The following is a 227,600-nucleotide window of genomic DNA, read 5'->3' on the forward strand; positions in this document are numbered from 1 at the left end:
TTTTAAAGTTATTAATACTTATAAATACTATCTTTATTTCTTCCTTTTAAGTTACTAAGGTATTATTAATAAAGTCGTATAGGTAGGGTTTAAACTATATAAGTATATCTCTCTTTATAAAGGATCTAGTATTTAAAACTCGATCTTTAAAGTATAGAAATAATCTATAGTAGTATTATTAATATACCTTAACCTATATTATAAAAGGTTAAAGGTATCTTAGTATACTATTAAAGGATATTAGTATAACGATTTTTATTTTCTCCTTTATAGTATCTCCTTTAAGTTAAGTAAGGGCTTAATTAAGTTTATTATTTTTAATATAAAGGGCTTAGAATATCCTTAAAAGTCCCTTTATACTAGTTAGTAAATAAGTATTACTTTTAAGTACTATAATTATAATAGCGAACTAATATTACTTAGCTTAATATAGTATTAATCTAAATAAGAGCTTTTAATATATAATAACTAGTATTATTTTTAAGAGATAAACTTATTAAGGGGTTTATATTATTATTAAGATTATACTAAGGACCTAGCTAGAAGTATCTAGAACTTTAATATTAAATAAAAAGGAAAAACTAAAGTACTTAAGGGAAAACCCTCCCCTCTTTTAATATAGGTCCGCCTTAAATAAGGTTATAGTAATAGTATATAGGAAATTTACGCCGGCTACTATAGGCTCCTCTTACGCTATAATATCTCGGTATAGGCCCTCTTAGGCTATAGCTACTACTATCTTAAGCGGCCGCGGCCTAAGCTCGCTAGCCTAGGCCTAGGGTTATAGGTAGTAGTCTCTCTCTAGGGGCCCGACTCGCGGGCGCCTCTATTTACTATAGCTCCCGTATCGTAGCCGCGTAGCCGCGGTCGCGTTAGCTTATCGGTCTATTAATTAATAGGGTAGGTAATATCCGGTTACCGGGCCGGGCGCTAGTATAGGTCGCTCCTAGGTAGGGCCGGCTAATTAAAATTCGGTTAGCTAGCTCTACTAATTATAAATCGGTTCCTATCTAGCTATATAACTTCTTAATTAAGGGCGCGGCGGCTTATATTTACCTTCTATCTTATAATTACTAATTACGCGCGCCCGGCTTATATATATATATACCTACCCTCCTTCCTTAGTTTTATTTATACCTTATCCTATCTCTTTATTATCTATCTCTTTTATAGGCCTAATTACTACCTTGCCCGCCTTATTTCTATAACTCTAGGTCTCCTTAGCACTATATTTAGTTCGCTCGTTACTATATTATAATATTTAACTAAAAAGCTAACTTAAGTAATAATAGTTTACTTCCTTTAAAACCCCCTCCTTATAAAAAAGTCGCTATTATAGTAAGGTTAGAGCGCTCTATTTTATATTTTATATATATTAAGCGTCTTACTAGTAAGCTTACCTATAAGCCCTTTACTAGCTATTAAAACTAGTCTTATAAGTATTAATCCCGGTTTTATCTTAGGTTAGTCTTACTTTTAGTATTTTTAGCTAACTTTAATAGCTATAAAAGCTAAAGCGTATATCGCTTACGCTAACTCTAATTAGTCTTATTACTAAGTAAGTAACCCCTTCTTATTATAATACTATCTAACTTTAGTGCTAATCTATATTTTAGATTACCTTTAAAAGTAAGGAGGCTACTTATACCCTTTACTAAGTATAGTCTAAGGTCGATAGCTATAAGGGCTTTTGCCCTATATAGGCCTAGACTAAGGTCTAGGCTAAGTTTATATATAAGCGGCCTCTATACCTATATAGGCTAGGCCTATACTTCTCTTTCTTTTCCCTCTTATAGATTATTAACCTTCTTTTAACGGACTATACCTAAGCCTATACCTTTATAGGCTTTATCGGCGTCCCCTCGCGTATAGTAGTAGCTACTATATAGATAGGACGTAGACCTATAGCGACCGAAAGGGCAGCTAAGATATAGGAAGGCCGCTAATATAATATAACTATAGTAAAAGGGAGTACCTATATAGCCCTATATAAGAGGGAGCAGAGCCTTATATACTAGAGTACTATCCCTTATATTATAGTACTAAGAGCTACTACTATACGCCGATATAGAGGGGGCGGGATACTATAAGCTTACCGAAGCTAGCTATACGCCGTTCTATATACCTTTACTCCTTAGCTAAAAGTACTAAAGCCCGACTATTAAGGCGCGGCCCTTACTAATAATATAGTTTATCTAAGAAGCTCGCTTAAGAGGGTATTATACGTTATTTACTAACTTTTTTCTATAACTAAGCGTATATAGTCTATATAAGGGTTCTATCCCCCTAAGCGTAGTATTAAGTATTATTTAAAGGCGCGCCTCTTTAAAAGCTATTATCGTTTAAATCGGACTCTAGCTCTATAATTTAAGCCTTCTTTCTTTTATTAGTAGTAGAAATACTACTAGAAGGGGATTTCTTCCTAAAAGAAGAAGGAGAAAAAGAAGAAGATTTTCTCTTCTTAGAAATTCGAGTTTTATTATCCTTTTTTCCTTTATTTAAAACCTAATAAGTAGGAGCCTTATTTAGGTATAATTTATAGTAATTTACTATAAAATGCCTTAGTTTTTTATATTCCTTATAATAAGGAGTATCTATAGAATTTCTAAGGCTTCCTTTATATTAATAAGGCTTTCTCTAAAGATTTATCTTTATCCTTTATTCTTCTAGCTTTATTTAAAAGACTAGCTATTAGGGATTTAAGGGTAAACGCTATAGAATTATACTTAAGGCTCTACGTAATATTTATAATATAGCTTTTAAATTGCTTATTAAGGTAATTAAGAATCTATACTATAAGAATAACTTCCGGAATTTTTATATTATAGGATTTTAAATCCTTATATATTTCCTTTACCTTATAAAAGTATTTCTTTAAATTAGAGTCTAAGGGACTAAGATTAAAGAGCTGCTTAATAAGTAGATAATTTAAAGAAAGTTCGACGGATTATATTGCTTTTTAAGCTTATCCTACGCTTCTTTAGTATTTTTTAGATACCGAATTTATATTAAGGGACTATCTTCGATTTAAAGGAATATTATAAATAAAGCCTCTATAGTCTATATATAATTTACTTACTCTAGAGCAGTAATAAGCTTTTCTTTTATAAGGATAGCTTCTATCCTTATAGTCTATAAGGTATAGTTTAAATTTCCCTTAAGTTTAGTAAATTTATATTCTTTTTATCTACTTATTTTATATAAACTTAGTATTATTTCGTTCGTAGGGATCGAGAAATCTAGACGGGAGTTTAAGAGCGTAGGAAGGTAAAAGAAATCGAGGGGAATTTTAAAAGGAATTTTAATTAGGTATTTCGATAAGGAATTTTAAAGGTATAAGTTAATTTACCGGCTTAAAAGGAGTAAGCTAAGCTTATAACCTCTTAAGGTATATAAGTAAAAGCGGAATTTTAGGAAATTAAGGAGTTATATAAGACTATATAATAGAGGGGAAGAAGGAGTATAAGGTTGGATTTTTAATAAAATTTATTTAGTAATATATTAGTATATAAAAGAGGTGTTAAAGTTAATAATATTTTCTCTATTTACTAGAGGATATACTATCTTATATAGATAATTATAGCTAAATAGAAGAACCTTTTAGGACTAGATTTAGGCTGCTATATAGCCCTAAGACTAAGGAATTTAGTAATACCTCGAGTATATTAAGAAGTGTCTTAGTTCTACTAATATTTATATTTAAAGGAGGTTAGTCATGCCGGTATTCTTAAGAGGTCTTAGCTAGTATTCTAAGCTAGCTTTATTTCTTTAATTCCCGATTATACGATAACTAGCAACCTATTTAATATATAATAATATATAAAATAACGAGCGATTCTTACTCTATAATATAGGGTTTTATCTATAATTAATATACTACTTATTAGCTTATATAATTAAGAGAGTATATTATAGCTGCTTTATTTATAGTAAGAACACCGCTCCTTATAATATATAGGGCCTTTATTATTATAACTATATTACCTTTATTTAAAGTTAATAGAGCTAATATAGCTAGTTCCCTTATAGCTTTATTAAGCTTATTATAAAGAGTAATAGGGTTAATTATTAGTATTAGCGATTCCTTCTTTAGCTTTAAGATAAGTTAAAAGTCTTCTTTTATATTCCTCTTAGCTAGGGCCTTAGTTAGGGCTTTTACTAAGGCTTCCACTAAAGCCTTAGCTAGGGCCTTAGCTAAAGCCTTAGCTAAGGCCTTAGGCGCTTTCTTTATATTAACCTTAGCCTATAAGCTAGCTTTAAGGTTTCCTTAGGTAGCTTTAAGCTATTAAGCGGCCTTAGGCTAGTATAGGGGCTATTATAAGGGCTGTTAGCGGTCTAGGGTCCTTATAGCTGCCTTTTCTAGCCCTTTTATAAGGGTCTTTAAAAGGGTTTAATTTTTTAGGCTTCCTTAAGGGCCTAAAGGGCTTATTAAAGGAAGCCCTAAGCTCGGTCTCTAAGGAAGGGGTACTAAGGCTAGGGCTAGGTTTACTATAAGTATTAAAATATAAGTCGGATAGGAATAAAGCTAATAAGGCTATTAAGAGTAGCTCTCTTTTACCTTTTTACTTACTTTAAAGGCTAGTTAAGCTAGAAGTAGCTAGCCTAAGGTAGGGCTAGGCTAGGCTTAAAAAGGCTAGTCTTTAATATAGGCTAGGTATTATCTTCTATCTTAATATCCTCTAGGTCCTAGTCTTAGGTCCTAGGCCTTCCTTCTAAGGTCCTTAGATAGCGTTAGCCTTTTAGAGCTTCTTTTAAGTAGGCCCTAGCCTCTAAGGTACTTATTTTAACCCTTAGGTTAAGGGGGGGGGGGGGGTTAAAGGGGCCCTCCTTAGGTCTAGTCTAGGTCCCGTTAGCGGGGGGTATATACCCTTAGTTAGTAAGGGTAAGGAAGAGTTTTCTACTTATATAAGGGAGAACCTTACTATAAGGAACGGTGTTCCTACTATAAATAAAGCAGCTATAATATACTCTCCTAATTATATAAGCTAATAAGTAGTATATTAATTATAGATAAAATCTTATCCTATAGAGCAAGAATCGCTTATTATTTTATATATTATTATATATTAAACGGGTTACCGGTTATTATATAATCGGGAATCGAAGGAATAGAGCTAGCTTAGAATATTAGCTAAGACCTCTTAAGAATACCGGCATAACTAACCTCCTTTAAACACGAATATTAGTAGAACTAAGACACTTCCTAGATTTACTTAAGGTATTACGGAATTCCCTAGTCTTAGGGCTATACGGCAGCCTAAATCTAGTCCTAAAAGGTTCTTCTATTTAGCTATAATTATCTATATAAGATAGTATGTCCGCTAGTAGATAGATATAGAATTATTAACTTTAATACCTCTTCTATATACTAATATACTACTAATAAATTCCGTTGAAAATCCTACCTTATACTCCTTCTTCCCCTTTATTACGTAGTCTTACATAATTCCTTAATTTCCTAAAATTCCGCTTTTGCTATATACCTTAAGAGGTTATAAGTGCTTACTTCTTTTAAGCTAGGAAATTAACTACTTATACCTTTAAAATTCCTCGTCGAAATATTTAATTAAAATTCCTTTCGAAATTCCCCCTAACTTCTTTTACCTTCCTACGCTCTTAAACTCCCGTCTAGACTTCTCGATCCCTACGAACGAAATAATACCGAATTTATATAAAATAGGTAGATAGAAAGAATACGAATTTACTAGACTTAAGGGAAATTTAAATTATACCTTATAGACTATAAGGATAGAAGCTATCCTTATAAAAGAAAAGCTTATTACTGCTCTAGAGTAAGTAAATTATATATAGACTACGGAGGCTTTATCTATAATATTCCTTTAAGTTAAAGATAGTCCCTTAATATAAACTTAGTATCTAAAAAATGCTAAAGAAGCGTAGGATAAGCTTAAAAAGCTATATAATCCGTCGAACTTTTCGTCGAATTATCTACTTATTAAGCAGCTCTTTAATCCTAGTCCCTTAGACTTTAATTTAAAGAAATACCTTTATAAGGTAAAGGAAATCTATAAGGATTTAAAATCCTATAATATAGAAATTCTAGAAGTTATTCTTATAGTATAGATTCTTAATTGCCTTAATAAGGAATTTAGAAGCTATATTATAAATATTACGTAGAGCCTTAGGTATAATTCTACGGCGTTTACCCTCGAAACCCTTATAGCTAGTCTTTTAGACGAAGCTAGAAGAATAAAGGATATAAATAAATCTTCGGAGAAAGCCTTCCTAATATAAAGGAAGCCTTAGAAATCCTATAGAAATTCTATGGATACTCCTTATTATAAGGAATATAAAAAACCAGGGCATTTTATAGTAAATTACTATAAATTATACCTAAATAAGGCTCCGGCTTATTAGGTTTTAAATAAAGGAAAAAAGGATAATAGGACTTAAATTTCTAAGAAGAGAAAATCTTCTTCTTTATCTTCTTCTTTTAAGAAGAAATCCTCTTTTAGTAGTGTTTCTACTACTAATAAAAGAAGGAAGGCTTAAATTATAAAGCTAGAGTCCGATTCGGACGATAGTAATAAGGTCTTAAATATAGCTTCGTAAGAAAATATAGACCTAGATATCGACCTTATAAACCTTTCTAAGGCTCCGACCCCTATATAAACGTCTAAGGATTTAGAGGTAATTTTAACCTCTATAAATACCCCTATAGTAGAAGCTAATAAAGACTCTCTTTTAGGACCTTTAAAAGCCTTGATTCCTAGAATAAAGGAATTAGTCTTAAAGGTAAGAGAAGGAGGATTTCCTAGTTATAAGAATAAAAGGATCTTTAATTTTATATATAATACCGGAGCTACTAGGTATATAGTATCTAATAAGAATTTCCTTATTAACTATAAAGAAATTAAGTCTAAAGTTTACTAGGGAAAAGCTTCCTTTATATTAGTAAAAGGAAAGGGGGACTTAGTATTTAAGTTCCTATATAGTAGAAAAAGGTATATCCTTCGAGACTGCTTTTATATACCTAAATTAGGGGTAAATATACTATCCTAATCTTATTTTAATAATACCTATGCCTTAATAGGAGGAAATAAAGTCCTTTTATTAGATAATAAGGCTAAGGTCCTTACTAAAGGATTTCTTAGAAATAAATTATATTATATTCTTATAAAACCTTTATTAAAAAGCTAATCGATCCTTATTACGTTTTTAAAAGTAAAGGATATAGATTTTTATACTTAGTACTTACGCTTAGGGCATATAAATAGTAGGGCTATTTTAGAAATATTAAAAAGATATAATAAGGATATAAAAATGCCTTTAAAAGAGGAAAATAAAATAAGGTAATATAAAATATATATTAGAGTTAAAGCAACGAATAAGGTTAATAAATAACCTTTATATAAGTCTTATTCTTATTTAAAAAAAATAGTATTAGATATTTAAGGGCTAATTAAAGTGCTTACTTATAATAAATATTACTATTATATTTCTTTCCTAGACGTAGGAACCTAATATCTAGAAATATACCTTCTTCGAAAAAAGGGAGAAGCTCTAGATAGGTTCCTAGAATTTAAAAATAGGGTAGAAAATAACCCTAAAAATACTAGGATTAGAGAAGTATTTTCTAATAATACTTAAGAATTTATATATAAAATAAAGCTCTATTATAAAAAAGAAGGAATTACCTTTAATACTAGTCTTCCTAGGACGCCGGAATCTAATAGTAGAATAAAAAGAATAAATCGTACGATATTAGAAAAAGTACGAGCTCTTTTATTTACTACTAGGCTTCCTAAATATCTATAGGGAGAAGCTATTTTAATAGCTACCTATTTATATAATAGATTACTATATTCTACGATAGGATTTAAAAGTCCTATAAAAAAAAGGGATAATATAATACTACCCTTCGAGACCTTAAATAAAATTAAGACCTTTAGAAGCCTTATATATTATAAGAATAAAGACCTTAAAGATAAGCTAGATAATAGAGCTTTTAAGGGAATAATAGTAAGCTATTTAGAAAATGCATATAAAATCTAGGATTTTTCTAAGAGAAAGATTACTATCTTTAGAGATATTACTATACTAGAGAATAAATTTATAAAAGATCTAGAAATCTCTAGTAGTAATAATACCTTTAATTTTAATTTTATTCTAAATAAAGATAAGCTAGAAAGCTATATCCTTATAAAGGAAGCTATTAGAGAACCTAGAGATAAAAGTCCCTTATCCTTTATAGAAGAAGAGTCTTTAAATAATAATCCTATTCCTACTACTAGTAAAATAATAGTAGAATTACCTAAGAAGCTAGAAGGGTTCGATTCTAATTATATCGAATACCCTAACGTTAATTTATTTCTAAACTATGATTTTATAGAGTTAATTCTAGCTAGTATAGAAAATTAGGATCTAAAAATTCTAAAGACCTATAAATAAGTAATAAATAGCCCTAAAGTAGTATTTTAAAAAGAAGCTATAATTAAGGAAATTAGCTAGCTAATTAAATATAAAACTTAGGAATTTTCCTACCTTCTTAGGGATAGGGAGGCTATAAGAGGCCGCTAGGTCTATACTATTAAGAAGGATAGTTAAAATAATATAATAAAATATAAAGCCCGTTTCGTAATATAGGGATTTAAGTAGATCTATAGCTTAGATTTCCTAGATACTTTCTCGACTATAGCTAGACCCGAATCTATTAGAATTTATCACGGAGTAAGTAGAGGTATAAGCGTAGGTACCGTCTATAAAATAATATTAATAAGCTATATAGAGCTCTTTTATACGCGGCTATCCTAAATATATATATATAGGATCCGGCCCTCTATATATAACTATATAGCTTAGGCTATAGCTTAAGCCTATAACCTATAATAGTTAAAGACTCTTATATAATGCCCTCCCTTAAGCGTAGCGCGGCGTTACTTAATTAATAGCTTTTATACTATTAGGCCTATACCGCTAGCTTTACCTTACCCTTTCCTATTAATCGTATAGGCCCTACTAGCCCTATTATCCCCGCGCCCGTTAGCCTAGGTAGCCGGAACCGGGCTCTATACTTATCGGCCGGCTAGCTGTTTAAATAGGGGCGCGACCTATTATATACGCCCCTAGGTAGCTAGCGGCCGGCCCGGACCTACGTAAGCCTTAGGTTGCCCGTCCCCTCGGCCTTAGGTAGCCTCCTTTACCTAGGGGTATATAAGGCGGCATCCCCCCCTTCCTTTATCCTTTCCTTCTCCTCCTTCTTTAACTATAGTAGTAGTAGTAATAAGTAAGTTCCGCTTTACCTAGGGTATTAGTTTATTCCTAGCTATATAGGCCGCTTTATTAACGTATACATATAGTAGTAGCCGTAGTAGTAATAATAGCCCTAATAATAATAACTTTAGCTAGTAAGTTCTCCGCCCTATAGAGCGGGAGGCTATAATCTATAATACTAACTTCTACGATAGATATACCTACCTCCCCCTCCCTTACTTCCTCCTTCTTAGAGCGTATAAAGTCGTTCGTCGACGCTATATATAACGACCGGTATTATTCCTAAGGGATAAACCTATTAAGGGGTTTATATTAATAGATATAATAGGGCGTGGTCTAAGTAATAATAAGTATATTACGTTAGTAATAAGTTAGAGGTTATAGACTATAGACTATAACTAGGTAATTAGAATTAAAGATAGAATCGTAATAAAGATCTATATTAAAAGCTAGAGAGCTATCTATTTAAAGGAGTAAAAGTAGGTAGCTATATATACCTATAGAGACTATCCTTAGATTATAGGCCTAGCTATAATCCTTAATATTAAATTATATAGAGCGTAGTAATCTCGTTAATCCTAGATTACTTAGATCTCTATAATCCTCTCGATCCTATATTTATTAGATAGTTATGCCGACTATTTATCTATTAGGCCGTATTACGTACTTAACGCAGTCGCCTATTAGCGGCCTAGTAGCCGTAGTTATAATATAATATCTCCCCTCCTTTTAGTTTTATCTATAAGACCTACTATAGCTACCTTAGCCGCTATATATAGATATACCCTTATTGCGTTATATATAAGTATATCGTTCCTTATCTCTTTATCCTTTTAGGATATACTACTAATAGTATATTTAGTCGTATACTAAAAAATCGTTCTTAAAAAGCCTTTAAGCGCGCTACTCTTACTAAATATATCGACTTAAGTAGAGATCCTACTAATATACCGTATACTTAATACTTTAAAGTAAAGAAGATAAATTATTAGATAGCCGAAAACTCTTCGCGCTATAATAATTATATTGCTAGTAGTCGTCCTTATTATAATAGTATTTTAGTAGCCTCTTCTTATAGGTATCTTTTAATTCTTTCTATACGTAGTAGCTAACGTATTTCTTTTAGTAACTAAATTATTAGCGGAGTAGTATAAGCTATATTCTAAAGAGAAGGAAGCTAGGGAAGCCTTATTAAAGCTTTAGGCATAGCTTATAAATCTTTAGTAGTAAATATCTATTGCTATTAATCGTTTAGCTTATATCTAGAAGATTCGGAATTATATAAAGGAAAAGAGTTCTAAGTTATTTCGTTATAGTATCTAAGAAGTAGATACTAAGGATAGCGTTTTACCTACGCTCGATATATATAAGTATTAGGTAGTAAATAACTTATAATCGTTAGGCGTTCTTAACGAGGCGAATTAGTCCTTATTTAGTATTAGCGAGGAGTTTATAGGTCTTAGTCCTTTAATCCCTCTTAAACCTTTTAGTAAAATTATTAAAGTAGAGAGCTATAGTAGGTTAAGTGCTTAAGTAGTTCCTAGGTATTTTCCTCTAGTTTATATCCCTTCTACTTAATAAGGTATTCTTATTACTAACCTTATTTTCTTATATCTAGTATTTATTCTACTTTATATTCTTAATTATTATCGACTTTAATTTTTTCCTATAGTTTAGCGTTTTATAGCGCTAGTTCTAATAATAAGATATAAAATATTAGGTATATCTATATTATTATTAGTAGCGAAAGTTCGTAGTTAACTTTTAAAATAGGTTTCTTAACCTTAAACGGTCTAAGTTTTTTAAAATCTAATTTATTACTTAGTCGTTTTATTTTAATATTTCGTTAGATAAGGTAGACTATATCTCCCTCTTAAAAGATTAGTCCTTATAATCTTTTCCGATTATAGTAAGTAGATATTCGTTTTCTAATAAATTAAAGTTCTTATTATATTTCTTTATATAATTTTTATAGCTAATCTACTTATAGTATCGCTTATTCTACTTATAGTCCTTATTAAGTAACCTTAAATACTTTTAGGTTATATTTATAATTAGCGTATATTAGTAAGAGCTTAGTTATTTCCGTAACTAAGCTATTATAAGCTAGTTACGCTATTAGTAGCTATTTAACTTAATCGTTTTATTTATAGCTAATATAGTATCGTAAATATTATTTAAGTATTTAGTTAAGTCGTTCTATTTATCTATTTATTTATAAGTAATAAGCTATACTAAGCTTATATTTTATCCTTAATTATACTATAAGAGCTTACTAAAACTTAGCTATAAATATACTTCCTTTATTAAAGATAATCTTATTTAGTAGTCTATAATTACTAATAATAGTTTATAGGAATATATATACTAGCTCTTTTATATTACTTACTTCCTTATATAGTAAGAAGTACTTATACTTTATTAGTCTATCGGTAATAACGAATATACTATTATATTTAACGTTAATTATAGGTTCTTTTAATAGTAGTAGCTTTATAATATAATTAAAAGCTATTAAATCCTATAGTTTCTCTAGTACTAGTAGTAGTTATAATTCTCTATATAGTTTATATCGTTTAGCTTTACTTTATATATAAAGTTTATATTCTTTAATAACTTATCGTACTACTTCCTTAAGCTATAAGAAGTTATATTATCGTTTAATCTATTTTATTATTCTTTAGATTCCTTAGTATCTATATATTAGATATTTATATATATCTTATATAACTTTATCTTATAATTTTAGTAGTATCTAGATTTTATTCTTATATATTAAAACTTCCGAATATTCTATATTATATCCCTTTAGTACTTTATATTCTTTTATTTATTTTAAGATCTTTTAGTATATTAAGTTATTATATTTATATTATATAGAAAAAAAAAACTTCTCGCGAAACCGATATACGCTTATAGCGGGTACGTATCGCGACTAAAATACTAACTAATACTAGGAATTAATTTAGTAGTATTAATTACCCTTAGTAATAATACTACGCTAAGGTAGAGGGGTAGGTAGACGTAGTAGCGGCCCTCGACGTACTAAGCTTAATTAGAGCGCGTAGCGCGAAGAGACGCTACCTAAATTTATATACCCTAATAAAGCGAGTTAATAAACCTAAAGTAGCGATATAATACCGGCCTAAGCGCCGAGCGACCCTATAGAAAAAGTAGTATACAACGAACTCGCGGGCTTTATCCTAAGCGTATAGTTCGGTAAGGTATAGGTAGTAGTCGAACGGCTCTTTAAGGCAAAGAGCTATACTAGTAATACGTCGTCGGCGGTACTCTACGCGGACGAGAGCTTTAAGACGATAATCTAGGATATAATTAAGGAGGCAGTTAAGGAAGAACTCCGCCTAGGTATTACTTTAGGCCCTAGGGGCCCTAAGCGAACCTAGGCCGTGGTTATAGCTAAGACTAAGAGACCGACCTAATATAAAGCTATAGTAAAATAGGTCCTACCGCGCTATAAACGCGAGATAATTATAGTCCCTACTAGGGCACCGCCTAAAATCCTAAGCCGCGAACCGAAGGATATAGTAAAGGCGGTAAATATAGCCCTAAAAGCTATAAGCGCTATAGCGGTAAGGCGCCTCTAAAGTAGAGATATCGCGGTTATATTTAATACCGCGGCGAGAGCTTATTAAAGGGACTAAGGCTAGGGTAAAGCTATATTCGGACTAGAGGCTATAATCTCCCGCCGCGCGTATATAGTAGTCGTAAAGAACGTCCCCTTAAGGGTAGCGACGGTAGATAGGGAGCAATTGCTCTATAAGATTATAGAGGCGAATAAAGTCGAGGTCCTCTAGGCCTAAGCGCTACGCCCTTAATCTAAGATATCGACGGCGATAACTATACTTATTAAGGTCGGTAGCCTAGAGGAGGCTAATAGGCTTTATAACCTAGGCCTAGTCCTCGAAGTATAGATCTTTTAATATAAACCCTATAATAAGTCGGTCTAACTATAGAGGTACTATAATTACTATAGATATAGCTATATCGCTAGGCAATATATATTAATATAACTCTATAGCTAATATAAGAGTATAGTATATAATAGAGGCAAGGATAAATATAGGGCTAAGAAGGGCGAAATCCCTTATAATTATATCTTATATTAAGGAGACTACTTATTATAGACCTAGACCTACCCTATAGCGAATAAAGCCTAGGAAAAGGTAAGGGAAAACTACCCGCGACGACCTTAATAGTTCGCGAATACTTAGATATATACTAAGTAATAGGTGCTCCCTACTATCGAAACCTAGGGCGTTCTTAAATCGACCGTAGTCCGGAAGCGGGGACTAAGTAGACCGCGCTAGGATAAGAGGTCGAGCTTAAAACACCCGCCGGCTAATAGGGCTAGGGAGGCTAAACCGAGTATAAATAATATTTATAGGTATAGTAGATAGAGAAGCGCTAAGAGATAGAGCGCCTCCCTCCTTATATAGACGACCCCTTTTACCCCGACCCTACCTATATATAACTAAAAGTACTATTTTAGAATATATAAAAGAGATATAAGCTAGCTTAGTTAGCGCTTTACTACTAAGCTAGCTTTAACTTAATAGTACTATAGGAAGTAGAAGCTATACTAGGAGGCGCCCCCCCCCCCTTAGAGCAGCGCCCTATAGCCTAGTCTATAAGAAGGGGAGGTACGCGCTATATATATATAAAAGGCTTAGGCTAGGGACTTAGTCGCCTTAGTTTAGACTAGACTAGAGCGAGGTAATTTTCGGGGATAGTACTAGACTATAGGCAATTTACTTACTACTAGGGGCCGCGAGGGTAAGAGCACTACGCGACCTAAGCGTAATCGAACTAGAGCACCTTATAGTAATAGTAAGGGACTTTAATATCTATTACTTACTCTAGGATAGATATAATAAAACCTTAGATAGCGCGATATAACTTATATAGGAGGTAATAAGGCTATAGCTTAAACTCGCTACCTTAAGAGGGGAGTATATAAGATTCTTTTATAACTAAAGGGATAGTACTATCGACCTAGCTTAGGTAACGCTAGAGACTAGAATATAGTATACCGGGCTTAATCTAGACCTAACTAGGTTAGACTATATCCCTTAAACTATTATACTATAGGTCGATACCTAGGCCTAGGTACCTAAACCGGCCCTAAGGTAGAAAGAAGTAAAAGTAAAGCTTATCGAAGCTAAGACTATATCTTAGCTAGGACTATACTAGCTAATACTCTAGACGCCTAAGGATATCGATAAGGACCTAGACTATATCTTCGCTACTTTAGCGTAGATCGTAATAGCTATAGTTCCGCGCTAAGGGCGAGTATTACCTAAGGGCAATATATAGTTTACCCTAGAAGTAAGGAGGGCAATAAGGGAGGCTAAGAGGGTAAGGAGGAAGTATAAGTAGGAAAGGAATAAGGCGAACTAAGAAGACTTATATAAGGCGTCTATAGCTTAGAAGCAGACTATCCGCGAGGTAAGGAGGGCCTATTAGCGTAAGTTCTTAGAGGAATTTAGCGCCGATAATACTAAGCTCTAGAACGTAGAAAGGTAGGTAAGACTCTATAGTAGGCTACTACCGGAACCGACCTATATCCTACCGCTAGTTAAGGAAGGTAAGGACTAACTAACGGAAACCTTTAAAGGGAAGGCCTAGCTACTAGCCGCTAAGTTCTTCCTATTAAAGGCCGGCACGACCTAAGGGCTACCCTAGCCTATAGCTAAGGCGACCCTTATAGTTAACTAATAGATCTAGCTAGCTAACGTCGTAGGGGCGCTAGGTAAGATAGTAAGCTAGAAAGCAGCGGGTTTAAATAGCGTCCCCTTAGGGTTTATTAAGAAGTACGGCCTAGCCTTAGTTTAGCGACTAGCTATAATTTTTAACGCCTATACCTAACTCTTATATTTCCTAGGTTAGTTTTATAGCGCGAATATAGTAGTTATTCGGAAGCTAGGTAAGAGGCCGGACGCTTACTATATAGTAAGGGGTTAGAGACTAATCTCCCTCTTACCTATAGTAGGAAAAGTACTTAAGTAAATACTAGCCTAGAGGATCGCGGGAGTAGCGGAGGCGAACGGCATCCTATTAAATAGATAAATAGGGAATAGGAGGGAACGCTCTATAAAGGCGGCGATCCTACTAGTAATAGAACTAGTGCGCGTAATATAGGCCTAGAAGGGTATCGTATTATTCCTATAGCTAGATATTAAGGGCGTATTCGATACGGTTAACTATAATAAGCTTATAAGGGAACTAAAGCTTAAGGGATACCTTAGGTAGCTTACGAGCCTAATATAGAGCTTCGTAAGTAATAGGAGATCGACCCTTTACTTTAATAAGAAGACCTTAGAGCTAACTTAAGTGCTAACGGGAGTCCCTTAGGGCTCCCCCCTATCCCCGATCCTATTTTTATACTATATAACCCCCTTATATAAAAGGCTTAGTATAATATATAGTATTTATACTATCGGCTTTACTAATAATATAAATATAGTTAGTATCGGACCTAATAAGGCTACTATAGTAGTACGCCTAGAGGAAGCCTAGAGGGTATACGCGGAATAGGCAACTAAGTTTACGGTTACTTTTAAACTATTAAAGAGCGAATTAATATACTTTATATAAAGGAGATAAGCGATAACGACGCCGGTACGCCTTAGGGCTAACGTAGTAACCCCGGTCTAAGAGGCCCGCTTACTAAGGGTTTAGGTATACCGGAAACTACGCTAAAAGGTATACTTAAAATAACTCTAAGCGAAGTTAAAGCGCTAGACTATAGCCCTAACTAGGCTCGCGGCGTCTACGTAGGGCTATACCTTACTACGCGCTAAGGAAGTCTATAGTAAGGTAATCCGGTCCCTAATCTCCTACGCTATAGTTATATTTTATAAGATAACGCCCGTAGAGGGGAAACTACGTAGAATCGCGCGGGACCTTACCTAGGACTAGTTAGCCTACCTCTAGGTAGTAATAGGTACCTACTACGCGACCCTAGTCTACTAAGTCGAAGCGGAGGTATAGGTGCCCTTAATCGACCTTTACTTAAACTAAAGAATAATAAATACCCTTTAGAGGCTAAAAGACTTAGGGCTCTTAGGCTAAATCTAACGCGCGTTTAACGCGGTCGCGGGTATACTTAAAAGGAGGCGATGCTAGAGAGAGGGTAAACCCCTAGCGGTACTACCTCTAGGTAGAACCCCCCTTATAGAAGAGATAAGGGGGATCTAAAGCTAGATAGAAATAAACGACCTCCTAGATAAAGCTAAGTCGCTTAAAAGGCTAAATAAGGAATAGGCTGCCTAATAGAATGCTAGGGAAGACGCGATCCGATAATACTAAACTACCCTCTACCCTACCGACTTCCTACCTTAGTTCGATAAGGCGATAACGCTAGACTATTATAAGGGCCTCCCTAAGTATATTAGTATAGTAATTACCTAGATATATATAAGAAAGATTAGGCTTAATAACTTCCTTTTTAACCGATAGGCCTTTAATATAGTTTCGCTAATATATACTTATAGATAAAGATAGGATACTATCTACTATATAATAATCGACTATCTATTAATAGTAGAGGTAAGGGAGTCCCTCTTAATATAGGCCTAGGATATAAGTAATATAAGAGCGGGCCTTTAAGGGAAAAGGACTATAGCGCCGCTAGCGTAATAGTTCCTTTACTTAGGTAGGCTCCGTTAGTTTAACCTAGCTTAGAGGCTATATATAGATATACTAGATAATAAAACTAAGGTCGCGCTAGGGATAGAGCGGCCTTAACTAAAACTACCTTAGCTAACTACCTCCCTTACTAAGGCAACCTAGAAAAGGAGAGGACTTACGATTATAGGACTATAGCTTTAACCGAACTAGACCTAAACTAAGCGTAAACCTCGCCGATTAAACTATAGACTAAATAGAACTAATATAACCTAATTAAACTGACCTTAATAGCTATAGAATAAGACCTATTACTAAAAGACTATAACTAAATAAGACCTAACCTAGAACCGAACTAAGATAGAGCTAATAACTAGCCCCCCTTAAACTACGACCCTAGCCTAGCTTATTAATAGTAACGTCCGCCTCGTTATTACGGCGGGAATAATAAGACCCCCTTAAGGTAGCACGTAGAGTATAGGAGGGAGTAACTTAAGGCTTACGAGGAGTATAGGGACTACTACTACTATAAGAACCCTAACGACGACCGAATAGACTTAACCTTAAACCCGAACTAGAGCTAGCTTAGACGGCTAGCTTATAAGATAGAGTAATAACTAGGGTCTCTACTAGGGTAAGACCTATACCGGCGGTGGTATAAAGGCGTTCGCTATAGCCTATACTATAACTATAGATCTAATCGAGGTTAAGACTAATAATAATCTTAGCTAGGACCGAACCGCGATAGCTATAAAGATACTACTAAATAAAGTTAAGAGCGTTAGTAGGATTAGTAGGTAACGTAAGATAGGGACGCTTTAGGGCGGGCTCGGCGCTAGGAGAACTACCGGGCTATAGCTTAGCGTTAAAGGGAGACGCGGTTAGCTCCTAAGCTAGCTCCGCGACGGCCGCGGGCATAGACACCTTAGCCTTAGCCTTAAATAGGGCCTTAAACGCGGCTACCGCCTTACCCTTACCTTTACCCTTCCCCTTATTAATAGGAATTAAGGCTAGAATAGGCCTAGTAAGACTAGTAAGATTAAAGCCGCTATCCTCTATATTAAGGCCGTCGCTAGTAATAGGATAGAAATAGTTAGCGAGATCGTTAACCGCCGTAAGAGTCTTCTAGGCGACTAAGAGTAACTTAGGCCCGACCTAGGCTAGGGTCTTAATAGCGTCGCTAAACTTACCTAGGTACTTCTTTAGGGACTTATATATATAGCGGGTATTATCTATAAAACGGGTAAAGGCTAACGTAAGCGTTTTTATATTCTTAGCAACTATAGCCGGACTAAGGGCAAACTCGCTTAATATACCCTTACCCTTAGCGGCGGGGGCCTTCCGACTAACGTAAATATAAGTTTCTAGAGTAGTACGATAAAGGCGCTCTTATACTAAACCCTTAATAAGGGAAGGGCTATCGACCTTAGACTATACTTAGTAGAGGGTACTAGCGGCCTCCTTACCTTTAAAGGTAATCTAGAACTTAGATTAGTACCGAACTTAGATAGTACTATAGTAGGAAGGGGTTACTTACTCGGTAATAAGACTAGTTAGAGTCGGCGTAAGCGATATACGCTTTAGCTTTTATAGCTATTAAAGTTAGTAAAAATACTAAAGGTAGGACTAACCTAAGATAAAGCCGGGATTAATATATATAAGACTAGTTTTAATAGCTAGCGAAGGACTTATAAGTAAGCTTACTAATAAGACGCTTAATATATATAAAATATAGGATAGAGCGCTCTAATCCCGCTATTATAGCGACTTTCTTATAAGGAGGGGGTTTTAAAGAAAGCGAGCCGTTACTACCTAAGTCGGCTTCCTAGTTAAATATTATAACGCGACGATAAGCGAACTAGATATAGTATTAAGGAGACCTAGAGTTATAGAAATAAGGTAAGCGAGGTAGTAGTTAGGCCTACGAAAGAGATAGATAATAGAAAGATAGGAGGAGGCACGTATAAAACTAAAGGGGAAGGGTAGGTATATATAAGCGCGAGCTAGGCGCGCGTAATTAGTAACTACGAGATAAAGGGTAAATATAGGCCGCCGCGCCCTTAATCGGGAAGTTACGTAGCTAGATAGGAACCGATTTACGATTAGTAGAGCTAGCTAACCGAATTTTAATTAGCCGGCCCTACCTAGGAGCGACCTATATTAGCGCCTAGCCTAGTAACCGGATATTACCTGCCTTACTAACTAACGGACCGATAAGCCGACGTAACCGCGGCTACGCGGCTACGACGCGGGAGCTAGGGTAAATAAAGGCGCCCGCGAGTCGGGCCCTTAGAGAGAGACTACTGCCTATAACCCTAGGCCCGGGCTAGCGAGCCCGGGCCGCGGCCGCTTAGGATAGTAGCGGCTATAGCCTAAGAGGGCCCGCGCCGAGACGCGATTTCGCGGGAGGAGCCCGCGGTAGCCGGCGTAAATTTCCTACGTACTACTACTACGACCTTATTTAAGGCGAACCTATACTAAAAGAGGGGAGGGTTTTCCCCTAAGCACTTTAGTTTTTCCCTCTTATTTAATATTAAAATTCTAGATACCTCTAGCTAGGTCCTTAGTATAATCTTAATAATATATTAAGTTATTAAGTTATACTTTAAATATTATATTTAGCTATTATTACTAGTAGTTCTTATTTTTATTAATTTTTAGGAGCTATCCTTTTACTATAAGTGCTCTTATATTATAGTTACTTCGTCGACTAAGTATATTAGCTTAACCGTTTTCTATTCCTTTTTTATAAATTATTTTATAGTTAAATTCTAATAAGTATTCGGCCTATTAGATCTATTATCCGTTTAACTATTATATTATTATAAAGTATAAGATATTCTTATAATCTATATAAACCTTAACTTTATATTTACTTTTAAGAAAGTAGTATCGAAATTCCTTAAAAGCTTAAATAATTATAAGGAATTCTTTATCGTAGATAGGGTAATTAAGTTCTACGCTATATAGCTTCTTTAAATAGAATATAATTAGTTATAGTTTTCCTTTATTATCTTTTTATCCGATTTATACTCCTAGAGTAAAGTTTAATATATTAGTTTTAAGTTCGATTTATCGTTTTAAATTAAAGGTAGTTAAGACTAATTCTTATATAATTATAGTCTTAATATATTTAAAAGCTTCGTTAGCTTTATCGTCCTATATAAATTCTTTTTCCTTCTTTATTAAGTTATATAGTAATACTACGATCTTTCTAAAATCTTTAATAAATCGTTAGTAGTAATTTATAAATCCTAGGAAACTTTATATATCCTTAACGTTCTTTAGCTTTAGCTATTCTTTAACTAAGTTAATTTTATCTTATTATATTTATATCTCTCTTAGTAAGATCGTATATCTAAGGAAGTTTACTTCCTATATATAGAACTTACTTTTCTTTAGTTTAACTAGTAACTTTATATTTTAAAGTACGCGGAGTACCTTATAGATATATTCTTTATATTCTTTTAAGGTATCTAAGAAAATTAAGATATTATCTAGGTATACTACTATAAAGATATCTAAGTATTTGCATAGGATATTATTAATTATCTATTAAAAGGTAGCTAGTATATTTATAAGTTTAAATAGTATTACTAGATATTTAAATAGTCCGAATTTTATTTTAAAGGCTATTATTTATTTATATCCCTTTTTTATATATATTAAGTTATAAGCGCTTTTAAGGTTAAGGGCTATAAACTACTTTTTACTATATAGTCGATCTTATAGTTCCGATATAAGCGGTAATAGTATTTATTCTTTTATTATAATATCGTTTAAGCGTTTATAGCTAATAACTAGTTATAGCTTACTATTTTTCTTTAAAATAAATATAACTAGGTAGCTTACTTTAGATATTAACGTTTATATATATCCCTTTTATAGATTCTCGTCGAGGTAGTCGCGTAGCGTTTATAGTTACTTTTCGTTTAAGTTATAGATTTTATAGAACGTCGGCGTTATTCTATCCTTAAGATAAATTTCGTAGTCTTATTAGCTATATTTAAGTAACCTTATCTTAAGTTCTTCCTTAAAGAGTTTATTATATTTCTAGTATTCCTAGGGGATATTCTTTATTCTATCTTATAAGCTTTATTCTTTCTTTTAAGAGCTAGTTTCTCTTAATTTAAGCTCTTTATTAATTTATTTAAGGTCTTTCCTTAAAGTAGTAATAACTCTTTAAATCTTTATATTATATCCTTTATTCTATTTATATCGGATACTAGGTTATATAGCTATATTAGTTAGTACGTAGGTCTTATTAATCGATTTTATATCCGCTAGTTCGGTTATTATTTTTATTTATATCGCTAAAGCCTATAATAATTTACTTAAATAGTTACCCCTTTTATCCTATTTAGTAGCTAAATCATTATAAAATTTTACTTTCTCTTAAATCTATTAGTCCTAGAAACTTATATCTTTGTTTTAATATAGCTAGCTAGTTTTCTAGTTAATTAGTAGATTACTCTCCTATAGCTATAAAAGCCTTAATATAAGGTTATATTCTTTAATATTTATAATATCGAAGTTAACTTATTTATTATAGCCTTAGATATTAATATTAAGGTAATTAATCTCTATATTAATAATTCCGTTATTATAGTTAAAGGCCTTTCCTTTAATATTTATAAGTTTATATAGATCTTTCTTATATCTTTATATAAGTTAATAACGATTAATAACTTTAAGTAAAACGTTATTACCTATCGCGCTATAGTTTAAAAGTATATATATATAATATCCTACGATTTAGATATTTAATACTATTTAGTCGCTATAGCTTACTATTACTATATATAGGGTCCTTAGATCTTATTATATTATACTAGTCTATAGCCCTTTTATAGATAGTATACCTTATTTTTTACTTAGTCCTTATTCGTTTTATTTAGGTATTCTTCTTTAATTTATTATTAATATCGTTTCTTTACGTTTTTATCGTATAGTATTATATTAAGGCTTAAGAGACTAATTTCTTATAGCTAATTAAAGATTTCTTATTTCTTAACGCTATATTATTTATATTATACTACTTTATAGTTAATTATATACTATACTTTATAATTCTATTTATTTTTATACTAAAGGTTAAGTTTTCGTTTAGCGTCTTTCTATTTTTTATATAGTATTTCTATATCGATTTTTCCTTAGTCGAATATAGCTTATAGCCTTTATATATATTACTAATAATCTTTTAGTATACCGTTATATCGTTTATACTATACTTATACTTTTTCGTATTTATAAACTCTATAGTTTAGGTATATATATTTATTATAATCTTCTTTATTATATTTAATTTATTATATAAGTCTTTAAAAGATTAATAGTTTAGATACCTTAAAGTAAGTAGCGTTATACTATTCCTTTATTTTAGCGTATTTATAGATTTTATATATCTTTAAAAGATATCTTATTAATAAACTATAATTATCGCGGTATTTAAGTAGCGTACTATAATTAGGTTTTAATAATATAACTTAGTCGTTTAGGTAGCGTTAATCGATTTTCTAATAGTTTAGTTCTATACTTAGGTAGGGTTTTAAAAGTACTTATCCCTTAAACCTAACTAAGAAGGCGTTATATTATACCTTTATCTAAAAGTATATTATATAATTTAGGTAGACGTATAATATCTATAAAATATACTTATAGTACTTATAAGTAAGTAGTATTTATAGATTATCTTTAAATTCTCCTTATAGTTACTATTCTTATTATAGAGCTATAAAGGTATTAACTATAGCGATAGCTATAGTATAGTCTCTTTTACGTAGTACTAGTTAATATTAAATTAGTATAGCTTATTAGTTTTCTATAAGAATTTAAGGTATTTATTAGGTTTTAATTTTAAGTATTTCTTTAAATTCTTTAAAGTATAGAGCGTATTCTCTAATTATAGTATTTTCCTTTAATAGTAAGGGTAGTAATATAAGTTTATTTTTATCTTTTATTTTTCTAAGTATTTCTTATTCTTTAAAGCTTATATTATCGATACTTTATTATTCCTTTTTAGGTTACTATCTAAGTTTCGTAAGTATAAGGGCTATATCTATATCTTCTTTATTATATTATTTATAGACTACCTATTGTTATTACTAATTTTTATTTTATATATCTTCCTAGAATCGTTTACCGTTCTTCTTAATTTAGTCTTAAGAGACTCCTTTAAGTTAAGGGTATTCTAGTTCTACGAATTTAACTTATTTCTATATTTTAGGATCCCTTTATTATATTATTATAAAGGTTTTCTTTAGTAGCTTTAAGAACTATCTAATACTGTTTTTATCGCTGAAGTATACTATATATTCATCGTTATAGTATATAGTCTAACTAAGGAGTTTATACTTTAGTTCTTATCTATTAGTAGCGTTTAGGTATTTCTTACCTTTTAGGGCTAATACTTAGTAGGTTTTCTTCTCCTTATAAGGTTATTTATATTCTTTAAAGTAATATCTAAGTTTCCTATAGTTAAAATACTTTCCTTTACCTTTTTATATTATACTTAAATCTATTAGTCTAGGATTTATTATATATACCTAGGCTATTTATATTTTATGCTTTTTCTTATAGTTAGCGCGTTAGCTAAAGTTATTTTTATAAGAAGGGTTCTAGTTTCCTTTTCTTTATTTCTTTTCTTAGCGTCGCGTATACTATCTATCGTTAATTCGTACTACTATAGTAATATAGTCTAAGAGGTTATTAGGTCGATTTTCCTTATAGAGCTTATCCTTAACTTCTTTTTTAAGCTTATTATAGAATCGTAATATAAGAGGTTCGTCGTCTTAATTAAGCTTTAAGGTAACTTAATAGAACTTCGTAGTATAATCTAATACTAAGATCTTTTATTAAAGTTCTTAAAGTTTCTATTTAGCTTCTTATTCTTTATCGGTCGTTTTAAATACCTTTATAATAGCTTCTTTAAATCCTTAGAAACTAGTAAAGACTTTATTTATCTCGTTATCTTATCGCGCTAGTTAGTTATTAAGAAAATCCCTTATAATAGGTCTAAACTAAGTAAGTACTATTTTAGATAAATAATTTCCTATATAAAGTACTTTTTTAACTAGGTCTAAGAGTTTCGTAGGGTAAAACCGGTAGTAGGCCTTAAGTTAGGTAAGAAAGTCTTAAAGCGTACTATAAGTACCGTTAAATAGTCCTAGCTATTTTAGTTTAACTACTTCTTTAAGGTCCTTAACTTATCTATTACCTCCTTTATTCTTAAGTAACTATACCTTATATCGAAAGGCGATAATTTCGCGTATTATATCCTAAGGCAATATAATAGCTTTAAAGTTAGTTAATCTAGCTTACTATATAAGTATATTAATAGTTATAATATTACTTAAAGTAACGCGGTATTATACTAAATAAGAGCTTTTAACGTATAACGACTAGTATTATTCCTAAGGGATAAACCTATTAATAGGTTTATATTAGTAAATATAATAGGGCGTAGTCTAAGTAATAATAAGTATATTACGTTAGTAATAAGTCGGAGGTCGTAGACTATAGACTATAACTAAGTAATTAGAATTAAAGATAGAATTATAATAAAGATCTATATTAAAAGCTAGAGAGCTATCTATTTAAAAGAGTAAAAGTAGGTAGCTATATATACCTATAAAGACTATCTTTAGATTATAGGCCTAGCTATAATCCCTAACGTTAGATTATATAGAGTATAGTAATCTTATTAATCTTAGATTACTTAGATCTTTATAATCCTCTTAATCTTATATTTATTAAATAGTTATACCGACTATTTATCTATTAGGCCGTGTTACGTGCTTAACGCGGTCGCCCGTTAGCGGCCTAGTAGCTATGGTCGTAATACCGTGCTAGGCACGGCCGACGACGGCTCCGCCGCTGCCGCTGCTCCTGCCCGCGCCCCCGCGACCGCGCCTACCGCCGCCGCCTCTACCTCTACTACGCTAGCTGCCCTTACGTCGCCCTTCTATATAACGACGCCGTCCCCGCCGCCGGCTATAACGCCCGGCCCCTCTACCCCCGCCTCCGCCTTTACTACCCCTATAAGTCCGCTACCTAGCGAGCGTAGTAGCTATTTTCCGCTAACTTCTTAAAGTATAAACGCTAAGTATAAGCCGGAGCCGCCTACGCGGCCCCTTATATATAGTGCGCGTTATAGGAGCTCCCCTACGCCGACTAAGTTAGGCGCTGCCTTATTACTAGTGCGCGCGTGCCGGCCGCGCCTATAAGGCGGCGCCTCCTATCTTACTCGCTATAGCGTCGGCTTAGAAGGCCGGTACGTATAAGCAGGCACGGGGGGCTACTAAGAAGCGCCTTACCGCCGCCGCCGCCGCCTACCGTAATCTCCGCGCCCTTAAGCGCTAGGGCCTTATCCCTAAGTAAGTTCCTCTCCTCTAGCTCTTTACTTCGCTACTAACTCTCTTAGTACTAGAAATACTGCCTCCGTCGCCCTATCGGCGGTCCCTATATGCCCGCCGCCCCCGCCGCTATTACTAGCTAGGCCCCCCCCCGCTCCTAGAGCCCCCGGAGCCGCCGCTACCGCCGACTAGCTCGTAGGCTTAGAGGGCCGCCTAAGCGCTCTAAAGAGCGCCGCCGCCGCTAATAAGGTAGAGGAGGATAACGAGGATAAAGATAAGAACGACGATAAGGATAAAACGTAGGTCTAGGTAGTTTAAGGGCTCTACCTTAAAATAAACGCTATTTTTATCTCTACTTATATTATTACGCTCGCGTTATTATAACTACCTACTCCGCTTTACTTACTTTATAGTCTTAGCTTAAGCTACTATTAGTAGTTTACTAGTTTATTATTCTTATTTACTATTCTAAATAAGGCTTTAAACTTATTAAGGGCTATAGTTCTTATAAACTTATATATAGGTTCCTATAAAGGGTTAAGATACCTATACTACTTAATAAGGACCTCTTAGCGTTTCCCCTTACCGACCTTTTTCTAGCGCGCGGCCTATATCTCTTTAACCTTAAACTCGTCCTCTCCCTCTACCTTAATTATAGGCGGTTAAGCGTCCGCTACTTCTTATTTAAGTAGCGGGTTAAAGGAGGCTCTATAAAGGAGGTCTACGTTAATCTTATTATAGACCCTTATTAAGAGACTATTAAGCTCTATAACCTATAAGCTAATAACCCTTTATACTATAAACTTTATATATAGCTAGTTAAGCTTTTTCTTTAGCTATACTAACCTATAGTTACGGAGGTCTAGCTATACTTTATCTCTTACTATAAACCTATCTATTAAGGCCTTAGTCTTATTAGCGTGCCGCTCTTAATTTTATACTATAGCGGCTATCGCGGATTAATAATAATCTATAGTCTCTTATAGCTTTTATATAAATATAAAGGCGCGGCCCTCTAGTAATGAATTACTATACTACTCCGCTACTATATTTATAGTAAAAGGAACTAGTAAGGGTAGTTTAAAACTATATATTATAAAGAAAGGGGCTATCTTAATAGAGGTATATAGTTTACTATTTAATATAAGTTAGGCCGTAAGGAGCTAACGGTCTTAGTTTACTTAGTTATAGGCTATAATAGTCTATAGGTAAGCCTACGCCTCCTAGTTAACCCTCTTAGGCCCTTTATTAGTTTATAGGTAATATACCGTGCTAAGTAGCTATATAATCTAAAGTAGCTAGTATAAGTACTATTAAAAGTAGCTAGTTTAATTCGATCCCTTATCGCTTATAATAAAAGCTAGCTAGCTATATAAGCGGGCCTAGTACTATAAGAAGCGCTCTATATAAGACTCTATATCTATAAATAGTATTAGCTTTAATATTATAGACTTACTAAGTCGGTCCTTAATTACCTATATATAGTAGTTACCGCCCTTTATAAGTAAGAGGTCTATTATAAAGTCTATTTATATATATATATAAAACTAGTTAAGTACTAAAAGCTACTTAAGTAGCCCCTTAAGCTACGCCCTCTAAATCTTAGTATAGCTATAGATATTATAGTTATAGAGGAAGCGGCGAATATAGTACTATAGGAAGGGCTAGTAGAAATCCCTTATAAGGCCTACTACTATGCCCTACCTACCTAGGTAGCCTATAATACTAGAGTTATAGACGAGCTAAACTAGCTTCCCTTAGAGCTCGTTCTATTTATCTAGCTCTAGCGGTCTATCTTTCTCCTTAGCTTCTATAGTATACGGCGCGCCTAGTACCTATAGTCTCCCCCGCTAACGTAGATGCCTTTATAGGTCGATATAATAGTTAGCTACTTATACCTTTAGCTTTAGCTTTAGATTAAGGCGTCGAGCGCTAGACTTAATAGCACGGCGTATACTCTTATAGGTATAGTCTAGAGATAATATCCTATCCTATAAGCGCTAGAGGACCTTATCTTAGAATACCTACGCTATATACGCCCTTAGGCCGGTCTATCCCTCCTCGCTAGGCCGAGGTAAAGGTATAAGGGAAGGCTTATTTATTAGCGCCGCGCCTTCCTCTACTAAGGAAGCTCTTATATAAGTCTATAGCGCTTCTTATAGGATAAGCTATAGATCTTAGGCCTTAATATCCGCTCTTATTAGCTGGTCTTAATCCCTTTAAGAAAGCGTATCTAGGACTATAAAGTCTCGCCTTAGTTAGTACTTGATTAAGAAGTTAAAGCGTAAGAGATACTCTACTTAGCGGGCTTACCGTTCTAAGAGGTATTAGCGGGTTATAAAGTACTTAAGATTCCTATAGTCTATAAGAACCTTAAAGCTCTTATAGCTCTAGAGCTCCGCTTACTATTACTTAAGGTAGCTAATAATCGCTAGTATCTCTTTATCGTAAATAGCATAATTCCGCTTTACTAGGGTTAGCTTATAAGAGTAGAACGCTATTAGTTACTTTTACCCGTCTACCTCCTAAGAGAGCGTTCCTTTAAGTGCCTAGCTACTATAGTCCGCTTCGACTAACGTAGACCGGTCGAAGTCCTACTAAAGTAGTACTAAGGCCCGCGAGAATAGGTCCTTAAGCGTATAGAACGCTCCTTCTTATATAGGCCCTTAATAAAAAGCGGTCTATTTCCTAGTAATCTTATTTAAGGGACTTATAATATAAGAGAAGCCCTTAATAAATATCTTATAATAGTTCGCGAACCTAAGGAAGCTCTATATACCTATCTATATAGTTAGGGCCGCCTAGTCCTAGATCGCCTAGATCTTTATAAGATCCGCTTATATACCTACGCTTATATAGATAATAAAGCCTAGGTACTTAACCCTCTTAACCTTAATTTTATACTTATTTAAGTTAAGGTAGAGCTTATAAAGTTAGAGGCGCTTTAGGATCCTCTATACTTTCTATATATAGTCTTTATAGGAGCCGCTTATATAAATAAGGATATTATCTATATATATAGAGGCGAACTTATTAAGGAAGTCCTATAGTATATTATTAATATAACGCTAGAAGGTAGCTAGCGCTTTTAAGAGGCTAAAGGGCGTTATAAGCTACTTAAATAAGCTATAGTATATATAAAACGCTGTCTTTTACTTATTACCCTTTAAGATCTATACCTTATAGAACGCTTATTTTATATTTAGCTTTATAAACTACTTTACCTTTAAAAGGTTATAAAGCGTATCTAAGATTAAGGGTAAGGGGTAGCGGTCTAGCCTTATAATTACGTTTAGAGCCCTATAGTTATAATAGAACTATATCCCGCCCCTTAGTTTATATATAAATAAGACTAGCGCTCTTACTTTAGAGCTACTTACTTAAATAAAACCCTTATCTAGGAGGTCCCTTAGCGTCTTCTTTAATATTAATAGCTCCGCGTATAATATACTATATAGTGGTTTAAACGGTATAAGTAGTTCCTACCCCTTCTTATTAGTATAAAGTACGATCTTATAGTCTACCCTTAGCTTATATAGGTTAAGCTTATCCGCTTCCTAGGACTTAAATAGTAGTAGGAGGTCGTAAAAGCGCTTTAGTATTTACTACTATAGCTTAAAGGGCGACTTTAGCTTCTTTATCTAGAGGGCCTTATCGATATCCGCTAGGCTAACTATATAGACCGCTACGTTAGCCGCTACCTAGCCTTGCCCTTACTTTACCTATTATATAGTTCTTACGAAGATAGAGGCAAGGACTTCTTATACTAAGTATAAAGCTCGCACGCTTAGTCTTACGCCTATAGAACTATCGTCGTAGTAGACCTACTATTATATAGGCCTAAACTATAGCTTCCTTTAATATAGAACTAAGTATAACTTTATATATAATAACTAAGGTTTCTTAAGGATTAAAGGAAATTCTAGTTAAGGGATTATATAGGCTATAATAAGCTTATAATAACCGTCGACCTTTATAGCTAGCTATATAATACCCTTAATTACTATACCCTTTATCGCGCTTAAGGCGCCCTTTACTTACCTTAGGGCGATCTTTTCTACTAGTACTTATATCTCTTATATAAGCGCCTTATTAACTATAGCGTAGTACTAGTAGCCCTTATCTATAAGGGCAGTAATAAGTAAGGAGTTATTAATTATAACTTATATTAAAGTAGGCTCCTCTTTTATATAGGTAGATAATTCCTCCTTCTCCCTTACTAGTACTAGTAATTAAGGCTCTAGAGCCTATCTTTACTCTAGAGCTACTTTTTTTTCTTTAGGCCTAAGGGGGTAGAGTCCTCCTTATTATCTAAGGTAAGGAGCGGTTCTATCTTCGCTACTTAAACCGCTATAGGCCGCTTAGCTAAAAAGAAGGGGCAGTTTAATATAAAGTACGTAGATACTCCGTAATATAGGTAGCGGCCGTTAGCCTTCTTCTTCTCGATTTCCTTACTCGTTACCTACTTCGCCCGCTACTTAAAGTATAGGGCGGTATAGGGGGTAGTTAACGGCGTCTTCTTACCGCGTCTAGCCTAGTCTATATAGGTAGCCGATATTAAGGTATCCCTATCTATATCGATAGCTAGTTATTTATCTTATAAAGGGGTAGTAATCCTATCGCCGCTATACGGCGTGCGCTTATAGAGCTTTTAAAAACGCGGCGTCTATTTATAGCCCTAAGCTACCTTTATTAACTAGCTTATATACTCGCTATAGTTAGTAGGTATAATTATAAGGATAAGTAGCTCTTATAGGGCTAATATAATCGAATTTTATAGCTATATAAGCTTCGCGCTATCTTCCTATATTATAGTCCCTACTACCTATAAGAGCGTCTCTTTAAAATTAAGAAGGAATTTACTAAAGGTTTATCTATCTCTTTATTTAAGGGTCTATAGCTTATCTTACGCCTTCTCTTACTCTTATACGTTGCTAAACGTATATATAAGGTATTAAAAGAAGTCTTATAGGTCGCGTCTACCCTTAGGGCCGCCCTTATCTTAGAATCTAGAGATCCGCCGTATTTAGGGCTCTAGTAGTATATAAAGGAGCGAATACTACGCTATATAGCAATAGCTATTTAGGCCCTATTTCTCGTTAGTTATAAACTTCGTTTATAGCTAGCTAAGGAAGAAGTAGAAGGACTCTAGCTTACTATCCTAAGTCGGCTAAGGGAGCGGCTTCTGCGTTAGTAGTATCGCCGCTATAACCGGCGTTATAAAGGCCGTAAGGGTTAGAGCTAGTCTCGTAGACGGCTCCCTTAGTATAGCGAGAACCTCGTCTTTCTCGCTAGCCGTTGCGCTTTTAATCGCTTCTAGGATAGCTACGATACTTCCTATCCGTCTAGGGAGGGGCGGAGTACTTCCTTAAGAGGGAGGCGCCCTCTCCGGAGAGATATCTATTAGATCTATTAGTTAATAGCTTATACTATTACGGAGTAAGTAGAGGTATAAGTATAGGTACTATCTATAGAATAATATTAATAAGCTATATAGAGCTCTCTTATACGCGGCTAGCCTATATATATATATATAGGATCCGGCCCTTTATATATAACTATATAGCTTAAGCTATAGCCTAAGCCTATAACTTATAATAGTTAAAGACTCTTATAAAATTCTACTTATTTTAGCTATTATCTATAAATTTAAAGCTTTATAGATAGATATAATAAATGCCTTTATATATACCGATATAGATAGCGAAGTATATATTAATCTTCCTATAAGCTATAAAGAATACGCTCTTAAAGAATATTATTTAAAATATAGATTAGCTTATAAAGCTAAAGGAATTAAATTAACTAAATTCCTAGACTTATATAAAACTAGTTAAATTAAAGTAAAGCTAAAGAAAGCATTATATAGCTTAAAATAAAGTCCTAAGCTCTAGTATAATTATTTAAAAAATATACTAAATAATCTCGGATTTCTTCCTCTTTTAATAGATAAAGGAGTATTTATAAATAAGGACTATAGTATAGCCTTAGTAATTTATATCGACGACTTTCTTATAGTAGGGCCCTCTAAATCTATAATAAAAGAAAGATTATTTAAAGAATTATCTAAATTCCTAGATTTTACTATCTTAGGAGATATAAAAGACTTCTTAGGTCTAAATATTATAATAAACCGAGAAAATAAAGAGCTATATATATCCTAAAAAATTATACCTTAAATAAATTAAAGGAATTTAATAAAGAAGGTTTAGGAACTTGAATTTACCGCTATAGTAAGCTTTAAGCTTATAAAAGCAAAGGAATTACCTTCTAAGGAAGATATATTATAATTTTAGAAAGAAATAGGATCTCTATTATACTTAGCCTTATTTACTAGGCTAGATATCTTATATTCTATAATTTCCTATACTAGATTCGCGGCTAAGCCCGACTAAACGTATTTTAAGGCTTTAAATATAATTTAGAAATATTTAAATAAATTCCCTAGCCTAAAGATTAAATATAATTATAATATCCCTTTTACCTATCTATATATAAAGGGTTTTACTAACTCTAGCTAGGCGTTAAATTTAACGGACGGAAAATCCTTTTCTAGTTACTATTTTTATATATATAATAATATAATAAGCTAGGCTTGCTCTAAGTAGAAAGCTATTGCCCTTTCTACCTACGAAGTAAAGTATATTAGCCTTAGAGAGGTAAATAAAGAAGCTATTTATTTAAATATACTTTTTAAAAATATTTCTAAGGATCTATCTATTAAGATTCCTAATACTATACCTCTTATTTTAACGGATAATACTACTACTATTAAATTAGTAGAAAATCCGGAATTTTATAAAAGGTCTAAGTATATAAGATTAGCTTATTACTATACTAAAACTAGTATAAGAGAAGGGGAAATTAGAGTTTTTTATATTAAATTAGAAGATAATATAGCTAATATTTGTATAAAGGAATTAAGACCTAGATTACTTTATAAATTTAGAGACGGTCTATCCTTAATATAAGTTCCTAAGTAATTAAAAGGGGTTTTTAGATATTTCTTATACTTTCTATATCTTTCCTTTACTAGGTTTTTCCTTTTTAGGTTTCCTAGAGAAATATTTACTAGGTTTTTATCTATTAAGATTTTCCTAGTAATAATAGGTTTTACCTTATATAAGGTTATCCTATAAATAATTATTATAACTATAGATTTTTCCTACTATAGGTTTTCTATTAGTATATACCTAAGGATTTCTTTTCTAAGAAAGAATAGGTTTTATATATCCTATTAAGGTATAAGAATAGTTTTCCTAAATTAGGTTTTTACCTATATATATACTACTATAAATAAATTAGTAAAGAGTATATAAATCTACTCTTTAAGGAGGCTATAAGGAACGGTGTTCCTACTATAAATAAAGTAGCTATAATATACTCTCCTAATTATATAAGCTAATAAGTAGTATATTAATTATAGATAAAATCTTATCCTATAGAGTAAGAATCGCTCGTTATTTTATATATTATTATGCATTAAACGGGTTGCCGGTTATCGTATAATCGGGAATCGAAGGAATAGAGCTAGCTTAGAATATTAGCTAAGACCTCTTAAGAACACCGGCACGACTAACCTCCTTTAAACATAAATATTAGTAGAACTAAGACACTTCTAGATTTACTCGAGGTATCACGGAACTTCCTAGTCTTAGGGCTATATAGCAGCCTAAATCTAGTCCTAAAAGGTTCTTCCGTTTAGCTATAATTATCTATAAAAGATAGTATATCTACTAGTAAATAGATATAGAATTATTAACTTTAATACCTCTTCTATATACTAATATACTACTAATAAATTCCGTTGAAAATCCTACCTTATACTCCTTCTTCCCCTTTATTACGTAGTCTTACGTAATTCCTTAATTTCCTAAAATTCCGCTTTTACTTATATACCTTAAGACTTACTTAATTCGCTATCTTTAGTAATATATTATATACCTATTAGTAGCTATATAAAGCTATACTTAAGGGGGCGTAATACGCTATTTATAGCGGTTTTAGGTATATACCTTTTTTATATTTTAAGCTTAGTTTTAAAAAGTTAGCTAAGAAGATATATTTAAGATTATTATATTTTATAAACTCTATTATTATAATACTTAAGAAAGCTAAGGAGCTATAGTAGGTAATTAATATACTTCTTACTAGTAATACTTAGCTTAGCTTACTTTTATTTATTAAAAATTAAAAGTAAATTAACTACCTTATTAATATTAAAAAGATATTTTTATAGCTTATAAATAATATTAGCTAAGGGAAAGATATAATACTCTTAAAATCTTAAAACTCGCTAAAGATAATTTATAAGTATCTTTTTTACTCTTATATTAAAATTATTAATATTTATAATATTAATAATAATTAATAAAGTAAATTAATAATAGTAATTAATAAAATAAAATAAAAGCTTACTAAGTATATTAACTACTTTTAAAAGGAAAAAGAAATATATATAATTACTACCTTACTTATACTCTTATTAAGTATTAGTAAGCTTAATATTTATTAAGTAAGATTACTTATTTTATTAAAAAAAGAGACTAAAGCTAATTTACTTAGTTTTAAGTAAGTATAAAAGACTTATAAAGATATATTTATTTCTTATTATTAATAATAATTCTTATAATTAGTAGTATAATCTTTTAATATTAATATTACTTTAAACTCCTATAAAAACTAGCTTACTTAATTTCTTAGTTTAATAAAGGTAAATAGTATTATAATTTATAGTAGTTATTTATACTAATTATATATTAAAGGACTTTATAAGGTAGTAAAGGTATTTTAGTTTATAAAGCCTTTTTTAAAGAAAGTAAGTTTTTATTTAATTATATTAATATATAAGTAATATACTAATCTTAGCTAAGGAGGTTACTATCTAAGGATATATATAGCTTTTCTTATAAAGAGAGATATAAGAAGTATATATAAAATATATAAAGGTAAAATTAAAAGTAAGAGGTTAAATAAGTAAGGTAGAGATATTTAATTCTTATAAAGGTAGTAATTATAGTAAGAGAGTAATTATTATATTATATTAATTATCCTTCTTTCCTTTATTTAACGCCTCTTTTTATACCTATTTAATATCTTAATTAATAAAGAAGATCTTACTTAAAGAAGCTATTAATACTATTATAGGATACCTTATAGTCGATAATCTAAGTACCTATAACGATATCGGCCTCCTTTAAGGAAGTTACCTTTAACTCCTTAAAGCTCCTTATAGAAGAAAGAACCTAAAAGCTACTAAGTAAACTCTAGGAAATTACCTAGAAATCCTAGAAATAATAATTAAGCGGATTATATAAATATTTTATAGAGATTTCCCCTAGGGATATATTATATAGGGAATATACTAAGATTTCCTAAGTAATAATAGCTCCTTAAGGATTATACCGATATTTCCTTAAGAAGTTACTATAAGAATATAGTAGGGAAATTATAAAGAAATACCTATACTTACTTAAGGAAAATACTAGGAAATATCGCTAATATACTATACTATTATTATATAATTATAAGGTTAAGATATTACTTAGTTAAAGCTCTAAGTAAGGTCTTACGCTTACTATAGTATATATAGAAGATAGAGAACTTATTAGATCTTAAGTAAGTAGAGAAGAATATAAATAGTTATTACTACTCTTACTTTAACTTATAAGACTAATAGCTAGTTTATATTTAATACGCGTAATAATATATAGTAGCTAGTTTATATAATATATTTAATTATATATAGTAGCTAGTTTATTTAATTACCTATTAAACCTATACTAGATTTAAGTAAACGGTAAGGTTAATATACTAGCTTAATACTAAGGGACTAGTATATAATAAATAGTAGTAATTCTTATTCCCTTAACTATTTATTATCCTAAGGTCTATATTTAGTAGAATAAAAGATAAAAAATAAGGAAAAGGATAAGTTAACCTTAACCTATAAACCCCGATATCTTCTTAAGAAGAAAGCTCTTACTCGCGTATTAATAAATACTAGCTTCTTAATTGCTTTTTATAGAAGAAATACTTAGGGAACTTTAGATAGAGGTAGAACTTTAATATATTAAAGCTTAAGTAATATAGAGCTTTTATTAGTAGATAGAAAGATACCTATTTCTAGGATATTTCCTATTAAGTTCCTATAGAAATAAAAGATAGCTAGATCGCCTACCTTAGTAGTAGGAACGACGCTTAAAAGAATTAAGAGCGGAACTTCTATAATATAACTTACTAGCCTACTTAGCCGACCGTTAAGGCCTATAGGAATAAATTAATAACTTAAAATACGTTCTAGTAATAAGGTAATATTAGCTATAAATAATAAAGCTATATAAAAATCGGTATAATATAGCTTCCCTTACCCTACCTTAGCTACCTTTATTAAAAGGATAAAGCCCTAGAAGTTTACTAAACTATAATAATTAAAATAAAGAAGAACCTTTAAATAATACTACCCTTAGTAGTACGTTCGTAATAATAACCTTAGTAAACTAGCTAGTAAGCCTAATTATAAAAGAAGCTCTTATAAAACTACTAGTAAAAGCTATAGTAAGAGAAACTAAGGATAATACTACTATAAACCCTCCTTAAGCACCCTTAGTATATATTAAACTAAAAGATATAAGGAAGTTTAACCTTACTAGCCCTTTCGATATAATATTTAACGTTCTCGAAGAAACTAAGAAAATAATTATATATAGAAGCGTTAATTAATTTATTAATTCCTTAAAGTAGGTAGCTATTTATAGACTAGAATATATTAATAAACTAGCGATATTAATCCTTAGCTTACTCCGCGGAACCGCTATTAAATAGTATTCTAGTAATCTTAGTAAATCTAACTAAGCTATACTTTATACCCCGGACTAAGGATATACCCCTTAATATACTAAACTATAAAAACGCTTTACTATCTAGCTAAAAGTAGCGTTAAGATCTTTATAAATAAAACGATTTACTACCTTAGATATTATAAATAAAGCTAACTTCTATAGATAGATATTAAAGCTCTACTAAAAAGTAAAAGTAGTGCTATACTTAAAAGAGTACCTTACTATACTATTCTATTAATAACTAAACGTATTACTATAAGAATTATTCCGCCGACCTACTAGTTTAGAATTATTTAATACCTAGATTAATAACTATAAGTAACTTATCTTATAGTTAGAAACTAAGCTAATAGTTAGGTTATAGGGAAAGATAAGTAACGTAGTAAAAGGACGTATATAAAGTAGATTACGCGAAACTAAGAATAAGACTATAGTAAACTCTACCCTATCTATAGCTAAACTAACTAGTTAGAAACCCTAGGAATAAAGATAATTCTAATAGAAAGGAAATATAACGACCGCGTTAAGATAGAATAATCTACGCTAGGTAAATATAAGCCTAGTACTTAACTAATTAACTAGCCCTTAAGCTAGACTACGGCCTTAGGATTTAAAACTAAAGGAGGGCTCTTAGGAAAACCTAATCGTTATTAGCCTCGCTCGTTAGCTTTAAGCGGTACTAACTAACGACTAAGGCAGGATATATCTTTCCTAGGAAATATAAAACTAGATCCTATTTACCTAAGATAATAAGCTAGAAGAAGAGGATACTACCGCTAATATAAGAGAAGATACTAAAGAAATAAAAGATAAGATCCTATTTATTCCTAATATAATAAAAGCGGAACTTATAAGACTAAGTAGTTCGCTTAAAATACTAAGAAACAAGCTAACTATAAGAGTAGCGCTATAAACCGAAATATTAGATCTAATAAAGCCGTCCTAGTTTATATACGCTTAGATATTTATTTTTAGAACTAAAGGCCTAGACTAACTATTAAATATATATATAAACTTTAGTATAGCCCGCTATATAATTAAGGAAGACTAGCTTAACTACTTTAATAATATAATCCTTAATATAACTTAGTAAGTCTTATTATTTAGTATAAGGAAAAGCTAAACTAAGGCTTAGGCGACCTTAATAATTAATATCTTAAGGAAATAAGGAACGGGATTTAAAGTTAGGTAATTTACTATCGGCGTTTAGGTAGTTTAGACCCTATCTATAAGATTATTACTTAGATAAGATTTCTTAGTACTAAATAAAGTTAATATCTTAAACTCTAAGGGAATAATATCTATTAGCTTATATAGTAACCTAATAGTTATAGCTCGCTTAACTTAATAGGGCTATATAATCTATTATTAAGTTATATACTAAGCTAACGTCGATATCCTTATATATAAGATAGAACGCTTACTAGTATAGATTAAAGATATACTAAGGGATTATAACTTAGAATTTTTTCTAAGAGACTTATTATTATTATAATTTAATCTAAGGTATAACTTTAGTTATAGCGGTTAATACTACTACTCGCTATATCCGATTTAAGAAAGGATAGTACTTAGGTATACTAGTAGACCTTAGTAACGAAATATAGTTTTTATAGATTAACCTACCTAAGGAAACCTTAGCTAGGGTAACTCTAACTAAAGAGCTAGCTATATAAAAAACTACAGAATATAGTAAACTATACTAAGATACTAACTTATTAAAAGAAACCTTAGAGGAAGGGAGCCCTAAGTCTACTAAAGGGAAACTCCCTTTATAGATATATAAATAGACTCCGAACTATAAGATTAGGATTTTATAAGACTATAGCCTTTTAGAGATAACTACTTTAAAGGACGTTAAAATCTATAATTAAGACCCTATATTTATAGAAAAGATTTAACGTATAGTTGCCTCCTTTTTAACCTTATAGAAGGACTAAGGTACTATTAAGGTCTACTTAAACTACTATATATATATTCCGCTAATAGAAAATTAGCACCTATAAAAACTAGCTTTTAAGGCTTACCTACTTAGCTAAAAGAATAAGGCGCTAATCGACTAGACCTATAAGAACTTATATTAAAAGGGGTATATAAAATAAGCTATAAAGGTAACCTTATTCGCTTACCTTATATTTATAGTTTAAAGAACTATATATAGTAACGAAAAGGGCCGAATAATAATAAACCTATACGTTCTTAATAGTATAGCTATCCTAGACGCTTACTTAATACCGCTTTAAGGAGATATAATTTAAAAGCTATAAAGGAAACGCTTTGTTTCTACTATAGACGCTCGGTCCTTCTTTTATTAGTTCCTTATCTATAAAGAGTATTAAGAAAGGTTTATAGTAATTAGCTATAAAGGCTTAGAACGACTAATAATAGCCCTAATAAAATATAAGAACTTACTTATATATATCTAATAATTTATAGACTATAAGAGCGCTACTAAGAGGTATAAGTTAATAAAGTACTTAGGTATATAGTACTAATATATTAGTAGGGTATTAATAGGGAATCGTACTTACCCTACTTATATATTATAGACCTCTCGCTACTTTAACTAAAGAGGAAAAATCCTTCTTCTTATAAGCTTTAGTCTTATAATAAGGAGAATATAATATATATAGCGTAGTACCTCTAGCTATCTCTACTACCTAACTAATTATACTATAATACGTATTCCCTTATAATTTTTAAAGCTTCCCTTTTTAGTTACTTAGTAGAGATAGCTACTTAAAGAAGACTACGTAACGCTCCTATAACGCGATATAGTAGTTAACTAGTCGAGGCCTCTTTATTACGTATATTAAGTATCTACTTAAGAGATAAAGAACCGGAAGATATATCCTTAAAATAAACCCCTATTATAAATGATATTCTAACTATATCGAAGATATTATTACCTATAGGCGTAAGACTATCGACTTATAAAGAAAAGCTTATAGTACTATAAGCGCGTATTAAGGAGCTAGAAGAGATAAAACGCCTATAAGACCGCGTTATATAATTAGAGGAGGAAATTACTAAATATATTAGCGCTATCGCTATCTATTTAGGAAAGCGTTAATAGTCTTACTCCCTTAAATTAAACGGTAGTCGCGGTAGCGAGGTTAAGATTAAAAACATCGCTTAATTATCTTAACCTATTAATATATAGAAACGTTTAAACTAGACTTACGATCTAAAGGACGCTTTTAAGGTAGCGCTTAAACGCTTTTATTACGACGAAATAAAGATCCTTTACGTAGTAGATTATATATATAGCGACTATAAAGTAAGATAGCGCCGATACCTTAAAGAATAAACGCTAATTAACCGAACTAAATATAGTATAGATTAGGTATACTTTAAGGAATAGATACTTATCTTAATTAAGGATACTATAAATAAGGAGATACTATTAGCGATATAATTAAAGGAGGCTCGCTAACGAGAAGGCTAGTCCCCCTTAAAGTTTAGCTTATACCTTAACTCCTTAGAGAGGTATTTTAAACGCCTATTAGAAAAGGCGTATACTCTTACGTTTTTTGCTAAGCTAGAGCTATAACTTTAAGACTAAATTAACTTTTATTTAATACTTATTTATACTTATTAATAAGAAGAGCTTATATAAGTCGCTTAACGATATTAAGATACTACTACTAATAAGACGCGACGTATTAATACTACTTTTACCTTTAAAGGAACTAGGAATAAAAGTAGTACTATACCTTAAGGCGGTATATATAAGGGAAGGAATTAAAGAGGCCGATAAGCTAAGCTAAATCGTTAAGGAAATACTATTAATTCGACTAATAACTAGTAAGCTAGCGATATACCTACTAAGGGCCGAACTAAGAGACGTTATTAAGGAAGAGGATCTTTTACTTAATTAGGAATTATATATTTTTAATATAATAAGCTAGGATACCTATTTATAGAATATACTAATTCTCTAAAGGTAGAAACCCTAGCAAAGACTCTTAGACTTAATACTATAAAATAGGGAAAAGGTAAGATATTAAGGTAAACGCCTCTCCCTTAGTAAACTTAATACTTATAGGATAGTTACTTAAAACTCCTATAATAATATTAAGGCGAAACCTTATTAAAGTCCCTATATACTTAAATACTTATAGTACCGTTAACCTTATAAATATATACTTTACTTAATAGTAAGGATTACTATAAGTAGCGCTATTATACCCTAAGTTATTAAGGCTTAATAATAGTAAGGTAAGGGAGTATAAAGTATAGTTAGTGCCGCTTTAAATAATAAATATAAGAGGCACTAAAAAGATAATTACTTATTTCTATATTAGTATTAATAAGTTAACGCTAAACAATTAAGTACTAATCCTTTTATTAGTTACTACCTTAGAGGATAAATATATTTATATTATCTTATAGAAACGATAGTAGTAGTTTAAGTATTAACTAGGTAGCGAAACCCTATAAAATCCCTATAAATTCCTTTAAGAATATAGGAATAAGGTAAGGGTATATATAATAGCGCTTAATTCTAAGCTAATCTTACTACTAAATAAAGATAAAGATAAAGGGATTTTATAGGAAGAATAAGCTAAAATCCTACTAAATCTTTATTAGTTTAAAGATACTTTCTTAGCTAATAAATCCGATTTATTACTAGCTAGAAAGGGAACGGATTACTTAATTAATTTAATCCTTAATATAAAACCTCCTTATAGACTAATTTACCTTTTATCGTAAAAGGAACTCTAAGTATTATATAACTAAATCTAAGACGCGATAAAAAGGAAAATAATCTAGGAGTTAAAAAGCTTAGCTAAGGCGCTTATCCTTTTTATTCTAAAAAAGGATAGTACCTTATAGCTATATATAGACTACTAAGGACTTAACTAGGTTATATAAAAGAATTGGTACCCTTTACCCTTTATTTTAGAGATTATTAACCGTTATTAAGGAGCTAAGTATTTTTCTAAGATTAATATATAGAATACGTATTAACGCATTTAAATTTAAAAAGGAGATAAATAAAAGACCGCTTTTTAAACGCGTTATAGATATTTTAAATACCTAGTAATACCCTTTAAACTTACTAACGTACTAGCTATATTTTAGAGCTATATCTATTAAGCGCTTAAGGAGCTTATAGATATAATCTATATAGTCTACCTCGATAATATCCTTATATACTTTAAGATAAGAAAAGAATATACTAAATACTTAGGATAAGTAATAGAAAGGCTAAGGGCTATAGAGCTCTATATAAAACTATCGAAGTATATCTTTTATTAATAGTTAATTAAGTTCCTTAAGTTTATATTATCTATTAATAGGGTATTAATAGACCCTTAATAGGTAAAGGTAATAGCCTAATAGCTTAAACCTATAACCTACTATAATATTTAGGTTTTCCTTAGGTTCTATAATTTTTACCAACGATTTATATATAGGTACTTAAGAGTTATAGCGCCCCTAACTATATTACTAAAAGGGAGTAAGAATAAAAAGAAGCTAGGGAGTATAGAGCTAAACCTTACCGAAAGGGTAGCGTTTTAAGCTCTTAAGGATACTTTTTAAAGAGCCTTACTCCTTTAATATTATAATCTAGAAAGACGTATTTATATTAAAATAGATATATTATAATTCGTAATAGTAGGGATTATCTCTTAACCTAATAATAAAGAGCGTTATTATCCGATCGTATTTTAGTTAAGGAAGTTTACTAGAGCCGAACTTAATTATAGTATTTTAAACTAAGAACTCTTTACTATCGTTAAGTTATTTAAATACTAGTAATATTATATTAAAGGGGTAGTATATAAAGTAAAGGTATTATTAAACTACTATAACCTCTAAACGTTTATACGCTAAACCTCCTTAAATAAGAGGTAAGTAAGATAGTATATATATTTAGTACTATTTAACTTTACGATTAAGCATCGTATAGGTAAATCTAACCTAGCGGACGCGCTATCGAGAATACTTAGATATAAAGGTAAGAAGCCCTTATTTATAGAACTATTACTAAAGCTATAAGCGAAACTAGCTACTATTAATACTATATTTATATAAAGAAATAATAATGCGTTTTTATAAGTAAAGAAACGCTTAACCTTAAGTTAATATAAGTATAGTAAAGTGCCTTTATATAAGGAAAATATATAAGCTTATCTATAGCGAAACTATAATAATTTAAGCGCGAGACCTAAATAATTAGCTGATTAAGCTAAAGAGAGAGCTAGTTATAAATAGTTACTCTTAAAGAAGACCGCTAAAAAAGCGGCCTACTATATAAAGGTTTATATAGTAGAAGTTCTAGAACCGTTACTAGAGTTACTAAAACGCACTTAGTCGGTTAATATAGCGATTAGTAGGCTAAAAGAGACTAAAGACTTCTTAAAAGGGAAGGGTTTTTAGTTAGTATACCTAAATAGACTACTATTATAAAAGGGTTATATTATAGTGCCTTTAAAGGTAGCCTTATAATAAGAGCTAATATAGCTTTTTTATAACGATCTATTAGTAAGATACTTTAGCTCTTAATGTACTAGCGAACTACTAGTAAGGAACTTCTACTAGGATAGAATAAGGAAAGATATAAATAAATACGTCTAGTTATACTTAGTATATTAAGGTATAGTATCTAAGAGGCATTGCCCTTATAGTACTATATAATTATTACTATATCTTATACGACTATAGGAAGAATTATTAAGCCTTTTCTTTCTTATCTCTAAGATAATAATAGCTTTAAAGCTAGTAGAATTATTTTATTACTAAGTTAAATTAATATATAGACCTCCGAAAGGCATTATCTTAGATAAAGGGTCCCTATTTATAAGTAAGTTTTAGTTAGATCTTTATTTTATCTTATAAGTAAAACATAGGCTATTAATAGTATTTTACCTATAAACTAATAGGTAAATAGAACGAATAAACTAAGCTATATAGTACTACTTAAGATACTTTACTAACTTAAAATAAACTAACTAAGTATTACTCCTATATATTACTTAATTTATATATAATAATATAAAGAACGCGATAACTAGGTTATTACTTAATAAAGCGTTAATAGGTTATTAACTAAACTTCTATATTAATATTAAGGACGATATTATTTAAAGGGGGGTACCTAAAGTAAGAGTAAGAGTTACTAGGCTATAAAAGCTATGAAAGAGGCTTAAGGAATACTAGAGAAAGGCTATTAAATCGTAAGCGAAATACTATAATTTAAGGTACTAACCGCTTATACTAAAAGTAAGAGACCTTATAGTATTATTAATAAAGAATTTACGCCTTAAGGATAAAAAAAGAAAACTCTTACCTAAGTATATTAGACCGTTTTAGGTCCTATAAGCTATTAGAAAGTAAGTATATCGTCTTATACTTCCTAAGAAGTACTTACGCCTTTATAACGTTTTCTATATTAGTCTCTTAGAGCTATAAAAAGAGCGAAAAGGCACTTATAAAGATAGCGAAACCCTCTTAATACTAAACTTAGAGGATAATAAAGGTAAATAAGAAGTCTAAGAGATTAAAAACTAAAAGAGATCTAAGGGCGATACCTTTTTCCTTATTAAATAAAAAGGATAGCTAGCTAAGTATAACTAATAGGTCGATACTAAAGATATAGTAAATAGCTAAGACCTTATTAAAGAATATACTACTCGCTTAACTAAGAAAAAGAAGCGTAAGACTAAGTAAGGTAGGGAAACTTACTAGTATAGGGAGACGCTACCGAATTAGTAATAAGTCCCTATTAAATCGCTACTAACTTATTAATATATTAATACGCCCGAATATCCTATAACTATATATAAAATAGTAAAATAGGAGAATAAGGGAAAAATATTTATACTACTTATTAAATATTATTAAGGAAAATAAAACTAAACTATAACTCTACTAAGGCCTTAATAATAAAGGAGAGAAGGATAGTTATAGCTAAATAAAAGAAAGATAAGACCTATCTATTACTTCTAACTACCTTTCTTCTTCGCTAGTATAGTAGGAACTAACTAAGGCGCCCCCTTTACTATACTAAATACCTCTAGAAATACTAGAACTACCCTATCCTTTACTCCTTCCTTATCTTTTACGTTAAGACCTATCTTTATTAGCATAGCACTTACCTTAGCCTTAGTAAATAGTAAGGCGTATTACTATAAAGTATAGCTTATATCGCTATTAATAAGGCGGAGTTTTAACTAGGATTCTTAGGCTTAGTACTCTAGGCTTATATAGGCGATATTAAATAAGGGCGCGGGGTTAAGGTAAATAATAAGCTCGCGGCGCTTATTAATTAGCGTATAGTAGTTAGTATACTCGACCTAGTATATCGTTAGGCGGTCGCTAATAAAAGGGTTAGATAAAACTTACGATAGTAGACTTTAATATACTTATAGTCCTAAAGGACTTACGATAGGCCGTCTTAGCGGCGTCGAAAGCCTTAGCTAAATACTATACTATAATAGTAAGATAGCGCTAATTAGCCTCCTTAAAAATAAGCACGCCTACGTCTAAGCTATTATCCTTAGTATCCTCGTTACTAGTCTTTAGCTTATTAAGCTTATATAGGTACTTAATAATAGCGACTATATCGGCCCGGTTATTAGATATAAGAGTAGTAGCCTTAAGAAGGATTAGCTTATTAATTATAATATTTAAAGGTAAAGGGAAACTTACTTAGTTATAGGTCGCGGTATATTTATAGTACTATTTATAGCGCGTCGAGGAAACCCCTAAGAAAATATAGCTAAACGAGAGTACCTTAATAAGCTTAGGCTTAGTCGTATTATACTCCTTAATAACTATCCTAAAATAATATATATACTAAAGCTTATAATTAACGACCTTATAAGCCCTAACTAAGCGGGCTTTAGCCTTAGATTAAGTATACTTTTTTATAGGAGCGCGACTACCTTATACCGCTACCTAGGTACCCTTATCTTTAATACCGCTATTCTTAGGTTCGTCGGTAAGAGGAGTTAGATCGCGGCTATCTCTATTATTACCGTTATTATTATCTTAGCCCTCGTTCGGCTAGGTATTAAGATAGTCTTAGCCCTTATTTAGCTAAGCCTTATTATTAATATTGGCCTACTTATTTTAAGGAGCGGCCTAAGCGATAATCTCCTATTAGCTAGAGCCGCCCTATCGAAATAGAGTAGCTAGGTTATCGGTACTTACTTAAGAGCGCCTAAGCACGATCTCTTTACTAGTATTAGTATCGCTAATAGGGGTAATAAACTTATAAGTTTCCTAGCCTATAGAGGTAGGCTTATTAATAGCCGGAGTTAAGGTATTTAGCGGGGTAATAAAAGTATAACCTTCGTTAATATTAGGTCCTAGACTAAAAGTCTCTTAGGACTAGGATTCCCTTATACCTTTCTTAGCTTTCTTTATTAAAGGGGAACTAGCGTTATTATAAGACTTTTAGGCCGATCGCTTATACTTTAAGGGCGAACCTACCGCTACCTACTCCTATATATAGCGTAAGAAATTAGCGTTATAGTTCTTTATCTTCTTTAGCGTAAAAGGCATTATTATTAATAAATTATTAATAAAAAGTAATATAAAAAAGTATAAGGGATTAATAAAAAAAGATATAAAACTTTATAGTAATTATAAGTAGAAGAGTTAAAGAAGAAAATAAAATAAAAGAAATAGGAGATATATATATACGCTCTTTATATTATAGTTACGCGGCTAATATATAGGCGATACTATAATAGTTACTTAGCGGTAACCGCTAGTATAATAACTATTAACGTTATAGAGTATAAACTAATATATACTTATATAAGCGTATACGCGCGATATATAACTAAAACTACTTTTCTTTTTAACTAAATATATATAGTATAGCGAAAGTAATATATATTAAAGATATAGCTAAGACGTCTATATAAGAGGGGAGATAATTATAAGAGCGCTACTAAGAGGTATAGGCTAATAAAGTACTTAGGTACGTAGTACTAATATATTAGTAGGGTATTAGTAGGGAATTATACCTACCCTGCTTATATATTATAGACCTCTTACTACTTTAACTAAAAAGAAAAAATCCTTCTTCTTATAAGCTTTAGTTTTACGATAAGGAGAATATAATATATATAGCGTAGTACCTCTAGCTATCTTTACTACCTAACTAATCGTACTATAATATATATTCCCTTATATAAACTAAATCCGCTAAGAATATATAAAGTATTCTTCTAAGTATATTAATAATATTATAATATACTTAAATATAAAAGATAACTATATTTATTACTTCTAGGCTATCTTTTAACTCTTTATAGACTATAACCTAGCCTTAGCTAGATCGAATTATTCTTAGGCTACCTATCTATAAAACTATTAGGATTTTAAGTTAATAGTATTAGTTTAATAAATACTAAAGAATAAGTATAAGTATTATAAGATATAGAGTTTTTAAATACCTTATAGGTATTAGAAAAGTAGCTCGGCTTAGTTAACTAGCTATAGTACTTAGTAACTTATTTCTTTTAAAGGGTAGAGGCGCTCTAAGTTTAAAAAATAAAAATACTTAAGAAAGCGTAAGATAGTTAAGCGCTACTTAAGGGATTAGTAAGGAATAGATATACCTTTAAGGTAATATATAAACCGTCCTTAGTAAAGGAATAGGCCTTCTAAGATATTATAAACGCTCTTATAAAACTAATATAGCTATACTATTTTAACTTATAATAGCTATTATTCCTATAAATCGACGCTAGCTATAAGCTAGGCTTTATAGTAGTAGCTTTCTACTTAGTACTAAGGGTAAACTAGAACCTAGGAAGAACCTTACTTTAAATAAGTATCTAGCTAATCCTTTACCTTAGTAAACGCTTAACTAGTAAAGAGCTTAAATACTAGCTTACTAAACTTAAAGTTACTTATCTTTCCTAGGCTTATTAAAAGCTCTAGTTATATATTATCTCTACCTTACTACTAAAGGTCGTTATACTAACTAACTATACCGCTATAAGTATAATCTTAAAGTAAATATCGCTATTTACTATTAATATAAAAACAAATAATTAGCTTATACTTACTTTATAATACCTTAGCTAGTTTCCCTTAAAGGTCTACTATATTCCTAGAATTATAAATATCCTTATTAATATATTATCTTAACTACTATCTATAATACCTAGGAAATATAAACCTAGGGAATTAGACTATATCTAAGAAGATAAAGCGCTAGTTAAATATATATATATAGTTATAGAATCCTTTATTTAACTTAACCTACGCTAAAGGATCTAAGAAGTATATATAAAAGAACCTAGGTAGGCCGGTATACTAAAGTAGCTTAAAAGTAATAAGTCTTAGGTCGGTCTCTTATTTATTTAGTAGAATAGGTTACTTTACTTAGTTAAGTTTAAAAGTTATTACTAGCTCTATATCCTTACTACTTATACTAAGGAAATTATCGCCGACGACTATATATATAAATTCTACCTTAGATAGCGAAGGATATAAGAGGTATTATTCTCTACGTTTATTATTACTAGCCTTAAGAAACTTATTAATAGATTTATTAATAAGTATAACGCTTACTATAGGAACTAAACCGATTAGTTAAAGTATAACGACTAGTTTTATTCTTAAGGGATAAACCTATCGAGGGGTTTATATTAGTAGATATAATAAAGCGTAGTCTAAGTAATAATATATATATTACGTTAGTAATAAGTCGGAGGTTATAGACTATAGACTATAACTAAGTAATTAAAATTAAAGATAGAATTATAATAAAGATCTATATTAAAAGCTATTAAGCTATCTATTTAAAGGAGTAAAAGTAAGTAGCTATATATACCTATAGAGACTATCCTTAGATTATAGGCCTAGCTATAATCCCTAATATTAAATCGTATAAAGCGTAGTAATCTCGTTAATCTTAGATTACTTAGATTTCTACGATCCCCTTAATCCTATATCTATTAGATAGTCGTACTAACTATTTATCCGTTAGACTATATTACGTACTTAACGCGGTCGACCGTTAGCGGCCTAGTAGCTATAGTTATAATACGATATCTCCCCTCCTTTTAGTCTTATCTATAAGACCTACTATAGCTACCTTAGCTACTATATATAAATATACCCTTATTACGTCGTACGTAAGTATATCGTTCCTTATCTTTTTATCCTTTTAAGATATACTACTAATAGTATATTTAGTTATATACTAAAAAATCGTTCCTAAAAAGCCTTTAAGCGCGCTACTCTTACTAAATATATTAACTTAAGTAGAGATCCTACTAATATACTATATACTTAATACTTTAAGGTAAAGAAGATAAATTATTAAATAGCCGAAAATTCTTCGCGCTATAATAATTATATTACTAGTAGTCGTCCCTATTATAATAGTATTTTAGTAGCCTCTTTTTATAGGTGTCTTTTAATTCTTTCTATATATAGTAGCTAATATATTTTTAGTAACTAAATTATTAGTAGAGTAGTATAAGCTATATTCTAAAGAGGAGGAAGCTAGGAAAGCCTTATTAAAGCTTTAGGTATAGCTTACGAATCTTTAGTTATAAATATCTATCGCTATTAATCGTTTAGCTTATATTTAAAAGATTCGGAATTATATAAAGGAAAAGAGTTCTAAGTTATTTCGTCGTAGTATCTAAGAAGTAGATACTAAAGATAGCGTTTTGCCTACGCTTAATATATATAAGTATTAAGTAGTAAATAACTTATAATCGTTAGGCGTTCTTAACGAGGCGAATTAGTCCTTATTTAGTATTAGTAAGGAGTTTATAGATCTTAGTCCTTTAATCCCTCTTAAACCTTTTAGTAAAATTATTAAAGTAGAGAGCTATAGTAGGTTAAGTGCTTAAGTAGTTCCTAGGTATTTTCCTTTAGTTTATATCCCTTCTACTTAATAAGGTATTCTTATTACTAACCTTATTTTCTTATATCTAGTATTTATTCTACTTTATATTCTTAATTATTATTAACTTCGATTTTTTCCTATAGTTTAGCGTTTTATAGCGCTAGTTTTAATAATAAGATATAAAATATTAGGTATATCTATATTATTATTAATAGCGAAAGTTTATAGTTAACTTTTAAAATAGTTTCCCTAACCTTAAACGGTCTAAGTTTCTTAAAATCTAATTTATTACTTAGTCGTTTTATTTTAATATTTCGTTATATAAGGTAGACTATATCTCCCTCTTAAAAGATTAGTCCTTATAATCTTTTCCGATTATAGTAAGTAGATATTTATTCTTTAATAAATTAAAGTTCTTATTATATTTCTTTATATAATTTTTATAGCTAATCTACTTATAGTATTGCTTATTCTACTTATAGTCCTTATTAAGTAACCTTAAATACTTTTAGGTTATATCTATAATTAGCGTATATTAGTAAGAGCTTAGTTATTTCTATAACTAAGCTATTATAAGCTAGTTACGCTATTAATAGCTATTTAACCTAATTATTTTATTCGTAGCTAATATAGTATTATAAATATTATTTAAGCGTTTAGTTAAGTCGTTCTATTTATCTATCTATTTATAGGTAATAAGCTATACTAAGCTTATATTTTATCCCTAATTATACTATAAGAGCTTACTAAAATTTAGCTATAAATATACTTCTTTTATTAAAGATAATCTCGTTTAGTAGTTTATAATTACTAATAATTATTTATAGGAATATATATACTAGCTCTTCTATATTACTTACTTCTTTATATAGTAAAAAGTATCTATACTTTATTAATCTATCGGTAATAATAAATATACTATCGCACTTAACGTTAGTTATAAGTTTTTTTAATAGTAATAGCTTTATAATATAGTTAAAAGCTATTAAATCCTATAGTTTTTCTAGTACTAATAGCGGTTATAATTCTCTATATAGTTTATATCGTTTAGCTTTACTTTATATATAAAGTTTATATTCTTTAATAACTTATTATATTACTTCTTTAAGCTATAAGAAGTTATATTATCGTTTAATCCGTTTTATTATTCTTTAGATTCCTTAGTATCTATATATTAAATATTTATATATATCTTATATAACTTTATCTCGTAATTTTAGTAGTATCTAGATTTTATTCTTATATATTAAAACTTTTAAATATTCTATATTATATCCGTTTAGTACTTTATATTCTTTTATCTATTTTAGGATCTTTTAATATATTAAGTCGTTAGGTTATACTTTAAATATTATATTTAGCTATTATTATTAGTAGTTTCTATTTTCGTTAATTTCTAGGAGCTATCCTTTTACTATAAGTGCTCCTATATCGTAGTTACTTCGTTAACTAAGGGTATTAGCTCGACCGTTTTCTATTCCTTTTCTATAGATTATTTCGTAGTTAAATTCTAATAAATATTCGGCCTATTAGATCTATCGTCCGTTTAACTATTACGTTATTATAAAATATAAAATATTCTTATAATCTATATAAACCTTAACTTTATATTTACTTCTAAGAAGGTAGTATTATTATTATTATTATTAAGATTACGCTAAGGACCTAGCTAGAGGTATCTAGAACTTTAATATTAAATAGGAGGGAAAAACTAGAGTGCTTAAGGGAAAACCCTCCCCTCTTTTAGTATAGGTCCGCCTCGAACGAGGTCGTAGTAGTAGTACATAGGAAATTTACGCCGGCTACCGCGGGCTCCTCCCGCGAAATCGCATCTCGGCGCGGGCCCTCTTAGGCCATAGCCGCTACTATCCCGAGCGGCCGCGGCCCGGGCTCGCTAGCCCGGGCCTAGGGTTATAGGCAGTAGTCTCTCTTTAAGGGCCCGACTCGCGGGCGCCTCTATTTACCTTAGCTCCCGCGTCGTAGCCGCGTAGCCGCGGTTACGTCGGCTTATCGGTCTATTAATTAGTAAGGCAGGTAATATCCGGTTGCCGGGCCGGGCGCTAGTATAGGTCGCTCCTAGGTAGGGCCGGCTAATCGAAATTCGGTCGGCCGGCTCCGCTAATCGTAAATCGGTTCCTATCTAGCTACGCGACTTCCCGATTAGGGGCGCGGCGGCCTATATTTACCCTCTATCTTATAGTTACTAATTACGCGCGCCTAGCTCGCGCCTATATATACCTGCCCTCCCCCCCTAGTTCTATACGTGCCTCCTTCTATCCCTCTATTATCTATCTCTTTCGTAGGCCTAACTACTACCTTACTTACCTCGTTTCTATAACTCTAGGTCTCCTTAATACCGTATCTAGTTCGCTTATCGTCGCGTCGTAATATCTAACTAAGAAGCCGACTTAGGTAGTAGCGGCTCGCCTCCTCTAAAACCCCCTCCTTATAAGAAAGTCGCTATAGTAGCGGGATCGGAGCGCTCTATCTTATATTTTACGTATATCGGGCGTCTTACTAGTAAGCTTACCTATAAGTCCTTCGCTAGCTATTAGAACTAGTCTTATATATATTAATCCCGGCTTTATCTTAGGTTGGTCTTACCTCTAGTATTTTTACTAACTTTAATAGCTATAAAGGCTAAAGCGTATATCGCTTACGCTAACTCTAACTAGTCTTATTACTAAGTAAGTAACCCCTTCCCGCTATAGTGCTATTTAAGTTCGGTATTAATCCGAGTTCTAGATTACCTCTAAAGGTAAGGAGGCCGCTAGTGCCCTCTACTAGGTATAGTCCGAGGTCGATAGCCCTTCCCTTATTAAAGGTTCGGTATAAGAGCGCTTTTATCGTACTACTCTAGAAACTTATATTCGCGCTAGTCGGAAGGCCCTTACCGCTAAGGGCAAGGGCGCGTTAGGTAAGTCCGCCCCCGGTTTAGCTATAGTCGCTAAGAATATAGAGACGCTTACGTTAGCCTTTACCTATTTTATAGACGATACCTACTATATATATAAGTTCCTAGAGAAGCACCTAGGTAAGTTTAGCGACGCTATTAAGACCCTAGCTTAAGTCGGGCCTAAGTCGCTCTTAGTCGCCTAGAAGACTCTTATAGCGGTTAACGATCTCGCTAACTATTTCTATCCTATTACTAGCGACGGCCTTAATACGGAGGATAGCGGCTTTAATCTTACTAGTCTTACTAAGCCTATTCCGGCCTTAATCCCCGTCGATAAAAGGAAGGGCAAAGGTAAGGGTAAGGCGGTAGCCGCGTCTAAGGCCCTATCTAAGGCTAAGGCTAAGGTGTCTATGCCCGCGGCCGTCGCGGAGCTAGCTTAGGAGCTAACCGCGTCTCCCTCTAACGCTAAGCCGTAGCCCGGTAGTTCTCCTAGCACCGAGCCCGCCCTAAAGCGTCCTTATCTTACGCCGCCTACCGATCCTACTAACGCTCCTAACTTTATCTAGTAGCGTCTTTATAGCTATCGCGGTTTAGTCCTAGCCGAGATTATTACTAGTCTTAACCTCGATTAGATCTATAGTTATAGTATAGGCCGTAGCGAACGCCTCTATACCGCCGCTAGTATAGGTCCTGCCTTAGTAGAGACCTTAGTCGTTACTCTATCTTATAAGCTAGCCGTCTAGGCTAGCTCCGGTTTAGGTTCGGGGTCGGGTCCGTTCGGTCGTCGTTAGGGTTCTCGTAGTAGTAGTAGTCCCTATACTCCTCGTAAGCCTTAGGTTACTCCCTCCTATACTCCGCGTACTACCTTAGGGGGGTCTTATCGTTCCCGCTATAATAATAAGGCGGACGTTACTGCTAACGAGCTAGGCTAAGGTCGTAGTTTAGGGGGGGGCTAGTTATTAGCTCCGTCTTAGTTCGGTTCTAGGTTAGGTCTTATTTAGTTATAGTCTTTTAGTAATAGGTCTTATTCTATAGCTATTAAGGTCGGTTCGGTTAGGTTATATTAGTTTTATTTAGTCTATAGTTTAATTAGTAAGGTTTACGCTTAGTCTAAGTCCGGTTTAGTTAAAGCTATAGTCCTATAATTATAAGTCCTCTCCCTTTCTAGGTCGCCTTAGTAGGGGAGGTAGTTAGCTAGGGTAGTCCTAGTTAGGGCCGCTCCGTCCTTAGCGCGACCCCGGTTCTATTATTCGGTATATCCGCGTATAGCCTCCGAGCTAGGTCGAACTAGTAGAGCCTACCTAAGCGGAGGAACTATTGCGCTAGCGGCGCCGTAGTCCTTTTCCCTTAGAGGCCCGCTCTTATATTACCTACGTCCTAGGCCCGTATTAAGAGGGACTCCCTCGCCCCTACCGTTAGTAGATAGTCGATTATTATATAGTAGATAGTATCCCGTCTTTATCCGTAGGTATATATTAGCGAAACTACGCTAGGGACCTATCGGTTAAAGAGGAAGTCGTTAAGCCCGATCTTTCCTATACGTATCTAGGTAATTACCGTGCTAATATACTTAGGGAGGCCCTCGTAACGGTCTAGTATTATCGCCTTATCGAACCGAGGTAAGAAGTCGGCGGGGTAAAGGGTAGTCCGGTATTATTAGATCGCGTCTTCCTTAGCGTTCTATTAGGCGGCCTATTCCTCGTTTAGCCTTTCGAGCGACTTAGCTTTATCCGGGAGGTCGTCCGTTCCTATCTAGCTCTAGACCCCCCTTATCTCCTCCGCAAGGGGGGGTCTACCCGGAGGTAGTACCGCTAAGGGTCTGCCCTCTCTCTAGCGTCGCCTCCTTTTAAGTATACCCGCGACCGCGTTAAACGCGCGTCGGATTTAGCCTAGGAGCCCTAAGTCTTTTAGCCTCTAGAGGGTATCCGTTATTCTTTAGTTTAGGTAGAGGTCGATTAGGGGCACCTACGCCTCCGCTTTAACTTAGTAGACTAGGGTCGCGCGGTAGGCACCTATTACTACCCGGAGGTAGGCTAACTAATCCCGGGTAAGGTCCCGCGCGATTTTATATAGTTTCCCCCCCGCGGGCGTTATCTTATAGAATATAACTATAGTATAAGAGATTAAGGACCGGATTACCTTATTATAGACTTCCCTAGCGCATAGTAGGGTATAGCCCTACGTAGACGCCGCGAGCCTAGTTAGGGCTATAGTCTAGCGCTTTAACTTCGCTCGGAGTTATTTTAAGTACGCCTTCTAGTATAGTTTCCGGTATACCTAAACCCCTAGTAGGCGGGCCTCTTAGACCGGGGTTACTACGTCGGCCCTAAGGCGTACCGGCGTCGTTATCGCTTATCTCTTTCGTATAAAGTATATTAATTTACTCTTCGACGGTTTAAAAGTAACCGCGAACTTAGTCGCCTATTCCGCGTATACCCTCTAGGCTTCCTTTAAGCGTGCTACTATAGTAGCCTCGTTAGGTCTAATACTAACTATATTTATATTATCGGCAAAGCTAATAGTATAAATACTATATATCGTGCTAAGCCTTTCGTATAGGGGGGTTATATAGTATAGAAATAGGATCGGGGATAGGGGGGAGCCTTAGGGGACTCCCGTCGGTACTTAAGTTAGCTCTAAGGTCCTCTTATTAAAGTAAAAGGTCGATCTCCTATCGCTTACGAAGCTCTATATTAGGCTCGTAAGCTACCTAGGGTATCCCTTAAGCTCTAGTTCCCTTATAAGCTTATTATAGTTAACCGTGTTGAATACGCCCTTAATATCTAGCTATAGGAATAATGCGATACCCTTCTAGGCCTACGTTGCGCGTACTAGTTCTATTATTAGTAGGATCGCCGCCTCCGTAGAGCGTTCCCTCCTATTCCCTATTTATCCGTCTAGTAGGATGCTATTCGCCTCCGCTACTCCCGCGATCTTTTAGGCTAGTATCTACTTAAGTACTTTTCCTACTATAGGTAGGAGGGAGATTAGTCTCTAACCCCCTACTATACGGTAGGCGTCCGGCCTCTTACCTAGCTTTTAGATAACTACTATATTCGCGCTATAGAACCGACCTAGGAAATATAAGAGTCGGGTATAGGCGTTAAAGATCGTAGCTAGTCGCTAGACTAAGGCTAGGCTATACTTCTTAATAAACCTTAAGGGGACGCTATCTAGACCCGCTGCTTTCTAGCTTACTATCTTACTTAGCGCCCCTATAATATCGGCTAGCCGGATCTATTAGTTAACTATAAAGGTCGCCTCGGCTATAGGCCGGGGTAGCCCTTAGGTCGTACCGGCCTTTAGTAGGAAGAACTTAGCGGCTAGTAGCTAGGCCTTCCCTTTAAAGGTTTCCGTTAGTTAGTCCTCGCCTTCCTTAACTAGCGGTAGGATATAGGTCGGTTCCGGTAGTAGCCTACTACGGAGTCTTACCTACCTCTCTATATTCTAGAGCTTAGTATTATTAGCGCTAAATTCCTCTAAGAACTCGCGCTAGTAGGCCCTCCTCGCCTCGCGAACGGTCTACTTCTAAGCTATAGACGCCTTATATAGGTCTTCCTAGTTTACCTCGTTCCTTTCCCGCCTATACTTCCTCCTCGCCCTCTTAGCCTCCCTCGTTGCCCTCCCTACCTCTAGGGTAAACTATACGTTGCCCTTAGGTAATACTCGCCTTTAGCGCGGAACTATAGCTATCGCGATCTACGCTAAAGTAGCGAAGATATAGTCTAGGTCCTTATTAATATCCTTAGGCGTCTAGAGCATTAGCTAGTATAGTCTTAGCCGGGACGTAGTCTTAGCTTCGACTAGCTTTACTTCCGCTTCTTTCTACCTTAGGGCCGGTTTAAGTACCTAGGCCTAGGTATCGACCTATAGTATAATAGTTTAAGGGATATAGTTTAACCTAGTTAGGTCTAGGTCGGGCCTAGTATACTATATTCCGGTCTCTAGCGTTGCCTAAGCTAGGTCGATAGTACTATCCTTTTAGCTATAGAAGAATCTTATATACTCCCCTCTTAGGGTAGCGAGTTTAAGTTATAGCCTTATCGCCTCCTATATAAGTTATATCGCGCTATCTAAGGTTCTATTATATCCGTCCTAGAGCGGGTAATAGATATTAAAGTCCCTTACTATTACTATAGGGTGCTCCGGTTCGATTACGCTTAGGTCGCGTAGCGCTCCTACCCTCGCGGCCCTTAGTAGTAAGTAAATCGCCTATAGTCTAGTACTATCCCCGAAAATCACCTTACTTTAGTCTAGTCTAAACTAGGGCGACTAAGTCCCTAGCCTAAGCCTTTTATATATATATAGCGCGTACCTCCCCTCCCTATAGACTAAGCTATAGGGCGCTACTCTAGGGAGGGGGGGGCCGCCTCTTAGTATAGCTTTTACTTCCTATAGTGCTATTAGGTCGAAGCCGGCCTAGAAGTAAAGCGCTAACTAAGCTAGCTCGTATCTCTTCTATATATTCTAGAATAGTACTTTTAGTTATATATAGGTAGGGTCGGGGTAAAAGGGGTCGTCTATATAAGGAGGGAGGCGCTCTATCTCCTAGCGCTTCTCTATCTACCGTACCTATAAATATCGTTCGTACTTAGTTCGGCCTCCCTAGCCCTACTAGCCGGCGGGTGTCTTAAGCTCGACCTCTTATCCCGGCGCGGTCTACCTAGTCCCCGCTTCCGGACTACGGTCGATTTAGGAACGCCCTAGGTTTCGACGGTAGGGAGCACCCGTTGCTCGGCGTACGTCTAGGTATTCGCGAACCGTTAAGGTCGTCGCGGGTAGTTTTCCCTCGCCTTTTCCTAGGCTTTATTCGCTATAGGGTAGGTCTAGGTCTATAATAGGTAGTCCCCTTAGTATAAGATATAGTTATAGGGGATTTCGCCCTTCTTAGCCCTATATTTATCCTCGCCTCTATTATATACTATGCTCCTATATCGGCTATAGAGTTATATTAATATATATTGCCTAGTAATATAGCCGTATCTATAATAGTTATAGCACCTCTATAGTTAGACCGACTCGTCGTAGGGTTTATATTAGAAGATTTATACTTCGAGGACTAGGCCTAGGTTATAGAGCCTATTAGCCTCTTTTAGGCTACCGACCCTAATAAGTATAGTCGTCGCCGTCGATATCTTAGATCGAGGGCGTAGCGCCTAGGCCTAGAGGACCTTAACTTTATTCGCCTTTATAATCTCGTAGAGTAATCGCTCCCTATCTACTATCGCTACCCCTAAGGGGACGTTCTTTACGACTACTATATACGCGCGGCGGGAGATCGTAGCCTCCGGTCTAAACATGGCCTTAACCTAGCCTTAGTCCCTTTAATAGGCTCTCGCCGCGGTATTAAATATAACCGCGATATCTTTACTTTAAAGGCGCCTCGCCGCTATAGCGCTCGTAGCTTTTAGGGCCGTATTTACCGCTTTTACTATATCCTTTAGTTCGCGGCTTAGGATTTCGGGCGGTGCCCTAGTAGGGACTACGATAATCTCGCGTTTATAGCGCGGTAGGACTTATTTTACCGTAGCTTTATATTAGGTCGGTCCCTTAGTCTCGGCTACGACCGCGGCCTAGGTTTGCTTAGGGCCCCCTAGGCCTAAAGCAATACCTAGGCGGAGTTCTTCCTTAACTACCTCCTTAATTATATCCCGGATTATTGTCTTAAAGCTCTTATCTACGCGGAGTACCGCCGACGACGCGCTACTAGCGCGGCTCTTCGCCCTAGAGAGCCGTTCGACTACTACCTATACCTTACTAAACTATACGCTTAGGATAAAGCCCGTAAGTTCGTCGTATACTACTTTTTCTATAGGGTCGCTTAGCGCCTAGGCCGGTATCGTATCGCTACTTTAGGTTTATTAACTCGCTCTATTAGGGTATATAAATTCGGGTAGCGTCTTTTCGCGCTACGCGCTTTAATCGAGCCCGGTACGTCGAGGGCCGCTACTACGTTTACCTACCCCTCGGCCTCGGCGGAGTATTATTACTAAGGGTAATTAATACTACTAAATTAATTCCTAGTATTAGTTAGTGTTTTAGTCGCGATATATACCTACTATAGGCGTATATTAGTTTCGCGAGAAGTTTTTTTTTTTAAGAAGGTAGTATTAAAATTCCTTAAAAGCTTAGATAATTATAAGGAATTCTTTATCGTAGATAGGGTAATTAAGTTCTACGCTATATAGCTTTTTCGAGTAAAATATAATTAGTTATAGTCTTCCTTTATTATCTTTTTATTCGATTTATACTCTTAAAGTAAAGTCTAATATATCGGTTTTAAGTTCGATTTATCGTTTTAGATCGAAGGTAGTTAAGACTAGTTCTTATATAATTATAGTCTTAATATAATCGAAAGCTTCGTTAGCTTTATCGTCTTATATAAATTCTTTTTCCTTCTTTATTAAGTTATATAATAGTACTATAATCTTTCCGAAATCTTTAATAAATCGTTAGTAGTAATTTATAAATCCTAGGAAACTTTATACGTTTTTAACGTTCTTTAGCGTTAGCTATTCTTTAACTAAGTTAATCTTATCTTATTATATTTATATCTCTCTTAGTAAGATCGTATATCTAAGGAAGTCTACTTCCTATATATAGAACTTACTTTTCTTTAGTTTAACTAGTAATTTTATATTTTAAAGTATATAGAGTACCTTATAGATATATTCTTTATATTCTTTTAAGGTATCTAAGAAGATTAGGATATTATCTAAGTATACTATTATAAAGATATCTAAGTATTTACGTAGGATATTATTAATTATCTATTAAAAGATAGCTAGTATATTTATAAGTCTAAATAGTATTACTAGATATTTAAATAGTCCGAATTTTATTCTAAAGGCTATTATCTATTTATATCCCTTTTTTATATATATTAAGTTATAGGCGCCTTTAAGGTTAAGGGCTATAAACTATTTTTTACTATATAGTTAATCTTATAGTTTTAATATAAGCGGTAATAGTATCCGGTCCTTTATTATAATATCGTTTAGGCGTCTATAGTTAATAACTAGTTATAGCTTACTATTTTTCTTTAAAATAAATATAACTAGATAGCTTACTTTAGATATTAATATTTATATATATCCTTTTCGTAGATTCTTATTAAGGTAGTCGCATAGCGTTTATAGTTACTTTTCGTTTAAGTTATAGATTTTATAAAACGTTAGTATTATTCTATTTTTAAGATAAATTTTATAGTCCTATTAGCTATATTTAAGTAACCCTATCTTAAGTTCTTCTTTAAAGAGTTTATTATATTTCTAGTATTCTTAGGGGATATTCTTTATTCTATCTTATAGGCTTTATTCTTTCTTTTAAAAGCTAGTTTCTCTTAATTCAAGCTCTTTATTAATTTATTTAAGGTCTTTCCTTAAAGTAGTAATAACTCTTTAAATCTTTATATTATATCCTTTATTCTATTTATATTAGATACTAGGTTATATAGCTATATTAGTTAGTATATAGGTCTTATTAGTCGATTTTATTATATCTATTAGTTTAGTTACTATTTTCGTTTATATTGCTAAAGCCTATAATAATTTACTTAAACGGTTATCCTTTTTATCTTATTTAGTAGCTAAATTATCGTAAAACTTTACTTTCTCTTAAATCTATTAGTCCTAAAAGCTTACGTTCTTATTTTAACGTAGCTAGCTAGTTTTCTAGTTAATTAGTAGGTTGCTCTCCTATAGCTATAGAAGTCCTAATATAAGGTTATATTCTTTAATATCTATAATATCGAAGTTAACTTATTTATTATAGCCTTAGATATTAATATTAAGGTAATTAATCTCTATATTAATAATTCTATTATTATAGTTAAAGGCTTCTCCTTCGATATTTATAAGTTTATATAGATCTATCTTATATCTTTATATAAGTTAGTAACGATTAACGACTCTAAGTAAAACGTAATTACTTATTACGCTATAGTCTAAAAGTATATATATATAATATCCTATAATTTAGATATTTAATACTATTTAGTCGCTATAGCTTACCGTTACTATATATAGGGTCCTTAGATCTTATCGTATTATACTAGTCTATAGCCCTTTTATAGATAGCGTACCTTATTTTTTACTTAGTCCTTATTTATTTTATTTAGGTATTCTTCTTTAATTTATTATTAATATTATTTCTTTAAAAAAAAAAGGAAAAACTTCTCGCGAAACTAATATATACTTATAGCGGGTATATATCGCGACTAAAATACTAACTAATACTAGGAATTAATTTAGTAGTATTAATTACCTTTAGTAATAATACTATACTAAGGCTAAGGGGTAGGTAGATATAGTAGCGGCCCTTAATATACTAGGCTCGATTAAAGCGCGTAGCGCGAAGAGACGCTACCTAAATTTATATACCCCGATAAAGCGAGTTAATAAACTTAAAGTAGTAATACGATACTAGCTTAAGCGCTAAGCGACCTTATAAAAAAAGTAGTATATAACGAACTCGCGGGCTTTATCTTAAGCGTATAGTTCGGTAAGGTATAGGTAGTAGTTAAACGGCTCTCTAAGGCGAAGAGCCGCGCTAGTAGCGCGTCGTTAGCGGTGCTCCGCGTAAACGAGAGCTTTAAGATAATAATCTAGGATATAATTAAGGAGGTAGTTAAAGAAGAACTCCGCTTAAGCATTGCTTTAGGCCTAGGGGGCCCTAAGCGAACCTAGGCCGCGGTCGTAGCCGAGACTAAGGGACTAACTTAATATAAAGCTATAGTAAAATAGGTCCTACCGCGCTATAAACGTAAGATTATCGTAGTCCTTACTAAGGCACTACCCGAAATCCTAAGCCGCGAACTAAAAGATATAGTAAAGGCGGTAAATATAGCCCTAAAAGCTATAAGCGCTATAGCGGTAAGGCGCCTTTAAAGTAAAGATATCGCGGTTATATTTAATACCGCGGCGAGAGCCTATTAAAGGGACTAAGGCTAAGTTAAGGCCGTATTTAGACTAAAGGCTACGATCTCTTACCGCGCGTATATAGTAGTCGTAAAGAACGTCCCTTTAAGGGTAGCGACGGTAAATAGGGAGCGATTACTCTATAAGATTATAGAGGCAAATAAAGTTAAGGTCCTCTAAGCTTAAGCGCTACGCCCTTAATCTAAGATATCGATAGCGACGACTATACTTATTAAGGTTAGTAGCTTAGAGGAGGCTAATAAGCTCTATAACCTAGGCCTAGTCTTTAAAGTATAGATCTTTTAATATAAACCCTATAATAAGTCGGTCTAACTATAGAGGTACTATAACTATTATAGATATAGCTATATCGCTAAGCGATATATATTAATATAACTCTATAGCCGATATAAGAGTATAGTATATAATAGAGGTAAGGATAAATATAGGGCTAAGAAGGGCGAAATCCCCTATAACTATATCTTATATTAAGGGGACTACCTATTATAGACTTAGACCTACCTTATAGCGAATAAAGCCTAAGAAAAGGTAAGGGAAAACTACTTACGTTAACCTTAATAGTTTATAAATACCTAGACGTACGTTAAATAATAGGTGCTCCCTACCGTTAAAACCTAGGGCGTTCTTAAATCGACTATAGTCTAAAAGTAGGGACTAAGTAGACCGCGCTAGGATAAAAGGTTAAGCTTAAGATACCCGCCGGCTAGTAAAGCTAGGGAGGCTAAACTAAGTATAAATAATATTTATAGGTATAGTAAATAAAGAAGCGCTAAGAGATAGAGCGCCTCCCTCTTTATATAGACGACCCCTTTTACCCTAACCCTACTTATATATAACTAAAAGTACTATTCTAAAATATATAAAAGAGATATAAGCTAGCTTAGTTAGCGCTTTACTACTAGGCTAGCTTTAACCTAATAGTACTATAAGAAGTAAAAGCTATACTAAGAAGCGGCCCCCCCCCCCCTAGAGCGGCGCCTTATAGCTTAGTTTATAGGGAAGGGAAGTACGTGCTATATATATATAAAAGGCTTAGGCTAGGGACTTAGTTACCCTAGTCTAAACTAAACTAAAGTAAGGTAATTTTTAGGGATAGTACTAGACTATAGGCGATTTACTTACTATTAAGGGCCGCGAGGGTAAGAGCGCTACGCGACCTAAGCGTAATTAAACTAGAGAACCCTATAGTAATAGTAGGGGACTTTAATATCTATTACCTACTTTAGGATAGATATAATAAAACCTTAGATAGCGCGATATAACTTATATAGGAGGCGATAAGGCTATAACTTAAACTCGCTACTTTAAGAGGGGAGTATATAAGATTCTTCTATAGCTAAAGAGATAGTACTATTAACCTAGCTTAAGTAACGCTAGAGACTAGAATATAGTATACTAGGCCCGACCTAGACTTAACTAGGTTAGACTATATCCCCTAAACTATTATATTATAAGTCGATACCTAGGCCTAGGCACTTAAACCGGCCTTAAGGTAGAAAGAAGCGGAAGTAAAGCTAGTTAAAGCTAAGACTACGTCTTAGCTAGGACTATACTAGCTAATACTCTAGACGCTTAAGGATATCGATAAGGACCTAGACTATATCTTCGCTACTTTAGCATAGATTGCAATAGCTACGGTTCCGCGCTAAGGGCGAGTATTACTTAAGGGCAACGTATAGTTTACCTTAAAGGTAGGGAAGGCAACGAGGGAGGCTAAGAGGGTAAGGAGGAAGTATAAGCGGGAAAGAAATAAAGCGAACTAGGAAGACTTATATAAGGCGTTTATAGCTTAAAAGTAGACTATCTATAAAGCGAGGAGGGCCTACTAGCGCGAGTTCCTAGAGGAATTTAGTACTAATAATACTAAGCTCTAGAATATAGAGAGGTAAGTAAGACTCTATAATAAGCTACTACTAAAACCGACCTATATCCTACTATTAGTTAAGAAAGGTAAGGACTAACTAACGGAAACCTTTAAAGGGAAGGCCTAGCTACTAGCTACTAAGTTCTTCCTACTAAAGGCTAGTACGACCTAAGGGCTACCTTAGCCTATAGCTAAGGCGACCCTTATAGTTAACTAATAGATCCAGCTAGCCGATATTATAAGGGCGCTAAGTAAGATAGTAAGCTAGAAAATAGCGGGTCTAAATAGCGTCCCCTTAAGGTTTATTAAGAAGTACGGCCTAGCCTTAGTCTAGCGACTAGCTATAATCTTTAACGCCTATACCTAACTCTTATATTTCCTAGGTTAGTTCTATAGCGTAAATATAGTAGTTATTTAAAAGCTAGGTAAGAGGCCGGACGCCTACTATATAGTAGGGGGTTAGAGACTAATCTCCCTCTTACCTATAGTAGGAAAAGTACTTAAGTAGATACTAGCTTAAAGGATCGCGGGAGTAGTAGAGGCGAACGGTATCTTATTAAACGGATAAATAGGGAATAAGAGGGAACGCTCTATAAAGGCGGCGATCCTACTAGTAATAAAACTAGTACGCGCGACGTAGGCCTAAAAAGGTATCGTATTATTCCTATAGCTAGATATTAAGGGCGTATTTAATATAGTTAACTATAATAAGCTTATAAGGGAACTAGAGCTTAAGGGATACCTTAGGTAGCTTACGAGCCTAATACTAAGCTTTATAAGCGATAGGAGATCGACCCTTTACTTTAATAGGAAGACCTTAGAGCTAACTTAAGTACTAATAGGAGTCCCTTAAAGCTCCCTCCTATCCCTAATCCTATTTCTATACTATATAACCCCCCTATATAAAAGGCTTAGCACGATATATAGTATTTATACCGTTAGCTTTACCGACGATATAAATATAGTTAGTATCGGACCTAACGAGGCTATTATAGTAATATACTTAGAGGAAGCCTAAAAGGTATACGCGGAATAAGCGACTAAGTTCGCGGTTACTTTCGAACTATCGAAGAGCGAATTACTATACTTTATATAAAGGAGATAAGCAATAACGACGCCGGTCTACTTTAAGGCTAACGTAGTAACCCCGGTCTAAGAGGCCCGCTTACTAAGGGTTTAGGTATACTAGAAACTATACTAGAAGGTATACCTAAAATAACTTTAAGCGAAGTTAAAGCGCTAAACTATAGCCTTAACTAGGCTTACGGCGTCTATATAAGGCTATACCTTACTACGCGCTAAGGAAGTCTATAATAAGGTAATTTAGTCCTTAATCTCCTACGCTATAGTTATATTTTATAAGATAATACCTATAAGGGGGAAACTACGCGGAATCGTATAAGACCTTACTTAGGACTAGTTAGCCTACCTCTAGGTAGTAATAGGTGCCTACTATACGACCTTAGTCTATTAAGTTAAAGCGGAGGCATAAGTACCCTTAATTAACCTTTACTTAAACTAAAGAATAATAGATACCTTTTAAAGGCTAGAAGACTTAGGGCTCTTAGGCTAAATCTAACGCGCGTTTAACGCGGTCGCGGGTATACTTAAAAGGAAGCGACGCTAGAGAATAAGTAGACCCTTAGCGGTACTACCTCTAGGTAGACCCCCCCTCGCGGAGGAGATAAGGGGGGTCTAGAGCTAGATAGGAATAGACGACCTCTTAAATAAAGCTAAGTTACTCGAAAGGCTAAATAAGGAATAGGCCGCTTAATAAAACGCTAAGGAAGACGTAATCTAATAATACTAAACTACCCTTTACCCCGCTAACTTCCTACCTTAGTTTAATAAGGCGATAACGCTAGACCGTTATAAGGGCCTCCCTAAGTATATTAGCACGGTAATTACCTAAATATATATAAGAAAGATTAAGCTTAACGACTTCCTCTTTAACTAATAAGTCCTTAGTATAGTTTCGCTAATATATACCTATAAATAAAGATAGGATACTATCTACTATACGATAATTAACTATCTACTAATAGTAGAGGTAAGGGAGTCCCTCTTAATATAGGCCCGGGATATAAGTAATATAAGAGCGGGCCTTTAAGGGAAAAGGACTATAGCGCTACTAGCGTAATAGTTCCTTCGCTTAAGTAGGCTCTACTAGTTCGACCTAGCTTAAAAGCTATATATAGATATACTAGATAATAAAACTAGGGTCGCGCTAAGGATAAAGCGGCCCCGACTAAGACTACTTTAGTTAACTACCTCCTTTATTAAGGCAACCTAGAAAAGGAGAGGACTTATAATTATAGGACTATAGCTTTAACTAAACTAGACCTAAACTAAGCGTAAACCTCGCCGATTAAACTATAGACTAAATAAAACTAATATAACCTAACTAAACCGACCTTAATAGCTATAGAATAAGACCTACTACTAAAAGACTATAACTAAATAAGACCTAACCTAGAACTAAACTAAGATAGAGCTAATAACTAGCCCCCTTTAAACTATAACCCTAGCCTAGCTTATTAGTAATAACGTTTGCCTTATTATCGCGGCGGGAATAACGAGACCCTCTTAAGGTAGTACGTAGAGTATAGAAGGGAGTAACCTAAGGCTTATAAGGAGTATAGGGACTACTACCGCTATAAGAACCTTAATAACGACCGAATAGACCTAACCTTAAACCTAAACTAAAGCTAGCTTAGATAGCTAGCTTATAAGATAGAGTAATAACCGGGGTTTATACTAAGGTAGGACCTATACTAGCGGCGGTATAGAGGCGTTTACTATAGCCTATACTATAACTATAGATCTAATTAAGGTTAAGACTAATAATAATCTTAGCTAAGACTAAACTATAATAGCTATAAAGACGCTATTAAACGAAGTTAAGAGCGTTAATAGGATTAGTAGGCGATATAAGATAGGGACGCTTTAGGGCGGGCTCGGCGCTAAGAGAACTACTAAGCTATAGCTTAGCGTTAAAAGGAGACGCGGTTAGCTCTTAAGCTAGCTCCGCGACGGCCGCGGGCATAGATACCTTAGCCTTAGCCTTAGATAGGGCCTTAAACGTAGCTACCGCTTTACCCTTACCTTTACTTTTCCCCTTATCGATAGGGATTAAGGCTAGAACGGGCTTAGTAAGACTAGTAAGATTAAAGCCGCTATCCTCTACGTTAGGGCCGTCGCTAGTAATAGGATAGAAATAGTTAGCGAGATCGTTAACCGCTATAAGAGTCTTTTAAGCGACTAAGAGCGACTTAGGCCTAACCTAGGCTAGGGTCTTAATAGCGTCGCTAAACTTACTTAAGTGCTTTTCTAGGGATTTATATATATAGCGGGTATTATCTATAAAACGGGTAAAAGCTAACGTAAGCGTCTCTATATTCTTAGCGACCGTAGCTAGACTAGGGGTAGACTCGCCTAACGCGCCCTTACCTTTAGCGGCGGGGGCCTTCTAACTAGCGTAAATATAAGTTTCTAGAGTAATATAATAAAGGCGCTCCTATACTAAACCCTTAATAAAGGAAAGGCTATTAACCTTAGACTATACTTAGTAAAGGGTATTAGCGGCCTCCTTACTTTTAAAGGTAATCTAGAACTTAGATTAGCACCGAACTTAGATAGTACTATAGTAGGAAGGGGTTACTTACTTAGTAATAAGGCTAATTAAAGTTAGCGTAAGTAATATACGCTTTAGCCTTTATAGCTATTAAAGTTAGTAAAAATACTAAAAGTAAGACTAACCTAAGATAAAGCTAGGATTAATACGTATAAGACTAGTTTTAATAGCTAGTAAAAGACTTATAGGTAAGCTTACTAGTAAGACGCTTAATATATATAAAATATAGGATAAAGCGCTTTAATCCCGCTACTATAGTGACTTTCTTATAAAGAGGGGGTTTTAAAGGAGGTAAGCCGCTACTACCTAAGTCGGCTTCTTAGTTAAATATTATAACGCGATAATAAGCGAACTAGATATAGTATTAAGGAGACCTAGAGTTATAGAAATAAGGTAGGCGAGGTAGTAGTTAGGCCTATAAAAGAGATAGATAATAAAGGGATAGGAGGAGGTATATATAAAACTAAAGGGGAAGGGCAGGTATATATAAGCGCGAGCTGGGCGCGCGTAATTAATAACTATAAGATAGAGGGTAAATATAAGCCGTCGTGCCTTTAATCGGGAAGTCGCATAGCTAGACGGGAACCGATTTACGATTAGCGGAGCCGGCCGACCGAATTTCGATTAGCCGGCCCTACCTAGGAGCGACCTATACTAGCGCCCGGCCCGGTAACTAGATATTACCTGCCTTACTAACTAATAGACCGATAAGCCGACGTAACCGCGGCTATACGGCTATAACGCGGGAGCTAGGGTAAATAGAGGCGCCTATAAGTCGGGCCCTTAGAGAGAGACTACTGCCTATAACCCTAGGCCTAGGCTAGCGAGCCTAGGCCGCGGCCGCTTAGGATAGTAGCGGCTATAGCTTAAGAGGGCCTACGCTAAGACGCGATTTCGCGGGAGGAGCTTATAGTAGCCGGTATAAATTTCTTACGTACTACTACTATAACCTCGTTTAAGGCAAACCTATACTAAAAGAAGGGAGGGTTTTCCCTTAAGCACTTTAGTTTTTCCCTCCTATTTAATATTAAAGTTCTAGATACCTCTAGCTAGGTCCTTAGCGTAATCTTAATAATTAATAATAATATTATTATTTCTTTACGTTTTTATTATATAGTATTATATTAAGGCTTAAGAGACTAATTTCTTATAGCTAATTAAAGATTTCCTATTTCTTAACGCTATATCGTTTATATTATACTACTTTATAGTTAATTATATACTATACTTTATAATTTTATTTGTTTTTATACTAAAGGTTAAGTTTTTATTTTATATCTTTTTACTTTTTATATAGTATTTTTATATTAATTCTTCCTTAGTTAAATATAGCTTATAGCCTTTATATATATTACTAATAATCTTTTAGTATACTATTATATCGTTTATACTATACTTATACTTTTTTATATTTATAAAATTTATAGTTTAAGTATATATATTTATAGTAATCTTCTTTATTATATTTAATTCGTTATATAAGTCTTTAAAAGATTAATAGTTTAGATACCTTAAAGTAAGTAGCGTTATATTATTCCTTTATTTTAGCGTATTTATAGATTTTATATATCTCTAAAAGATATCTTATTAATAAACTATAATTATCGCGGCATTTAAGTAGCATACTATAATTAGGTTCTAATAATATAACTTAGTTATTTAGGTAGCGTTAATCGATTTTCTAGTAGTTTAGTTTTATACTTAGGTAGGGTTTTAAAAGTACTTATCTTTTAAACCTAACTAAGAAAGCGTCGTATCGTGCCTTTATCTAAAAGTATATTATATAATCTAGGTAAACGTATAATATCTATAAAATATACTTATAGTACTTATAAGTAAGTAGTATTTATAGATCGTTTTTAAATTCTCCTTATAGTTACTATTCTTATTATAGAGCTATAAAAGTATCGACTATAGCGATAGCTATAGTATAGTTTTCTTTATATAGTACCGGTTAATACCGAATTAATATAGCTTATTAGTTTTCTATAAGAATTTAAAGTATTTATTGGGTTTTAATTTTAAGTATTTCTTTAAATTCTTTAAAGTATAGAGCGTGTTCTTTAATTATAGTATTTTCCCTTAGTAGTAAGGGTAGTAGTATAAGTTCGTTCTTATCTTCTATTTCTTTAAGTATTTCTTATTCTTTAAAGCTTATATTATCGATACTTTATTATTCTTCTTTAGGTTATTATCTAAGTTTCGTAAGTATAAGGGCTACGTCTATATCTTCTTTATTATATTATTTACAGACTACCTATTGTTATTATCGATTTTTATTTTATATATCTTCTTAGAATCGTTTACTATTCTTCTTAATTTAGTTTTAAGAGACTTCTTTAAGATAAAGGTATTCCGGTTCTATAAATTTAACTTATTTCTATATTTTAAGATCCCTTTATTATATTATTATAAGGGTTTTCTTTAGTAGCTTTAAGAACTATTTAGTACTATTCTTATCGCTTAGGTATACTATATATTCGTCGTCGTAGTATATATAAGAGTCTTTAACTATTATAAGTAATAGGCTTAGGCCGCGGCCTAAGCTATATAGTTATATATAGAGGGCCGGATCCCGTAAGTATAAGGGCGGGCTAGCCGCGTATAGAAGAGCTCTATATAGCTTATTAATATTATCTTACGGACGGCACCTATATATATACCTTTGCTTACTCTATAATAGTATAAGCTATTAACTAATAGATTTAATAGATATCTCCTTAGAAAGGGTGCCGCTTCCCTAAGGGAGCACCCCGCTACCCCTTAGGCGGATAGGAAGTATTATAGCTATCCTAGAAGCGATTAAAAGCGCGACGGCTAGTAAGAAGAATAAGGTTCTCGCTATATTAAGGGAGCCGTCTATAAGACTAGCGTTAACCCCTACGACCTTAGTAACACCGGTTATAGCGGCGGTACTACTAATATAGAAGCCGCTTCCCTAGCCGACTTAGGATAGTAAGCCTAAGTCCTTTTACTTCTTCCTTAGCTAGCTATAGACAAAGTTTATAATAGACGAGAAATAGGGCCTAAATAGCTATTGTAATATAGCGTAGTATTCGCTCCTCTATACGCTACTAGAGCCCTAGATATAGCGGATCTCTAGATTCTAGGATAAGGGCGGCCCTAGAGGTAAACGCGACCTATAGGACTTCTTTTAATACCTTATATATATATTCGGCAATATATAGGAGCGGGAGAAGGCATAGGATAGGCTATAGACCCTTAAGTAAAGGGATAGGTAGACCTTTAGCGAATTCCTCCCTAACTTTAAAGAGACGCTCTTATAAGTAGCGGGAACCACGGTATAGGAAGATAGCGTAAAGCTTATATAGTTACGGAACTTAATTACGCTAGCCTTATAAGAGCTACTTATCCCTATAATTATACCTACTAACTATAGCGAGTATATAAGCTAGTTAATAAAGGTAGTATAGGGCTATAAGTAGACGCCGCGTTTCTAGAAGCTTTATAAGCGCACGCTATATAGCGGTAATAGGATTACTGCCCCTCTATAAGAGGAATAGCCGACTATTAATACTAATAGAGATACCTTAATATCGGCTACCTATATAGACCGAGCTAAACGCGGTAGGAAGTCGTCTTCGAATATCCCCTATACTATTCTACTCTCTAAGTAGTAGGCGAAGTAGGTAATAAGCGAGGAAATCGGGAAAAGGAAGGCTAACGGCCGCTGCCTATATTACGGCGCGTCTATATACTTTATATTAAAATGCCCCTTCCTTTTAGCTAAGCGGCCTATAGTAGTTTAAGTAGCGAAGATAGAACCGCTCCTTACCTTAGACGATAAAGAGGACTCTGCTCCCTTAGGCCTAGAGGAAAAAGAGTAGCTCCGGAGCAAAGATAGGCTCTAGAGCCCTAATTACTAGCACTAGTAAAGGAGAAGGAGGAATTATCCGCCTATATAGAAGAGGAGCCTACTTTAATATAGGTTATAGTTAATAACTCCTTACCCGTCGCTGCCCTTATAAACGAGGGCTACTAGTACTACGCTATAGTTAACGAGGCGCTTATATAAGAGATATAAGTACTAGTAGAAAAGATCGCCTTAAGGCGAGTAAAAGGCGCCTTAGGTATAATAGAGGGTATAGTAATTAAGGGCATTATATAGCTAGCTATAGAGGTCGACGGTTACCGTAAGCTTATTATAGCCTATATAATCCCTTAACTAGAGTTTCCCTTAATCCTTAGGAAACCCTAGTTATTATATATAGAGTTATACTTAGTTCTATACTAAAAGAAGCTATAGTTTAGGCCTATATAATAGTAAGTCCGCTACGACGACGGTTCTATAGGCATAGGACTAAGCGTGCGAGCTTTATACTTAGTATAAGAAGTCCTTGCCTCTATCTTTATAGGAACTATACGACGGTTAGAGCGGAAGGAAGGCTAGGTAGCGGCTAATATAACGGTCTATATAGTTAGCTTAGCGGATATCGATAAGGCCCTTTAAGCAAAGAAGCTAAAGTCGCCCTCTAAGCTATAGTAGTAGATACTAAAGCGCTTTTACGACCTCTTACCGCTATTTAAGTCCTAGGAAGTAGATAAGCTTAACCTATATAAGCTAAGGGTAGACTATAAGATCGTACTCCGTATTAATAAGAAGGGGTAGGAACTACCTATACTATTTAGACCGCTATATAATATATTATACGCGGAACTACTAGTACTAAAGAAGACGCTAAGGGACCTCTTAGATAAGGGTTTTATTTAAGTAAGTAGCTCTAAAGTAAGAGCGCCGGTCTTATTTATACGTAAATTAAGGGGCGGGATATAGTTCTATTACGACTATAAGGCTCTAAATATAATTATAAGGCTAGACCGCTACCCCTTACCCTTAATCTTAGATACGCTCTATAACCTTTTAAAGGCAAAGTAGTTTACGAAGCTAGATATAAAATAGGCGTTCTATAAGGTATAGATCTTAGAGGGTAACGAGTAGAAGATAGCGTTCTATATACGCTATAGCTTATTTAAGTAGCTTATAACGCCATTTAGCCTCTTAAGAGCGCCCGCTACCTTCTAGCGTTATATTAATAATATACTTTAAGACTTCCTTAATAAGTTCGCCTTTATATATATAGATAATATCCTTATCTATATAAGTAGCTCCTACGAGGACTATATATAGAAAGTACGGAGGGTCTTAGAGCGCCTCTAACTTTATAAGCTCTACCTTAACTTAAATAAGTACGAATTTAGGGTTAAGAGGGTTAAGTACCTAGGCTTTATTATCTACGCTAGCGTAAGTATATAGGCGGATCCTATAAAGATCTAAGCGATTTAGGACTAGGCTGCCCTAACTACGTAAATAGGTATATAAAGCTTCCTTAGGTTCGCGAACTATTATAGGATATTTATTAAGGGCTTCTCCTATATTATAATGCCCTTAAATAAGATTACTAGGAAGCGGACCGCCTTTCGCTAAGGGCCTATATAGGAAGGAGCGTTCTATACGCTTAAGGACCTATTCTCTTAAGCCCTAGTACTACTTTAGTAGGACTTCGACCGGTCTACGTTAGTTAAAGTAGACTATAGCGGCTAGGCACTTAGAGGAACGCTCTCTTAGGAGGTAGATAGGCGGAAGTAACTAGTAGCGTTCTACTCCTATAAGCTAACCTTAGTAAAGCAGAATTACGCTATTTACGATAAGGAGATACTAGCGATTATTAGCTACCTTAAGTAATAGTAAGTAAAGCTTTAAAGCTATAAGAGCTTTAAGGTTCTTATAGACTATAGGAACCTTAAGTACTTTATAACTCGCTAGTACCTCTTAAAGCGGTAAGCCTACTAAGCGGAGTATCTCTTATACTTTAACTTCTCGATTAAGTACTAGCTAAGGTAGGACTCTATAGTCCTAGATACGCTTTCTTAGAGGGATTAGGACCGGCCGATAAGAGCGGATATCGAGGCCTAGGATCTATAGCTTATCCCGTAAGAAGCGCTATAGACTTATATAAGAGCTTCCCTAGTAAAGGAAGGCGCGGCGCTAATAGATAAGCCTTCCCTTATACCTTCGCCTCGGCCTAGTAAGGAGGGATAAACTAGCCTAAGGGCGCGTACGGCGCGGGTATTCTAAGATAAGGTCCTCTAGCGCTTATAAGATAGGATATCGTCTCTAGACCGTACCTATAAGAGCGTACGCCGCGCTATTAAGTCTAGCGCTTAATACCTCGATCTAAAGCTAAAGCTAAAGGTATAAGTAGCCGACTATTATATCGACCTATAGGGGCACCTATATTAGCGGGGGAGACTATAGGTGCCGGGCGCGCTATATACTATAGAAGCTAGGGAGAAAGATAGACCGCTAAAGCTAGACGAATAAAATAAGCTTTAAGGGAAGCTAGTCTAGCTCGTCTATAACTCTAGTATCGTAGGCTACCTAGGTAGGTAGGGCATAGTAGTAGGCCTCGTAAGGGATTTCTACTAGCCCCTCTTATAGTACTACGTTCGCCGCTTCCTCTATAACTACGATATCTATAGCCGTACTAAGATTTAAAGGGCATAGCTTAAAGGGCTACTTAAGTAGCTTCCGGTACCTAACTAGTTTTATATATATATATAGATAGACTTTATAACGGACCTCCTACTTATAGAGGGCGGTAACCGCTATATATAAGTAATTAAGGACCGACTTAGTAAGTCTATAGTATTAAAGCTAATACTATTTATAGATATAGAGTCCTACGTAGAGCGCTTCTTATAGTACTAGGCCCGCTCGTATAGCTAGCTAGCCTTTATTATAAGCGATAAGGGATCGAATTAAACTAGCTGCTTTTAGTAGTACCTATACTAGCTACTTTAGATTATATAGCTACTTAGTATAGTATATTACTTATAGACCGACGGAGGGCCTAAGAGGGTTAACTAAGAAGCGTAGGCTTACTTACGGGCTATTATAGCCCGTAACTAAGTAAACTAAGACTATTAGCTTCTTATAGCCTAACTTACGTTAAATAGTAAACTATATACCTCTATTAAAATAGCCCTTTTCTTTATAACGTATAGCTTTAAACTACCCTTACTAGTTCCCTTTACTATAGATATAGTAGTAAAGTAGTATAATAATTCGTTACTAGAGGGCCGCGCCTTTACGTTTATACGAAAGCTATAAGAGACTATAAATTATTACTAATCCGCGATAGCCGCCGCGGCGTAAGATTAAGAGCGGCACGCTAATAAGACTAAGGCCCTAGTAGATAGGTTTATAGTAAGAGATAAAGTATAGCTAGACCTCCGTAACTATAGGTCGGCACGGCTAAAGAAGAAGCTTAACTAGCTATACGCGAAGTTTATAGTATAAAGGGTTATTAGCCCGTAGGTTATAAAGCTCGATAGTCTCTTAACGGGGGTTTATAATAAGATTAATATAGACCTCCTTTATAGAGCCTCCTTTAACCCGCTACTTAGATAAGAAGTAGCGGACGCTTAACCGCCTATAATTAAGGTAGAAGGAGAAGACGAGTTCGAGGTTAAAGAGATATAGGCTATACGCTAGAAAAAGGTCGGTAGGGGGAAACGCTAAGAGGTCCTCGTTAAGTAGCGCGGGTATCTTAACCTTACGTAGGAACCTATACGTAAGTTTATAAGAACTATAGCCCTTAATAAGTTTAAAGCCTTATTTAGAATAGTAGATAAGAACGATAGACTAGCGGACTACCGATAGTAGCCTAGGCTAAGACTATAAAGTAGGTATAGCGGAGGGGGTAGTTATAGTAATATAGGTAATATAAGCGTAATAGTATAAGTAGAGATAAAAATAGCGTTTATTATAGGGCGGAGCCCTTAGACTACCTAAGCCTATTCTTTATCGTTATTATTATTATTATCTTTATTATCGTTATCTTTATTAGCCTCCTCCTTCTTATTAGCGGCGGCGGCGGTCTTTAGGGCGCTAAGGCGGCCCTCTAAGCCCGTAAGCTAGTCGGCGGCGGCGGCGGCTCTAGGGGTAGAGGGGCGGCGGCTAGCGGCGGCGGTAGGGGTAGCGGCGGTAGCGGAGGCGGGCATAGCTAAAGGGACCGCCGATAGGGCGACGGAGGCAATATCCCTAGCGCTAGGTACGTTAGAGGCGGAAATAAAAGAGCGGAGGAGTAGGACTTACTTAGGTATAAGGCCCTATCGCTCGAGGGCGCGGAGGTTACGGTAGGTAGCGGCGGCGGCGGTAAGGCGCTTCTTAGTAGCCCCCTACGCCTACCTATACGAGCCGGCCTTCTAAGCCGACGCCGTAGCGAGTAAGACGGGAGGCGCCGCTTTATAGGCGCGGCCGGCTCGCGCGTACTAGTAGCAGCTACCGCTACGGCGGCGCCCGGCTTAGTCGGAGTAGTCGAGCTCCTACGACGTATAACGTATATAAGGGGCTAAGCGGGCGGCGCCGGCCTATACTTAGCGCTTATACTATAAGAGGTTAGCGGATAACGTCTATTACGCTTACCTAACTATAGACTTATAGGGGTAGCGGAGATAGAGGCGGGGGCCGAGGGGCCGGGCGTTATAGGTAGCGGCGGGGACGGCGTTATTACCTTAAGGGGCGACGTAAGAGCGAATAGCGTAGTAGAGGTAGCGGCGGCGGCGGTAGGAGCGGTAGTAGCGGCGCGGGTAAGAGCGGCGGTAGCGGCGGAGTCGTCGTCGGCCGCGGCTAGTATAGCGTCGACGAACGACTTTATATACTCTAAGAAGGAGGAGGTAGGAGAGGGAGAGGCAGATATATCTATCGCGGAAGTTAGTATAACGGAATACGGCCTCCCGCTCTATAAAGCGCGGAACTTACTAGTTAGAGTTATTATTATTATTAAGGCTATTATTACTACTACCGCTATTACTATAAGTATATATTAATAGAGCGGCCCGTATAGCTAGGAATAGACTAATGCCTTAAGTAGAGCGGAACTTACCTATTAATACTACTACTATAGTTAAAAAAGAGAGAGAAGGAAGAAAAGAGGGAAAGGGGGGATACCGCCTTATATACCCCTTAGTAAAGGATACTACCTAAGGTAGAGGGGACGGGCAACCTAAGGCTTACGTAGGTCCGGACTAGCCGCCGGCTACTTAGGGGCGTATATAATAGGTTACGCCCTTATTTAAATAGCTAGCCGGCCGATAAGTATAGAGCCGGGTCCTAGCTACCCGGGCTAATAGGCGCGGGGATAATAAGGCTAGTAAGGCCGGCCCTATTAACGGGAAAGGGTAGGGAAGAGCCTATAATATAGGCCTAATTATATAGGAGCCGTTAATAGGGCAGCGCTATACCGCGCTCGAGGGAGGGCATTATATAAGAGTCTTTAACTATTATAGGTAATAGGCTTAGGCTATAGCCTAAGCTATATAGTTATATATAGAGGGCTAGATCCTATAAGTATAGGGGCGGGCTAGCCGCGTATAAAAGAGCTCTATATAGCTTATTAATATTATCCTATAGATAGTACCTATATATATACCTTTACTTACTCCGTAATAGTATATAGTCTAACTAAGGAGTTTATACTTTAGTTCCTATCTATTAGTAGCGTTTAGGTATTTCTTACCTTTTAGGGCTAGTGCTTAGTAGGTTTTCTTCTCCTTATAAGGTTATCTATATTCTTTAAAGTAATATCTAGGTTTCCTATAGTTAAAATACTTTCCTTTACTTTTTTATATTATATCTAGATCTATCTTACCTAGGTTAGTTATATAAGTATAGGCAATAAGAGTTTCGCGCTTCTTTTTATAGTTAGCGCGTTAGTTAAAGTTATTCCTATAAAAAGGGTTTTAGTTTCCTCTTCCTTATTTCTTTTCTTAGTATCGCGTATACTATCTATCGTCGATTCGTACTACTATAGTAATATAGTCTAAGAGGTTATTAGGTCGATTTTCCTTATAAAGCTCGTCTTTAACTTCTTCTTTAAGCCTATCGTAGAATCGTAATATAAGAGGTTCGTTGTTTTAGTTAAGTTTTAAGGTAACTTAACGGAACTTCGTAGTATAATCTAATACTAAGATCTTTTATTAGAGTTCTTAAAGTTTCTATTTAGCTTCTTATTCCTCGTTAGTTATTCTAAATACCTTTATAATAGCTTCTTTAAATCCTTAGAAACTAGTAAAGACTTCGTCTATCTCGTTATCTTATCGCGCTAGTTAGTTATCGAGAAAATCCCTTATAATAGGTCTAAACTAAGCGAGTACCGTTCTAGATAAATAATTTCCTATATAGAGTACCTTTTCGACTAGGTCTAAGAGTTTAGTAGGGTAAAACCGGTAGTAGGCCTTAAGTTAGGTAAGAAAGTCTTAAAGTATACCGTAAGTACCGTCGAATAGTCCTAGCTATTTTAGTTTAACTACTTCTTTAAGGTCCCTAACTTATCTATTACCTCCTTTATTCCTAAGTAACTATACCTTATATTAAAGGGTAATAATCTCGCGTATTATATCCTAAGGCGATATAGTAGCTCTAGAGTTAGTTAATCTAGCTTACTATATAGGCATATTAATAGTTATAATATTGCTTAGAGTAATATAGTATTATACTAAATAAGAGCTTTTAATATATAACGACCGGTATTATTCTTAAGGGATAAACCTATTAAGGGGTTTATATTAATAGATATAATAGGGTGTAGTCTAAGTAATAATATATATATTACGTTAGTAATAAGTCGGAGGTTATAGACCGTAGACTATAACTAAGTAATTAGAATTAAAGATAGAATTATAATAAAGATTTATATTAAAAGCTATCGAGCTATCTATTTAAAGGAGTAAGAGTAGGTAGCTATATATACCTATAGAGACTATCCTTAGATTATAGGCCTAGCTATAATCCCTAACGTTAAATCGTATAGAGCGTAGTAATCTCGTTAATCCTAGATTACTTAGATCTCTACGATCCCCTTAATCTTATATCTATTAAATAGTCGTGCTAACTATTTATCCGTTAGACCGTATTATATACTTAACGCGGTCGACCGTTAGCGGCCTAGTAGCCGTGGTCGTAATATAAAGGCCCTTAGTAAGTTAGTTTTAATTACTTCCTTAGCCTTACTATAAGAGCGCTACTAGGAGGTATAAGCTAATAAAGTACTTAGGTATATAGTACTAATATATCGGTAAGGTATTAGTAGGGAATCGTGCTTACTATACTTATATATTATAGACCTCTTACTACTTTAACTAAAGAAGAGAAATCCCTTTTTTAGTAAGCTTTAGTCTTATAATAAGGAGAATATAATATATATAGCGTAGTACCTCTAGCTATCTCTACTACCTAACTAATCGTACTATAATATATATTCCCTTATACTTACCTTTCTATATAATTACTATAGATTTTATAATAAGGCTCTTAGACGTCCCTATAAACTAAACTTTATAGATACTACTTATTAAGGTCTACTATAATATACTATTAATAGTAACTAATAAGTTCTTAAAAATAAAGCTCCTTATCTTAGGCTATAATTAGTTTACTATAGAGGACTAAGCTAAGGTACTATTTACTAAGTTAATACGCTATAACTAAGGGATTCCCGCTTAGATTATTTCTAACTAAGACCTTAAGTTCCTTTCGGCGTTTTAAAAAGGATTATAAATAGCGTATAGGTCTAAGTTATTAGTATTTATAGCTTAGTATCCTTAGACTAACGGCTTATTAAAATAACGTAACTAGGTAGTTAAAACTATACTTTAGTTCTTTATAACTAACTTTTTATTTTATTAATAGGTCGATATATTACTATTACTTTAATTTACCCTTAATAACTCTTACTCCTTAGTAATTAATACCTTTCTAAGTAAGCTACTAACTAAGATATAGATAGATAATAGTAAGCGATACCTTAAGGAAGGCCCCTTATAAATAGATAGAAAGATACTTTAAGACTAAGCTAGGATCTTAATCGCTCTAGCTTAGGCGGGAATAAAAAGGTAGTATAACGTAAAGTACTAAGCGCTAAAGTTTAAGCCTAGGGATTAAGTATAGCTCTAGCTAGGGAAAGGATATAGTATAGCTAATAAATAAGTAGTAAAGTTAAAGGAACGCTATATAGGACTATTTAAAGTCCTTAAATAAATCGGCTATCTAGCCTACCGCCTTAACCTAGCTAGATCCCTAAATATCTATAATATTATTTCCGTTATATAGCTATAGCTAGCTAAACGACTAAACGCTTAACCTAGCCTAGAACCTAATACTAACTACTAAGAAGTTAAAAGAATCCTTAACTTTAGAACTTATAAATATAGCTAAGGGACTACTTATATAAAATACTTTATTAGCTAGAAAGGCTAGCTAAGTAGCTATAATTCTTAGGTAGCCGCTAAGGATATTATTACTAAAGACCTTATTAAAGAATTTAATATATAGTAAGGAGCGTTATAAGGTTATATTACTTATACTTAGAAGCTTTACGCGCGCGCTATATAATAGTATAAGCTATTATAGCTAAGGGAGAAATAATAGTATATAGTATATACTATTACTATTTATTCTCTTAAAAGTTTAAGGATAAGTTAACTAGCTAATAAGTATTAATAAGCCGCTTATAGTAAACGGTAATTTAATACTATATTTTAGTACTTATATTTATTTTTATTTTAGGAACCTAATTTTCTTATCTTTTTACGCTCCCCTTTCTATACTAAACCGCGCCCCTCTTATACTTATATTTAAGGTTCCCGCTATCTAAGGCTATAAGTATTATAGTAAGGACCTAGTATTTCGCTAGTATTTCTTTAACTAAATCTACTACCGACTACCGCGCCTAAGCTTTAAGGGATTCTATTAAGTAGTTTAATTATATAAGAATAAAGTAAAACTCCTTTATAACCTTAAGTTTAATATAGCCGCTTTTACTAAGTAGAAATAGGATAATTATAGTATATATATTAACTACCGCAACCTCCTTATTAAAGAAGGATATAATCTTAATATAGGCTTAGTAGAAAACGGTATATACTACGCCCCTCTATCTCTTCCCCCGTTTAAAGCCCGCGACCTATATAACTATAACTAGCTATACTTCTCTACGCCTTATAGCGCCGCTACCTATTATAATACTACTATAACTCCTATAACTACCTAAACTAATAAGAATATAACGTTAACTATTTAACTATAGTAGGTTAGCGCTTCCTATTACTATAATCCTAGTACTCCTTTATATATTTACTTTAATAACTATACCTTATTACTATTAAGCTTTAGTAATTTATTTAGTAACTCGCTACTATTAGTTTTAAGTATTATAGGAAAAACCCCTAGTACCTCCTATAATGCCTATAGGGAGTTTACCTTATTATCTAATAAAGATAAGCTTCTCCCTTTATTACTATACGACCTAGATAAAGCTATATTTCTTAATAAAACTAAGATAATAACTAGCGCCCTTAGAACTACGTAGATCGCTACTATCTTAGCTAATATCGTTAATAAGCTCTTATTTAAATAGGTCGCCTCTATAAACGCTAAGATACTTAAGATTATCGCTACTATTATTAGCGTAAAGTACCTCCTTACCTATCTAAAGATATTTAAGGCCGCCGCCGTAAAGGAGCGCGAGGCTACTAGTATACTAGGAACCTATAAGTTTAGGGAGAGCCTTAAGTATACCCCGGCTAAACCTAGAGGATCTAATATAGTAGACCTTAGCTTCGACGAGCTATTAAGGAACCCGTTTACTAAACGCTTACTCGCCGCTGCCGCGGCCCTACCCTTTACTCCTTTTAAATAAGCTAACCTATTCGCTAAGGAATAAGCCCTAATACTAGTCTAATAGAAGCTTAACCCCTTTTAGGTTCTAAGCTATAGAAAACCTAGACTATTCCCTATTATACCTTTTATAGTATATTATAATAACTTAGCTAATATAAACGGCTATATAGGTATTATTTACTTTAGGTTAAAAGCGCTAGTCTATAGAGCCTTAGACGCGGCTATAATTTAGGTAAGACTATTCGCCGCTATCTATAAGGAGGCTAACACCGACCTCTTACTTAGCTAGTACGCCGCCCTCGCTAAAGTACCTACTAGCTTTATATATTAGTTTACTTTTACCGCCTACCTCCTAGATAACTTACCTAAGCTTACCGCGGTATATTAAAGAGCGGCTTATATTAGCCCCCTTTATATACTAGTAGCGGCCCGCCCTTATATAGCTAACGTAATAGCTTATTTTAACTTATTAGACTAAAAGTTTACCGATATATACCTAGGTAGGTTCTAGAACCTAGGCCTAACTATATAGGTACTAGTAGTAGTAATCTATAACTAAGTTCTAGCCTCTTACGATAGACTAGCTATAATACTCTTAGTAGAACCGGCCCTAAATAACGCCTATAGCGTGCTTATCTATAAAGCCTCTAATATATAGGATACCTTAGATAATATACTAATAGGCCCTAAGAATCCGATAAAGAAAGAAGCTAAGAAGGAGATTCCCTGCCCTACCCTTACCCTTATAGTATAAGATAGTCAGTTATTAGTTTAGCCTTATTATATCCTTAGTCCTATTTTTTTTTCTACTAGCTTAGCTATAGAGCGCCCTTAGTTATAATTAGTTTTCCCTAGCTTAGCTATACTACGCCCCTAGCCCTACTTATTTATTACCCTAGCTTAGCTACCTAGCACCCTTAGTTTTAGTAGTATTTTACTCTTAGCTTAGCCGCCTTACGCCCTTAGTATTAGTTATACTAAGTTATATCTTAGATAAGATATAAGTTATTCCTTATACTAACCTTAGAAATCTATATAACTTTATTATAACTCCTTATTAGCGCGACTCCTACCTAAATACTATAAGAGACTAATAGGGATATTAGTTAATTCTTTTACCTTAAGTATTTATTATAGGATACCCTATAGTCGATAATCTAAGTACCTATAATAATATTAGCCTCCTTTAAGGAAGTTACCCCTTACTTCTTAAGGCTCCTTATAGAAGAAGGAACTTAGAAGCTACTAAGTAAACTCTAGGAAATTACTTAGAAATCCTAAAAATAATAACTAAGCGGATTATATAGATATTTTATAAAGATTTCCCTTAAGGATATATTATATAGGGAATATACTACGATTTCCTAAGTAATAATAGCTCCTTAAGGATTATATTAATATTTCCCTAAGAAGTTACTATAATAATATAGTAAGGAAATTATAAAGAAATACTTATACTTACTTAGGGAAAATACTAAGAAATATCGCTAATACGCTATACTACCGTCGTATAATTATAAGGTTAAGATATTACTTAGTTAAAGCCCTAAGTAAGGTCTTATACTCGCTATAGTATATATAAAAGATAAAGAACCTATTAGATCTTAGGCGGGTAGAGAAGAATATAGATAGTTATTACTACTCTTACTTTAACTTATAAGACCGGTAGCTAGTCTATATTTAACGCGCGTAATAACGTATAGTAGCTAGTCTATATAATACGTTTAATTATATATAGTAGCTAGTCCGTTTAATTACCTATTAGACCTATACTAGATCTAGGTAGATAGTAAGGTTAACGTACTAGCCCTATACTAAGGGACTAGTATATAATAAATATCCTTTTAACTACTAAGCTTTTTATTACTTTCCTTCCTTTCTAGCCGTTACTAGTATACCTATCTTATCTCTCGCTACCTTTATAAGAAGCTATCGCTACTTTTACTTTCCTTTTTATTATTACCCTCTTCTTTATACCTCTTTTTAGCTCCTTCTTTTAAACCGGTTTTTTAGCTTTCTTAATCCCTTTTACTAAAAGATATCTCTAAGAACTATAAAATTAAGCTACGCTTTATAATAGCTTTTAGCGCTATATATCTTAGTATAAAAGGTATAAGAATATTTATATTATAGTATAAGAGTTTCTAGTAATATAACTAAGTAATATACTACTTAAGCGCGCTTAAAGTACTTACTAGTAAATTAATATATATAAGCGATCTAAGATAAAACTCTTAAACTTAAAGGTAAGATTTATACTATTAATCTTATAGTCTTAATTTAATATATAAGATAGTATCTATTTTTTAAGATATAAAGATTAATAATAATATTATCCTTATAAAAGAGTATAAAGATTAGCTATATAAGCTTAAAGTAGCTTTAAAAATATCTTATATTCCTAGAAATAAGAATCCTTTTAATAGAATTTATTTTAATAAAGAGGCTATAATACTATATAAAGAAGATTAAAATTAAAGTAAGAGATTTTATACTTACTTATAGCCTATAAGTATTATCTAATAAAAGCTTTTTAAAGACTCTCTTTAAATATAAATATAAAGCTAGTAAAGGAGAGATAAGTATTACGATATAATTAATATTACTTTACTAAGTAATAAAGAGTTAAAGAAAGTAAAGGAGTTAAAAGAAGTAAAGGAGATAAAGGAAGTAAAGGAGATAAAGGAAGTAAAAGAGATAAAGGAAAGTAACTTTTATTAAGAAGAATAAGTTTAAAGCTATAAGAAAAAGCGAAAAGGCTATATAGTAATAGAGGTAATAGTTACCTCCTTTATAAAGAGAACTAAATATAGGGAGAATATTTAACTATAACGATAGGACTTTAAATATTAAAAGGATAATAAAGGTAAAGGATAAATAATATCTATAAGATCTTATCTTTTAATTTAATATTACTTTTAGCTATATAGCCTATATATATTTTATAGGTGCCTTATATTAAGATAGGTATAAATAATTAGTATAATAAAACTAAATAGGTAGTGCCTATAGGTATCTTAAATATACCTATATATATTTTTAGGTACTTATTTTAAATTTACCTACCTACTAAGTATTTATAGTAGCCCTAAAATAGCCCGTAGGTAGGTATAGGTAGCCTATAAGTAAATATGTCGCGAAGACTATTGCGCCACGCAGGCAAAAGTAGAACGCGCGCTCCTATAGGTGCGCTGCAAATGACACATATCTGACAACCGCGTCTTCCGACAAAATACCTATAGGTATTTTTAAGTCTAATATATATATATATATATATATATATACACGGCGCGGTCTTGCCCGGATAGAACTTAAGTAGATAGGTAATAATTAAGTTAAGCCTGACTCGCCTATTAATCTAAAGAGCGACTGTGACATGCGATAGAGGGCAGGCCTCCATCTCTACGTAGCCTCTCACTTCAAGTGATACGACTCTTCTGATCACCCCCGGAGGGCCCAAGCAGGACTATGGACATTACCCCCGAAGAGGGTGCACACGGGCCGAAGGACCGGGTGTGAAGAGCCACGCTGCACGAGACCCGGACCGCGTAAGGCAGCCCAGAACGTAGAACACCGACAGACACTCATAGAGCCACGGGCAACCCAGTAGACAACAACACCCGTTGACAGACACTCCAGCACCATGTACACAGTGACCCCGCACGGACGGAACCACATACATTTACTTAGACATAGTTATTATACAGTGAACCTAAGATATAACGGTCCCTCCAACGAGGATAATAAATCCTATAAAAATACCCCGGCTAACAAAAGACATCCACTAGATAGTCCGCGAGCGGGCGAGCGGATTCGTCCGCCTTAATACCTGAACGGAGTGAGGGCACGGGAGGGACCGCGACCGAAGGGCGTGGTTCCGGACGACTACATATTTGGTATTAGGGCGGCACCCGGAACCTGGCACCACTAGGCAACAATGCAGACGGTTATAAACGGGACGAGTCATGGGACATACACAGACGGAATAAGAATGGAGTGAGTGGTACGTATACGCACAGTGAGTGCAGCGAACGGGCGAGGAGCAGAGCGACGGTGCGGGTTGGTGGGAGGCAGCTTGCAGGGACCCACCCACGCTTGTCACACGGCAGAGTGTGTGGCACCCATCACCGGGGGTATAGGAGGGGAGGGGCTCCCCGGCCACGGATTCAGTTGATGCTGCTCGCTTTTCCCTCAACCGGTCAGTTGATTCCGTTGGACACACGAGGTCTGTTCTGACGTGAGTCGGCAAGTTGGCACTGTCGCCGGGGATCTTTGGAAGGGACGACGCCTGTTGCGAGAGGTTACTCGTCCGGAAGAAGTAGCACCGGGGATAAAGCCCGTAGTAAAGCGGCGAAGACTATCTAGTAATCCGTTCTAAGATTTTTTTAAACGAAAACGCTATACGGCCTTAGTTATAGACTAAGATAGACTTACGCCTAGCTAAGACGAATACCTATATTACTATAAAACTAATAATAGCTTAGTTAACGATTCTATTATATATTAGTATAATAAGCGACTTAAGTATTTAAATCTATCGCGAATAGTACTTAACTTCCTAACTATGTAGCTAATATCCGCTAAATATAAGTAAATTTTTTTCTATAGTAAGTAGAATAGTCGCTTCTCTCTAGAATCGACTTAAGGCGTAAACGATTAGTATATACTATGTATTACGTTCGTAGCTATAGGCGGGTAGCTAGCGCTTAGAAGGAGGCAGAATCTAGCTAGAGATGATCTCGCGTAGGGGATATATAAAGTTATGCAAGCCGTGCAAAGGCAGGAAGTGGATCCTGATCTTACAGACTCAGGTCTCACAGGAAAGCATTTCGAATAAAGACACTTTCCAATCCACGCAATCCACGCAATCCACAATAACTCCCATGGATCCACTATACCAAAGCATTCCAGTGGATTATAATCTACCCACTCCACATAGGCTGCCAGTGGATTGAGTGGAGTGGATTTCAACCCTGCTACAGGGTCTGCGTATACTCGACAAGCTTGTTTTCATTGCGAATATAGCTACTCCGAGTTTACAGTGGTTGAAAATAAAATGAAGATCTAAGAAAAAATGGGGATTTGTTAGTACTCATACTTAAAGGAGCTTGAAAATTCGAGACGCTAAAGCCCTGACTCGACCCCGGCTTCTACGGCATTAAGGGAGTAGGGGCAGCTCCTTAATTTCCTAGTTAAAATAACTAATTTATAGCTAAATTTTAGCTTCTTAAACTTGTTTTTAACGTGTTTATCATAGTGAGTCATAGTAATCAAAATATTTTAAAAAATCTGTTTACGAGCTACGAGTACTTTATATAGAAGAGGAAATTCGCACTTACTTCCTCCATCTCAGTGAGTAAATGTTAATTGTCTGTACGCGTGAGGTGAAGACGCAGTTCTCAATCTGTGGTATTGATTTCTTGTCCAAATCCCTTCCTTCAGGTCCCTAGTCTCGTCATGTGGCCATCCTTCTTTAGTGTTTTGGCACTCATTTTCCTTCACTGGACTCCTCTAGCGTTCGGCCAACCTTACCTTGACCGCAGGAGCCGTCATGTAGTTATAGGATACAGACTTGTCAATACCGTGAGTCCCGAGACTAGCCACCTTGTCCCTCTCTTTTGATTCCGGTTCTTGAGTATTGGTCCTCACATTATAACATAGGAACAAGCACGCGACTACAACAATGCTAGAACTTTCACCCACCAGGACGAGAACCCAGGAGGCTCACAGATTGGTCCAGGAGTTTATATGACTGCTGGCCCCGGGGAATACCGAGATCGTGATGCATACTGGTATTTGCAACCTTGAAGTACACCGTATCAGAATTAATATATCTAACTTCAATATTGCTAGGATTTGTGAGATCAAAGCCGATGAAGAAGCATTCGCGCGACTACCCAAGGTCATTATACCCATTGAAATGATAAATGGGGGTACGTTAGGCGACGACAAAGCCGAGATATATATCAAATCACTCAACTCCACCTGGGCGGTCAACGAGCCCGTGCGTATCTCATATCTCGATGAGGAGAGAGCAGCCGACAATACGAGAGTAGTACAGATCCTACTCCCTTTTCATCTTACGAACGACCAACCAGATGGGATCGACTTTCAAGTGGAGTGCTTCGTTAAGCCGGATGAAATTCTCCACCGGCCACGTGTTGACGTCTCCACCTGGACGAATGTGCGAGGTCGATGGGAGCAGCGAGATGATCACGGTCAGGGTGTAACATCACTTCCTCCACCGCAGTCTAGCCACGAACCCATGGAGGTTGAAAATACGGCGGAACGGCCTCCTACACCACAGCCTAGCCATGAACCCATGGAGGTTGATGTCTTACATTGCTATTCCACCCAAGGCCAAAGTGCAAATGCCTATACACAACAGACTTGCCCCGAACCAATGGATGTTGACCCTGCTCCTAACGGAATGATCACGGAAGCGGATATGATGGAGGCTGCCGAGTATCTGCGCGAGCACAACGAACCATGCCGGTCCGATTCCGATTATCCCAATAGCCAATTGGCTATGGACGTGGGAGATGCCATCACGACGTCCTTGGAACGGCTTGACCAGCACAACCCCAGCGGACCGTTCGGACACAACCATGGCATTTTAGACGCCTCTATTCAGCAAGCTATAGAAAGGATGAGGCAAGGTGGGAATGGTGTATGCAATCTGATTGACGGATGCGGTTCGGAGTTTGGCGAGTTTCAGCGACGCAAGAGGGCCCAAGGTAAGATACCCAATGTTGGTTGGTAACTGACAAACGCATCGAATCGATGCCCCTGCTAATTCGAGACGTTTCAGACGGGCCCAAGAAGGAACTGGGATCTTTCTGTCGCAAACTCAAAGAGACAATCGCCAAGCCTGCTGTCCATCTTTGCGAAAACGATACTTTCAATCCGCCGTGTACTACTGTTAAGAGCTCGGCCGGGCAGTGCGGTAGGTCCTCGCCTCAAGTCAGTCCTTTATAATACTTTCGGCTAACCACTTGTCTTGAAGTCTCTGTGCCCACCTCGTTGAAAGGCAAGGTGTCTTCGGTACGGCCAAATGAAGCTGCCGGTACCTGTCGCTTCTATAAGTAGGCTTTCTTATTTCTTCTCCTTCTCCTTCTTCTTCTTCTTCTTCTTCTTCTTCTTCTTCTTCTCTTCTATTAACCTACGGCGTGGAAGCTAACGACCTCTTTTAGTAAGCCTGGCTGCAAGGACGGCGAGGGCGGTCACTTCGATGTCTCTTACCCAGGCGCTGATGTCTCCAAGGGCGAGTGGCCAAGGCCCAAAGACTTCAATGATAAGATCGCTTCCTTCCGCTGCGACGCGGCGAAAGAGTCGAACACGCCTGAACAATGGGAATGGTCGCCTAAGTCTCAGCCGCAGCTCTGCTCTCATTTCGATCACTTGAACCTTGGTTTCCAGTTCTCGGACAGTAGTGGCGCCGGAACCTGGGATACCATTAAGCTCGACTTCCCGAATGCGGCTTCAAAAAAACACGTCATCGCAAACGGTCCAGCCGCTGGATTTCATGAGTGGCAGCCCATCAATATGCAGAATGTGTTTGGGTCGGATTTAGTCGAGGTCCGCCGTATGTCAAAGATCCGCCTTGCCACCGAGATAAATCAAGCAGTCCTTGATTTCAAGGAGGCAGATGAGTGGAGCCTTATAGGTGCGTATTATTACTTCGCTTTGCCCTGCCGCGAAAGACACTAACTCCTTATATATAGGCCTAAAACTGACAGCACGATGCGCTAAGTCTGGTATATGGGTTGACATGGACAAATTCGCCTCGATGAATAGGCTGATGCAGGCTAAGCCTACTGACAGTGGCAGGTACCGATATCATAGGGATTGGGAAGTCTGGGCCGACGATATCAAATCCGAAGACTGGGTTCCGAGGCCCCCATGCAGCCATTTCCAGCAGATGGACGTTCGTGTGGAGATGGCTGATGAGAGCTGGGCCGGAACCAACAACGATCTCTATATCTATGCCGGCAATGGCCGTTTCCAGATCGCTCATCAACCCTCTCGCCGCCAAAGCTACATCTCCAACGTCAACCTCGAGGTCGCCTATAGGTCGTCGGCTGTTCCTGTGGCCGATATTAAGCGCATCTCGATCAAGAGTGAAGGAGGGTCTTGGGATAAGGCGTTGGCTTCGAGTAAATCCCCCTCCCCCCCTCGCCTCACCCCTCGTGTCTCGGGGAAAGCATGGCAGCTGATACGTCGTGCCAAATTCAGATATTAGCGTCCATGCACGCTGCGCCAGCTCGCTCACTGGTGTTCATGTCGATTATGAAGTGAAGGACTGGCTCGCTGACGGCCAGCAATGGAACCTCGATTTGACTCCTAGAAATTGGACCAGGAACAACTAACTGGAGGCTACTGAGATATCAATGCGTCCAGTGGATTGAAGTTGAAAAGGACCTTGGCTGGAGGCGTACAAACTAAGGGGGGCACAAAGAAAGGGGGTTACGTAGGCACTAATAAGGGGAATCGAGGGAAGATCTCGTTCTCTTCTGATTATAAAGTCGATAGGGGAATTTAGATATATTATTACTTATTACTCCCTATTAACGCCATCTATTCGCACTTAATCCGCCCTAAGGGATTTTAAAATACTTCGAACACCTATTAAGTTGCCAAGGCAAGGGACTTCACGACTGAATATCTAGCCCGGAGGGTGAATATCTGTAGGGCCTGACTATTAACGCGCCTACCACTCTGACTATTCGGCCTACCAAAGTGTGGGTCAATGTAGCTAGTCAAGGCGCAGCGCCGATACCGCACAATTAGGTGCGCATGATCCCTGTCACAACCCAACGAGGGTCTCACGGCCCAACAAGGGTCCCAGTGGGCCATACAAAGACCAATGTGTAGCTATTGAAGGTTGGGCTCACGCCCACACGCACCAACGGGCGCCCCCCCCCCTCATCCCTAGAAGCGGAGATGATGCCATCGCCGCATCCGGAGGCACCGAATATGGCAGTCAACTAGTGGGATGCTAAGGAAGTCAGTTGATGGATCCGGATAACCGTAAGCTGCCGGATTAGTAGGGAAACCTATTCCCCCCCATACTTCGTATACATATATAGTCACGCCCGCGGACTCCCTCTTTTAGGCAGGATAGCGCAATCTACACCCTCTTTCTTTAATGCAAAGACCTAATAACTAGTGATAATAGCCGTATTCTTTATATAAGTCTTTGCATAGGTAAGTTATTATAATTAGAGGTAAGCGTTAAAGGGCTATTATAAACCTATAGAAAAGAGCTTAAAGATGCTAAAAGGAAGCTATACGCGTATAGGCCGCCCTTAGCTAAGAGGTTTAGTCTTATAGCCTATGTGACTGACCCCTGCAAATAAGGGCTAGGGCTGCGCCCAGGGTTTACGCAGTGAATTGGCTGCGCACCCCTAGCGTCGGTCCTGCCCTCTGTTTGCAACAGTTGTCTACCAATGCTTTTCCGAAATGTCCACTTGGTGTACATCGACGCCTTCCTTGTACCACCTCTCCTCATCCGTGATTTTCACATCGTTGCCGCTCATCTGGCGCTTCCGCATGAGACCATTCTCCGCAAAGGTCCAGTCCTCGAGGCCGTAGGTGCGCCACCACTGGCCCTGGTCGTCATGCCATTCATACCAGAATTGAACGGCGATTTTGTTATCAGTAAAGGCAAACAACTCTTTGCGCAGCCGGTAGCCGTTCTCCTTGGACCACTTCTTGGTGAGGAACTCCTCAATGGCATTTCTGCCTTGGAGAAACTGGTCTCGGTTGCGCCAGATGGAATCAGGCGTGTAGGCCATTTTCACTTTCTGGGGATCGCTGAAAAATATGCCTCAGTCTGATGTGGAGCAAGATAGTGCGAGGTCTGGTAGCTCACCAGGTGTTCCACGCGTCCTCGGCAGCCCTGACCTTCTTCCGGGCCGACTCGAGGTCAAACGGCGGACAGGGGGGCTTATGCTCCTGGGTAGCCATGGTCGTTGAAGCTAAGTTGTGGATTGAGAATGCCAAATTGCGACTGGAAATGTTGATAACCAGAGACTGTGAGCAGAGAGAGTTTCTTAGGAGGTGGCAGTCGTGCTCATGTATCGTTTCGCCTCCCCATCCCCGGCTGACTCGGCTGACTCGAAGATCCTGCATCCATCAACTGCATCTACCTCATCCCGACTTTCCCGAACGCCGAATGCCGACGGCACCGGCAAGGGCCCCACTAAACCCGGGGGGTAACGGTTACTCGTTGGACCCACTCCTCCGGCCATGCCCGAGAAGGCCTGGATGCATATCACACTCTATCACACTCCCCGACAAGGGTGACGATCTCTCGCGAGCCTACAATTTGACATTCGGGCAGTTTCTCCAAGCCTACTCGTACGAATACAGTCCGGCATTCGTCCCCCTCGCGAAGATGCCCGCCCCGCCCCCGCGCGGAGATATCACCGGCGCATCCGTCACCACGCCCCCTATCGACCGCCAGCCGGCCCATGCCGTGCCGCTAAACTCGTTGACATAGACGGCGTTGTTGGTCCCCTGCACCGCCAGCGTGATCCTCTTGCCGCCCCCGGCCGCCGCTGACGGCCGCGACAAGGCCACGCCGCCCAGGCTCACCCATCCGCTCCACACGGCGCCATTCCAGCTCTTCTGGAAGACGGCGTTGTTGGTGCCCCGGACGAAAAGGTCAAGCCGGTTTGTCCCCGTAGACACGGGCGTCACGTCGTCCACGACCACGCCGCCCAGGTTCTCCCACCCCCGCGCCGAGGGCAGCCACTGCGTCCCGTCCCAGGCCTTGTGGTACACGGCGTTGTCGGTGCCCCTGACGAAGATATCGAGGCGGCCCGCGCCCCAGGACACGGCCCGTGGACTCCCCACAATGACCCCGCCCAGGTTCTCCCATCCACTCCACGCGCGCCCGTCCCACGCCTTGTGGTACACGGCGTTGTCCGTGCCTCGCACAAACAGGTCCAGTCGGTTGGCTCCCCACGACGTGGCGCTGATATCCCCAATGATGCCGCCGGAAAGTGACTCCCACCCGCCCCAGGCAGTGCCGTCCCACCACCGGTGCCAGCACGCGTTATCGACGCCCAGAGCGAAGAGGTCGATGCGGTTCGGGCCCCAGGACACGGCCGTCACGTCGCCGTAGACGGTGCCCCCGAGGCTCTCGTGCGCCGTCCCGCTGGGTGACCACGGAGAGCCGGCACCCGAGGTCTGCCACTTGTGGTACACGGCATTGTCGGTACCCCGGACGAAGACGTCGGTCCGCCCGGGTGCCCATGACACGACGGCGGGATGGCCTGGCCAGACATTAGTTAGGTTCTAAATGCCTTCATCTATAGTATAGGGACATTGTTGTACGAAACACACCAGAGAACAAGCCGCCCAGGGAGTGCCATGATGGAGCCACGCTCCGGATGCCTGGTTCAAGGGCCCTGGCATTGCACGTCTCCGGTGTAAGCAGGAGAAGAGACAGGCAGTAAAATGTTGCGAGTTTGAACATGTTGGATAACGGAGGCAGAGGGCTCAAGGCTTGGTATAGCACAGTGGAGACCTCTGCTCCCAGTGTCTTGTATTTATACACGAGCCTGGTATCTGCAAAGTCACATCCGAGACTGACATCCTACAAGTGCCTTTTACTGCCACTTGTCCCGCGTTCTGCCATGTATGCAACGTTCTAGTTATGCACAGTTTCCATGAAGTACCGGTCGCGGTCTAGATTTGCCTGCCAGCCCAAGGTGCCCTTTCGCATGCATCAATGTTACCCCCTTGCATTGATACACCACACCAACACACATGAATGAGCTCATCTGATTCGCACAGCCGGCTATATACACATTCCGCAATGAAATGATTCGAAGTGGCCTGCAAGCCGTCAAACCCGGCATTGTAATATCTTGGTAAAGTTGAAAAGGGTTCGTTCATGCCGCCCTTTGCCGTCGTCACGCGCGAACCACGGCAGAGGTTCCCCGCTACGCTGAACCTATATTGCAACGCTAAACGGATGAGCTTCCTTTTCCACGCAGTCGACAAACGCAGCCTATATTGGCAGTAAGGCTCTATTGCGCTCGCTGTCGACACCACTAACAGCGGGTGGCACTTGCCCGCCGGTCCGATGTGTGCAACAGCGCTTCTAGACTCATCTGCCGATATGGCCGTCATATTCACTCGTGGTTTGCCGGCCACAGCAAAGCCGAAAAGCGAAGCCACCAGACACTGCCTAAATGGCTTACGACTGTTAGTTTTGTCACACTCGGAAACGTTAAGAGAGGTGGCCGCGGCCTCTATAACGAAGAGTCTGAGGGGTGCCGTGCCTCTTAAACCACACGGGCGAAATTCATGATTCAACTGGCACTTGAAGTCTGATCTTGGGGACGTATTAAGCCGAAGAAGTAGGGGCGCTTCCTGGAAGCGGAGATGGGGCTTGACCTCGGCGATCGTGGTAACGTCGTCGTTATTTCGCGAGCGAAGTTCACCTTCATCCACTCGCCCATTGTTCCGGGGCAATCAAGAGCATGCGCGTTTGGAAATAAATCAAGGTTGTCCTCGATGCCTTTGAACTGCTTTGCAAGATTCACGGTAGTGTCTATAACAATAAGGTAGGTACCTTAGTAATAATAATGGTAATAATAAGTAACTTGGCTGCCCGGCCGGGTATCCAGACCCCACGGCTCGGCATAGTTGGCATCGAATGCAAAGTCCCTGTTACTTGGTAGCGCTTATCAGTACAAGTACACGCTCCACCGCTGGTCTCCATTCGCCACCTACTAACTCGCCACGTTAACTGGGGCTCAAGACGCGCCCTCGCTTGACCTCGACATCCTGTAGAGCATGACCAGGCCACAACGCGAGACGAGGAAAAAACACGGCGCAGCAAGAAAGAAATACGGCGCAACTGTATCATCGTCTGACCCCGGGCGGCGTCGGAACCTGTTGCTTACCGCCACTACAATGAGCCGACTCCCAGATCAAGTGTCCAAGGGCCAATGGCTACTCTCAAACGTCATGAGGCCGCTCAGCAGCAAGTACGAACCCTACGTCAGCGACGAAAGGCTCCGAGGCATGAACATCACCATGTCGGATCTCGACTTTGTCAGCGGAAAGCCAGGAAACGGCGGAGAGCAGTTCATCGAGCCCATCCCTGCAGTCACCGTGAACCAATGGCTCAACGAGACGAAACCGTGGACGATTCGCAGAGACTTCCACGTCCAGCCCGAGTTCGCTGACAATCCCCAGTGGGAGGCTATGTTTCTATGGATTCTCGCCTCTATCTACCTCGAGGATTCAGAAGAAAAACTCCCAGGGCCTTTGGTGGCGCACACACGCTGGGTATCAATCCCGTGAATGTCGCTTCCACTCGGCGGCCCCCTTGTTCCCCCGACTTGGACCTTGGTATAGCTGACCGCCCATCTCAGAAACAGTTATCGTGCCCTTAATTCCCTCTCCCGAGGCGAAGCAGACTGGCAAGTCAAGTGCATTCTACGACACAATGCCACGCCGCACGAACCCCACGTTCTTACCGTGCTGGACCCTGACCTGGACAAACCACATACAATTTGCTTCCTGGCGGACAATGCTCTTCTTCGGGATGACCGCCTGTCGTCCAGTGAGGTCATTACCGTCGTACTGCTTTCCGTTCTCCTTAGGGCTGAACCTAAACACAATCCCAGGAATCACCGCATCTCCCCTGTGAGTTCTTCCACTCTTCATCCGCCTCGCCCCGGGCTTCTCCCTCGTAACCGCCAGCGCGCGACAGGCGTATTGACAGCAATCGACTGCAGGTCACCATCGTATCTGCCTCCAACAGGAGTGTGCGCATTGTGCAAGGGTTTGCCGATATCGAAACCCGGGCGGTCGAAATCCGCAAGTCTCCCATTGTCCACTTTGACCAGGGCGTATGGGCAAATTGGGATCAATGGGTCATCGTCCTGGGCTGGTTGATGGGAAATCCCATCGGCAACACATTCTGAAGTTTGTCCACACGTGTCTTGGGCCTCGGCTCGTGGGGAGACGCAAGATCTACCAAAGATCGACGACTTGGTTTTATGCTCAAGCTTCATTTGCGCTGCCACCCGCCTTCCCCTTATGTGCCTTGAGGAACGAAGTCAAGCAACTCAACACTACAAGCACTCTTGTTCTTAACAGGGAGCTGCCGCACCTTACCGTCCAAATACCCCTCCGCTTTGCCCGACTTCTTCTTCCGTGGCTTCCTCATCCGGGATGCATCTTCTATTTCCGCATCGCTCATGCGCTTCAGCCTTTCTTTTGCAGTCACCGTTTTATCCGGGACCCTATTGCCCACCATATCCCTATTTCGTGTTTTTGAAAGGAGCATAATTCCATCCAACGAGGTGCACCGGTCGCACTGTCAAGGAATCACCTCGCCATATAGCTTTATCATTCCCGCACCTCTCAGCTTTGGTGCTACTATTTCACTGAGCGCACCGGCAACTGCTTCGGACTCCCTGACGAGGCAGGCGGCTGTCGTCGCTCATGCAATTGCGGTTTCAGGCTGTCACAGCTCTAATATAATCACCACAACGGCCGCCAGCGGCTGGGTATTCGAGGATCTGGGGCCGATCATGGCGGACGAACGGAAGCATGCTGCATGGCTTGCTGCGGGTGATACATTTTATCACTGAGCAGATTTGCAGACTCAAGGCTGACTCGGCTGGCCTGTTCGGCCGTGGACCTCAAATCTATGTGTGGCAACTTTCCTGGCAGCCGAATTGCTTGCTCATCATATGCATCTCTTAGCCACAAATGATGTGTGGGAGTGTCAAGGCAAATCATAGTCTTATCCTTTATACATGTAAGTCATATGTGCTTTTAATCCGGGAAGGATTCCAGCTTCGACCATTACGGCATTGAGCACAATATTGGCCTTAGCGTGGCCTAAGCTGCGTCGTCAAGTGCGACTTCAACTCTGCTTGGTGTCATGAAATCTTATATAAAGTACGGCCATAGTCACCTGTCGTATCTTTACAGTTCCATGAGAAACCCCTGCGTCACAGTTTGGAATATATATGAAGTGAATGGTGATATTGGTAAGGTAATTTATATTTCACATAGCGCTATATGCCCATATAAAGGTAGGCTTCTTTAATCGCAATCTCGCAAGCTTCCCGAAAAGCCCGCTCCAAGGCCGGCCCCGTGGCCTGGAACACCCATTTCTTGTCAGGTGACGGCCTCCTCGAATAGAGGGAGCTCCGTCTGCCCAGGAGTGGTCCTTCTAATATGCCCGGAGTGGCAGCTTGACCTATTGAAGATGTGGGAGGAGCCGGTGCCGAGTCTAGGAGGATTTGTAGCGCCATCTGCGGGTCGACTTCAGCAATGACGGACGCGACCTCTAGAGCCGTGACCGAGATACTCTCTGCGGCGCCTAAGAGAGCAACGCCCCCGGCACCGACAGCTCCCTCGGCGGCCGTCCCTCCGGCAGCGATACCCGTTATGAAATCGGAGCCTGCGAGAATGCCAATACCTGCAGCGACGCCTCCGAGGACTTTTCCTAACCAGGACCCGCTACCCGAGCCACCTGTAAGCCTGTCAGCACTATCGACGGCTTTCTGTTTTGCTGTCTGGGCATCTGTTTCCGTGGCTTCCCTCTCTCTGGCCTCCTCCTCCTTGACCTCCCTCTCCTTGGCCTCCCTCTCCCTGTCTTCCCTCTCCATAGCTTCCTTTTCTGCCTGCTCCCTCTCCCTCTCCCTTTGAGCAGTTCCCTCTTGATCATACAAAACGACACGCTCTTTAAGCTTTTCGTCTAATGGTGATCTCTCCTTCAAATACGAGACCAATGCTTCCTCAAGGTTCGCGACTACCTTGACATCCCGACCCTTCGGTAGCATGTTGTCACCCCCGTCTATGAGATACTCGCCTGTAATTATACGATAGTCACGCTTCTCGTCCAGTCGCTGATTATTAATGCGGACTTCACCGACCTGTGATCCTGCTTTCTTGTTTTGGTCGTACTTGATGGCCATCCCGTCTGAGACTTGAAACCATGATGTCACCCGATTCTGATTGAACTGGTTGACCTTGGAGACGCAGCCCTCAATGATCTTGCGCAACTCGGCACCCGTGAATGTAGCCTCGACGAGCGTGGTTTCGAACGGAAAGCATGTCTTCAAATCGCCTTTTGTGATTTTCCCGGACGATATAGAAGCGCGGATGATTCCGGAATTGATGAAAGAAAAATCAGGACGCGGCTCGCTCTCCTCCAACTGCTTTAGACGGTAGTCGAGAATAGCATCGGCGAGGACCTGGCCGAGCAGACAGTCTTTCTCCCAGCAGTCTTCGCCTTCGAGATTTGTCATGGTCTCGCCAACTTGGACCGTGTATTGCTCAAACAGGGTGCGCCAGCTCGTTATCTTCTCCTGCAGCGTCTTTTCCTGTTCGACCGTCTTGTCCATATGCACGGGAGCTCCTCGGTAGGCCAGCGCCTTTCCCTCTGTGTCAAATGTGACTTCGATAGAGCCTAGGTATTCTCCCCAGCGATAGGCAGTTACTATGAAAACTTCATGGCCCTTCAAATTCGTCTGAATCGTCGGGTAAGCTCCCTCGGCCTTGGGCATGTCTCCAAGAAGTGTATTGGTATGGCCGCCAATAATCAAGGACAACCCCTCAGTCTCGGCTGCGAGCCTCTTATCCTCGTCGTAGCCAAGATGGGTAAGAGCGACGATGCGCCTGATCTCCGGATGCATCTTGCGAATCTCATCTATGGTCTTTTGCACTTCGGGTATGGGGTCGAGAAACTTGGTGCCTGGGCCGACTTGTGAGGTAGTCGCCGTCGTCTCAGTCGTGACTCCAATCACAGCGAGCTGATGAGCCGGGAAGATCTGATAGTTCTTAATGGTATCTTTTAGGTCCGAATAGGTACTCTTGACATTGCAAGAGACGATGGGAAATTTCAGTTGCTTGAGAAACTTGCCGAGAGCTTCGTCGCCGCCGTCCCACTCGTGGTTACCCAAAGTCATGGCATCAAAGTTCAGGTCGTTGAGGGTCTCGGCGATCTTGTCACCCCCGTAAACCGAGTAAAACAGGGTCCCCTGAAACTCATCCCCAGCGTTGAGGAAAAGGCTATCGGGGTGCAACTTGCGTAGCTCATCCACCTTGGTCTTGATGCGAGCGTAGCCACCGTAGCAGTCCTGCGCAGGATCCGTGCAATCAGTCCCGAATTTGGTGAACTGATCCAAGTGGGCATGAACGTCGTTGACGTGGAAAAAGGCTGTGGGTATCGAAGTCAAGTTAGCCGATGGACGTGGCAAGAGTTGGCTCTGATCGAGGGGCAGCGTTTACGTACACATCTGATAATTGCCATTCTCATCAAGCCCGCGTTTAAACAACCGCTGGCCGAAGAGAAAATCGTCGGCAGAGACAAGGGTGCCGAAAGCAGCGATTGCCGTTATACCGAGAGAAACTGATTTCTTCATGTTTCAAAGACAGTATAGCTTCGTAGCACTCCTGGCCACGCCTGTCCATTCTCACATGGCCCCGGAGGAGCAGAGATAATAATATAATATACTGGATTAGGTAGTCGTTGATTCCTGCTGCCAGAAGTTTGGTGCCAGACCTAACCTTCCCCTGTTCTCCCATCCAGACCATCCTGCCCAGTACTGGCCTTGGTTGACCTTCTTTCCCGCGGACCCTGACTAATACACGGCGTGATATACCATCAAAGTCGCGCAATACTCGTCAGTTCGTTTGTATATAATAAGTCGGATATTATAGCGCCTTGTACTCCCGGAGACGTTTTTATGTATAGGAGCTTTTAAGCGACTCTAATGCCTGCCTCGGGTTTATGCTTGCATATAACATTATATACGGAGTATATATAAGCATAATATAACGCGAAATGTCGGAAAGCGGCTTAGATTGAACTTTAACTAGTACGATCATCGAATTAATTTAAAGCAAAAACTAGGAGAAGTGGAGATAAAGAATAAACGTACTTTTGCATAACTCTTCCCCAGGTTTGAACCAAGTAATGGCTTCTCCATGGCAGAAGCAAGCAGAGGCAGATCCCGTCCACATGCATCTGTGAAGGCTGCTTTGAACAAGAGGCCAGGAGGGAACACAGGTAGGGCATGCTGTGTATGTAGTCTCGCTTCGGGGTAGCGTTGTCCGAGTTGCCACAAGGAGACATGACTAGCCACAACCGAGGCACTCTTTGCGTGTGTGCAGTTAGGGTGGTGACATCCTGGTATGATCCCATTGCGGCTGCAGAGGTGATGTGAAGCCCCAATCTGAAGCGCCAAGCTCATGCGGCTGTCTAGTGACAAAGAGAAAGAAATCCTGATCATGGGACCCGTGTGCGAACTCGTATCGAGTTCATGCTCCAAGGGCTGAATATAGAGACTGACTCGTTGTCGCCGCCTCGGCCGCCTTGAGTTCGAATGCTCACTCGACATGGGCATGGACTCATTTTCTTTTCGGCCATGACAGCCTGACTCGCTGTAGCCAACGACCGGGAGACAGCTGAAGGTCCAGACCGTCATATATTGTACATGGCCGGCAGTTAGGGCTAGAATAACACCTTGAGGCCAACACGCCAGAATAGAGCCATCAGCCGCGTCAAAAAAGAATATGCTCGTCAACAGTAGCTCAGATGAATAATAACTTGGATAGTAACCTACCAACCGCATGGTGTCGTACGTTTAGTCCAATAAGTCTTCATACTACTCTAGGACAGAGATGGAGTCACTCCTAGCACGCAATGGTGCTCCCCTGCTCACTCAACTGCCGTCTTGACTCTAGAACTAGTGTGAGTCTATCAATGCTGTCTGGTGATTCCAAAGCAGCAATCTTTCGGCCAATACCAATCACAGTCATTCAATTTTCTCATCGGTCGTGTGATCATGCGGGCCTGCGAACGAGAACGACAAAGGGGCTCCCACCCCAGGTCGCATCAGGATCCATGATAATAGCACGAAGAACAAGCACATACTGGTCGGTACACGTACGATTAGTGTACTTCGCTTGGCAGGCCTCGCTAAAATGGACCTCAACCTCCACGTATGCATTATACAGACCTACCTGCCCGATGTGGTATACACATGTAAGTACCACTCAAGCACGGTCAATGCCAAACATTCGCTCGCCTGACTGGTATCTGACTACTTTCATGATGAATATATTTTTCATTTATTAAGTTACCGGGCCCTTGAAATGTGGCGGAGACTGTCTTTGGCTTACAGGGTATCAGGGTAGACTGAATTGCACCCTTGTGCTTCTCACGGCTGGCATACGCACATGCAATAAAATCGAGAGAGACCCGAGCGTATCCCCTATTAACTGTCTAACAACGGCCAGGCATCACCTTGGTTCACTGCCGGATTTGTTTTCAGAGTGCAGCAGCCAGTCACTCCTTGCACTTCAACACCATGACTCCTGTGTCGGCCGTGGTAGCTTCATTGCTGCTCCCAATCACAGTTTCAGCGGGCGCCGGGGAAATCAACGCTCTACAGGTATGTACGGCTGGAGATTCGCAGGGGAAGCAGTTCCCCCTCCATGGCGCACAACGCAAAGATGCTAAAGCATGCACAGTCCAGGCAGGCGTGGGAAGCTCTGAAATGGTTCAAGCCCGGCGTGAACTGCACCGAACGCGTCGAGCCCTGCCTGGGAACCGTTGCGTGGTGCTCCCACCCCGAGTACTACGGGCAGCAGGGCCACGATAGTCAGGACGCTTGCTTTAACGCTCGGATTGCAAAGACGGAATGGCGATATATCAATACCGAATGCCGAGCAGATTTCGAAATCTGCGACGGAACCGACGCTGTCTGTTCCAAAGTTGACAATCCGGCATTTCGTGGTTCGTGCTACGCAGCTCACACCAATGGAAAATGGCTGGAAGCATTCTCCAAGGACTGTCTCGGCGCAGGAAGAGAGGACGATGAGCGCTGCGTTGGAACTCAGGTGTTTTGCGAGGCCAAGGAAAGAATCAAGTCCTACGGCTCGACTCAAGTCTGCCTAAGTCACCGAGAAGAGGCTTCCGCCGACTCAACGCCAGTCACGAAGCAAGAGTTCCTCCCGGAAAACCAGCTCCGGTGCTACGGAGATGCTACTGAAAAGTGCAGAGGCACGGAGCAGTATTGCGGCCGCCTTTCGGGCAAAGAAAAGCAAAAGTGCCTTGAATCGCGCGAGCATCCTCCATTCTATGGCGAGTCCTCTGCAGAGTGCCAAACCTCGAGCGATAAAGGGCTTCACTCTGAAGCCTGTGTTGGCACAGAGCACTGGTGCCAAAGCAATCAGAGAGTCCAGCTTTACGGATCGGCGGCAAAGTGCATGGCATTCCGCAAACGGGCCCCTGGGTCAGGCAAATGGGTCCCCCCCAACTATGCATGCCTCGAAAATACAGACGGGACCGAGCAATGCGCGGGGACGGAACAGATATGCCAGTGGCACTCTCCTTCTCGCGATGCTTGCTACAAGGGAAGAGATCTCGGGCCTTTCCTACTGTCCGACGCGAATGGTTGCCCCGACGCAAAACAACAAAGGGAGTCTTGCCTGGGTACCGATGTTTGGTGCCACGAACGGTACAGCCAGACAAACTACTTTACTGAGGGGGAGTGCTTCTCCAGGCGAGGCTTCAAGCAGGACCAGATGGCTGTCGAGGTTGTGAAGAGAGTGACAGTGGTAGTGAAGGAAGCCATTCTCAAATTTGGGGAGAACGTGACCAGACATGCAGTGTACTACGATCTCGTTGGACAGCGTGGGGACGACAAGACTGCTATGAAGGCAGTCAAGGCCTACCTCGAAGGATATCTGGACAAGCTTCAAAAGGAGACCATCCCGGAGGCTACGAAAAAGTTCATGGCGAGGGTGGAGCAGAAGGCGATAGGTGCTTAATGCAGGTAGAAGGGGTTGCCCCGTCTTGCCCATACAATTGCCAGAGGCCTTGGACAGCTTTGAAGCAATTATACGAGTACTGTACCGGCAAGGGAGAGCAAAATACATTTGATCGGTACTCAATGAGCATCTACTGGAGCGTTTCATCTTTGTTTTGGTCAAGTGGTAGCCAGACCTTGCAACAGGAGGACCAAACAATACGACTAACAACTCCATCAGCTTCAATAATTTGAAATACTCTGTCACACATGTTTCCGTCTATTGTGGATGAGGCTATGAAGTCATCCCGCCGCTTGCTGTATACGTATGTGTTGTCCGGAGCTCCGGCTTGGTGCTGAACCGTCAGTAGGCCATGCTGGACGCGAGTCAGAGTCATGGCACCATTTACTCGGCAGTTGGTTCTCCTCGCATAGTGAGCAAGCATCAATACATACAGGATTATTGTACCCGAAGGCGGATGTACATGTTGCTAACTGCAAGGGTCCCAGAACGTCGCCATCACGCAATATGTATATGTAGAAAACACCACTTATATCGCGCATGATTTTAGGACATAACTATCGTGATTCTCAAGCCATGACAGTCCAACGCCTTGGCGGTTGTTGGTCACTAGTCGAGCCCTCACTTGAACTCCGATAGGCCTCAGTCGCTGCTAAGTTGGCATCAGCAAAGCAACAGGCCATTTTCAAAAACTTGTTTGGTGGTGTTCTGAGTAATTCCTTGTCAAGAGACTCCATGGGCTTTTTGTAGTTAACCCCCCCCCCCCTGTTTGTCTATGTCCAATCGTATGCAGGATATGTGCGCGTTTGGGAAACAACGCCAGATCTCTCGAGCCCACCGTGAAACTAACAGTTGATTCCAAACACGAGCCCATGAGCTCACGCGAGTTCTAATAAAGCGGGGGCGCGCACGAGTAATGTTGACGCTAAGCCCTCTCATTCAGTATTAGACCATGGCCTAAAGAGCATGATGAAGGCACCGAGATCGGCATATGGCAAGGGTGCTGGTAGCATTTAACATAAAAATCCAGTAAACTGGAACGGCATTGGCGATCGACAAAGGTCGGTCTACCTAGATAAATCATAGGAAAAGCGTTGATATCAAATTCTACCTGTTGTAGAGCTTCCCCCCCTGCCAAGACTGTCTCACTCTGCTGAGTTGGAGAAAAGGTTCCTGCGAGGGTCAGTACCGGGTTTATACGATTGCCAGGATTGATGTGCCGAGATGAGAATAAACCATAGCTCCAATGATGCCAAGATACTTTTACCACTGGTGCATAGTTCATATCATCGCAAAGCCATGGACATGGGGACGCCCCCGTCTTTGTTGAGGCATACATCAAATGACAGGTGCCGGGGCGGCTCACCTGACACGTATACCCTTGTCTTTGTTTCTATGCTTGACGATTATCACCCAGGGCCTCTATTAACTGAACGACCAGGTGGGCCTCCCCGGTATCGTTGGGCCTTTGGCCCGTACAAGTCCCACCATTGTTCATTCTCTTATGCCTGCAGCCCCTCCTCGCCTAAAAGGTTCAGAACAGTATGCAGACATTGAAGCAGCGATCGGAACCGTCAGCGTCTACGTATCCTTGAGCCTGCTTGACCTTGTTTCTCTCACGCGAGCAAGTACGTATTCCAGGCGTAACTCTTCCAACATGTCCAGGTACAAATTGAGCTGGCTAGAGGAAACTACTAAATGTCTCGCGCTGCCCAAGCTGACATGGGCCACCAACACTTGCCGACATCGCATCCAGAGCGGCAACCCAAAGCCTCGTCAACTATTCATTTGCAAACCTTGAAGAGTCGCCTCTAGCATCAAGTGGCCATGATGCACAGGTATTGGGCAGTCTTGGTCCTAGCGACTTCCTTATGTTTGGTATTCTGGCCGAGCAGCGTTTGTGCTCTTCCTCAGCCACCACCTGCCGACTTCAATGATTCGCCGCCAGCAACACTCCCTCTGCCAGAGGACAAGGTCGAAACGTTCCCTCCGTCAGGAGAGAAACCCGAATCACTTCCTCTACCGGAAAAGAAAGTCGAGTATGTATTTCGCGGCCATAGAGAGCAACCATCGACCGTAAAGGACGTTCCAGGCATGCCGCCGAAACTGGATCCTCATGTGGCCCCAACAGAGGCCCAAAGCGCTATTGATCCATTCAGTTTATACTTACACGATGACGACATGTTGGACCTGTCCCTTGGAAGAAAACACAGCGCATATGTGTCCACCTCTCTTTCGCTGCCAATAGCTGTCGACTTCGCTGCCACGAAGGCCAAGCTAAAACAAGGCTGGGTGTATCGGATCCGCCCTGCAGCAAACATGGTCGACATGCCGAAATCACTTCACGTGGGTAGGGAAAACGAAGAAGAAGAATATTCAGCCTTGGGAGGGATACGCTTCGAACAGATCACGGATGCTCTCAGAATACCCCTTAGCTTTGGCCGCCGCTCGCAGGTGAAATATGAAGACTGGGAGGATTTGGCCCGCCAAGTGGCAGACTATTGGAAGAAAAATCCGTTGCAAGATGGGACGCCGGCTCAAGCAGAAGCCAAGAATGGGCATTGGGTGAACACGGACTACGATTCGAAATATGACCAGGTCCCGGAAATCACCGGCCACCCACTGCTAGCCGGGCTGAGCATACCACAGGAAAGACCATTGCCAACCGATGAAGCGAAGTGGGATGCAACCTGGCGGGAAGCACCATTCAACTCGATCAAGATTGAAGACCGAAAGACAGCGCGTGAGTATGCGAAGGATTTCATGGCAGAGATTGGGGCACCTAATGGTTGGCTAAAAGACTATCCATTGTTTGAGACTCCTGATCCGTCAATGGGTGCAAGAGAGCAAGAGGAAAAGGAGGCCAAGGAAAAGGCAGAGAGGGAGGCCAAGGAAAAGGCAGGGAAAGAGGCCAAAGAGAAGGCGGACAGGGAAGCCAAGGAAAAACAGGAGAGAGAAGCCAAGGAGAAGGCAGATAGGGAGGCCAAGGAGAAGGCAGAGAAAGAGGCCAGGGACGCCCAGGAGAAAGCCGTCGACAACGCCAACAAGCTAGCAGGCAGCTCGGACAGCGGCTCCTGGCTAGGAAAAGTCCTTGGCGGCGCCGCTGCAGGAATCGGCACTCTGGCGGGCTCGGCTTTCTTGACGAGTGTTGCTGTAGGCGGGACGGCCGCCGGGGGAGCTGTCGGTTCCGGGGGTGTTGCCCTCCTAGGCGCCGCGGAGAGCATCTCGGTCACGACCTCGGAGGTAGCGGCCGTTGTTGCTGAAGTCGACCCGGATATGGCGGTGCAAATCTTGTTGGATTCGGTGCCGGCCCCTCCTACGACGCCCCCGATTCCAGCAGGCCCCGTTGCAGAAGGCCCTCTCCTTGGCAGGCGGCGGACTACCTTGGCGCGTGCCGTGTCGCCGGGGTGGGCATTCCGGGCTGCTGGGCCGGCTCTGGAAAGGGCCTTTGGAGATGCTTGTCAGCTTGCTATTAAAGAAGCTCGTCTTGACATGGGCATATAAAGCAGCTGCGACCTAGTTCGCCCTCGTAGCCAAGGTGTTGGAACAGAGCACTTATAATGGAGTCCAGCTCTGCGGTCTCGAGAACGCTTCAGCTGCGAGAATAGAGGACATTGCATTCGGCTTCTACGTTCCAACTCAATTACAGCTCATATATACATCACATATACCAATCCGAGATATACAGCCTCAATGCTGCTTCCCTATAGTCTGTCTGACATGGTCAACAGCAATATAAGCAAACGTCATGGCCGGTCCCAACGTGCCCCCTGCACCAGGAGCGCCTCCCGTGACGATTGACGCCGAAGCGTTGCCAGCAGCGTAGAGCCCCTGGATGACGCTTCCATCCGTCTTGACAACCCGGGCGTGCTCGTCTGTGAGCAGCCCTCCCCGGGTACCGGCATCCCCTGGATATATCTCGACGGCGGAATAAGGCGGTAGACTGATGGGACCCATGTTTGGATTCGGCCGCACGTTTGGATCTCCAATGAATCGCTGATAGGCGTCGCCCCCTCTGCCGAAGTCTTGGTCCTCCCCGGTCTCACAGGCGGCGTTCCAACGTGAGACTGTGCTCTCGAGGTTTGCTGCCGGTACCTCCATCTTGCACGCGAGCTCTGCGATGCTGCCGGCCGTCATCAGACTGGTGGAAGCCGCTCGCGGTGGCAGCATGCCCACGTTATAGCGCTTGCGGTAGTTCCAGTCCATGATCAGCCAGGTTCGCGCCGTGCTCTTCCCTCCGCAGAGCGATATATCGACAATGTCCCCGTACGGCGCGGATTCGCAGACGAAACGGTTGCCGGATTGATTCACCGCGATGGAATAAGGCCTAGCCATCTCAAAACAGCAGTTGGTGACTGTTCCCGTGGCGGGATCCCTCATCGTGGAGATGCCCCAGACCTTGTCTAGTGACGCGCTTGCCGCCTCGAGGGGCTTGCAAAGCCGAAGGGCGCTGCCGGTATCGCCACACGGGTTGCTCAAGCTCCAGGTTACGCTTGTGGGCTTCGGTAGAAACAGATCCCGCATCTCCTGGTTTCGAGAGAAGCCCGCCGTTGCGAGCAAGACTGCTGATGCCCGAACCCGGACCTGTATGTCTCCCTGTTGTAGCACGCCGCCGACAACGACGCCATTCTCGGTTTCCAAGCGGATGAGCTCCGTGTCCCGGTAGATCCGCACATTGCCGTTCCTCCAACAAATGGATAGAAGCTGGGCGACGAGCGAGCTGCCCATGCAGACCGGCGAGCCCACCAGTCCGGCCAGCTTCGACTTGAACACCATCCACCACACCTTGGCCATAGTCCCCAACGATGAAAGCGGCCGCGTCAGTGTAGCAAAGTCCTGAAACCTGGCAACGGGAGGCTTTGTCGAGTAGGCCACGTAGTCTGTCCAGGGCCCCAGTAGCTTGGGCGAAATATTGACAACGGCTGGGTCCAGAGTGCGGCCACCGGCGGGACATGCGCCAGGCAGGTAAGGATGGTAATCAGGGTACGTTGACCTTTCACTCGTCCACTTGAATCCCGACTCTGTGAGAAGGGACACCATATTGGGGCCAGCGTGCAGGAAAGCATCGCGGCGAGCGGATGATGACTCTGGTTGATCGTCTCGGGGCGCCCCGAGCAGTGCGTCGAGATGCAGCCTGCCCTGTTCGGGCGAGTCTCGGACTCCCTGCTTTCTGGTCACCGAGTTTCCCGGTATCCAAACGCAGCCGCCAGAGTACGACGACGTGCCGCCAACCGTCGCCGCCTGTTCGACAATCAAAGTGTTGAGTCCACGGGAAGCTGCTGCGGCTGCCAGGCCGGTGGCACCGCTCCCGACGATAAGCAAGTCGCACTTTTCGTCCCTCATTTCCGCTGCTGTCTCCGGGAGCGTATTTGATTAGGTACAGAGTGGAAAGCCCCGGCGCTGCGGCGGCGACGGGGCTAGGAGTGAACATCTTATACGCCCAGCTCGCTCCAACAAGCTGCGGCATCGTTGTTGGCCAGATGAGGCTGAACGAACACCACTTTGAGCTTGGTATTGTGTAGTTATTGTTGGCGGTGGCAAGCAGCAACACGAGTGTTGGCTGATCGATGTCACGATCCCCTTGGTGGCCCGTGTAAACCTCCATCAGAGCAGAGGCTCCCACCGTACCGACTGCTTATGGTGGGAGACATGCCGCTACGTAGAGAGTAGTTGTTCTTCTCGCTATTGTCGGTCTCAGGAGTGCAGGTCGATCACCGCATGAGTGTTGGGTTGTTCATCCCGTCGGTCGGTCTTGTACTAGCCAACTGTTAGAACAGAGGCTCTGAGGCTTCCGAAAGGGATAATGACACGGTAGAATGTAAGGTTATTTGAATAGGGTTAGAGTAGCTTATAGATCTGCTCAAGATATATATCAATGGCGGAGTCGGGAGTATGCCCATATCCCATATAGATTGGCCGTATAGCACGGTTTCTCGAGTAAATCGGCCCATCACTGCTGTTAGATGTACATTTCTTTGAGCTCCGGGATCGGCTTGCTGTGTCCGCGCCCAAGGAAAAAGTAACCACATGCGACGTGGCCAGTAGCCGTCACCATCATGTCCTCTTTCTTGGTCTTTTCGATCGTACTCTGTCAGCAGACTTTAATTCTGTCTACACATCCAAACAACGGACACCCTTTGCATCGCGAGATTAGGAAAACCCAATCAAGTCCCCCATCAGCAATGCCTGGTACATTTCAATCGCCTCGCCCAGCTTGATCAGTACACCGGCTGCCAGCATCTTGACCTCGTTCTCCTCGCCACCATCCTCGCCCCTCGTCCGCTCAAAGATGCCGCCGACCCACTCCCTCGTTTCCACCACCTCACGGCCCTGCTCTTCGCACAGCCGGCGCATGTCGCCCTCGTTCACCTCGATGAGCACCGTCATAGCCACGAGCCATCCCTTCATGGCCCCCAGGTCGCCCAGCGCGTGAGTCCGGACCCGCAGCAACAAGTCCCACAGCTCAGACGTGAGCTGCGGCAGGGCCAGGGTTGAGGGACCCGCCGCGTTGACGACGATGGCGAGGGTCTGGAGGTAAAGGGAGAGTAGGCCCGGGTTGAGGACGGCGGGCCTGGAGGAGCGGAGCGCTAGCTGGAAATGCGCGGTGAGGGGGGAGAAGAAGTACGCGGCGAGGAGGGCGGCTGTTGTGTTGGGTATGGCCCGGACGCGAGGCTTTGCTTTCCGTTTTGACTTGTAGCGCTCCGTGAAGGTCTGCAGCTTCAGGACGTCCGGCCCGCTGGTGGCATCGGCGGCCTCGGCAGCCAGGGGTCCGAGGAAGGAAGAGGTGAGAGATTGCGTGACGATCTCAAGAGCGGTAGGCGGAAGGGCCTTGAGGCGTGACGAGGATGACGGCTCCGGCTGTTGGGAAGAATCGAGGTAGAGCTGCTCCATCTTTCCCGGGAGTCTCTTGGAAGGGAAGGAAGCTGCCGATTGGTGTTCAGACGTTTCGTAGCCGGCAAGTTCCCGAGCAGAGAGGCCTAGCGTCACGAGCACTGTTGTCCGCTGGGCGAGGGAAAAGTCGCCCTCAAAGAAGGTGCGAGCGAACCAAGGCGCCATTGACTTGGGCTGCGCTACCACGAGTGCAATCATCCCCTGCTGCCGTCTGTCGACAAAGTCGTCCATGCCAAACTTGTCTTGTAGCCCGACGAGGAGGCTGGCTAGTTCCTCGGCGTGGGCGCTGACTTCGGTGCCAAAGTTGGCCTTGCGGCGAATCAAGACGGGAGCCGTCTGCAGCCCCAGCTTCTGCTTGTCGTAGCTCTCCGAATCCCGGAGATACGTAATTAGGTCGCGAACGTATACCGGAGCCTTGGGCTTGTTGCGTTGGACAAGCGCGGCGTCGTCGTCGGAGTCTTCGGGGTCTGAGCCCTTTGCGTGGGGAACGAGTTCCTCGTCTGTATCGGAGGAATTGACTTCCTCGATGATGGCCGTCGGAACACTGGCTACAGACTTCGGCCTTGGCTTTGGTTTTGGCTTTGGCTTCGTCACGGCTGGGGCGGGGGACAGGGCCGGCGGGATGGAGGCGGCCGCAGAGACAATAGAGCCAAAGGGGCCTACGCGATCGGTGGCTTTGGCGAGTCCCTTGAGCCACTCGGCCTCGTCTGTCTCCATTTCTTCCATGTGAAAGTCGAGTTTCTTGGTCTTGTTGTCGACCAAGGCAGATAGAGCTTCTCCAACTACTATTCCGAGGAAACGTGCCCTCGTCTGGGTAGCGGCAATCCGGTTGGATATTGCATTCATATACGTGCCGCATTTCAGCAGCATGGTCAACTTGATCGGTGCAAGCCTGGCCACGTATCCGGCGCTGAGCAGGAGCACCTGGGTGTGGACTGCGGCAACGTCAGAGGGGCCCCGTAGACGCTCCCCGTTTTCGACTCACCTTCCTGCTGGAGCATTGCAGCATGCTTGATGTAGAGCTGATCTCCAAACTGGGCCAAGCTCTTCTCTAGCACGGTCGAGATGGCTTCCTTGTCCTGGGCCAGGACTGCGACGGCGGCGCGACGGATGCCGACTCCGTCCCCAAGGCCTGCGCCCGACGATGCCGTACACCAGGTGATGAGATGAGTTTTGCGCACATCGTCGTTCCCTGTCACGGCGTCAATTATACCAGCGACAGCCGCCACGGTGGCATGCGACTCCACGTTGTCGAGATTCAGATTGTTGAGGAATCGCTGCGCCAAGTATTCGAACAACATGTCCATGACCTTCTTCGACAGCCGGGACTGGTAGAAACAGACTTGAGTAAATGCACCAGGGCCCCCATCTTTGGATAATAGAAGCTCGTCGATAATGGTCTTGGCCAAGCTTCCTATGTGAATATGAGCAGGCGGGCCCATGAGAGAGGGGAAGGCGAGCCTTACCAGGATATCCAAGAGACATCGAGCGCTGGAAGACATCAAAACAAAAGGTGTTTTCGTCGTCGGAGAAGTGCGTCTTCGCCCAAGACGAGAGGTTGCGGCCGATCCATTTGCTGTACTCGGCTCCATCTGCAACCCAGGGGGATCCGGTGCCCACCACGGCGGACGCCTCCGCGGCAGTGGACAGAATGCGACCGTTTGTAAGTAGCGCTACAAGTTGCTTCTTCATGGCAGCATTTGGCGGCTTGGTTGCAGAAGACGTCCAGAGATTGCGGATCGCGGCATCGCCAGCCAGCAGGGTAGCGAGCACATCCAGAAAGACGTCGAGGTTCAACGTGATATCGGGTCTCTTCGCCTCGTGATTACCCAATCTGGACTCCTGTATCAAGGCCTTGATGTGTGCGACGATGGCGTTGAGACCCGAGACGCTGCGCAGACAGGTGAGCAGGAGGTCGACATGATGTGATGAGGCCGGGCAAGAGCCATGGTCTGCCGAGCCTTGCCGCAGCAGGGTCCAGTAGTTCGGGGCTATATCTGTCACCAGGACATGGACAATCGATGCGCTCTGGGGGGTTGGGAGCTGAAGCTGGAAGGCATGGGCTGTGAGATATCGCAGGGCTGCAATCAGCGCGTCGTAGCCTGGCTGGCTCTTGAGGACTTTGAGGGCGTCGTCGGCTGACGCCACCTTCGAGAGGGCCGGGCTCTCTTCTCGTTGCTTGGACGGTCTCGTTTCTGAGAGGTGTGGCTCCGCGTCTCTTTTGCTTCTCAGATAGGTGGTGCTCACGGGAGTCAGCAGCTCGTCCATGCTTCTCCTCGGCGTCTTTCATTCAGCCAGGGTTGCGGTGCAAAGGGTGAAACAACATCAGCGCTGGGCGAAGCGCGACATGGCGAGGCGGTGCGTGGCGATGTCCTTTGTTGTCCTCAGATCATGTCCGTCGGGTCTTTTCGTAAGTTGGATGAGGTTACTTGACTGCTTGCCTCTATCGGCGCTCTACCTCATTCCTCCTGCAAGGTCCCACGTGGGGACGGACAGGGTGGGGCAGCATCTGGATGCCTTGCGTCGAGGAGGGGTCCACCCCTCTTATCAGCGATAAGCCCAGTCGCTCGTCACCTCAACTTTTTTTTCCCCCGTCTCCCTCTCACCGTTCCATCTCCAATCCCTTCCCCCCTCGCCCACTCCCCGTCCTCCTCTCGGTCCCGGTTGCGCCAAACATGGCCCCGGCGCAGCAGGCAGACTGGCGCAAACCGCCCAGCGCGGCCGACCTGGAGCGTCGAAACGTGAGTCTTCCTCAACCCATATCTCCCTCTCCCGGGCCCGTCTGACAGCGCGTGCTCTCTAGACCGTCGGCATCCACAAGGAGACGGTCACGGATGTCACCTCCATCGACTACCCCGGCCACGTCCCCGGCGAGGACATGGCCTTCACCATTGAGCGCTTCCAGTCGGCCTTTTCCGTAAACTTCCACCGCAACGACGCCGCCCACGCCTCCTTCTCCCTCGTCGGCCTCGACGCCTCGCTCGCAAACGCCTTCCGCCGCATCCTCCTGGCCGAGATCCCCACGCTCGCCGTCGAGAACGTCTACATCGAGAACAACACCTCGGTCATCCAAGACGAGGTCCTCGCCCACCGCCTCGGCCTCATCCCCTTTGACGGCGGCCGCGAGGGCCTCCACAGCTTCCTCAAGTGGCACAAGAAGCCCGGCCCTGGCGAGGACCCCTACGCAAACTGCTTCGACTGGAACACGGTGCGCCTCGAGCTCAACATCACTTGCTCCCACAACAAGGACGCCGCCCCGGATGAGAGGGACCCGGCCCACGCCTTCCACAACGCAAACGTCTACGCCCGCGACATTGTCTTTGTGCCCACGGGCAAGCAGGCCGACTACTTTTCCGGTGACGACGCCATCCGGCCCGTCAACCCGGACATTCTCATTGCCAAGCTGCGCCCGCGCCAGACCATCAACCTGTCCATGCACATGCACAAAGGCATCGGCGCAGACCACGCAAAGTTCTCGCCCGTCGCCACCGCCTCGTACCGCCTCATGCCCACCATCACCATCACAAAACCCATCCTCGGCCCCGACGCCGAAAAGTTTGCCCGCTGCTTCCCCGAGGGCGTCATCGGCCTCACAAAGGTGTCCAAGAAGGAGGCCGCCCAGGTCGGCACCGCCTACGAGGGCCGCGCCGGCGACGCCAAGGCCGTCGTCGTGGACCCCATGAAGGACACGGTCAGCAGGGAGTGCCTGCGGCACGCCGAGTTTGAAGGCAAGGTCAAGCTGGGCCGCAGGAGAGACCACTTCATCTTCTCCATCGAGAGTACCGGGCAGTGGGACAGTGACGAGCTCTTCCTCGAGGCTGTCAAGCACCTCAAGCTCAAGTCTCAGAAGCTTGAGCAGCAGGTCATCAACATGACGCGGTGACGACGCGGTCGCTGGCAACGGCAATCGCTGCCCTCTTTGTTCTCTGATGAATCCATAATGCCGTCTGGGTGCCTGTTGCTTATCCTTGGTCTCCTGCTCTCTCCCCCCGGTGTTTCTTTTTCTCTTGTGCTTCTTGATGCGCAGGTAGATAAAACAGGGTTGGTACTATGGCATCCCTTGAATTTCAAAATCTTGGACAATCATGTTACATGTCCCTATATGCTTAGATGCCCTGGCTCGCGCTGTGATTTTGCCCGAAGCCCATCGTCATTCATGTCTCCAACGCCAGGAAATGCAAGGACAAGGTCCAGAAAGTATCGACTCCGACAAACGCCATCCTGCGACCCCCTACCCCTTTTTCTTTGCCACCTCGCTTTCTCGCCCTGTCCAGCACGTCAGGACTCGGCCTTGAACTTGAGGGCAAAGTTAAACTCGAGTGGAAAGGCCGGATCGGTGACGACGACCTGCTGTCCATGCTCGAGGCCGAGCTCGGCAATCGTCTTGGCCAGATTCGGTCTCGTCTGCTCCTCCAAGCTGGGGGGGGACTGCATGTACAGCGTCTTGCCCTCGGCCCGGATCGACGGCTTCTTGAGCTGCGCCTCGGGGCGCACGGCCAGCGAATCGACGAGGTCCTGCAGAGACTTGCGGGGGTCGACGTCCAGGGGGCGGGCTTGGCGGCCGCAGACGGGGCAGTCGTCTTTTTTCTCGTGCTTGAAGGTGAATGTGTAGATGCTGTCGTTGCCAGAGTACATCATGTAATTGTTCTCGAAGCCCAAGCAGGGCGCCGACGTCGTCGCAATCTTGAAGGCCTCGTTGCAGCAGGCTGCCGCGATGATTGCGTTTGTCGACGCGATGGCGGGGATGATGTTCTTGATAGTCCCCTGGGTGAGCGAGTAGGTGACGCCCGGGATGTTGAACTCTTGCGACCGGGCAAACGCCTTCTGGTAAAGCCAATTGACGTGCTCGGGGTCGTCCTTGTCCAGCTTGGGAAAGGGCTTCTCCTGGTCCCAGGCAATGACGTGGGCCCACTCGACGCAGTGCTCTGGCTGCCGAGGGATGGATGCGATGGTGCAGAGCGGGACGGCGGCTCGCGGCGCATGCATCTCGAGCTGGCACTCGATGCACGACGTAATGGACGGTAGAATGACGCGGGCCTGGCCCTTGAAGCCCTCGGTCCCGCCGTCAATCAGGGGCTTGATGCCGTCCGGGTCCTCGGCCTCCTCGGCAATGGAAACGAGCATGGCGTTGATCCACCTCCGCGCCTCGATGCTGTCGAGGCCACAGACAACGAGCTGGAACTGGCGATAAAAGGATTCGTCAAAGTCCTGGATCCGCTTATTGTGGGCGGTAATCGAGACGCCCTTGACTCTCCGCTCGACGAACCGGGCCGCCACTTCGGCCTTGTACTTGCCCACGTCGGAGCGGCGGAAGAGGAATTGCCGGTTGAGGTTGGATATATCGATGGTATCTGGGCATTGTACGACGGGTCAGCGGGAGTAGGAGGGCGGACAGACGGCGCCAGGGCTCTCGCACCCATATCGATGACGTGAATGTCCCTGAACCGCGACATGGCCAGGTTCTTGAGTATCTCGCATCCTAGACCTCCCGCACCGCTTGGAGACGGCGTCAGTGGGCGGGAACTGCAGAGCTCGAGGCGGCGTCGACCAACATGACCCTATGTGCGCGCGCACCCCTTGTCAGCTTGGCCCAGCAGAGGAAAGGGAGGTCGGCGACGGGAGTCCCTACAAGACTTTGAACTTGTCAAACTGGGCGAGGAACTCTTCCGACGTCGCGTCCGGATCGGTAAAGGGGCCGGGGTTCCGTCTGATTTGGTCGAGGTATTTCCTAAAGCGGCCCCCAGTTCGTCAACAACGTCGCGGGGAACCGTTTGCGCTGTGCCAGAAACAGGCAGGGCTGCTCACCATCGTGCCTCGTCGGTGCTGGTGTTGGCTTCGGTTTGCGTGCCGCCGCTCATTTTTAGAAGTGAATGGAAAGGAAATGAGAAAGGCTTGAGGAATGCGGGTGCGGCCGCGGCTCTCGAGACGGTGTGGGGTGGGCGAAGAAGAATGGGGGGCTTGCAAGAGACAAGAGTGGTGATGGGAGCTGAAGGGGTGGCGCCGCCGTGGCGGAGAGCTGGGGGCTCGGTAAGGCTCGGTGAGTCTCGGTGAATGTGGGGCAGCCAGAGTACGTAGCCGGTCAAGCAGTCATTCGAGCAGCCAGACGGATAGCTAATTACCTATAGGTAGCTAGGTAATTCATGCTTAAAGGTAGGGACCTAGGTAGTTCTTGCCATATATAATTCTGCATCTACTTGGGTACAAGTTTGCGACTCGCACAGCTTGACCGACAACTTGCGGCCACAGCGGCCCAGTCGTCGGCGTGTCCTCGTCGCACTTACAAGACAACAGCGAGGCAACAGCGAGGCAACAGCGAGGCAACAGCGAGGCTGATGCCGATTCGACTTTTACTGTACATTTCTCGGTATTTCCTCCCTGCCATGAATACCCGATATTCGCTGTGGAAAGCTGCAACGGTAACCGGCCAAGACTTTTCCCAGTCTACTCGATATCCTCCATGTTCCACACCTGCACGCCTTTCTTCTCCACGCTGCTCTTGAACTTAGCCAGGACCGCGTGACGTCGTGCCCGCTTCTCCATCAAGTCTCCCTTTTCATCCCTGCTGAATCCGCTGAGCCTTTTTCTCGGCGGCGTAGCCCTGGCCAGTGGCCCGAGCGACACGCTCCCCGAAAGACTGTGTCGGAAAGTGCGCGACGGCGTTGACTCGGACAAAACCAGTGCGCTCTTCTTCGCTTGCGGCGTCATGGGAGACCCTTCTCGGCTCACTGATCCAAGGCGCATCTTGCGCATGTGCGTCTCGAGCACGTCAATGTCTCCGCTTCGCTTCTCTGCCATCGATGTCATTTTTGTAATCGTCCGTATCACCGCCTCTACCGTCGGCACATTGGCGCTGCCTCTCCCCGACGAACCCGACGCCGACGCCATCCTCGTCTTGAGAAGCGTCACCGCCTCCTCGGCTTGCGCCAAAAGCTTCGAGAACTTGGCGAATTCGCGCCTCAGCTCGTTTTGCTGCGCTGCTTGCTCGGCGCTAAGGGGCAGCGTCCGCGCAACCTCGACCTGCTCGGGATCCAGTCTCGCCATGATTACCCTCTTGAGATCCTCCTGCTTGGCCCTGAGCCGCTGCATCTCTCGCGCCAGGTCTTGGCAAGCATCGAGCTTGCTGTCCAGGTCCTGCACTCGACCGTCTTCGAGGTCGCTGTAGAGCTCATTGTCCAGCACAACGCCAAGCTCAGAGACTTCACACAAAACCCAGTCGTCGGGTATTTCGAGGTCGTCCTTGTTTCGGCCCCCCTCCTTGCTGCTCTCAATGTGACCCTTCAAAAAGGCTTTGACTGCGCGCGCGTTGAGGCCTAGGGTATCAATCATCGAGTTGATGTCGCGATAAACCGCTTCGACCTGGGAAGGGATACTATCCCTCGCAGCTGGCGCCACGTTCGAATGTGCGATAAACTCGTCCAGCTCCAGCGTGCCCTCAACCTCCGACGCCAGAACTTTTTGGACCTCGTCGTCGTCCTCGTCGATCAAGGGCTGGGCCTCCTCCGCCTCCTGCCGCGCCCTCAGCTTCCGGTGTTGCTGGAGGAACGATTCCTCGGCGTGTGCCAGCTTTTCCTTGTTGACGATTGGGGCCCCCATCACCGACTGAGATTTCCTGGGCCCCAAGATTTGTGATGCTAGGCCGGGAGCGCTGACTGATCTTGTCGCATCCGTTCTAAACACTCGCTGAGGCACCGCACCGCGTACAGGACTCGGCGACCGGGGGCTCGTGGCATTCGGTCGAGGGAAAAGCGGCGCATTGCGGCTGATTTCTCCAAAGAGCGACTTTGGTCGATCTTGCTCCGCCTTGGCGGTAGCAGGAGTCGTTGCTCCAAGCCCGCCATACGCGCTGTGCGGAGTAAACCCGGGCGTGGGCATCAGACCGCTCGTGCTAGGGCTCAGGTCTTTTGCGACATCCACGCCACTGCCCTCTGACGCATTGTCCTCTCCAAAATCGCTGCCCTCTTCGCTATCTTCAGGGCCAGACACAACAGCCGATGCCTCCTCATCTGATGGCGCCTTCGGCAAAACGACGTCGAGCGGCAGCGGGGCGTGGTCTGGTTTCGAGAGCGGCCCCGATTTGGTGGGGTCAGGAGGCAAAGGCGCATCTGGCATTGCGGGCTTCGGAGTCGTGATGAAGTCGGGAGGCAGGGGGGCATCGTCAGTCTCTTTTGCTTTTTCCGCGGTCTTCGCTGTTTTGGTCACGTCAGAAAGGCCAGAGGCGCCATTGAAGGCTCTGGGTGTTTTCGGTGTAGCAAAATCCGGAGGCAATGGAGCGATTTCTGGTCTCGATGCCGTCCCTGACATTCCGAAAGGCTGCTTAGGCACACTGGATGTCGCGGAAGACGACGACGAGGCTCCGAGCGGATAGGCCGCCTTGCTAGTCGTGTCCGGCGGCAGGGGATCATCCCGTTCTTCCTGCTTAATCTTCGGCGTTTCCGGCTCTGCTTTGCTCTCGGTGGCGGGCTTTGGGGTTTCATTCTGCTGGCTAAAGAATCCAGAGAAGCCGGTAGAGCCAAACAGCCCGCTCGAGCCACTCAGTTTGGTTGGCTGTCCAAATAGCGACGTTCCGGCGGCAGGCGACGACGACAGACCAAACCTTGTCGGTGCGGGCGTGGTGGTTGGTGTCGTAGACTCTTGATTGGACGCAGCCGAGAACAAAGACGGCGGCGCGGCCTGCGGCGTCTGCTCGGTGGCAGCATCTCCCGTGTCCATGTCGTCGTCCTTGGCAGGAGGCGTAGACGCCCGAGGCATCTGCCCCGCATCCTTGAGAGCAGACCCGAAACTGCTGCCGAACATCGACGACCCAGTCGTTGCAGCGGCCTGCTCGTTGCTTCCGCCTTGAGATGGGTCCGGCTTGAAGGACGACTCTAGTTTGAATGGTGTAGAGCCATAGAGACCGCCAGACGGCTTGTCTTCCTTGGGGGCAAAGGCGGAGTTGGTGGGTGCATTCGAACCGTCAGCTCCTCCGAACGAGCCGCCCGGCAGTTTGCTTCCACTCCCAAATACCCCCGAGCCACCAGGACTGTCCGCCGCGACGGAAGCGAAGCCGCCCTGTTTGGCGAACCCGGAGAAGCCCCCGGACGAGGGTGATGCCGATGCTGCCCCGAATGGATTCTGCTGGTTGTTGTTGTTGCTGCTGCTCTTAGCAAAGCTCGAGAACCCAGCTTGGCCAAAAGCCGGGGCGGGCACTCCCCCAGCTGCCCAAGGCGAAGAGGTCCTCATGCCCAGCTGTGAGGATTGCCCAAACCCTATAGGACTTGGCTTGCCAAACGTCGACCCAGGCGCTGGCGAGGTTCCGAAGGAGCTCGACCCGAACACGGAGCCTCCAGTTTTTGCCGCCGGCGTGGACGCAGCATTCCCCCACGGGGACGACTTCTGGCCCAACTGAGCCGAGGCGCCAAAAGCCGGCCCCGCCGAGTTGGAGAATTGAGATGTACGAGCCGTTGGTGTCGCTTGTGCTTGTGCAGAGGCAGGCGCGGCTCCCGCCACGGCTCCAAACCCAGAATAAGTCGTCCCCTTCTTGATGGAAGCTTCGTAGACGACCCACCACGAGCATAGTACGCCCTCGTGCGTCAAGATCCACAAGCCCGGCAGCGGCCCTGGAGATTCTTCGATCTCCTCTGCAGGGATAGGCTTATAAACCTTTTCTGTGCTCGAAAGATCCAGTGCGACGCCCACGGGTGTAGAGTCATCCATGGAATCCGTCATGGGAAGTGTTGGCCGCTTGGTGTCGTCAAGCAGTTCTGTCGTGGTAAAAACACCGGTAATGGAGCTTGCTGGCTTGTCACTGGCGAGGGGGACCACAGATCGGCTCAGCAAGCCGGCCTCTGTTGACGCCGTGGAGGTCACAATGAGAAGGTCTTGGAGGTCCGGAGGGAAGTCCCTGAGTCGAAGAATGGAATGATGGGGTACTTTGTCCGAGCCAAAGGGCTCAACGGGATCGGCTAGCTTCTGGAAGTTGAAGGCCGACGGCGGTTCGCGGGTGATGATATGGTAGGTAGATGAGGGTGGGGACACGTTGGTCGTGGTGTGAATGGCGAGGAAGAGGTTGTTCTCCAGCCAGGTGAGCGATGACACTGGCGATGTAATTAGCTCTGGGCTTACTTCAAGAGCTTTGTTTTGCCCTACCGTGGCAATTGCCCAAGCTAGGCGGCTTCGGGATATCTGCCTTGGCCTCTCCTTCAGGGGTCATTTGGTGTATAGAGCCATCGGCCAGGCCAGCGCATAGCTGCTTGCCTTTTGCGCTCCAGCTGATGCAGCTCACTTGGCCCTTGAGGACGCTGCTGATCCTCCTCTCTTTCAAGTTCGCCATGTGCAAGTTGCCGCCGTTGGTGACAATTGCACACAGCTCCGCCTTGTCCGGGGTCGGGTTCGGTATCAGCGATCGCAGAGGCTCGCCGTTGGTCGCAAGCTCGAAGGCAGTGCTCGAGGAGCCCTGCAAGAGGCTCTGGACCTCGTACACGGCAAGACCGCCACCGGTCTCGGCCGTCAGGATGAGGAAGTTCTCATCGGCCGTAAAGGCGATTTGTGAAATGCGCATGGGCATGGGCATGACGAGCTGGGGCTCGAAAGCTCGGATGTCGGAATCGCCATCTTTCGGAGACTCGAAGGCTTTCCGGACGGACTCAGTCTTGGCGATGACGACCTGATCAGGGCCCGCGGCGGCAACCAGGCCTTTTCGCGACGCGATGGTGAGAAGCGAAGAGGTTGGGGCTGGGAGAGACGACCAGGGCGTGGTCAGGCGCACTTTGGCGTCGCCGGCGACGGAGAGAAAGCCGAGCGCCTTGAACCGCGTTAGTGGCTGTACAATGAAATTTTCAAAAGTCACAGCAGCAAGAGAATCCTCGTCGGAGCTCGGCGGGCGTGCCCTACCTCTGTCTGGATCGTCTCCAGGTCAGGCCCATTGTTCACGGCCCCGGCCGCAGCGTTTGCCGCGTTCCCGAAGCCGGAAGCCATGATCTGCGGCAGGATATTAAGCCTCACAGATGGCGTCTTTCAGTTCATGAGTCGAATCTCTGCATAGGCTTTGATCTCTGTGCAGGAACGCTCGCTTTCTCACCCGCGTCTGTCCTTGTTTGGCAGGAATATGGAGCAGTCGTCGGCCCTCTTGTTGGCGCTTTGCTGGTATCGAAGATAATGAGGGTGATATAACAAACGAAAAATCCGGTGAAGCGCGTTGCAAAAAGCGATTGCAGAGGATTGGAGGTAGTTAAAGACAAGGAGCAGCAGCCTCGTTGCAGTTTGGATACCGTGAGAGCCAAGTGACTTTTTGGGAGCTCGGCGACGTCACGTGCTGATAGGCAGGCAGCTTGAGGGTACGTACCTCGCTCGGCGTTCCACGTTTGCCAAGCCAACCAGAGGCCGCATCTCCGGGGGAGCTTCGACTCCCTTGCCTGCTACAAGGCAGCTTCTAGCCTCGTCATCAGCAACCTCGTCCATCGCCCGACGGCCATTCCGCCACCAGAACAAGCCGTGAACCCCTCTTTTTCTCTCCCTCGTCTTCCTCTTCCGCCGCAACCGAATTCGAGCTCAACCGACAAACCGGCATTGCTTGACTGATCGCGGCATCGCAGCATCGCAGTCACCCGCCCCCAACCATGCCGGGCTTCGACTTCTCCAACTACAACCGCAATGCGGCCCTGCACGCTCGCGGAGTGCCTCTGCCCAAGGCCACCAGCACGGGCACCACAATTGTCGGCTGCATCTTTGACGGGGGCGTCGTGGTGCGTTCATTCCTGCTCGAGTTTGTCCTTGCCCGTCCTTCATACGCGGCTACTCCCAGCTCCACGCCTCCTTTTGCATCGCTCCCCATCTCAGCCGATGCCAAATAGGCTGACGCGCCTCTCTCCCCGACAAACAGATTGCCGCCGACACCCGCGCCACCTCGGGCCCCATTGTCGCCGACAAGAACTGCGAAAAGCTGCACTACATCTCGCCCCAGATCTGGTGTGCCGGCGCCGGCACCGCCGCCGACACCGAGTTTACCACCAGCCTCATCTCCTCCCAGCTCGAGCTGCACTCTCTATCCACCGGTCGCAAACCCCGCGTCGTCACCTGCATGACCCTGCTCAAGCAGCATCTCTTCCGCTACCAGGGCCACATCGGCGCCTACCTCGTCGTCGCCGGCTGCGACCCCACCGGCACCCACCTCTTCACCGTCCACGCACACGGCAGCACCGACAAGCTGCCCTACGTCACCATGGGCAGCGGCAGCTTGGCCGCCATGAGCGTCTTTGAGACGCAGTGGAAGGCCAACCTGACGCAAGACGAGGCCGTCAAACTGGCAAGCGACGCCATCCTGGCTGGTATCTTCAACGACCTGGGATCTGGATCCAACGTCGACGTCGCCATCATCACCAAGGAAAAGACCACTCTCAAGAGGAACCTCATCAAGCCCAACGAGAAGAGCTCCAAGCTCCAGAGCTACGCTTTCCCCAAGGGCACGACGGCTGTCCTCAACGAAAAGATCATCCACAAGAATGAGATTGGCCGATACGTGAGCGTGCACGAGGTGCCGCTCGAGACTGAGAAGATGGATGTAGATACTTGAGAGCCTCGATTCCGTTGTGGAGACGACATGCTGCTGCTGGACGGGGAACAGAGACGTGTAACAACACCTTCGGGCACTTTAGATATTGGAGCAAAGGTTTGCCTCCAAGCCTTGAACAAAACCTGCATGTCTTGTGACGCATTCGGGATGTTCTCGGAGAATAAATGTCTTTTCAGTAACATGGCTCTCGGCCCATGGGTATATAACAAGGCATGGATGCCCCGTCCTCCGAGAGGTACCAAGAAAATGCCGACAACATGGTGCAGCTTCCCACATGGAACCAACATCTTCAACCCATGTCCCGCCACAGAAAGAATAGAACAAAAGCATCTGGTGAATGTGTGCAAGACACTCGGTGGTGCCGGCAAGCGGAGACGGCGCCTTTCAACGCCTGGCCTTGTAATTCCCGCCCAACACCAATGTTCATGCCGAGCGACAAACGAGCAAAAGGGCTGAGCCTCACGCTAAATGCTGAAATACCCCCATGCGTCAAGCGAGACAAGCTTCCCAAAACGCCCGGCCAAAGATGAGTGCGATGGATAGCCGTCGTGATCGTTAGAATTGCGAAAGGGCTGCAAGCCAAGACCCCTCATGAGCCCGGCTTCAGGCCAAACATTGCCCGCGTGCGAGACTTGCTCCGGGCCTTTTTCCTATTCTTCTCTTTTGGAGAAGAACCGTTGTCACCCTCGTTGTACTTGGACTTGTGGATCCTGCAGCATTGGTGAGCACGCAGCCTGTCAAAGCTGTGGGGGATTGAAGCCGTACCAGCTATTGCCAACCATACTCATCCCCTTCGCTTCGGCCATTCGGTAGAACTTGGCGCTCTTCTTGAGGTCTTTTTTACAGCCGACGCCTTTCGCGTAGCAGAATCCGGCCTCGGCGAGCGCATCGACGTCGCCCCAACCTGCAAGAGTTAGTGTTGGCTACCCGAGCACCGCTACTGCCGCTGGGTCCGACTTACTGCCGGCGATCTCAAAACATCGCAACGCCAGAGACTTGTCTTGTTCGATGCCCCATCCATTCATGTGGCTGACGCCCAGCTCGTAGATACTTAGGGCAAATTGGGCCTTGCGAGTCTTGCTCTCGAGGAAGTTGGCTGGCCTTCCCTCCCTGGCTCGGTCTTGGTCATCGGCAATCTCGACGCTGGCATATTCTGCTGCTTTTCTCAACCACTCGACGCCCTCTTTTTGATTGGCGCGCATGCCCCAGCCATGTCGGCAGGCCAGAGCGTAGAGAAGCATGGCGGTCGGGTTGTTTTGCCGCGCGGCATGTCGGAGATGGTAGGTGGATTCGTTCAAAGAGCCGCTCTCGTGACACTCGATGCCCTTGGCCAGGTGTTCTTCGGCCGACATCTCCGACGCCGAAGGGCCGAACACGCGAGAGCTGTGACTAGGCCGCACCGTGCCGGCTGAGTTGCTCGTCCCGACCGATGCAGGCGCCTTGCCGCGGAGATCACGGGGTGAAGAGGTGAGGCTTCGGCCCCTTGGGGCATCCTCGGACCGACGACCGGTTTCGACGGATGGCCTAGGCGCGCCGAGGTTTGGATGGCCGGCGACGCCGAGTCGGGAGCTCTCCATGCTTATCTTGCTTGCGTCCATCGACGGCCTCGTCGTGCTGCTCGCCACACTCACGGCATCGTCAGGAGCGGGTCTTGCCGACGAGCTCGATGGGCGGGTCGGCGGCGACGGCGGCGCGCCTAGGGGGGCTCGATGTGCGCTGCTGGGGGACCGCGTGCTTCGTTCCCACTTTGAGGACGCTGGCGAGTGGCCTTCTGGCGTTCCGGATCGCTGAATGGTCTTGCCTCTCGGGAGACAAAACGTTGAGTAAATGTACGACGGGGCAGCAACCTTACCGTCGTCTGTTTGGTGGTCAATGAAGGCCTCGCTGTGCATGCTCACCGGCGTGTGAGCGGAATCATCGGCCAGAATAAACGACGGTTGGCTGTCGGACGAGGCCTGCCTCGTCGGCATCTCGAGGCTCGGCGTCCCGGCGCGGCTGATGGGCCTTGAAAAGTTGAGGGATGGGCGAGGAATCACGGACGAATCCGAGGCCGCCGATGGTGATCTTTGAAACGAACTGATGGCTGGTGATGGCACGGCGCTGGCCAGAGCCACGCTGGCAGCGGACAGCTTGCGAGAAGGTAGGGAGTGAAGGGAGCCGGATATGGTGCTGAAAGTGTCCTCGTCCGGCATGGGAGATGACACGACACTGGGCGAGCGCCTGGGAATCGGGCCTCGCGGAGGGGCCAGGCCGAGCTCATCAAAGGACCCTTGTTTTGACTTGTCGGGCGAACTCGATGCGGAAACATTGCGCTGTAGGATCGGGTGTAGGAGCGACAGGTCCTTGCGGGAAGAAGACCTCTCTGGCACTAAGTCGGGATTCGACTGCGAATCGCTTTGCAGAGGCGAAGGGGAGCGTTCCTGTCGTGCTCCAAAGTAGTCGATGTGCTCTCCGACGGGTTCCAGTTGCCGTCCTCTGGACTCCTCTTCCGCATGCTCGGGCAGGGCGGGGAGGGGTATCGCATCGTCGGGTGTGGGCGGGATGCGACTCATGCGCGGGCGCACCGACTTGGGGCGGTCTTTGGGGGCAAAGGCCTCCTCGACTTCGCCGCGCAAGCCCAGGCCTCCGGAGGTAGGAGGCCCGGGCGACTCTTCGGTTTCCGAAGCCGAATCGTGCGAGAAGGCGCGAAAGAATTCGGAGCGGCCCTGCTGGACCAGAGGGCTCTCGACGGTGAGGGGAGGGAGGCGGCTGACCCGATTTCCCTCCTTGGTGGTCTCCTGCAACTGCCTCGCGAGCAGGCGGCTCTGTAGGGCGAAAGCGTCGAGAGGAGATAGTTCGAGAGGCGCCTCGCCGGCAACGTGCATGCGAGGGGATCGCAGAGGCCTAGACGAGGTGGAGGCGGCCGACTGAGACGAGTCGGCGCGCAGTTCCAACAGGCTCGGGCGACTCGCCATGATTGACGTGGTCTGGCACCGCGATCGGGGTACAGCTGGATCCCATGCAGACTCGGGAAGACGAGGATTCCGGGTGGTATTTGCGATCAGGGCCGCCAAGAGGCGCTGGAATTTGGTACTAAGAAGTCTGGAGAGGGCGGCTCGATCGACGGGGCGGGTATTTCGTCACCATGAGCGGTGGGCAGGATTCCAGAGGAATGGTGATGGAGGGGCGCGGAGGATGAGCCGAGAGCATACGCACTGCAAAGGAAAGAGAGGTCAGAAGGGCAAAGACGGGACCAAAGCAAGAGGCGAATAGTCGTTGTCGGGCAGCGCGCAAGGGAGAGACGAGGGTAGAGGGTGCTCCGTACGGGGACTTGTTTAGGTATTCAAAGTTTGGTTGGTACTGTGGTTGGTACGCAGGATGAACAAATTACAGCAAACTCGCGAGCTCCAATCCGGCGTGGTCTCGAAGTCGCCGGCCGGACGGGAGGGGGGTGACAAAAGGAGAGGCTTCGGCGGGTGGGGGAGAGGCGAGGCGGTTCAAGACGCAGGCCGGGGAATCGGTGAATCAGCAAGGTGCGTCGCGGGAGCCGTGATGAATGCGAGCAGGCGGCGTATTGGGGATAAAAGGGAGCGTGGGCCCGCGAGGCAATCGTCCTGTTGGTTGGTGAGGGCGAGGGTGAGGGTGAGGGCGAGGGTGAGGGTGGTAGTAGGTAAAGAGATGAGGAGGCGAGGCGAGGCGAGCAGAGGGAGAAGCAAGGAGTGCAGTCGGTTGGCCGCCTGGGTCGGTTGGTTGGTGACGTGAAGAAAGGGGAGGCGCAGGCCGGGGAGTGACAAGCTGGGAAGACGCAGGCAGGTACCGTACAACAAACCACCTGCCCCTTCCAACCGGCCCCCCTGTCGTTGCCAATTCTGGGGGCGGCAGGCGGGTACCTTGATTGCGATAGGGCGAGGGGCGCAACGGGCGCCACCGACGCTATCTGAGCAGATGTACTCTAGACTCGCTACTTTGGCCTCCCGCAGGCCCAATGTACTGTACCGCATGCCCACCCGCCGCGACACCTAAGATTAATAAGGCATCTTGGGCGAAAGGAGGCGAATTGAGGGTGCAGGTGCACCTCCCTCCAGGCCTACAGAGGCAAGGTACGGAAAAGCCTGTCTCTGCCACCTTGGTGTTAGCGTTCGGATGGTCCCTTGTGCCATGACCGGCGCACGTTGCGCCAAATCCAAGTGTTTCCAAGTATTGTATTGCCGAGGGTCGGAAGTGCAACCTTTTCGATTGGGCTCATGGCCGGGTCGGGGGGCGCACAGAGACGGGAAATGAAATAGGCATCCTTCCCGTCATCAATCATCTGCTCTGTCCGTAGGTACGGTAACGGTAGGGGAGCACGCACAGTGCTTGCAACACAAGGCCCTGCGTGCTCCGCGAGCCAGCGCTACTGTAATCAGGTGCAGTAGGGCCGTCGTTAGCACAAAGGGCCCCCTAGTCTAGCACGGCCGACGTCTTCTTGCAGCCCAGCCGCTCAGGGGAGTCGAACGAGTAATTGGCGACGGCAGGTCTGGGGTGCATCTGGTTTTGCTTTGCCTTGCTGCTCTGCTCGCCAGTCAGTCGGCGGGAGAAATAGAGCCTCGCGACACGGCTTCCGGCTGCTGCTAGTCAAGGAAACCGTGCCGATACGAACGTGGGCACCGCAATGGGTCCCGGGAGCCACTTATCATGCCAAAAAAAAAGAGGCGCGCAACCGTATTCTATGCGGCGCTCGGTGGGTCTACTGTAGCGAGCCTGGACGAACAAACGCCGACTCCCCCCGCCCCCTGATCGCAAGAAGCGCAGATGCAAGGAAATCCATCGCGGGCCACCAACGCCATGGTTTATATTTAGCGCCCCCCTTGGCAGCTCCCGCGGCAGCGCCAGGCCCTGGACTCCACGGGCTTGCGGAGATGGAGTCTGCACAGTCATTTGCCTGCGTGGCGAGAAAAGAGGCACAGACCCCTGATGCCACATTGTCATTGTCTGCTCTCCAATCTAACGCGCTCGAAACGTGGCTTGCTGGATCCGTCACTGGTCCCGGCCAAACGAGCAGACCCTGGACGGACCTCAATCAGCAGCCCAGCCAAACATCAATCGCTTGCCCAATCAGGCAGTAAAATGTCCCTGTCCAGGACGGTAATAGTCCGCTTCCAAGGCCTGGAAATCAAACAAGCCCTCTCAGAGGCGCATGGCGTGCCAAAATGTGACCCCCGGCTGCCTTCCAAGCCCGCCGGCCAAGACGTTTCAGCCTGCCCTCCCTCCAACCCCGCTCTCCCCCGTCAGTGGGGCGCGCGAGTCTTGTCCTGGACATTCCGCGTCTCTGATCGCATCGAGCTCGGGAAAAAGAACAATTCTAAAGATATGACGCTTCTACGTAGCCGTGGCCCGCGATGACTCCTTCCGTCGTCCACGAGCTACCCTCTCTTTTTTGGCTTTTGTGCGATCGCTTCGTTTCGCTTCGCAATACCTCCCTTCCCTGCCCTCTCCCTCCGCCCTCGAACCCAACGAATCCAGAACGCCTTGGCCAATCTATACACCTGCGGCCTCGCGGCAGTCACCACTCTCAGCTGTCGAGCCCTCACTTGCATCACAAATCCTTGGACCGCATCTTTCTCAGCCTCGTCGAGCCCTCAAACAGGCCCCGATCCACGGCCGCAGCCACCGTCAGCGTGCCGCCCACGATGGCACACAGTCCTGCCAGGAATCCGAGAAAGGACTTGGGCTGTTCCTCCCGGTTGATGACCTTCATCGGAGAGATGTCCTGCACTGCTGTCAGCCTCTGGTCCGGACGGCGGTCGTCACGACATGGGAAAAGGGCAGGAGCTCACATATGAGAAGAAGACGCCCGGGATCCCACCCTTCGAGTGCTGCCGCTCCGCGTGGCCCTCGGCCGCATCGTCTCCGCCCGTCAGGCTTCTCTTGTGGCTCGTGACAGAGTACTGGTGCGTCTCGAGGCTCCCGTCGGCGCCCCCAGCCGCCAGGCCGGCAAGCTTCTGCAACTGCTTCTCCCAGCCAAGCGGCAGGTACGAGGTAGGCACAATCTTGACAAAGTACATGTAGTTGAAGTTGGGGTCCTTTGTCTCCTGATTGGCGCCCTCGAGCGGGTTGATGTGGTGGTTGGTCCACGGCTTCGCCTTGGAACCGCTCAGCTTTTGCTTGAGGTCGTCGGGGATCTGGGGCCCGAAGCGCAGCTGGTGGATGGTGTGGGTAAAGTCGTGCTGCTTGCCCTTGGGCATGTCCCAGTAGTTCTTGAGGTCGTGGACGTGAATGTTGCCGTTGCTGAAGCTGCGACCGGGCGCGAGATGGAAGTTTCCCACGACCTTGTTAACCTGCAAGCCGCCCTCGATGCGACAGCCCTCCTCCCTCTGTGCATCCAGCTTCTCGGCGTAGTGTTCGCGCTGGCACTGCTCCACACCCTCGCCGCGGCCAAAGGCCCATCCCTGGACCGCGTAGGCCTCGCGCACCTCGTCGCAGCTGTTGCAGCAGCCGGCCTTTTGCGCCGTGGGCGGGGCAGTCGCGCCGTAGCACTCGCCGCAGTACTTGGGGTCGAGGTGGTGGGCCGTCTCGTCGTGGAGGGCCAGGGACTTGATGTCAATGATGCCGCCGCCCTGGGCCTGAGGTCGCAGCCGGACCTTGTTGACGCCGTGGGCAACGCCGTGCTGCTGCTCGCCAGAGACGTCCATGACGTCGAGGGTGAGCAGCTCACAGGGCATCTTGGGGAAGGTTATGTTGAGGTGGATTTCCATTCGCTCTCCTACGGGGGTCTGGTCAGCACTGCGCGGCCCCGAGGCGTCGGAGCTAGAAGCCTACCTCTGCCCTTGTCGACAACGAGCTCGTGGTGTATGACGGTGCGGCGATAGTCGACCCATTCGCCCCAGGCGAGGAAGAGGACGACGAGGAGCGAGACGATGGTGACGATGCCGCCACTCGTGGTGCGGATGCGCGCCTCGTCGACCGTCTTGGTGAAGGCATCGAGCTTGGTGAATCTCGACTTGGCCGGCATCGTGGATGGAGAGTCGGAGACGTGGCCGTGTCGACGAAACTTTGCGATCAAGGCTTCCGGCTCGGAGCCGCAGGGCGTGCAGAGTCGGCCAGGAGAGCGCAGGGGAGAGGTGAAAGGGAGACGGCTCAATGGCTTCCCGGGATGACAAGCAGGCCGTGGCACAGAAGCGTGGAAAGGGCAAAAGGTACGGATTATCGGCCTACAGGTCAAATCCAGGTACAGGTTTCATTACAGCACAGGCAATAAGAGGCCACCGTCGCAACTAAGAGGTACCTCGAGATGCACCTGCATGCCGGCCGGCATGGAGCCAGATTGCTGCACCCTGAATCGCCTCCCCCATGCCGCCTGCAAGTACCTGTACGGGTCCGGTACCTGCAAACGCCCGCGCGGTTGAGCATGCGCACGGGTAGAGTGCCTCGAGTGGTGACATGTCGTTCGCCCTCCCGACGGCAAATATTCGGCCCGACCCTTTTCCTAGAACGCTGGTGCCTTCTGCTTGGCCATCCTGGGTAAACTGCGGCTCCGTCTTCCGCAGCTTCTTCGCCGGCGAGGCACAGCCGGACCTTCTTGCTATCAGCGAAATCAGCTCCCCTGGCCTCGTCCAGTCAATCACAGCCTTGCGCCGCCAATCTAGCCCTCTCGTCATCAGTCGACGTCTTTACGTCTCGCATCCAACGCATCCTCTGCAGAGCTGTGAAACCCAACATCTGCTGCACCTTGAACACCGGGGACGTCGCGCTGCACTTTGGTGTCGCTGGCCGCCCCCCGCCAAGTCCTGTCTCGTCGGCCAACATGTCGTCCAGACCCCCGTCGCGCGTCGTCTTCGTGGGCAACATTCCCTACGGTATGCTCGCTCCTGTAGCTTCTTTCTCGCCCAGCTCCATACGAGCTCCCAGGAGAGACGGAACAAGCAGCTAACTCCCGCCTCAGGCCTGTCCGAAGAGCAAATAACAGACATCTTCTCCAGCGCCGGCAAAGTCGAGCGTTTCCGCCTCGTCTACGACTCTGAGACCGGCCGGCCTAAGGGGTTCGGGTTTGCAGACTACCCTGATACCGGTACGTGCCCTCTGTTCAGCAACAAAACTCCCCCGGCTGCCTGCTTACCCTCAACTGCAGACTCTGCGTCGTCTGCCGTGCGCAATCTAAACGACTATGAAATCATGGGCCGCAAGCTACGCGTCGACTTTTCTAACGAGCAAAAGAGCGGCGGCGACGACGACGCAGGCAACAATCAGGTATGTCGGGCCCTGCTCGGGTTGCTTTGCAGCGCCTCGTGCTGACCCAAACAAGCCGTCTTCGGCAATGAACCTCCACGCTGCCAACGGCGGCGGCACGTTTTCACAGCCCTCCACGCTGCCTCAACTTCCCGCCGGCAAGGAGATCCCTGCCGGCCTGACGTGCACCGACGCCATCTCACGAACCCTCAACACCCTCCCACCCCCTCAACTCCTCGACATCCTCGGCCAGATGAAGTCGCTAGCATCTTCAGACCCCCAAAGAGCAACCGAGCTCCTGCAGCAAGCGCCCCAGCTCTCGTACGCCGTCTTCCAGGCACTTCTCCTCATGGGCCTTGTCTCGCCAGAGGCCATCCAGTCAGTCGCCGAGCCTGGCGCGCCTCAAGCTCACCCCCCGGCCACTGGCTTCCCCGGAGCCATCCCTGGCTATCCCGCCGCCAACAACACACCGCCCGTCCCTGGCATGCCTTACGCGACACCAGCTGCGGCCCCTCCGGCGTTTGGTGCTCCCGCAGCCGCGCAGGATCCGGATGCCCTGATCAGACAGGTCATGGAGCTGCCGCAAGCGCAGATCGATATGCTTCCCGAGGCGGAAAAGCAACAGATACTGGCACTCAGAGCCACGTTCGCGGCCCAACAACGGAGATGAGGCCCTGCGAGGGCGCGAGTGCCCAGAGACGCGTTTAGAGATATCCGCAGTCCCAACAGCTGGTGCCTATTTTCAAAGTCCCAGACCGCACTGGGCATAGATGCTGGCCGTTGACATACAGCGCCGCGAATAGTGCACGTTCGCTTATCCCCATAGCTATTGTTAAGCAACAGCGCATCCCGGGGACGAACTGATGTGAAAAGCGAGGGCCCTTATTAGCGCTGGCTGGGAACAGACAGGCGATGCACGGCAGTCATCGACGCAAGATGCGGCGCTGCGTGTACAGGCAGCCCTTCCCAACCCCCGGCTACTTTGACCGAGAATCGCCGGCGCCAAGAAGGGGGGCGTTGCGGACGAGTGCTTTATTTGATGCAGAGGTAGCAGGTCCGGGACGTGATGAAAGCAGATTAATACAGTCATTCCAATCATGCTCCTACAGCTGTCCGAGGCAAGCCGCCTACGTCGTCATACCTAAATGAATGCAGTCACCCGAGTGCCGTGAAGAGTCCAAAACATGATTTTATACGTACATGTAGGCAGTAGATAGTATGCCTCGTATATATACAAACCCTCCCGTATGCCCGGCGGGGTTGCCTCTGCCCTCGATGCTTGCGCCTTGTCTCGTTTATTGGGCAATGCCCCCGGGCTCTCGATGCGTCGCACAACCAAGCCCGCCCCCTTTTATCGTTGCCCAGCCCAGATTCCAGGCACGACCGCCTCAGCGGCACACATCCCGTCCAACAAGGCGCCCACGGCTGGCTCGCATGTCTTGGGTAAATATAAACTGTACGCGCGTGTGTGAGCATGCGCTCACCCGGCCTGCCTGCTCGTGCAACGCACCAAGTCTTGCCCGGGCGCTCCCTCTTCCTGCTCTTTCTCCTAGACAATCTTGTACACCCTCTTGGCAATGAGGTAGCACGCCAGCCCAAAGCAGACCAGGCCGGCCGTGATCCACACGAACCAAGCCAGGTCCCCCTCGTATTGTTGGCCGGGGACCCAGACGTTCATGCCCCACAGGCCGGTGATGATGTTCATGGGCAGCACAATGGTGCCCAGCACCGTGAGCTTGCCGAGCACGTCAGCAGTCTGCTCCTGTCGCTCGTTCATGCGGATGTTGATCTGGGCAAGGTAGTTGCCGTGGGATCGCGCCAGGATCCTAAAGGGAGGCACGGGGGCCTGCGTTAGCAACATCTCATGGCGGGAGAGAACGCGCGTGGGCTCACTTTTCATAATGGCCGAGGTTCGAAGTCATCGTCACAATATGATCCTGGATGTCGCCGAGATAAAGGCCTATCTCGGACCTTGGCGCAACTTCCCACCGCTCGTTGCATCGTTTCGCAAAACCCTTGATGACGTCCGCCTTGTTGCCGAGAAGGCGATACAAGCTCATGACCCGCTTCCTGCAGTCTCCGACACGTCGCAACATGTCGCTCGAGTCGACAATGGCCGTGTTGTTGTCGTCGTTCTTCTGCGGTTGCGTCTCGTCTTTGAGGCGCTTCTCGGCCGACGAATGGAGCTGGAGGATCTGCTCGTCAATCTCATCGACCTCGTCCTCGATGTTCTGGATCAAGGGCTGGAAGACATCGGTAATGTCGTCGATGATTGCATAGGATATCCAGTCGGATGACAGGATGAGGTAGTCCCTCAGCTGCCGGATTCGCCTGCGCACATTGGCTGGGTGAGGCGTCATGGAGAAGTGAAAGCTCAGCACGCCTTCCCGGAAGACGACGACGTACATGTTGACGGGTTCGAGATAGTTGTCGCTGTTGATGTCCTGATCAAAGGTGCGGTAGTTGACAAAGTAGTAGTGGCGGAAGAGCTCAACCTTTTCTCGAGCCTCCTGTACCATGATGTCTTCGGCAGTGAGGGGATGGATGCCAAAGGCTTTGCAAATGACCTTCATCTCCGCCTCGGTCGGGCAAACAATGTCGAGCCACCAGACCGGCCGGTCCCCGAACCGCGGCGGCTTCGGCGTCGGCGTCGCATACGGATCGTCGGACCGCGCCTCCCTTCGCCCACCGGTTTCCGGCGACTTTATGCCTATGGGCGTTGCGCGCCCAGAAGCGCCGGCGCCGGCGCCGGTGGCGACACCATCCCGGGACGGCGAGGCAAGTACATCGCGGCGAGACTCGGCAACTGAGGGCTGGCGGGTGGACGTCCTGGACTCGCCGTCGCCGCCGCCCGTCGTAGTTGGCTTGGCAAGCAACGAGACAGTCTCGTCGTCGTCGTCGCTCTCGTCGTCGGAGAGAATCCTCGGGTCAGGAATGAACAGCTCTCGGAAGTCGCTGCCCGGTTGGACCAGCTCCGAGATGGTGGGACTGTGAATGGTGCTCTGGAACTCTTCGTTGAAGTAGGTGAATCTGTAGGGTGCGTCATCATCAGTCTGGAACCAGCCCTTGCGGACCGGACGAAGGCGACCGTTGATGAGCTGCGGCTCCGTAATCTTCTTGACCCTGCCCTCCTCGCTTTGATCTTCCTTTTCGAAGCGCCTCCATTCCTCCAGGATGGAGAGATCCGGCCATTGACTGCGGCGTCGGCGTGCCCTGTACTGATGCAAGTCGGGGTCGCGCAAGTGGGCGTCTTCCTCGCCCAGCTCGGAGAGTCCATGGCCAGTATAGCATTCGGCGGCCGATGCGGCGGTCAGTCTGCGGCCGTGATCCGGACCTCTAAGCGGGCCGTCGGTGGCGGCGCGATCCTCATCGCCGTCAATGACATGCCGAGGGCTGCCGCTACCCAGGGAGAGTTCGTCTCTGATCATGACATCGCCAAAGGTCATTTCCGGATGGTCCGTGGCGCCAAAGTTAGGAGAGCCAGGGACCGATGGTGGGTGGTTGACATCGTAGGCGTCTTTGGGGCCAAGGGCGGCAGCGAGCTTGGTCCTCGACGACTTGCTGGAGTCTCTCCGGCTCCAGTTCCGACCAGGCCTTGTGTCGCTCGCGCCGTAGCTTGAAGGGCCGGTCGGAGATGCACGACGCTTTGTAGCATCGGGTAGCAGCGGAACGGTCTCGTCCCAGGGATGAGATTCGCCTCTGTCCTCGTCGCTGTGGGGGGTCTGCATGGATCGGAGGCGGCTGGCAGCCGGGGTCGAATAGGGGTTGTGGAAGGGGCTGGCGGCGGCGGCGGCGGCGGTCGAGGTTCTCCGGAAACGCATGGGTCTCTGCTCTCTGGGGATACGTGGTCAGCCAAGGCGGCTGCTGAGGGAAGGGGGGGCCCACCTGTGATCGAGCAATGCCTCGCTGTCGATGCTGGTGTCGCTGAGATTGCCCGGGGGCATCTTGTAGAAGGCGTCGGCGGGCGACTGGTGCATCTCGTCTTGGCTGTCGTCGGCAAGAGCGGCAAAGCTCTTCCTCCGGGATCGCTTCTTCTTGCCGCCGCGGTGGCCCTTTCGCTTCCTCGGCTGAGCCCGGGGCCTCTGGTCGGTGGCCGACGGCGCTGGTGCTGCCACGGAGCTCGGGGAAGCGGGGTCCCTGGCAGTGGGCATGTGGCTGGCCATGGCCGCACGGCTTCTTCAAAGCCTGGCCCGAGCAGGGCACGTAGGAGTCGTCGTTGCGAGAGGGGGGCCGTCTGGGGGAGAAGGTGTGGTGGTGGATGAAGGCGGCTCCCAAGCTTATATGCTGGGTCTGGCTGGAGCAGCACTCGGAAAGATGGAGTGGAGAGAAAAAAACCGAGTGCCGGGAGGCTTGTTTCTTGGCAGCCAGGAAACCGAAAGCAACGGTGATGTCACTGGCCAGACGAGGTACTAATAACTGTCCTCAAACAGGCGTGGCCCAGGAAGCACGTTCCTTTTTCGAGGTTAGTGGTGCGAAGTACTAGGCGGAGGCGGCTGAAATTCCAGGCACCTTGTTTGCAGGGAACCCACTAATGGTAAGGCCCACAGGGTCTTGTTGTTCCTCCACCGTGTCTCGCCAGGCGCAGGAGCGCTGTAAGTACTGCACTACTTACTGTACTCTGCACACGCACCTGGGTCATGATGCCCTACAAGTTCAGGTCAGCGATGTCTGCCTGCAGCCAGAGGGCTACGGGTAGACCGCATGTTGAGACACCGTCACCAGCAAGCCACAATGCGCACGACCAACAGGCCTCAATCGCTTGCAGTCTAACTTAGCGTCAAGCATCAATGCATGCTCCGAGCGTATCACATCTGGCCGTCGTACACGCCATGCACACCCAGCCTCTGCCGGGTCCAATGCAACCAACCCCCGACGACCGACTCTCTTCTGTCATTCTCCAATTTGCGATTAATGAGCCCTCGCTTTGCTTCTTCATCTGAGCATGTGTCAGCTCTGTGCAACCACCCCTCGGCCGGCTCCTCGACGGAAAGTCTCGACGGAAAGTCGCCGGTGCTCGCAACATTTCCTCACTTGCATACCCGTGCATACGGGATACCGGCAGGAATACCGGCAGGAATACCGGCAGGAATACCGGCAGGAATACCGGCAGGAATACTCCGTACTGTACGTGTATGCACGTCTGGCTGGGGCCATGTCACCACGGCCGCAGCTTCGTCGCACAACGCACCTCTTACACGTCCACACTGTACATACACGAACCGTGATCGTGCATACTGTCCCACCTATGCACTTTCTCCATCACGCACGCGTGCCGAAATCCCAAAGCTTCACCACCAGGCTGTCGGGGGTCCCGCTCGCAGCCTCGTGCGCAACAAAAACCCTTGGCGGAATGTGAAACTCCACCACGGGCGCCTTTCGGACCTCCTTGGCCATCTCGGCCTCCAGGAGCTGGGCGGAAAGTCAGCACAAACAGGCCTGTAAGACATGACAGCTGCACGTACGCTTGCATATGAGTGGTCCAAAAAGTCCTCCATGTTGTACGACTGCTTGGTGAACTGCTCAGAGATAATCTTGGAGATTGTGGCTATGTTGGGGTGGTAATGCGACTGCAGCTGGACCAGCTCCCACAAGCAGCTATCCAAGGCCCCGCTCGCCATCGGATCCGTCTCGTCGGCCACAAAGGCGTCTTGGAAGCCCTCGTCCTGGATCCGCCGCTTCGTCTCGGCGTCCCGCATCTCTCGGTGCACCAGAAACGTGCAGCTGGGATGCCGCTTGAGGAGGTTGTAGATCCACGGCGTCACAAATGCAACCGCGCTGGGCGGCGCGTTGAGCGCGAGTCGGGCCAGCCGCTTGATGAAGCTGGCCACCAGCGCCGCCGGCAGGTGAGTCGACGCCAGGAACGTGTCGAGTAGCCGGAAGAAGCGCGAGCGGTGTCGCGAATGCAGCATATCACGGTCCAGCAGTGAGTACAGCTTCGCGTAAAAGGACGGGTAGTCCAGGTTCCGCTCCTGGATCAGGTAGAAGACGCCCGACAAGGCCAAAAGAGACATGGACCCTCCCGCATCGTAGCAGTCGGTGAGGAAATCGGCCAGCAGCTCGGGCTTGGTGAACCACGGAGCAATGACAGTCGTCATGATGTCCAGGACGCGCTTGCGCTGGACCTTTGTGTCGACAAGCTTCATCAGTGCCAGCCAAGCCTCTTGGGCCTGCTTCTTGTGCTGCGCAACTGATCGGAGAGGGTGGGATTTCTTCTGCGGCGCCGCAACATAAAAGTCGTCGAGGTCGTCGGCTGATGCCGGTACGCCATCTAGCGACGAGAGCAGCGAAAAGACTCGATCAAACAGGACCCCGGGCGTCTCTTCCTGCTTTGCGACGCTCTCAATGGCGAGGCTGGCCCTTGTCAGCACATATAGTTCCAGAGGCAAACGACCGAGGGGAAGGAAACGCACCGCATTGACTTGAACGTGTAGTAGCGAATATCGTCATGCTGCTCGGCAAACTCTTCGATGTACGCCCGTCTCACGTCCTCCCCGTCAGACATCAGGATGGTCCTGACCATGTCCTCGAGAAAGGGCGTGGGAAACGAGTACTCGTCCTTGTCGGACCAGTGCTCGCCCACGGCCTTGAGGATCCTCATGCACAGAGTCAGCGCCGTCACGGCCAAGTCTTGGTCGGCCAGGAGCCGCAGCAGCAGTTGCTTGTATTGGGACAGCCGGTCTCGCAACCATCCAACCACCACACCGTCCTTTTCAGACTGCGACTTCTTGGAGGCCAGCGATCCTTGCGCCAGCAGCCGCAGGAAGACGCGGCAGAGCGCCACGGTTGCCAGCATCGACTCGTCGCCTCCATTCTTGGCCGTGGTGAGCAGGACGCCAATGTCATTGTAGTTCTTCTTGGACTCCAGGATGCCCTGCTCCATCAGTAGGATCTTTGCGCTGGGGTCCGTCTCGTTGTCGCCCTCATCGGCCCCGGACGACCGCCGGCGCTTGGCTGGCTTGGGCGCAGTCGAGACTCGCTTACGCTTGGCGCCCTCGCCAGGCATGGCCGTAGGCATGGCAAAGGCCGAAGTTTGTTGTAGACCAGAGATTTCAGCTTTTTTCACCAAGGACACACGCAGAGATGAAAGGTAAGGTGGAGACCGGACTGAGTGATGAGATCCGGTAAAGACGTCACAGGGTAAGGCGTGCGCGTCGAGGCAACGGCGAAGAAGAATAAGCCTTGGAATCTTTTGATATCCAACCGTGAAGTGAGCCCGTCTTCAACCCTCACTCTCGAGTTAGAATTTCCCACCACCAGCCAAGGCCCCACCAGCCACAGCCTCACCGGCGCCCTTTCTGCAGTACGTACCTGGCCCGGCAGAAGCTCGGCCAACAGCCACCCGTGGCGACCTCGACCAAGCTGTCATCACGTGATTCTACCTCTGCTTGCCGAATTCGCGTGGCAAAACCTCAACCTCCTCCGCCCGAACCGCCCCCAGCTAGGCTTATCGAGCAACGACAAGCCCGCAAACTCGCACCCCGAATCCTCCCCCCTCGCAATGGCTTCCCGCATCGCGCGAAGCGCTGTCAGTACGTCGGTCCGCGCCGGGCTCAATGCCTCGGGGAGGGCGGGGGCGCCAATTGGTCGGCGGAATTGAACTGACCCTTTGCTCGACAGGCGCTCCTCTCCTCCGACCGACGATCGCCCGCCGAACCCTCCCTGCTCTCGCGGCCGTTGCGACGCGAAACTCCAGCAACGTCCCCACCGAGGAGCCCAAGAAGAAGGCGCAGAGCATCGTCGACGCGCTCCCCGGCAGCAGCTTGCTCTCCAAGACGGCCATCCTCAGCAGCGCCGCCGGCCTCAGCATCTACGCCATCAGCAATGAGTTCTACATCATGAACGAGGAGACGGTCGTCGCCGTCTGCCTGCTAGCCGTCTGGGGCGGCCTCATCAAGTACGGCGGCCCAGGCTACAAGGAGTGGGCCGAGGCCCAGAACCAGAAGATCAAGAACATCCTCAACAGCGCCCGCGCCGACCACACCGAGGCCGTCAAGACCCGCATCGAGGACGTCAAGCAGATGGGCGGCGTCGTTGACATCACAAAGGGCCTCTTCAATGTCTCCAAGGTAAGCAGCGCCACTGCGTGGACCGAGGACGCCTCAACTTACACTCCCTTGCTGCTAGGAAACCGCCCAGCTCGAGGCCAAAGCTTTCGAGCTCGAGCAGCAGACCGCCCTGGCTGCCGAGGCCAAGACCGTCCTGGACTCGTGGGCCCGCTACGAGGGCCAGGTCAAGCAGCGTCAGCAGCAGGAGCTGGCCACGTCCATCATTGCCAAGGTGCAGAAGGAGCTCGAGAACCCCAAGGTCCTGCAGCAGATTCTCCAGCAAAGCGTTGCCGATGTTGAGCGTACGTGTCACCAGTCGAGCCCCAAACGAAGCCCGGAGAATCCAATGCTGACTCGGTTCTGCAGGGATCGTCTCCTCCAAGGCCCAATAGATGGAAAACACCAGAGTCTAGATGATTGTCCGCCCTAGCTCCACCGTTTCCTTTGTCGAAAACCCCTTGTGCATATACAACACCTGTGCAGTAGCCAATCAATCGAGACGCCAATCTATCCTTCACCCCCCCACCTACTCTTCGCCCACGCTGTTTATTCGTGAGGTCATGTTGGCTGCAGCTATCCTGTTGCATCTCCGGGCATGACCTGTTTACTCCATGACCGGACACCTCATCCATGCTAGTTGTAACACGTAGATTGCCTCGGTTCAACCTTAAATAAGGGACCCAGTTGCGGGCAAGTTGAGTATACAGCGTAGACAAATGAGATTAATTACAGCAACTCCACCTAATCAACGCGACGACCCAAGAACCGACCATGCCCGCCCTCCCACTCAGTAATACGGCCTTGACTCTTCCCACTTCTTCGTCTCCGTCTTCTCGTGGCCTTCGGGGGACTCAGAGCCCGCCCCCGGAGCCCACGACACCCTGCCGCTGCGTCTCCTCCTGGCGCCCTCACCCCTGCTGGGCCCGATCCACTCCCAGGCGCGGCCGACCTCTCCGCTGCGGCCTTCCCTCTGCCCGGTCCGTACATTGCTGTTTTGCTCCACAACGGCCCTCACCCTCTGCCAGATTCTCTCTCGCTCAGACAAGGAATGAACAGACCTCAGCACGTCGTCTCTCAGGTTGGGTAGAAACAGCCAAGGATCGTCGAGGTCCTCCTCTCCCAACTCCTTCTGGTTCGCGAGCCGGCCCAGGACTGCGTCCACCAGGGCCGGCACTTGTGCCGACGTGGCCAGGTGGCGACGATACTGGGCGCGTAGGTACAAGATGGCCAGCACGACCAGAATCAAAAGTCCAATTGGGACTCGATATCTTGCCAGGCCAAGCCGGACGGATCGCTTGACGGCGCACGAGAGCGGAAGACGAGCGAGAGAGGTTGACGAGAATCGTCTTGTTGGGACGAGGGAGTCGGAATGTCTGGATTCATGACGGAACTGATTAGTCCGCTTGTCAGAAAGATGAGCACTGTGGCGGGGGACAGCCAACCGTAGATCGGTCATGGTGCATTTGAGAAGAACTTGGTCGACTTACTCGTCGTCGCTCTCGGTACTCTCGACCTCGTCTCTGGTGGCCACCTCACCGATGGCCGCAGTCCATAGCTCATCAAACTCCTGCCTGCTTAGCCGCTTGTTTCGCTTCTTGCTGACGCTCTCCTTGAGCTCGTCCTCGGTGATTGCTGGTGAGCTCTTTGGCTGTCCGGTCTCGCGGACCAAATCACCACACTCAAACTTGGCACGGCGCTCGCGCAGTTCCTCGATGGCCTTGTCGGCCACGGCATGTACACGCCGCGCCTTTTCGCCATCGGGCTCACACGAGGGAGGAAGGGGGACCAGGCCGCCCAGAGACAGAGGGTGCGGCTCCAGGATGAAGTCTGATTCGCACCGGACGGAAAAGTCTTGATAGCAGTAGGCGTGCGGGGGACACTGCTCGCATTGAGGTTCGACCAGGGACACCAAAACATCGGGAATCGGCAGCTCTGGCGGTAATATCGTCTTGGCTGGGCGTCCGAGGCCACAGTATCCGACGGCAATCTTCTCTTGCCGATACCAAGCCCCATACGCCGAGAGCAATGCGAGGAACAAGACAAGCAAGGGCGTTTTCGAAGTCGTCCGACGGGCGACTTGGGAAGGAGGTTTCCGCTCAGCAATAGATATCTCCCCTTCCCTGGCCGCCCTTTCCAGCTCCAACTGCTCGTCGGGCGTAAACTCTTCTCCAGGTTCGAGTGGTTCCTCGGGCGTTTCGGAGCGCGGTCGAGGTGTGGCGACTTCAGACTTTCTGGCCCTGATTCGGTTGGGCCCCCCCTCTGTCCGGCGGGTGGGTGTTTTCGCGCTCTTGAAAAGATCGTCGCCTGCCGTCCGACGCCGGTAGGTCGGAGTTTTGGCTGCCGGCGGAGAGCTACCGCTTTGGAACGGATTGTCGTCGGTGAAGACGCTCCTTTCCTCTTGTGGGAGTTGGGGCTCCTCCTCTTGTCCGTCCTCATCTGATTCGACCTTGATTTGCGGCGTGATGGTTCTGCGACTCCGGCGCGCAGACCTCGTGACATCTGCCGACGGCGCATCCTCATCATCGGCGCGAGAGAGCTGCCGGCTAGCGGATCGCGAACTTGGCTTCCGCGGACTCAGCAGCGAAGGCTCGACGTCTGGATCGTCCACCTTGCTCCTGGCCAAGCTCTTCCGCGGAGACCTGGACCGCCTCGGCGCAGATCGCGGGGGCGGCAGCTCGTGGTCGGCCCAGGTACTCGTGTCATCGGCGCTGCCAGCGTTGACTATACCGTAACTTGACCGCTTAGCCTTTGCCCTCTCGGCTCTCAGCTTCGGCGCTTGCGATAGCACATGGTCGCTGACGAGCTGGACCAGCTGCGGCTTCTTTGCGGTGGACGGATAGTCGACGTTGTGCGTGACGAGGATCGAGCGCAAGCGCGGCATGGTCACGCTGCGGGGGTCGAAGCCCTCTTGGAGATAGTCGTCGCCATCCGCCATGGTGTGTCGAGGGGATGAGATGTATAGCACGTCGAGCCTTTCGAAACCGTGCCTTTGCTGACACGGACGAGTGAGACAAGACCAACAGAACGGACAAGCGGTCGCAGACGGGCCGCAGATGCCGACGCTGTGACGAACGGCGGGGGGTTCGCGGCGCGAAAACTAGGCCTACCTCTGGAGCGACGATCCGCCAAGGAGCGCGCACACTGCGAGGACCACGATGTGTCTCGGGTCGAGAGGGCCTTGTTGTTGACGAAAGTTGAGCAGCAGATTTCCCTGACGCAACAGTTTCGTTTGCTTACAGTGGATGCGGTTGGTTGGTTGTCTGTGGCAACTGCTGAGCTACAGGGTCCCAACGCCCCACAGTGTCCACAGCGGCACCGCCACAGAGCCCTAGCCTGCGCCACAGACAGCTCACTCCGCTTCGTCGATTGATCTGTGGCGTCTCAAGCACCACTCTTCAACGACAGTCCGCCATGTCGACATTGGATCTGTAGCTCGTGCTTCCATTCACGACTTCCGAGCTGCAATCAGCGAGGCGCAGCCATGTCCTCACGCCGTGCCCTCTTGGCGAGCTCTCGCCTGGTCTGCCCAAGCTGCTCCCGCGCCGCTCGCAACCAGCTTCGGCGGTCCTATTCCACCAAAAGCGACCAAATCTACGATGTAGTCTGCGTCGGGGGCGGGCCGGCCGGGCTGAGCCTTCTCACAGCACTTCGTAAGTCGATGCTCTCACTGCAGCGTCTGGAGCTTCGCCCTCCAGCTTCTAACCGACATCGCCAGGATCCAACCCAGTCACGTCCCAGCTGCGCGTCGCCCTCGTCGAAGCTCAAGATCTATCCAAAACAGCTTCCTTTTCCCTCCCGCCTACCCAGTTCTCGAACCGATGCAGCTCCCTCACGCCCACCTCGGCCCAGTTCCTCAACTCCATCGGTGCGTGGTCACACATGAAGCGCGAGCGCATACAGGAATACCACGAGATGCAGGTCTGGGACGGCGTGTCGGACGCGCGCATCGAGTTCGACTGGCCTCCTGGCTCCGGCGCCGAAAAGACGATTGCGTACATGACGGAGAACCTGAACCTCACCTCCGGCTTGCTGAGGAGGCTGGAAGAGCTGGGGCGCGTCGACGTCTTCGACAACTCCAAGGTGGACAAGATTGAGCTCGGGGAGGAAACGGAGGACCTGGACCTCAGGGAGTGGCCCGTCGTCCATCTCGCGGGCGGCAAGACCCTGGCTGCGCGGCTCCTTGTGGGTGCTGACGGCGCAAATAGCCCTGTCCGGTCCTTTGCCGGCATTGAGAGCCGTGGCTGGGACTACGCCCGGCACGGCGTCGTGGCGACCCTTGAGCTGGAAGGCGACGGGTGGGGGGGCTCTTCTCGCAAGATTGCCTACCAGCGCTTCCTCCCGACCGGCCCGGCTGCCATGCTCCCCATGCCCGGCAAGTACGCCACGCTGGTGTGGTCGACGACGCCCGAGAACGCATCTCTGCTCAAGAAGCTGCCCGCCAAGGACTTCATCGCCATGGTCAACGCGGCGTTCCGCCTCAGCGCCGTCGACCTTGCGTACATGCACACCAGACCCGAGGGCCAGGAGGACGAGTATTCCTGGAGAATGCAGCACACACCCATGGACCCCGAGGCCGTTCCCCAGGCCGTCGTCGGCGTGCAGCAAGGCTCCGTCGCGTCCTTCCCGCTGAAGCTCCGACACGCAGACTCCTACATCAGCGAGCGCGTGGCCCTCGTCGGCGATGCCGCGCACACCGTTCACCCGCTGGCCGGCCAGGGCCTCAACCAGGGCCAGGGCGATGTCCAGAGCCTGGTCAAGGCTATTGAGTACTCGGTGGCCCACGGCCAGGACCTGGGAACGCAGCTGTCCCTCGAGGCTTACAACAGCGAGCGCTACGCCGCCAACCACGTCCTCCTCGGCGTGTGTGACAAGCTTCACAAGCTTTACTCGGTGGGCAGCGGCCCGCTGGTTCCGCTAAGGTCTGTTGGCCTGCGGGCCGTCAATGCCCTTTCGCCCCTCAAGACATTCTTCATGCAACAGGCGTCTGGCACGGGCGTCAAGGTCGTGTAGGCGTGCCTACCGACGCTGTAAATTACTGAGCACATGGTATCATGGACGATTCTCGTCTCCGTTGAGAGGCGGAGAAGCACGGGGCGACACGCAGCATCATCAAGACAGGCAGTGGCCCGGTGAACAAGACAACTTCTATGGAGTATTTACCTTGATCTTCCGCATCAGATACTACAACTACAGACTGAGCGATATGGGAACAAAAAAAAGTTCAATTCATTGTCTTGCTTTGCTCGCCGTCTCGGGCTCTACCGATCAACCTCACCTGCATGCAACTGTCAGCAACGAAGCTATTCCCAACCCAAGGTCGAGAGCGCTTACCAAACACCAGATCCATGGTACCGATAACCGCCACGGCGTCGGCCAGCAGGTGGCCCTTGCAAACATGGTCGAAGCCCGCCAGGTGGGCAAAGCCAGGTGCCCGGATGTGGCATCTGTATGGTCGCTCGCTGCCATCGCTCACGACGTAGACGCCCATCTCGCCCTTGGGTGCCTCGATGACCGAGTACGTTTCGCCGGGAGGCACTGCGTAGCCCTTTGTGTAGAGGAGGAAATGGTGGATCAGGGCCTCCATGTTCTCCTTCATGGCGGCGCGCGGGGGCGGCGAGATCTTGTAGTCCTCGACCCGGACAGGACCGGCGGGCATCTGGTTCAGGCACTGGTGAATGATGCGCAGAGACTGGCGGAACTCCTCCATTCGGCAGAGGTAGCGGTCGTAGCAGTCGCCGTGGACGCCGACGGGCACGTCAAACTCGACCTTGTCGTAGGCGTCGTACGGTTGGCTCTTGCGAATGTCCCAGGGCACGCCGGAGCCGCGGAGCATGACGCCGGTGAAGGAGAGGTTGAGGGCCTCGGCGGCCGAGACGACGCCGACGCCGCGCAACCGCTCGATCCAGATGCGGTTGTCGGTAAGCATCTCCTCGGTCTCGTCGATGCGGTCACCGAACTGGGTCGCCCATTGGTAGATGTCGTCGAGCAGGCCGACGGGGATATCCTGATGGACACCGCCGGGGCGGACGTAGGCAGCGTGAAGACGGGCGCCGGAGACGCGCTCGTAAAACTCCTACACAAATAGTCAGCCTCTCGAGTGCACCCCCGCTTCCATTGACAGCGTACCATGAGCTTTTCTCGCTCTTCAAAGCCCCACAAGAAGGGCGTTAGAGCACCAACGTCCATGGCATGAGACAAGACGGACATGAGGTGGTTGAGGACACGGGTAATCTCGCCAAACAGGGTGCGGATGTACTTTGCGCGGTCAGGGATCTCGATGTTGAGCAGCTTCTCGACGGCGAGCGAGAAGCACTGCTCGTTGGTCATCATGGAGACGTAGTCGAGGCGGTCAAAGTAGGGCAGGGCCTGGAGATAGGTCTTGTACTCAATCAACTTCTCGGTACCCCGGTGCAGCAGGCCGACGTGAGGGTCGGCGCGGATGATTTCCTCGCCGTTGAGCTCGAGGATGAGGCGCAGCACGCCGTGGGCTGCGGGATGCTGCGGGCCAAAGTTGACCGTGTAGTGCCGGACCTTGCGGTCCTCGACCGAGTTCTCGCGAGACTTCTTGGTGGCGCCGGGCAGCTGGCGCGACATGCCGTAAGGGTCGTGCGGGTGGCCCAGGTCGTCGTCGACGGGGACGAGACGGGTGCCCATGGGCTCGGGCGCGGCGTACCTGCGCAGGCACGTCGTTGACAGGGGACGGCTCCTCGTCGGCGTGGCTGTCGTCGGCGTCGTCGATGCCAGGCTCAGGCGCTTGGCCGCCCGGCCAGCCAGTCTGTGGAGGGCTGCCATGGTGGCAGAGGGGGAGGACGGCGGCTGGGGGGAGGCGACGGAGATCCTCCGGGTGCGCCTCTGGCTCGGGGTCAATGGCTTGCGAGAGGGAGGGGGGGGGAATTGGTTCGCCACCCGAGTCGTCGAAGTCGTCGTTGCTCGTTGCTTGGAAGCTTGGCTGGAGCTTCGGTGTGGCCTCGGGACATTGTTTTTGCGTCGGCTCGCGCTGGCCAATCATGGCTCGACTATTAGTTCGCCTCAACCACGCACCGTCCCGCATCGCCATTTGGCCGAGCTGCCCAATTGGCAGCAAAAACCTGTTTATTCCATTTAAATTATCACGGCTGTTTTTACGTCTAAAGAGACTTCTCCCGTTTCCAGGCGAGCCGTCGCTCTCGCATTACAAACGTGGCTTGCAAGTGCCGAAGCAACCACGTCACCCGTCATTGAGCAAAGCTCTCGATTCAATGCCAAGATGGCGGCACATTAGTTCAACTAGCTACTCAATCTCAAGGCTCGCCTCGCCTCCTTTTTCGCGGCTCAGAAGATTCCCCGTCGTCCCCGTCTCGCCGGCGCTTGCTCCCTTGCTCACCAGTCCCGGTGTCGAGAATCAAGGCCAAGCTTCCGTCGTCGGGTCCGACGAGGGCATCCCAGAACTCATCGCTCTGGTCGAGGACCGATCCCTCCCATGGAAACTGCAGGGATTCCATCTCGTGAGCTGCAGTGTCCAAGGTCCGGTTGAAACTCGAATGTGGCAAGGCCGGTGCCGCGGCGTCTTTTGTATTGCAAGTCGCCTCTTCAAGTGCAGAGGTGTTTCGTGAATCTTGCTCTCCCACCGGGGAACTCGGCGGCGTTGCCGTGTCTACCGGCTCACTGGCGGTTGAGGGCTTTTCCATCGTCTCCCTGACGTTGTTCGGTCCGTTGTCTCCGTCACCAGCAATGATGGTAGCGGCAACCAAGCTCTCACCCGTCGGGAACGAGCTTCGGCTCGCAGGGCTCAGCTGCTCCTCTTCCTCGCCGGGCCCCTGTATCTCGTCCAACCCCGTCGTGCCGGCCGTTTCGAACACCTGCCTACAGCTCCGGAGGCCCAGTTCCCAGAGCAGGTCCCTCCCCTGGCCCCGTGCCCCCTGGACGCGCCGCCAAAAGAGCCCCTTGCCGCCGACGCTTCCCATGATGCTTCCCATGGCCTTGCCGAGGCGGTTCGGGTGGCAAAGGCGCTTGCACGTCGTTTGGCCCGCGGCCAGCTCCTCGGGGGGTATGCAACCCGACTACCAAGTACACTGTGGCAGGAATCTTGTCCGCGAAATATCTCGCAGGCTTTGCATATCTAATAGTCGCGATGGAAGGGTTGCTGTCATGGAGGCGACCTTGATCCAGAGTAGAATGTATATATGTCGGAACAGAGTGTTCGTTCGGCTCTTGGGCACTGACGATGCAAATACCGTGTTCTCTTTCTCTCGTCGTGGCACGGGCAAGCAGGCGGTTACCCGGTGAAACCAAGAGACGTCGTGGCCAGACCAAACTTGTCGTCCCATCAAAGAGAGCTAGTATATCCATTGTGCATGTGCGTGCATCAGCGAGCCCGTGAAGCATGGCAGAGCAGTCATCACGATGCTTACAGAGCCTAGGAGCGTGGGCGTTGGCCAACCACTCATCTGGTTACGCGTTCGTCGCGGGCAACGCTCGATGGGATGACGGGGACCGACTTTGATGATTGTGGAGCACAAGCCCAGTCAATGTCCTGGGCGCGGGCCATCTCGACTTTGGATGAGGCCAACGAATGTGCAGCCTATTGAACCTGTCCCTGGGCCATCCCTTTCCATGGCGCGTCAAGAGAGAAGCAGCCTGGCCAACGACTGAAGTGCTTGTCGGTGAATCATGCGTGAAGAGCCCGGTGAATCACTTTCAACTGGCAAGGCAGGCGGTGAATGTGTATAGAATTCGGGTATCAATGATCGCTAGCTGCATTCCATCTAATGCCGCGAATCAGACATACGCGTTTGCAGGTCCCATGGTGAATCCAAACTCCAGTCGCCTAGCGCGGGAGGGCAAACGAATGCGTTTGCCAATCCAGGGTCTCGTGGTTATCCGGAGCCGTCGAGGGCTGGGGACGGCGAATTCCCTCGACCAACTTTGGGTGCACATTAAGAATCGTGATAGACCCCTTGCTCTTGCGCGACTTGTTGATGGTGATGCCATAATTCTACCAGGTATGCCTGATTCAAGAATCGCGAGCCTCGATTGGCCACAGTGCATACCATTACGTTGGTGTATATGCTTCATCCCGCGGATTCGGCATGGCCGCTTCCTCCCATGAGATTGACAAACAGGACGGAGGCGCCAGCAGCCAGACTGCCGAGGATGAGCATCTGAAAGCCCTGAAGCAAGCAGCGCCTCCAGGTGGCATCCTCCCCCCTCAGCAGCCAGGTCTTGCCGAAGCCAAAGGTCATGAGGGCGAGGAGGCAAAGGCCAATGCTCCAGCCGAGGCCTAGGCCGACCGTCGGGGTGAAGAGATAGGGCAAGAGCGGGATGACGCCGCCAACGACGTAGCCCAGCGAGATGGAGAGGCCTGAGGCGACGGGCCAGAGGGGCAGTGGCTTGCCTGGGGCGACGGGCAGCTGCTCGTGGGGCCGCTGCCGCTGCTGGAGCTGGTGGGCGGCGCGAGCAAGGCCATCCGGGTGGCGACGCAGGGCGGTGACAATGTCCGAGACGGTGGCGCCGGGGAGGGCAAGGGGCTCAAGGTGGCGACGGACAAGGAGCTCGTCGAGCCCCTTTTCCTCGTCGCCGATGCTGCCGCAGGAGCAGCTCTCGTTGCTTGTGCTAGTAGCGCTCGGGCTCCCGTCATGGAGAAGCATGGCAGACAGCTCCTCGTCATCGTCACGGAGGGTGCCCCGGCGGCTCGGCGGCGGGGGCAGCTCGTCCACGGCCGACAGATAGCCGCCAATGCCCATGCTGATGCAGCCGGCGCAGAGCTCGGCGACGCCGGCGTAGATGACGGTGTCGGCGCGGCCTAGGGAGCTGAGCCCCGCGGTGAGGGCAAAGGGGACCGTCAGGCCATCGGAGAAGCCGAGGGTGAAGTCGGACAGGAAGCGGGTGAAGCAGGGGCTCCGCGACTTGGCCATGGTTGCTGTCGTGCAGGACACGTAAGGACGAGGCGGCTGTGATGGGCAGAGAGCTCATCGCCAGCCAAAGTCAGCAAGGGAGGGCAGGCAGCGTCAAGGGAGCCGGTCAGTCGTCGGCATGTACTGCACTAACTGGATTGGCGGAGAGGTCAGCGAGCAAGCAAATAGGCGACGACTTGAGGGTCGCGTGACGTCGAGGGAGACACTCCAAAGCAACGCCAGCCTCCCTCGCAGTCCGATACCGTTGGTCACACGTGCTAGTGGCGACATGCCGCCTCCTGCAACGCTGCACCTGGCAACACAGAGATGCCCAGTCTCGGCAAGGAATTTCCGATGAGAGCTTGCTGAGAATGCGGGGGGAGCTGGCTGGGTGTGGAGAAAGGTGGGTGGGAGAGCCTCACCCGGGATGAGCGCCCGCTGATAAGGCACGAAAGAGCCTGCGAGTAGAATCAATCCGCCAATAGAAACTTCGCTAATTATCACGAGGGGCTCCCCAGGGTGCTGCACAAGGAGTCCGCACAAGACTTGCTATGCACCTGCCTTTACTAATTAATTGGCCAGGGCCACTTTCGGCAAGGCAGTCATGGCCGGGGGGTGCTTGCCCGGTTTACCAATCGCCGACCGCTGATTCGGCCTCGTGGCAGGCACCATGGCTATTACTCGTGCTTAACCTAAGAGGCAGGGACCGCGCTTACTTCTTCTTGTGTGCCATCTCCGTACTGTACATAACTTACATGCTGCCTTCCTTCTTGGTCAATGCAGCCGCACCTCCGCACCTTGTCCGGCTTATCCACCGACCCCCCGGCGCCCCCGGCCGATCCCCCAAGCCTAGATAGCGGGGCCGCTTGAGGGGTCACGAGAGATGGGCCGCCGGCGGGGCCTGACTGCAGGCAGGGATCCGTCTCCAGTAACAGCGCTAAAGAGGAATCTCCAACCCCCCACTTTAGGGGAGCCTTGCCGCACATTGGACGAACGGCAACGAGACAGTGCCACGGGAGCTCGGCACAGTCAACGACCCAAGCTCTGCGTACCTTGGGCATTCAGGACAAGACCAGAGCACATATCGACAGATTATATTATTGATCACGACCGGAGGCCCTGGATCTAGACGCAGTGTATCACGACCCCCTCCGTCGTCGCCGTTCCATGTACATGTCTCGTCTCATTCCTTCGACAATGACTAGCGATGTACAGGCGCATAGCCCCGGGGCGGCTTCAGCCCGTCGGCCACCTGGATCGTGTCCTTGTAGTACGTCGGCGCCCGGCTCCCCGCCCACGCCTCCCGGATGGCCGGCAGAATCGGCCGCCCTGCGTGACTCTTGTCGAGCGCCAGGTTGGGCGCCGGGATGCGCGCGTTGCCGCCCTGCTCGTTGAAGTAGCCCGCATACGAGTAGTTCCAGTACCTGGCCTGCAGCGCCTGCTCCGACGACCACTTGCGCAGCACGTCGCCCGTCCTCTCCGCCACCCACGACAGCACGTTGGCGCCCACGTCCCAGCGTCCCAACGTCGGCAGGTCCCAGTTGGCCGAGACGGTCGAGATCTGCGAGTAGTGCGTGTAAAAGTGCTTGTCCTCGGTGCCCACGTAGTGCTGCGGGATGGCGTCGCCGAGGAGGATACCGAGCACCTTGTTGCGCACCGTGTACGTCTCGTTCTCGTCCCAGGTGATGAGCACTAGGGTCCTGCGCATGAAGCGCTTGTCCTCGAGCAGCGGCTCCAGAAAGGCGCGGCACCATTCGCCCGCCGTCGTGACCGACGAGTCGTGGCCGTCCGACGTCATGTTGGGCGTGATGAACATCCACTGCGGCAGCTCGTCGGCCTCGAGGTCTCGGTGGAACATGGAGCGCGCCGTGTGCGTCATGGACAGGTTCTTGATCTGCGACAGGCGCTGCTCCGAGTGGGTGACGCTGTCGTGGAGGATGGCCGGATTGTGCTTGCGCTCGTAGTCGTTTGCACCGTTGGCCTGGTTGCGCCAATGCATGCCCTCGAAGCCCGAGTAGGGCATGTCCTCCTGGTAGTGGCCCCACGAGATGCCCTTGCTCTCGAGCAGGTCGATGACGGTCGACACGTTGCGGGGGGCACGGCCAAACGAGTCGTTTTCCATGCCAAAGTAGTCACCGGCGATGGAGGCCATGTAGTTTGGCTGCGACGGGTGAGTGACGGCATAGTAATTGGACAGCGTGATGCCCTTTTTAGTGAACCAGCTGAAGTTGGCTGGCGCATGGTTTTCCGGTTAGCGGACGCCAGGCAGGCAAAGGGACAGGGGAAAGAAAGCACTCACGGTCCCCGTAGGCCTTGTCGTAGTTTTGGTTCTCAAAGTAGATGATGGCGAGGCGATCAAAGGCTTTGCCCTCGACGTTGCTGGTCGGGCTGGTTGTCTTGGCCGTGGCGGCGGCCTTTGCGACGGCGCGGGCGCCCGTGGCCGTGTATCGCGTCTCCCATCCTCCGTCGTGTTTCTTGGACTTGCAATGGCCCGTAACGGCGAGCCCGGCGATGACAACGAGCCGAGCGGCGGAAGAGAAGAGCATGTCGGAATGTGCGGAACGAAGAGGTCTGAGAAGACAGGCTGCGACACGGGCAAGAGGACGACGCGAGAGGCAAGGGACTGGTAAAGGGGATCTACATATGTGCTGTAGAACGAACTCCACCTAAGCAATGTGCGATGTCTTGCTTCTCGTCTTCAACCGGCCCCCCCCTTGTTCTTCATCTTCTTCCTGGTCCTCGTCCCGCCGAGACCCGCGTTGGGGGGTGGGGAGCCAGGGAGGGTGTGGCGACCTTGCCGACGCCGTTTGAGCAATGCTCTGTAAAACGAGCGACGTGATACGGCCATTTTTGGTGCGCATCATCATCATGGTCAGCAGCCCGCAGCATCAGCGAGCCATGGCATGGCGTGCATGCATCGAGGCACATATGTTCCGGTTGCGGCTCGGAGGGCTGCTGGGCGTAGCCGAACTCCGGCCTCCGAGGCCTTTTTGGTACTGGTGCAGCGGCGCCAATCGCGGTGGCAGCGTTCGTATTTCGGCTTCATTCGCCGGCGCCGGTCCATCGACGCGGGTGGAGAAGAGACGGGGAGAGGAGAGGATGGAGAGGGGAGGAGAGGGGCTCGTCATGACCTTTTGCGCGCAGGATACCGAGTACTTGCCATCACGTACCGCACAGGGGACCAGTCAGCAAACGATACTTCTTCGATACGGGGACTAATGTACTGCCCATGCCCGGTGTGCGTACGTAATTGCTTCAACCCAAGTCTGCAACACGTTTGCCTCGACGCGCGAACCCATGCAGCAAATCGCTTACCGACTCTTCCGCCCGCCGCCTGTCCGGGTCTGTCTCGAGTCTCCTCGGGTCCTCCATTAGTCAACGCCCCCTCGTGGCGCAACATGGAGCCGCTCCTCACCCCCCCCGGTAGCGCTTCCTGGCGTGCCCCGGGTCGGTCCCTTTCGAATCCATCGACCAGACAATTCCGCCAAACAATCCTTGTCCCTCGTTCAAAGACGACTGTCTCTTCTTGGCCCTTTGTTTTGACTTCTCAGCCGGCTCATAGCCCCGTCTACGGGCTCTTCGAGGCAGTCCCTCCACCCTGAGCGCACGACCTGAAGCAACAGCGCCGACGACGACGAGGCTGAAGAGCAGTGATGCCCGCCCGTCATGGATCGCCGGCCACGGCAAACGCCCGGCGACGACAATGACGAGCAACGCCGGCCCTTTCTCCCAGACGCCGAGTCGTCTAGGCCCGGCTCACCGCGCCACGCCCATCGTCGTGGCTTGAACCTCTTCTTCCTCCTCTTCCTCGCCACCGCCGCCGCCGTCTGTGCCCTCGCTGGACTGCTACTCAGCTTCCCGCCCCGGACGCGTGCCCCTTCTGCCGGAGACGCAGATGGCACCAGTCTCCCGGGGCACCACGACGCGGGCCATGTCGATGTCCACGATGACGCCCCCGCCATCGTCCACCACCAGGAGGACGGCGTGTCTGACGTCCCCCGGCTGAGGGATCCGTCCGAGTATGTCCTCGACCCGGCCTCGTGGGACTATGCCTCGCCTCCAACCACGCGCGAGTATCACTGGACCATCCTCGATGCCGACCTCAACCCCGACGGCGTCTACCGCCCCATGATACTCATCAACAACCAGTTCCCTGGCCCGCTCGTCGAGTGCAACGAGGGCGACACGCTCGTCGTCCACGTCGTCAACAAGGCCGCCAACGCCACCTCGATCCACTTCCACGGCCTCTTCCAGAACGGCACAAACTTCATGGACGGCACCGTCGGCGTCACGCAGTGCCCCATCGCCCCCAACTCAACCTTCACCTACAGCTTCCAGGTCCGCGGCCAGTCGGGCACCTACTGGTACCACGCCCACCACAGCGCCCAAGCCTCCGACGGCCTGCTCGGCCCCGTCGTTGTCCACTCCGAGGACGAGCGCGCCGCCCAGCGCGAGCTCGGCTATGCCTCCGACAGGGTCGTCATGGTCCAGGACCACTACCACAACACCACGGCCGAGCTGCTCGTCGACTATCTCCAGCCCGACATGGAAAATAACGAGCCCGTCCCGGACAACGCCCTCATCAACGGCCGCGGCCTCCGCAACTGCGCCGACTTTCCCGGCTGGCGCTGCGACGCCGCCAACGCCTCGCGCCCCCTCGTGGCCGTGGCGGCCGGCGCGCGCCACCGCCTGCGCTTCATCAACGTCGGCGCCTTTGCCGAGTTCCAGATCCAGGTCGACGAGCACCCATTTTACGTCACCGAGGTCGACGGCACCGACGTCCACCCGGAGCCCTTCCACCGCCTCAACATCCTGCCCGCCCAGCGCTACAGCATCGTCCTCGAGGCCAACGCCACGGCCCGCGACGCCTTCTGGCTGCGGGCTAGGATGGTGACGCACTGCTTCACCACCAAGAACCCCCGGCTCGAGCCCGAGCTCAGCGCCGTCGTGCGGTACGTCACGCCCGGCGCCGCGCCCCCTCCGGCCGCCGATCCCGAGAGCAAGGAGTGGCCCGACGCCGTCGAGGTCCAATGCCGCGATCTCAACACCACCCTCCTCCGCCCCGTCACGCCCGTCACGCCCCCCCCTGCCGACGACTTTCTCGCCCTGCGCGCCAATTTTGAAATCGGGGCCTGGCGCCTCTCGCGCGGCTTCTTCAATGACTCGTCCTGGCGCGCCAACGCCACTTCTCCGTCGCTGCACCGCTTCCTCGACGCCCCGCCCGCCGCCCAGACCGGCCTGGGCAACGAGACGGTCGCCCTCGCCGTCAACGACCGCGTCTTCGAGCGCCAGCGCGAGCTTGTGGTGCAGACGACGGGCATCCGCACCGTCGACGTGGCCATCAACAACTTTGACGACGGCGCGCACCCCTTCCACCTCCACGGACACCGCTTCTTCGTCGTCGCCCAGGGCCGCAGTGGCTACCCGCCGACGGCCGCGGGCTGGCCGGCCTACCTCGCGGCGCACGGCGGGCCGCCCGCCAACCCGCTGCGGCGCGACACCGTGTCCGTCGAGGCCTACGCCTGGGTCGTCGTGCGCGTCGTGCTCGACAACCCGGGCCTCTGGGCGCTGCACTGCCACAACGCGTGGCACGCAGAGGCCGGCATGGTGATGCAGCTGCTGGCCCGCGCCGACGTCGTCGCCGGCTGGGAGGTCGGGCCCCCGCGGCGCGCCATGTGCGCCCTCGACGGCGTGCGCACGGGCATGCGGCCCGACGACGACGTCTGGTTTGGCTCGTTTTGAGCGCCTGGGCACGCCCCGCCCGCGCACATCCGGACCACGTCACGGCGATTCTGGCCATTGGCGGTGGCTTCGAGGTGGGCCATGCGACCCTGTCCGGAGATGGTTGGTGACACACGTGCTGTATTTGTACCTTGACTTGGGGGGAGGGCTCATGGCTCCTACAGATGCCGTGATCGAGTCGGTGGTGACCCTGCTCATACAAGCCGGACAGGCCCAGGAGCAGCACGGCGTTGGACATGGACAAGTCTGGGACCATTTCCTTTACCTTGGGCGCAAGACAGAGTAAAAGTTCGCAATGGAACACGGCGCTCCAGCGAGGGCGAGAGGTACGTAGGGCTGCGTCCGTGAAGGCCGATTTTGCCCAAAAATCTCTCTTCACACCCAGGCCGACCATGACCCATTGCTTTGCCGTGGAGCAAAACCTCTAGCCAGCTAACCCTGCCATGCAAAGAAGCGATGCTTGCCATGCTCGCGTGACTGCTCGAGTGTCTGCCCTGGGAACAGGCACGTCGCCCTCCCTCCCTGCTATTCCCAGGAGTTGGCAAGCAAAAGCTTGCTCGTTCGTCAATCCCCATAGTCTGGTTACCCTCACTCCCCCCCGCGGAGCCAAGCCACAATAGTGAAAACACTGAAGAACATACAACGCGGCCGAGGCTGCAAACGTAAATTATACAACAAATCAGCAGAAAACCGGAGAAAGTGAAAAGAGGCATGACAAAATCAAAGCCAGCGTCAACACGCCCCTGAGGTATCAAACGGCCGCAAATGACCCGCCCTCTCCGCGCTCAAATGGCGATCAAAATGGCCCAACGCCTGCCAAAACAATTTCTGGAAATCTTGCCTAGTACCTCGCTATGCATGCATGCTGTGCAAAGGATGCGTCAACACGGGAACCAACGCCACAAATGTCTCACCCGATAGAAATCTCCGCCCATGCCACATCTCTCGGCTGTTTCTGCTCAGCCAGACCGTCCTCATCAGCCGGCTTCGCGTACTCGTCAGGTTCTCTCCGCGACGTTGGCGCCCGGGTTGACAAATGCTCGCAAAGCAATGTCGCTAAACCGCCGCACCACATTTGTCGTCCCGCCCGTGACCTGGGCTTCGTCGAGGATAAACTTGGAGGCCACCGCCAGTCTGTTCTTGGGGTCGCTCTCGTCCAGATGCTGGGGAATTGTGCCTGCGTAGCCGGGCTCGAATTTGGGCGCCAGTTCCCTCATCACGGCGATGGAGTAGAGGACGTCCCGGTTCTCCCGGCCGTCCAGCAGATGCCGCATCCTAGCCAGCATGTCCTCCCTGGCTTTGACAGCTTCCGGGGAGCCTGGGTTGTCGCGTCTGCGCACAAACTCGGCCAGACTGTACCAAAAGTCGAATTGGCGCATTTTGTGCTGGTCATTGTCCATTACGGGAGGGGCGAGCGGGTTCGCTGCGAGGTATTCTCCACACAGCAGCGCCTCGACCACGCGTAGACGATTTCGTAGCTCGGTGGCATCGCCCTCGAGGGGCATCGCCGTGCGCATGGCGTTGTTTGTGCGGTCCGGGACTTGATAGACTATGCAGGCCAGCTCCCAGACGATCCTCGTTTCCAGAGCGCCAGAGTAGGCCATCTGGGTGTGGTCGTTGGCCTTGACCGCCTCGAGTATCTTTAAGAAAGAAGCCAGGTGCTCAATCAAATTAGTGTCTTTGGGAAACGTCATCTTTCCGCTCTCGATAAAGTAGTACCAAGTGGACTCGAAAAAGGCGCTGAGCCCGCCCGCGTACATTTCGTGGTAGATCATTGTGACCTCATTGAAAGTCTCCTCGGTGTGGCTTATCTGCTGCGGGGGAGGCGGCGGCCCTAGCAAGTCTATGATCTCGTGGATCTTCATTCTCTTGGCTACCCGGGATACGCGTCAGTATGGTCCAAGGCCGCCAAGGACGCGGGGACGCTCACCTCCTGTGGGTTGGGGACTGGCATCCGGCAGCGAGGCAGGCCTGGGGTCAGGTGCCTTCGAGTTGTCCGCAGGAGGTGCCAAGGGCAGATGCCTCAGGACAGAATCGCTGGGCTCGGCCTTGATCAAGTGGTCGTAGCCGGGCTCCGTCTTGATGACGGGGGCGGTGGCGGTGGCGGGGGGGCTGTAGCTGGCCGTGGTCGTGGCCGGGGTGGATGCGTATGCGCTGGGCAGCACAGCCGGCTGGTTGCCGTACGGGTTAGCCAGCCGGGGAGCAGGTGCAGGAGCCGAGTGCAGCGACGTGGACGAGGGGAGGGACGATGAAACAGTCGGCTGGCTGGCAGGGGCCGGTTGGATGTGAGAGATTGTCGGGCCGCCGCCGCCTTGTTGGCGGAAGATGGGATCGTAGCCCAGGCACTCTCGCTTGGATTTTTTGCAGTTATTGCAGGTCGGATGTGTCTCGTCGCACTGCGGAAGACCAAGGGTGTCAATAGGCTATTCGTCAACAAGCGATGGTCGCGAATCGAGAGGGAGGGTGTGGGCGAGATCAGAAATACGGAAAAGAGGGGCAAATGACGAGCAAAGCAAAAGCAGAGAGACAATTCAGGGCAAAAGGCCAACCAAGGTGCAAGGCACGGTGAAGCAGCAGTGTTTGCAACGGCGGGGAGCTCAGCCAAGCAAGCGAGAGGTTTGGAGCAAATTTTAATGCTCTGTCCCGCCTCCTAGCTTGGCTTGGCTCGGCTCGGCTGCGTGGTGCGTGGCGGCTGCGCTTCGGAATAATGGTTGGTGCGAGGCCTTGGGGGAGGGGGGTTCTCACACGCCCAGCCGCAACTCGCAAGACCCCAAGCCAACACAACGACCGACGCGGATTCAACCGACTCGAGAAGCTGTAGCATAGTGTCCCGATGGCGTGGACCAGAACAGAGTCAATGAAAGCTCCCTCACCTTGATTCTTCGCTTGCGACACGTCAGGCACCCAGTCTTGGTTCGGCGCTTGATTTCCTGTAGACAGAGCCATTGCGTGTTAGCTTCTTTCCTCATCCTCCCCTTGCGTCCCATCCAATGGCAGAGCAAGGGTTCGGTTCTGGCAGCTCGGCCAAGCTGTTAGGAGCGTACCTTTTTCGGGCCTCTGCTGCCAAGGATGCGAGGGTCATGGGGCAGAGGAAAGCGGGACATGGCGTCGTGAGCCAGACTGTAGTTTGATGGCAGTGCCATTGCGTGGTGAGGGTAAAAGAGAGGCGCGCCCGAGACGGGAGCCAGGGGAGTGGTCATGGCCATGGCCATTGTATGGTGAGGAGCCGGCGGCTGGCTGACGGGTTGCTGCGGCATGGAATCCATTGTACGCATGCTCGGGAGCGACATCGGGGCACTGGTGCCGACGGGACAGGCTCTATAGGCGTCGGCCGACTGGGACGGGGTCGGGTACGGCACGTACTGGCCCGAGGGCATGTTGGAGGAGGCAAGGTAGACGGAGGGGGAGGCGGCAGTGGAGGCCGGATAGCTCAGAGCCAGGCCGTGGTGGGCGGCTGAGAGGGCGGCCGAGTGAGTCGACATGTTGTCGGTTTCGAGCTCGGAGCCAGCGTCGTCGCCGTCGTCGCCGTTTTTCTGGGGCTGCGAGGCCGAGGCGACGACGGCCGAGGCGGCCAGGGACGCGTCGGGCGAGGGGGGGGCGGCCGGCGGCCGAGGAGCGGGAGACGCCTGAGTTGGAGCTGGAGGGGCTGCTGTGGGTGCGGGAGGCGGAGGAGAGGCAGACGAGGCAGAAGACGAGGCGGGCGCGGACGAGGAGGCGGCGGCGGCGGCGGCGGGCGGGGGAGTCGAGGAAGCTATAGGGGGCGCAGAGGGCACGCTGGCGGGAGCGGCTTCATGGTGGGGTGGCCGGGCCGGCTCCTCGTCGGCGGGCGCCATGGCTGGGAGCTCTCGCCCTTATATACACGGGATGTATGCGCGCGCTCGGGAGTGAATATGTATATAGATGAGGTAAGTATCCTCGTATGCAGTACAGTAGGTGGTATGGGTGGTGTTTTTTTCTGGGTCCGAAATATAAATTTTTATGGAGCGGGCGGTCGACATGGCGTCGGCAGCGGTGCAGTCAATGAGCGAACAGCGACAGGGGGGGCGCTGGTTAAGGCGACGCTGCGTGGGACACGGCTTCAGGGGAGCCTCGTTGTGGGCTGCTGCTGTCCAGGGGGAGGAGGAAGAGGACGATGAATGGATGGATGGCTGGACGAAGAGGGGGGGGGGGGGGCTGCAGTGACAGTGGCAGAGAGCGCGGCCATTGGGTGCAGGTAAGCAAGGTACCTTGTCAGGCATGCTTGATGTGCCCGGAGTGTGGTTTGCCCTCTTCATTTACGGGCGTGGCGAGCGCTGTCAAGAGTCGCGGCATCGGGGGCTGTAGCGGCGTGTCGACGTGGAGCTTGGCTGGTGGACGATGAAGGTGGAGAGATGGCAACGTGGTGAGAGAGGGAGCTGGAGGAGACGGCGAGCGATTGGCAGGTACCTCGGCTGGCTGCCTCGTGCGCTGCAGACACCACGTACCGGCCTGAGTCATCAAGGTGTCCTGCAATGCTTTTTTTACGGGACTTTTGGGCATTGCCTCTCCGAATACCTCCTTCTCTTAGCAGCAACTTGGCCCTTGGCCAGCAACGGGATGCTTTTCTGCAGTTCTGAGGTGCAAGAAGAGAAAGCGTCGTGCGTACGTACCGCTGGCGAGGGCCTCGTGTGCCTCTACAGGCGCACCAAGACGGGGCCCGCTTTACAGACCGGCACAAGCATCGTGCACGGCCAGGACAAGCTTCCCTACCTTACCTACCCATGAGCCTACCTATGAGAGGGGGGAATGATATGATGCTGAAAAAGGCCGAGTCGCCTACTGTATTACCTACCTAGCAACCTAGGTATTAGACGGCTCTCCGGTGTGGGGAACGAGGCTGTCGGGGACCCTACTGTGGCTTCGGTGGCGGACAGGCGTGCAGTGTTCCAGAAGGCCCTCCATGGCAAGGGGGGGGGCTCGTCACCGACTCAACAGGCTTTTAGCTCCCGGCCTTGAACCCCTGGGCGCACATGGGTGATTGCTGCCGAGGCCAATCAAGGCCGTCTACTTGCGAATACCCGCCAAGTACTTGAAGCAGACTGCTGGAAGCTCGGCCGCTCCATGGCATTGGCATACGGTCGGTACATCATGGGCGGGTCTGTACTCCCTCTCCTGTTCCTCTTTCTCTTCCTCCTCTTTCTCTTTTCCTTCTTTTGCTTGTCAAAGAGGCCGGGACTGAGCCGAGGGTCCACCAGGCCCGCCGGAGCCGTGCTTGTCGTCATTGCCAGGCCCTCTAGACCCGGCGAACCTGCAGCCATTGTCAAGACTGTCGGATAATTAGATACAGCACCTACCCAAGTAGAGAGAACCCTTGGCTGGAAACATTGGCTGAAAACTGCACGAGACCCGTGGCCGTCATGGCGCCTTCATTTGCCGCCCGCCCTCCTCGCCGCCACGCATGTGTCCACCTACCCTACATGATGCTGGTCGCGACACCAAAACGTACATACGTCTACATGGGGCCACTCACTCCCGCCCCTTGTCGGCTGCGGATGCTTGACGCGGCAGTACAGATGCACGCAGTATAGGTGCACGCCTCTGTATTCATATGCATGTGCGCATGGATGGCTTCACCGTTCCTGTGCACGCGCTCTCTCGACACGCATCGGCGGTATACTTTCCACGCTCCGTGCCGGGGCGGCCGGCACCGAGCAGGCCGATTCCCCGAGAGACGAAGAAGAAAAAACAAGACAAGAGAGAGCGCCGACGAGGAAAAGAAAGCCCCGGGAAGATGCAGCAGGAGAGAGAAGATGCACCGGGAGCTGCCGCCCGAGATCTGGCTCGCCTTGGCCCATCGCAGGTGGCCTGATGGCTGCATGCTGGCCATGTACCCTCCCGCACCGTCCAGCCAGGCAGGTACATGAGCGCTGGACGCGGCGTCCCCTGAACGGTCCCGCCAAAGGCCGCCCGACCTCCCGCGGGAGAGAAGCCGGCTGTGGGACAAGGTCTCTGGCCGCCGCCATCTTGTTTCGGCCGGGAGAGCGAGGCGCCGTCATATGCAAGATTGCCCATTTGCTGCTCTGCTCGTGACTTGTCGCCGTCGATCGTCGGTGGCTTTCGCATCTGTATGCAGGTATGCATGCGTCCATGCATCATGTATGTGCATATATGCGTTTGGGCGTGGTTGTCTTCAGGTACATGCATCCCGAGGTAAGTACCTAAGTATCTAGGTACATGTACGGATTTACGGAGTACTTGCACGAGCAAAAGCTCCGTCCATCAAGGAGGTGCGTCATGCTTCGTCCACCGCGACCCCGGGAATCCATGAGAGAATAGAGGAGATTTGAGTAAAGAAGAGAAATGGTTCATTGGAGAGACAACGCACAGTCGTAATCAATGCAGAGCGCACGCTCTCGTACCCGTACCACGTACCACGTACCATATGTTGCATAGGCATGTACATACGTACCTGTCGTGGCATCCGGCTTAGTAATATCGGCCGCATCTCCCCCCCCCCGCAACGAAGCCTCGCGTAGATTAAATAAAACAACAACAAAACGCATCAGAAAACCATCCAAGACGACATCTGCACTGCTGCATCAGACTGCAACAAGCGAGCTGCCTCTACATGACACACCCGCACCTCTATGGTAGGGCTACGCGAGCACATTCCCCTTTGGGCACCGGCCCCCCGGCCTCCGCTCTGGTGCGTCAGTCAATCCGCCTGCAACGATGCTTTGCTTAGCCAAACAAGGCGCCCTCGCACCATCATCTCCGCTCGACGCAGCTCTTCTGGCTCGCCGCTTCAAACTCGCGTCGCTTCCGCACCCGCGCGCATTCCTCGACCGACGGAGCCACCGAATGCGCGGATGCGTGCATGCGACTCGTCCTCCACCGCCACCGACACGTGCGCTGACAAATTCATCACGGCCGCCGACACTGATGCGCCCAGGGCTCCATGCGCTTCCAGCTGATGCCTGACACCCTCGGCCCCTCGTCGCCGCCGCCGCCCTCGCCGTCCCCGACCACCACCCACGGGCTCCCGAGGCACTCGCCCGTCTCGCGCGCAAACGTCCACGCGAGGCACCAGCTCTCCGTGTCGCACCGGGCCCTGCAGTCGTCCCCGTCCCGGACCCCCTCCCAGCGCCTCGTCGCCTCGCCGCTCGGCCCCACGTGGTCGCCCGCCGGGTAGGGCTTCCTGCCGTACCTCTCCATGGGCTGGTCGCCAAACAGCTCCCACAGCTGGCCCCAGAGCACGGGCTCCTTGACGCCCGCCAGCCTTGCGCCCACGCGCGCCATGTCCCCGGGCATGCGCAGCCCGTGGAAGGAGACGACGGGCGAGCAGATGCGGTCCCTGGTGATGCGTGCCAGCTTGGGCGGCTCGCCGCTAAAGTGGTGGCTGTAGCGTTCCTCGACGTAGATGCCCACCTTATGCAGCGTCGTCGCCACCAGCCGGTCCCCCCACGTCTCGTCGAGCGACTCGATGTATGCCTGCGCGACCACCTCGGGCCGGGTGAAGAGCACCCGCATGGCCTCGCCCGACAGCAGCACCGCCGAGCCCCCGTGCGCGAACCGGCCCTTGTAGTCGCCCACGGCGTTGCCAATGTACTGCGGCTTCCTCGGGTCCAGGTGGCCCAGCAGCAGCTCCAGCGACGGCTTGACCAGGTAGGTGTCGTCGTCGAGGATCACGTACCACTTCTTGAGGGGCAGCCGCCGGTATGCGAGCTCCATGCCCATGATGAACTGCGCTCCGCCCTCAGCATTCCCGCTCTCGCGTGTCAGGGGTGGGTCAATGACGGACCTTTAAGGCGTCGAGCTCCCACCCGTACGTCTGCCCGAGGAGAAGCGCCCGCTCCTCGTCGCCCGCCGCCACCGCCCCCTGCATGCTCCTGTACTTGTTGAAGCGCTGGTGCTCGTGCCACTCGACGCCAATCTTGCTCTCCATGACCGTCTTGATGGCGTCGTGCACCTCGACGCCCAGCCCCCGGGCGTCGCTCGCGTTGGCCGCCGTCCAGTCGCCGACGACGACGAGGAAGCCGCGCCCCTCGGGGCCCAGCACGCCGCGGCGCGACAGCGCGCCGAGCTGCTCCGGCAGGCGGTGGCGCGTGCCGTAGCCCGTCTTGATGAGGAAGCCGACGTCGGAGCCCAGGTCGACGCGGTGCCGCGCCGGCCCCCGCAGCTGCCGCGCGTCGGTGCCGCGCGCCCGCTCTGCCAGCCGGCCCAGGTTGAAGCGCAGCGCCAGCCGCACGCGCGAGTCCGGCGGCTGCGCGACCCACCCGACGCCGAGCACGAGCAGCAGCAGCACGGCCACGGGCGTCAGGCGTCGCCGAACCCGGCGCGGGATGTTGAGCATCCCGGCTGATGGTTCTGGGATGGAAAGGAGGAAAACAACTGGATCCCAGGGGATTGACCGATCCCCTATCCTCCTCCCCGCGTGTTTAGGCGTGAGTGGATCAAAGACGGTCTTTCGCGCCCCCAGCAAATCCCAGCGGCTAGAGCAGGACGGTGAGAAAAAGCCCAACTGCACGCTCGGTGAAAACACGAAAAGGGCCTACCCACGTGCTTCCTCCTCGGCGCGCTCAGGAGCCGCAGGTCGCGGGACACGGGGGGGACGTCACCGCGCGTCGGGTCCCTGGCCTTGGGTCTCTTGGGGGTTTGCTTCCGACCTCAGCCTGGCAGAGGCGGAAAACGGGCGAGGCTGACATTGTTTGCGCTGCGTTTGCGTTGGGCCTCGTCATCGGTGAAATGTCCATTTGATCAGCCAATGATGACTCATGCAGGCGGTGGCTGCTACATCCTTCAGCCTCGCATTCGCATCAATCGATCAAGCGGCACGGTATTTCGCCAGGCCATGTAGAGGCACCGCTCCGAACACAGTATGCCTCAGCTTCGAGAGTCTCACTTAAGGACCCTCCCTGCCTAGACCATGTATAAGCAGGAGTCTGCCCCCTGTCTGCCCCCAGTAGCTCCCCGAAGAGCGCGCCGACGGCAAGAGTATGTCTAAATGCTAGTGATACATGTCCATCAAGATTGCAAACCTGGAGGGCCCGTTTATGCGCTTTCTTCCCTGCCCCTCACAAGGAGGAGGCGGATGAAGTAATAGAGGAGCAAAGCGCGCTTCACAAGTAAAGACTCCATCGCCCCCTGCGTTTCTTACAGCCGACTCGCCGCGCGCACTGAGCAGCGGTTTCTATTCCTCCAGCTCGTAAAACAGCATGTACACCTCCCGCTGCATGCCCAAGACCTCGCTCGTCTTGGCCTCGCGCACCTTTTCGTCGCTCACCCGCCACCACCTGTCAGACGCCGGCTTGCGCTTCTTGGCCCGCTTCGCCGGCGCCGCCTGCTGCGCCTTGGAGCTCCTCGGCGACGCGCTGCTGTCCTGGCCCGCCTTGGAAGGCGCTAGCCGCGACAGCGCCGACTTGGTCGAGGCGGCGACGGAGCGCAGACTGCTCGTGTCGGCGTCACGGTCCTTGGCATCCGACTGCGGCGAGCCCATCTCGGGCGGTACGCTGCGCGGCGCGGCGGGCATCGACTCCAGCGAGGGCGTCGACGAGTTGGTCGCGGGAGATGCCGAGAGGAGGTCTGGCGTCGAGGTGGCCGGGCTGCCGGCTTGACGCGCCGCCGCCATCCTCGGCGTGGAGACGGGCGTCGATGTCTTGCTGTAAATGTCAGACGGCTGGAAGGTGTTTGCGTTGTGGTAGGGCGAGGGCTGGTTCTGTCGTCGAAAGGCCTCGTAGTGGCCGCTGTTGTGGCCGCCTCGGTGGGTGATGATGCCGAGCAGCTTGTACTTGTGTTGGTCCGCCAGACCTCCCAGGGGCAGCCGCTCCGGAAAGGCAACCTTTGCCGAGTTCTTTTGCGTCATCTGCCCGACGCCGTAAATGGACCGCGACAGGTGAATCGCCAGGACCTTGGGGAAGATGGTCATGCGTGTCGTCTTGCCAATCCGCCTCTTTGGCGCGTAGCGAATGTCGCCCAGCTCCACGCCAACGGGCGGCTGCTCGGGGTCCGTCTCAATGGCCGCGGCGAGCTTTTCGATGCTGTCCTTGGCCTGCGCCCTGAATCCATCCGACGTAGACCGCGCGAGTTCGTGCTCCAGCGTGGCTTTCGCCTGCACGAGCCGGCACATTTCGCACTTGAAGTCGTCGACGAATTCCGTCTTGAAGATGCCGTCAAAGCAGGCACTGAGCGACGTCGACGACACGTGCGGCACGGCCAGCGTCAGGGTACAAAAGCTCTCTTCCCTCGGCTTGGTCCGATACCGACAGGCCAGGCACTCTATGTGAGACTCGTACTTGCCTTCCATTGGGAAGCTCTCTTCCACCTCGGGCTCGGCCACGACTGGCGCCTGTGCCTTGGGCTCAGGCTCGGCGTCGTCTCCGTTGGTGGCGGCGAGGTCCGGCGGCCGTTGCGCATCGACGGCTTCCGAAGCCGCATGGCCGGACGCCAGCCCGTGTCTCCGCGCATAGGCCCGGGCGCGCTGACCAGCGCGGTACTCGTCCTTGAGCCGCTCGGCCACAATCTGAAGAAACTCCTGGGCATCCTGCTGCTGCCTGCTGATGCGCTGCTTGAAGGCGGCCTCGAGGACCTTGACAAAGGGAAAGGGAGAAATGGACTTCCTGGCAATGGGCCGCTCGTTAAGCGCGTCCAGCATGTCCTTGAGCCCGCGGGTGACGAGCCCCTCCTGCAGCCCCTGCAGCTTCCACTGTTCGAGCCTGGCGCCGGCCTGCGGCTGGACGAGGTTCTGGTAGACGGCCGGGTCCTCGATGTGGCGGCGGTGGGTTTCGCGGATGAGGTAGACGCGCAGGTCGCCGAGCCCGGCGAGGGCCTGGAGGACCGAGTTGATGAAGCAGTCGTTTGCCTGGTTGCGCAGGCCAACTATCGTCGTCTTGCGCGAGGAGTTGCCGGAGTCGTGGTCGATGGTAAAGGTCGGCCCGAAGACGTAGATGAGCGCAACGGCCGCGAGCGAGGCCCCGGCGGCGTAGGACACGACCGTTGCCGACCGCTCGGGCATTGTCGCCGGTCGCGAGGCTCGTCTATGCGGCGAGCTCAGGGGGAGAGGGAGCGCCGTCGGGAGGCGCGGACGAGGGTCGCCTTGGAGTGTATCCGAGACGCACACGTTGGTGTCAGGGAAAGGAAGATTGCCGACGCAGCGTCATTGCGAGGATCCGGATCCAAAGACAAAAGTCGCCGTCTGTCTGCCTTGGAGAAGACGGGCGCAGCAGCCTTGCCGGGGTCGGAGAATGCGTCGAGCACGGCTCGGGCGGGCTGGCGAGTGAGAGTCTTGATCGACGGGGCCTGGCGGTCTGAAACTGGCTGTTTGGCCTAGAATGGATTGACAAACTGTCGACGGTGACTGTGGCAGTTCGCGAACCTCCGTCTAGTCACAGGCACGCAATCCGACTAGGGCCGAGGCTACCCGGGGCCGAGTTGTTCCGGTGGCCGAAGCGCTTTCTCTCAACCACACCCATTACTTTTCTACTGTAACACGCTGCTCACGAGTCCGAGCTGCTGCAAACCACCTTTAATCTCTGTTTATATGAGTGTAAATGCCTCTCTCCTTCTGCTTTGCAAGCGTGGAGCAGGGTTGCGTCAAAGGCGAATGGCTACACATTTTTATGTGCATATTTTCCCTTTAGCTTGCTGGAAAGGAGGCTGACATGGCATCATCTAATTATACGCGAGTCTATTCCCTCGCCAAGGACGCATGGCTTCATAAAAAGTACCGCCACGGGGCAGAGAGCCGCGGCCACAAGTGGCTCGTCAGGAGCCTGCCTTGCTGCCTGACCACGTCCACAGCGACCCGTCCAACGCGCCTCGCTTCGCCCAGGCAGTCACCAGCTCATGCGGCGTCTCGTCGCCGTAAAAGGGAATCGGGACCTGATACACCTCGACCGTCATGTTTCCAGATGGGTCAATCTCTCCCCACCGCGTCGTGTCCAGGTCGGCGATCTCGTACGCCGCGTCCAGCAGCATCACTTTGATCTTTCTGCCGAGGCGCCGGTCCTGGCGCGGGAGTTTGTGAAAGTACTCGTCTTTGATGTTGGTCGAATCGACGTGCTGCGGCCGCGCCAGAACGACGTGGTGCAGCTCGGGCAGCGTCGCAATGTCCCACCAGAGCCAGTGGCTGTTGAGAGGCACGCCAAACAGCGCCAACCGCTTGAGGTTGGGCCACAACCGCCACACATCCGTGTGCGCGTCCGGGACGCTCAGCGCCGGGTATTCTCCGAGGCAAGTAAACTCCTCGAGACGCGTGAGCTGCTCAAAACCGTGGCGCAGCGTTTGCCGGACGTTGAGGTGATCGTCGAGCGGATCCAGGCTGCCAAACGGAATCTGCACCACCAGCCTGCGCAGCGTCTCGCAGACCTCGCACAAGAGCTGGCGGGTCCATATTGCCGTCGGCAGGTCGTCGAGCGAGCGCCCAAATGGCGCAAGGTAGAGCGACGTAACGTGTCGGAGCGACACTATCGGCGGCAGGGTCGGCACGAGCCTCGGCATGCACGCCAACAGGTCCGCCAGGCGGCGGCTCGAGTCGAGATAGAGGCAGCGCTGGCGCAGGAGCTTGGACGCATGTCCATACGTCGCGCGCGACACCCGCGTGAAGGTGAGCAGCGTCTTGGTCGCTGTGTGCGACGGGGGAAGCAGGGCATGCGGATTCGCCGGCAGCACGCTGTCGACAATGTGCAGCATCAGCTCCGTGGGCAGACTGGCGCGGCGTTCAAGGGACTCCATGGATGGACGATTGGCTGTCACATGGTCAGCGAGGCTGCCCTCGAGGGCGATGGTGGTGCTGTGGTGTTGGTGCTTGGAGTCGCTGCAACCAGCCGTCGCCACAAATGCCTCGCGTCTTACGTCATCTTACCGTTAGGTAAGCAAACAACAACACCAAAGCACGATGCACATGTTGGCCAAAGATCTTCACGACGCCACGGCAGCCAAATATAACACCATCACCTCTTGTGCCTGGAATAAAATTCGGCGTCTGGCTTCATATACGAGCTTTGCCCAACTCCTTTCCCCCTGTGATAATAAACGCCGCTTTTGATGCATCGTGACAACGGCAGCAATCGACAAACGATGCACCCCAACCATCCAAAGCTCGCTGGCAACACCCTAAACCTTGCGACCAAAGGGCCATTAAAACAGTGTCTCACCCGGCCAATGCTATACTACGTCGTCCCCTAATACTTTCCCAAAGGGCTCTCGTAGCTGTAATCCACGCTCCACAGCGGATCCCACAGCACGGAACTCTTGCTCGTGTCCTCGCCGGATCCTTCCCGCCGCATCTGGCGTCGAGGTTGCCCAGGCTTCATTCATCAGCCACCTATGGCCCCAGGAGGGAGTCGACGTTTCGTACCTCGGACGACTTCCCGCCGCCTGAACCTAACTCGCCCGCCTGTTTCTGCGTGTCCGCCCCAGGCGTGTTTTCGCGGCGCGCCTCGGCCCGGGCTCGTTGATCGGCATGCGCGTTGCTGGCTGTGAGGAGGCCTCCCTGCACAGGACTCGTCCCGGCCGGCGTGTCTGGCGCCGCCGCCCGCAGTGAGTTGGTCTCGCTCGCGAGTGCGCTGCTCTTGAGCAAGGCGGCGCCGCCAACCGTCGGAAACGGCAGAGCCTTCTTGGAGCCCGAGCTACTCCGACGGCTGTCTAAGCTTTTCGAGAGCGTCTTGTTAATGCCCTCGATGCTTGTCACGCTGTCGCGGCTCCTGCCCTTTCCCTTGGCCGTGTGCGACTGGATATCGGCCGTCGCCTCCACATTGTTCGCCGCGACCGTCGACTTTCCCATGCCAGGAGTGGACGGGGCGCCGGGCTTATCCTCGTGAGCATCAATGAGATACCATCGCAAACCGTCTGACAGCTGGAAGGGGTTGTCGTTCTCATCCTCGTTCATGGATTCGGCGTCGTTGGCGGGCTGGAGGCTTTTTGACAGGTCCACCACGCGTTCCTGAATGCGAGAGATTCGTGCCACGAGCCATTCCCGATGACGAAGCCGGTGCGCCTCTTGTTCACGGAGAAAGTAGTGCGGGAATCCCACGTTGAACGCTGCCCATGCGCCTGCCTGCTGGTTGCGCGTTGGCAGGAAGAGAGCGAGGTCACCCTCCTTGAAGTGTCTAAACGCGATTTTGTCGTGAGCGTCCTTTTGAAGGGTGTGTGCCCGGTCCCGATATGCTCGAGCCTCTCGCTGCCACTTTCGAGCCTTGTGTTCCGCCTCCTTGATCCGGAGGTACAGCGTGTCGGAAAAGAGGTCCATGTCAAAGGAGCCAAAGTTTCGTACAAAGGAGTCGTACTTGTCCGCCTCCGCCGACCCGTCTGTACTGTTCATCCAGTACAAGAGTCCGAGATCGGCGTTGTCGCCCGTCGCTCCCGTGCCGACACTGGTCGAACGACGAAGGTTGGATCCGGGGTCAGAAGAGTCATTGGGGTTTGGGGCGCTCCTCTCAGACCGCGGAATCTTATTGATTGCCATTTGCCCAGCTTCGCGACTCACAGAATATCCGATGCGCTCGAGAAGACGCACGAGGCGGTCGTTTTGTGTGTACAGCCTCTGCGTCAAGTCCTTTGTCCTTCCGTCGCGAGATTCGCATCGACTAGTAAGAACAGAAAGTTTACCGTCAAGGCTTTCCGCCTTCTGCCTGAGCGCATCGAGTTCCTCCTGGAGGCTGCCCATGTGCGACTGACGGGACGCCAACTCCTCTGCGAGCTCGGCCGTCTTCTTCTCCTCTGCTTCGAGCTTCTTGCGAAGCGTCTCTGAGCCTGTCTCTCCGTCGGACAACTGGCCTCGCAACTCGCTTAGCTGGCCTCGACTCTCAGCAGCCTCTTTCTCAAGGGCGACGGTCTTGGCTTGCTCCTCCGCGAGGTTCTCACGAAGCCCCCTCCCGTCTTCTTCCGCGGCCTTCAACTTGCCATTCAGTTCGGATACCTCTGCCTCGAGCTCTTTAACCGAATCAAGGGCCTGTCCGAGATCTGCCTTGACGAGAGCGTAATCACTTCCCGCCGCTCGTAACTTGGCCAAGAGGTCTCCTGCGTGGAGCTGCAGCGAGTCCGTCAGGTCCACTAGACTGGCCGACAAGGAAGCACCGGGAGCCACCTCGCCGTGTATTTTCCTCAAAGCTTGGACCTGGTCCTCGACGGTCTCTTGGGCGGCCTCGAGCTTCCTGAGCAGAGAATTATTCTCGTCTTGGGCGGCTTGAAGCTGCCGCTCCGACGCATCGAGCTGATTTCGCTGCATATGGGACTCTTTCATTAGTAGCTCGACCTGTCCTTGAGCTTGAAGCGAATCGTCTTCCCGCTCCTTTCCGAGTCGCTCGATTTCAGCCTCGAGAATCTGAATCTTTTCATCATAGGCGGCCTTCTCGTTTTCGCGCGACTCGCCAAAATGCTCCATGTCGTCCTCCGTGTCCTCGAGCCGAGCCTTCAACGTCTTGATCTCGTCTTCCAAAGACTTGCGTTCATCCAAGAACTCGCGCTTCAGAGCCTCCATGTTTTCCAACAGGTCTTTCTTCGTGGAATTGACTTCCTGAATCTGGTCCTTCATGTCATCATGCTGTGTGTTCCGAACGCTCAGCTCCTTTTCAAACTTGGCAGCGCGCTGTTTCTCGTCGCGGAGCTCATTCTCAAGCTGCTCAATCCGCCGAAGCAAGGAATCGGCCCCGTCAGAGGCGCGGCGGAGGTCCTCTGGACGATGTGACTTGATTGACGAAATCGAGTCCCGTCTTTCGTGGGACTGAGGTTTTGGAGACTGGAAGAGATTCCCGGGACGCGAAGCCTGACTCTGCCTATGCAGCAGATCCTCTAGACGCCTGACCCTACTCTCTGCCGTCTTGAGCTTGCTTTCAAGCTTCGACTTGTCCTCCTGCAGGGTACGAATGAGTTCATCATCGCCACGAATCATGAGCCCGCTCCGCCCGAGGGCTGCTTCGTGGACGCTGCCGTTCTTGAACGCCTTGAGCCTCCTGAATTGTTGTTTCGTGGGACTGTTCAGCTCTTGAACTAGTTTTCCCACGTCCTCGAGGATCGTGGGATCAGTGTCCTGATCCTGGAGACTTTGAAGGAACTCGTCCAGTTCTTCCTTGGTCATGGCGGGCCAAGGCACGTCCTCTCCAAGCAGATTGACCTCGAGTCCAACGACGGTGGTGTCCAAACTTGGCCCGTACATGCTGCCGATCATCTTCTGCCATCTTCTGCGTCGCTTCGCTTCTTCATCCTGGAACAAGGCCATTTCATTAGCGAGGGTCGAAGAGTCGGTCCTGATCTTGTCGACCCATTCCCGGCGGCGAATGGCCTCTACTACGAACGAGGCATACATGTAAGGGAGTTGATGGATGAGGCGAAGGTAGTCGAATGTTGTCATGTCGTCTTCCGATTGATTCAGGATGTTGATCTGGTTCTTGACGCCGCTGTGAAGCGCCGTGATGTCAGTGATGGTTTGCATGAAGCCGACAGATTCGTGGACGAGGTTGTTTCGCGCGCGCGTCGCATACTGCATCATCTCGTCCATTTCCTTGGCGCGCTTCTTGAGCGATGGGACTAGTCTTTCGGTGTGATTGGATGCTGTCTTTGAGGCTTGAGCGAGATCGCGCTGCGAGCCTCCGTAGCTGAGGGAGGTGTGGTAATCGGCATCGATCTGGCCGGCGACGGCTTCAATGTCCTGGAGGAGCTGTGCCGAGTCGGTGCTGTGTCCTAAAACGGAGCGACCCATGAGCTTGTCAAAGTCGGCGGCAAGTCCTTCGAAGCCCTGGTACATCTGAGTTGCAAGCCTGTCCAGCTCGGCGGCCTTGTCGCCGAACCTTCTGCGCGCGGTCGGCGCGAGCTTGCCAGCCTTCCTGGCCGTCTCGGGTTCAACCAGATCCTCGAGAGTCACGTCAGCCCTGGTCACCTCGCCCCTAGTCATGAACTTGACCATGGAGGGCGACACGGAAATGTTACGAGCCAAGGCAAGATACTGCTCCCACTCGGTCGCGAGCCGTTCGTGCTCCGACAGAGCAGGGTCCACCCATTTCTTGAGCTCCGTGTACTTAGGTTCGATCTGTTTCACGCTTATCTCGAGGTTGGCGACCGCCGCGTCCAGGCACTTGAGTATGACATCGATCTCATCATAGCGGGCTAAGACGGCCGAGTTGGTGCGAGAGCAGTTGTCTGCCAGCCGGAGAGCCCAGCTGCGGCGTTCCTCGTACAGGTGCTGCCATGAGGAAATGGCTTGCACGTCATCGATCGAGTTGGGCGCAGCCGGAACGGACAGACGCCGCGGCAGAGGGATATCGGAGATAAGAGGAGGGGTGCCCGACGCCGTCATCTGCTGCGTTACTCGGACGTCGTAGATGTAAATCTCTTTCTGACCGAGAGTCAGCGGGTGGTCTGGACCACGGAACGTGGCTTGGATGCACCACATACCTCGGAGTGCAGGCTGGCGAACTTGACGTTGCGTCCCTGGGGAGTGAGAGCTACCATATGCTGAAGAGACACAGAGCTGCTACGGGCCACCCATGATTTCAGGTCATCGAGTCTGTAGGCCAAGTTAGGAACGGGGCCATGAAGACGACCAGGACGACGTGTGGAGGAGGGGGAAGGGCTTTTACGTTGAAAACTGCGCCGCGTCGACCTCGAGGCGTTGGCCCGTGTGGGCAATCAACACCTGCGTCGCCATCCCAAGACATCTCCCATGGAGAGTATGACGGCGCTCGGGCGACCGACGCGACAAGGAGGCAGAAGCGAGGTGAGTAACAAGCGGACGTCGGTCGGTGCTGCTGGGCGGGACGAAGCCTGGAGTGAGACGCTCGCTTTAAGACGCTTGCTGTTGAGGATGGATGACAGGCATCGGGGTGCTTGTGCGAATTTGAGGGGAGGCGAGGGCGCAAGACCTGGTTGTAGCGTGACCACCGAGAGACTTTGAGGCGCCGACAGACTTTAGGCGTCGCGATGGGATGGATGCTGTGGCTACCTTGGGCTGGCGCAAGCGTGACCTCGTGCCTCGTAATCGCTGACTTCCTTACTATCTCGGCCGAGTGCCCCAGCCTCGTAAGCCCGGTGGGGTGGTTCCGCAGACGGATGGGCCTAGCCACACGTGGCTGAGTCCACGTCCCATCAAGCCATCCGCGACTCGCGATCATTGGCTGCGCAGCATCCATGACCTCGTCGCGCCCGACTGGACCTACTTGCTACCATGAGAGGGGGTCTTGGCTTCCACCATCTGTCGTGAACCGGCTGTCAAGACATGGACGCGTCTGAACCCCGGGCGGATCATGATCCCGCTTCTCTGCCCCTACCCTCGGACGAGCAGCGTGCTCTCGACTTGTTCGACAGCCTGCAGCAGCTTCGACTGGAGACGGCCATGGCCAACGCGCTGGCATCGCATCGAGCAGGTACGACACGCGGTAGCAGACCCAGGCTTTACTGGTAGCATTCATTCTCACATTATCGCGGCAGAGGCGCATGGCGCCGGCGCAGTTTCCAGGACATGGCAGGAGGATCTCCTGGATGCGAGGGCAAAGCTCAAGCTACGAAACGATGCCGTAGAGGCAGTCGTGGTGGCGAATCCCATTCTCAAGGCCGTCCACAACGGCACAGATGCATCTCCCGTGGAACGGCACGTTGAACCATCTCGCCTTTGAGCGCGTCAGTTCAGCACTCACTAACGTTATGCCAGTGACTTGTTACCCTACGTGGAACGCAGAGACGAGGCGGTCATATCGGTCGCCCGGCAGGCCGCTGACATGGAAATGCTGCGCGACCAACTCACCCGGACCCAGGCCGACGCAGCACGCGTCAGTCGCCGGAACGTAGAGTTGGCGGCAATGCTATGCGACTTGGCGGACAAGGCAAAGAGGAAACGGACCGGAAGTTTCGATTCGCCTGAGAAACGGAGCGCAATCGCGCGGCTAGAGAACGAAGTCGCGTCACGGAGGAAGCGGTGGAGAGTCATCAAGGGCGTGGCTAGTGGCGTAGTCTCTGGAAGCGGCATCGACTGGGCTCGCGATGATGAGCTGTGCGATATGGTGCTCGATCCAGAAAACGAAGACGAGCGGCCGTGAAAGGCCCTGAGTGGTTCGCCTCTCGTTTCGCAGTGTCTGGCCTTGCCTGAGGCCGTGCAACGTGGAAATGGGACAGGCAGGGTCCGCGAAGCAGGTGATGGGACATGGAGGCTGGGTCACTCCTGAATATCGGAGCCCGTCCTGCGCTGGCTCCCGATACCCGAGATTGAGGCATCGTCGGCCTCGACTAAATTCACCGACGCAACGGCCTGCGAGATGGCACACGAAAAAAAAACGTGTGCGCAAATGCCAGCACACGGCATTGCGCGACTGGTTGCGAGAGGAGAAGGTGGCACTGCCGCAACGTTGGTCCGGGCTGTTTCCCTTGCCTAGTGTAAAGTGTAAAGTACTTTGTACCAGGTGATGTCACTGAGGGCACTACCTGCTCCTGCTAGGTACCTAGGTACCTCGAGTACTACCTTGGTAGATTAGAACCAGGGAGACTCAGACGGAAGGGGTTCGCCGTACCGGACGGAGTACTTTGGTCGTCTGCGGTCAAGTATACAGTACATGCAGAAATACTTGCTTATCAGTGCGAGCCGGTTGCTGTTGCCTGGGACCAAGGTGACGCTAGCGCTCTTCCGACACCCACGGTAAGAGATGCTTCCGCTTTCATAAGAAACTGCGATACGTGCACTAGGACAACCAAGGTGGACACTTTACATTAGGTGGAAAGTACCCACGTACCTGTATATTTCGCGCTTGTGTGTGGTGTACTGCTACATCTTCCGCCGCTTGGCAGTCAGGCGCAAAGACACCAGTGAAGAGACAAGGCGTGCGACGACCTGCTAAGAAACAGCTTGCAAATCCTGAGGATGCACGCGCAGCCCTCGACCACCAATGAACCACTGCCTGGCCTTGCAAGGGAGCTCGAAGTTCTCTTGCGAAGTACTGTACGGTACTCCTCGTAGTAGGTAATTGTCCAAGACTGGGAAACTCCAATTGTCTACCTACCTTAGGTAGCCAACCGACGTAGCGATCGGGCCGTCCATCGACTAGGTAGCCAGTCGAGCAGCGAGGCAAACAGCTTGTATAGTTACAGAGTAGTCCTTGCGATACAAGGACGAGCAGCACTATGCCGTTCTAAGAAAAGCAGGGCGATGCGAGCGAGAATTGGCCTCGGGCAAACAGCAACACTCTCAGCGAGTTGCCAATCAAGCTTGTACAGTGTGTGGCTCGCTGTGTGCCCTTTCATTCATTTACGGGCATGCAGTGCCATGCACACACACAGACGAGTGCAGGGCTTAGCCTTGCCTTTGCGCGCCCCCTCTTTTGCTCTCTCCCCCTTGTTGGTGGGCTTTCATCGCACACCCAAAAGAGCGATTTGTGACCACAGCCACGTACTGATGCATGTACAGGATTCACTCTGTGCCTCCCTAATGCGCCTCTAGGCGCGAGGACTCGCAGTAAGTACTCACATCTACCCGAGGTGAAGCTCGATAGCGCCAACAAGGGCAGGAGGAGTCAAATCATTCACCCGCTTTTGCCTGCGAACAGAACGAGTCGCCTTTCTTGTCATTCACTGTGCATTGAGGTGAGAAGAATTGCACGTGCTGCCCTGATAGTAACGGTACCTCGTTCCCGGCGGCGAATGGGTGTGTGGGTGTGTCCAGTCCTTCCCGCAACATTCCTCACACTGCTGCTTGCCGCGTGCAAGCACAAGTCGAGGCACAGTACAGGTACTGTACCTTGCCGAGCAAGGCACCCAAGCTTTCTTGGTGGACTGATAATTATTACCTGTCTTCCTGGCGAGGCTTTGCACTCAGGCCAGGTACCAATCCTACTGATTGAAGTGCCGAGTACAAATACCAATTTGCGTGAAGGGGCGAGGAATCGAGCATGCCCTCTTGCTGTTGTGCAAGTACTTTGACGCATCTGCCCAGAGTGAAACTCATCCTGGTTCTCCTACCCCATCGCTAGGCATGTATTCGAGACAAGCGGTCCGCTCATGCTTGTTCCGCCCCCCGAGAAGCAGAGACAGTGGTGCCCTTTGGCAGTCGTAAGGCCACCCCTAAGTAGCTGGACCCACAGCCCCCGCCTTTGTCAGCAGCTACTTATAACCTAACGCAAAGAGCCAAAAACTCACAACAAAACGGAAGAGCTACGATAGGCTGCTTGTACTACCTCTGCTATCGATACATCCTTTTTGGTGAGATGGTCGGCCACAATCTTGTACCATTTGCAGATTGAGTCTGATTCGTTGGTATCCTTACGAGTGACCTGAGGGTGGCCTTATGACAGCCAAAGGGATGAGGCGCTCTGCTCGCTTGTGTTGCTGCTCCCCGGGAGGTGATTAGGCAAGGCACAAATCTCTTTTCCAGTGAATTCTGGAAGTCACTTGCCTTGCTTGGGCAGCTTTGCTCAAGTAGAAAGCCGGTGGATGAAACGGACGTGAGTCGTTGCGCGCTTGCTGGCTGCGCCGTGCTTGAAAATTGAGGCTCTTGGTGCGTCTACCTACCTACTACGACTGGCGAGCGCGTGGCGGCCTGTCAATGAAGACAGGCGGAGGAGCCGGAGGCTCATGAGCGCCGCGGCACTTGGCAGTCGGCTGTAAAAGTACATGACGACGCGCACATCTTGAGTACAGTACAAAGTAGAGCGACCAGGCAGTCGTTCTGTCCCACATGGCTTCATGCCGAGACGCTTTGATGGTACCAACACACGGTGCCGTGGTACGTGACCTCAACGCCCCGCTGTGCCGCTGCTATTGTGCTCTGCACAGCATCTACGGTACCTCCTGGATCAGACCCTACCACTAGTAGGCGCACTTGACAAAACCTTTTGGCTCGCCGTACGTTGATATGAAGCATAGGCTAGCACGCTGACACACTATTCCTCGATAAAGCGGTCGGGTGGCAGGCGCATGCAGTTTGCGCCTGCGAGGGCCCAGTGCCAGTGCGGCTTTTGTTGGAGGTGAGGACCAATGCCTATGCCCCTCCACGAGGCGGAGCCCCAAACTGGCCCGTCTCAGTGCAGCAGCGGCATCTCTGGGTACCTACCCGAGTACCGGATGTCTGTCCCCTACGACTCCAGGAGGGCAGGTGCCTCCGAGATGGGTGTGCAGGTGTGCAAACGAGACTTGCATACAGTGCGGATCCAGCTGCTTGACTCATAGGATATTGGGCTTGTACTCTACTTAAGCAGGACCTCAAGTGGGGAGCGCGTACCTATACAGTGCCGAGCAACAACACGTCTCGCGCCACGCTGCAGCAGAGGAAACCGCGCAGGGCGGACTGGTAGCGTCGCAGTCCCCTCCTTCCAGGCCAGCAAACACGGATCGTTTTCCACTCACTGGCCTTCTACGCATACAGGGGGGAGAGGCTCGGGCAAACGGAAGGGAGAGGGAGAGGCTCTCGAGGGAAACAAGGAGCGAGAAAGGAGCGGGCGGATACACGGGATGTACACAGGGCTCAGCTTCTACACTACACGACCTGTTCCTTCTGCCTATTTTATGAGGGAGGATTGAAGAAGCGGCGGGAAGAAAAGAGAGGGAGGGGGAAAGAGAGGGAGACAGGTGCGGGGAGCGCATTACTTCCTACCGCACGCCTTGCCTCACTGTTTTACTTACTGTGCTGTGTGCGCCGACTTCCTCGAGTACCCGGTACCTGGGCGGGCACGGTGAATACACAGAAGAAGCAGGTACCGACAGGAGGAAGCCTTGTCCGCCGTCGTCCGTAAACACAGCTCGGTCATACACAAAATATTCGATCCGGCCGGCAGGGTACAAGAGGCAGCCAAAGTGGCCCTCCTAGTACCTCAGCACCATGGGTATGGGACTGAGGCATGGCAACGAGGTACGCAGCCCAGCACCCCCTCAATGCGTACCGGCATGTACTGTGGCGCGCGGCAGCAGGCAAGAGCTACCAGCAGCGCCCGCCCAGCAGCAGCGCTCTCCCGAGCCAGTGCTGGTAGCTGGCTAGGGCGAGGGTACCTGCTTCGCCTGCGTCTTTCCCCCTGCGGCCGGGTACCTCGCCGAAGTGTGTGCGCTCGAGGTGTGGTGGTAGCTGGGGGGCGCCTTGTACAGTACGGCAGCGAGCACGGTGTCGAGGTACCTTGGCTGGGGCGGTGGCCGGCCGCGTTCCTCCACCCACCCACGCACCCGCGCACACACACGCACACACACAGTCAGTCAGTCGCTCACACGCACGCGCACCCGCTTTCGCGCCCGCAATCAGTCGCCATAGTAAAAAGGCTGCTTGGCCCTCCCCCCATACTGCGCTCCCCCCTCTCTCTCTTCTCCCATACAAAATCTCCCTCCCAAATCCTCCCCTACAAAATCGTCACCCAGACAGAGTCCACTCCGCAACACAACGCACACGCGCCTCAGGTGAGTACCTTATTTTTCGCTCTGCATCGCCGCAAATCCAAAGTCACCCGCTTCCCTTGGCCTTGCGCCCATCTCGAGTGTACGCCTGGCATTGCACTCTCTGTAGCCCTCGTGGCTCCGGCCCTTTTTTCCTGTCGCCTCTGCCGGGGAGCCTTTTCTGTCATCCAGAACCCTACGCGTCGTGCATCGTGGTGCACTCACTTGACCACCCGGTGGCTGCTCGTCCTTGTTCCCCCAAACGGCTTTCCTCACCCGTTTCTGCCATCATCATCGCGCTGACCAGCTTTCGCGACGTCACAGACGACAGCATCCGCATCGCCGTCGCCTGGTTGAAAGATCACGTCGAGGTATGTGACAAGTACTCAGCACCATTTTCCTCCTTCATCTTGGGCACCCGGGGCTTCGCGCGGGCCCAATTGCCTTTGCGCCTCAAACCTACCCTCTCATGACGGCCTGCCACTTAGACGCCAGGCTTGTCGTTCACCTTGAAAGCCCCCGCGTCTTCACTCTGCAGCACGCGCCTCATCCCTGGCGCGTCGCCCAGCCGCCACCACACGTCTTCCCAGCTCTCCGCCTCAGACACGACATGCACCACACCACTCACGCTACCACCTCTGTGCCCCAAAGACTAACGCTCATCGCAGTCAACCCATTTTCGTTACCTCCACACAAAAACCACCACACATTCAAAATGCCTAAGACCGCAGCTCCCAAGCGCAATGGCAAGAAGCGTGCCAAGAAGGGTAAGTCGACTTGATGACCTGCTTTGACACGGCTGCGCGTCTCGGGGACCCCATGCTGCGGCATCTTGAGCCATTCGCTCGAGTTCATGCAACTGACCGCCCTGCAGACCCCAACGCCCCCAAGCGTGGTCTCTCCGCCTACATGTTCTTCGCCAACGAGCAACGCGAGAACGTGCGTGAGGAAAACCCCGGCATCTCCTTTGGCCAGGTCGGCAAGCTCCTGGGTGAGCGATGGAAGGCCCTCAACGACAAGCAGCGCGCGCCCTACGAGGCCAAGGCCGCTGCCGACAAGAAGCGATATGAGGACGAGAAGCAAGCTTACAACGTAGGCACGCCCGGCGCTGCTCACTGAGAATGCAACGGCTGGCTAACGGGCTCGATAGGCTGAAGAAGAGTCATCGTAGGCTGGCGCTTGACCTCGGGTCGTCTTTTCCTTTTCTTTCGGGTGTCCCCTTGTATTTTGGGCCGGGTGGTGTTGTATGACTGCGGGACGGGGCGCGCGCTTTTGCTTTTTAGGTGCCGGAAATGAATGGAACTGGGTCTCAATGGTTTCGCGATCTGGATGGCGGCCGACTGAGCTGCAGGCCATCCCCTATTGCTCATGCTCGTGAGCACCTCCATCACGGTCATGCTAACGCCACGAGACATGAATGCGAGCACACTGTACAACTTCTAGAAGCTTCGTGCTCATACTTTTTGTCGCCGTATCTGCTCGTGCTTGACGCTGGTGAAGTTGTCGACGAGCATTGTGAAGTGGTGCATGACTGGAAAAGTTCCAAGTCGAAACCACGTCTGACTGTCCAACCAGGGGCTTCGCTGGCCTTTTTGTATCTGGCGGAGCAGCAGCCAGCAGGTGACGAGGCATGTGACGCCCGAGGCCGTGCAAAGTGAACCAAGAAGAAGTAGCTTGTACCGCCGCCCGCCTGATATTCCGACCGCACTCCCCGCTGAGACCATGAACCGTCGCCAAAGACCAATGAGATTCCCTGCGAACACCGAGTTCTGTCTGTCACCGACATGGCCCTTGGCCGCCGCCTCTGCCGCAGCGTGCAAACGCGGTGCCCTGGTCGCCTTCGAGGCACCCAATCAGAGCCGCTTCCCGGACACCAGTCCTCGGAGCCTACTGCCCATCCTGTCCAGGCATGGGACGGCGGAGACGAGGGCCACAGTTTGAACGGCCCATGCCCGGACTGAACAACCATGATCGTTGCTGTTGCAGCATCAGATGCATCATGCAAGTCCCCAGTCGGCTCTCACCAGCTTGCCCACACCCCCCCAACCCCCATGCATCAGCCGCTCGGGTGCCCAGCCAAGGCGACAGACGCTTGCTATCGTGGCAGTCTGTGACAAGCTCCTGCCGCCGCCTGGCCCGGGATGGGATGCGCAGATGGTACGGGAGAGCAGACCAGTTGGGCTGCCACGAGACATGGTCGGCTCCATCTCGACGGCCAGCCTTTGATTAGCAGCATCTTGCGGTCTTGCATTGCACAATGCAACTCTCATCATTCCTGACTGCACGCGATACTCTGTGGACACGCCCGAGGCCAGAGGCAGCTGGCACAGTCGCCCTCACACAAACTGGCTGTCATGCGCCTTTGTGCTCGTCAAATAATTATACGGAATCTGCGCTGTCGGCGAACGCCGCCTGCAGTTGGCTCCGGACCCTTCTCAAGCAGAGCCGCTGCAGACTTTAGTCTCGCGTCCCCCCCCGCCCTTCGTTGCCGTCGTTGGCCCATCTCACTCATCACCTCGAGGAGACCAGGCGACCATCCTCAACCATGCCGCTTCGTTCCTTTCCCAGAAAAGCTTGTCCGAATTTTGATATAACCTCGACAATTGACTGCATTGAAAGCTGTGGACAGGTCACGGCCACCCCGGGCCGTCTCAATCATTGCGCCGCATAGGCGCCGCGGGACCTGCTGGACAGGGGACCATGGGCGCGCAACAGATCCGTCATCCATTGAGCAGTTGTTGCCGGGCCGGACCCCTTGAGGACGCAGGTCTGGGCTGAGCTGGGTGCTGTGCAGCCCCGTGTACGTAACGCCATGGACATGCACCTGCTTCGGGGCTGCTGCCTCGAGGCAGAGAGATCTGACTTCGTCTCGTGCCTGCTCGAGGGGTTGTGTCTTGCTCTCAACGACACCAGCGACCCTCATTTGAAAACAGTCATTGAGGAGGTCAGAGCCGGCAGCCGGATCCTCCGCGAGCTGGCAGACCTTTCCCAGATACACCAAGACCGTGTTCCGCTGATACTAGAACCTCTCAACATTGTCCTGCCATGTCTCTCACGGTCTCTGAGGGACATTGCTGCATACTACGGCGACCGGACGCGGCCAAGGGCCAGCCGATGGCGGAACATGTATCACAAGATGACCAACGAGGCGGGAGGTCTCCCCTTGCCTGGGCGGTTCATCGTTTACAACCAACATCTGAGCTTAGTGCGGGCCTTGTTGATTCGGTAGCTGTCTCTCCCGTTGTGACTCAGTCATGGCTCTGACGTGCGAGGTCTAGGTCGCCGAATTTCGACCTGAACATGATGGAGAAGCTTCGTCTTCAGATCATGCAGCTTCGTGAAGCAAGAAGCATACGTGAGCCAACGGGACCCCTCGTGCTCGACAACAGACCATGCTGACTGCAGGTGGATCGCGAAGCGCCGCCTTCGATACAAGCTGGACCTCTTGTCCGCTACAACACATTGCCACTTTATGACGTGGACCCCGTACGTTTCTAAGCCAACCTTGGCCTCGCGTGTTCCTCACAAGATGACGCAGACATCACACTGGGCAGAGCACATCTTCTCTCTCCCCTTGCCGTCTCGGACTGCTCTCGAGCGTCGATGTCTGTACGTTCCCGATGCGACCTGCCGCAGAGTGGCGCGGGGCTGATTTGCACTCGCAGGTCCAAGTCTTTGGGTCCCCATCGTCCCTGGGGTCATCTCGACATCCCAATACACTGCAAGACCCTGTTCCGAAGGTATAGCCAGCTCCCCGGCACAGGTTTCTATGAATCATCCCCTGACAATGGCAGATCGTTCAATGACGATGGGATATCTTTGACTGTATACCTGAGCGGGAGGGATAACTCGCCCTACTTGTCGTTGAGAATCCTTGAAAATGGAAACCCCTGGTTCTCAGTGCGCGGTGCCCATGAGCTCTGCGTCAAGCGGAGGGAAAGCTCTCTACAGTTCAAGCGATGGAGCCGCACAGAAGGCCACTCGAAAGTTTGGGCCGTTCTCTGTTTCATGACATGGGAAGGTAAGTCGTCGTGTTTCCCAGTGGGGACTCTTTGGATGGCCTGCTTCGACTTGCGGACGGGCCGTGAGGAGCTGGACTCTGCTCAAGGGGACCATGGCTGATACGCCTCTGGCCAGATCTCGTACTCATGCACTCTACGTTTATCTCTTTGAAGGCCCGCAACCGCCTGACTATCAGTCTCAGTCCTGAAGAATACGAGCTTTGGGGCGAGGAAGCACTCTTCCAGGCGTAAGTTGTCCGCGAGTGACAACCCTCCCAGGAACATCTCGCTGACCCGTGTCATTGGAAGGTGCATCGACGATGACGGCTTTAACCATTGTCTCATGGTGTTCCGGGACCGCCCAACTGGGGGCCTCCGCCTCCACGCTGCTGTTTGGGACGGGGAGCTGCACGGCTGCCCCGTCTGGACCGCCTTTGGTTTGTCCCCCTTTCCCGGAGCGATGGCGAAGTCCTCCCCGGCCAACACGGCACAGGAGAATTCTGACTCTTGGCAACAAAAGTAACGCATCAGTCTGCCTCGCCCACCTGGCTCAAGCGCATCTCGCGCCACAGGGTCTGCCTGGCCGACGTGCAGCTCTACGTTTTCTGTCATCAGTACCGGCAGCAGAATCAGCGCCGAGGGCCTGCTGGGGCCTTTGAGATTAGGTTCTTCAGCGACGAAGGTGAGCGAGATCTTGGACGCTGCTGATGTTCTCAACCTCTGGTTATAGTTTGTCTTGTTTCTTGGCGTCTTCCTGTGTAGCTCTTGCCTCTTATATGTGTCTCGACTTGGAGCTGACTGGCCGGTGTAGATGCTCGCCGCTTCGTACATGTCTTTTACTTATTCGCGTCGGCTGCAGTGGCGGCGTAGGCGGGCGGTGTGAATGTGAGCGCGTGATGTGCCCTGATGAATCGTGCATCGGCCCCGTCCAAGGGCTCAGCGCAGACTTCATCTCTCACACATGTCATACGGATTGGACCACGTCGAAACAGGGTCTGCAAGGTAGAATGTCCATGACCTGATTGCTCGAGCGTTGAAATCGTGATTTGAAAGCGAGTCCTCCATTCATTTCAGGCGCGTGGTGTAATTTTCTCGTTATTCGTTTACGAGGCATTACAAAGAGTATTGACACGACGTCAGGGCGGCGATGATGCTTGCGCTGAGGTCAAGATGATGAATGCGTGAATGTCCACCTCCTTCCTTTCCACGCTCCCTCCCCTCCCTGCTGGGCCACGCGACCACTCAGGTCCTGACGTCGGGCTCGTCGCGGCCAACGTGCTGCTTGAACTTGAGCAGTTCCGTGGCGAACTTGACCTCTGCCTTGAGGAAGTCTTGGGCGTCCATGTCGTACGTCGACGGGTCGCTGCTGTGCTGCTCAATGTAGAGCCGGATGGTGGCGCCAGAGGAGCCGGTGCCGGAGAGGCGGACGACGACGCGGCTGCCGGAGGAGAAGCAGGCGTAGAGGCCCTGGTTAGAGGCGACGGAGCCATCGAGGTCCGTGTAGGAAAAGTTGCCCGCCCTGGTGACGGTGCGCTCTGAATTCTCGTTAGTTGCTTCAGTCGTCGTTCTGGTGCGACAACCGACACAGAACAGGCATCATGCAGGGGCAGTACCTCCAATCTTGCTGCCGACAAAGCCCGGGTCGGCGACTAGGTTCTTGAGCTCTCCAACCACCTTGTTGGCGCCATCCGAGTCGACGTCCTCGTAGTCGTAGCGGGTGAAAAAGGTGCGGCCGTACTGGGTCCAAAAGTCCTTTTGGATCTGCTTAATCGAGGGCGCCACGCCGGGGTTCTGGACGCCAAGCGCGGCGATGATGTTGAGCCAGGCGACAATGGCCCAGAGGCCGTCCTTTTCGCGGATGTGGTCGCTGCCGGTGCCGAAGCTCTCCTCGCCGCAGATGGAGAGCTTGTTTGCGTCGAAGAGGGCGCAGAAAAACTTCCAGCCGGTGGGGACCTCGTAGCAGTCGAGCTTCTGGGCCTTGGCGACGAGGTCGACGGCGCCCGAGGTGGGCATGGATCGGGCGAGGCCGTTGACGCCCTTCTTCCGGAAGTAGGGGATGAGCTTGGCGTGGTGGGCGATGATGGCGAGGGAGTCGCCGGGGGAGACGAAGGCATTGGCGCCGTAAATCATGTTGCGGTCGCCGTCGCCGTCCGAGGCGGCGCCAAAGGGAATGTCCTTGCTGTCGACTGCCTCGACGAGGGAGTGGGCATAGGTCAGGTTGGGGTCCGGGTGGCCGCCGTTGAAGTCGGGGCTGGGCTCGCAGTTTTGCGTGGCCCCGGCGAGGCCGAGCTCCTCTTGAAAGATGGCCTTGCCGTAGGGGCCCGTGACACCGTGCAGGCCGTCGAAGAGGACCTTGAAGTCGGGGTGGGCGGAGAAGAAGCGCTTGATGGTGGCAAAGTCGAAGATGTCCTTGAGCATGGCGACGTAGTCGGCGGTGCTGTCAATGACCTCGACCTCGAGGGCGCCGTACGTCTTTGCGCCGACGGCGGAGATGTCGACGTCGGGGATGGAGGCGAGCTTGTACGAGGTCAAGGTTTTTGAGGCCTCGTAGATGTTGTTGGTGACGGACTCGGGGGCGGGGCCACCGTTGGCGAGGTTGTACTTGATGCCGAAGTCATTCTGGGGGCCTGGCGGTAGAGGGGGAGGTGGTTACTTTGGAGGGGGGCCCTTGTGAGAGACGTGGACGACATACCGCCGGGGTTGTGGCTCGCAGTGAGGAGGATGCCGCCGGTTGCCTTTCGCAGCCGAATGACGTGGCTGGCGGCGGGGGTGGAGAGGATGCCGTTTTGGCCGATGAGGAGCTTCTTCACGCCATAGGCGGCGCCCATCTTGGCGATGAGCTGAATCACCTCTGGGTTCCAGTAGCGGCCATCGCCGCCGATGACGAGGAATGAGTCTGAGGGCCGGGGGTCAGCGCGCTTGCGTCTTTGCAGTTGTTGTAGCGAGAGCTCAGGCGTACGCACCCTTGACGCCCTCGGGGATGGAGAGGAGGATGCTGGCGACAAAGGACTCGCTGTAGTGTGGCTGCTGGAAGACGGTGACCTTTTTGCGGAGACCGGAGCTGGACGGGGTGCGTCAGTTCGTGGATTGAGAGGGGGAGAGGATGCCGTGACGTACGTGCCGGGCTTTTGGTCCTGAAAGGGCTTGAAGTCGATAGTCTTGATCTCCATGGCTGCTGCGTTCTCGGTGGAGGAGGAGGAGACGAAGAGCGGGAGAGCGGGCAATGAGTGAAGGAGGAGGAGGAGGAGGGGGAGGAAGGGGAGGAGGAATACTATGGTTGATTAAAAGGCTGGAAGAGAGGCAACAGGAGCTTTTTTGTTCTCGTTGGGGGAGAGAAGCAGGGATCATTGGCAGGGTGAGAGGGGAAGCTCTGATCATCAATGCCACAGCTTTCTATGGCGGGGTAATTATGATGTATTGCCGTGCATCTTTTGCCCCGCCTCTGGCCCTGATCTCGAGGTGCATCTTGCATGGACATACGGATACTCCGTAGGCCTACATTCAGACGCGTGCGCTGCAGAAGTGGCAAGTTTTGGAGTCTCTTTCCTCTCCCTCTGTCTTGCACGGCCAGCCAGCGGCGGTTACGTTACGGAGCATCGTCAAGTCATTTGCCGAGCATACAATCCACAGGCCATCGCACCACTCATGACGCCGACATCCCCTTACCCGGAGCCTCTCGGGACCCAGACGAGGGACGAAAGATGGCGTCGCGGTAGAACCTGGCCTCGGCGATGCTCTCGAGAATGTCGTCCCTCGCCACGTGGCTGCCCCTCTTGCGCGGAGCAGCGTCCAGCAGGCCCGGCGGGCTCCACCGCCGCGCCGCCTCCTTGATGGCGCTGACGTCGAGCAGGCGGTAGTGCAGGTGGTCGACGACGGCGGCGTACGGCCCGCGGCGCAGGAACGCGCGGTCGGCGTGCACGCTGTTGCCGGCCAGCAGCGCCCTTCGCGGCTCCGGCACCAGGCCCGTCACGTAGCGGTAGAGCCCGTCGGCCGCCTGCGCCGGCGTCGTCGTCGAGGCCAGCACCGCCGCCGTCAGCCCGGAGCGCGCGTGCGTCGAGGTGCACCACGCGTCCATGCGGTCGAGGCGCCACTGCGGCCAGTGAACGACGGCGTGGAAGCCCTCGGCGTCGACGACTTCGAGGTTGCCTGTCGTGACGATGCAGTATATTTCCATGATTTCGTCCGTGTCGGGGTCGAGGCCCGTCATCTGGCCCTCGGACATGTCAGTTTTTCTTTTCTTTTCCTTGCCTGCATGGACATGGCGCAGGGATACTTGCCTCGCAGTCGATCCAGACGAGCGCATCGTCGCCCGGGCTGCCGCTCGCGTTGGCCGGCATAATGATGGCGTTTGAGTGATGCAGCGTTGATGATGCGAGTAGGGAGAAAAGTGAGTTTGCCGGGACAGTGGGGGCTTCAGGGTAGGTCGATATTACTTGGGAGAAAAACGCCAATGCCTCTCCTGACATCAACTACGACAGCACATCGGTCCGGCGAAGAAGGACTTCGAGTATCTCTTCCTGTCTGACATGTGCGACGAGACACACATACACACACACACATATATATATATATATAATATCCAGCACAAGCACCTGGCTTGGACTGTATATGGCCCACCACAATTCGATCTGCTGGGCTATAAAGGGCCATGAGTGACGGGATAATCGATCCAAACATACCGACCAAGATCCAATCCTGCCGCATCAGATCCGCGGCATGACCAAGCACGGATCTCCTGGGGCCACGGAAAGATTCGTGAGCCATGGAATCCACCTCGAACTCACACTGAACACTGGAGTCTACAAGCTGAGCCGCAACTTCGCCCATGGCCAATCGATGCTTTGTACTACCCCCTTTACTCTCCTGAACATGCAATTCGTGAGTTGCTAGCTTGTGCGTTGCAAATGCTGGGTTGAGTCATTTGTCAAGTCAACTCTTGCGGAAGAAGACAAATCCACGACAACCCCGTGGGTGTCTTCTACACCCTGGACATCGTGCCCCTTGCTGCGGGTAGCAAGCCTGACATGTTCACCGCAAGAAGAATAGGGAAAGAAAACATCAACTTGGACTTGTTGAATATGTAGCTAGAGAGGTGCCGAGAGCGGCACGGCGATGCGTGCTTCGACTCGCGGAGGCGTACGTCCAGTGCCTTTTGCACACCTTGGGGGCCAAGGGTCCGGAGCCCTTGACTGTCGTCAACGTTATTCGCGAGACTGATAGCATCTTGTTTCTTACCTTGATTATAACTTGGCACCCCTGCCAAGTACTTCAACATGAGCAGCTGCTGTCTCCCTGGTAGTTGCAGGCGATAAAGTCAGGGGAAAATGTTGCACTTCTTGGTGCTTTCTGACGTAGAATCTCGAAGTTATTTAATATGAAGAAGGCAGGAAAAAGGGCGAGCCCCTCGGGGTGCTTTTGTTGTGGTTGCAAAAAAATAGTGAGAGAGATGCTGGCCAGCTTACCAGAGCCTCAAGGATATACTGCCACTTACATGACGTGGTTCGTACTTGGTATTATAAAGTATATAAAGCCCATAATAGTTGAGCTAAACTCAAGCTAGTCCTGTATAACCTGCAGTCGTAAGGAAAACTCCCGAAAAGGAAAGACGCCTGTATCAAAGTCAGACAATTGTCTTCCGAGTCTGGTATGTTGCCGAAGAAGCGCGAACTCTTCAACGACAGTCCCTGTTCGTCATGAATTTCAAAGGGGAGGTTATACCAAAACTCGATCGAGCATGTTCTAGTATTATCAAGCTGTGACTGCTTTCTTCCCTTGACAGCTGAAAGCTGAAAAAGAACGACGAGATTGGGGACTTGGCCAAGGGAATAACTCGTGCGCGTGTTCTACAAACGGCCTTGGTTATCTCTTTATGCCCAGGGCTACCTAATTCTCCTTTTCCCACACCACAGTCCGCTCCTGACAGTGCTTCACTGCTCTCGGACCCTGACCACGGCCGCATCCACCCGTTCAATGGCGGCGATATTGACGTCTATCATTGCCTGGATGTCGGCTGGGTCAATGGCCGTTAAGCGGTCGGCATAGTCTTGCAGGCGATCTGCGTGTCTCACGGCATCCAACCTCAATGTCGCTGCCTCTGCTCGATCCCTCGCCGCCTCTACTCGATCCTGCTTTATGCTGTCAAAGATGACATTTATCTCGTCGAAAGCCTCCTTGTCTCCCTTGACCTTCTTTGGGTTCCGATTGACGTTCCCGAGGGACCACGGGGACCACGGGGACCTCATTGACGTAGCCCTTGATGCGGGGCTTTCTAGGAAGTCTGCGTCGCTAAGTTGGTCTAAGCTTGGCGTTTCCTTTGATGTCGACCAGTTCTTGGGCATCACGTCGAGAAAGAGGTCCACGTCCGGGTCCCACCGTTTTTTGATGCTTGTCCAGACGGATGAGCTCTTGACCACATCCTCATCCCACATTTCCCGGACTAAGAGCCACGCGGCCCTGGAGGGACATGATTCTCAATACACACCCAGTCCTTGATAGGAACTCGCCTTGAGAGACCCTTGGACCATCCCGCGTCCCAGGGACACACGGTGGTGTAATACTCTTCCGTTGGAAGTATCTCACGCGTTACGCGACCGCTGTTGATCCGCCGGGACGCAAAAGGGATGGGGAAGGTGGTCATGTAGGACTTCCCAGCTGAAGACACGAAAGACACAGGCTATGTAAGTGCATACGAAGGCATGCTAGACACCAACCTACCGTATAGAGTACTTATAACTGACAACTGCCACGGCTTTTCGACAGATCTAGAGCGCATTTGTTGCGGAGAACAGTAACCGCCCGGCCAGGCATAGGTGAAGACACTCCAGGAGATGCGGTGCTGGTGCGGTACTCACATCCCGACGACAAGTACTGTTGGGTACAGTCTGGGGTAAGCACACTCACGCCATCCCTCATGTATAAAGACGGCTGAATTGTGACCAGATTGGCTTCTTACTCCGACTTCGTACACGTATATCAAGACGGCTTGATGCCCCCCTGGCTCTATTCCACTGCACGTTGGAGAGTTGCTAAACATGGCGCCACGTCGTCAACGTCCTTCAAGCTCGGAACAGTCAACTGCGTGCACCGAGGCCACAGCTCTTCAAACGACAACTGGACGCTGGTTGGCAGCCGAGGAGGGCATCGCCGGGACCGAAGCAGCAGGTCTCTTCCCGATGATAACCGGGCGTAAACTGGATGACTGGCTCTTGATTTTGACACCCAGCGACTACCGGGCCAGACATGAGTCCATGACAAAACGATGACCTACTCGGTTTCCAAACGGGAACCGCAGGCATGTCTTCGCCAGGCACCATGTAGCCACGGGCTTCACCCACTCAGCCATGCGCTCGTCGTCAAAGCTGAGCCAGGACAGCCTGTCACGGGCTATGCCCGGCTGGTGGACCCGGTTGTACCGGGTCCGGTGGGTCGTGCTCCGGTGGCAACACCGGCCCCGCTCCGCGGACCCGGAATCTGCGAGAACATTCCGTGAAGGGCAATATAAGCTCGCACTCGAGGCTACGCCTCGAGTTCAGCTTCCTTCTCCTTAGCTCTAGATAGACAACACATAGGCACCTGCTTGTTGAACAAACTCCGGGCCAGCCTCTTACATATCTAGAGCTCACTACCGATGGACTCAACCCTTGCAGACGGGAGCTCCCCGGAGCGGACCTCCCAGCTCCTCATGCAGATGATGAGCCAGATGGCTGAACAGTTGCAAAGTTTGCGTGCCGACCGCGATGCCGATCGCGACGCCACGCGCGAGCAGATTCAACTGCTGCAAGACAGTCTGACGACCTCGAGACCAACGCCCTTGGGGACCGAGTCGGAGAGCAGAGCGGAACCTCTGCATGAACCGAATCGTTTGGTCGACACATCATTGCGGAAGACTAGGCCGACTCTCCCAGACCCACCGCGATTCGAGGGCGTTCGATCCAAGTTTCGCGCTTGGCTGAGCGAGATGAAGAACAAGCTTCGCGTAGACGGAAGGGTAATTGGGAATAAGGCGGACCAGTTCGCCTACATTTACGCGCGACTAGGGGGTGCCCCTCAGCAAATGACGATCGCGTATGTAGAAGCCGGAGGAAGGGGTGGAGACTCAGATCCGGACCAGTACCTCCAATATTTGGAAGAGTGCTACGGGGACCCGAACGCCAGGACTCGCGCGCTGGACAAATTGCGATCCTGAGGCAAAGAGACAAGGAAAGCTTTGCGACACTGCTCCTCGCTTCGAGAAAGAACTCGCTGATTCCGGCGGCGCCACCTGGCCGGAAGAAGTCAAAATCAGCTACCTGGAGGGCGCCCTGAGTCCGGAGTTGCGACTGGCAACTGTCTACGCGGCGCCCACTCGCTCCACGTACTCGGAATGGGTCCGATCTCTTCAAAGGCTGTCCTCAGGTCTAGAAGGTGTAGAGAAAAGGAACGCCCTTCGAAGCGGTGGTGCAACCCATGATAGTCGAGGCCGCGACGCAGACGGAGATACCAAATGGCAGATGTCAACCGTACAGGTCACGAGCCGAAGAAACGTCGCAACGCAGATGTGGCGCCCAAGAACGAGCGCCGCTGTTACCGATGCGGCCGGAAGGGTCATCTCGTCGCGGAATGCCCAGCTCATTTGGTCTTTCCTGGCGAAGCGAAGAAAACGGTCAGGAGCCGCCCGGGTGAAGCAGCCGGATGCGAGCGATGACGATTCGAGTCGGCCGCAACATCCAGTGGGGATGACGAGCCGATGGGAAAGACTAGCCCCGGTGCGAAAGCGGGCGCCGGGGCATTCGAAGGCAGATGTCCAAGACTGGGAGGCGTTCAAGCCGCGTATGAATAGTCGACCCGTGCTCGTTAACGCACGGCTCAACAGAGGCAATCCTATACGCGTCCTAGTCGATAGTGGATGTGACTGCTATGCCGTGATTGACGAAGCGGTCGTCCGGAAGTTTCGAATCCCTCTCGTTGATTCGAAGCCTCGAGAGATCGGGGGATTCTCGGAGTCCTCAGAAAGTGTCACGTCGCCGGGAGTTGTGGCTGTCGTTGTGGAGACCGCCGGTTTCGACGAACGCATCTTTGCGTACGTCGTCCCAAGCCTCGGCCAGGATATGTTCCTTGGCCGGCCTTGATGGAGAGGAACCAGGTCGTGTACGACGCTGCTAAGCGGCAAGTGTTCCACGGAAGAGCAGGCGTGACGATACGCCTCATGGGGCAGGAAGAGCCCGCCAAAGTACGCGCAATTCGAAGCGCAAGACTTGTGTCGGCAGCCGTGTTCACGGCAGAGTGCCGGCGTGCAAAGAGACGCCAGACGTGCGATGCGTTCTCGATACAAGCGATCAGCTTGGCAGACATAGAAAAGCGCTTCAACCGAAGCCGCCAGTTGATCCGAGCAAGATGGTCCCAGCGGAAGTGTTGAAAGAGTTCCGCAACCTGTTTTCACCAGAGGAGGCCATGAAGCTGCCGCCACACCGGCCAGGTGTGGACCACGAGGTAAACTTGCAGCCTGACAAGAATGGCAACGAGCCGCCCTGCCATGGGGACCGCTCTACAACATGTCACGCGAAGAGTTGTTGGTCTTGCGAAAGACCCTGAAAGACCTTTTGGATAGAGGGTTCATCCGAGCGAGTAGCTCGGCGGCCGCAGCGCCGGTGCTGTTCGTGAGGAAGCCAAGTGGAGGGCTGCGATTCTGCTGTGACTATCGGGCGCTGAACGCAATCACCAAGCGCGACCGATACCCGCTGCCACTCATCGCCGAGACGTTGCAGAACTTGGCCAAGGCCAAATGGTTTACCAAGTTAGACGTCGTAGCCGCCTTCCACAAGATCCGCATGGCCCCCGGGCACGAATGGAAGACGGCATTCCGCACGAGGTTCGGGCTCTACGAGTGGCTCGTGTGCCCCCTTCGGCCTAAGCGGCGCCCCAGCATCGTTCCAACGATACATGAACAGCGTGTTGCGCGAGTGGCTGGACGATTTCGTCACGGCGTACCTAGACGATGTGTTGATCTATTCGAGTGGTTCAAAGGCTGATCATGAGGCCAAGGTGCGAAAGGTTCTCCAAGCACTCGCCGACGCCGGCCTACATCTAGACCCAGCGAAGTGCGAGTTTTCCGTACAAGAGGTCAAGTACCTTGGGTTCATTGTCAATGCAGGGAAGGGAATCGCGTGCGACCCCGAGAAGCAGCGCGCCATCCGCGAATGGGAAGCCCTACCACGGTGAAGGGTGTCAGAAGCTTTCTGCTTCGCCAACTACTACAGGATCTTCATCCCCGACTACGCTAAGATCACTCAGCCGCTAGACGCTCTGCTGAAGAAAGGAACTGCCTTTTGTTGGGGCGGGCGGAGAACGAGGCGTTTCATGAACTGAAGCGACGATTTTGCGAGTCACCGGTGCTCAAGCAGTGGGACCCGAGCCTCCCGACCTTTTGGAGACGGATTGCTCAGGCTACGCATTGGGAGGCGTCCTGTCGCAGGAAGGCCCAGATGGACGTCGACACTCATGCGCCTTCTTCTCGAAGCGACTTTCGCCAGCGGAGTACAACTATCCCATTCACGACAAGGAGATGCTTGCCATCATGAGATGTCTCGACAACTGGAACGCCGAACTTAGGAGCTGCGGCCCATTTACAATCCTTACCGATCACCGCAACCTGGAGTATTTCATGACACGCCAGAAGCTCACGGAACGGCAGAGCCGTTGGGCAGCCGAATTGTCCCAGTTCGACTTCAAGCTCGAGTATCGACCGGGAAGCGAGGCTGTCGTGCCTGATGCGTTGTCCCGCCGTGAACAAGACAAGCCACAGGGCATTGACGACGAGCGGGAACAAGGAAGAATGATACAGTTGATACCGGATAGTGCCATTCCATCATCGACAAGAGCATGTATCAACGCGATGAGTTCTGACTGTTCAGAGGCATCCACCCTGCCGAAGATGAAGGTCTTCGAGGTAGCGGACCTGCAGCAACTCTGGGACGAAACGGTGGCGAAGGACTCGATATTCCGGGCAGCCTATAAGGCAGTCCGCGATCGCGAGCGTGCCTTCCCGCCCTCGCTGGGCCTGAAGATCCAGATTTCAGAATGTGCGATCGACGTAGGCAAAAGGCTGACATTCAGAGACCGTATTTGGGTGCCGGGTGGATCCGGAGAGGAGGGTAACCAGGAGGAAGCTGAGAAAGACCAGTTGAGAACCCGCATTGTGCAGCAGTCGCATGACTCTGTTGCGACCGGTCATCCCGGCAGGGAAGGTACGCTGGCTATTGTGGCTCGGCGATTCTACTGGCCTGGGCAGTCCCAGCTGGTTCGCCGGTACGTAGCCAATTGCGACACCTGCGGCAGAGCACACATCTGGCGCCAGTCGAAAAGGGATTTCTCAAGCCTCTCCGATTCCAGATCGACCCCGAAGCCATTTGTCCATGGACTTCATCACAGATCTGCCGCCTACTGGACCGAGCAAGGCAAGGTACCTGTGGGTGATTGTGGACAGACTGACAAAGGCTGTGACCTCGAGGTGATGGAAACATGGAAGCTGAGCCGTGTGCAAAACGTTTTCTCCAGTGCCATTACCGATTTCATGGAATGCCACGGTCCATCGTCAGCGACCGCGGAGCAACTGGCTAAGTAGGTTCTGGAAGAGGTTCTGCCGTCTTGCAGGTGTCACGCAGAAATTGAGCACGGCCTATCATCCTCAGACGGACGGAGGGCCAGAGAGAATGAACCAGGAGATCGAGGCCTACCTGAGAGCCTACGTGTCGTACGTGCAGGACGACTGGGAGAACTGCTCTCTGCCGCGCAGCTGGCACTCAACAATCGTGAATCCGCAGCGACCAAGATCAGCCCCTTTTTCGCTGAGCATGGTTACCACGTCGATCCCATCAGCGTCGAGGAATCGGAAGAGCCACCGAGGCATAGAGAGGAAAGCAGAGCTGATAGCCTACTCAGTCGCCTGCAGGAGGTCAATGAGTACATGCAAGCAGTAATGGCCTCCTCACAGCAACAACAAGAAGAGGCTGCCAACGCAAGGCGACATCCTGCGGAGCGATTTGAAGTTGGTGACAAGGTGTGGCTCTCGATGGCAAACTACAGATCGCCACGACCGTGCAAGAAGCTCGACTGGCTGCATCACAAGTACACAGTCACGAAGGTAATTAGTTCGCACGTCGTTGAGCTCGATGTTCGTGGTTCAATTTACCCGCGATTCCATGTTGACCTTTTGCGGAGGGCGCATCAAGATCCGGCTCCTGGCCAAAAGGTGGATGACGCACAGCCACCACCGGTACAAGATGAGACCGGCGCGGATCTGTGGGATGTCGACGAGATCCTCTGCGCGAGATGGAAGAAGCGCGGACGAGGGGAATTCAGGCAAGCACTAGTGCGATGGACGGGCTACGCAGAGCCGACTTGGGAGCCAGTTGAGTGGTTGCAAGGAACAATTGCGATGAAGGCATTCGAGGACAAGTACGGGCCAATCAAGACCAATGATGGCCCTAGGGAGAGGTACGAGACGCTGGCAGGAACGCAAGAACCCCGCAGACGCCGACCTGGTCGGAGGGGAGAAGGGGGGTAATGTCACGGGCTATGCCCGGCTGGTGGACCCGGTTGTACCGGGTCCGGTGGGTCGTGCTCCGGTGGCAACACCGGCCCCGCTCCGCGGACCCGGAATCTGCGAGAACATTCCGTGAAGGGCAATATAAGCTCGCACTCGAGGCTACGCCTCGAGTTCAGCTTCCTTTCCTCCTTAGCTCTAGATAGACAACACATAGGCACCTGCTTGTTGAACAAACTCCGGGCCAGCCTCTTACACAGCCTCGGCAGAAGAGACGGTCACGTCACGCGCGGGCTCCTTCTCCGCATACACGACGCTGCCCTTGTCAATGACCATGGCATACCGGGCCGTGCGCTCGCCCTTGAGCCAGCCAAGCTTCTTGGAAAAGGCCGTGTCGGTATCGGACAGGAAGAGCTGTTCGGCCTTGATCAGCACATGTGATGGGTCCGACGACAAGTTCCAGCATACAATATCATCATTCTTGATTTGGTTGGCCTTGCCCCAGGCGCTCATGACATAGGCGTCATTATAGGCGATGACGGCGACAGTGTCGACGCCCTTTCCCTTGAACTTGGCCAAGCTGCTGATGTAGCCGGGGAGATGCTTCTCGGAGCAGGTCCCGGTGAAAGCGCCGGGGACGGACACGAGGACTATCTTTTTGTCGGCAAACTCTATGGCTTGGATTAGCAACGCCGTGGCGTCTAGCCGAGGGCACAGCACCTTTGGAGGCATCGTAGGTCACGGGGATGCCACAGCTGTTGATGGAGCTCTTGTCCTCGCTGTAGGGAATGTATGAGAAGGCAACGCCGTCGGGGAACCTGTCTCCAGCGCGGAGCCCGGTCATGGCGCCTGGTGGTGCGACGAGGACGGTGTATTTCTTTTTATCAATTCCCCAGATGCTCTTCTCTTTAATGCTGATGCCTCGACTCCGCTCTGCTCTTCAGCACTCACAGATGCGCCATTGCTCGTTGAAGTAACGGCCCTTAAATAGTCTTATATAGTCTTACACCCGTCAGCCAAGACCTACTTCGCACACTCCCCCCCCCTTTTCCCCCCCCCCCCCTCCCCCCTTTCTCCCCCTCTTCTTCTCCCACCTCTTCCACTTCTCCCGCCTCTCCCACCTCTCACTCAACTGAGACATGCTCAACACTACGGACTGACGAATATCACCGGTCGCCATGCGTCGGGCCGCGAGATAAGATGCTTGGCCTGGTCGGCACCCGACTTTCTCGACTGTTTCTTGCATCTCCTCCACTCGCGCCTCGTCGAGCTCGACCGCCCGCAATGGCCTCGGCTCTCCGCAGGCCCGTCCAATGGCTGTGCCACGAGTTTGGCGTCGCGTCCGTCTACACGACGGGCCCGGACACTTGGCTCGTCATCTTCTCGCGCACATGCCGCATGTTTGCCTTTGGCGCCATCTCCCTCATCATTGCCCTCTTCCTGTCCGCCCTCGGCTTCTCCGACTTTCGGATTGGCCTCTTCATGACCTTGACCCTGGCCGGAGACGTCGTCCTCTCCCTGGCCACGGCTCTGGTTGCCGACCGGATAGGCCGCCGCCGCATCCTCTTGCTGGGGGGCTCGCTCATGGTGCTCTCGGGCGCCGTCTTTGCCTACTTTGAAAACTTCTGGATCCTCCTCGGCGCCGCCGTCGTCGGCGTCGTCAGCGCCACTGGCGGCGACTTCGGGCCCTTCCGCTCCGTCGAGGAGTCGACCCTCTCCCACCTGACGACACCCTCGACCCGGTCCGACGTCTTGTCCTGGTATGTGACCACGTCGACGCTCGGCTCGGCCGTCGGCACCGAGCTTGCCGGCCGCGCAGTCGACTATCTGCTGCGCTTCAACGGCCGCTCCATCATCAACGCCTACCACGCCATGTTCGGCATCTACGTTGCCATGGGTGCATTGACCATTGTCTCCACGCTCCTCATGAGCAAGCGGTGCGAGGCCGACGAGTCGTCCGAGCAAGATGCCATGGCCTCGGAGCCTCTGCTTGGCGAGGAGCCGAACGCAGAGGGAAGCAATGAGTGTCACAATGCCGACGGATCGCCACCTGCGAGCCCGGCTACACCACCCGAGGAAAGCCCACGCGACCAGAGCTCGCCGGAGCCTCAGTCTCGCTTGGCCCGAATGTGGAGGGCGAGTCGCCTCGCCCAAATCTCGTCAGACTCTCGCTCTGTCGTCATCAAGCTATGGATCCTCCTGACCATAGACTCCTTGGCCGACGGCATGGTCTCGTACGCCCTGACAAACTATTATCTCGCGAGAAAGTTCGACCTTTCCGAGTCGTACCGAGGAGACATCATGTCCATCAGCTACCTACTCATGTCTATATCCACCATCTTTGCAGCGCCGCTTGCTCGTCACCTCGGCCTCATCAATACCATGGTCTTTACGCACCTGCCGTCCTCGGCGGCCGTGCTGCTGTTCCCCATCCCCCAGAGCGTGGGCATGACCATCACCCTGCTCTTTGTCCGCACCGGCCTCAACAACATGGACCAGGCCCCGAGAGCCGCTTTTATAGCCGCCGCGGTCAGGCCCGAGGAGCGGACGGCCGTCATGGGCATTACGGGCTTGTTGAGGACGTTGGCTTCGACCATCGGCCCTAGTCTGACTGGTTTCCTTGCCGGCACCGACAGGTTCTGGATAGCCTTTGTCATTGCGGGAGCCTTGCGCATCGGTTACGACCTCGGCCTTTTTTTCCTCTTTGTCGGCCTGAAGCTGCACGCTCTCGAGCCAGCAGAGGACCAGGCTTATGATCCGACGCGATCCGACGAGGAGACAACTTCTGCCGAGGCTGTAGATGGCGGAAGGGCTGCCTTGGCAAGAGATTAGAGTGCTGGGTTCGGAACCGCGGAACTGCGTCGTCAATCACAGGGGCTGCCAAGAATATATGTAGAAGGAATATCAATGTTTTACTAAGAAGTCAGTGCAAGAGATTAACGTTCTTCGTACATGATTATTCCAACCACCTTATTTGGACTTGGTCGTCGGCAACTTCCACGAACCCGAAACTCCCATCCTGGCCATCCACCCTCGAGTATAGCTCCTGACCGAGTCGCCGAACCCCCTCTGCCATCGACGGTAGCGCAGCTGCACCTTGCCCTTGCTGGGAAGGCTGTCCTCCGAAGTCGAGGCCGAAATGGCCCTGGATCCGGGGAGTACAATGGGCCCGAGCCTGTAGGAAATTTGGCGCCCGTTGATTTCCAGCAGCTCCTTGACAGGAATCAGGTGCTCGTCGGCTCCGCAAGCCATCTTGGCATCCAAAAGGCACCTGGCGGCGGCCTTCATGCGTTCCGTGGCCGCGGCTTCCAGCCCCTGAAGATAGGCCTTCGCTTCACCCCCGAGATACTTCCTCTCCAGCATCTTGGGCATAAGGCAGCCAAAGTTTCGAGCTTTTAGACAGACGTCCAACTCTGAGTCCCGGGAGAATAGGTCTAGCTGCTTGGGTAGGATGTCTTGGGAAATCTCGTTGCCGGCGTTGATCTTGGCCCGCATCAGGTGGTTGGCGTAGATGACGACGCTGGCTCCCGCGTCGTGCAAGACGTCTTCGGGGGTCTTTGAGTACGTCGTTGGCACGACGACGAGAGGCGTGTCGGGATCTTTGGCTCGGAATTGCCCGAGAAACGAGAGAACCTCGTCTGCCTGTTTGCTTTTGCTGTGGATCATGATTGCGTCCGCTCCGGCGTCGCGGTAGACCTCTGCGCGAGCCAGCGCCTCGGCCAGTGCAGCCTGGACCGAGGCCTTCTCCTCAGCCGTGCTGGACTGGACGACTCGCGTCGTGAAGCTTTCGATCCGGGCCGTGACCATGAAGTCTTTGTGCGTCGAGGCCTCCTTGAAGATGCGTATCGTGTCGGCGAACTCGTGCATATCTGCCTGCCCCTGAGAGGCCGACGAGCTCGCCAGAGAGTTGACCTTCTTCCCGGGCTCAGCCACCTCCTTGTCCTCGATGATGACCATGCCGACGCCCATGGCTACCAGGACGGCCACCAGCGCCGGGATCTCTGCCGCCGGGCCGCCGCTGTCGGCGTCGTATGCCGCACATAGCTCGCGAGACGCCTTCTGCGGCGTGCCGCCGTAGAAGTCGATGAGGGAGGCGCGCTGTAGCGGCGAGATGATTTCGGAGTCCGGAATCCCCAGGTACGTTGTTTGGGTGAGGCCGCTGATCCAGACGCCGTGGAAAGCCTGGTTGTCGGCGCCCACAGCACTCCTCACAATGTCTTCGGAGTTGCGGTCATGGGCCTCCAACAAGTGGATACGCCCATTGCCCTGAGCAAGCGCTGATCTGACCGAAATGGGCATGTTGATGTTTCCGAAGCGCAAGACGTGTAAAATGACAAGTTCCGGCGATAGCCTCGAGACGAAGAAACAGATACTACAGCCTACCACGAAGAGCAGGGCGCAAGGGAACCAGCACACTGGTTTCCTAACTGTCGCTCACTTATACTCAGAGTTTCAAGAAAATGACTGTGCTCCGTGCTGGGACGGCACAAATGGATCACATGGATAAGCTACGTATGAGCGGTTCACCTATGTATCCTAGCCGTGTTCTCTCTTAGTCCTTGCGGTGAAGCTGCGTAGGGAGTAGTCCGTGGAGCATCTCGGGATAGCTTCCCTTCCGTCAGCCACCGTGGTGCATTGTGCCCCATGTGATTTACGGCAGGATATCGAAACGCCGTGGAGTGTCTATAGACCTTCTGTTCGATTGGAGACATATACAGCCCCAATGGATGCCTCTGGTGGAGCGTTCCGCTTTTGCCCGGTCAAGCGGTTGATTGCTTTCCACAGAAGCTTGCCATGTTGCAATGGCACCACTCGCGTGACATATTGCCCATCCCGTCTTTATGCACAAGGGTCTGAGACATTGTGCCGCACTCTTGGCTCGGTAAAGTAAGCCCTTGGGCATATAGGGCTAGAATGCTTCGTATCATCATCGCCGCGTCGAATGACGTTTATATCGTCAGCCATTCAGAAAGTCATCGTTGAATCAACCGACTTGATAAGAGATTGTCAGGGCCACCTAAGGCGCACAAGGCAGGCTCGCTGTCTCAGCCGTTGGTTGACTCGTCACCGAGGTAGTTTTGCCAAGGACGGTAACGGCATATTACGCGCGTATATGCATCTTGAGAACGTAAGTACATGGAGTTACACCATGTTTGCCAAGCTCAGCGAGAGCAAACCACAGGAATGATTTTGTCATGGCTCAAGGTCGACACAGGATTTTATTCAATCGAGTCCCCTCATGGAAGCTACTCCATATGCAACAGCATATAATTTGACGGGGCCATGGAGCGGCAGGCGTTTGCTCCAACATCTCTTTAGCTCAACCAGTATAGTATGTCTTGGCCAGCTTTCACATAGAGCTAAGCCCGTAGGGTCAGCTCAGGAGGTTTCCGGCACTATTACGGATACAGTACTGCTAAGTGACATCAAGTTAGGATATTACCCCTAGTAAATAACGAGGGATTAGGTTTGTACGCCGCGGAGAATAGGAGTCATATATCGTTGCTCTTACTCGTGTATGACTAGCCTACACCTTCCACTCTGTTCTGAGAGCACATAATTGTGCATAGGCCTGCGTGCTGTCCGCCCCTTTGCACCTGGAAGGCTCGACTTTCCCTTTCTTATCTGGTCGGGACACGACGACTTGCTCGAGCTGAGTGAAATTGATGCGCCAGCTCGAGGATCCGACCCACCATCCCTGCACCTTGCACCTATCGTGCTAGGGTATGCGGAAAGATAGTGCCGTTACGCATCTCAGATGGGAGAAGGCCTGCCGTCCAGTGCCGAGATATTGTCGGGATGAGCACGTGTCCAGTAGCCATTTCCACCCGGAGTTGGAGACCCGTGCCCATTGTGGGATGCTTGAGCCACTGCCGCTGGCCCCAAAACCATATCCTCTGCATTACTTGCAGCCAGGTCACGGCCTGAATCTCGGTGACGCTTCTACGTTTGGCTGTCGAGTCCACACTTTGCTGCCCATCACCAAAAACCTCTCCTGTTGCCTGTGTTCAGGAATCCCTGAGTCGTCTTGCGTTTCATCTTCCCTGGAAGCATGCTCCCTTTCGACCCTAGAGAGTTCCACGACCATGTGCTCAAGCTCAACGGCATAGAAGCCGTCTTTGGAGTGCCTGACTCCACCCTAAGCGGACTGTTGAGCTACTTTGCCGCGACCCAGGATGTGCCGCAGCATATCGTCCTGGCAAATGAAGGGGGCGCGGTTGGGCTGGCCGTGGGCTACTACCTGTCTACCAGGAAAGTCGCCCTGTGCTATTTGCAGAATTCGGGATATTCCAACGCCTTGAATCCGCTGCAGAGCCTGGCCGCCAAGGAAGTATTTGGGACCCCGATGCTGCTCATGATAGGGTGGCGTGGCAAGCCGGGGATCAAGGACGAACCGCAGCACGCATTGATCGGTCCGAGGCTCCTAAGCAACCTGGAGGCCAACGATATACCATACGAGCAGATTCCTGACACAATCGCCCAGTCCAAAGACACAGTTGCGCGTCTCATTGCAACGTCTCTGGACAAGCAAACACCGGTCGCGTTGATTGTGCCGCCGGGAGCATTTTCCAAATACGAGGGCAAGGCTCCGCTGGACAGCTCGCCCGCCAGGAGAGCAGGCCATGTAGCAGCAACAAGATGGCTGTCCTCTGCTTCGGACTTCGGACTCTCTCGCGAACAAGTCGTCCGAAGTGTCCTCGCGCATATGAAGGACACAGACGTCTCCGTCTCTTCACTGGGTGGGAACTCTCGCGAGCTATACATGGTCCGCAAGGCGAGAGGAGAGTCGCTCGGGAGCAATTTCTTCTGCATCGGAGCCATGGGTCATGCCTTTGCTGTTGCGAACGGTGTCAGGATGGGAGCCCCTTCCAGCCGTCGGCTATTTTGCATCGACGGTGACGGATCTTTTCTCATGCATGTCGGGAACAATGCCGTTCTGGCCGACATATCGCAGCCGGGTATAGTCCATGTCGTCATCTTCAACGGAGTGCACAGCTCGACTGGGAGCCAGCCTCTCACGATAAGCAGGAACGCATTCCTTGCCATGGCCGAGGGCCTCGGCTACCAGCAAAAGTTCTTCGTGGACGAGGCAAACGGATTGGAGAGGGCCTTGCAGCAGTCATCGGGCGGTGGAAGTGCACTCATTGTCGTTGTCGCAAATACTTTGGTTTCTGACAGCCTTCCGCGACCGTCCGAATCTCCATATGAGCTCAGAGACATGTTCATGAAAACCCTTGCCTAGGTCGATGCTGGAGCTCTCCGGTCTTGAGGCACAACCCGAACCAAAAGGCCAGATGCGAGATGGTCGTAGTGGTCTTGCCTGAGTCGATGGCGCTGGCGTCGGTTGGTGATCTAGGGGTCAGCATGACGGCTCATATAGCTGGCCGCTTTTAACAATGTCTTATTCGAGGGAACGCAGCTACTATATCGCACTACACTCTTTGATTAAGATGGACTTAGTAGGTCGCCGTGTTTATATAGCATGTGCTTACTCTCAAACAGCTATTTGAGAGTATAACGGAAGAGTGCAGTAGGGTGGGCACATATGGATGAAAGCAACGATGCACAGTGACTTTTCTATGACCCTATACGTCGCTTAATAAAGAGTAAATTACTGTTTTCAGCGTCACCAAGCGTGAAGTACCCGATCTTGTTCTCTATACCATATGATTCGATAAAGTCGAGGGCTTCTGCCGCGATGTTGGAGCCAGAATGGCTAGCAGAGACCTCGAACAGTCCCAGAACGATATTACAGGGCTTGTTCTCGTCGTCTCGGCAGAAGCACATGATCCCATACGGCGCGTGACGATCCCCAGACCTCCAGCCGTCAAAAGAGATATAGACTAGGCTAGGGGAGCTCGGGAGAATCGCTGTAATCTTCTTTTTATGCTGTTCATATGACGCCATGATCTTTTTGCGAACAGTGTCGATTAGCATCATGAAGCTTCACAGAGAGACTGAGATTTGCGAAAGTTTCTTGTGTCCTATGGCTTTAAACGAGAGGTTAATATCGACAATTCATTATATTAGAAGCCATTAAAAATGCTCCAAAGACCACAATTTTCAATATCAATAATAACGAGTACGAGGTGTACTGCCGCGAACCTATGATGATGATATTAAGTCCGTTAAAATGGTGGTGAAAATCAGCGTAGCGAAGATGATTCCCTAACTTATCTTTAATAACCGTCGATATTCTATTAATCGCGCCTATGTCTACTAAGATAGAACGACTCTTCTTGAAAGCTAAAGTTACGGTAGCTAACTAGCAAGGATCTATAAATATTAAAGCTTTAAATCTCTTAGAATGTCTACGATCCTAAGATAGGAGCGTTTTAATAGTCTATTCGGAAGTAAGTTTGCTGCCTCGTAAGGAGTACGTTCGTCTAATTATAGATTTTAGTATTACTATTAAGGAGAGTAGGTATAAGAGGCTATAGTTATACCTAGTAGACCTAATAGTTATATATAAGGAAGCCTGCCTAACTAATATAACTCCCCTAGCCTAAGGACATTATATAGGCTTAACTTAGGTATAGGAATATCTTAATGCCCTCTTTTAGCTAGCTATATATAGTTACTATACCTATATAAGCCCCTCCCTTATCCTAATAGATAGACTAAGATATGCATTACTAAATTTACCTTTCTATGCCCTTATTTCTTCCACTGTGCTCTCAAGCCCCTGCTTGAGAATTACTATTTCGGTCCGGCAGCCACGGGGACAACCTCCGACGCGTATGATTCAGTAACGTGATAAGGAAGGTGGCGGTAGAGACAATTCGGCGATGGCATTGGGAAACTTGGAGGTAGATACAAGGAAGGGCCAAAAGTTGTCTTTTATTCAGCCGAAGGCTGTCTGTCTCTACATTAATCCAGAAGTTTTCCGAATAGTGAGGGTTTGGTGCAGACAGGGATTAATAAAGTTTCCCTAGCTCTAATTGGTCCAAAATTTGTATGCTATCCGCGAATCGTCCGGCAATTGGATAACGGCTCCTAAAAGGTGGGCGGGCTCCTTGGTTTGTTTAATTGAAATTTCGCGACATGGAAACTTCACCCCACAAATCTCAACTCGGCGGCGCTCTGAAGGTTTCGGGGTCCCGAATAAGATATCCTTCTGCTTCTGTCGCAGTAATTAGTTCGGGCTAACCATGTAAGGTAGATGCGAGAGTAGATGCGAGGCGAGATCAACCACAGCCGATGCGGCCTGTCATCCAAGTCACGGCCAAAAACCTCCTGGCGCGGCAGCTGCACCTAATAACAAGGCGGGCAGCCCTGCGAAGCAGATGCCCGTGTGTATTGGCGCTCGTGTGATGCTGACGTTCAACCTTTGGCAGCCAATTGGCCTCTGCAGTTATGCAACGGCGCTCGCGGTACGGTCTACGAGATCGCCCGGGCACCTGGGGCCGATCCGACGCAAGACCCGCCCTGTGTTATCATGATGGAGTTTGGGCGGGCCGGTCGTCTTTACCATTTGCGACAGCTTAACCACCAGCGGCGGCAGGCAAATGGTGCCGATTCTCCTAATAGAGAGGGACTTCCCTTGTTAGAGCCAATCTTTGCTCTTGCTCTTAGTTTCCCCTAATCGTATACTAGGCAATCGCCGTGCATAAGTCGCAAAGCATCACCGAGGACCTGATCGTTACGGACCTATCCTGCCGTGACTTTTAGACCGGTTTAAGCTACGTGGCCGTGTCGCGAGTGAAGATATTGCTCGATACGCCGTTCAACCACAGTCACCTACTTACGCGTCTCCGCCAGAGGGCACCAGGATAAAGATGAGATATCAGCAACTTCGCAGACAACAGGTTCTCGTACAGAACCCCTATAAGACAGACCACGGGCCTGCATAACTCCATGTGATGCAGCTCACCAATCTCGCGATGAAGAAATGTTACCAAAATGATCTAGGGCGTAGATAATGCAGGGGATAGTTTTATGGTTGTAGATAATTTAACTGCTCGACCCTTGGTGACTGCTTGACCTGTTAGTCCGCAGACTCGCACGCAGCCTTCGGCTGATTATACGCCTTGCACCACAGCCCTACATTGCAAGGTGTGACGTTGTATTTTAGTCTAAATCACAGTTTGTACTGCAGTCCAGTCTGAGCGTGACGGACGGACCAATAGTTCAGTCTGCGCATCTCAGTCAGACTGACTAAAGGGCAGTTTGAGGCGTCTAGACCGACTGTTTACACTATTATTAGTAGACTTAAAAATACCCATAGGTATTTGCTTATAGGCTACCTATACCTACCTACGGGCTATTTTAGGGCCACTATAAATACTTAGTAGGTAGGTAAATTTAAAATAGGTACCTAAAAATATATATAGGTATATTCGGGCTACTTATAGGCATTACCTATTTAGTTTTATTATACTAATCGTTTATACTTATCTTAATATAAGGTACCTATAAAATATATATAGGCTATATAGCTAAAAGTAGTATTAAATTAAAGGATAAGATCCTATAGATATTATTTATTCTCTAACTTAACTATCCTTTTAATATTTAAAGTCCTATCGTCGCGGTTAAATATTCTCCCTATATCTAGTTCTCTTTATAGAGGAGGCGACTATTGCCTCTATTATTATACGGCCTTTTTGCTTTTTCTTATAGCTTTAAACTTATTCTTCCTAATAAGAGTTACTTTCCTCTATCTCCTTTACTTCCCCTATCTCCTCTACTTTCTCTATCTCCTCTACTTCTTTTAACTCGTTATTACTTAGTAAAGTAATATTAATTATATCGCGATACTTATCTCTCCCTTACTAGCTTTACGTTTATATTTAAAGAGAGTCTATAAAAAGCTTTTATTAGATAATACCTATAAGCTATAAGTAAGTATAAAATCTCTTACTTTAATCTTAATCTTCTTTATATAGTATTATAGCCTCTTTATTAAGATAAATTCTACTAAAAGGATTCTTATTTTTAGGAGTATAAGATATCTTTAAAGCTATATTAAGCTTATATAGCCGATCTTTATACTTCTTTATAAGGTTAATACTATTATTAATCTTTATATCTTAAAGAAAGATACTATCCTATATATTAAATTAAGACTATAGGATCGATAGCGTAAATCTCGCCTTTAAGTTTAAGAGTTTTATCTTAGATCGCTAGTATATATTAATCTACCGGTAAATACTCTAAGCGCGCTTAAGTAGTACGCTACTTAGTTATATTACTAGAAATTCTTATACTATAATATAAATATTCTTATGCCTTTTATACTAAGATATATAGCGCTAAAAGCTATATATATCCTTAGATAGTAACTTCCTTAGCTAAGATTAGTATATTACTTATATATTAATATAAATAAATAAAAACTTACTCTCTTTAAAAAAAGCCTTATAGACCGAAATACCTTTATTACTTTATAAAGTCCCTTAATATATAATTAGTATAAATAATTACTATAAATTATTATACTATTTACTTTTATTAGACTAAGAAACTAAGTAAGCTAGTCCTTATAGGAGTTGAGAGTAATATTAATATTAAAGGATTATACTAATAACTATAAGAATCGTTATTAGTAATAGGAAATAAATATATCTTTATAAGTCCTTTATACTTACTTAGAACTAAGTAGATTAGCTTCGGTCTCTTTTTTTAGTAAAATAAGTAATCTTACTTAATAAATATTAAGCTTACTAATACTTAATAGGGGTATAAGTAAGGTAGTAATTATATATACTTCCTTTTCCTCTTAAAGGTAGTTAATATACTTAGTAAGCTTTTTCTTTATATTATTAATTACTATTATTAGTATACTTTACTAGTTATTGCTAGTATTATAAATATTAGTAATTTTAGTATAGGAGTAAAAGAGATACTTATAAATTATCTTTAGTAAGTTTTAAGATTCTAAGAGTATTATATCTTTCCCTTAGCTAACGTTATTTATAAGCTATAGGAATATCTTCCTAATATTAATTAAGTAGTTAATTTACTCTTAATTCTTAGTAGATAAAGGCAGGCTAAGCTAGGTATTACTAGTAAGAAGTATATTAATTACCTATTATAGCTCCTTAGCTCTCTTAAGTATTATAATAGTAGAGTTCTAGTATATAATAATATAACTAGGAATACTTAATAGTTATTTATTTAGTTAGACCTCTTATTAAATATTAAAGAAAACCTTTATTTACTTCGCGCTTTAATAAAGTATTAATACTAGTATATAGATCTAAGAGGGTTCATATAAAGATTAGTATATAAGTTATAGTATTTTAATTAGTATTAACTTACCTTTATTATTATTCCTAAGATAACGTTGCTTATACTTATAGGTAAGTTACTTAGTATATCCTTATTAGTACTTACTTCTTCCTTATTATAGTTATCTTATAAAGTTTCTATTATATAAGAATAACTATATATAATTAGTTTCTACTCTACCTTAATCTTAATAAGCTTTTTATAATCTAGTATCTTAGATATAAGAAGGTTAAGAATATATATAATATATTATATATAGTAAATCGTACTTAGTATATTAATCCCTAGATATAAGTTAAGTTTCCTTATAAGTCTCTTAAATAAAAATATATACTATTATTAGTAGTAATACTTTTAAATCGATTTAAAATATAACGCCTTTATAAATATTATATAATAGTATTATTCTATAATTCTCTAGAATAGCTAGCTAATATATTTATTAGGCTAAGTAAAAGAAGCTATAAGTATTAATTATAATCGACGTAGTAATTAATAATTCTAAGGACTACTTTAATATTTCTAGTTTAAGTTTAGCTATTAATAGTTAGCGAGAGATACTATCTAGAAGGTATATAGTTAATTAATACTTCTTAAAGATTATTAGCGATGATCTCTATTAAATTTATTAGTATAGGGGCGGAGGGAATATAGAATTCTAGATAGTAGAAATAAACTAAGTCTTAGAAAGACTTATAGTTTATAATATTAATAGCTAAGTATATCTATAAAATAAAATTAAAAAGATAATATTAATATTATAGCTTTTATTTTTAAGTGCCTTATAATAAGATTAGTATAATAGATTACTATATTTTTATATAATAAATATAAATATACTAGGGTATATTTCTTTTATACTTAGGTAGATTAAAATATATTCTTAGGTTACTGTTTTTAATATAAAACTTACCTTACCTATAGCGTATAAGAGCGCTTATACTAGAACCTTTAATATAAGGATAGATTAGTATAGACTAGTAAGATATATAAATTACCTAAGGTTCCCTTATCTTATAGTTTACGCCTTCCTTAAAAGGCCGCTATATATCTAAACGATATAAAGTATTAAAGATTAAAAGAGCATTCTTCTTATAAGGAGATATATCTATATTAGTAGTATTAAAGCTTAAGATACTTACTTAAGAGTATATTATCCTAGGAGATTAAATATTATTTAATAAGTTAGCTTTAAATCTTATTTTATACTAGCTAGTAAATATCTATTAATTAAGGAAATCTTAATAATCTTAATACTAAAAGTATAGCGGCTTTCTAAGAGATACTAGCCTATAAGTAGGAATTATACTAGTATTTATAGTACTACCTTCTTTACTTCCTTAATTAAAAGATTAAAAAGGAGATAGTAGGTCTTTATCTCTATTAAACGAAGAATTAAGATAATTATACTAACTGCCTTAAGTTAATAGTAAAGGGGTAAACGGCGAATATTAGTCTATATTACTATAAGGTAAGAAGCTTAGAGCTTAAAGTAAGATATTTAACTTCTAAGCGTTTTATCTTTAAAGAAATAAATTATTAGAGTATAAAATCTATAGAGTATCTACTATAAAGAAGAGGATAAAGATCTATATAAATAGTTATTGCGAGTAAATAAGTGCTTTTAATAAAGCAAAGTAAATAATATATATAAATAATTAGTATAATTAGTATATATAGAGTGCTTTATATTATATAGCACTAAGGTAATAAGTATATATTTAATAATAAGAGAAAGTAAGAAAAGCTATATACTACTTTAATATAAAGTTATATCTCGGTATATATACTATATATAAAACGTAAAAGAGTTTTACCGAGCCCCTATATATTGCTTATTAACTAAAATTTCCTACTATATTATTATAGAAAGTATTCCCTCCTTTCTTTTTATTTCTAAAAGTACGCTCTTAGTATACTATATACCTTACCTTAAGAAAGGTATATCTAAAATAATATAAACTCTTATTATTCGCTAGTAAAAGTAGAGCTTATAGCTAAATAGCTAGAATTAAGCTTTAATAGCTTCTTTACTAGCTTAGCAATTATATTAGTCCTTAGTAAAAGTAAGACTAAGCGAATAATTAATCGACCGATTTAGCTTATAAGATACTAGCGCCCCTTTTATTAAGCTCGCTATATTTATAGAGCTCGCTATTTCTAAGAAGTTCGCCGCCTCTATAACTAACTTTACTACCTCTATAATACTTATCTTTGCCTAAATAAAGCTTTCCTTATCCTCTACGATAAAGCTCGCCGCCTCCTAGACTAAGCCTAGTATAATAAATATTAATAGTATTCCCTAAGCCGCTACTAACGCTAATACGTTAGATACTAACTCCCTTATCCTAGCTGCCCTTAAAACTTCTTCCTCCTTTACTAAGATAATCTCGAGACTCCCGCCCCTTAAGTTCTTATATATTTAGTCGTCTAGGTAGTTTACGGATAGATAACTCTACCTACTTAGTTTTAATCCTTTCTCGAGATAGATATATTTAGCTTAAAGGGTAAAAGGGAGGTAGTAGGATAAAAGAACTATTTAGAATATAGCTAGAATTCTATTCTTACCCTTAAGTATTTACCCTTATTTTAATAGGTATAATTAATATCCTTTTTAATCTCTACCTAAGGGTATATACTTTTAATATTAGGTAATTATTTCTTTAGTAAGATATAGTACGCTCTACTTATATAGAAATTTATTTATTTAGTCCTTCCTATAAAGGGATATATTACCTAGGAAAAATAAAGGTTTATTAACTTTTATTTAAAAAAGGAAATAATTAAAATATATATTTATATATAAGTAGTAACTATACTATTACTACTTATTATAAAATATTATAGTATTTATAGTAATATTTATACTAATCTAAATAATAGTATATAAATAAAATATACTAAAATTCTTTACTTTCCTTACTTTTAAGCTAACTCTCTAAGGTAGTAATAGGTTAGGAAAAACGTTTTAAATACCTTCTATAGATTTAAATATCTACCTAGCTAACTTAATCTAAAAAGCTTTCTATTAATAGTATTTAAAATAACGCTAGGGCTTCCTATTATAAAGGACCTAAAAGAAACTAATAAAGTATATTCTTATACTCCTTAGTATACCTCTTAAAGTTTAAAAGGATTCTCTTAAAAATAAATTAAAGAAAGTTATTAGTCTCTTACTATAGCTACGCGGGTCTAGGAAGGATTGCTTAGCTCCTTTTCTTCCCTTTACCTTACTTTATATAGCTATAAATCTCGCGTACTATTAAGATCTTTAAGGGCCTAGCTAAAATTTATCGTCGAGAAATTACCTAAAATGCCTAACGATAGATATTAATCCTAAGCCGCGTACTAAAGAGTCTCCTATTTATCTAGTTAGTTTAATTAATTAGCTTAAATTATTAAAAGCCTAGTACTTATATAAATAGTCTTCTTATTAACGCGATTTATTATAAAAGCTTAGTTTAAAGACTAAAAGCAAACTAATAAAATAGTTTATAATATAAGAAAATATTTAAGCTATAAAGGAATTCTAGAAATCTAGTAAGGAGTTAACCTAAAAATATATAAAAAAGTAAATAAAGTAAGACTTACTTTTTTTACTACTTTTAAAGAACGCTTTTTACTACTTAAACTACTAAGGTTAAGTATACTTTAAGTACTTATAGCTTAGAAAATATTAACTAGATAGCTATACTAAAGTATCTTTAAAAGCACCGAAATACTAGTACTTCTTAGTTCTATAATAATTAGTATATAAGAGTAGTTAAGGTTAAGAAGATTAAAATACCTTTTAGTCTTACTTAAGTACTTCTTTAATTCTTTAAAAAGGTTACTTATTACTAAACTAAGCGCTAAACTTAAGCGACTTATTACTTTTATTAAGAAGAAATATAATCTTATCGATTTATTAGGCTTTATTTTCTATCTTAGCGTCGATATCCTCCTAGTTAGTATCTTTTTTAATAAGAGCGTCCTTATTAAGGATTATATCGCCCTATAATACTAGTAGGTAAAGTATTTCTTTAACTTAGTCTAAATATTAGCTAAGTAGAAAACTAAAATATTTTTAATTAGTATAAAGATTAATTTATTTCCTATAGTTATTACTTAGTACTTACTACTTACTTTTAATTTTATAAGAGTCTTTAATAATTATAATAGCTTTTTCTTTTTTACTTATATTTATCTAGGTTATAAAGGACTAGACTTTCTTTCTTAATTATATAATAGCCTAATATATTATATTCTTAGCTTTTTTAAAGACTTTCTTATCGTTAGTTATCTTAGTAACGCGATCGCGCGCTTTCTTTATATTTATATTTATTAATAGGGTATCTTTTACCTTCTATTTTTTTAAAGGTATACTAAGTAAACGGCTTATTATAGATTAGTATAAAGATTAGTATAAAGTAAAGAGGAGTATTTAGGAACTCTTACTATATCGCCGTTACTCTTAATTATCTATAAAGAAGAGAGCTAAGAAATACGAAAATATCTAAAATTATTAGCTAGAATATTATATAAAATAAAAAGAGATATTACTTACCGTTTAATATATAGTATTAATATAGGTATTAAAAGTAAAATAAAAATTCCTAATACTAAATAAAGACTAAATCTTTACCTTATATAGACCTACTTTTTACTAGAAATTAATTAGGTTAGTAGATCTTTATAACTAAATAACTATATTTTAATTAGCTAAGAAGCTTATTATTACTAGCTTATATAACTATAACCTTTCTTTTTTTCCCCCTCCTTAATAAATATATACTCGCTTACGACCGCTAAGCCTTTAAAGTTAGTACGCTATCTATATATAAATAGCCTTATATTAATATACTAATTATTTATAGTAATCTCGCTTTTAGTTTTATAGTACGCGGCTAGTTTTTTAGCCGGCTAACTAGTAGAAAAACTCTCCCTAGCTAGAATATAAATACTAGCGGAAAAACTAGCGGTAAAAGTAAAGGGAAATTAGTTAAGCTAATAGGTATTATTAAGCGTAAATAAAGATTTAAGCTAGGTAGTATAAGAGTCTTTAACTATTATAGGTTATAGGCTTAGGCTATAGCCTAAGCTATATAATTATATATAAAGGGCTAGATCCTATACGGATATATATAGGCTAGCCGTATATAAGAGAGCTCTATATAGCTTATTAATATTATCCTATAGATAGTACCTATGCCTATACCTCTACCTACTCCGTAATAGTATAAGCTATTAACTAATAGATCTAATAGATATCTCTTTAGAGAGGGCGCCTCCCCCTTAAGGAAGCACTCCGCCCCTCCCTAGACGGATAGGAAGTATCGTAGCTATCTTAGAAGCGATTAAAAGCGCGACGGCTAGCGAGAAAGATAAGGTTCTCGCTATACTAAGGGAGCCGTCTACGAGACTAGCTCTAACCCCTACGGCCTTTATAACGCCGGTTACGGCGGCGATACTACTAACGCGGAAGCCGCTCTCTTAGCCGACTTAGGATAGTAAGCTAGAGTCCTTCTACTTCTTCCTTAGCCGGCTATAGATAAAGTTTATAACTAATAAGAAATAGGGCCTAAATAGCTATCGCGATATAGCGTAGTATTCGCTCCTTTATACGCTACCGGAGCCCTAGATATAGCGGATCTCTAGATTCTAAGATAAGGGTAGCCCTAAGGGTAGACGCGACCTATAAGACTTCTTTTAATACCTTATATATACGTTCGGCAACGTATAGGAGTAGGAGAAGGCGTAAGATAGGCTATAGACCCTTAAGTAAAGAGACGGATAAACCTTTAGCGAATTCCTTCCCGATTTTAAAGAGATACTCTTATAAGTAGTAGGGACTATAGTATAGAAAGATAGCGTAAAGCTTATATAGCTATAGAATTCGATTACGCTAGCCTTATAAGAGCTACTTATCCCTATAATTATACCTACTAAATACGGCGAGTACGTAAGCCGGTTAATAAAGGTAGCTTAGGGCTATAAATAGACGCCGCGTTTTTAAAAGCTTTATAAGTATACGCTATATAGCGGCGATAGGATTACTACCCCTTTATAAGATAAATAACCGGCTATCGATATAGATAGGGATACCTTAATATCGGCTACTTATATAGACCGGGCTAAACGCGGTAAAAAGACGCTATCGACTACCCCCTATACCGCCCTATACTCTAAGTAGCGGGCGAAGTAGGTAATAAGCGAGGAAATTAAAAAGAGGAAAGCTAACGGCCGCTGCCTACGTTATAGAGTATCTATATACTTTATATTAAAATACCCCTTCCTTTTAGCTAAGCGGCCTATAGCGGTTTAAGTAGCGAAGATAGAACCGCTCCTTACCTTAGACGATAAGGAGGACTCTGCCCCCTTAGGCCTAGAGGAAAAAAAGTAGCTCCGGAGTAAAGATAGGCTCTAAAGCCTTAATTACTAGTACTAGTAAGGGAGAAGGAGGAATTATCCGCCTATATAAAAGAGGAGCTTACTTTAATATAGGTTATAATTAATAACTCTTTACTTATTACTGCCCTTATAGATAAGGGCTGCTAGTACTACGCCGTAGTTAACGAGGCGCTTACGCGAGAGATATAAGTACTAGTAGAAAAGATCGCCCTAAGGTAAGTAAAGGGCGCCTTAAGTATAATAAAGGGTATAGTAATTAAGGGTATTATATAGCTAGCTATAGAGGTCGACGGCTACTATAAGCTTATTATAGCCTATATAATCCCTTAACTAGAATCTCCCTTAATCCTTAGGAAACCCTAGTTATTATATATAGAGTTATACTTAGTTTTATACTAAAGGAAGCTATAGTTTAGGCCTATATAATAGTAGGTCCGCTATAATAATAGTTCTATAGGTATAGGACTAAGCGTATAAGCTTTATACTTAATATAAGAAGTCCTTACTTTTATCTTTATAAGAACTATATAATAGGTAGAGTAGGGGCAAGGCCGGGCAGCGGCTAATATAGCGGTCTATATAGTTAGCTTAGCGGATATCGATAAGGCCCTTTAAATAAAGAAGCTAAAGTCGCCCTCTAAGCTATAGTAGTAAATACTAGAGCGCTTTTACGACCTCCTACCGCTATTTAAGTCCTAGGAAGCGGATAATTTAACGGGGATAAGGGCATATACCTAAAGCACGCGTAGCACGTAGTAAAGGATTAGCAGAGCAATTAACTGCGCTATTATCTAATCACTTAGTCTATATATAGCTCTATAGGCTTTAGGTTATAAATGCGAGTCTTAGAGATTTCTTTACTCTATGCCTCTTCGTTTCTACTAGAGTCGCGCAACTAACGGCATCTACTTTAAAGGGGAAAAATAAAAATTTAAATTAACTATAATTAAGGATAATGCTTAATTAGATAATCGAGGTCTTTATAACGCCTTTAAGTATACTTAGAAGAAAGTTAGAGGGGGGGGGGGGTGCTAGGGGTCTTATCCCTTTAACGGCTAATATCTATAGGGGTATAATCTTACTTATTAAACTCCTCCCTAGCGACTTTCCGACCTAAGATACTAATAGAAAGAGCGCGATAATAACGGGCAAGGCTCTCTTCCTAAGCACGTAAGTAAGTAAATAAACCGTCGACGGAACTTTTCTCCTTTACTATAATCCTTTCCCTTTGCGTCCTTTATTCCTCCCTTTACTTACGAGCTACTCGTTTAGCTCTTTCCTATCTTTGCTCGCGTACTTCCTTCTTTAGATAATTATCTACTGCCCCCTATATACGCTCCTAAGTATTCGCGCTTATTATTCCTAGGGGCGTTAGGGAAACGAAGTAGTTAGCGTCTTTACTAGTCTATAGCTTTAGGTACGGCTAGATTAAATAAGCTATAGAGTCTCGTAGGCTAATCGTTATTGCGTTACTAGTAGTCCTACGTAAATATATAGAATTATAGTCGTTAATATCCTAGCGGTGGTTTTAATATATTCCTAGGTTTTTAACTCCTTTAACCTAGGAGGGTTTAAAGCCCGGTATAAACCTTATAGGGACTATAGCTAGAGAAGCTATTATTATACTTTATTTCTAGGGAGTAATAGGGCGTGCCGTAGGCGTTACTAGAGTCTTTAGCCTTAGGGTAATTAACCGAGCGCCTAGTAATTTCGGGGTCCTAGGGCGAGTAGGCAGCCGGGCTATCTACCTTTCTTCCCTACTAGCTCCTTATTAGGTTGTCGGCGGGGGAGCGGTTGCGAGTCTTTCGCTCCTTCGTACGTTTAGAGGAGCCGTTAGCAGCGGGCGAGGAGTAGGCCTAATTAGCTATATATTAGAGGGGGAGAATAAAGGCGTCGTTTCTACGTAAATAAAGGGACTAGTAGGGGCGCTTAGCTCTCTCCTTTATAGGCTCTAAGGCGGGGATCCTATCTTAAGGTTACTTAGGGAAAGGCTGCTTAGTTTAGATAAGGAGCTTAATTCGGTTAACGCTTAAGGTAACGAAGGACTAGGTTTATTCTCGATTCCCGTCGGCGTAATTAGATAGTTAGGGGTCTTTTTAGGGAGAAGTTTCGTAAAGAAACCGCGCGTAGCTTAAGTAATCGGGTTAGGTTGCTCCGTAAGGGCAGCTAGCGTAAATAGCTCCTTTCTCGCTTTCCTCGCCGTATAAGCTAGTTCTATGTCTCTTTAGAGCGGTGGTTTCTATCCGGTAGGCCTATCTAAGAGGTTAACTACCTCCGGGACTTCCTAGAGGTCTTATTCTTCCTAGTCTCCTAAGATAATACGGTTATATTAGTAAATCCGCTCGCTCCTAGGAATCCTTATAAGAAAGACTCCGCCGAAAGTCGTTAGACCTTAATTAGATAGTATCCTTTATAGTCGTCTAACCCCGCTATTAAACTACTAGGAAACTCTACCGCCCTATAATATCGCTTACGTATAATTAAGCTCGTTCGCCGCAATAGCTTAGATTCTATATATTAGCTTATCGACGTAGCCTTTTATACTTATCCTCTCGTCCGGCTTAAAGAAATACTAGTCTCGGTATAAGATCTCGTCTATTTATAGGGCTTCTTACGTTGCTCCGTACCTTTACTCTAGAATTACTTTAACTTTTAGGCATCGCTATTTAATTATCTTAAGGCGTAGCCCGACTATGCCTCTAACCTAGTATTAGATTATTATTAAGGCTAAGTAGCCGTATTCCTACCCTTCTTACTAGGCGGTGTAAGGGACTAGCGTATAGGTAAAGTTATAAGGAACTTAGAGGATATAAAGAAACTGCCGCTATACTTATAGGAACGTATAGAGTCTAGCGTATCGTCCCTCTTTCTAAGCATTAAAAACGACTAGGTTTCCTTCTCTATAGTCCTAAAGGAACGCCCCTTAGTAGAGTCCTCCTTCGTTCGTGCCTACTAAAAAGTTAATAACTCTAGTCGTATACCTTTATTTATACGCGAAGTAACTAAGGTCGAAGGTAGGAGCGGTAAACTTAATTAAATGCTCCCCGTTATTTAGGCATTTATAGTACTTCTTATATCTATCTTCCGTATCTTCGATAGGTTCCCCTTAGTAGTCGGTATAAACCGATAGCGGGTAAGGTAAGGGGCATACCGCGTTCTCGATGCTTCTTATTAAGATTTTAATTATCGCGCTAAGGCCGAAGCTCGTAGCCTATCGTTTATCGATAGCTCTATAGAGAAAGTTATATACGTCGACGATATACTCTTCTTAGCGGGCCTTATTCCTAGCGAATCTATTTATCTTTTTAACGCCCTTATATATTATCTAAGCGTCTTCGAGGGTAATGTCCTGCCGCCTAATAGGGCCCGTTAGTATTAGGTGCTAACGATCTCTATAGACGTACTAAGGAGGTTGCTTTTGCCTATAAACGTCTCGTCGGTCTTAGTCTACGAACCTTTTCTTATCTTTAGCGTAGAAGCGCCCTTCGCCGCCTTCTACTTTAACTTCGCCGTAGTAAGTAGGTAAAATAGAGCTCTTGCTCCTAAATAGTAGTACGCTAAAGAAGATAGCGGCATCCTTAGGGAGGTCTATAGCCGGGCCTAGGATACTATTTAGGTTCGCCGCTATATCTTAGGAAAGGGTAGAGTAAGCGAAAGAGAGGGAGAAGCTAAGATTAGATAGTTAGGGTAAGTAGTTTTAAGTTATAACGCTAAGAGGCTAAGAGGGTATTATATATATATATAGGAGTTATATTAATAGAGGGGATCGTTATAAGTAGGGAAGCGTGCGGAGTATATATATATATATATACGTATAGAAGGAAGAAGAAGGAAGGAAGGAGGGTATAGCGAGAGGAATAAATAGTTATTAGAGCGCGCGGTTATTAGTTGCTTTAGCCGGCCTCTATAGCGGTAAAGTCTCGGGCGTGTTTAGCGGTTACGCTTAAATAGCTTCTTCTATTAGTTATCGATTAGGGAGCTATCTAATCCCCGCCCTTTTCTTTTCCTCTTTACTCTCTCTATTCCTCTTCTCCCTCTTCTCTCCTCTATCTTCTTTATTTCTCTAGACCGCTACCTTTTATCTTCTCCTTTTACGATTACCTCTTCTTCCTTATTATATCTCGTAAGACCGCTAAACTTAAAACTAAAGAGCTACTAGATATCGTTAACCTCTCTTTAACTACTTTTCTATAACCTTCCCTTATTACTACTACTCTTTTTACTTAGAATTATCGCACTAAGGTCTTTCCTCTTTATATAGAGTACTTTTAAGTAACGACTATCTAACTTATCTAATCTCGCTTAGCTCGTTCTAACCGTCTTCTTCTATAGATCTATAGTTACTTCGAGACCTAGGTCTATAGTAGAAATAATATCGGTTATTAAGGGTTTTTAATTTACGTAGAAATCGCCTTTTAGTTATAGGTTCCGTTAGAAGCTCCTGATATCGTTAGGGTTAAAGCGCGCGGTCGCTCCCCTCTCTCCTACTTTCTCGAGAGCACGCTAGGTCGGTATAATTAAATCGTCTTCTATGCCCTTTATTATAGACGTCGGCTAGTAACCTATATCCCTATAGAAATCGCTTATCCGCGCGGATACTTCTTTTCTTAGCTTAGTTTAGGGCGGTAAGAATACTCTCGAGTAGTCTTAATTACTTTATACGGAACTCGTAATCCTTACCTTTATTAAGGGTATATTCGAACTTATTAGATAACTATAACTTCCGCTTACGAGTACGTTATATTTCCTTTTTACGAGTATATCTCTCTTTTAGGCACTACCGGCGGTTCTTACGCTAACTACGTCTAGGATTTAACTAAGGCGCCCGTTTATAAATAGCGGCACTTCCCTAGATACCGTAGGGCTACTTATAACCTTAATAGATTCGCTAACCGTATATATAGTTGCAATTTCTATACCGACCTTAAGACTAATAAATTTTACGATAAGTATATTAGTAACGAGACCGCCCCTTATCTTCTTCGCAATGTCCTTAATCCCTTTAGTCCTGCTAAGGATTTAAAGGAAGGGGAGGAAATTAACCTTACGCCCGTCTTACCTAGAAAGAGATTATATAGGTTTAATAAGCTCTCTCTCGAGTAATAATTAGATAGTCTTTAAGTTCGCTTTATAGTAGTCTATAGTAGGTTTACCGGGAGTAGGTAGCCTCGTTTAGTCGCTATCTTTAGCGGTAAAAGTTTTTCTCTTAAGGTAATACGCGTTTAATTCGGTAAGTCGAAAATATATTAAAATTTATCTTATAGGCGCGTCTATTTTCGCTATAGTAGGTCTCCCCCTTTATAATAAAGAATAGACGTCCCCGTCTACGAAGTAAAAACTCTTATTCTTAAGGGAGGTAGGTAGTAAGAATATTCGTTTTCTTATTCTATTATTTAATTATATCTCTATTCGCCTTCTTTAAGGTAGTAAAGGGTAGGCTATTATTAGGGAAGGGTAGGAAGTATTATCTTTATCTACTTAGGGAGCCTTAGGTAGAAAATTTAAAACGATAAGGTAGTAGGTAGGGCACTCGTAAATATCTCGGCTACTATAGTCGTCCTTTAATTAGATAGTTAGACGGTGTCTTAGTTACTAGTTAGGTTCTAGCGTACTTCTTACGATAGTCGTAGATTTTTATCTTTGCCGCCTTTTCCTCCCTAGCTCCTTTTTACCTCCTCTTTTTCTTATTAGATTAGCGTCTTTAGGGCTCTAGCATAGAGATCCTTTTTTACTTTACTAAGTTATGGTAGCTAAACCTCGATCGTATACCTTAGGCCTTTCTTAGGTATCTATAATCGCTCTTCTTCCTCTTCCTAGCTTTAATCTTTCTAAGGTTTATTAGGGAGTCGTTGCGACCGTAGTACTATCTAATCTAAGGCTTCTCTACTTAGTAGGAGTAGTAAATTATCTACTTCGTCCGTTATTTCTTCCTTCCTCCTCTTATCGAGAGTGATCTTATCTTAGAGTAACTAGTCGTCCTTAGTAGAGCACTACTAACCTTCCTTATCCTTTTTAAACTTCTTTAGATACTCTCCTAGGATTATCTTATTAAGCACGATTCTATTTAGAGTCTTAATCCTATACGCCCTAGACTGCTCCGAGCGCGATACTACTTAAAAGGGACCGTTCTACTTTATCTAATACTTAGCTTGCCTCCCTAGATTATTTAATCGTCTTACGTCGAATAGTAAGATAAGGTCTCTAGGTTATAGGCTTTCTTTCCTTATCGTATACTTATTAGCTTTATCCGTCCTCTCTACTAATCGATTCCGATATCTTATTACTCTTTTCTTAGCTTCTTCTATATCTTTCTCTTTCCTTTTTAAAACTTATACTTATATTTTAAATAATTCTTCTTTTATCTTTACTTCGTCCTAGTTAATTAGTCGCTAAGTTAAGTGTTCTACCTTAAGAGGTAGTACCGGTTCCTATCTATATAGTAGGTAGAAAGCTAATATTCCGTAAGACTCTCTAACTACTATTCGGTCTATAAGGATTGCCTAGTTAAGGTATCTAATCTACTTACCCTTTTTCTCCGCTATTTTTATAAGCGCTATTATTAACCTCTAGTGCCCTTATTCTACTACTACGTTCGCCTTTAGATTATATACCGAAGTTTAGATAACTTTAACGCCTATATCTTCTAGGATATACTTAAAGTCTTTCTTTATTTCGGGCCCTCTATCGATTATAGCGTATAGTATTACGCCGTACCTATAAATAATAGAGAGTATAAATTTAGTTATAGCTCCTGATAATTTCTTTAACTAGGGTTACTTCTACCTATCTAGTAAGGTCGTCTCGTGCTTCTATAAGGTACGAATACCTATAATTAGATAGTATATACTAGCTATCGAAGTAAATCTTACTTATAGGGTAGCTAGGCGCGGTCGCGGTTATAACTTCCTAGGGTCTCTTAGTCGTAAAGTATTAGTATTCTTTATAGGAAGAGATTACGCCGTAAATATCGTTCTAAAGGCTAGCCTACTAATACCTATCTTTTACGAACGTATATATAACTTATCGTCCTTTATGCCCTATTTACGCGTAGTACTTTACGATAATCCTTTTCCGTTCTTTTAGGTCGTCTACGACTAGTATAGGTCCCCTTTCTTCCTTCCTAGGGAGTCGCTAAAGCTTTTAATCTTTAACGTAGAAACTTAGACTCTTTAAACGTAGCTTCCTATAGTCTTATTTAGAAAGGCCCTCCGGCCGTTTTAACGTTTAAAGGAAGTTCGCAATTATCCTTAATTCCTTTAAGTAGTCCCCTTATAGCTTAGTCCCTTATACTACGTTTAAGTAGAAGTCTATAAATTCTTTAATATCGCCTTTTATTTCCCTATCTAATACGTTAAAAGGTCCTTTAGGCTTTCTTAAGAGTCCGTCGGCTACGCTATTCTTCTTACTTTCGACGTATTATATAGTAAAGTTAAAGAGGAAAATATAGCTTATCTAGCGAGTTACTATAGCTCTAGGGACGTCTTTAAGGGCACCTTTTAGTTAATTAACTAGGACCTATACGTTAGTTTCTAGGATAAAATATACGCCGTATAGGTATATTCTTAGTCTCCTAAGCGCACTTAATATAGCCCTATACTCCCTCTTTATTATATCGTATTTAGTTTCTACTAGTAACTACGTTCTACTTTTAAACCTTATAGGGCGCCTCTTTCCGTCGATAATTTATATTAGGACTGCCCCCTAGCCGAGCAGACTAGCATTATATATTAGAATAATATCTCCTCTTCCTAGGCTAACGTCGAGGGATACTAGAAAGACTAGATTAGTAATAGCTTCCTTAAGGGCAGCTATCGCTTTTACTTATTTGTCTCCCTATTCTTAATAGACTTCTTTCTTTAGTAGGTCTATAAGGGGTTTTACTAAGATAGCGAACTATTTAATTTAGATTCGATAGTATCCTACGATACTAAGGAAAGCTTTAATATACGTTATATTAAGGCATCTTATCTATTCCTTAATTTTAATAACTTTAGCTTCTACGGGGCACCTTCTATTTATTCTATAGATATAACCGATAACTTCGGTCGCTTACTAGTAGAATTTCGATTTAGCCCCCGTAATCGTATAACTAAAGAGTTCGACGTTAACTAGGACTTTATCGAGGTTAATAAGGTATTCGAAGATAAATCTCCTTACTCTTAGCGCTACCTCTTTATTATTATACGTCGTATCGGGCCCCTTAACACCTATATTATTAAGGAAATTCCTATAGATATTCGGTATAAGGTCTTATAGGATTCTTTATATTATCCTTATAAATTAGCCGACTAAGTTCGTAGCCCCTTAAGGGAGTATATATATACGTAAGAGGCTAATAGGTATCGCGAATATCGTTAAGTTACGGCTTCTAATATTAAGAGGGATCTAATTATAGCCTAAAAAAAGGTCTAGGAGGGAAAGGATCTTATATATCGAGAAGTAGTTGCTAAACTCGTCTATATTCGGCGGTAGGTTTATATCTCTTATTATAACGGTATTTGCACGCGTAGCGGAATTAATTAGGCGTAGTCCTCTATCTTTCTTTACTACTAGGAAAAAGGGGTTCTTATAGGGCCCGTGCCCTTCTTTAAGGACTCTTATTTCTAGTTTAATTTTAAGGATATCGATAACTTTCTACTCTATCGCTTTTAGGATCGGGATTAAGGCTGCTTACTATGCCTTATATTCTATTATCTTAATAACCTATAGTAGGGCTATAGCTAGGTCGACTCTACCTCTTTCTATAAAGTCCTAGGATAACGCTGCTTCCCTATTAAATAGAATACTATCGAAGATCCGGATTTCTACCTTTATAAGAAAGCCCTTAAATTATTTATAGATTGCTTTAAGTCTTTCTTATATTAGCCGCTTTCCTTTCCGTATACTTAAGAATTTTCCTATTAAGTGTTCCGGGTAAGGTCTAGGCTATATCTTATCTTTAACGGTATTCTATTTAGTCTTCTTTTAGTTAGGGTCCCCTTCTAGCGTCGAGCCATCTAATAGAGTATCGTTAATAGGGTTAATCTTATTTGCTTTTCTTTTAAAGAGAGTATTAACTCTTAGATTATATAATCTAATAGGTCGTTTCCTCCCTATTTTAACTTTAACTTTCTAGATCTTTTAGAACTTCTTTCTAGCTTTAATAATGTTTTTCTTAAATTCTCCTATAGCCTCTATAACTATAACTTTAATAATCTCTTTTACTATCTTAGATCCGATAGCTAGAATCGCCTTATCTCCTTCGTCTATAATTAATTACTATCGTACTAGTACTATTAAGGGCTTGTTTACGCTAGCGTAGGCTAGGTTAGGGACTTAGTTAGCACCCCCTCTATAACTAAGGATCTTGCCTCCTAGTAAGAGAATCTCGGCCGTTTAGGTATCTATAAGGGTTTCTCTCCGTAATTATTAAGTAGCTCCTAGGTTATCTTCTTTAACTTCTATTACTAAAGCCTAAAAAAAATTTCTTAGGAGCTAGGTAGCTATTTCCTATATAGCCTCCTTAAGCTTTAGTCTTTTATATACGTCTTTATTAACTATTAAGGTCGTAGCCTAAAAGGATTTTGCTATATCGACCTCGTCTAGAAGCTCCTATCTAATAGCTCCTACCGCTAGCGTAACTACCTAGATAGTGCTAATCTAATATTTAACCTATATATCCCCGTTCCTTAGGGATTAATTAAATAATATACGCGCGGCTCTAATAAATAGTATGCCTAGGATAAAGGGGACTAAGACTCCGTCTAGCGCAATATAAAGATAGATTAGTATCTAGGCCGTTCCTAGATAGAGATTAGTCTCTACCTCCCTAACTATATCTATAGGGGACCCGGTATACGCCGTTATTAATGCTCTTATCGGTAGGATTTTAAGCCCGTATACGTTTATATATCTTTTAGTAATAAGGTTTCCTTCGGACCTAGTATCGATTAGGGCGCTTAGAACTTTAGCTTTCTAGCTACCGAGCTATACTTAAATACGGGGTAGGTCTTATATATACTTAAGCGAGCGGAAAGGTATAAGGACTATGTTTATACGTATTATAGGAATCGCTATAAGGTCCTTTAAAGTTATCTCCTAGTATCTTATTAAGAGTGCTGCTTCCTATATAATAAATTTATCTTTCTTCGGTCTTATTGCCTCTAGAGTTTATTAATTAGATAGTCCTTAGGCTAGTTACGTTACGCTAATCGTATTAGTTATAAACCTAACTTCCTTTAGTGCTTATTAGACTTCGAGGTACTTATAATCCGATTCTTTATAAGTAGGGTAAGTAAGCTTAATCGGTTCGACCTAGTATTCTTCGTCCTATTCTTTAACTTATACTAAAGCTACCGCGAGTTTTCCTTATAGATATTCGAGGAGGAGTAAACTACTCTCTATATTATTTTTGGCTACTTTTATAACCGTTATCGTAGCTCTATAAGGTCTTATATTGCTCTCTGCTTTCTCTAGGGTCTAGAATTTAGTGTTTTCTATACCTTAGGCTATATCTACGTATCTCGTGCTAAGTCTCTCGCTTAGTTAGGGAATAAAGTCGATTAAGTAATTTAAAGGGATCGGGATTCTTTTATATATAATTTCTCCGATGATTTTATCCGTAAGTCTATCGAACTTCTTATTTAGATCTACTCTATATCTATAGTATATAGGGATAATCTTTAGGCTAGTTTTTACTATTCTCGTTATCTCGATTTCCTCTATATCCTCTTCGACTCTTTATCTTTTCCCCTTATAGGCATTAATCCCTATCGTAGTCGCATAGATTATCTAATTATATATATCGCTTTATTATATATTATCCGTAATTATAATAACCGATATCCTTCCTACTTCTTTTCTTATATCGCTTACTTTTAGATTCCTTAGCTTCTACTTATACGGGCTTCTATATCTCTAGAACTAGTCTAGGAAACCGGATTCTCTTTTACTAGCAGCCTAATTTAGGTAAGATAGTATAACCGTAGCTTTAACCTATTTTATAAGTAGTAATATAAAGGAGTCTAGCTACGTATCTACCTAGTATACGATAAGCCTTCGAATATATATACCTATTTAAGAAAACCTATTAGTAAGTACTAGGGGAATTACGCTTCCGTTGTCTTTTCTTCTAAGGTAAAGAGTCCCGTTTACTACTTTATATATTATAAATCCGATCTCGTAGTCCTAAGAGTATACCTCGTACTTATTAGGGTAGTATCCTTCTTTACCGTAATAGAAGTATCTCCTAGGCCGGTTAAAAGCATTAACCTAAAGCTATGTATATTAATTAGATAGGTAGTAAAATCTAATAGTATTTACGCTACCTCCTCGTCTACGACTTAAAGAGTAGCCTCTACTACTAATACGTTTCTATTCCCTATTAAGCTAGTTAAATATCTGCTCTTACTAGCGAGTAAGGTTAATCTTTATATCTTTAAAGGCTTTTATTAGGTCTAAGATCTCCTTTACGGGCTGTCTAGGTTTCTTATCTATTTTCTTTAGCTCTTTAGGAAGTTTTTCTTTGCCCTCGTCGGATTCGGCTTCCTTTATTACTTTATTAATTTCCCTAAAGAGCTAGTCTTTCTTTAGGTTCTTAAGCTTTTAATTATAGACTTTAAATACTATATCTCGTCGCTTAACGTCCTAGCGAGGTGCTAAATAATTATTGATTATATAGATAAGGCTTTTATATAGGAGTTTCGAGATAACTTTAAATATCTTCCCGTTTCTCTCTATAACGTTAATAATAAGCTCCTTCGGTATTATACGGTAGATAAAGTATAACTAGACTATAGATTCTTCCTAGCCGTCGGGTTATGCCTTACGCTATAGGTACGAGTAGAGACTAAGTTATTCCGTGACTTCTATAATAGTCTTAGGCTTTTTAGTATTATAATAGTCTAAGCGGTCGTTAGCAGTTTCTAGTTATTTAATATTATATACGTAGTAGTATTAGAGGAGTCTCTTCTTTGCTTCTTCCTAGGTAAGTCTATCTATAAGAATTTTAATAGTAGGGGCTTATATAGAGGAGATATAGACTTCGAGCTAATCTATTTTATCCTCGTCGTAGATACGGTTAACGCGTATCTCCCGTTCGAACTTCTTAAGGAATTTAGTTACGTTTTTACCGTTAAATTTTCCGATAGGTAGGAGTCGTAGTTAGCGGAGTCTTCCTACGAGGTTATCTTAGCTTCTAGCGAGTATACCCCTAAGTTTATTAGCAATCTTATTAATATCTACCTTAATTTTCTTTATATCGCTAGTAGTAGGATTAGATAATCCTTCTTAACGGCTAGTGTTTCTAGATATAGTATGCCTATAGATTACGAGGTTACGAAATTTAGAGTTAGAGTTTTCGGAGTTAAAGGATATCTTATTATAACTATCTTATTACTTACTTTCTTATCTATTAGCGGGAGGTAAACGTTCTTTATAAGCTACCGCGTAGAGGAGAGCTAAGGTTAAGGTTATTAGGGTGTCCCTTATTAGTACCTATGTTAGTATTATTAGTACGTATATAAGTAAGAGGTCTCGGTAGGGTTCTAGAACGGTCTAGATTACGCTATCGTCGTTGTTCGTATCTTTTAAAGCATTATATAAAGATCGTGGTTTCTTAACCGAGTCGCTAGTATTAAGGGTCGTAGGGCTAATAATAGGAGCTCGGGGTTTTTTAGTATTAGCTTATTGCTTTTCCTTTACTACTAGCGAAGGCATTATCTAATTATTTATTTCCCGGTAAGTCTATCGCCTTATTAGGTTCCTAACTCTAGCTATTAAGGTAGTTACTACTTTAATTATTAAATCCCTAGATTTTATTTTTTCTAAATAGTACCGTCGTCCTCTAGGTATTCTCGGCTTCGTAAAGCTACTCGTCGCCGTGTAAATAGAACGGAATAACGAGTTTACGCCCTAGAGACTAGTTTTAACGGGGACGAGGGCATATACCTAAAGCACGCATAGTACGTAGCAAAGGATTAGCAGAGCAATTAACTACGCAATTATCTAATCACTTAGTCTATATATAGCTCTATAGGCTTTAGGTTATAAATGCGAGTCTTAGAGATTTCTTTACTCTATGCCTCTTCGTTTCTACTAGAGTCGCGTAACTAGCGGCATCTACTTTAAAGGGGAAAATAAAAATTTAAATTAACTATAATTAAGGATAATACTTAATTAGATAATCGAGGTCTTTATAACGCCTTTAAGTATACTTAGAAGAAAGTTAGAGGGGGGGGGGGGTGCTAGGGGTCTTATCCCTCTAACGGCTAATGTCTATAGGGGTGTAATCTTGCCCGTTAAAATAAGCTTAACCTATATAAGCTAAGGGTAAACTATAAGATCGTACTCCGTACTAATAAAAAGGGGTAGGAACTACCTATACCGTTTAAACTACTATATAGTATATTATACGCGGAGCTACTAGTACTAAAGAAGACGCTAAGGGACCTCTTAGATAAGGGTTTTATTTAAGTAAGTAGCTCTAAAGTAAGAGCGCCGGTCTTATTTATATATAAACTAAGAGGTAGGATATAGTTCTATTATAACTATAAGGCTCTAAACGTAATTATAAGGCTAGACCGCTACCCCTTACTATAAGGGAATATATATTATAGTACGATTAGTTAGGTAGTAAAGATAGCTAAAGGTACTACGCTATATATATTATATTCTCCTTATTATAAGACTAAAGCTTATAAGAAGAGGGATTTTTCTTTTTTAGTTAAAGTAGTAAGAGGTTTATAATATATAAGTAGGGTAGGTATAATTCCCTACTAATACCCTATTAATATATTAGTACTACGTACCTAAGTACTTTATTAGCCTATACCTCTTAATAGCGTTCTTATAATTATCTCCCTTCTTATATAGACGTCTTAGCTATATCTTTAATATATATTGCTTTCGCTATACTATATATATTTAGTTAAGAAAAGAGGTAGTTTTAGTTATATATCGCGTATATATACTTATATAAGTATACGTTAGTCTATACTTTATAACGTTAATAGTTATTATACTAATAGTAGCTGCTAAGTAACTATTATAGTATCGCCTATATATCGGCCGCGTAACTATAATATAAAGAGTATATATATATATCTCTTACCTTCTTTATTTTCTTTTTTTCTTTAACTCTTCCGCCTACGATTACTATAAAGTTTTACGCCTTTTTTTATTAATCCCTTATACCTTTTTATATTACTTTTTATTAACGATTTATTAACGATAATACCTTTTATACTAAAGAAGATAAAGAACTATAACGCCGATTTCCTACGCTATATATAGGAGTAAGTAGTAGTAGGTTCGCCCTTAAAGTATAAGCGATTAGCCTAAAAGTCTTATAGCGACGCTAGTTCCCCCTTAGTAAAGAAAGCTAAGAAAGGTATAGGGGAATCCTAGTCCTAAGAGACTTTTAGTCTAAGACCTAACGTTAGCGAGGGTTATACCCCTATTACCTTACTAAATACCCTAGCTCTAGCTATCGATAAGCCTACCTTTATAGGCTAGGAAACTTATAAGTCTATTACCCTTATTAGCGATATTAATACTAATAAGGAGATCGTACTTAGGCGCTCCTAAGTAAGTGCCGATAACCTAGCTACTCTATCTTAATAGGGCGGCTCTAGCTAATAAGAGATCGTTACCTAGGCCGCTCCTTAAAATAAGTAGGCCGATATTAACGATAAGGCCTAGCCGAATAAGGGCTAAGACTATCCTAATACCTAGCTAAACGAGGGCTAAGATAACGATAACGGTAATAATAAAGACGGCCGCGATCTAACTCCTCTTACTAATAAACCTAAGAACGGCGGCGCTAGAGATAAGGGTACCTAAGCGGCGGTATAAGGCGGTCGCGCTCCTATAAAAAAGCGCACCTAATCTAAGGCTAAAGCCCGCTTAGTTAAGGCCTATAAGGTTATCTCTTATAAGCTTTAGTATATATATTATTTTAGGATAGTCGTTAAGGAGTATAGTACGACTAAGCCTAAGCCTATTAAGGTGCTCTTAATTAGCTATATTTTCTTAAGGGTTTCTTTAACGCGCTATAAGTAGTACTATAAATATACTACGACCTATAATTAAGTAAGTTTCCCCTTAACTTTAAATATTATAATTAATAAGCTAATCCTTCTTAAGGCCGCTACTCTTATATTTAATAACTAGGCCGATATAATCGCTATTATTAAGTACCTATATAAGCTTAATAAGCTAAAGACTAGTAATAAGGATACTAAGGACGATAGCTTAGATATAAGCGTACTTATTTTTAAGGAGGCTAATCGGCGCTATCTTACTATTATAGTATAGTATTTAGCTAAGGCTTTTAACGCTGCTAAGATAGCCTATTATAAGTCCTTTAAGACTATAGGTATATAAAAGTCTATTATTATAAGTTTTATCCGACCCTTTTATTAGCGACCGCCTAACGATATACTAAGTTAAGCGTGCTAACTACTATACGCTAATTAATAAGCGCTATAAGCTTATTATTCGCCTTAACCCCGCGCCCTTATTCGATATCGCCCGTATAAGCCCGGAGTACTAGGCCTAGGAATCCTAGTTAAAACTCCGCTTTATCGACGGCGATATAGGCTATACTTTATAGTAATACGCCTTACTATTTACTAAGGCTAAGGTAAGTGCTATACTAATAGAGATAGGTCTTAACGTAGAGGATAAGGAAGGAGCGGAGGATAGGGTGGTTCTAGTATTTCCGGAGGTATTTAGTATAGTGGAGGGGGCGCCTTAGTTAGTTCCCCCTTACCTATAAAAACGCCTTATTATTTCTTTATATAAATATAGTATTAATAGTAGCTAGTTTCGCTTATAGCTTTAGTAATAGTTTTATAGATAGGGGCTTCTTACCCTTATATCTAGGCATTCTTAATAGCGTGTTTACTAGGTTAGATTTACTTATATAATACTTAATTATAAAGTTAAATAGTATTAAATATATATACTATCTTACTTACCTCCTATTTAAGGAGGTCTAGTATATAAACGTCTAGAAGTTATAGTAGTCTAATAATACCTTTACTTTATATACTACCCCTTTAATATAATATCGCTAATATTTAAATAACTTAACGATAGCGAAGAGTTCTTAGTCTAAAATACTATAATTAAGTTTAGCTTTAGTAAACTTCCTTAACTAAAATATAATTAGATAGTAACGCCCTTTATTATTAGGTTAAGAGATAATCCCTACTATTACGAATTATAATATATCTATTTCGATATAAATATATCTTTTTAGATCGTAATATTAAAGGAGTAGGGCTCCTTAAAAAGTATCCTTAAGAGCCTAAAACGCTACCCTTTTAGTAAGGTTTAGCTCTATACTCCTTAGCTTCTTCTTATTCTTACTCCCTTTTAGTAATATAGTTAAGAGCGCTATAACTCCTAAGTACCTATATATAAATTATTAGTAAAAATTATAGAACCTAAGGAAAACCTAAATATTATAGTAGGTTATAGGTTTAGGCTATTAGGCTATTGCCTTTACTTATTAAGGGTCTATTAATACCCTATTAATAGATAATATAAACCTAAGAAACTTAACTAACTATTAATAGAAGATATACTTTAATAGTTTTATATAGAGCTCTATAGCCCTTAGCCTTTCTATTACTTATCTTAAGTATTTAGTATATTCTTCTCTCGTTTTAGAGTATATAAGGATATCGTTAAGGTAGACTACGTAAATTATATCTATAAGCCCCTTAAGCGCTTAATAAATATAGCTCTAAAACGTAGCTAGTATATTAGTAAGTCTAAAAGGTACTACTAGGTATTCGAAATATCTATAATATATTTAAAAAGCAGTCTTTTATTTATCTCCTTCTTAAATTTAAATATATTAATACGTATTCTATATATTAATCTTAGAAAAATACTTAGCTCCTTAATAGTAGTTAATAATCTCTAAAATACGGGGTAAAAGGTACTAATTCTTTTACGTAACTTAGTTAAGTCCTTAGTAGTCTATATATAGCTATAAGGTACTATCCTTTTTTAGAATAAAAAGGATAGGCGCCCTAGCTAGGCTCTTTAACTCTTAGATTATTTTCCTTTTTATTACGTCTTAGATCTAATCGTATAATACTTAGAGTTCCCTTTATAATAGAAG

The 227,600-nt window shown here is 46.3% G+C and overlaps 40 protein-coding genes across 40 annotated transcripts; 15 read left to right on the top strand and 25 right to left on the bottom strand.

The window, feature by feature from the left end:
* Positions 1 to 86,352: 86,352 nt before the first annotated feature.
* HRG_05799 (Heat-labile enterotoxin, A chain) lies at positions 86,353 to 88,318 on the top strand (the record flags this gene model as incomplete). Its single annotated transcript, XM_044864270.1, has 6 exons — positions 86,353 to 86,686; positions 86,761 to 86,895; positions 86,956 to 87,034; positions 87,143 to 87,615; positions 87,674 to 88,105; positions 88,185 to 88,318. 6 exons carry the CDS (start codon positions 86,353 to 86,355, stop codon positions 88,316 to 88,318), a joined length of 1,587 nt encoding a protein of 528 aa, XP_044720802.1.
* A 1,074-nt stretch (positions 88,319 to 89,392) lies between these two features.
* On the bottom strand, positions 89,393 to 89,918 carry HRG_05800 (snoaL-like domain-containing protein; the record flags this gene model as incomplete). Its single annotated transcript, XM_044864271.1, has 2 exons — positions 89,393 to 89,765; positions 89,824 to 89,918. 2 exons carry the CDS (start codon positions 89,916 to 89,918, stop codon positions 89,393 to 89,395), a joined length of 468 nt encoding a protein of 155 aa, XP_044720803.1.
* A 387-nt stretch (positions 89,919 to 90,305) lies between these two features.
* HRG_05801 (carbohydrate-binding protein) lies at positions 90,306 to 91,434 on the bottom strand (the record flags this gene model as incomplete). The annotated part of the gene is made up of 2 exons (XM_044864272.1): positions 90,306 to 91,231; positions 91,302 to 91,434. 2 exons carry the CDS (start codon positions 91,432 to 91,434, stop codon positions 90,306 to 90,308), a joined length of 1,059 nt encoding a protein of 352 aa, XP_044720804.1.
* Positions 91,435 to 92,882: 1,448 nt separating this feature from the next.
* Positions 92,883 to 93,901, top strand: HRG_05802 (uncharacterized protein; the record flags this gene model as incomplete). The annotated part of the gene is made up of 3 exons (XM_044864273.1): positions 92,883 to 93,166; positions 93,347 to 93,620; positions 93,713 to 93,901. 3 exons carry the CDS (start codon positions 92,883 to 92,885, stop codon positions 93,899 to 93,901), a joined length of 747 nt encoding a protein of 248 aa, XP_044720805.1.
* Positions 93,902 to 95,439: 1,538 nt separating this feature from the next.
* On the bottom strand, positions 95,440 to 97,234 carry HRG_05803 (calcineurin-like phosphoesterase domain-containing protein; the record flags this gene model as incomplete). Its single annotated transcript, XM_044864274.1, has 3 exons — positions 95,440 to 95,466; positions 95,870 to 97,155; positions 97,231 to 97,234. 3 exons carry the CDS (start codon positions 97,232 to 97,234, stop codon positions 95,440 to 95,442), a joined length of 1,317 nt encoding a protein of 438 aa, XP_044720806.1.
* Positions 97,235 to 102,956: 5,722 nt separating this feature from the next.
* HRG_05804 (heat-labile enterotoxin alpha chain domain-containing protein) lies at positions 102,957 to 104,279 on the top strand (the record flags this gene model as incomplete). Its single annotated transcript, XM_044864275.1, has 1 exon — positions 102,957 to 104,279. The coding sequence occupies one exon, from the start codon at positions 102,957 to 102,959 to the stop codon at positions 104,277 to 104,279; it is 1,323 nt and encodes a 440-aa protein (XP_044720807.1).
* Positions 104,280 to 104,465: 186 nt separating this feature from the next.
* On the bottom strand, positions 104,466 to 106,118 carry HRG_05805 (FAD binding domain-containing protein; the record flags this gene model as incomplete). The annotated part of the gene is made up of 1 exon (XM_044864276.1): positions 104,466 to 106,118. The coding sequence occupies one exon, from the start codon at positions 106,116 to 106,118 to the stop codon at positions 104,466 to 104,468; it is 1,653 nt and encodes a 550-aa protein (XP_044720808.1).
* Positions 106,119 to 106,925: 807 nt separating this feature from the next.
* Positions 106,926 to 109,934, bottom strand: HRG_05806 (telomere length regulation protein; the record flags this gene model as incomplete). The annotated part of the gene is made up of 3 exons (XM_044864277.1): positions 106,926 to 108,601; positions 108,652 to 109,080; positions 109,133 to 109,934. The coding sequence occupies 3 exons, from the start codon at positions 109,932 to 109,934 to the stop codon at positions 106,926 to 106,928; spliced, it is 2,907 nt and encodes a 968-aa protein (XP_044720809.1).
* A 407-nt stretch (positions 109,935 to 110,341) lies between these two features.
* HRG_05807 (RNA polymerase rpb3/RpoA insert domain-containing protein) lies at positions 110,342 to 111,549 on the top strand (the record flags this gene model as incomplete). Its single annotated transcript, XM_044864278.1, has 2 exons — positions 110,342 to 110,407; positions 110,470 to 111,549. The coding sequence occupies 2 exons, from the start codon at positions 110,342 to 110,344 to the stop codon at positions 111,547 to 111,549; spliced, it is 1,146 nt and encodes a 381-aa protein (XP_044720810.1).
* A 395-nt stretch (positions 111,550 to 111,944) lies between these two features.
* Positions 111,945 to 113,524, bottom strand: HRG_05808 (thiF family domain-containing protein; the record flags this gene model as incomplete). Its single annotated transcript, XM_044864279.1, has 4 exons — positions 111,945 to 113,017; positions 113,083 to 113,162; positions 113,296 to 113,394; positions 113,472 to 113,524. 4 exons carry the CDS (start codon positions 113,522 to 113,524, stop codon positions 111,945 to 111,947), a joined length of 1,305 nt encoding a protein of 434 aa, XP_044720811.1.
* A 583-nt stretch (positions 113,525 to 114,107) lies between these two features.
* On the bottom strand, positions 114,108 to 118,619 carry HRG_05809 (uncharacterized protein; the record flags this gene model as incomplete). The annotated part of the gene is made up of 7 exons (XM_044864280.1): positions 114,108 to 115,852; positions 116,042 to 116,259; positions 116,320 to 116,967; positions 117,028 to 117,047; positions 117,105 to 117,739; positions 117,792 to 118,446; positions 118,536 to 118,619. The coding sequence occupies 7 exons, from the start codon at positions 118,617 to 118,619 to the stop codon at positions 114,108 to 114,110; spliced, it is 4,005 nt and encodes a 1,334-aa protein (XP_044720812.1).
* Positions 118,620 to 119,260: 641 nt separating this feature from the next.
* On the top strand, positions 119,261 to 120,213 carry HRG_05810 (proteasome subunit domain-containing protein; the record flags this gene model as incomplete). The annotated part of the gene is made up of 2 exons (XM_044864281.1): positions 119,261 to 119,386; positions 119,524 to 120,213. The coding sequence occupies 2 exons, from the start codon at positions 119,261 to 119,263 to the stop codon at positions 120,211 to 120,213; spliced, it is 816 nt and encodes a 271-aa protein (XP_044720813.1).
* A 589-nt stretch (positions 120,214 to 120,802) lies between these two features.
* On the bottom strand, positions 120,803 to 123,167 carry HRG_05811 (cell cycle inhibitor Nif1; the record flags this gene model as incomplete). The annotated part of the gene is made up of 3 exons (XM_044864282.1): positions 120,803 to 120,923; positions 120,979 to 121,117; positions 121,175 to 123,167. 3 exons carry the CDS (start codon positions 123,165 to 123,167, stop codon positions 120,803 to 120,805), a joined length of 2,253 nt encoding a protein of 750 aa, XP_044720814.1.
* Positions 123,168 to 125,767: 2,600 nt separating this feature from the next.
* On the bottom strand, positions 125,768 to 127,183 carry HRG_05812 (endoplasmic reticulum vesicle transporter domain-containing protein; the record flags this gene model as incomplete). The annotated part of the gene is made up of 3 exons (XM_044864283.1): positions 125,768 to 125,941; positions 126,009 to 126,934; positions 126,991 to 127,183. 3 exons carry the CDS (start codon positions 127,181 to 127,183, stop codon positions 125,768 to 125,770), a joined length of 1,293 nt encoding a protein of 430 aa, XP_044720815.1.
* Positions 127,184 to 127,975: 792 nt separating this feature from the next.
* HRG_05813 (hinge domain of cleavage stimulation factor subunit 2 domain-containing protein) lies at positions 127,976 to 129,067 on the top strand (the record flags this gene model as incomplete). Its single annotated transcript, XM_044864284.1, has 5 exons — positions 127,976 to 128,027; positions 128,114 to 128,239; positions 128,300 to 128,418; positions 128,474 to 128,879; positions 128,934 to 129,067. The coding sequence occupies 5 exons, from the start codon at positions 127,976 to 127,978 to the stop codon at positions 129,065 to 129,067; spliced, it is 837 nt and encodes a 278-aa protein (XP_044720816.1).
* An 879-nt stretch (positions 129,068 to 129,946) lies between these two features.
* Positions 129,947 to 132,560, bottom strand: HRG_05814 (corA-like mg2+ transporter protein; the record flags this gene model as incomplete). Its single annotated transcript, XM_044864285.1, has 3 exons — positions 129,947 to 130,223; positions 130,291 to 132,231; positions 132,283 to 132,560. The coding sequence occupies 3 exons, from the start codon at positions 132,558 to 132,560 to the stop codon at positions 129,947 to 129,949; spliced, it is 2,496 nt and encodes an 831-aa protein (XP_044720817.1).
* A 1,096-nt stretch (positions 132,561 to 133,656) lies between these two features.
* On the bottom strand, positions 133,657 to 135,412 carry HRG_05815 (CBF/Mak21 family domain-containing protein; the record flags this gene model as incomplete). Its single annotated transcript, XM_044864286.1, has 3 exons — positions 133,657 to 133,806; positions 133,860 to 134,754; positions 134,808 to 135,412. 3 exons carry the CDS (start codon positions 135,410 to 135,412, stop codon positions 133,657 to 133,659), a joined length of 1,650 nt encoding a protein of 549 aa, XP_044720818.1.
* Positions 135,413 to 135,895: 483 nt separating this feature from the next.
* On the top strand, positions 135,896 to 136,834 carry HRG_05816 (mitochondrial ATP synthase B chain precursor; the record flags this gene model as incomplete). The annotated part of the gene is made up of 4 exons (XM_044864287.1): positions 135,896 to 135,926; positions 136,015 to 136,463; positions 136,522 to 136,744; positions 136,809 to 136,834. The coding sequence occupies 4 exons, from the start codon at positions 135,896 to 135,898 to the stop codon at positions 136,832 to 136,834; spliced, it is 729 nt and encodes a 242-aa protein (XP_044720819.1).
* Positions 136,835 to 137,229: 395 nt separating this feature from the next.
* Positions 137,230 to 139,377, bottom strand: HRG_05817 (heH/LEM domain-containing protein; the record flags this gene model as incomplete). Its single annotated transcript, XM_044864288.1, has 4 exons — positions 137,230 to 137,788; positions 137,930 to 138,269; positions 138,330 to 138,746; positions 138,798 to 139,377. The coding sequence occupies 4 exons, from the start codon at positions 139,375 to 139,377 to the stop codon at positions 137,230 to 137,232; spliced, it is 1,896 nt and encodes a 631-aa protein (XP_044720820.1).
* Positions 139,378 to 139,923: 546 nt separating this feature from the next.
* HRG_05818 (FAD binding domain-containing protein) lies at positions 139,924 to 141,452 on the top strand (the record flags this gene model as incomplete). Its single annotated transcript, XM_044864289.1, has 2 exons — positions 139,924 to 140,092; positions 140,158 to 141,452. The coding sequence occupies 2 exons, from the start codon at positions 139,924 to 139,926 to the stop codon at positions 141,450 to 141,452; spliced, it is 1,464 nt and encodes a 487-aa protein (XP_044720821.1).
* Positions 141,453 to 141,700: 248 nt separating this feature from the next.
* On the bottom strand, positions 141,701 to 143,234 carry HRG_05819 (respiratory-chain NADH dehydrogenase, 49 kd subunit domain-containing protein; the record flags this gene model as incomplete). The annotated part of the gene is made up of 3 exons (XM_044864290.1): positions 141,701 to 141,717; positions 141,774 to 142,515; positions 142,569 to 143,234. The coding sequence occupies 3 exons, from the start codon at positions 143,232 to 143,234 to the stop codon at positions 141,701 to 141,703; spliced, it is 1,425 nt and encodes a 474-aa protein (XP_044720822.1).
* Positions 143,235 to 145,492: 2,258 nt separating this feature from the next.
* HRG_05820 (VIT family domain-containing protein) lies at positions 145,493 to 146,335 on the bottom strand (the record flags this gene model as incomplete). Its single annotated transcript, XM_044864291.1, has 2 exons — positions 145,493 to 146,003; positions 146,076 to 146,335. The coding sequence occupies 2 exons, from the start codon at positions 146,333 to 146,335 to the stop codon at positions 145,493 to 145,495; spliced, it is 771 nt and encodes a 256-aa protein (XP_044720823.1).
* Positions 146,336 to 147,515: 1,180 nt separating this feature from the next.
* On the bottom strand, positions 147,516 to 148,860 carry HRG_05821 (phosphoesterase family domain-containing protein; the record flags this gene model as incomplete). Its single annotated transcript, XM_044864292.1, has 2 exons — positions 147,516 to 148,546; positions 148,614 to 148,860. The coding sequence occupies 2 exons, from the start codon at positions 148,858 to 148,860 to the stop codon at positions 147,516 to 147,518; spliced, it is 1,278 nt and encodes a 425-aa protein (XP_044720824.1).
* Positions 148,861 to 149,980: 1,120 nt separating this feature from the next.
* On the top strand, positions 149,981 to 152,056 carry HRG_05822 (multicopper oxidase domain-containing protein; the record flags this gene model as incomplete). The annotated part of the gene is made up of 1 exon (XM_044864293.1): positions 149,981 to 152,056. One exon carries the CDS (start codon positions 149,981 to 149,983, stop codon positions 152,054 to 152,056), a length of 2,076 nt encoding a protein of 691 aa, XP_044720825.1.
* Positions 152,057 to 153,054: 998 nt separating this feature from the next.
* Positions 153,055 to 155,889, bottom strand: HRG_05823 (fungal zn(2)-Cys(6) binuclear cluster domain-containing protein; the record flags this gene model as incomplete). The annotated part of the gene is made up of 5 exons (XM_044864294.1): positions 153,055 to 153,929; positions 153,987 to 154,452; positions 154,930 to 154,986; positions 155,101 to 155,353; positions 155,411 to 155,889. 5 exons carry the CDS (start codon positions 155,887 to 155,889, stop codon positions 153,055 to 153,057), a joined length of 2,130 nt encoding a protein of 709 aa, XP_044720826.1.
* A 3,049-nt stretch (positions 155,890 to 158,938) lies between these two features.
* Positions 158,939 to 160,367, bottom strand: HRG_05824 (glycosyltransferase family 31; the record flags this gene model as incomplete). The annotated part of the gene is made up of 2 exons (XM_044864295.1): positions 158,939 to 159,757; positions 159,816 to 160,367. The coding sequence occupies 2 exons, from the start codon at positions 160,365 to 160,367 to the stop codon at positions 158,939 to 158,941; spliced, it is 1,371 nt and encodes a 456-aa protein (XP_044720827.1).
* Positions 160,368 to 161,204: 837 nt separating this feature from the next.
* HRG_05825 (ubiquitin carboxyl-terminal hydrolase domain-containing protein) lies at positions 161,205 to 163,025 on the bottom strand (the record flags this gene model as incomplete). Its single annotated transcript, XM_044864296.1, has 2 exons — positions 161,205 to 162,433; positions 162,497 to 163,025. 2 exons carry the CDS (start codon positions 163,023 to 163,025, stop codon positions 161,205 to 161,207), a joined length of 1,758 nt encoding a protein of 585 aa, XP_044720828.1.
* Positions 163,026 to 163,774: 749 nt separating this feature from the next.
* On the bottom strand, positions 163,775 to 164,743 carry HRG_05826 (uncharacterized protein; the record flags this gene model as incomplete). Its single annotated transcript, XM_044864297.1, has 1 exon — positions 163,775 to 164,743. One exon carries the CDS (start codon positions 164,741 to 164,743, stop codon positions 163,775 to 163,777), a length of 969 nt encoding a protein of 322 aa, XP_044720829.1.
* Positions 164,744 to 165,335: 592 nt separating this feature from the next.
* HRG_05827 (autophagy-related protein) lies at positions 165,336 to 169,652 on the bottom strand (the record flags this gene model as incomplete). The annotated part of the gene is made up of 5 exons (XM_044864298.1): positions 165,336 to 167,163; positions 167,215 to 167,683; positions 167,840 to 169,340; positions 169,400 to 169,511; positions 169,585 to 169,652. The coding sequence occupies 5 exons, from the start codon at positions 169,650 to 169,652 to the stop codon at positions 165,336 to 165,338; spliced, it is 3,978 nt and encodes a 1,325-aa protein (XP_044720830.1).
* A 567-nt stretch (positions 169,653 to 170,219) lies between these two features.
* On the top strand, positions 170,220 to 171,036 carry HRG_05828 (centromere protein H (CENP-H) domain-containing protein; the record flags this gene model as incomplete). The annotated part of the gene is made up of 3 exons (XM_044864299.1): positions 170,220 to 170,367; positions 170,432 to 170,591; positions 170,652 to 171,036. The coding sequence occupies 3 exons, from the start codon at positions 170,220 to 170,222 to the stop codon at positions 171,034 to 171,036; spliced, it is 693 nt and encodes a 230-aa protein (XP_044720831.1).
* A 5,018-nt stretch (positions 171,037 to 176,054) lies between these two features.
* HRG_05829 (HMG (high mobility group) box domain-containing protein) lies at positions 176,055 to 176,510 on the top strand (the record flags this gene model as incomplete). Its single annotated transcript, XM_044864300.1, has 3 exons — positions 176,055 to 176,106; positions 176,214 to 176,431; positions 176,490 to 176,510. 3 exons carry the CDS (start codon positions 176,055 to 176,057, stop codon positions 176,508 to 176,510), a joined length of 291 nt encoding a protein of 96 aa, XP_044720832.1.
* A 1,641-nt stretch (positions 176,511 to 178,151) lies between these two features.
* Positions 178,152 to 180,048, top strand: HRG_05830 (uncharacterized protein; the record flags this gene model as incomplete). The annotated part of the gene is made up of 9 exons (XM_044864301.1): positions 178,152 to 178,564; positions 178,618 to 178,694; positions 178,758 to 178,825; positions 178,869 to 178,948; positions 179,005 to 179,079; positions 179,134 to 179,360; positions 179,477 to 179,588; positions 179,650 to 179,777; positions 179,861 to 180,048. 9 exons carry the CDS (start codon positions 178,152 to 178,154, stop codon positions 180,046 to 180,048), a joined length of 1,368 nt encoding a protein of 455 aa, XP_044720833.1.
* A 534-nt stretch (positions 180,049 to 180,582) lies between these two features.
* On the bottom strand, positions 180,583 to 182,510 carry HRG_05831 (phosphoglucomutase/phosphomannomutase, alpha/beta/alpha domain I; the record flags this gene model as incomplete). Its single annotated transcript, XM_044864302.1, has 5 exons — positions 180,583 to 180,875; positions 180,954 to 181,967; positions 182,033 to 182,236; positions 182,304 to 182,401; positions 182,458 to 182,510. 5 exons carry the CDS (start codon positions 182,508 to 182,510, stop codon positions 180,583 to 180,585), a joined length of 1,662 nt encoding a protein of 553 aa, XP_044720834.1.
* Positions 182,511 to 182,983: 473 nt separating this feature from the next.
* HRG_05832 (exonuclease domain-containing protein) lies at positions 182,984 to 183,677 on the bottom strand (the record flags this gene model as incomplete). The annotated part of the gene is made up of 2 exons (XM_044864303.1): positions 182,984 to 183,547; positions 183,618 to 183,677. The coding sequence occupies 2 exons, from the start codon at positions 183,675 to 183,677 to the stop codon at positions 182,984 to 182,986; spliced, it is 624 nt and encodes a 207-aa protein (XP_044720835.1).
* A 1,590-nt stretch (positions 183,678 to 185,267) lies between these two features.
* HRG_05833 (uncharacterized protein) lies at positions 185,268 to 185,768 on the bottom strand (the record flags this gene model as incomplete). The annotated part of the gene is made up of 1 exon (XM_044864304.1): positions 185,268 to 185,768. The coding sequence occupies one exon, from the start codon at positions 185,766 to 185,768 to the stop codon at positions 185,268 to 185,270; it is 501 nt and encodes a 166-aa protein (XP_044720836.1).
* Positions 185,769 to 188,870: 3,102 nt separating this feature from the next.
* HRG_05834 (retrotransposon nucleocapsid protein) lies at positions 188,871 to 190,939 on the top strand (the record flags this gene model as incomplete). The annotated part of the gene is made up of 7 exons (XM_044864305.1): positions 188,871 to 188,975; positions 189,042 to 189,187; positions 189,267 to 189,416; positions 189,470 to 189,533; positions 189,791 to 190,444; positions 190,523 to 190,623; positions 190,873 to 190,939. 7 exons carry the CDS (start codon positions 188,871 to 188,873, stop codon positions 190,937 to 190,939), a joined length of 1,287 nt encoding a protein of 428 aa, XP_044720837.1.
* Positions 190,940 to 192,112: 1,173 nt separating this feature from the next.
* Positions 192,113 to 192,704, bottom strand: HRG_05835 (redoxin domain-containing protein; the record flags this gene model as incomplete). The annotated part of the gene is made up of 3 exons (XM_044864306.1): positions 192,113 to 192,274; positions 192,329 to 192,531; positions 192,581 to 192,704. 3 exons carry the CDS (start codon positions 192,702 to 192,704, stop codon positions 192,113 to 192,115), a joined length of 489 nt encoding a protein of 162 aa, XP_044720838.1.
* A 440-nt stretch (positions 192,705 to 193,144) lies between these two features.
* Positions 193,145 to 194,692, top strand: HRG_05836 (major facilitator superfamily domain-containing protein; the record flags this gene model as incomplete). The annotated part of the gene is made up of 2 exons (XM_044864307.1): positions 193,145 to 193,996; positions 194,048 to 194,692. The coding sequence occupies 2 exons, from the start codon at positions 193,145 to 193,147 to the stop codon at positions 194,690 to 194,692; spliced, it is 1,497 nt and encodes a 498-aa protein (XP_044720839.1).
* A 138-nt stretch (positions 194,693 to 194,830) lies between these two features.
* On the bottom strand, positions 194,831 to 196,159 carry HRG_05837 (phosphoenolpyruvate phosphomutase domain-containing protein; the record flags this gene model as incomplete). The annotated part of the gene is made up of 1 exon (XM_044864308.1): positions 194,831 to 196,159. The coding sequence occupies one exon, from the start codon at positions 196,157 to 196,159 to the stop codon at positions 194,831 to 194,833; it is 1,329 nt and encodes a 442-aa protein (XP_044720840.1).
* A 1,753-nt stretch (positions 196,160 to 197,912) lies between these two features.
* Positions 197,913 to 199,103, top strand: HRG_05838 (phosphonopyruvate decarboxylase; the record flags this gene model as incomplete). The annotated part of the gene is made up of 1 exon (XM_044864309.1): positions 197,913 to 199,103. The coding sequence occupies one exon, from the start codon at positions 197,913 to 197,915 to the stop codon at positions 199,101 to 199,103; it is 1,191 nt and encodes a 396-aa protein (XP_044720841.1).
* Between the last annotated feature and the right edge of the window lie 28,497 nt (positions 199,104 to 227,600).

This window comes from Hirsutella rhossiliensis (assembly GCF_020360975.1).
Source record: "Hirsutella rhossiliensis strain HR02 chromosome Unknown scaffold00005, whole genome shotgun sequence".
In the NCBI taxonomy this organism is placed as follows: domain Eukaryota; kingdom Fungi; phylum Ascomycota; class Sordariomycetes; order Hypocreales; family Ophiocordycipitaceae; genus Hirsutella; species Hirsutella rhossiliensis.